The sequence below is a fragment of the Colletes latitarsis genome, chromosome 14 (genome assembly GCF_051014445.1).
Source record: "Colletes latitarsis isolate SP2378_abdomen chromosome 14, iyColLati1, whole genome shotgun sequence".
Classification (NCBI taxonomy): domain Eukaryota; kingdom Metazoa; phylum Arthropoda; class Insecta; order Hymenoptera; family Colletidae; genus Colletes; species Colletes latitarsis.
In genome coordinates this window covers 25,871,579-26,082,813 of record NC_135147.1, presented here as the reverse complement: position 1 = coordinate 26,082,813, position 211,235 = coordinate 25,871,579, and the positions used below count along the sequence as shown (strand labels likewise).

General features: G+C 43.4%; 9 protein-coding genes across 16 annotated transcripts; 5 read left to right on the top strand and 4 right to left on the bottom strand.

Moving 5' to 3' along the window:
- Nucleotides 1–8,315: 8,315 nt before the first annotated feature.
- On the top strand, nt 8,316–13,925 carry LOC143349753 (uncharacterized). 2 transcript variants are annotated; one of them, XM_076781246.1, is made up of 3 exons: nt 8,316–8,633; nt 10,771–10,831; nt 12,296–13,925. In XM_076781246.1, the coding sequence occupies exons 1-3, from the start codon at nt 8,612–8,614 to the stop codon at nt 12,582–12,584; spliced, it is 372 nt and encodes a 123-aa protein (XP_076637361.1). In that variant the 5' UTR covers nt 8,316–8,611; the 3' UTR covers nt 12,585–13,925. The 2 variants fall into 2 exon arrangements, with proteins under 2 accessions (XP_076637361.1, XP_076637362.1); XM_076781247.1 differs by having other exon boundaries at nt 8,319–8,621.
- Nucleotides 13,926–14,177: 252 nt separating this feature from the next.
- Nucleotides 14,178–15,707, bottom strand: LOC143349748 (transmembrane protein 192). The gene is made up of 3 exons (XM_076781237.1): nt 15,579–15,707; nt 15,100–15,496; nt 14,178–15,025 (listed from the first exon to the last, which is right to left on the bottom strand). Exons 1-3 carry the CDS (start codon nt 15,681–15,683, stop codon nt 14,781–14,783), a joined length of 747 nt encoding a protein of 248 aa, XP_076637352.1. The 5' UTR covers nt 15,684–15,707; the 3' UTR covers nt 14,178–14,780.
- LOC143349726 (U3 small nucleolar RNA-associated protein 25 homolog) lies at nt 15,592–27,679 on the bottom strand. 2 transcript variants are annotated; one of them, XM_076781192.1, is made up of 3 exons: nt 27,445–27,679; nt 25,065–27,362; nt 15,592–15,713 (listed from the first exon to the last, which is right to left on the bottom strand). In XM_076781192.1, exon 2 carries the CDS (start codon nt 27,218–27,220, stop codon nt 25,091–25,093), a length of 2,130 nt encoding a protein of 709 aa, XP_076637307.1. In that variant the 5' UTR covers nt 27,221–27,362; nt 27,445–27,679; the 3' UTR covers nt 15,592–15,713; nt 25,065–25,090. The 2 variants fall into 2 exon arrangements, with proteins under 2 accessions (XP_076637307.1, XP_076637306.1); XM_076781191.1 differs by having other exon boundaries at nt 25,065–27,679.
- Nucleotides 17,294–19,369, top strand: LOC143349755 (uncharacterized). The gene is made up of 7 exons (XM_076781249.1): nt 17,294–17,389; nt 17,462–17,695; nt 17,764–17,919; nt 17,981–18,079; nt 18,228–18,742; nt 18,803–19,070; nt 19,140–19,369. Exons 1-7 carry the CDS (start codon nt 17,294–17,296, stop codon nt 19,338–19,340), a joined length of 1,569 nt encoding a protein of 522 aa, XP_076637364.1. The 3' UTR covers nt 19,341–19,369.
- LOC143349733 (uncharacterized) lies at nt 19,562–24,975 on the top strand. Its single transcript, XM_076781211.1, has 2 exons — nt 19,562–21,214; nt 24,317–24,975. The coding sequence occupies exons 1-2, from the start codon at nt 20,014–20,016 to the stop codon at nt 24,559–24,561; spliced, it is 1,446 nt and encodes a 481-aa protein (XP_076637326.1). The 5' UTR covers nt 19,562–20,013; the 3' UTR covers nt 24,562–24,975.
- A 1,417-nt stretch (nt 27,680–29,096) lies between the features above and the next one.
- Nucleotides 29,097–38,004, top strand: LOC143349729 (WD repeat-containing protein 20). Of its 6 annotated transcripts, XR_013080977.1 has the most exons (5): nt 29,108–29,598; nt 30,245–30,427; nt 30,908–32,299; nt 34,190–37,398; nt 37,562–38,004. XR_013080977.1 is itself a non-coding variant. In XM_076781201.1 (4 exons), the coding sequence occupies exons 2-4, from the start codon at nt 29,329–29,331 to the stop codon at nt 32,393–32,395; spliced, it is 1,941 nt and encodes a 646-aa protein (XP_076637316.1). In that variant the 5' UTR covers nt 29,097–29,155; nt 29,218–29,328; the 3' UTR covers nt 32,396–33,739. The 6 variants fall into 6 exon arrangements, 5 of the variants coding, with proteins under 5 accessions (XP_076637316.1, XP_076637317.1, XP_076637318.1 ...); XM_076781201.1 differs by lacking the exons at nt 34,190–37,398; nt 37,562–38,004 and having other exon boundaries at nt 29,097–29,155; nt 29,218–29,598; nt 30,908–33,739; XM_076781202.1 differs by having other exon boundaries at nt 34,190–38,004.
- A 135-nt stretch (nt 38,005–38,139) lies between these two features.
- On the top strand, nt 38,140–40,109 carry LOC143349676 (uncharacterized). The gene is made up of 7 exons (XM_076781085.1): nt 38,140–38,404; nt 38,698–38,763; nt 38,876–39,061; nt 39,123–39,322; nt 39,407–39,534; nt 39,611–39,719; nt 39,779–40,109. The coding sequence occupies exons 1-7, from the start codon at nt 38,306–38,308 to the stop codon at nt 40,107–40,109; spliced, it is 1,119 nt and encodes a 372-aa protein (XP_076637200.1). The 5' UTR covers nt 38,140–38,305.
- A 60-nt stretch (nt 40,110–40,169) lies between these two features.
- Nucleotides 40,170–41,654, bottom strand: Trax (Translin associated factor X). Its single transcript, XM_076781231.1, has 2 exons — nt 41,466–41,654; nt 40,170–41,360 (listed from the first exon to the last, which is right to left on the bottom strand). The coding sequence occupies exons 1-2, from the start codon at nt 41,479–41,481 to the stop codon at nt 40,534–40,536; spliced, it is 843 nt and encodes a 280-aa protein (XP_076637346.1). The 5' UTR covers nt 41,482–41,654; the 3' UTR covers nt 40,170–40,533.
- A 4,054-nt stretch (nt 41,655–45,708) lies between these two features.
- Nucleotides 45,709–181,061, bottom strand: LOC143349785 (nephrin). The gene is made up of 15 exons (XM_076781312.1): nt 180,522–181,061; nt 174,734–174,944; nt 155,470–155,602; nt 133,663–133,868; nt 109,083–109,193; nt 103,148–103,375; nt 93,153–93,304; nt 84,043–84,184; nt 58,932–59,062; nt 52,570–52,729; nt 52,103–52,450; nt 48,111–48,377; nt 46,292–46,531; nt 46,067–46,182; nt 45,709–45,961 (listed from the first exon to the last, which is right to left on the bottom strand). The coding sequence occupies exons 2-15, from the start codon at nt 174,849–174,851 to the stop codon at nt 45,881–45,883; spliced, it is 2,433 nt and encodes an 810-aa protein (XP_076637427.1). The 5' UTR covers nt 174,852–174,944; nt 180,522–181,061; the 3' UTR covers nt 45,709–45,880.
- Between the last annotated feature and the right edge of the window lie 30,174 nt (nt 181,062–211,235).

Genomic DNA, 211,235 nt, shown 5'->3' with positions numbered 1-211,235 from the left:
CCAACCTACACGCAGCGAGATCGCAAGCGTGGGTTGAACGTATTATTTCTCAATTAAGAAACATGAATGGCAAACGCTTCGAATTTCAAACGAACATCCTACGAGCGAAAAGTGTATACAAATATAGATTGTTTGCTTATAATATATAATGACGTTGTTGATTATTATTTATATATTCCTTCCCCATCGTGGCGTCTAATTAAATTGTAACGTACGTGTGCCAATGTTCGTCCAACAATTGGATCGCGTTATTTTCAGATAGGAGGAACTGGTATTTATGGACGCTTTGAGTAACAGTCCGTTTGGATAGTCTCGTATAGTAGTTAATTGCTATGACGTTTCTGGCGCATCGCCAATTTTATGACAATCCATTTATTCGAGTTCGTTGAAATATACGAACGAGTAGACTCGAATAAAGGAAATTAATGTAGCGTGGATGAATCGGTTGTTACGTACCGGTGACAGGTGCGTTACGATCATAAAAAGAACGTTTACGTACGTTGAAATGTTATTAGAATGAACGCGAAACCGAGGGGCAATAGCTCATTGGTCTTCGCGAGACTGTATCTATCTGCACGTGACATTGACAATGAATTGCCCGGATAGCTTGATGCGAACGTAAGCGCAAACGGAAGTGTGTAAAAGTTAATTCACGGCGACGCTGTATCTTCTTCTCGAGACACATGCTAACAATTTGCTTTCTCCTCGTTTTATCGCGCTAAAAATATTGATCCATCCAACCTTGAAACCTATACGTTAGAATATAATTTTCTTCGTTCCTTTCAGACAAGAAAATTAATGAAATCTACCAACGGTTTTACGATTATTGACTTTTTTCGCTCGAGCATCTTTTTAATGAAAATTCCGCAAAATGTATTTGCACGAACCGTCGTAGAAACGGAGTACTCGAGATTATCGAACGGAAGGGATAATTTTCTCGCTTTTCAATCCTTCGTTCTTGTTAACGAGAACGCGTGAAAATACCTGAGAAAGTTTACTACGAGAGCGTGACGTGCGATTTTCGAAAATAGTCGGACCACTTTGTGCACGAGCATGAAAGAGCGATATCGGTATTCCCGGTGTTTCCGGGATTCCAGAATTTCCGAAATTCCCAACGACCGTGCCATTGTCTGGCGCCGATAAAGCTTTACGCTCGTGAATACTTGCACGCGTCGCACGCTCGAGTTGCAACACGCGTCAGTCGTTAAACTTCATTCAGATTCTGTTATCGAGATTGAAATAGAAATTTCCGCCGAACGAAAAAAAAGAAAACAGAGAAGAACCGAAGGAAAGAGCGATCAATTTCGGTACTCTCGAATAGCATTCCATCGAGCAGTTTGAATGAAGCTATTCTTAACAGTGTCGGACGGAGCACGAGAAACCACTATTAAAGTTAACGCCCGTTAATTGCTCGTGACGCAAACTTAGAAGTGGCGTTTAAACTAATTTCTCTGTTTTTAATGCCCTTTTCCTCTTGTCAATTTTTTTATAGCATCGAACGAAATACGTTCCCAAAGTGGAGGTCGAGACCTCCGGTTTAGAAACACTCTGTACACGTGGGAAACGCCGGACGTTTTTACTGCTACTGTGAAATAACGCGAAAAGTTCATTCGGGTAAAGGGTATCGATATGCCGTTATCGTGCACGCTTAAAAATAAACCGGTCTAGCCGGGAACACCAGGTGGGAGTTAATCGCAACTAAAACTCAGGTAACGAATGACGAGCGAAATCGTCATTGCCGTCGTCATGGTGAATCGATGACGAAGGTGCTGCTTTACGCCGGCTCGATAAGGGCGCGATATATGTATGCAGAACGTCTACTATGACCGAGTCTCTGCCTGTGTGGGAAACAGCATTTCAATAAATATCGCGAACGTTGAGCAACAACGATCGAAGGGAGGCGATTTCCGGAAAAATATTTGCCCGACGATTTCTTTTTTTCGCGTGAAACGAAACCGGGAAGTCTGGAATTCATGGCACAAAGGTAACTCGGTTGCCCAATGTTCGGAGCTGACGTCAGTGCGGGGTTGTTGGCGCCACTGTCCTATGACGTCATTAGGGGTGGGTTTGGGGGTGGTACGCGGCGGTGGTCGAGCTTCAGAGGCGTAGGGTTCGGAAAACAGCGATAAGAATTTTCCTAATAGTCTAGGCGTGGAAATAAAATACTCGAATAATAAGCTACGATCGAAAAAACCATTAACTATGTTTAATTATTCGTAGAATCCGAATGGTACGCTCGAATTGGTAACAAAGGAAAATCGTGTATGCGAAATTATATAAAGAAAGAGTCGTATCTCTTGCTATTGCAATTGGCGTAATGAAACAACGTCATGAACTCGACTATATAATACAAAGGTCATAACGGAAGCTTTTATGGTATGATTCGTTGCCTGTTTAATATCGATGGCCATGTTAATCGATAGAATATTCTACGACTACCCTGCGGTTGACGTTCCGACGAAGATTGCATCACTTTTCAGCTTCTTTGTTATTATATTTGGTCAATGGTCATGGATCGACGCTATAAACGATTCGGGGAATGTAAACGGCATAAATTCGTTGTTACGCCACTGTGTTAGGCTGTCAAACACGTGCCATCTCCAACCCTCCGGGCCTCCGCCATTTTGGTGTTGAAGTTGGGTCCCTCATCCTCTATCGTCCATGTAATCTCACTTCGTGCTACTCCAACCGCCCTCTTAGTCTATGTTATTTTACCGATTCTTCTGCGCGAACCCAGTGGCGTAACCTCGTGCACAAAGGACAATCGTAAAAACGAGAGTTAAAAGACGCGGGAGGCCTCCCAGCTGAATAAACAACAAAAGTGTTCTCTAAAACCAGCGCGCCACGACGATATATTTTTTCATTCCATATTTTCGGTGTGTTTTCCGAAAGGATATCTTTATGGGTATCCATTGGCGAACGCGAACGGTACACGTACGAAAATCTCTCGTAAATCCCGCTGAAAGGAAGAAAGGGAAGAAAGAAAAAAAGTCGTAACGCTTCTCTTTGCCTCTTTTCGAGAGTAGTCGAACGAAGTGGATGGTTTACGAGATTTACAATTTCTCCGCGAAGACCACCGAAACGGCGTGTGCCATTGAATTCTCACATCAGCTATTAAAGATCGATGCTTAAAGCAGAAAGCTTTTAAAGCTTCGCGAGACGGAGCGCGTACGAAATTCTAGAAGGGATCGGGGGAGTTTTCATCGACTCGACACAAGTTTATGACTCGCTGCTTTACGACTTCCTACCTTTCCCCGTCCTCCCTACCACGTGGAACAATGGAAAATCTTAAGACGAAAGTACAAATCTCCTCGGTTTACGGATAACAAAAGTTAACGTGCCGATTCTGTATTACGTTATAGAGAATACCTTCGAGTTATGTACTTTGACGCTGACTCGTTATCGCTAAAGTTTAAGTATACGCGCGCTGACTCATAAATTAACTTTGAAATTTGTTTAACAAATTGCGGCGAACCGATGATTCAAATTTGAAGAAAAAAACCGATAATCTTAGAACGGATGCGCTCTGCTGTTTCGCACGCAACGTGCTTGAACTCATTCAAGGTCCAGCGGTCGGCGTCAATTGTAATTTAAAGCGTTCAACGTCGCATTTACACGTGTTATTTATTTATACCGTACAAAAAAAAAAAGAGAATCGATCGATCGATTGCGACGTACCGCGACTCAAAGCCGGCATTTTCAATCGCCGTTACGATTGTTCCAACAATAGAGTCAACAATACTCGACGGACTCATTACCCCGTAAGTGTAATATTCGGAAACGGCTGACGCCTTCAATACTACACGTACGCGGTGGTATGTGGGCGTCACGTGATTATTTAAACTATTTATAGTACATGATGCGGTGAAATACCAGCTGACTAGCGAAATTCCGCCAATCACGATGGAACTTTTCATCGAACAGGCGGTACAGTTTCAGCGACCGCTCGTGATGGATAAGTTTCTTAAAAAATAAATGCCAGGTCGATATGGAACGTAAGCTCTTGTTTACCATACAAGGCGGAATACGAACGAAGATTTACGAGGTATACGGAATCGACGGAGCACCGGAAGAGTAAAAATTTCCCAAAGGCTGTAAGGGGGGTTGGCCAAGCAAGTTTCCTGTTCTAGAATACCCGGCCGTACGTATAATCCATAGAGTGACGCGCGAAGCAAACGATACAATTGGGCAAATGAAAGTAGGTGACTGCGAACAATGAGCCGCGATGGGCCAAGAATAAGATTCTCTATTCACTGTGACGCATTGCAGTGAATCACAATTGAGACACGTCACTCACCGTCGAATTTACGAACTCTCCGAGCTTGCCTCCGAGTTCCATCGCGTCAGACTCTTCGCCTCTAATACAATTTCGCCCGCACGGCGATTCTGTACGCGGGGATCGATCGTTTCTTTACCTGGGAGAAAACGTGACTTAAAACGATCCACCTGGCCGCTAAATGCGCGCAGTCTATTTTTCGCGGATTAATACTCGCTGAAAGATCTCGACGCACGTCCGATTCTATGAAATAAAAGTTTCATTCGGGGATATCGAAGGTATCGCGGTTCGGAAGTTTTCTACGTGGCCCCGGGTTACTAAAAATGGACGGAACTTCCACGGATCGAGTCGGTACACGAAGTTGGAACAGATTTATGCGGATGCGGCTGTGTATTTGTAAACGGGAAACGACGCGTACAGCTCGTCTATCAGTTTTGGATAGGAAGAACCCGTGTATAGGAGGAAAAATAAAGAGAAGAATCTATATGGTCGTAGTATGCTCGCGAGAGGAAGAGAGAACGAATCAGGGGTATATGCAATCGATAATATCCACGGACAAAAATACTCTTCGGCGGCTTATAGACTTTCAGCGTACGTCGTGGCATGGCCGGACGTTTCAATCTACCGAAAAAGATTTCCATACGTTCTTATTCTCCGCCAGAAAGCGTTCGCGTTTTACGTTTAATCGTTGCCCAGACTACGAAGCGTTTGCACAATTTCGCGTAAACCGTCGATAAATATTTGAAATACGAACGGGCACGTTTCTTTGCCGTAACGCGAAATGTCTTGTAGTTGTTCGCGTGGGAATTAAATTAATCAAAAAAATATCCGCGCTGGACAGCCGCCAAAAGGAGTTCGATTCGTGAGGGGGAAAGCGAATCCGAGTGATTAGAATCGACGATCGTGGAACGAGGGACGAAAAAATTCGGATTTATTAACTCGAGATCCCCGGTATGCGTGGAATCTCTCGACGCCCTCGCGATTTTTGCTAAGAGAAACAAACTGTTCTTTTTTCTCCTCTCCTCTCTCGACTCGAGAGGAACATTTAACCTCGATATCAAATGTCTGATGCGTCGAGTCAGGTTCCGAACAAGGTCTCGTAACAAACCGAAGGTCTCAGTCCCTTTTCGTTCAACCAACGGATCGAGCCAACGAAATTTCCTAATAGTTGTTTTTCCAACGAATTTTTACCGACCAGAAAACTACGGTCACAGCGAACGGACCGCTAATAATTTCAGTCCGATAATTCGCGCATACTACGCGGTGACACTTTTATTGCAAATTTCCAGGATGTTTTATTCGTATCATCCATTACGCGAGTCAAGTGATTCATTTCGCGACGAAAATTCAGCCACCCACGTTCGATAGAGGGGGATGCTCGTAGTACCAAACAACTTCAACAATCGGTACTTTGTTAGTTCCGTTTCTTCGATACGCCTTAAGTACCTTCGACCGATAACTCATTGAAAGTATATCGAATAGAACAATCGTCGTAGGGGATGTTTGAACAGAAACGAAATTTCTTCGCCCGTGTAACGATCCGGAAAACTACCGGCAGTATGAACAAAACGGCCTTGATAAAGAACGGCTTTGACGTATTTGAAAGCAGACCTCGCCTCTGGTCTCCGGTCGTCTCGTATTTTAAGGCTTCGTATTTTCTACGATCCGACATGGAACGTCCGTAGGATGAAAACGAACGAGGATATATTCGACGGCGAACCGAAGAAATTAGTTTCCATCGCGGAGAAAACATCCCCAAGGAGAAAGTCGTTGAAGATCTAAAATGGTCGGCTCGCGAAGACCTTCGCGACGATGATTTTTCACGACGATCGAAGATTACGATCTATGCAAAAGCTGAGAGAGAGACAGATAAGATACAGTATCAGCATTGACGCACATAGTTATCTCGGAGACAGTTTTCATCTTCCATCGAGGCAAAACCTCTCCTTTTGGTTCGTCTCCGATTCGACGATCGTTATCATTGACGCACGTCCCGTTCATTAACTTCTCACGATCGCTCGGCGTGTTCTGCGATTCAGATAAGGGTCGCTATTTATTTTCCACCGTGTTACGTGCTCGCAATGAACCCTTTTATTGACCAACGGGCGACTCAAGAGCTATTAAATTTTTCACGACATTTATTCCGGGTCGAGAACCGACTCGTATTATTTTTACTTTTAAAGATTGCCTTTGTTCCGAGGGGACATCGACGAGCATATAAGAACCGATCGAATCCCAGTACGCGATTTTCTCCAAATTTTAAATACGCTTGCTACTCCAAAACCAACGCGTTTCGAAGTAAACGCGTAGAGTGCGGCGTAAAGGGACGATGCGAAGAAAGAATTATTAGACCGGCGAGAAAGAAGAACGGTGTACGTGTAGCAAAGGTGGCTCTCACCTCTCCTTTTTCGACTCCCCATAGGAATGCTTGTCCTTTTCGGGGTAGTTTACGCGCTCGTTGACACTGCAAGCTTTTCTCAGCCTCGAGGGAGATGTTGACCCTGGCTGGGCGATGCGGTACATTGAACACTGACTTTAACGAGCGAAAATAGGGAGCCAATCGACGAGCAAATACTCTCGAAAGAGCCAGGACAAAGAGGCAGAAAAGGAGGATGCGCGCTGAGAAAGTAAAAGAACGGAAAGATAAGCGTGGAAGGACGCACAGAACACCAAAGACACTACGTTATACGCGACGGTGGTTAACCATCGCTCTCTGTGCGGCATGGCATACCGCGACAAAATTAGCGACCAACCGAAATAATTTACCATCGGACTCCCCGAAGAGTTGTATGGTCTTCGTCAGTTTCGTTTAGTGTTTCGCGGTGACCCTGAAATCCAACGTAGCATGGGGACCACCTACCGAAAATTTTTCGTTCTCGTTGCAAGACGAAATTATCCAAGTTTGTATCGAACAATTTCATGGTGGTCGACGATGAAAATTGATCAATTTTCATGATAGTCGAGGATTCGCGAAAGACGCGTTAACATCGAGACCAGAGACTCGCAATAACGCCGGGTCGTGAGTGTTATCGCGAAGAGCTTCGAATTTAAAAATTTACGACTGCGAAAACGTCTACTGATTTCGTAAAAACATCGCGATAAAGCGAACGAATCGAATGGACAGATTTAAACAGCCGTAAAGATTTCGCGTACGTCGGTTATTCACACTGGTCGGTTTATTAAAATTATTCGCGCGCAATGAACGATATCCGGTACAACTATCAGCCAACATAATAAAACTGTCCTTGGGTCTCGCTTGTTACGGGACGTTCTACTATATTTTTTTCAACGAGTTCTTTTTTTTATGCAACTAGTAATCTCGTTGGCATTTGATTGTTCGTTCAAAGTGCAATTGTATTACGCGCAAGATACGTACATCGAAATTCACAGAGCAGTCGAGAGAAGTACGAACGTCATTGGCAATGATTCATCTGCCGGTTGAATAAGCTACCAGTATCCGCTTCTGAGAAACATCAATTCAGACAATCGTCACCTTCCTTTCGGCAAGTTTGTCACCGCGAAAAGGTTTTCCCTGACTGAGCGACTCCCCCGAGCACAATCCAATTTTCTATCGCAAATTGCTTTTTCTTCGGTCGGGTTTCGCTCCGCCGTGACGTCGGCGGATAGAATCGCGGGGAAAAACAATTATAGCATAGACAACCGTTAATCGCGTCCGGACAAACAAAAAAAAAAAAAATCGATGATCCTTCGCGGGATCTTTTAACGGGCAATAGAGCCAGACGCCCCGTTTAAAAATAAACCGACGAATTCGAAAACCAGATGCACAAGAATAGAAAACCGGCTAGATTTCTATGGCTCGCTTATCGATTAATCGTGCTGGAATTTTTTTTTTCGGTAGCAGCCTCGATGACGTCTGCTGTAACTAATCGCCGTGGTCGGTCGATAACGCGTGTATCTTTGATCGAAATCAACGCGATAGAGAGTTGCTCGAGTGCATGAAAACAGCGGGAACGGTGACGAGAACGCTAAGACGGGGCGGGGCGGGGTGGCACGAAATAAAATTTGTCGGTTGCATCCCCCTTCTCCGGTGGAGCGGTAACCTGCAGTTGAGGTTGTAGCGCGCGGCAATAGAGGCCGAGCTGATCAGTCTGCGCGAGTCTTTCGAGTGGTGAACGTCGTTTCCTCCGTCGTCCCTTCGAATACGTTCTTTTCGTTCGACGAAGCTCGATCAAACCTTTCCTAACACGGTTTTCAACCTCCGTTACGCTGTTTCGATACCGAATAAAGACTGTTTGGCCAAACCGCTGCTCTGCTTCGATCCGATCGACGCGGCTCAATTTACACGGACACCGATACAGAAATTACCGAGCACAGATGGTCAGAGGTGGGTACCAGTGTACGTTTCAATGCATTTTTCTATAAGATTTCCCTTCTATCGAGTATTTCTTTCGTTCGCGTGGTTCTACCGTCTAAGCACCGGTACGATCGAATATGTTTCCACTTGGGATTCACGAACGGAACTGCATGTTTGAATTTGGCACACACGGCCACGGTGCGGGTACCGACTTATGTTCGCGCGTGCATTCAAAACGAAGACTCCGGTATGCAATTAGAGCGAAGTACTCCGGGCGAGACGCTATGAAAATGTTCGTCTTAAAGTCGACGCAGGAATCTCGAGTAGAAACGTTACAACTGGTTCTAAACGGCTCTGACGTTTATCCGGTGTAATAATACGCGAGATGATACTTTCATCTCTGTCAGGACTTTCTTACCTTCTTTGTTTCTCCTCGGTTGGCTGGCAGAAGTGGTCACGGTTCGTGGATGTCTCGTGTGCAGGTCGCATTGTCTAAGGTCGCGAGGCACTCGTCTCGTTCGAGTCCCCGGATCCTCTTCCTCGTGCAGCTGCGAAGGTCGATTTCCCGGCTTCTACCAAATAAAGAGCATTCCTTTAGTACTTGGCGCAAAATTGTCTTTTACCTGTCTCGCGAACGGCGTCGCTATTTTCCGAAACAATAAACGGACCGTTCTTTTCATCGTTTTTCTTTTCTTTTTTTCTCTTTTTATCGCAATTATCGAGGCGCGAACAATCGTACGTAACGTCGTTGGTCAAATTTATTCCCAAGGTGATCGCTTATTAAGATCCTCGATGCTCGAACGTGAGACGCTTCTTGGTCCACGTGACGCTTAATTAACCATTTTATTAACGAAACAGACGCAGGCCTCTGCTCTATGGGGCCAAGGTTTCGATCGAGTCGGATTCGCGTTCATGATCCTATTTTAGAAAGAGCAAGATAGGTTACCTATACATCATCGATCGTTCTGGCAATACAGATTCGCAATACGCGTCGATAATCGCGATCTATTGCGAACCAACTACTACTCAGAAATAATTCCTCCGTCGAATCGCGCGTCCTAATCTCGTGTAACTTTTAAAGCGCTGCTATTAATGGCGGGAGTAAAATATATTCAGGAAAACATAAATTGAGGTTCGTGTGGTTAATGATGGAGGAGGATGTGACGTGAGCGTGCACGTGTAAATGCGCTCAACGTAGTGTGCTTCCGTCACGTAAATTTGCACGTGTCGTCTGCGCAAAACAGTCGATCGCCATCTGGTCAGAGTTTTAAATTCTTTGCGTCGTTTGCTAGACGAGTAATCTCAAGGGAGAAGACTCTGCTAAGGTAGTCGTAAATTCTCCATCTATTTGGTAAACAACGTTACCATCGATCGAGAAAAGTTCTATTATAAAACACGTAGAAAAGGGAAATCGGTTTTCGGGCACCGTCTCCTTCCGATCAATACCGTTCGCCGATCGATCCTCGTTAAATAAAACGAAACGATGCAATTTAAATAAGAAAATCGCTCGATGGTCCATCGTTTGACTTATAAATTATAAAAGAAGATAATGGCGCGTCAACGTCAGTCGATATCCTTTCGAATTACCTTGCTACGTCTCGATGCAATCTAAATCTACGCGGTACTGTATCTTTCTGAAACGATCGTTGTCTCGTACGACATCGAGCGCGAACTATGATACTTTTTGGAATATGAGATCGTTGTCTTGAAATAAATGAGGCTTCTTCCACGCATCGTGTCCTCGTCAGAGACGCGTGTAACACGACTACGTTTGCCTGGACAATCTAGTCAATATAATCATCTTTACACATTTGCTGAAAATCCCGTAAATCATCTGTACTTTGGAGAACAGAGATCTTATTCCTTCGGGAAGATGAACGAAGCGTTACACGCGCTCTGGGGTGCGTTAAAATTAAAATAGTACTTAATAATAGTGTTCGTAGCTCGACACAGAGACACTCGTGCAATCGTCGCGGTATGTAATTTCGTTAGAGCCTCTCATTATTCGCAGAGAGAAGCAAAGCTTAAAAATTGTTTAACGTCACTGGGTATTATGTTATCCGAGGAACTGCCGTGTCATAAATCATTTCACATGCACGGTTCCGATTCGTAGAACCAAATGTACAAAAGACTTTCTATCGGAATTAATGAATTTACGTCATAGCATTTTTTGTTCCAGGGTCGTTGCCTGATATCGCAGTGACGATGGCATCGGGAAGAGAAATCTACGGTGCATTCAGGTAAGCGATTGCAAAACAACGATTCAAGATAATTTAACGATATAAATAATTGTCATTGTTTGCGCTCGACGCGAAGCAAAAATGCGTAGAAGCTTGAAAATATAACGAGCACGTTGTTCGTTCTCGACTACGCGTTAGGCAGTAGATTCGTATATTCTGGCCAGACCATATAGCGTTTGCAAATACGTGCATAGAAGCCCCGTTATTTCCAGAATTTTCGTGGGAGTAAATTTCCAATACGACCTTTCTGTAATCGTTTCTCTGGAAAAGTCGACGTGGGTGGTAGTCGATATTGCCAGATTATGTGATCATCTGGATGCACTATCAATCTAGTCTGGTACACAAATAATGCGTCCATTCTGGCTTCGAAGGCCTTATAATAAGTTTGCGAGTTTGGATGCCTCGTATTTTCGCGTCGATGCTAAATCAACAACATCTCCCTATCCAACGCCTTTCCAGAAAGCATCCGTAACGCTACATTACGGGCTTCCGCCTAACACGATTCGCGGATTATAATTCTCACAGTACAAATATTTTCGTAGCTCTATCGAGGCCACTGTATCGTAGGAAGTGGTTCAAACGATTATGGTTATAGACCGTGACGCATATAAGAGTCCCTGAATCTGTACGTCCTCTCGTTCCCTCTTTTGCCCCTCTTTCGTAATAATTTTCTCCAAAGGACAGAGACCAAACGTTTCTCGATAACGACGAATCGTACGCGATCTATTTCTGATTTTATCGTCGATCGATACATTTAACGCCAATCCAACGCGATATTTTCCGTAAAATCAATCCGTTATCCATAGTCTAGGCTACGTGCTTCAGTACCAATGACGTAACATTGACGCAAGCGACAATTGTTGCCACTACAATGCTGTAGGGCAGAACGTCGATAGTTCGGTCCGACTACGAAAATCACATTCTCCTTAGCGACAAAACCCGTTCGGTTCTAAAAACCTGAACTTCAGACGTTCGACGATCGATGTCTGCGCTTCCCCTTGATTTCTGTTACCCTCCCAATAATCGAAACCTTGAATTTCACGTTTTTTCCTTCTCGTATACCGACTCGGAGTAGACTCGATCGTATGAAACGCGTACGAACGTCGTTTGAAAATCCCGAGATACGTATAGAATACAAAGACACGCGTGTGTTCAATCTCGAGTGCATCGTACACGGAAAACGAGATATGGTGGCAAGACTTGGAGTATTAGAATCAATCGATACCACTATTTTTGTACAAAGTTGCAAGAAAGGCTGCGAAGAACACGCAAATATTCGCATTCTAATGGCAATATCGATTAGAAATATTCTAGCCAATTCGTGCATAATCGAGGGGAGACTTATTATCAAATAATTTCCGAGGAAATTGGAGAGCTTTAGAGAATAATCTATAGAGATTAAATTGTTTCGAAAATATACATGTGAAAACATCTGTGTAACGTCGTGTTTCTTTTAATTTACAGTCTGATCGTGGACGATGTCGATTCGCACTCGATATCGAGCGAAAATTCAGATTTAGACGGTCTGTCGAACGAGAGCAGCTCTCAGAACTCGTCGACTCAAACACCACTGGACAGTCCAGGTGGTCCAAGGGAAAGGATCAAGCAGATGCAAGTGGAAGCCGAAACAAGGAGAGGAGAATTCGCGAGACTGCTCGAGGAACACGCTCAAGTCGTGAGGAAGCTGAAGATGATGGAGGCCGAGGAGCAGCTCTCAGCGACCGGAAACGTTATAGGAGTTAGGCACGCGTGATTCCATTCTTAATTGGGCAGAAGTCATAGGGTTGGGACCACTGCCCCCTCGCGAGATGCACCGACTTTTTAGATGTTGGAAATTTGGAAAAATTTCGATAATGGTTGTTGCGCGGGTACAAAAATACTCGTTCGACGTCAGCAACTTCATCGCACGAGATGCACGAAAAAACAGTGTCGACGTAACTCGTATTTTTGAAACGCGCACACGCGCCTATCGCAACAAACTCTCTGATTTTTTGTTGAAGTGAATCCAATAAAATTATAACTCGCGTCGATACATTGAAAAGCGTTGCTCGCTCGAGCAGACACGTCGAAGAAAATATAAAGATCAGAGAACGCGATATTCAGTACCTAAACACGAAATCATCCTTCTTTTTTTTTTTTCTATGCTTTCCTAAGTGTTTCTGCTTTTTCTCGTCATTGATGGAAACCTCGAAGATTTAAAGAACTACGAATTGCCCGAACGATTGCTTTTCTTTTGTAAAGTTCGCTCGATCGTTCATTAATCTAGAAAAATATTGCGAACCGTACGGAGTTTGTTTGCTCGGAGAGATAATCCATTTTGTGTTTATCGCAAAGTCTGAAATACTTCTAGTTACGACAATAATGAAGAACACTCGGCGTACGCTCGTAAAGTTCTGGGACAGGAGGATTAACGAAACCATTATTTCATGTATATACACGGCAAAAATGGTTGGCCTAAGCGTAGTACAAACTTTTGAAATATGAACAGCAAAACTTAGTGCTGACCAGGAAAGAATGAAAAGCTTTGGTTCTAGCACTTGTGTCGTCGACACGCCACCACGTTGATAGACCATCGTCATTTCGCTTTAAAAACGAAGCGTTGCGATTATGTATATCTAGTAAATCTCGACGAAGTACAAGCTTATACATTTTATAGCGTTGTATATTTCAGTGTTCCATACGTGTAAGTTAGTTTTATATACCGTAAGCGTACGTACGATAGCATGGGATCATAAGCCTGTCGGAATACGCGTAGAGCTTTTGTAAATAGATTTCTTTTCTGCGTAATATATCATCTAAAGTGTTCACCGGTGGAAAGACTCGCGATGTAGTTGCACATTAACGAAACCGTTATTGAGAACTCTTTTATTTCATTGCATATCGCGAATAATAGGAGATTCATGTTAAGTATGGTCCAACAAGTTACGAATACAATCTTTCTCGTCTCTGCGTGCATATTGCGTCAGGTTTGTATCCGCATAAAATAGGTATTATTAGGCATTTATAGAACTATACACGTATACATATGTATAAAAATACATGAATAGACTTGTGTTATAATGTTAATATTAAACTATAACAGAAATATTAAGAATGTATTGATCTATCCCATTGTTACTCGAATGTCCTTCGATATACTCTTCCATCGTATTTTTGACTTGGTACTGATAAAAAAACATGGCAATAATATTTTAAATTCATTTCATACGTCTGTGGAGCAAATATGTAATCTTTATTTTTATTTTCGTGTTTTAATCATTATGTTCTAGAGATCACTGTTGTACTAATTATAGTAGCTTCGTATGATACAAACAAGAATGTTATGTAAAATAATAAGCATTACACATTCATATATATTGACTTTATTTGGGTGTTTATTATATATGTGTATTTTTGATCACAGAAATTTTTTTGATTTTTCATAACGCGATATCTTCGTTCTTCAACTGAACCAACATCATTTAGAAATCGATTCATTTTAAATCAGCAACACCTTCACTACTTAAATTAGCACACTTCTAAAATTATTTTCCATTATATTTTTATGTTGTTACACAAATATTTATGCAATAATTTAAATCAACAAAATGTGTAGTATTAACAATCCAAGACTGTTGTAAACCTTGTATATAAAAAGGAATAAAATAGATGTTAGAGTAAATGTAAAAATTAGACATATGTAAGTAAAAACGAAAATATAGATGATAAGGAAGTGTTAAAAAAATAAAAACAGATATGGGAGATAACATAAATTAAAGGTACATTTTTTTTCTTACAATATAAAATTCATATACATGAGTTTCTGTATTTTTTTTTTATCTAAAATCTCCATGCTTGTTAAATATCGAAATATTAATGCAGATAAATATAGTTAGAAAAAATCACTTTACTTTTTTTGTATGCACACGATTAATTTAAAGGTTTACAATTTACATAGATTGTAACGAATTTATGCTTCTGGCAGTCTGCGTTGAGTTGCCAGTGACATCAGTCTATGACTTAATTTAACATTGTGATCTCTTAAATATCTTATTAAATCTGCTTGTTTTTCAAGTAACTCTTCCAAATTAGTTCCTCTATTGTCATGGTGTGATTCTCCACTACCTGCATACGTGTCTTGAGTGAAAGAAGACAACCACTCTTCTCGAGTAACATCAGGAGGTGGACGTGTTCGATTGAACCTTAATACCCTTCCTAAAAGGTAAAAAGAATTTATTTCATCCAAGTCCTATAATTTGTAAATATTTTAATATAATCTATATACTTACTAATATAATTTACATAAACTGGCACAATAATCATAAGTTCTACTGTAGTTAAAAGTATTATATAATTCAATGGAGTAAACCACTCTGATGCACGACAGTACTGTTCATAATTAACTTTATGGGTGTGGTGCAAAATCACAGCCAATAATAAATAACACATAATCCATAATGATGCTGTAAACAGGGGTGCCCGAATGTGTTGATACGTTGACTGATAAAAAACAAGGTATCCATGAACACGCAACATATGATGCTTCATTTTCACAAAATGATCAGTTAACATAATTATCAACCAATAAGCACAATGAAGATATAAGTATATAAAATAAGTGTCACATTTATTTTTCTCTTCTGGCCATACTGACAAAAACACAATTCCTATAATTTCTAAAGATACCTACAATATTAAATAACCATGTAATAATATATGTAAGCTTTAAAATCAACCTGTCAATGACATCAACAAAGTTGAAGCTTACACCAAATATGAGAGGAATAGATACAATTGGTATAGTATCTAGCTTTTGAAAAGGTTCTTCTTCTTGAGAGATCAACATAGGCTGGAGATATTCCTCATCATCCATATTGTTAGACACATCAAAAAACACAGCTCCCTAATAAATGCACTAGTTACAAACAGTCATCATTTCGTTTAATACTTTTGCGATACGATAAAATGTAAGGATACTTATATAAAATGAATTCTATAACAGTGGTCTGAACGTTAAGGCACAAATCACAGTTAAAGAAGGTTATGGTTGCATTATACCAAACTGAGAATGAAAGATACAATAAAACTGCGACTTAATTAACACTTTTTTTTCAATTGTACTCACACTACCCGACGTGTTTGAATTTCTAATAAGGCTGACCATTCCACAAAGAAACGAACGAAAAGCAAAATAAAAATATTACACTCTTCATAACCAATATCAAGCTAATATTTTTTTAATGAATTTCATTCGTAATCGTGAGTGGCTTTTTCGAGCAACCATGCTTGGAATACTATAATCCGCGATATAACACATAACAGAAATAATCTACTCTTGTGACGATAAATTTACGTGTAACTGACCATAGATACAGCTTACGACACAAGATCAAAATGTCTACCAGCAGATGACAAAAAGGTGCATATGAAAATACATCTATAAAACTCGAGTCGTCAAACATAGAATAAATCGATCGACATAAACTGCGTTTCTTCCTGTAACCTAGCATCAAAATCAGTCTGTTCCCAAAATATACATCTATTTTTGAACGACATAGACATGGTACATACGTGTTCGTTTAATAAATATTTAACATATCTTGGAATGCAAGAACAGAAATAAACATCTAAGTATCTCTCATGAAACTAAAGAACATAATGTTGCAAAGAAAAATTTCATAAAATAAAGGGGAATAGAACGGCCGCCAATGGGTCAGGGATACCAAATATCTGTGTGCGTGACGACATTAATCAGATGAAGTTGAATAAATATACACAGGAAGCGTGAAACTTTGTTTTAAAAACACGGAATAAATCTTTATGCAAAATTTCATTCCATTAAATGTCATATATAGTTTTGTTCAAAACTAAAAACCGACATTCAGATGAGACAAAAATCGACATTAAATCGATGTTCAAACTTCTCGAATAAAACTTCACGTTTTCTTTACCTACAGCAGGAAGAAAAAACAAACGATGGATAACAGATAGCCTAGACAAAATTTTGCAGAAAATTATTCTAATCACGACTGAAACTCATCAAAATTCTTAGTAATTTTTTACGATATAAAATTTATAAGTATGTTTGGACGACAGATTTTTTTGGAACCAGTAAACGATCAACGCGAACAAAGAATACGCAACGAGTACCTTCGACAATTTTTAGCAAATCAAGAACATGGATCACCATTCACCGGATTAATAAACATTCCTTCATTAAGGAATAATGGACCGACGCTCGGTTTAAATTTTATCCTTGTCGATGATCCTGATTGCATGCAACCAAATGATTTATCTTTTAGGGCACATCGAACGTTAGTATACAAATTGTGGTTCAACCACATAAAGTGTTTCCTGTTTTTCCTTTCTAAAATTTTTTCGAGAATTCGTTTAATTATAATTTTTTGAACAGTAAATTATCAATTATGTTTTTGTAACTACAGAAATGTATCGAGTCAATATTTATTGGAATATGTAAGACAGATGGAAGAAAGGTATGCTGCTATGGAAAGGGAGTTAATGAGAACCAAAATGTTAGTTCCCGCAATGACGCGCAATACGATCCCCGTCCATCGAATGGTATTTTAACAATGATTTCTTAATGACTTGGCATTTCTATCGTTGGATATGCGGAAATTTACTTTTCTAAAGTCGCAAACGGATGTAAATTGGAAGGAATGCTCTCTCGCGAAGAACCGTGAATATTCGTACGGAACTCCGTCCGGAAATCAGGGCAAAAATCTTGTTAACACGCGTGAAATTCGGAATCAGGAGAGAATGAACGTTTCATCGAGAAAGAAAAATTATAATGCAAGAAAGAATAAAGATTCGACCAACAGGATCTTGGACAATGTAGATTGGACGAAGCGTCAAATCTCTTCCCAGGTAATTGATTACAATCGTTCAAGCTTCGACGTGGAAGAGACGTTGGAAAGCATGTTTTTCTTTATTAGCATTTCCAAGACGATATGTATCCGATAAAGGATCCTAGTGATCACACGTGTGGGCCAAGAACATTGAACAATAATTCAAATATGGTGTGTTCGACGCACAACGTTGCTGTTATCCTTCCACAGGAATCAACACATTCGGCCATTGACCATTTTAAAGTAATACATATAAAAATATACACAGATATATTACAATTGAAAGCATCTAATACACTTGCAGACAAACAACGGTAACCATAAAGGCATAAGCAAGTGCGATTCCATTAAAATGGTTGGCAATTCCAAGAAATCTTTCACCCCTTTCAAGACTCAAAAGCCAGCGACATCGACCGACAAAGTATGTTGCTCCTTTGAATATTTTGATGGAAAATACCTTAAGAGTTAAGGAAATATTTTGAGGCGCGAAATAACGATATTACTTTATTTTTAAACCGCTCACAACCATTACTGCTATCGACGATGAAAAGACGTTGATGGAAGCATGCCAAAGGTTCGACAAGAAACACGAGCCGGAAACGTCGTATTTTATTGACTTCGATGCTAAACACAAGGATCATACGCAGGCCAGTTCCACGGTAAACACGCCGAAGTTTCAACCAATAATGGGACCAGAGTTTAATAAGGATATTTGCGAGCGAAAGTTTGAAGTTGAACGCCAAGGACCAAACACAGATCTGGTGGAGAAATATGCGTCTAAAAGAACGAAAGTTTTCGAAAACACGGACACGCGTCGTAAAGAAAATTCGCGGGTTAATCAAACGTTCCAAAGTAATCGCGGTCACTGGAGCAGTCACTCGAAGAAGTTTCCTTATGAAAAACCGCGTTTTGAGAACGACCAGTCGAGAAATTTTACGAGAAACATCCGTCCACAGAACAGAATCCCAACTCCACGAAGCAACGTTCACACTGCTTCCACTCCAATGATACCTTCTACTTCGAACCCTCTTTTGGATCCCAACGGATTAACCATTCAACTATTAAAGTATGAAACGAAAATGGGATAATGATTGGTCAGTGTTGTATTTCGTTTTCTTTTTTGTAGGCTGGCGGTATTACTTTACGCTCCAGCATTAATGCCGGCATTGAATTTGTTGATTGCTCGACAAAGTAGCCAAACTTCCATTTCGGTGCCCTGTTACGAAGCTTCGAACGATCTCCTAACGCAAGTTTTTCGAATTCTGAACAGCCAACAACGCGTTCCGAATTTACCATACGCGCCGACCTCTCGAGTCGATGAATATTCGTCGCAATCTCGAACGGAAACAAATTTACCGGACACCTCGTCTCTGAAGTCAGAGACACGTTACGAGGTACGATGATCCTTTGTACAATGATTTTTTACTGGCTGCAGTCAACTAAGTTTCACGAAATGGTTTCAGAACTCCTCGAATCAGCTTCGTGTCAGCACAAACACAGAAAATCTAACCAGCGATCGACACGAACAAATTTCAATTGCAATAAATACATCCCTAGAATCGTGCATCTGTCACAAACTGTCATCTGTTCAATGTAGCAAGTGTTCTTTGTGCGAACAGGTAGAAGAAAATCAAGAAGATAATCAAGAAGAAATGTTTGCATGATCGAAAAACGTAGTTTTGAACTGTTGAAAAGTTTATTGGACATCAACGTCTGAGGTTGCAACCAAATTACTGATACCTAAGCATCGTGGACACGTAATTGATACATCGAAAAAAGTATTCGCACGCAATACAGTATCTTAAGGACGCTTGCGCGCGAATCTAACACGTGGCGAAGGAACGGAGCTTTTCTACGAACGTTTGTCGAGAACTTGCAGTCGTGCGTGCTTTCGCTCTCGAGACGCGTCCTCTCGATAACTCTCTTCCAATTAGCATTTTCAATCGAATAGAATACGCGATGATACTTTTAAATCGATGCAAATGACTGGACAATAAAAATCCATCGCGAAGGCCACTTCGATATTTCGAAAATCAAGAACAAATTAATGGAGAGTACAAAGCATCGACGAAAGAAGTTATCTCCTACCTTTATGGGACTGAAATAATTCGTTGACGTACGTTTATGCGGCCCAAGTGTAAATATATTCGGTGAAATTTGTCCCCAAATATGTTTTCAAATGTGATCTATCGTTATTGTACGATGACAACGCGAGAGAAGAGTCTGAACGAAAATGAACGCAAAAACAAGAGCGATTGAGCTGTGAATGACCGACTCGGAGTAGTCTAAACAAGAATTTAATCTATTGGTATTCAGTGTAAAGAGACTTGAATTAGGATGAGCAAGGAGGGGAACGAGGAAGGTCCTCAGGATAAAGGCGCTGGCGGCGAAGCTCTGAAGAAAGATTCGAGCGCGGATATCTATGAAAATCGAGGGAGCAAGAAACTCGTACGTTTAGTTACTGTGCTGGCATACATGTTTTCCGTAAGTTTCGTGGCCATAGTCTTGAGCGCGTACTACTTATTCCTCTGGGAACCACCTAATCCGAAACTTTTACGAAGGCCGGTTCATTTGTCCAGCGAACCGGAAATACAATTCTTATTGAGCGATCCATCGATCGTGTCGAATCAGTCCAACGAACTCGAGCAAACGTTCGTCGGTCGTGTCGTCGACGATCATGGTCATGCAACAAAAAATCGTGGCAACTTGAACGATTCTATGGTCGTATTAAGAAATTCTCTAATAGAGTTTTTGCGAAACAAAAGTAACGGTTCGAAACCGGATCGAGATCCTCGTCGAGAAAGTTTGGGAGATCCCAATTTCACCGAGCACGCTTCGCTCGTGAAAGGAAAAGGATTGAATTTGGCGGAAAAGTCGAGCGAAGGAAGTGCAAGGTTCGAAGCAAGCTTGGAGAACAACGTTGAAAGTGAGATGATAAACAAGGAAATACTTTCATCGAGAATTAAGAATGAAGAAAGTATAATTGATGACAACGGTACGCCTTCGACATTGAACTCTTGGACTATTTCTGGAAACGAAGAATCGAGTAAGAATCGTTTAACGGATGCCATCAACAGCACCATGTACGGATCGCAAGATGTGCATCGGTTGAATCGCAATTTAACAAAACATCTAACCGTATACCGAGAAAAGAGAAAAAAGTACATTCCAACAAGCCCTCGAGCAAAGGTAGGAACAGCTATTACTGAAAACGGTATAAAAATTGAACCGAAGACCGTTGAAAATGCTTCTAAATATACTACGGATGTTGAAGTGCCGGAAAATTCCAAATTAAATACATTTAACGAAGGATTTACAAGTACCGTCGGAACAACGATAATTAACAAATCCGATGTTATTATGACAACTAGGGATAAACAAGATCCCGAAACCCAAAGAAGCAAAGCTAGCACGTACAATATCGGCGTTCTTGTAAATAAACAAACGGCTGTAAATTCTCATATCTTGGAATTTACCGATGGTCCGAAATCAAACCTATCATCTGCAAAGTTCCCTAGCGCTGCGATCAATTTTCGAGGTAAACAAACATTTTAGAATGTTTAGAATATACATCGTATCGCATGAAACGAGTAATATACAAAGAACATAAGTCGTTAACGTCATCCTTTAACAATACGTTCGTTAACTTTCGTTTTCTATGAATGGTATCGATAGCATAATGGGTATTTTGCAATTAGTTCAAACGTAAGATGTTCACAAGATTATCGCGATTTATTTGATCTATAATCGGTGTATATAGTTAAGTTTCACCTAGAGAAAAGGATAGGAATGCCCGGCCACGGTCGCAATGAAAAGTCGTGATTAAAACCTTAGAAATAAAATCGTCGATGGATTGGTGTGCGATGATTATCCGTATTGTCCGCGTAATAACTGAAACAGGGTCGGGTCGATCCGTTATGGCTTCTTTAACGTTGCACGGTTACGAATATTCTACAATTTCTAAGAACGATCGCTGCAACTTCGGAACCGATTTTTCTATAGAAATTTCTACCAAATGACACGACGGTGAAAGATGGTTTAAAAATCGTTTATAATCTTTCGAGATGGGAAGATATTCACGTTCTTTTTATTTTTCGATATGAGAAATTCTCATTGGACAATGTCCGCCGATAGAAAGGCTATGTTTGTACGCGAAGTGATCGAAGAACGACGTCTTAATGCTATTAAAATAAAGGCGCGCCTCCTCCGTAAACCGAGTAAACGTTGTCAGAGTCGCATTACACTTAAAACGAAGACCTGGTCAGCTTTCATTGAACGTTTACGAATTCTTGTTCCAGCAGATATTTTTAACGCTTCGCGATTTCTATGAAAATGACACCGTTTACGTAAATGATATTCTTTTACGAAACAGGAGGATGTTCTGACGCATCCGACGCGTTACAGCGACAGCTTCGAAACAACACGCAAGCTCGACCTTACGTAAAATGCTTGCGCAACATTTTTAAACGGTTCATTATCGCTTCCAAGGAAGCACCTTACCTGCACGTCGGGACGATTTCGATTTAATTATACTTGAAGGAACAAGAGGCGCGTACGACGTTACCAAACTTATTCGAGCTTTTACAAATAAATACGCTATTCGTAATCTTATGTAGTCTTTAAGCGTAACGTAGAACTAGGTCTCAAATCAAAATTTCCAAAAGACCCGCGCGTACGATTTCGATACGATAATGTATGGTAAAGCCTTGAAAATGAAATAAGGCCATTGGTGCATCGGTTTAAGGGTGTGACGAGTTTGTTGATGGAAGTAAGGATGTAAGAGAAATTTCGTCCTAAGTTTGTTGATGGACTCGTCGGAAAGGCAACTCTAGAAAGCCCTTTCTTAGGCGATCGGTCGAGTACTTGCGAGAGAGGTAAAGGTCGATCGTATCCCTCTGTTGGCAAGTGTGGGAGGCGTTGCCACAAGGGCATTTATCACGGTGAATCCCGTAAAGTCAAGCAGCCCTTGAAGCTTGCGAAACGAAGCACGAGTCAAGGTTCTTGGGCTTGCGCAGTGAAAGCTCGTTGGTATCATTGAACGGGTGTATTTTTTAACAGCTGCATTGGTGGGAAATGTTGATCCGCGAGTCAAGGAACAGAAATAATCGTAGGATAGTGGGAACGCGAACGGATAGAAACCATTTGCGCATTACGTCCTCGTAAGCTCGTGGCCTTCTCGCGAAACTAGAGCGTTTCTGCGTTCTCGTTACGGTATTCGCAGCTTTCCTGCGGTAACGCCCTATCGGTAAACGAGTTTTTTGATCAGAAAATACGAGACACTGTAAGGGTGAACGACGAACGAGTATTCGAGAAGCACGCATTATGAGAACGATGGTGCAACACCGGTGAAAATTTCAAATCGAAACAATGTGACCCGTTTCGTGGCAAAATATCCTACGTAAGGGCGTGTGGCACAAACAAGGTATGCTCGTGATGTGCTGCTTGCAGTAGTAAACTTGCAGTGTTTACTGGTCGTTTAAAAATGTAAAGAATCCAGGAAAACTATAGATACAGAAATTCGGGGGAAGATTTCTACGAGGGAACGATGATTTTCTCGGTATTTCCCACAAAATTTTACATACATGGACACATCGTGATTACCAGGGCCGTTGCCTGAAATACTAGCACCCAGATCCAACTTTCAATTTAAACGCGCTCCTTCTAACACAAATTAAATCGAAATTTTTTAACTTTGAAGTAATACGTGTTGGACAAGATGTATATAATATTATTATATAACTATATTGTTACATAAATTACTTGTCAAGCTTCTGTAGTCTTTATAAATTGATTTTTCTTTGCATGAAAAGTAAAACTCAGATATGATAATCATGTTCTCTTTTTCGACGCGTTGTTTACATCCATGTAAAACCGGCCCTAGTGATTACGATTCAAGTTTTAATTGAAAATCAAATTCCAAAGGGTTCGATGATCAGTTAACGAACTAACCAGAATACATTGTATCGAGACTGTTGAAACGATCAATATTTCTATCGTTAATGTCTCGGAATTGTTAAACTTCCTCGATCGAAATCCAGCGTTCTGGGAATAGAGGACCGAGTAAAGGTGATTTTTTCTAGACGTGAATCGAGGATGCAGCTGCCGCGAAAAATGAGCGTTCAAAACGTGAATACAGAAAAATCTAACTCAGACCTGACAAGCGTTATCCATGTGCCAGGAAATCGCGAACATAAGGCGACAGGCAATGAAATTCGATTCGCAGGCGACGAAAGGAAAGACAAGCTGTACGAGCCAAAGCATAAACAAAAATTGGTACGCGTGTTGACAGTGGTGGCCTACGTTATATTTGTTAGCATGGGAGCTATTCTGCTGTCTTTGTACTATACTTTTTTGTGGGACCCTAAAGACGTGTCAGTCAAGCCGAGAATGAAGTTGGATTGTGCCAATACATATATCCCGAATACTCTCACCATTCCCTCCAATGTGAACGGTAAAAATAGGATTTGATCCGTCGAGTCGGCATAATACATTTAAATCGATTTCCTGTCTATATTTTAGATTAACACATCTGTATGAACGTGTGTACCGAACAATTTGTATGATACGACAACGTCGAAATTGTAAATTACTCTAAAGAAACCGAACGAAATAGAGATATAAACTTGTGTTTCTTTTTCAGTAACGCAAATAGAAAAGATGACAAAATCGATGTCCCAGGGAAACGAACGACCACCAGAACCAGAATTCATAACTACTCCGAGAACCACTCAACGACAAAAGGACTTGCTGACAATTTTAACAGAATCTACCGAAATATATTCAAGTATTTCACCGGTAACGACATCGGAAGTTTATCAGACAAATTTTAGTACAACGAATAGCAGAGAGATACTTGCTAAAAATCGTTCAGAAAGTACTTCGTAAATTATTAAAAATTTATTAAAAACAATTCGAAAAGAAACAAACTATGTAGCATTAAAACTTTCCTAGATTTATTATAGTGTTAATACGTCGATTTAATTGACACCAGCAAAATCGAGTCTTCAATTTTATAAATTACTCTTATTAAAGGCCTATGATTCTGTGAATGATTAGGAATTGTACAGATTTAATGGGAACCAAGTGTGATCTTTAACTCGGTATGTAAGTCAAAGACTGCATATTTTTTGGAAGGAGGAATCATTTGCCTAAAACACGATTCTAATTTTGATACGCGTAATCATGCGGCCGAAGTGATACTACGATTTGCGCAAACAGAATTGTTTCAGGAAATTGTAATCAAGATTGTACCAGTTTGAACGAATTTTTTAATCGCATAATAAAGAAATTGAACAGAATCATATGCGTGAAGATACTTTTTGTTATTCGTAATATAGACTGTAACCCACAATTTTAGCAAATAAAATACATACTAAATATTTACATACTTATATGAAATACATTGATGGATTTCTCATTCACCAGTCATGAGCATGTGGACTGATTTTTCTGACCCAAGCATTTTGTTTGCTCTTTCTGTACCCACAATTGCCGAAAGTTGCATAATGTCGTATTTACAATATAGAACAGTTACCGTCATATTACTTTCAGAGCCTGCTTGTGGATTCTGATTAGCTTCTTGCATTAAATTACACATTTCGCTATAAAATTCGGGAAAGGTGGGTGGCGCATAAAATATGATGTGTCTTATGCCTTTCACTCGTATTCTACGGAAGAAATGGAATCGTTCCGAGTATATGAGAAAATGTGCATCGCTGTGGAAGAACATATCTCTTGCTCTCGCTATTTTTGCTTCCTTGGAATATTCACAAATTTGTACATAATTATATTCTTCTTTCTTAAAATAATTACGCAACTTCACAAAGTCAAAATAGGATGGTATAAATATTAATGTGTGATTCATAATTCTGTCCTTGTATTGAGGAAGTATTTTTCCTATAAAAAAGTCCATTCTATGTTCCAATGCTTGAGAATGACTGGATGTCTCAAATCTATGAAAGACTTGAGGGATTTGTACAACCACATGACAAATGGATCCAGGAGAAATAGGATTTATTACCTTAATTTTTCCTGCATAATTGTAACATCTCTTATTAAATATTCCATAAATTTCAGGTACATGAATACTTGAGAATATTAATGTCTGCCTATAGTATTTTGTCCACCCATTTACACACCAACTTCTTACTCTGGAAAAATCTGTTCCATGAGAATCTTTTGGTTGTAAATGAAAGTGATTTAAGACATGTATCATGTGATCCCAATTTTGCATTAAAAATAATTCTGCTTGATCTAGGATTAACAACTCCACTGATGCTAAGAAATCAAAATCCCTCTCAGCCTCACCTTCTGCACCTACTAATATTCTCAAACCCAAAAGTGATGTGATTATTATATCTGAGGAATAAAATTCTGAATACAATTTTAAAGTTTTTTTTGTGATAGAGATTCCTATTTTGAAAGTATCATCCGTGTTTCCTTGAAATGTCAGCTCATAATCTTCTGGTTTTGGGTTCTTCTTTGGCATTATTAATTCATTACCACTAAAATCTTCCATGAATCTCTTCTTATTCATTACAGAGCCACCTTTATCTTCTCCAATTAAAATAGATATCAATAACTCAACAATTTTTAAACAAGAATGTCTAAAGGGAACTATTATCAAAATTTTTGGTCTCACTAGTCCTTGATCTCTGTATTCATCTGGAATTTCTGCCATATTTGTATATTTTGATTTTGTTATTTTTGCATTATGATGTAATACCTTTGTTCTGGTCTTTAATACATGATTAATTACATGTAAACAATATATAAATCTTATTTGATCAGCATTTGAGAATGTCCTTTCAGGATAATATAAATCCTGATAATTATTTATCACTGAAAATAATTCCCTTTGCAAAGAAGTCAGAGGTGGTGAATTTCTGCTAACATCATCCTTTATGTTTGAGTAATTAGCACTTGTGATATTGTCTTGAATTTGAGGTTTTACATATAATTTATTCCAATCTATAGTTTCGATCAAGCAAGGAATATTGCCATGTTTTGCAAATTGTTTATCTTCTAACACAGATACTTTTGACTTTTTTGTTGAATCACTTACATCCTCCAGGGATTTTGGTATTTGACAAATAAGATTTCCTAAGGTAGGCCATGTTATTTTCTGTGTTTCTATGATTTGTGGAACATTAGAAACCGCTTCATAAAGTTTATCACTTAAATCATCTCGAAGATGAATTGAAAATGGATCTTTTAAATAACCAGCGTCTTCCTTAGCTGTTTCAGGATCTTCTTCATCCACTTCTTTCACTTTAATCTCTTCATTATCGCTATGACTTGATAATTCTTCCTCATTATCCAGACTATTAGAATGTGTTGCTAAATCTTCATCAATATCACTATTACTTATAATATCATCTTTGTTGTCAGAAGTATCGTCATCTGAACTAGATTCAACAGCAGCTGCTCGAAGATTATTAATATTAGAAAATGTGGATAATAAATCACGTATAGGATTTGCCTGCTCGTCGTCAGAACTATCAGTTTCTACTTCTTGCTGTTGTAATTTCTTTTTTTCGAGCATTTGCCTGCGTGTTTCAATTTCCCTATTTTTAACATCGCGTTCTTTAACATACGAAGCCTCTTTTAGGTTAAATTTACCTTTCTTTGATTTTGGTCGACTATCACGACGGTCAAATTTTCTTTTTCCACCACGAACCGGTCTTCTACCACGTGCCATTATGATGGTATATTAATTAACAACGCATATTTATACAAATTTCCTTCGAATTACGGAATAAAACTAACTCACGTGTACATATGTATTATCACTGTGTTCAACACGACTCAGTTACACAAAAAACAATTTAAAAGATACAGTCATTAAGAACACACACATCTTATGAACGTACCATTAATAATTAACCAAGTTATACATATATACAATAAATATTTTTAAAAAGTATACGAATAACGTTGGATAACTGTAAATTAGGTTAGCTTTCCTACAAAAACTTTGTGCAATGCAATGTATACTGTACATACAATATTTGTAAAATTCACTATATTCACGCAGTACAGGTTATGAGCGCTAAATTTAAAATATATACCTCATTACTACGGTTTTATGTTCGATAATTGAATGTGTGAAATAAAAAGAAAAATGTTAAACAGTTTAAAGTATTTGGTAATTAAAGCAATATTATTATTAAAGTGTAATAGCTTTGATTCGATCAAATAATTGCCGTTTTTAGATCCGTACTATTAATTAATAGATACCTGTTAAGATGCAATTTAGTATGTAATACCGACGTCCTGTACGTAGTTCCTCTCATTCTTGTAAAACAAAGCCTCATCGATCGGTATCATATTATCAAATATTTAGAAGTACATCGAATAACACGAACATTTGAATCTCCATTTACGGTTGCGTCACGGGAAGTTGAACATCTTTAAGAAAACCGGAAGAAATCTGTTCGAGGTCCCCATATCACGAAGATCACGTGACCGATGATTTCAATGGATAAATTATCGCATTGAATAGAACTTTTTAATTACCGGTCTTTTTATCTCCAATTTAACGGATCAGAATTTCAAGGAAGCTGCATATCACGTGACAGAGCAGTAAGGAACTACAAAGAATTTTAAAAATTATTTAAATGTATATTAATGGAGAGACATGTGCGCATCATGCCGTAACAATAAATAATTTTTTTATTACCGGCTAGTTATGACGTGATTCGTCAGCAGCTTAAAGTAGTTAGTGACAACTACATTAACAAGTGTTCTTGATAACGTGAACGGAAGGGAAAGGCAGGAAGTAAAAAAAAGTGGGCAAAATTAATTAACCCTTTGCTCGGTTGTTTACAAAATATCCGGTTCCTGACAGGCCTTCCGAGTCAACGAGTTCAGGCGAACAGGCGATACTGCGCGCGCAGTAATAACACGCCGCCGACAGTGCCGTATATTTTCTAATCTTATGTCACTTTACTATAATACCTATAAAATAAATTGCAAACGATTAGCACTATAATAAATACATACATTAATTGTTTACATTTTAATAAATCAAGGTTATAAGACATTTAACTAATCATGTTACATATTAAATTACATTACTAACTTGTAAATTGTTTTACGCGCTTCTAAAGCGTTACTATTAATAAAATGAATTCTAAAAAATATAGAATGATGTATATAAATGCATTGTCCATATACCTTTAGTACAATATACCGAAATACCTGCATAATTCTTGTATTAAGTGTTCGTATTGAGAGGTATAATATACTTGCTAGTGTATATGTTAACTAGTTTTATTAAATGAATTCTTCTCAAAATGTAATACTTTATTTTTACGTTATTATGCGAGTCATGTAGAAATAGAGAGAAATGTCACGAGCACGGTGGGGACAAAGTTATTCTATACGAGGTTGAGAGTATGAGCTGCGGATCGTAAATGCACGGGCAGTTTCGATATAGAAGTTGAAGCGCCCTTAGCAGTGGTCGTGTATAGAACCGGTAAGCTGTGATTATTTGGTAGTTTTTCAAAAACGAGAAAGTGCCAAGTTAGTATTTGACAGCTTCTTAAAGCTTTCGGGCAAACGGTTGTCAACGGACGTACAGGAGGACAGAAGTCAACGAAGGTTTTTTTCGTGTCTGATGAGCTCCTCCGTCGCACCGCTGGTGGTAAGATGGCTGTGCAGCTGGATGGAGGAGGGAAGGAGGACTTGAAAACACAGTTTGTCACGCGGGAAGGGACATACAAGCTAATGACTTTGTCGGAGTATTCGAGGCCAAACAGGGTTGGCTATACGAACAGTCAAGGAAGTGCATCCGTTAGGGTGTCTTTCGTAACTTTACCGGACCCAGCAGATCCTACGGGTACGCAAGGTCTCGGCGACCGAATGTGTTTCAATTTTGGAAAGGAGCTCTATGTTTATGTGTATCGAGGTGTTAAAAAGGTAAGGCGAAGTTTACCTGTATTTAACATATCCGTCTAATGTATCTGTGTTTAATCAAGCGTGGATTCATTTAGACCTAACCTCGAAAACGCATACCGAGACTCCATCTTTGCAGACCATCACCACACCTAACAGAATCCTCTTACTTTGTACATTAATACACGTAAAATTTCATTTCCTGAACTTATTTGTAGTCATGTGTTTTCTTCAATACTAAATACGTCGTTTATTCCTATTACACAATGCATTGATGGTTTCTTTGACTTCATTTAAAATATATAATATATATTGTCTCATCAGTGGTTAGAACTTTGATTATTTAATTCATTGAAAATAGTTTACTTCCCATACTTCAGCTAATAATGAATAAAATATTATTATACTTAAGAAATTTTAATGTAATTCTATATACAAATCTTATGCAAATACTTAGTGTAGTTCTGTAGTCACTTTTTAATCATTATCTTTATTAAAGTTTTACTTTCAATGAAGATAATTAAATAATTATTGAGAATTAATTATTTTGGAAGGACTTGTAGAACAATAATGAAAAAATATTACTTTTGTAATTATTTCTTAAATATATTAGTTTTTAAATTTTCTAGCAATGTTTATATTAAATGTATATTACATTAAACTGTTTCAGGCTGTGGACTTAAATAAACCATTGGATAAAAAATTATACAAAGGAACTAATCCAACTTGCCACAATTTTAATCAAACAACAGCAACTGCAGATAGTGCACCATTATTAGTGGGTTTCTCAACAGGACAAATTCAGTTGATAGATCCAATTAAAAAAGAACTCAGCAAATTATATAATGAAGATGTAAGTAACATATCTTGTTGAAGGCACAAATTAAAGTACATTGCACATTATGTACTGGACTTTTTGATTATATGGGAGATTGTAAAATACTGCTGGTACAATCCCAAAATTATGGGAATATGTTTATTAAAAATAAGGAAATAGTTTGTATGATACTTTCTAGATTGTTATTACCACTATGCAGAGATATTTGCCAGTAATGTGTACAAAAGCTGTCAGCACTTATCCAATCTCTGTTGATATGAATGTGTTATCTTGTTGAAACATGATAAACGAGAAAATTAATAATAGTTTAGTGGTTCATAATAATGTCCAATGCATCTTCTATGATATAATATTTAGTACTAATACATGTGATATTCTGTTTTAATTGAAAATTTAAAAAAAATTAATTTTTGATTTCATAGATATAATTATATTTTTTATAATACACAAATTATGAAAAATATGACAATGTGAAAATGTTTTTCAATGTTTCAGAGATTGATAGATAAAAGCAAAGTGACATGTATAAAATGGGTTCCTGGGTCAAACAACCTCTTCTTGGTATCGCATAGCTCTGGTCAACTATATTTATATAATGAAGAACTCTTGTGTGGTACAACAGCTCCCCATTATCAGTCTTTTAAATCAGGAGATGGTTATGCCATATATACTTGCAAGACAAAATCTACAAGAAACCCTTTGTATCGATGGGTAATAGGTGCAGAAGGATGTTGTATAAATGAATTTGCCTTCAGCCCATGTGGCTCAAATTTAGCTGTAGTTTCCCAAGATGGGTTTCTACGAGTATTTCAATATAACACAATGGAGCTAGTGGGTTCAGCTAGAAGTTACTTTGGTGGATTTTTGTGTGTATGTTGGTCACCAGATGGAAGGTATGTTGTTGTGGGAGGTGAAGATGATCTGGTGACAATTTGGAGCTTTCATGAAAAAAGAGTGGTAGCTCGAGGTCAGGGTCATCACAGTTGGGTGAGCGTAGTAGCCTTTGACCCTTACACTACATCGTATGGAGATCATGATCCTGACTTCAGTGGCTCAGACGATGAAACATTACCCCACAGTAATCATAATCACTTTCATGAGAAGTCTAATCGTCTGTCCACAACTTCGCAAGGAGTTCATTCGAATAGAAACTCTTGTGGTTCAGAATTAAGAGTGTCAGGTGGTACTTGCTACAGGCTAGGTAGTGTGTCACAAGATACTCAACTGTGCTTGTGGGATATCACAGAGGATGTGTTGAGGCAACCAATGTGTGCGAAGCAGAGGCCATCTGCAGCAGGTTCTGGTACTCTTTCTACATCAGGAACAGTCAACAGTGGGAATGGCTCAACGACGAATCATCACTTGAACAATTCTAAACACAATAATTTGAATAATGTTAATTACAAGGGAAACGCGAGTGGTAATAATGAAAGTAGTAACAATAGTACGAGTACAAATACAGCAGTGTCAACTGTAAATTCGTTGACTCAAAGGTTAGCAGGCCTTGGTTTTGGTGAGCGTAAAGGTGATAATCATAAAAGGAACTTTAGCCTCACTATGAGAGGTGGTGGTGCATCTAATAGCACAATAATGCAGAACAGTGGTGGTGATAAAGCTACCACTAACTCAAATACAAGTAGTAATATGAACAGTGTCAGTGGAAGTTTAGTAGGTGCAAATAAAAAGGCTAGTTCCGTAATGGACGATCCTATGAGGTTGATAGGAACTGCCTGGTGCCCTAGGTTCGATGAGTGCCCAGTGTTAGAACCGCTGGTGTGCAAGAAGTTGGCGCATGAGAGATTGACTGAATTAGTGTTTAGGGAAGATTGCTTCGTAACAGCGTGTCAAGATGGATATGTCTACACATGGGCAAGGCCTGGTCACATGGTAGGTCCCCTCACCATCAGCAGCACTCTGCACAGGCCACACCATCATAGCAATCCTTATACCAATATTAATTCCTTGCGATCTAACGATCTATGATGTAACCCATCTTCAGCTGTTATTGCAATTTTATGAAGTAGGGTTTTTTTTAGAGATGAATTCCAATTTGTATATAAATAGAGATAGAATTTAAAATCATTATCATTATTGAATGAAAGAAATAGACGATATGATAATGCTTTGGACGATTTTCCTATTATCATTGTTGAATTGTAATAGGTGGCAAATGCTCTTTTAGATATAAAACTTTATGAAAATGCGAAGGACACGAAGGGGTAGTTTTGTTTTTCGACTTTGGTATTGTAATAAATACTGTTCTTGTGGCATCGCATGTGTTATATACACATACTGCTTTTGAAAGATTTTTATTTGAGAATAAATGTATTTTTCTCATATTTACAAATTAAATCCTAGTTTACATTTTATCCAAAGCAGTATATATATGAATGGTGCCATTGGAAAGCATTAAAGATCTTTTGGCATTATTCTTTAGTCTGTATTGTATATCAATTACAGAAATGTACGGATGGATGATACTATGAATGGATAAATTTTTTTAATTAATTTATGTTCTGTTTACAAAATTTTGGACTTTTCTGTTGCATGCTTGCATTTACTAGCAATTATACAAACGAACAAATATTGTTTAGTTACATTGAGCAAAATTTCAATTTTAATGAGATAATATAAACATATACGAATAAATTAAAAAAAATAATAAATAGTTACAAATGAGACAACACATTCATTCATAGTATGAGCCTCCATTTATATCTGTGCCTAATGATCATCTGGTCAAAATATATTCAATATGAATATTGAAGAAGTACATTAGTATAATTATAAATAGAATATATTTATGTTTGGTTTGCATCATTGAAAGTAACATTGTTTGCGCCCCATAAGATTTTGTAACAGGGCAGGCCCCTTAAACCCTTCTTTCTTTCCTGTAAAGTGTTACTAGCTTAGCTTAGCGAATGATAGAAAGTCAATGAATTATTTCGTCAAACTATTGTCCCAGACTATAATAATGTGACATTTAATCCTTTGTTGAAAACAATGAATTGCCTTGTTGTACAATAAAGCAAAAATTTGAATGAAACATTGCTGCTTGCTTCCTGCTTGAGTTTTATACAGAATGCAATGCAGAAACACCAGATGAAACATACATACATGTATATATAACATTGTTGCGATTAGTTGCAATTTTATTGGTTGTAATATTTCACGCGATTAAACAATTATTTTTATGAATTTAAGATAGCAGATTCAGTTTCCTGGTGTATTGCATAAAGCACTTCTATTATCAAAATACCCTATGCTCCCTTATCTGTCATAGCGATTTAACAAATTAAAATTTTTGTGATAATTTTCATTTAGTGTGCATTGCTTCTTTTATAGTGACAGTCTTATAATTTTATCAGAAGATGCTTGTGCTTGTTTTTTATGCCAATGGGGCATTAATTTTTTACTTTCATTGGAAAGATTAATGTTCTGTACCATGCTTTGGCTGATGCAAGAGTATCATGGATGAGACTTCCCAGAGTTATCGCATGGTACGTACAATATAATGTTTTTTTGACTTGTTTACTGCTTCATTGGATTGAATAGTACAGTATGTTTTCGTGTGCTCGATCTGGTAGTATGTGCCGTGCTAAGGCATTTTTAAATTATTTACCAATGATACTTCTATGCTATCATTGCACTGTTTTTTTTTCAATGCACTTTTAGAATAAACTTATTTTTAAAGTGCTTTCAACTATTTGCAGAATTTTTGTACAGACGGATAAAACTACTCATGGTAGTGAATTTTCGTGCATCTTTTAATTGCAGCCAGGAGTAGGACAGGTTGGAAATGCTCTACATGTTGTTAGTCCCGCGGAAGGCGGAGGTACCATAGTATAGCCAGAACCAGATATCGGCACACCTTCAAAGCACGAAGAAGAATACGTCCCGTCGTTGCGTGTACTGCAATCCTCGGAAATGCAGTTTCCATATACGCATTATCGTCACTTGTATTATGTATGGCCAAGTGAAAGTTATTCCAGTACTGTTTAAAGATGGATAATCAAAGAATGATCAGAAAGGCATCTAACACCTTAATGCTTAGAGACTCATTTTTATTTGGTAAGTTAATTCCGGTGCATACATTTGTTCTTGCTTTCCATCCTCTTTTCATTTACTGCATGGGAAGCATTTAAGTTTCATAGTCTTAAGTATAAGACTATTGGATTTCATAAGAAAATCCAACAGAAGTAATGAGTAAATTGTGTATACATGTATATATGTATACATATGTATGTTTTATCGTATATACTGTATACTATATCATTCCAATAAGGTCCTGTTAAGTAACAAATTGAATCGAATGGTGTTAATGTTAAATGCATATATGTGATATATATACAAGGTGTTCAGCCACCCATGGGAAAAGTTTTAATGGAAGATTCTAGAGGCCAAAATAAGACGAAAATCAAGAATATCAATTTCTTGACTGAGGCTTCGTTAACAAGTTATTAACAATTAAATTCAAAAACTTCTAATCGTTCTGGAAAAATTATTTTCGGTTGCGGGAGTCAATTACAATCATTTTTGGTCAATAGACATACCCCCGAATTTCTACCCACTTTCGAGAAAAAAATTCGAGAAGATGTGAAATTTTTCAGCGAAAAAAAAAATTTCGAATCGTTTTAAAAAAATTATTTTCAGTTGCGAGGGTCAATTACAATCATTTTTGGTCATTATACATACCCCCGAAATCTTGCGCATTTTCGTGAAAAAAATTCAGTACGGTCAGAACTTTAAACGTTAATAACTTTTTAACGAAACCTCAATCAACAAATTGGTATTCTTGATTTTCGTCTTATTTTGGCCTCTAGAATCCCCTATTAATATTTTTCCCAAGGGTGGCCGAACACCCTGTATATATATATGTATATATCAAGAACTTTTCTATTATTATTTAATATTTACGATTGTTTAAAGATATGGTTTTAAATAATTTGCTTTTAGCAATATAGATTAATGAGGAATGTGACTATTGTAATCAGTCAGAGTTATATGTAAATATAAAATATTTTAAACAATATTTTAATTTGCATATTCGTTACTACTGACTATTTTGCTTTATCTTCAGTAATAGTATGCACGAAGAAAGCGGAGTAAATAATTTGTAAATCAGAATCCACGTTAATTATTTCGTTTTTAAAGTTTAATTATAGCAAGTATTATTTTTCTACGTTGTTAATTCTAAGTAATATTTGAGATTTTTAGTGAAAGCATATGTTACAATGTTCCTTCTGTATGCTTCATTTCCTATTAATATAATTCAAGAACATAGTCCGATCATCGCTAACTAAATTGCCTTAATAAGATTGTAAGTTAAACATAACAAAGGAAATTTTTATTTGTTCTATAATATAGTTACATGAATGTTTTTCTAAGAAACTTGTTCGCTTTATTGAAAATCTATAATGTGGATGTAATTTATAATGCATCATCGATGTATGATCAATTGAGGACTACATACGAAAGTGACTTTGTATCTGAGAGTTAACAAATGTTACATATTTTAGTTGTGAACAATTAAATTAAATTTTATGGAAAAAATATAAGTTGTAATATAATACAGTCATTAATTTGTAATTTCTCTTGATTGAAATGGATTGAACTTTTAGCGGGCTACATACGATAATACACATTTCGTTGTATGACTCGATATAACAGGTCTTATGTGAAAGAAAGAAAAGATTCCATGTAAAGAAGGAAATGATTAAATAATTAAGATTTTTGTTAGAAATCTTTGTTTTACTACATGAGGCGAAGTACGTATCATCGCGTGTAGCCTGCTTTACTTTATTTAAACATATCTTCTTCAAATTTTTATATAGTTCTCAGATACAAATGTCTACTACATTAAATAAATAACTATAAATCTATAAATAAATAGTTATTGAATATTCTAATAATAGGCAGTGTTTAAAATGGAATATTCTACACAATACTATTTATTAATTTATACAAATAAATAAAAATATATATGTATACATACGTTAAAACAACAGTGTCAAAATGTAAAAACAATTTGCATTGTTGTAATTTTTGAAAAGTTTGAAAATAATGACACTTTTCCACTCTTTGTCATGGGCATTTCTTAGAAAATATTAGTGCTTTTATAACAAAATGCAAACAAAGTGTGGAAACCTAATGAAGTGAGTTTATTTGTTGTTAATGTACATCAGTAATTAATTAACTATATGATTTATATAATTGTAAATCAGTGTTTCCTGGACAATAATATCTCTTATGATTTTAATTACCAACAATATTCAAGAATATTTTAATGGTGTTGATTTAATTTATATTCTCATCATTGGGAACCACTGATCACATCAAGAATATACCATTTTTTAATCTTTTTTTTTACAGGTAAATTCAAAGGTTACATACATATCTAGTTATTTTCGCATATGATCATACCTTATGTTGCAATTATATCAATTATAGGATGTATTCTTCAATACTGTGCACATGTTAAAGATTCTATTGTTTCATATTAGAAAAACGGAAAATAAACGAAATTGGGTTTTAATATGGTACATGCAAGGAATAATAGGAGCTTCGTTTTTATATTAAAAAAAATAAAATTTAGAACTTAGAACAATACTAACACTATCACATGTGTGATAAACACTGATCTGACTGTCCAAGAACATATGAAGTAAGGATTTACTACAACTTTTAGTTGTGTAGTTTTTATTGAAGAAGTTATTTTACATACAATACATTCTAGATTTTGACAAAAGGTAGATGCATAATATTGCTCTTTTCCTTGGCAAGCTCTCTGATGTATGCTGTGATATGTGTGTATGCTGACACTGACTAATTAGCTAATTATAAGTGATGAAAGTGAGAATTACACTATGTTATAAAGTGAATTCTTGTATGCTAAGATGAATGGTTAATCTTCAAGCTGTATTTGTTGATTAAATTAAATACATTGGTACGTGCTATTAAACCATTGGTAACCTGAAGTTGGCCTGGTAAATATCGAACTATATTTCATTTATTGAATCCGAGATTTATAATGTTCCTACATTGTAAGCTAAATAACGGATCACTAATAAATGTTATAAATTATTTCATGGTTAGCACTGATGGAAGTATACAGTATTGAACGACAAAATTATTATTTTATTATTCCAGTTTGTGATATACAGCTTCCAATTTTTATAAACATTCATCATTGTGTGAATGTATTTTCTGTTCTGTAAAGCGAACAAGATTTCTTTGTAACGAAATGTGAATATGTTTAAAATTGGAATGATGATTTCAATCGTAACCTAGAATTATTCGCTTGACGATTGTTTACAGTCACGTTCCGTCTAATACTAAGGATAAATACAACGATTCAAGAAGATATTTTGATAATTAAGTTGTGAATTGGCAGACTAGTCTGGCTGATTACACCTATGCAAATAAGCATAAAACTAATCAATCATTTCCTACTTGGCGACTTTTTTATGAGACATTTTCACACAGAGCTTTACGACATCGCATCAAATTTCTATTTCTCTTTGCATTTCACTTCATTTGTTTATAAAGGTGTACATTCTTTGTAATTGTAAATGAAAAAATTTTCATTGTTAGTGCCCCCGTGTACTTTTCTTTATCACATAATTACCCACAGTTATAAAACTATTCTTGGAAAAATTTTACATGAATGAAACAAGAACTTGATATGTATCTTTTGCACGGGATACGTTAGCGTGCAAATTTTTAATCGTATTGTATAATTAGCCGACTATGATTAAATTCGGCTCGTGTTTCTTTTTTTTTCCTACATGTGTATAACATTTTTTTTATTGCTAGAAAAAAAATTGTGTTCAATGATAAATTTACAATATGAAAAATTTTTTATATTATATGAAAATTTGATAAATAATCAGAATGAAAAAGTTACAAATACTTCGTGTAGATAATGATTCGGTAGAAAAAGCAGACCTACAAATAGGTAATAATTTCATCGGTCGAAGTGTCGTAACTGGTGTAAGTACACATTATTATTACTACTAATTAAATAAAAAAATAACGTACAAATATAACTTAAATGGTCACGGTAAGTAATTACTTTGAAATTGCTATTGGTTGGAAACTAATTTGAAATTACTGTTGAGCGTTAAACTTTCTTCGAGCATGCGTTTACGAACGCTTACTGTGATGTGATATTTTGTTACCTTTTGAGTATTGCGTTTGTAGTTTAATTGCAAAACTTTCTCGTAGTCGGAATTCAGGAATATATATTCTAAATTGCAAACTTATTCTTCGTACGTTAATTTCAGTGCGATGATATTAAGAATGCTGTAACGATAAATTTATCATCTAACAATGAAATGACCATAACACCGGTAAGATAAACTTTGTAGGTTTTGTACTAATTACGCAGTGGCAAAAGTAGTAAAATTCTACTGTAGATTCAATACAACGCACATTAGTCTTTTATAGAAATTATTTCATTAGAATCAGGTTTCACCGTGTTATATGAAATCTACTGAATCTTCGCAATGGCAACTTCTTAAGATCGGTGCTACTGTTCCAATAAAGGCGGGAGACATTTGTTCTCTGGTATCAAACAAATGTTGGTTTAAAATTGTATTAGTACCCGAAATCATGGAAAACAATCAAGAAAACGTCTTAAAACGACAAGTATAATGTTTAATTATATAAATATTTGACTCTTCAGTATCCTATATTAATTATATTATAGGCTAAAGCAGATGTTGTGTGTGATATACCTAATAAAAAGCCTTGCCCAGAATCTGGAGAAGGGGATAATTTACGATCTCCTAGTAATGTTTTGAATAAAATGAAAGATGAGAGTATTAATGTCAACAAAAAGAATTTGTTAGATGATAAAACTGCTACTAGTGCAGCAGATCAAAATTTTAAAGAAATTCATAATGCAAGGTTTTATTTTACTTTCAATTTCGTATATATTGATAAAAGCATTGTGTTCAATTCGATTAATTCTTTTGTATTCTAACGAAATAGTTTCATAAATGAGGATACATCAAATTGTAAACTAATATCCAAATCTCAAGATACAGATCAATCATCTTCATTGGAACAAAATGTTGAACTTCAAGGTACAAATGGAACAACTACAAAAATTGTTACAAGTGAGAAAACTAACAATTTCTAAGAAGAATTTGAACTTGTATTCTATAAACTAAAATAAAGAACCTACTATTGCAGGTCCTCAATCACCTATTTCAATGCAAGCAGATAATTCAAACGCATCTACTAATGTAGCAACAAATGCCACTAGAAGGGAAAAATGCAAATATGGAAAAAAATGTTATAGGTAATTTAGATTTGTTCATTTGTTTTAAGATCCTTTGCAAAGTAATTTTTTCATTATAGGAGAAATGCACAGCATAAAGCAGAATTTAGTCATCCTGAAGATTCTGACTATAACATTGTAGATAACAGAAAAGAATGCAGTTATGGTATGCAGTGCTACCGTAAGAATCCTGAACACAAAATGCAATATAAACATACTGTGTCAAATGAACATTGTAAACGTCGTAAACAAGTTCCTAGACAAATACCTTCAGAAACCTTATCCGATATAGAGGACTTATCTACAGACGAATCTGTAGATGAATCTGAATATGAACCTTCTAGCACTACAGAAAATTCGGATGATGATGAAAAATACTTTGATCTTATTGAAAGTGAATGGGAAAGTTAGAATCAACAAAATAAATATTTTGTCATATTAAAGTTTTGCAACATTTAAAAATTATTCGTGTAGTTTTTATCATACATTCAGAAGTTTCTATTAATGTAGAATAGTTTATTTCATATTCAAATTAATATTTTATATATTATTGTAATAAAAATTAGAATATAAAAATATATATTTTATGAAGTTTTTTTCTGATATTGAAATTACATGTTTAATAAGACTACCACAAATACACCAGTATATACTAGGAAGTATAAATAATATTTATGTCTACTTATAAAAGGAAAGAAGTACAAAGGTACAATTTATTTTGTTGTACGATATTTATAAAAAAAAATGCAAGTATTGAAAAATAATTATCAGATATTCGAAATTAGTTTAAATTCATAATAACATAATTGTATTACTTATTAATATTTGCAACTGATTAATACTTTAGATATTCTTCGTTGTTTTGTGTATAGTCTTTGGTAGCTACGTCTACAAGTATATGCTTTGGTATTTCAGAACCCCTTACTTTAATGGTATAACAAACATTTTCCATTTTTTGGACACTTTGCTTGAGCGTATAAAGTTTTCCATTTATTTCTCTGTTTGAAATACTTGTAAAACCAAGGAAACCTTTATACATATTTCTAACAAAGTTGCATGTTTGGTAACAGCTACCTATATCTCCTGTTGCTAAATTATTGATACAGTTACGCATAAGTTCTCCAGTTAAGTCTGCAATTCCTAAGATGAATTCATATGGTGTAATTAAAGTAGATAATGTTTTATTTTCAGATTTTTCAGAAATTGTGTAAGTAAGTATCTTTTCAAGTTCTGTCCAATGTTCCACATCACCTTTATGCAAGTATTGATAAAATGTAATTGCTTCTATGTATTCTTCCAAACCAGCACGATATGCGTTAAGATACTGATATGCATGCTGATTTTCTAGTTCCAAAGCAATACATTTAAAAAGATTTTGAGCCACAGTTTGCAGTCTCACTTTGCTTTCGTGTAATATACTTTCTTGTTTGCTTTCTTTATCTATCGTGTGCAAAAGGAAAATAATTCTTTTACTTTCTATTATGATATCTCTGCTGATTTTGACAATCCTTTCATAACGATCGTGTTTATCATCCAATTCAGCTGCGTAAGTTCGAAATTGTTTCACGACCAAACTATTATCGTTTATACTCTCCACGACTTCTTTTCCCTTGTCACCAATGTTGATCTTATTGTAGTGGTATTGACGATTTTTTTTGCCTCCTTCATCCAACCAGAAAATAAGAAAGTGAAACTTTTTAATGTTTTTTTAACCGACGATGGTCAACATGATTATTTATTATCGTTGTTACACTCAACACAATCTACCTTTGGATCGAGACATCGCAATAACTTTTCTATCGTTACAATACTACGATTTGCCACACTTCGACGCTTAAAAAATCTTATCCGTTTACAAACTATCGACAAATTATCAAGAAGCACAATCTTTAATGTTATAGTTATGATAATATCACCACTGACGAGGTATAGGATAGACTTGATATCTTACGGGGTTTCGTGTCCGTAGCACAACTGTGTTACCGACTCATAATTTGAATCCTCTGTACACGAACAGCGTCCGATTTAAGAACTGATCTAAAATGTGTTTAAACGCTGGACGACGCGTGCAAACGAATATTTGTGAATTATTTGGACTGAGATTTGATAGAGACAACCTTTTACTACGGCTAGTTTTCTATATTTCGTCTGTGATACGTGTATAATGAAATACACGTCATAACGTTGATAATGTACATGATGTACTAGTCAATTCAATGGAAGTTTGTCTTTGACGAATTAAAATTGCAAGTATAGTTTCATAACGCATTCTGCGTTTAAGGATTAATTTGAAAATATTTCGAGAAACATAAACGTACGCTTGCATCGATGAAAATCTTTGATATGCATTTTTTGTTGAAAGAGTTTAGAAATTTACTATAGAAATTTACAAATATTCACAGTCGTTGAGAATGTTTCTGTTTTGTATCACTGACCTCGTATTCTCGGTAATAGGAGACGAACACTGGGGACGGTTCCGAGGGGGACGGTCGTTCCGGGAAAGCACTTCAACGAAAAACAAACTTGTCGAAACCCGTCGAAACTCGCGAAGCCGGTCACACTACGCCACAAGACGAAAGGTCGAATCAACATCGGTTGTGTTTCGCCTTATTTTCATCAGAAGAATCTCGTCAATCTATTGGTAATATTCTCATAATAATACTTCCATAAAAATTTACATTATAAAGTATTTCGACCGATAGAATTACTTACGAATTGCGTGATAGATCGAGATATATCGAAAGACGGATGCTCCGCATAGTAACAGGCGGGAAACTGTAACGATAATACATCATTTGGTAATTAAATTTTGGTCTTGAATGGTTTGCAATTGTAATTTCTACCTGAGGCAACTTCGAGCGATCAATAATATTATTTAAAACTCGAGGTTTAAGATTTACTTTGGAAAAATATCGAGTAACGGAAACAGTGAGTGTTCCCCCACCTACCGCCTAGTTCGTGATGTCGCTGCTAATGGGACGCTGACGTCATTCCTAACGTACAAATTGGCGCGATCGGACGTGTTAGCAGTTTGCTAGATAATAAGGTACGACGTTTTATCTATCGACATTTAATCGCTTCTCATTTAATTATTACTTCTCTCTGCTACTCTCTAACGATGCCTTCGTTTAATAGTAACTCATTTTTATTACGAATTGAGTCGGAATCGCGAACAAAGTTGAATCGGTCTCGCGCATATTTTCCGATATTTAACCTGCGTAGTTCGTTATTATATTTCTGAAAGTATAATCGTATACAATCTCGTACGATATATTTCAACTTCAATCATTGTTTAATTGTGATATAAGTACATTTATATTAACGCTTCTAATCAAATTTTGTATTTTATTCCTGTTACAGTTTCTGATTTTGAGGACGCCACCGGCTATAGCCGCCATGATGCTGTTCAATCAAATCGAAGGAATCATTTGAAACGGTGAGATTTAATATACTATAATAAGTGAGATATTTATACTTGTTCACATATTTTTGATTTTTATTAAATTTTGATACGTAATTGTACGACAGTTCGATGTTCAAATTAAACAAGACAAAATTTAACGCATATTTGTAATGGTCACTTTCGTAACGGTTACCTTTATAACGGTCACGTGATTTTAATGGCGTCGGTAGACATGATGTATTTTACTACATTTCTAGAATAAAATGCTGTTTGCAAATGTTGCTATCAGCGTAAAATTTTCCAAATTATAAGAAATCTGTGATTAGTTTTCAACGTAAAGTCTTTTGTATTAAATTAAAAATGTCTACAATTTTAACGAAAGTTTCTAATTGTTTCTACTTTTTTACATCGTCTTTATAGATATAAATGAGATAGATCATCATTGGATATCCAAATTCAACAGGACTATGCAGACTTCAGAATTCAGCAGGACTATAACGACTCTCTGATGACATCTATTGGGCAGGATCGTCATCATGGATTGGTCAAATGGGTGCTATTTCAACATTGGTGAGTCGCATGTATTTTGTTAATTTCTGGTCTGTTCTTCGGGCAGTTCTTTTCAGAACTCTTTCTTTATTGCTAGTTTCTATTCCAAGGAATCACCCTCATCAAAGGAGGTTGGTTGGGGTGATTTCTATCTCATTTTCTCTTGTGTTCATATCTGTAACCTGTCGGTAATGTTGCGAATAACACGAAAATGGTAGTGGGGCTCTAGAGCACCATAAAAATGGGCTGAAAAACTACCACAGACGAGTACCTGGTCTGTGAAAGTACATTGGATGTAAGGTCTATTGGTATATCTCGTCTGTGTCGAAATGATAAAGGTGGTGCCACTGATGGTATACAGAATTCGAATTTAATTTTAATTCTCATTGCTGGTCGCGCTGCAGTCTAACTCCACTCTGAATCGATAACGGCGGGCGTGATACAGCAAAGGATAATAAGAGCACAGACTAGATTTCCTTGGCCCAATCTGACTGCCATACCGACCTGAAAATTCGGAGGTGATTTTAGCGTCCTCTTTTCATGGATGGCGGTCAGTTGAGAAACTATTCACTGAATTAGCATTGATGGGCAGAATACATGCGAGTTGACTATGGGGAAGGGATTGAAATTCATTTCTAAATCTGTTGGTAATGTTGCGAGTGAACGAAAATGGTAATGGGGCTCTAGAGTACATTTGGAATACACCACAGAGTACATTTGGTTAGTATTTCGTTTTGAGATTTTAATTAAATGTTTTGGAGACCAAAACGGTTTGACTGTTATTCTTGACCGGTCGAAGCATATCATTTGTCGCGATGGCGTCCACACTCGGCGAAAAATTGCGTGCTCCATCGGAACGATTTCGACTATAAGTAATCCGACTAGGTCAGTACGATGCATTTAGTGCTGCTCGAAAGATACCGAGATTGCGCTGTAAAGTAGAAGAGACGGATAGAAGGAAACTCTCATTAGGTAGTATCCGAGGCTCTCTCGGGTCTTGAAACAAAGACTTATCGTGAAACGCGGCCACGATAAATCGCGTCGCGTCCTTTCCTTGGCCTGGATTTCAACGATAACCGGACAGAGTTTATGCGATTACCTTTTGCTCTGTCTCGAAAGATATACGCTTCCAAGCATTGTTCTCGACTGCCGTACGAGATACTCTGCTATTTCCTTTTTACAGAGCGCATTTAACGTTCGCGAATGCATTAAATCTTTCGCAAAAATAGCACGCTGCTCGATCCAATTCCGAAACGAACTCGTCTCGATAACCCATGATCCTTCTCTTCTTTCTTTCGGTCTGAAAATACATTACGCGTCTGCTTTCAATTATCGGGAAAAGTTGTACCGACGTTGTATTAAAATTCCAAAAATTTCGAGTTAGCGCGAGTTTGCGTTTCGCGGTCGTTGCTCCCGTAATTATTATAATTTCATTTCAAGTTGCTCCGCGTCCTTTACGTTTGAAATTTCAAGCTCGTCTCGTCGAGTCGTATCGAGTTAAATAATGAACGCTCATACGAAAGTTTAGTTGCACCAGAGAATGCTAATGGCTACGATAAATCCCCTCGATTGTTTCGTTGTCGTCGGAAATTCATAAAGGCAGATTCGTACTATGGTTTAACGTCAACGTTCGTGTCAACTGGCACTTCAAAGTAGCGGCAAATGTTCTGCTACAAATTCTATAAAAAATACGCCAAAAATTGGCCTTTAAACATCACATGGTTGCATTTTATTCGAACGAATATTCGACGCGTGATTATTTAAAATTGTACAAGTATTATTTTTGATAATAATTTCTGAACCATTCCTAGACTGAAAATTCAGTGTATTTCGTATTTATTCATGAGATATTATTACAAAATTAAAGAGATAGTTAGTAAAGAGGCTCCGATATGGCAAACACCAGAATCTGTTATTTTAATGCGAATGGAAGCGAGTTTACCGATGGCAAACGTTGTCTTGTTGACAGAAATTACGTGGGATCGTGGAAAGTTGAATGTAACGCAGGTGTAACACGAAATCGATGTTTTATTTATATACAATATTTACAAGGGCATACTGTCGTCGAATGGTTAATAATGTGTTTGTACGCTTAAACGTGTACAAAATGGCATAAGGATGGTGGCGTTAGTCTTTTTGATTTTTGTCTGTCGCGATCCACGATGAATTTTGTTTTCCTTTACCAGCGCGACACCAGGACCGTTCTCTTTCTTTGTCGTTGTTTTTATTATTAAATGCAGCTTTCCTGGATCGCCGCGCTCCTGATCACCGTCTCCGAATATCGTTGCGGCCTCTGGAGGCTGTAAAACGTCTGCAAAAAGAGATGTCGCTCGTTATTGTAAGAAACAGGGCGATAAAATAAATGTTCGTCGCGAATCTTTGGTACCAAAACGATACTAGAAATTCGGTTACTCACGTTTGGCGATGCTCGTGGATAATCCGACGAATCTTCTACGACGTCGTGAGACATCTCTCGTCCTTCCAAATGACGCGGCCTTCGTGGCAGTGATCCATAATGTAGAAGCTTTCTATCTGAAAGAAGTTTCGTGGGAGATAAATTATCGTTGTGGCATCTTCGTGTCAAACGACGTTTAACTCGCTGTTAGTCGGAATAATCGACGTTCCAGCGTGCGAATGTTACCTGTGAAATGGTTGGTCAAGGCCGTCGTCGGTATGAGATCGGGATTTCCGTCCTCTTCTTCGCCTTTGCCAGCGAAAGTCGCGATACTGGGCTGTTGGGGTGGTTTTGGTTTCGCCGGGGTGGCGGCGTGTTTTCTCCAAAGCGCCATCAGCACTCCGGTCACGATTAGCCCCAAACCGGTCGCTGTACCGCCTAGGCCAATCAGAATCGGCGACATGTCCACCGAAGATACCGATTCGCCTATAAACGAAATCTCTACCAGTTCTACTTATACATAATTCATTCAACCGACGTACGTGGTCGAAATTTAATTCAACTTGGCTCTCTTTCTCCCTTTCGCCGCGAACGACCGTCCATCCCTCTCCGTTCGTCTCTTTTACGATTGTTTCGCCTTCGAGCCGATTCTTTTACGCGTTCTTCGCGCGAATCTCCGAAAGCCTGTTATACGGTTTATTCCGCGCGTACGAATCGCTTCGAGGCACACGACGGGTTTCTAATTTACTTGTTTGTCGTTCACGCTTCTCCAGAGAACGTCGTCGGTTGAATTGCTGAGAGAAATTTCTGGGGAACCTAATCTACTTCCAATTAGGGTCTTACTACTTCGGTCTATTGCGAAACTTCGTCGAGGCGGTACTCGCTTAGCGTCGTTCGATTAACGTGTTTATTAATTCACGCGTTGCTATCTTCGCGAGTCGGTGTAACGAGTGTCGAAGGCTTGTCGTTCACGCGAAACACGCGATCGACGGGTTTTCTAAAGAACCCGGTGGATGGATATGCTCGGTTCGATTCCCGCGCGTTTTAATTTCGTCGTTTTCTCGTTGGAGTTTTAACGTTCAGCTCCTTCGACGAGACGTCTTCGTTGCCATGGAATGATTAATGAACGCGGCGAGCGACTCCGAGGCGGTAGTACTGTTCGGGGGCCCGGTGCTTCTATCGGGGAACGGACGACACGGGTTCAAGTAAAAGGAAGAAACGGACGAGGGAAAACAGAATGCATAATAATAGCTCATAAATTTCGAGGCTCGTTTCCGGATTCTGCGGAGGTCGACCGTGCCAACGTGCCGACAAGCAACGTTGTATTTCCTGCCTCGCTTAAGACGTGTCTCAAGATTTCTCGTATCCCGACGGCGATTAATAATTGTTTACCATCTTGGCAAAATCCGCGTATTTTACGGTGATTATAGTTTCTTGCACCGAACGCGATGTTCCCTCGTTGATAATTAACCTCGTTCCGTTAACGTTGGATTCGCATCGATTCGACGTTCGAATGACAATTTCGTCCAGTGTTTTTTTTATTTAACGATACCGTTCGATTAAATTGTCGAAACGCATTCTTTTCTCCTCGATTGTGTTATGTATTTCCGAACAACGGCCCCGGGGGTTGCGTAACACCGACTGCAGATGCACCGAGAACGATCCGCGAAAGAGGCGAAATGGGACCGTGTCCAATTCTCATTTGGCTACTACCCTGCATTCTTTTTTTATTTTAAACGTCAGAAAGAAGGCTGCGATCGCGTATCTATCGCGACGATCGGAATTAACGCGATTAGAAGTAGCTACGATAACAGTAACGATATCATTGACGAAAAGTCGAACGAAATAATTCCGTACGGTTCGCTGCGAGCGTAGTGTCGGGGGATTTTCATTCTCGAAACTTTTTCCGTCGACTGGACCGTTTCGTTGTCTCGATCGCGGGCTCGCGCGTACGCAAACACGCGAAACTTTGTCTCTAAACGAGAGGAGCTTCGACGCGTCCGCGGATCTTTCGAAAAGCGGATCCCGTCTTTCCGTTCAACTCGTGTCAGAGGTACTTACGCACCGGTGAACTTGGCCACTCCTTTCAGCGCCACCCGTTCCATGATCACCGGATCGCTGGAGCCCTTCATATTGACCGCGTAAAGGGCGACCGTCGTCGGTTTGTGAAGCTCCAGCTCCCAGTGAGGGCTCGTCGACTCCAGCCGTTGTTTGTCCACGATCGCGACGAATTTCTGCGGCAGTCCGCCGTCGTAGCCCTCCATGCACGATATCCTTATCCAGGAACCGGTCTGGTTGTAAGCCGTACAGTTTTGCAGCGGGTACGGCCTGCCTGCCGAAGGAAACGCGATTTTCTTTATCAATCTTTGTCATTTCCAGCTCGAAACGCATTTTAAAAACGTAATATTATCGAAAAATAACTTGTAACCGACTGTTCTGCTTCGTGGCAGAATTAACTATCGAATTCTGGTCCACGAGTACCCGACCTAACAAAAAAAACACAAGTTTGGGAACAAATATCTTTATTTTTCAACGTAATTTTCTTTTAGCTGGGTACACGTTTTATACTTAACAATGTAGCGTCTTCAAGCTTGAAACTTAAGCTTTGTAAGGTTGGTACTTCCGACCATAGTCATTTTTTAAAAAGAATAACCGCCATTTATATCTCAGACCACCCTCGTACGCTCTGGTTATAGAAAATAGTTCGCGTATTCCAGCGACGGTGATCAACGACAAGGGTTAACGCGTTACGGTATCGTCGCGTGTGTGTGTGTGTTTCATCGCGTTTATGGATAATATAACTACAGCGTGTAGGTTTAGTTATTTTTTCTTTTTTAAGAGAACGTACACGCGTATTAACGGAAGCTCGTATACCGTACAATTTCGTTCGTCGGCCGGGTAAGGGAAAAAGTAGCGTAGCCCACGCCGTGGCTCATATAACTTCATTTTATTGCGTAACGAAAATTGCAACGCGATGCTGCACCGTTTCGCAACCAATGAAATTATGTTCCACGGTCGTCATTATCGACGATGGTGTTGCATTAACGAGATCGCTTGTATGCAAATAGGGAACTGAAAAAGCTTGTGGAAAAGGTGGACAATGCGGTCGGTATAGTTATTTCACTTCCTCTTTTTTTCTTTTTTTTCTCTCTCTCCGTCCACTCTGTATAACGCGCGATGAGAATAATCCTTTGCAGCAACGCAAATTAGTAGATCCACGATAAAACAGATTTCCTTCGTTTTTAAAGCCCTTTCTCTTTGAATCCGCTCCTTTCGACGCGTTTTCCATTCTCTTTCCGTGCCCAGAAAATTATTTAAAGCGCGCGACGCTTTGTTTCTATTTTTTTTTATCGCGAGTACGCGCGCGCGAATTATTTTCAAAATTTCTCGGAAAATCTCACGGACACGAGAGCACGTTTTCGACTAATTGATTTTCCTCGCTTTTGTCAGCGCGTGCTTTCAATTCTCTACAAACTGAATATACGGGGTGTTCGGCCACCCCTGGGAAAAATTTTAATGGGGGATTCTAGAGGCCAAAATAAGACGAACATCAAGAATACTAATTTGTTGATGAAGGCTTCGTTAAACAGTTATTAACGTTTAAAGTTCCGACCGTACTGAATTTTTTTCTCGAAAGTGCGTAGGATTTCGGGGGTATGTATAATGACCAAAAATGATTGTAATTGACCCCCGCAACTGAAAATAATTTTTTTAGAAAGAATCGAAATTTTTTTTTCACCAAAAAATTTAGGCACCTACCCCCTGTCGATTTTTCTTAAAAATTCCTTTTTCATTTTTAGTCATTTTGTTTGACGCCCTACGGAAAAGTTGTCTAATACTTTTTTGTAGGTACCCATGAGCTCTACTTCAGAAAAAAGTTTCATTGAAATATATTCACTATTGTAGGAATTATGGCTGTTTGAAAATTGGACCATTGTTATGGGGTTTTTCTCATTTTGCGGGGTCAAGGACCAACTTTTCGAATATTTTTGCGATTTGTACATATTCTCCAGCAAAATAGGCGTAGTTTGCTTTTTTAAACATCAAAATCGTCCAATCCGTTCAAAAGTTATGACGTTTTAAAGATTCGCATGAAATTTCAGTGAAACATATCAACGGTATGGTCAGACATTATATTTTCGGTAATGAATTTTTTTCTCGAAACTGAGTAGGAATTCGGGGGTATGTCTATTCACCAAAAATGATTATAATTGACCCCCGCAACCGAAAATAATTTTTCCAGAACGATTTGAAAAATTTTTTTTTCGTCGAAAAATTTCAGCACCTAACCGATTTTTTTTCTCGAAAGTGGGTAGGATTTCGGAAGTATGTGTGTTCACCAAAAATGATTGTAATTGGCCCCCGCAATCGAAAATAATTTTTCCAGAACGATTCGAAATTTTTTAATTTAATTGTTAATAACTTTTTAACGAAGCCTCCGTCAACAAATTGGTATTCTTGATTTTCGTCTTATTTTGGCCTCTAGAATCCTCTATTAAAACACCCTGTATAGTATTATCCAAATTGAGTGTCACATCTTTAAATTGAAATAAAACACAAACTATTTCAGATATTTCGGGTTTCTTCATTTTAATATAAAGTCCACTTCGTAACATTAATCGTGGGACGCAATGTCATTCAAATTATGGCGACTATAATATTGTTTTTTAGCTCGTCAATCGTTCGTGATTCATCGACAGAAACTTTACTGTTTAAAAAACCTCCATAGGAAAAAGTCTAACGGAGTTAGATCGCCTGATCTTGGGGGCCAGTTGACGCCAACAAGCTCGAATAGAACTTGTAATAATTTTCAACAATTTGTCCACGTTGTTGCACAGTGTAGCGTTCCATGACGATATGTTTCTGTTTACCGTTGACACGTGTGAGATATAACAAAGAACAATCAAAGCAGTCCCATCTGTTGAGAGACGCGGCACTCGATGAGACAATCATTTTGGTAAACTTTTTGTTGCTCGGGATAGCTCGTGTTGCAAATTAGCGACTCGATCCGCGTTATTCGCGCTCGTTCCTCGAACATCTCCATCAACCGAGGTTCTTCTCGCGGACAGGGTCAAAGGAACGCCCACGTCATCCGTCGGCGTTTCCGTTTATCACCTTGCATCCTTGTTTTAATTAACGAGTTAATTACTCAAGACCGTCGGGTCGAGTAACGGGCGCGTTGCAACGTTTCGCGTTGGATCCACGCGCCAAGTACCGGCTATTGGTCGGCAAAAAACTGCTGCCCGGTAATTACATAAGAAATACGTTGCTTCTCCACCGAAACTAAATTATGTGTCCAATTACCGCAAGCGGTGCGCGTACGTGGGTTAAGGCCGAATCACGGGGGAACTATAGACCACGTTACACCGACGATCGCGCGGTCCCGACGCGGACAAAATCAACCCCGTCGATTTTTGCCCGGTCTCGATCAAGTTTTGTCCGTCGAACGTTCCCGGCCCTTTGCGCCGAATTCGGCCAGTAGATTCGCCGTGGCCGCGGACCCGAACACCGGCGAGAGTCGCGTGTATACCATAATGAACATATTCAATTACGGTTTTTATTAAATTCCCGCAAAAACGCGCATACGACACAACCGACGCGAACTCTCGACGCTGCTAGCAGCTGGAGACAACGCGGTGCTTTTCGTTCCGCGAACCATTACCAGAGGATTTCGCGTCGCGGGCGACTTGGTTCGCGTTCTCGCGACAACTTTTCCCAACCAAAGAATAATTAAAAAAACATCCGCCGCGCTCGAATTTTTCATCCCCCGCGTCGATGCTCGAGAAGTTTCCACGGTGCGTAAACGCTCAGGACGGCCGGTTTATACCCGCCATGGAATTTTCCGCAGCTGAAAAACGACGCGGTTACTTTTTAAGCGTCGCGCGATATTCTCTCGACTCGTTATAAGAATGGGCGAACGTTCCCCTTCGTTTTACTACCCGGCATAAACACGTTTACCGTTTTTCGTTTACACGCACAGCGCACGGAAACTGTAATGTTCCCAGCGCGGTCCGTTTTGCCACTCGAATAACAACGATTTAAAAGGTTTTTACGAACCTGCCGCGATCACTTGGTAGAGGCAGGGCTGTTTCGAGGGACCGACGACGTTGCTGGCCCAACAGCCCAACGTCCCGTAATCCATGTCGGACGAAGGCGTGTAATTCAGTCTACTCGAAGTGCCCTCGTTAGTATACTTTGTGGACGGAATATCGTTGAGATCTCCGCTGCTGTTGAAGGTCCAATGGAAGGTGACGGACGTTGGGTTGGCCTCCACTTCGCAGACTAAGCTGATGGTCTCGTGTTTTAAGGCTCCGTGGATCTCCTCGGGGAGATTCAAGGGCGGCGGTGTCGCGTTTTGGTACCTCCAACCGGCGGAGTTTACAACGTGCTTACAAATAGGAGCGACTAGAACAGAAAGCATTCGCGTACTCGTAATCGATATAAAAGATCGCACGGATCTGTTCGCGGAAGCTTTATCGTCGAGCTTCCGAGATACTTTTTACATTCGGGGACAATGTACTTACACATAACCTGGAGATTCATTGTGTTAGAACTAGCGCGACCCTCGACATTGACGGCCATGCAGGTGTACTTTCCGCCAGATTCTCGAGTTATACTCTGGAGCACCAGAGAGTGGTCCGAGAGCACTATGCCGGCGGTGACGTTGTAATGGAGCTCTTCTTCCTGAATAAACAAAGGGGAAAAGATCCTGCATGAAAGAAGTCTCGCTCGAGATTCCGAACCCGGGGACCAGCGTGCAGAAGGAAACGACACGAAGACCAGATACGACTGGTTCGTCTTCGCGGTCCGCTTGACCGATTCAATTGTAAATTTATCGAACCGCGATCGATACAGCTTAACGTCCTCTGCGGTTCGTCCGTGGCGCGTTTCCTTCCGAACCCTTCGAGTGCTATGCATTTGTCAATTTTTTCCATCTCTCGTCTGCTACATATTAGGACAACTGACCCTTTTATTTAAGATATTTTGGATTACTCAGCACTCGAAGGGTCAATTTTTTGAGACCGTAGAAGAATCGAGGGGACAAAGGACGTGAAAGGGGAAAAGATAGACGGTCGACGGTTTATAGCGTGCACCGTATACATAGTTAAGTCGTCCCCGGGTAAATGGTTACAGGGAAGAGTTAACGACGGGGCGGGCGATGCGTCGAAAAGTTAGGCGCCTGTGTTTGGTGCATTCTTCGTCCCTCGTCCGGACATAAAGCCCCCGTGACGCGCGCGAAAGATTCAAAATTTACCTGACGGGTAAAAGCACGATCTCTCGACTGCGAAGTTTACACACCCGAAGCTTTCAGGTGGTTTCCGTCGTGCCCGGGTCTTCAGCAACGACCGCGCGAAACTCTTTGACGCGCTACGACATTTTTCTACCGAGTGTCTCCTTTTTTCTCCTCTCGTCGCGACGAACGTACGCGTTAGAAATAAGGGCAAACAATTTGATTTTCGCGCGGTGGCTCGAAGACACGACGTTTCCAACGAGAAACCTTTTGGCCGTGGTCTCGCTCGCAGATTGCCGCTTGTTCCGACGGCTCGGACAAAGAGAATTTACGATGTATACTACCCGTTGCACGATCCTCTGTCTCCCTCTTTTCTCGTCAGCTCGTTATTCCGCGTACACGCTCGACGCGCGACCGACCTCGCGTTTCTCTACACTCTCGGCGTTACACTCGTCTCTGACCACTGGTTTACAAATATACGTATCGCGTACAAATATACGTATGCGCCGACGTACACCCGCGAATTCTCGTCCTCCCCCGGTGTCTGCCTTTCCCGCACACACGGCCGATATTATAATTTGCCCCTTAACTTTTCGACAAAGGTTTTGCACACAGATTGCGAGCCCAAGGCGCGTCACGCGAAACGGAGACCGTGGACGGATGTAAATTTCCGAAACTCGATTATTTCTGTCTGCTCGAGAAACCCCATGTTCCCGCGGATGTCTCGCGACTGGTAGACTACTTGAATATTTCATCGGACTCGCGCTAAAATCACAAGTTGTTAAACCTTTCGTTTCCTCGCCCTCGGCCCGAAACCGCGCGAACTCTCGGATCGCCGAATCCGATCGCGAATTCCCGAGGACCTCGCGTACAGTCTTGGCAAATTTTCAGACACGAAGATCATTTGGAAGATCAACGTCGAACTCGGTTCCTCGAGCTTGCCCTTGCCATCGATTTCGACCGACTTTGAATTTTTGAAAGTGGATAAACCCTCTCGAAACAAGGTGGAACGAAGAAACAGGGAAAAGCGTGTTCGTTTGCTTGTTTTATGCGAGCGGGTGTCTGTTCGATTTTCAGGAGTTTGCGGATAAGTTGTACGCGTTATCCCGTATAGTGGAGGAATATGCCTCGAGCGACTCGAAACTATCTCGGATTGGGAAGCAACGTGTCTAGGTTCGCGGCGCTAGACATTACTATTATGACTACTATGCATCCGAAACGTGCATTCTTCGAATACACGATTTTCTGTTCTCTCGGCGTGGCAACGGGCACGCTCTAGTTACGAGCAGAAGAAATATTTCACCTTTGGAATACCGAGTTCTTTCATCCTACCGATTGTATCTTGGATCGAAAACTGTTACGGTAACGGGGACGAATGGAAAAATCGTAGAATATTGGCTCTCGATGTTGTTGTATCGCCCGGTTGATTAATACAAGTTCGAAAATATGTAAATGGGAAAAACTTCTGCCTATTGTCGCGTCGAGAGCACAGGGAAACCCGTACAAAAGCATCGTATTTGCTTTTGCGAACGAGGAAAGTAGAAACGGTGTCGCGTTCGTACGGTAGAAATATTGAAAAAGATATGTTTTTTTTTTCTTTCTCTCTTTCTCTTTCGCGGTTCGCGTGAATTTTACCGCGAATTTCTTTACTCGAACACGACTGTATTAGACGTTAAATATTCGCATTCGTGTCAGAACGATAATACGTGTTCGCGGTGAGCAAGGAATATATATCTGCTGCTCTGCATTGCAAACGGGTGCCAGGGAAGGGGGTAGACAAGAGCGATAACTTCCATTCTCGCAAAATATCTCGGAACGTGCGTCTTGCCGGCGTGCTAGTCGTATTCTTATCTGTCGGATTATGCATAAAGCATAAGCAGGCTTTCTTCGTTTCCCGATTCCCACCAGAACGATTCCTCTTATACGAATCAGAAGAAATTTCGCAACAGACGGGAAGCAACGGCACAGCCGACGCTGTTAAAATCAAGCTGACGTTATCGAAATCCCATTAATCCGAACGAAACGATCGGATTTGAAAATAACGTGTTTTAATATGCCGACTCGAACAGGATCCTTTGTACGACGATCGATGGTTCGCGATTCCGAATACGTAAAAGTATCCGGAATGCGCGTGTACGGTTCGAGCATTCATCGGAACGAATTAAAGGATTTTGATTAACGTTTTGTCCGTAAACTCCGTTCCGCGTGCTTTAAACTTGTAACAAATGAACACGTTTATACGTTGTGTTTGATATTTTTCGATGGCTCGTTTGCAATTTGAATCGCGCGCGTTTGTGAAAGCCATCTGTTTCAGCGATCGTTGAAACGCGAATACGTAAAAAGCTCGGGCGTAATTGTGTTTATAGAATTTTTTGTTCGCGGTTTCCGTGATTCGTGCGCGAAAAGCCAACGGAACGGGGACCGTAACGCGTGGGCGATACAGCCCGCATAATGACATTCGACGCGTACGTAGCATCGCGATAACGGAAGCGTCATATTCCGGGACGCGTAGGCGAATCGGCGGAAGGGTATGACTTGATGTAACGCGTCTAACGGATTTAGTTTCAACCGCATGTCACAGCGCGGTGTTATCTGCTGTTGAATATGTCACTGGGAAGCACGCGTGCCGAGCGTAATGATGGCCGACCGTGATCATCTTTCTCCCTTTTTAACGTACCCTGGGAAACGATAGCTGTAACTCGAATCCACGATCGAACCGTTCGCCGTGACTCCCGTCTCCGTGTACAGAATTTCTGCCATCGGTTTCGATTGATCGGTCGTGTCGATGGTAACGGACGTCGCTTTACACCCTCCGGGATAGTCCTTTAAACTCGTCTCGACCGCCGACGCGATTAATCCATTCGTTATCCGGTTGCAACATCCTCCATTCGTTGAACAACAATCTTTCCACGGTATATCCAAGCCGGAGAGAGCGCAACTTAATTGCGTAGAGTGTCACTCGATAAAATCGAACAATGGCCCTCGTGATTATTAAAAGAAAACGGAACCGTAATAGAGTTGACTTTTCGTAGATCGTACTTGAAAAGTTGCGAGATGGCGACGCTAACAAAGGCCATTCGATATTAACGCATTCTCAAGTTTCGCGAACAGATTGCACAATTATTCCAGACGACGATTCGATTTCCTCCGAATTTTCAATCAGCCATCTCCTCGGTATAGGTTCGATATTGGCGCCAAAGAAATCTTCGATAAAATCCGCGCGCTGAATACTAACGAGGATCCAGGAATGGATGGTATTCGTCCCATCTAATTAAATCCCGTCAGTATATTATCTCCCGAAGCTCTCTGGATAATCTTCGTCCAGATCTTCCTGAACGATCGAAAACTGGTACGATGTTAAGTAATTAACGCTATCATTTAAACACGTTCGCCTATGGTACCGTTGTTCTTGATTGAATCTTTGATCGCTCGTTCGCAGACGGTGGGCGAGTTTTACGAACGTTTCGGCGAACGTAGTGAATTTTGCACGATAATGGCGGCAATGGCGGATACGTGTCATTCGTTCGTCGAGAAATTTTCATCGCGCGGACGTTTTTACGCGAGCATTTTTACGGATTGGTACACCGGCTTTGCCCGACGATTCGCGGGCAATTTATTGGTTTGGTTTTCGGAACGCGCGGGGGCGGGGGAGGGGGACAGCGAATGGACGGGAAGTGACAACGGGGAGACCGTAAATTTACAATAATTTCGACAGAGTGCACACGAGCGCGCTCTCTCTAGCGGGTTCGAGCTCTCACCGAGAACGAACGCTCCGAGACATTTGAAATTATCCCTCGCTCTGTCTGAGAGTTAGTTCCCTTTCCGACGAAAACTCTTTCCCAAGACTTTTAAACTCTGTTACTTATTCACTGAATCTCTCTCTTACCTTTTTTCTTCGACGACCCAGCACTGGATCATATTCCTCCGGATAGAAGGCGTCCTATTATTAAAAACTTTTTCTCTCTCTTATTCGATTTTACGAACTTTCGATTATTCGAGTTCATTCGATCGTAATTCTTGCCGTCAGTTCGCGCGCGTTAATTAAGAATCGCGCGCAACGTTCAATTAAGAATTTGTCGACTACGAATCTAAATGAGGAGAGGAATAGAACGAGTATCCCCGAGCGAGTGTACTGCATCGTTAATTTCGATGTTTTGCTCGCGGTGAATACTTGAATTATTCGAAATTGCGTGAGATAATTTATCCGCGTTGTATTATCCGGACATCGTCAATTTTTAGAGCTCCCATCGCTCGACACAAACGGATATAAGAATTATTTCTCCTACAAATATCAGTTTTATACACAGCAAGTCTGCGTATAATAACGAAACGTTTTTCAGTTTAGTCATTGTATCTATTAATTATGACACTTACAGAATTTCGCTTTAGGCATCGTATGGACAATTAAACATTACGTTTTACGACCAGCCCTCTGACAATGACCGTACTAATATTCCAATATATTTGTGTTGCTCTGTAATTAGTGACCATTGTTTGTTTCCGAAATTATTACCGAATCTATGCGTTTCTAATCGAAATATCGCGAATCGTGAAACTAGATATCCTCTACGATATACGTCAAAACCAAATTTCCCACCAGCCGAAATCATTCAAGTTTTATTCGAAACACCTTTCGATACGATCTGAAGTTTCAAAGTTATTCGACGGGGATGCATTCTGTCTTGAAATCGGGCATTGTCCCCGTTAAATCCGCACGTGCTTTCTCGCGGCGAGAAAAGGGGGTGGAAACGGTGGGTCAGAAAAGTTGGAAAATATCGTGAACTTTGCTTTGACAGGGATTCGCGCGACTAGTTGATCCGATTGAATTTTTCTATTTAACTTTGTTTCTTCGGGTCAGTGTCGATGTTGCACGGCGGCCGAGGTACGATCAGAATTGGCGTCGCGTTTGCTCAAAGGACGTCTCTGGGGGAAACTACGGGCAGAAGAAGGGGGTTTCCAGGACGCTCGTAGGATTTCGTCGATCCCTTGGGAGAGTTTCGTCCCGACGGAGAAAATGATGGAAAGCATAATCCCCCTTAAGAGGCTTAACTCGACGATCCTCGAGTGACCGAAGATAACGCTCGAGCTTTTCAGGTGCGAGCCAGGAGTTTTTCGCGAGTCAAGACGAAAAAAGGAAGACCGTTCCAGCGACGCGACGACGTTTCCGTGTTCGCCATGGTTTCTCGCGTCGTATCGCTCACGGTTTAGCCTACGGATCGCGTATGTCCTGAATTTCCATTCAAGAAGCAAAACGACACTCCGACGCGTCTACTCGAAACGTCTAGGATCGCGCGCTCCGTTCTTTCGCTCTTCATTACAGCGTAATTTTCTAGATTCTCGAGTTTATTGCGCGACAAGGTTATATCGCGTCGACTTTTACGCTCTTGTACCTTCTTTTTACGGGCAGGCAATAAAGCAAGCTCGAGGGAGGAATTCGTCCCGGTATGTCGTTTAATTTTGCGCCCGTGTCGATTCATCGGGAAGCTTTTTTACCACATTTCCTTGGCATTCCGTATGCGCGCGGAACACACGCGAGGGGACGGAAACCGGATTCGTCGCGACGAGCTTCCACGGGCTCCGCAGTTTTCGGGCTTCGTTCGTCGCGGGAGGCGAGCGGAAACGAGAGAACCGGATGCAGCAGTCGGATTGACGTACCTCGTGAAACCACGCCAATTTGTAAGCCCTAGGATTCGCCCTAACGTTGCATTCGAAGTAAACGTCTTCGCCTTCCTTGATGTTCTTCGGATTCAACGACGAGCCCATCTTCAGAGTGACGATAGGGGAAACTAAAAAAAAACAAAAAACATCAGAACGCAAACGTTAGAGGTGGACGGAATGACACGCATCGTTCGACGTCGAGGGACATGCACGAGGGATCGAGATCGAAACGGATAAACGACAGATCGGAATCGCGACAGTCATGGCGGCCCGGAAATTCAGCCTCGTCGCTATCCGTCGGTGCGTTGTTTATGATCCGAAAGCTCGCAATAATATTCGAACATTAGCGGAACGCGTTAATGAAATTTGCATTTTCGCTAGCGCGAAACGCGACCGAACGACCGGCTAGTCTCGACAGGGGGGAATCGAAACGCGAAACTATCGTAGTTAATAATGTCACGGTCGAATTAACGGGAAATGTTTTATCGCGCGTAGTTCCACGCGTCGCGAGAATCGCTATTGAATTTCGCGTGACACACGATTCCGCGCGCGTGTGTCGATACACCCTCTGCCCATGGCTACAATCGCGTTTCGATAGACTGGTTCGCGATAAGACAATGTCCAATCCTTGACGCTTTATCCGTATTCGTTGGGTCGATCTACGCGCTTCTCTATTTCGATATTGTCGATCATTAATAATTACTCGTTTGTTGTCCTACGCGCGTAACGACGAATACATCGCGCCATTCAAATGGTCGAACCAATTAGATTTTTACGACATAATAATTGTAGCTACGGAGTTTGAGTAGTCTTCTGAAAGAACGAGATAGAAATTTTATTTGTGTCAACGGGCGAAATAGTTTTAATTCGTCGGCGATCGGTTCGCTCTTCAAATATTTTCCTTTTATTTGCGCTCGTTTCCTACATCCTTCGTCTCGTAGCGCGGAAAATTATTTTTCTTCCGGGACAAACATCGGAATCGAAAGGGAAACTTTTAATTACCGCGGTGATGCTCGGGTGGGCAAATATTTCTTCGTCGACCGGCGGTGTTGTTCGACGAAACAGACCGGAGCAATCCGGAGAACCGGAAAGGGCAGGAGCACGGTCGAGTAAGTGAACGTTGCGATGCAAATTATCGCAAGGAAGCCACCGATTACGGAAATTATTACCGGTGGGGCCCGTAAATCTGCTCGAGAACGTTTGGCTCTCCCCGGATCTAGTCGAGCGATAGTTATTTTCCCAAGGAATCGTTGGGAAACGATTACTCGACATTCGGGAGCGCGAAACAATATGTTTGAAAAAATTTAGAAAACTTCCCCTTCCCGCTGGACTTGGTTCAACCGATCAATACCCGCACGCTTTAAACCCCCATTCATTTTGCAACATTGCCACTTCCACTATTACAGCCCCGCCAATAGGAATTTTAGGGAAACGACGATTCACGGAACACGCGTTTACACGCGACAATCGAGATCCCATCGAACGTTCGAATACACCTGCAGCGGACAGCCCTTTTTATTATAAATTTCAGTACGATGGTGCTAGGCTTCGAAGTTCATTTTTATTCGTGGCTTTCGTTAATTTAGCTAAACGCCCAGAAGTTAAGCAACGTCTTACACAACGTCTCTAGTTTTCGTACCGCGAAAGTAAAGTATAAAGGTCGCGAAAGGATCCAAAGAAATTTTGTCGGGGTAGTTTACCACAGAGGAGCGTTTAAGGGACGGAGGCTGGTATCGATTCGAAGGAGCAGCAGGATCATAAATAACCAGTTGTCGATGCGTCTTATATTTTCCATGGCGATTTGATCGCGAAATAAATCGTAGATCGCGACGCGGCAGCAGAAAGCCGCGTTGCATGCATTCATCGTGCGGTATAAACGCATGCATGCGGCACGGCACAATATGTACTCGAGTGCCGCGGCTCTAGTGGCACGTTCAGATTCACGGAATACGTGCAGCTGCATATAACTGTGCCACCCTCTATAGACCACTTCTTTAGCGTGTGTACAACCACGCGTTTAAACTTAGAGCTAATCTTGAGCGCGTTCGTCGTGCTCCGTGCCCCGGTACATTCCTTGGAAAATCGTTCGCGCACGTACCACCCTCGTTTTCGACGGGTCGTTACTTTCCCGTGCGCCGATATAATGCTATCAGAGTTAACGCACGACTGTCGCACGATTCGCTGCTCCTAAACTTAATATATCTACGCGGAACGAAATTACTTTCACGGTGGTGTTTCGACGGCTAAAAATATTACATTTCGAAAATTAGGAATCCTCTTATTTCTACCTGATTTGCACGTTAATATCATGCTCCTCGTTCTCCCGTTTAAAGAGTCGGCAGACTAGGCAGGTAAATTCCGTAGGAACGTGGTTTGGGGTTCGGGCATATATTCGCCGCGAACAAAATTATTGCTTTATGACGTTCGGTCAATCTCTCCGCTTCGATGATCCGCGCAGGACGAGCGTATAATTTGCAGAAAGTACCGGTCCGCGCACCCCCGTGTCGTTATTATATTTATCGAGCGAGCAACACGCGCGTTTATAATCGGATTAAAGTTTTCCATTAATTTTGTTTGCATCGCGCATTCCGCGGTCGCGTATCGGCGAAATGGCCGCGTTGTACGCGCACACAAAGAGCGCGTCTTTCCGGTTCGGAACGAAAGCGCAAAATGATATTCGCTGGTAGGCAGCCCCAGGTGTCGGCCAGGGAACGCTGTAGCCAACGCGTGTACGTGCAATGTAATAAATGGAGTACGTCGAATCTACGTATCCAGTGGGCGTCCAGCACTTACGTTACACGCTACCGACGTCCTAGAGTGCACGTGGCACGTTCAATTATACGCCGACGGGGCCAGCGTCGAGTTAATTTTCATTACGCGCCGCGCCACTTTTACGAAAATTTCACCCTGTATTCCGCGCGAACAGACGAACGCCCTCGTTTACCGGACTTGGCAATTTAGGCGAGCGCAAAAAATGAATACCACGATTTCGGGGCCGACGTTTAATAACACGGCCAATTAAGGGACAAACGAGGCGAATCCGGAGATTTCCGGTTCCGTGGCTATCTAGAGAGTCACACGGTGTATCCTCCGCATTTGCGTCCCGTATCTCGAATGCGAGAGGAATTTTACTGTTCTAACGAGATGATAACGAACGTTCGTGCCGCGTCGGGCGTACCGCATCGAGATCGAATATCGGAACGAAGGGACCGCGCAATTCCGTTTTCGAATTCGCAGCCGGATCGTACTTGGGTATGCTGAATTAATATCGAATACATTCATTGTTTTTGTAGAATAATCGCGAAGAAGTAATTAATTCGACACGCTTGTTAGTCTCGGGGCGTGTCTTTTCAAAATTTTCGTATTCGCGCCATATTTTAATTAACCTCGCGGTAAGTTCCGGTTTTACTCTCATGGTAATTTAATCGTCCACAAATTCAGTGGGATTCGTGTCTGGGCTGTTTCTAAGTCGCGGGACTATCTGCATTTACATCCTCATTTGAAAACTTCCTTGCGCGGAAACGATCGCGTTGCAACCACTTTTTGGTTGCTGCGAACTAGAATAGCAACGAACATAGTAACGTTTAGCTACTAAAATTTCTCGTTAATAACGTAGAAACGTCTTTTATTTTCGAAATTAGAATTCATCATCGATGAAGCGTTTCGCGTTGCCCGTAATACGATTTTCATTGTCCGGATCATCGTCGTTTTGCGTCGCGTTAAACGAACAGGGAATTTAGCGTGTAACTCACACGATGTAAAATTGAAGGAAAGTTATCGAATCAACGGTGCCTCGTATGTTAATAATTTCAACAACTTTGGATTACAGGGAACCGCAGCCAGAACTCTCCATCCCGCGTGGATTGTCCGGTTAAATGCGAGGAACTTGGTATTCGCTAGCGTGACCTGTAAGCCATTTCAACGTCGTATTCGGTAATACTTTGGCCCGGCGTAATTTAGCGTGAAACAGCATAATTTTTGGTACCTTGTCTCGAGTACAGGTTGGTCGAACAACTTTGACCGAACAAAGTTATCGGGTCGTCCTCTGTATCGAAGACACATATTCTAGAAATGATTTTTCAACCAAGTGCTGTTACACGATTACGGCGTAATTTAAAAGCACGCGATACCGTAATATACTAATTTATAACTCGAGGGAAGTGGACAAATATCGAACGAGAAGACTGGTACCGGATGTTCGTCAATATTGACGCCGGATTTTAACGTACTTGCTACGATGTTTATATCGTTACTCTTTTACGTACACCGTGGAAGGAAAACGTCGAAGAATTTACTTTTCCGTCAAATACTTTCCCAGGTTCGCGTAAAAGTTACCTTTACTTTTTATTAAATTATAAAATTCCAGGTGCACGAAGCTTCGTAAAAGTTGACGAAGGATCGTTCGCGCAGATATCGATATTCGATCGCGAGCAAATGCTTTGTGTAAAAATGAATGGTTCGCGTATACTGGAAATTTTCTGAATAAGAAGCCCGGGTTATACCGCGAGATACAGCGTGAAAGACTGTAACCTATTTTTCGTGACGGTTTCTTCTCGTTCCCAGCCATTATGTGTCGGCGCGGTGGCGTCAGCATGGATGGTCGATGACGAAACCAGATACCGGAAGTGCCGGTTAGAATCGAGCGTTCACTCGAGGCTGTGGTTCAAGAAGGCAGATAAAATAAAACTGAAGGATCTGTCTTTACGATCCTTTGTTCATCGAATGGTTAATAACGTTGCTTCTCCACGACGAGAGTTTCGTTCTTACGACGCAATTTCGAAAATCCACCCTCGATATCGTTTCTTTCATTCGTGTTTAGATTTATCACAGAGTTTGTTACTGTAAAATGAATAAACAGTAGTATTTCAATGTCGTTGGATTTTATCCGGACGTAGGGGATCGGCGACAGAGAGCAAAGACGATGCTTTGTCGCAAACGACCGTCACAGGGAGAAGCTTGCCAGCCAAAGTGTAACCATTATTCGTGGTAACGCCTTGCAGAGACCGCGGAGGCTCCCTTCGGATGAATTCAATTCATCAAACTCGATGCCAAACGGATGCTCTCGACAAAGAGGGCGCGCTAGAAAAACTCTTGGAAGGAGAAACAATTTGAAGGAAACATCGGCGGAGAGGATGGAAACGATCGTAGGAAAAAGACGCGTTTCGAGGAAATAAAGCGCTGGATCGATTGTACCGCAGACGGATCGATACGTTCAATGAGAGCAGGCAAAATTGCTACACGTATACGTGTAATCCAAAGTTTTGAGCGTCGTATGCGGCGGCTTCCAATATTCGCGTCTGGCACAGCTTTGCCCTCCTAGCTCTTGAAACATAAACAACGAGTCGAGTGTCATCAAGAGGACTCGAAGAGGTATTCTGGCTGTATACGGTAGAAGTTTGGAAACACTTCATGCGATACGTTATTTTGTAAAGTTTCGTCGATATTATAATTGTAGCGTGTAGACGTTAACCGTACGCGTACGTACACACGCCTCTATTTCTGTTGTTTTCCTCTCCGCGGATGGCATTGTTTGGAAAAAGTTCGAAACTCGAGATAATCCGGTATGCTTTGCGGGGGCGTACGAGCCGCGATGGAGATCCCCAAAAATGTTTCCAAATGATAGGGACGACGAGGGGCTCGATTTCAAAGGTTCGTTTCGAAACTAAGTTCGTGGAAAGGATTTATTGATAACAAGCTTCGTTTCGAACGTCTTCGATCGTCTGTGTCCGGCTCCTCGAAGCGTTGCAACCAACGGGACATTGTCGTTGAATGCAGTGCACATATTGGTTGCAACGGTCCTCGCTGAGCGGATTGCAGGTACTCGTCCGGTCGATCGAAGCCATGACTGCTCAACTTGCAGAAGCTAGTGGCCTGCCATAGTTCCCGGAAGTTTCGAGAACGTTTAAAACGGATTGAAAATATTGCAAACCGCGGTAACGATCTGTTTCCAACTTCGCGCGTTCTCCTGTCGATAATAACGTTATAAAAAGTGGGGAAGCTAACCGATCGACCGGAAGGAGGGGAAAAAAGGCGGGAATCGAAAAGGGAATGGACGAACGAACGAAGGCCTCGAACAATCGGTCCGTACGAGAGGGGCCACTTCGCGATATGAATTCTGCAACGTGTGCCGATGAATCGGCTCGATATGGACGAGCGGGAATCTTCCTGGTCGGTCGGTTGTCTCATCGCGCGATGAACCCGATTGATATCGGCGCCCCACAGTGCGCTTCATGAAATTTTCGAAAAGGCTCGTCGATGGGACACGCGCTATCCGATCGGGAACGGATACGTGTCCCTGCACAGTGGACGGATTACGTGTCCTGCAGATCCGACAGAATCCCCTGATCTTTTGGAAACATCGGGAGATCCTTTGAACCGATAACGATGCAATCTTGAACGTTGCGGCCCGTTTTCGTCCATTAAAAGAGATTTAATATCGGAAGAATCGTTCGATTGTATTGCTCCGAGACCGAGTCACAGATAAATTAGAGCGTTTCGAGACGCCCATAGAAAACTGGAATACGCAGGGCGGAGAATGATTTCACCGATCGGATAAAATCCTGTTCGTCGATGAAGCAGGGAACCCCGTCTGGTCCGTAAGACTTCGGCCTTTCGAAGATTACGCGTCTGTCGAGACGAAAGATCGCGTATCGCGGTCGACGAGACATCGAGAATGGAGAGAATAAGGAGTTGTACGGTTCCAAATATCCTAGAACAATTTTTAAAAGGGGTAGAGAGGAATTTCTCTACGCTACGATAACGCCTATCGAGCTCAAAGTTTCAAACAGCGCTCGTTACGGTCTCGTTGATTTTCTCCAAGGAATATCAAACCTTGCAAAATGGCTGACAGTTCGTCAGCGGTTGGCTGATCCGAGAGGCACCGGAAACTCTTGGAACGCTCCGGAACGCACGGAATTAGCCTCTTCGGTAGCAATGCGAATAAGTTCTCGGATTCCTGAGCTCCGCATTCTCGACGAAGTCGTAACGACTCGAACACGGTTTGTTCGTTCGCGATTCCATTCGAGAAAATCCCAATCGAAAATATAAACCGTAAGAATGAATTAGTCGCATTGAACGTAAATTAAATGTATTAATCCCGGGGTCGCGTAATTTAAATTAAACGTGGATTTAATCGGGAAACGAGTGTCGCGCTAATATCAGCCGTTGTAACGAAATTGACAGAGTCGGAATTTAGAGTTTGGTCGATCGTGGACGAACGAGCGAAGCTTAACGATTCAAGGAACGCGGGTTTCCTCGGCGGTATTTCGCAGGTATCGAATCATCAGAAAGCGGTCAGAGGGTATGGGGGTAGAGGGGAGGGTCCGAAACGAAGCCATTTAGCTGCGCGAATAATGGGGAGCCGATAATGGCTTTTCGACGTACGAAGACAATACCACGATTTATCGTTTGTAGGCGTCCCCGACGACGTCAACGCGCGATTCTGGCTTTACTTCTTTCCGAACGGTCTCCGTGGGTTACATATTTCAATCGAATTCGAATTCAAGACACGGGTTTTTTCCCCGGACGCGAAATTCGCGAGACCATCTTATTTATTTATTGTTGAAACCGTTTGAAAAATAAATAGAATCCAGTCAACCGTTGGTCGGGTTTCAAACGCGTGAAATTGGATCCGCATGAACATATATCAAAGTGAATAATTGAGGTCTACGGAACGGAATGCGTCTGACCGAGAAGAGCCGAGCATAAAAGTTGATTAAAATACAGGGTGTTCCGTAATTCATAGCAGAAATTGGGTCGGGTGGATTTTATTTAACTTTGCACGCGAGAAAACGAGCCACGTTTCCAAACAACATCTTCGCTAAAAATAGTAAACTAAATTTAACGATAGATACAGCGATTATTTTACTATCCCACGTTCGCTGGATTTAAATTAATCGTGGTTTTTTCGAACTTGTTCAGGAATATTTAATTCTCGGAGTATATGGTCGAAGAATTTTTCCACAAAATTTTTATTCAAAAATACAGAGAAATCAGATGTAAGCGTTTTTATAGGATCATGCACCCCAAGTCGAGCCGGATGCGAGTAGATACGCTCGGTGGTGAGGGAATTTGCGAAGGGTAAATCTCTCTTTACTATGTATAATAACATAAGTCAGCACTTTCGGAGGATATTGTTAAAGGTATTGAACCAATGTACAGGGTGATTCTAGAAACTGGGACGAGGTCATCTTTCGATGATTGTTTTTAAAATTGAACTATATTCCGGCGGAAGCAATCGGTGGAATTAAGATGATAAGGGAGTGCGTATCGCTGGCCTGGTCGGCGAAGGTGCAACGTATAGTTGGCATTCGAGGATTACGAGTTCCGAGTTAATTTTAGCGATGATAACGAACCTTCCTCGACGACGCTAATAGTCATTCCGTGAGTAACGAGCGAGCCCCGTAGCAGCTAGCCCAAATAATAGGCGAAAGCGGCAAGCTGCTCGGCAGTAGTTATCTCAGGCGATGGTCGGACGTCTCGTCGTAAGAATGGAAACACGAACACCCCTGTAGCTGCTTAAGAACGTTAAGGTTTCTTTTAAAGTCCAACCACCCGATAGATCGGGGACGACACAATATTCTATCGTATTCCGTCGACGATCGATCCTCGTCGATTCTACTTTGCGAATTTCAACGACCTCGTTAAAGCTATTTTTTCTTTTTTTGTTTGTTCCGTCCAGGGTTTTCTACATTCTCTCGTAGCCGAGTTCTTGCGGACGGGTTATTCGGTCGAACTACTTTGGTTGTGTTTTCGGTGTTGTCGCTCGTAAATCATCGGAATGGTAGATATTCGCAAATTGGCCACTCGACCGCAATATCGATACTACCAAGTCGTGGTACAAGGTAGCTCGGACCGCGAAATTGGCAAGTCCCGGCTACCAGATTCCCGATAAACACGTCGTCGGCGTAGATAACGATTCCGTGGGCGTTGTTGACGGCCCGTGCCTTAATTAATCATTATCGACGGACACGGACTAACCTCGAGCCACGTACGAACGATCCGTCGTCGACAACGTTATTCATATTTCGACTTTCTCGTCGATCGAACGTAAAAATAGGATACGGCGAAACGCGCGATTATTTGGTTGCCAGATTTCGGGTCCGCGCCACGGGCAGATTGCAGGTTTATCGGTTATTACTAATCCGACCGCAACGCCGATACAATCGTTCCCGGTTCGCGATACGGGAATATAATTTGTTCCAGTTTCAGCTCTTTCTTTTATCGCGTAAATTTCACGGAAAATTCGGGGGAGAGACCCCGGAGACGAATGCCTTGACGCGTCGGTCTTAAACGAGCCCGCGATAGTGTCGGGAGTTTGGTAAGCTCGGATTTACGCACGCGGCGAACGTTTTAACCCGCGGGAGCATGTGTTCGCGATGGTGCCTCGCGGTAACTTCACCGACGTTTCTTATTAGAATGGATTTCTGCGATTTTCTCGAGGACGTAAACGTTAAACGCGAGGTAAGACTCTGTCGGATCGTACTACACGCGCCCAAAAGCCGCCTCGAGGTTCTTATTACTTGTAAAATGGTATATCGGGTGCCTCGTGAAAGCGTCCCAAAGTTACTTCCCGGCGAGAGCACTTCCGGGATTGCACCACCTGTCAAGCCCTCTCCGAGGAGAGGCGCGTCTCGCCAGACGTGGCTGCATTTTATGGTTTTTACGAAGTTCGTTAACGCTTAACGTTTATTAAAGCTTCCCCTTTCTATTACGCTCAACCTTGAAATTGTATTCCATAATTTCGGTAACAAGATTTCAATCTCTACGGCTCCTTTCAGATCGTTTTCCTTGGACTTTTTTTTTCGCGCTGACGAGCAATTAAGCAGGCTGCCTGCGCGTCGCCCGTGTTTCCCTCTCTCGGTTTGTCGCAGAAAATCAGTGAACGGAACAGAACGCGAGAGGAGACCCTCGCAAAAAGTTCTGGCGTGCCTCGAAAACACGATGAGTAAATAATTCGATCAACGTCAAAGCGACGACGGCCGTTTCGCTTTGCGACCAGCAACACCGTCGTCGCCCGACGGTGGAGGCGAATGGTTAAATATGGAAAAGGGTGGAAACGAAGGCTGTACGGCGATGGAAAGGCAAAGATATGGCCAGTCCGTATGGTCGTTTCGTAAAAACGTTCGTTGCAGCGAGAGGAAAGACGAGACGCGAACGATCGCGGAAAGATTAACGGCAACGTTCGCCAGAAATCAATTTTCCCCGACGTTTTATTTCGTTGCGACGAATATAAGTGACAAAGCGTCGAGATATTTGAGGCCAACGAACAGCGACGGCTGTATGATCAACCGTCGAAAGATTTATTAGACAGGCGGAATAGACGGATGATAAAAAGTTAGCTATCCCGTTGTTGATTTATTTCTGTTCGAACCATCGAAAGTCGAACTTGGACGAAATCGTAAACCAGAAGCCTGGATTCGCGATTCGGATTCAGAAGGTTAACTTTCGTATCGCGGGACGAGGAAATTTGTGGTACGCAGTTTCCTGAATAGCCTGGCTCCAGTAACGTCTTTTTTACGACACTTTCCATCCTCGTCGCCGTACGTAAAATAGACCTTCGCTCTTCCGGATATTCGCTAGAGTGGCTGTATCGAGTAAGCCGTCGTTCGTTGAATTTATCGGTCGATTCCGTTTGTCAGAACTGTCAGAGTTTCCACCGACGTTTCAAGGACCGGATATTTTTTTTTCTGCCGCCTATCGTTCCAAGTTCGCCGCGAAGAAGATAAAGTCGCGACTGTAACGATCCACAGGGTCGACGATCGTTATATTTACTCGTTGAGGGTGTAAGAGATTCTTCGAAGAATGTTTCTACGCGTTGATAAACTTGTTCGAAGACTGTATGCGCTCTGAAAAACCATTAGCACGCGATAGTTCGATTTGGACATCGGAGCAAGTAGAAATACCGAGTAATGGTCAGACGCTCCGGGCAGATCGCGTTCAATCTCAATTTTCCAATTTAATTATCTCTCGGTAACGAACCATTATACGAAAATATTTCATTTTATATTTCTGACTTACTTTTCAAATATAAAATTGGCCTCATTTGTATAATGACTACACGCTGCGCAATTTTTACGTGTACGTCAATTTTTACAAATTACAGCAACGTTGAAATTATCCAATGGCTTGTTCAATACGTTCTGGTATAATAAAGCAAAAACAGAATACAAATTAAAATAATGTATTCGTACGTTTTAATATAAAGTTATCGATCATGAATAAACAAAACATTTGTTGGGCTTATTACGTGTTTTAATTTATAAAACACGTTTTTTTAGCATTCTGTTTAATAATTAAGGGTGTTCTCTATAAAGGAATTCATTTCTTACTCGAACACGCGATAAAATCAACGAGTCGAGTCTATAGAGAATTCAGATACTTGTAATTCGCGCTGGTCGTTAATATGCGATCCACGTCGCGCGAATATCTCTCAAGCTAATGCGATGATAACTGAATTTTTGAATACGTAAATCAGCTACACCGTGAGTAATGAATAGAAACTGTACGTTGCTCAAAGTGGTCGCGGAGAAAGAAGATGGGAGGTAGAAAATCGAAACTTCGTCTCCAAATAAACTGTTCGTAAATATTCATAAGACTTTTCCTGGGATTCGCCGTGCTTTCCCGGCAGCGAACTCAGTCCCCTCGCAGTAATTAAGGCAATTAACATGCGAGCTAGCAAGAAAACCACCGTCGAGAACGCGACATATCTACGGGGTATACCTTTTCGTCGGGCACCGACTGTGCAATTAAACATACCTCCGAGCTTTTTCGAAATTTATCGGCAGCGTTAGACCATTAGGCAGATCACGGTCCCCGGAGCGCGGCGAATAAATTTTCGATAAATTTTTATTCCCCGGAAGTTATCAACGGAACACGGAAAGCCACGGGAACTGTTTGGAACAACGGCATTAACTTTCTTAATTCTCGTCTCTTGTTATTGCCAATTGGCTGCTCGTACAGCAATTTCGCGGCAGTAAAGTCGTCGACCGGCAATTTCGATTCATGCCGGGCGTATAAAAATCTCTACAATGTACAGACATTGTGTTGGAAACTTTCAGGGAACAGAAGCGTGTCGGAAGAAACTGCATAAAATTTAAGCGACCTCTCGTAAAGCAAAGAATACGTTGTTCTTATTACCGCACCACGGTGAAAGGCCCGTTGCTCGCTTTTATTTTTCACTCAACATTCTAGTTTTCGTTTCCTATTTCTTTTTTTTTTATTACATTTCTATCTCGAACGGTGGCGGCGTATTCTGTGTTATTTTCGTTATTTCTCGTTCTTACGTATTTCTGATATCGATGGTATCGCGTTGGAATACTGATTTCCGTCGACCTCGCGTGTAACTTTGCGCGTTGCATGTTAATTGTCTCGACAATGCTTTCAACGACCCGTACTTGTTACTCGAATATCCCGGTTCTCTACGATTGCATTTCCCAAAGGGAAGTCGAGTGTTCGTAATCAGGCACGCGTAAAGTCATGCTTCCATACGCGCGACAAACACTTAGATATGTCAAATTGTTACGCGTCCCTTTGACATGCACTCTGGATGTTTCAAGGAATCGGTGTCTTTCTTTGCATTTTCTCCCTATTTTTCTCGAAAAATAAAGCGAAGTTATAAGAACTGAAAGACAACCTTTTCTCGAGCGACGGGCGGTTCGTTGGCGGGTAAAATATTACCCAAAATCGTTTTTGCGACATTAGTGTGCTTCTTTGGTCGTCGCGTTTCGTTCCAACGACCGGTCGGACAGCTGTACGTTTCAAAATGGAATTTAAAAAAAGTTCTTTTACCGCTCGATGTTCTCGCTTTTTGTTCAAAGGTAGTGTGCAGATTGAAAGCACGATTCCTTTGGATCGGGACAATTATTTTGCACGATTGAATCGATCGATTCGTATTTATTTGCAAAGCAGTGAAAGCAAACGGCCAGCCGCGCCTAACAACGCGTATTAAAAATATTAAAACTTTAGAGGCGTGCAGTTTCGAAATTATTAGTGTTTTATTGATATTTGAATCACCGTTGGAAGCGACAAACCTTCCCCTTTAAAATGGTTTTTGGTTTTAGGCGATCCGACATTCCGTTTTCGAGATATCGTAAATTATGTAAAAGGATAATTTTTAAAATTCCACTCTCCGTCTTACGAGAGCCTATTGTTGCGTATTAAAAATACTAAAACTTTAGAGGCGTGCAGTTCCGAAAGTACTAGTGTTTTATCCATTATTAAGACATTGTTAGCGGCGGCAAAGCTTCCTCTTTAAAATGGCTTTTGGTTTTTGACGATCCGACTTTCCGTTTTCGAGATATCGTAATTTATGTAAAAGGTAATTTCTTTAATTTGACTATCTCTGTCTCCGTCCGACGCATTGGACCTCCTTCTCGCTCTCGCGATACGCGTCTCAGAACAGTCTCGCAACGCGTATTAAAAATACTTAAACTTTAGAGGCGTGCAGTTCCGAAACTACTAGTGTTTTAGTAATTATTAAGACATTGTTAGCGGCGGCAAAGCTTCCTCTTTAAAATGGTTTTTGGTTTTTGACGATCCGACTTTCCGTTTTCGAGATATCGCAATTTATGTAAATGGTAATTTTTCTTAATTCGACTATCGCTGTCTTCGTCTGACGCGTCGCGTCGGAGCTCCTTGTCGCACGTGCGTGTGCTGACCTACCTCGCGTACGTGACTGTCGTGACCTAGTTTCGCCGTAGTATTTCCAAGAATTTACTACGCACTGTTTACTATCTACGCGCGCGAGATGAATGAACTCGCGCGAGCGCAACGACGAACGCTATCTCCGAAACTAGTCACCGCATCGACTTGAAATTAAAATCGCTATATCTCCGGAACTAATAAAGCTATCGACTCGTACAAACGCTCATTTTAAAGGTAATTTCATCCTCTATCCAATGAACATAACTACTTTTATAATTTATTTTGTCTTCTATGTTTATTTTGACATTTACTTTGACGCTACATACCCAAAGAAGTTTCAGCAACTCCAACTGATCGTACGACTGGTATACGATAAAACTGGATCATAAATTCTTCATTTTATTTGAAAATGAATTTAAATTTGCATACAGGATTGTGTACCGTTGTGCAAAAGTTAAAGCAGAATATTTGGAATTTCTTCGTGCAGTTAATCCGATTGTTGTCGAATTTCAAACGGGAAGGGTTGAATTAGTCCCTCGCGGGGAATCGAACGAGCCTCGTAAAGGAGCTCGATCGCGAGGAAAAGGGGTAAATACCATTGGAGGAGGGAAGGAACGTCGAAGGAATTTGGCTCGTCACCGCAGACAGTCGCCGTTCTCGTAATGTGTTTCGAGAGACGCCCACCCGGAAACCCTTGCCAACCCTCTCGATTCGGATGCGGGGTTGTACGGTTTCCATGCGAGTAGAAGCTCTGTTTCCTCATTCATCACCCGTACCGGTGACTGTATACGCGATGTTCACGCGCACAAACGCAATAGACGCATTTGTACGCACATACGTGGGAACACAGAGGCACACACGCACCGAGGGTGTACACGCCACACGGGATGTGTTTGCCTCGCGACATTTAGCGACGCGCTGACCGTGTCCCGTTGCGTGTCAGACCATTCGAAGATTGCTTCGTGATTAAGAGTTGTCGCGCAAAGTGGGACGCGTAATCGTGCCGTGGCTAACTAACGTCTGCAGCGACGTTCAGTCGTCGTGTCGACGGTGAATTTTGCACGCGGAGAGAACGGGCAGCGCGAGGGAAAGAAGCAAATTGTACGTTTTAGGTCGAGAGGGCGCGAGAAAAGTTTCGCAGTCCACGGATTAAAGCCCCGAGCGCCATTTTAACTCTAGTTTTTAGCGATAATTATACTCGGAACGGACGCGCTGGCTTGCCAGCGTGTCGAGTTAAATATTTACCGGGTAGGCTTTAAGTTGCCTTTGGAATTTAGCACAGCAGCGTGACGCTAAAGAGCGAAACCTTTGTTCATCTTGAATGTTTCTCATGGCTTTTCAAGGCGCGAACAAATGCTTGAAGAAACTCTCGCTTCTTTCCAAGATGTGCTATTATTAAATCTTTTAAACTCGTCGATGCCTCTCTTTGTTACTTATCCGCGGTTCAATTTCTTCCTCTGGATTTCGTTGAATTTCCACGTACAGACTAACGCGAGGTTCGTAGGGATTAACTGCAATTAGTCAGTGCTTTTACATGACAGTAGACCACCAGAGAAATTTATATGGTTTCAGACTATTTTAACAGCGAAGTTAATTATTTAAAAAAAAATGGCCTGTGACTGCCAGTGCAGGCAACTACCGATGGTAGCTGTGGCAGTGCAGGCTTAAGAATCGGTCGAAAGGCCATCCTGCTGGGACCGAGCGTAAGCTGGTAGCTCCGCCGGAAATGACGTTTCGGGTTGCACTGCAGCCTGCAACGTTCGCCAAGAGAGCTGCCTCCCGTAAGGGTAGGTCCAACTTGTCCTACGACCCGGAAGGCGAGGGCAGGGAATTTCTAAATTGCGTGCAACATCCCCTAATGACTCGTCAGAGTATTAAAGATTTATAAACGGGCACGAGCCAAGTCATCGTTGACGATACATTTGTATTTTAACGACTCTGTTAACAACGCGTTAGTATTTCATTTGAGAACGCATCAGTTTTCCATACTTCGATGAATGCAGTTTTCTGAAACGCCAGGATATCGTCGATACGATCGTCGCGTCGTTTAATTCATCGAATCGACAAATTTCTAGTTGCGGGTAATAACGACAACATCGAATTATGGGTCTTTCGTTTCTCTTTTCTTTTTCCTTTCGATAAAAAATTTACTCCGCAGTTTCTGGTTGGTGGCTTTCCCGTCGAATATATTATTGCTCGTTCCCCAGCCATTCGTCCGCTTATTGATTTCTTGTCGAGCTGTATTTGTTCGACGCGTCGTTGTCAACAAGAAATGAAAAACCGGCCAGGGAAAAGAAAAATCCGAAAGCACGGCTGTGATAAACGTGATTGATGAGCGACGGTAGCGATCGGTTCGAATTTCGGTGCAATATTTTCGCGAGAACGCGGCCGTCACCGTCACCGTCGCCGCCATCGTCGCCATCGTCGCATCGAATTAATCGAATTTGCATTTACGATCCCGCAATTAGTAATTTTTAGACGGGCCGTCGCGGGATCTTCCCCGTCGCGAAATCGATTTCGTCGAACCGCCGCGTAAACGAACAGCAAATGTATTTTCCGTACGCGTTGATTGCAGATGGCGACGAATTCTTCGCGATCGAACACACGCTGAACCATCTCCGATCAGGAAAATTTATTTATACATTTGTCGAACCAAATAACTGGTTACTCCAATTGTATACATTACAGTAATTGCATAGAAAAACGAGGGGAATTCGTTAATGAGATCGAGTTTCGATTTGAAAGAGCGATTCCGCAAAGAAATCGACAGGGAAGCAAACCGTGTTCTAGGAACGAGTTCGTTGCAAGTATAATTGGTGGTATATGCTGGAAGTGTAAATGTTTGTCCCGTGGAACTCTAGATTCAACCACAACCGGCTCAGAGTATGAATTATTGAAACGAATAATTTGATATCTGCCGTTGAGAAACGAGGAGATTCAAGATAAAAAAACGTACACGAAACGTAGCCACGTAATTTTGCAATAGGGATGTTATATAGTTCACGGTATCGAAGTCTTTCTTGAATTCACAAGGGAACGTACCGAACCGTTATTCGCTGATTTTAATTAATCAGATATATTTAACCTCTATTTTTGTATCTGCCATCGTCCATGTAACGTATTTGTTCGAATATCTTGCAAACTATTAGAAATATAGGAAAGCTGTAAACGGATGAATTTTGTATTTTTTTACGACGAATTTAACTTCGCAAACGGATTGGTAAAAAGATGCAATTTTTCGATGTATCGTTTAACGATTTGCCTTCTGATTTTAATGGAAGGGCTTGTAAGCTTGTTATCCATCGCATTCAGTTAACGTAAACGCGGCCCGAGGTTAATACTTGGAAATTTTTTTTTAACACCGCCACACGTAAATTACTTTTCAAGGAGTACAGTGCTTCTGGATAGCTTTTGGACCGTTGAAACTCGGCAAGGATTTCGTGCACGCTGACGGAATTGCTTTGCTGCAAAGAAAAGAGGTCTGACTTGTTGACTGTTAAAACGACCGAGCGCGACCCACTGGTTGTCGGGGAATTAAAAATTCACTGGTTCGAGCGGTTTTCATTTCAAGCGTAACACGCGCTTACGTTGGCCACCGTGTTCCCGATTAAACGACGAAATTTACCAACCACGCTCGACTTGCGACCGTCGCGTAACTTAAAACACAAAATCCGAATCGAGTTCCGTGTAATTTGAGCATATCCTGTGCGCTCTGTTTTATCGAAACTCTGTGAAAAGCACTCTTCAAACGGTTACTCGGTTGTAAAAATACATCGATGTCGATGCTGTTCGATCGTTCAAACGAACTTTTCAACGACAGAAACGTTACTGGGGAATTTTAGAACCGTACAAACATTCGATTTCGAGACTGATACATAATAGATAACTTCGAAGTTACGTTTAAGAAAAGATATATGCGTAATTATAATTTCGAGACGCGGAATACGTGTGTACGGGCTTGAAAAAGAGGAAGTCGCGATGGCGGAACAGGGTGATGGATGATGGAGAGCAGGGGGGGGGCAAGAAGATTGAGAGATACCGAAACGAGGATTAGAAACAAGAAGAAAACAGTAGAAATGAGAAAGAGTCGCGAATCGCGGTCGCGATATTGCGCGGGAGACGTCCAAGGTTCTCGATTAAATTGTTGGTTCGTACGTGTGTGATTGATTAGCAAAGGAAAGGGAAAAACCTGAAACAATTTGTGTCGGGTTTTAATTATTCTTTCGCTCGCTTCGTTTAATATTCTTCGTAAATTGGAATCCGTGTTCACGCGTGCGTCGTTTTAAACATTAATTATCTTGGAAACGCGATGGATTTCGTTCGATCGGTCTGTGGCTGACGGTCACGCGAAAAAAAGACCAAGAAAAACAACGCGAAGCGATCGAAACGCGACGGATACGTTAAAACTGTTCACCATTTCCGGCCATATGGCGTCATCAATAATGAGCGACGCGTATGAAAGATTAAAATTTAGAATAGAATTAAGCGTACGTCGGTTACCGAGCGGTAAATCGTCTCCGCATGATGGACGGTGCATTTAAGCCGAGCTTAAATTCAAAACGATGATGTATTGGCTGCCGCGTTGAATAATTATTACCGATGACGATGATAACAACGGGGACGTCGCGCCTCGTAAATTTCATTCCGATGGCGCGAACGGGAGGGGGGAACCGGGTTTTCTGTTTCTCCGTTTCGAAACGTTAAAAGCACAGAAACCTACCGTTAATCCTGGGCGAATATATATATTTTTTTTTTAATTTCCCGTACTTTTTGCTCTTTAGCGTCACGCTTCGAATTTCAAGATCCATGTCGGAACATAAACCACCGGTTATTCGAGCCGCGGTTTTTTCCACTTGCGCAAATTATTGCGAATAAAGGTGGCACGGCGAAAAGCAGGCGACGGGGGGGATGAGCGGATGAGTGGGCTCTCGACTAGTAGGAAATAAACGCGCCGCTGGGAGTTCGAGGGGACGAGGAAAACTCGGTACGCGGTAAAATCCGTTCTGCATCTCGCTAGGTGTACGCGGAAATCGCGGAAGATCGTAAACTTTGGCAAGAAACTTGTCGCGAAAGTCGCGTACGGCGGCTGGGATGTTCCGTTCTCACGAACGTCGCGAGATATCGGACAGAGGGTCCTACGAGCGAGCATGCTTCGTTCGTTTTTCGATTATAAGGCGGCTCATCGGACGTATCGCCTCTTAGTCGCGCTCGAAACTTTCCCAAATACGCTTATTCGACGGACAAGCGCGCGGGAACGGCGAGAAAATCCAAACTTTTTACGTCTCGGCGACAAATAAGAAGACAGCTTGTTAGCTTCGACAGAGTACGTGCAGTCGAGCATATGTCTCCTCTCGAGTGTTATATGTCTCCTCACGAACTCTATTTTGCAACAAATCCTGTAAATTGGATACGGAGTTGCATACTCGCGATCATTAACTACGATTGTGGCGTAGTAGGTTTACGATACCGTCAATTGCCATCAAGAACGCGATAATAAAACGCGATAGAATCATAGAATTTTACGCCAACGAAACAACTTCTAGCACAGAGTTGCCTTTTTGCAAATTTCGTCTAGCATCTTCTCCGTTTATAGCTTAAAAGGTCATTATTTTTAGAGCAGGATGTTAAGAATGATCGTTTGTTCATGGATAAATGATGCACTCTAAGATATTCCCAGACGACCGTATCGTAAACCCAAGTTTCGAAACATTCTATCGCGTTGTTTGGCCGAAATTCTCGTGGATGTAAATCGTGATCGATGCATCGTGATATCCACTTAGTGAATTCGTTCGCAGGTCGGTTCGTAATCACGTCTGTAACAAAGGGGCGAAACTTGAACAAACACAGAGACGTATTTCATTCTGGGCTTCGGCAGTTCATCTAGACGCGAACGTGAATTATGGGCGGTGGGTGGTCGACGGGGGAGAACCCCTTTGTTTGGACAATACGCAAGGGCGGTGGTAAACCGGAAGTTGCGGCCCGTCGAAGTCTGCGTAGCCAATCAAAGTTGTACGGCGTCGTTAAGCACGCTTCAACAAACCCGTCGAGTTATAACTATAACGCTATAACGAACTACGAGCATTCTCAGCCCGAGTCTCGGCGTCGTTCACCGACGGAACTATTCTGTGTTTCATCGAGAAACGTTTCATATACCGGCCGGCTGTTACGCTTATCATTCAGCGCCACGACGTGTTCGATAAAGTCAACGATGGTTGAAACCGCCCTTGGATTTCACCGAGATTATCGCCGCCAGGTGTTACCGCGAAAGTAGTACGCTCGATACGAAGGGTTAAAAATTAATTAAGCGATAAAAATTTTGAATCGCGCGATTTGCCAGCTCCTTTCTTTTTTGTTTTCTTTCGCTCGGAGCTAATGAACTTCAACGGCAACGAAATAGTAGACGTAGCGTAATTAACGATTTTCTATTACGATAATAGATTCAACGTGTCGCGCAAAGCAACGAGGCCATCGACTCGCCATCGCCATCCGCGACACAGCACTTTATAGAATGCTAATTTTAGATTGGCACGCGTTTGCGTAATAGCGTTTCGCGTGTGTGTCGCAAAGATTTCTTCGCGGGTATCTGCGGTTGACAGGTTTCGAAATTTCGTGTAAATATTTTATTTTGCGTTGCGCGTTATACGTCTGAGTCGATCTCGCGCGATTAATAGTTCCGGTTGCTAGCTGTGAAAAGTACGCTTTCGAAGGGTGGAGAAATCAGTTAGAGAGGAAGCAGTTGTCCGCAGTTTGACGGGCGTATTCAATGTCTTGTTCCTTATCTCGGCTAGTCGCGCAGTTATGGCGTTTGATATTAATTAGACGCAAGGTGTCTTGTTTCTCTTTGGCGCGTTAAGACGTTCCGCCCCTCGAGTCGGGGTATTTCCGCGATGCTAAATTCATAATTTCCGGGAGACACGTTTCGAAACTTTGTCCGTTTCGCGCGAGCAGGAACCCGGGATAATTGGCGAACGCCAGTGTATCTGCAACGTATTTCCTAAGAACAGCGTAAATTATTATTAGTTGGCCAAGGTGTCGCGCGATCGATTCGACTCGTTTACCGTTCACGAAACAAAACAGTTTGCGCGGATCCGGGTTAAAGACGAACGCGTTAGTTGATTCGGTACGCGGGGAATGGCTCGAACAATGAAAGAACGAAAGCGGAGATAAACGCGTTGGACAAAACGATACGCGCGAACTCGCGAGTATCTAGGCAAGCATACAACCCGTGGGGTTGTAACAGCTCTCGGCCTTTAGCCGCACGCCGCGATAAATAACCGCGTAAAACCGACGTGGAACGTTTATCGCGTGCAGTGATTTGTGGAGGCGGTAACCTGCCACGGATCTAGGTACCGCTTCGTAACCGAGCCCCCAGAAATCATTTCCTTTCTCGTCCTATTACTTCTTTCTATCGTGTCGAAATTGTGTCGACCATAGATTTCTCGACGAATCAAAGAACGCTACATCATGGGCATCTCGAAGGGGTCGAAATTGCCACGCGTTACCCGGAGTACACCGTCGAATCGCCAAGATATTCTCGTATCGTAAAATTCGGTTCTTTATGTACCAGGTCGTAAACTGGAGTTTCGTACCTCCGCGCATAATAATCGCGAATCTCGATTCGGAACTTTTCGATACGAAGGTCTCGGTGAAATTCAACTTGGGAGTAAACGTATTTGTTCAACGATGCCTAAACGACTAGAGGATAACCTAAAATCATCAGTTTTAACGGTGAAAGCGTTTCATTTTGAGTCTGAGCCAGGGAGATAATAGCGATCAAATTTCATCTAGCTTATTCTCATTATGTTACGGCTTGGTCCCGAGTTTCTGATATAATGCGAGAAGCTGTGCGGTAGGCAGACCGAGACTAATTCCAGGGGCGTCAGAGGCAGGGGGGAACTAGTCTACATCGTCCGTACATCGACGGATACCAACCTCTGCGTGTATCCGGCATTAATAGACGAGCTTCGAGAACGAGTTAACTCTCGAAAGGCAGAGTTCCAGGGAAAAGATTGGGCTCAAAAATGAAGACTTTCGTGGTCTGAGTTCGTGGAATACTCGAAGACTTTTATAAATTTCTCAACGGTGTTTTCTACCTTTCTCGAGTAGACTTTCATGCTACGTGTCCGTAAAAATGACTCCGTTATGCCAGGGTTAGTAGAAGCGTGTCGTTTGCCGACGATGTTTACGGTTGACGCTTAACGGGGACGCGTGAAATATTTAGACGAACGGTCACGAAAGTTGGACCGGAATTATTCTCGATCTCGCTGCATTACTTCCGGCGAAGTGAACTCCGTGACGTGTCGGATAACGCGTCCGTCGACGGGAGGATGCGTATCAATCCACGATAGTCGGTGGAACGATGACGCGCGGACCCGTTTTACTTGCTACGATACACGGTAGTGCACGTGTCGTCGTATTCTGGGCATAGCCTCCCCGAGCATAGTGGAGATTCGATCGTACGTGCAGATGAGAGATCACGTGTACGCGTGCTTCCATACGAACTCAATACTATGTGGTATGGCACCGTCCAGTAATGGAAGGTAGGAAATAGCTTTCCGGCAAATGAACACGCGCTATGCCTTGCATTCCACCCGGGACGACGGTTCTCGTGCGACTGAACAGATCGTTAACCACGTGACACGACCGACGCCATTGACCCATTCTCCTTTTACCTCCCTCTCCTCCTCCCCCACAGTGCTTGTAGCCAATCGGAGTTTTCTCTTATCGTCGTTCGAATTCGCGCGCTTCGAGGGTAACCGTTCCACGATCCCACGATCGCGGGTTTTCTATCTAATACAGTGGGAGATCGATGCCGGCGATCGTCCCGAAATTGGATTCTTGCGCTTCGAATTTAGACGCGACGCGTAGAACACGGCAGGCGAGAGGCCAGTTCGGTTTGTACGGGAATTCGCCACGGTCGTTGGCTGGATCAGAATTTGGTCGTCGGATCCATTTAAATTGCTCGGTCAGCCGAACCGCGTGATCGTATGCGATTAATTTTCAACGTTTCACGAACAACAGGGTCGGGTTACGTGCACGGTTTTTCTTCCGCTTTTTTTTTTTCTACCCGACCCGGGTGTCGCTCATCCTTCGTCGGTATAATCCTCGAGCAGATTTCTCGATCATCGGGATACGTTGGACGCGGCACCGGCATTACGAACGAAATAAACCATGTGCGGAGTGCCGGTGCGAGCCATGTCTGATGAAGCACGTATCGTTACCACTGACGGCTCGAGGTTGACGTTGATAGATACGCCCCTGTATCGTTAGGTACGGTAAACTGTACAGTTATAGGCCACTTTATAACAATAATGACCGGCCATTTTCTCCCGGGGGATACTCTATTGCGCGAGGAACATCCACCGTTCCGTCGGTGGATTATGTTAAAATATGGAAACGATTTACGCGACGATTCCTTTTTTTTTTCCGTTTCGGAGAAGGCTGTGCTGGTCGCGTTAACGATATTTACATATGCATGCGAAGTTCTGCTCGTATTTACGACCGACGGGCTCCGTTTATCCTCCGCGAAACGCGATATTTTATTGGGGTGTTTACGCGGTTCAGAAGAACAGGGAACCCACCGGCACACGCGTGAACTATGGCGCGTTTAAATAACTTCGAAGCTATTTACAGCCCCTGCCCCGGTTATGACCGGTGCATAACGCCACGGGTGAAACGTAACGGATACAGTGACCAGGTGTTTGGAATTTCCTCGGAATTATTATCAGCGTTTCAGACGTTTTCTGCCGTTAGCCTTTCCGGTATAACGCGCACACGCCTGTACTTAATGGAAGGCGTTCGAATTTTAGTCTGCCCGTTAGCCTACAGCGTTATTACAGGATTATACCGATCGCGGCCACCGTTCCGTATCTCCGAATTGATTCTTCGCCGTAGGCGAATTCACCGGGGGAATTGCTATTGAAATCGAGGAACCGATTCTAGCGAGAATACGCCAAAGGTTTATTATCGAGACGAAATTTAACGTTATTTCGAGGCCCTTTGACCCGTCGAATAATTTCATTTCGTGCGCTCGGCGCCATAGAGCGTGGAAAAAAATTTCTGCAGTGCATTAATATTATTTCGTACAACCTCGTGCATCGATCCGAAATATCACGAGCTCGTTTCACGGAATAAATCTTCTTTTATTTGCTAAATGATGGTTGCTTCTTCGTCGGTTGTTAAAAAGTTAAAAAATTCTTGCGATTGTTTAAATTTAAAACACCAACGAAAGTTCGAGTGCGTGTTGCTCTATCGAGTCAAGGATACTCGTTGAAATCGTTTAATTTCCGTGGTTCTAGGTAGATTTCTAGGATTCGGACGACACGGGATTATGTGACGGACTAATGCCAAATTCCCACATAGGCGCGCACACACCGCAAACGAGGATAATGGCGGACGCATCGAGTGGCCGATCAGACACGCAGTCGTAAATAAACGGATAACGATAGCTCGTATCTGTATCCAGCGTGCAGACGTTTCTGGCTTACGTTATGCAGGTAAACGCTGCCAGGACAGATTGGCTGGCATGTAATTTCGTAGTAAGGTTCTCTATATGCCGTTCGCGCAGCTGCGTGGCACGGTTGTACGTTAGGGAAATCCATCGAATCAAATTAACTTGGAATGAAACGATTCCCGGTGCAAGTTCGCGATTATATCGCACGTTAGACGCGGCAACCGTATCGTGTCTTTGATACAATCGCGTGTTCGAGAATGCGACTCGAAGTTGCTCGACAATGGATAGAATTCTATCGAACGGGTCGCGGTGACACGCAGCTACGCAAACGCGTCGGCAAATTGCATACCATATTCATGGATTAATCGAGGAAACAAGAACGGTTACGTTACCGTGATACGACTTTCCGTATTCGCGTTTCGGAAGACAGCGACGATGATTAATAGTCCCGGGCGTAATTAACAGCCCCCGCGTGCAGCGATAAGATTTCACTGGCGGTAACCAGTTTTATTTTTCCCCACTTCGGCGTTTCCAGGGAACTGGGTCAAGTATTTTGCCGCGATTTATACCGCGTTCTTGCTTCCAAGATACAGTTTAATACCAACGACTCGATCGTAAAACAGAATCCCGCAATTTGTAACAACGATCTATCGCGAGGAATATACCAGGCCCTTCTGGTGCAATTAACATCGCGGGAATGCATTTCGCGTGGAATAATAACGCGATACGTGTCCGCGTTTCTGCGAGAAATCGATGCTTTTTGGCAGCTATCCGAAAAGGAGTGCTTCGTTCGAATAGAATTTTTCTGCTGTTTCGTCCTAATCGAAATCTCGTAACGGTGTTCTCGAATTCGTCGGAGCATTTAAATCGATTGAACGCGAAATTTTTGTCGACCTTGCCGATATCGCGAAGCACACGTAAAAGCGCTTTCCGGGATTCTTGCAAATGCCTCGCAAGTACGAACTCCCGATACGTTTCGATCGTTGAAAATAGCATTGTCAACATACTCACAGTGCACTTTCAGCTTCCATCGTTCTTCGATACCGGCCTCTTGCAGCTTTGGATTCGTCGCCCGACACACGAGAAACATTCCCTCGTCTTCGGTCGACGGTGTCCATTGCAGTATGCTCACGCTCGTCCCGTCCTCCTGAAACTGATCGAATCCAGAGAGAACATCAAACACACTCGAATAGAACACAGCTAGACATCGATACCTATACATTGAAGCCGTACTTGAGCGTACACGGGTGCAAATACTTTCCATATACACTGCCGCTCGAAAGTTTCGAGCACCCTTCGATCTTTATAGAAGTCAAGTTTTTTTCACATGCTCGTATTTATTTTAGCAAAAAATTTTCCCGTCGATATCAAAGAACCATTACGAGATAGAAATAATATACAGGCTGTTCGGCCACCTCTGGGAAAAATTTTAATGAGGGATTCTAAAGGCCAAAATAAGACGAAAATCAAGAATACCAATTTGTTGATGGAGGCTTTGTTAAAGAATTAAATTCGAAAATTTCAAATCGTTCTGGAAAAATTATTTTCGGTTGCGGGGATCAATTACAATCATTTTTGGTGAATAGATATACCCTCGAAATCCTATCCACTTTCGAGAAAAAAAATCGGGTAGGTGCTGAAACTTTTCGATGAAAAAAAAATTTTTCAAATCGTTCTAAAAAAATTATTTTTAGATGCAGGTGTCAATTACAATAATTTTTGGTGAATAGACATACCCCCGAATTCCTACTCAGTTTCGAGAAAAAAATTCATTACCGAAAATATAATGTCTGACCATACCATTGATATGTTTCACTGAAATTTCATATGAATCTTTAAAACGTCGTAACTTCTGAACGGATTGGACGATTTTGATATTTAAAAAAGCAAACTACGCGTATTTTGATGGAGAATATGTAGAAATTCCAAAAATATTCGAAAAGTTGTCCCTTGACACCTCAAAATGAGGAAAAACAACGCAGCTGTTCGCAGATTTGCCGTTCTACAAACGGAACTTTAAACGTTAATAACCTCTTAACGAAGTCACCATCAACAAATTGATATTCTTGATTTTCGTCTTATTTTGGCCTTTAGAATCTCCCATTAAAATTATTCAACACCGTTGCTCCGAATTCGTAATAATAACTTATTAAAATGTTGTTTGGTGCATTAAATCCCAAAGTGTAAATCGCAAGACTGTTAGCCGCGTATCGCGTGCAGACATAAAGTATCGACGCAAGCAATATTGGGGGCGAATTCTCGTACAACTATATCGGAGTTAAATCGCTGCGAAATTAGTAGAACATTGGAATGTCCAATAACGATATCGCCAATTCTATTGGAAATTCTAAAATTGTACTAAATTTCAGAATTAAATCTCCATGAGAATCGACGTCACTCGAGGAAAGTCGCGTCATGCTAATTCCTCCACCTTTTGTATTTTTTGTTGTAGAAGCCCTCTCCCCGCTCGACTTCGCATTTCCCTTTCCATTGTTAATCGTTGCATCGTTTCCCGCGGTTCCCCGAACGTCATCCGTTTATTACATATTCATTGTTCCGTCGAACGAGGAACGAACGGAGGTATCGACTCGAATATTCCAACCAAAGTGAAGAACGAAACTATCGCGACGCGTTGTGGTTTTTATTTTAAAAGCCGCTGCCGACCACCGTTAGATTTTAACATTCGATACAAATTAGTCGAAAGGTTCGACGTGTTATGTCGAACAGCGTAAAACTCCGGAATTTCGAACGCAAATATCGCATCGACGGGAAAGTAGAGGTTGCTTCGACAAAAACGACCATCGGGTACATCGAACGAAAACGAACGCCACGTGTACGATGCGAGGAATTCCGAATCTCCTCGAAAACGAGCCGAAACGTTTCTGTGGCGAATTTATGGCGGTTCCGGCGAAATTTCGCGATCGTTATTCACGTAGATTCGTGTATGAAAAATACGCGCGAGTGTACCGTATACTTCGCCCCGTTTCTCGCCCGAACAAAAATCGGATCGCCTCTCTCGGGTGACTAGGACTCTTCGAAATGAAAATCAAATCCTCGATAGACTCCGAACTGTGAAAAACAAAAAACTACTTTACGCGAGTTTCATCCATGGAAAACGTACTTTCCCTCCGATTAATAGTCTGCAAAAGTTATTAACCACGCGTAGATAAACTAAAATTAAATAATGGTCTACCCGGGTCGTTGGTTTACCTCGCTGGGCGCATTAAAGGTTGAAAGCACCTCTTATGCGAAACGCGAGCGTAAACCTGTAATAATATAATAGTTAATCGAAGTTGCGTTAACGTTGGCTCTCTGTTTGTTGTAAGTGGCGAAGGATCTACAAAGAGATAGTTAAAAATTCAGAATCCCGTAATAATGAACGAGCTCGCGCACCGGCGGAGTTCATTAACGTGAAAAGCTTATAATCTCGTCAAAACTTGGTTAAATGCAATTGAAACGGATTAGCGGTGGATGCTTCTTGAAACGCATAGCTCGTGCTCTGCTCCCGGGGTTCTTGCAATCGGTTTTTTCGTACCGGTGGCGATCGATTATTCCGTCTTTTTCGATCCCGGGTCATCGTAAACGCGCAACAGCGTCTTTCTTTTCGTCGCGTTAACGACTTCCTGCCATTGGGGGAATCTCGATGGATTTTACCGAAACGACCGGCGCAGTAGAAACGAATCCTGGCGAGGTAGGATCAAGGATTACTTTAGATAGGTGGTTTGCTTGGCGAAGCAAAGGACCAGCGCCGGTTTTAAAGCGAGGAATTTATGTAGCGCTCGGTCCCTTTGTGCCACGATATCGCTGCGGTTTAGAAAGACTGGGATTAACTTCTCTTTTACTTGGGTCGATGGCAAAGGACGTAGACCGGTCAAGGCATTCTTTCAACGATATATCGGGCACACTGTCGCCTACGTACACACCCGTCGACGCATAAATTTCGCGTCGTTTGTGTTTCTCGTGCCACCTGGTGGTTTCACCCGTATCGGAAACAAGCTACCGCGTTTTTCCAGACTCCCGGATGTCCCGGTAAATTGTTCTCCACCGACGCTGTTTCCATACGGGCTGTCGGGTTTTCCTTTATCCTCTAATTCCAGACGCTTCCCTCGCCTACACCCGTTTTCGACGATAAACGGTGGAAATCGAGGCGCAGAGTATTTTTCAAAAATTATTTAGCGCCGCGTCTTCGTTGAAACGTCGGCGAAAATATGCGGGGGAGGCCGCAGATTCCTCGGCAGATAAATTAAAAAATTACGTAACGAGATCGCGACGTTCGCATAGCTGGGGTAGGAAAAATGAATTCGCAAGAGTGAGGGGGGGGGGATTGGGGGTGGTCGTAATTCTTGGCGGGAACGTTCGGGAACAGCCCAGCACGCGAGGAATCTGAAATCGGGCTGACCGAAGCTCGACGCTATAAAACTCCGTCGGCTAATAACTAGTCGCGATAAAATCCCCGGGTACTAATAATACGCGTAACTGCGACAAATTCGAGCTTGAAACGCAGATTCGCGGGGAAATGCCAGCTGCGCCCTCCGGGTATTACTCCGAAAATCGTAGTCTCCGGAGATAAATCTGCTCTCGGTGCGTTCTTGCCTTCCGGGAATTTCCGAATAACGACTCGCGTCGCGAAACCCGAAACCCCACGGATAGATTCGTCGAGTCCTTCGTTTTTTTGCTACCGCGCTCCATGAAAATTAGCCGGCTCGGATCCAGCGACGGGGCGGAAATTTTCCAAAAGGAAGCTCGCGAAATATTCTCGGCGAGAAATTAAAGGGTCGGCACGAGCGAGATTACGCGCGACCCACTCGCTCGTCTCTCACGCTGTCATGCTTCCGTTCCGCCATAAAAACGATACGAGCTCGCAGAGACCGTCGTTCTCCAGCATCCGTGTTTCTTCTTACCAGGGAAACGCGAGAGAACACTGGGCGGTGCAAAACCATCGATTCTTTCGTTGTCTCCGTTCCTTTTACACGTTGACGATCTCTGTAGGCTCGAGGTACTCGTTATTCTGATAAATCTCGATCTTAATTTCTCTCGTAGGCTGTGGAGGAATCCTAGACTTTGCTGTTGGTACAATTGCTTGTTCTCAATCAATTTTCTTGTTTGTTTTCAGAAGTGTTTCACCGTCTTGTTGATGGTTGGTGTTAAGTGACAAGACCCGGACCAGGCGTTCCATTGACAAACGATAACGGCAGTTTGCAGCCAGACTGTTCGCGAATTGCATCGCGTACCGACGAAGCGTGGTTTCTCCGGCTATTACAGTCGCTGCTTCGCTATTACTCTCGTTGTCACCGTTTCCAACGGTAAGTACGATGCAAAACGATCTTTCCCGTCTCGACTAATGGATTCTCCGAATTAGCCGGCGCCACCTCGGCTACCGTGGTCGTCGTTCGTATGGTCCCCAACGACGTCGCCGTAGACTAGCTCAAAACGATCCCGTGATTAAATACGATATCCAATTTCGTCGAAGATCCGGTGAAATTTATTACTTTTCTTTTTCTAAATTTTGGGCTTCACCCTGTTCGAAGAACGCCTGGTGCTTTTTAGGCGTCTCTGATCGATCGTACTTGAAAACACGACACATACGTTCCTAAATTATTCGCGTATAGATTCAACCCTTGAAATACGACCCTAGATTTCCGAGTCAGTCTGCATATTTCAAGCAACGTCGTTCGTTACGGATAATTTATGGTTCGCGTTCGAAGGTTTCTCGCGGGCCGTTTGTCAGCGTCGCGAATCGCTTCCGAATCGCGGATTCTTTTGATTTGGTCGATGGCGGAGAGAAACGCGAGAGCTTTTTAATCCCGTAGCGAGACGGAAACCGTTCTCGCGTATAGTTGTTCGAAATGCCTGCTCGTTAATTCCATGTTATTTAACTCTTTGATCCGCGGGCTGTGTTTTCAAAGCACTCTTTTCGTTCGCGCCGCGACCGTTCGACCGAAATGCGGCATCAGCCTACAGAAGGGGTATCGTTGTGTTTCCGTCGACGCAGCATCCACGGTTTCGCTCCAGTCTGCCAAAAACGCGCGCGTAAGTCGTCGACATTTATCCCCGTCGTCCCGAAAAGCATTAAAGCGTTGCGTCGACGTCCCCTTGTCCTCTTTTAACGATCCTGCCCTCGTTTCTCGAGGCGTTGCAACGACCATCCGCTTTGTCGCGAATTCGGCAACCTAATTGCAGATTGCGTTAACGGCGCGTTAAACGATCGTTGTCCGCGAAATCGAAACATTCGTTTCTGGATCGCGATTACCCGAACATCATTACACGCCGTGGATCCGTCGACGGTTACCCGATGGTCCCGTGTTATCAATCTAGTTGTTCCCAGGTGGTTTCGTACCAATTACATGGACGCACACGATAAATTATTATCAAGCTGTCTGTCATATCCATGAAACTATTAATCCAATCGCAACGGCAACATCGACGCGACGATAAATCATTGGGGAACTCTTGCGTTTTCTGTGTATCGGATATCGTTACCAGCTTTCCGACTCGATATTAATTTTTTTCGTTCGTTTAAATAAATCACGAAACGCGCCACGGGTTTCTTCGTTTCGCGTTCCCTTTTTTCGGTATCCTTAATTGTCAGGCTATTCTTCTCCTCCCATTTCGTTTCGAAAGTCTTTGCACGAACGAGTCTCGACATTAATATCTCTCTGCAAGATATCTTTTTCACGATAAGATTCACGGTTTCCACGATCGATTTAATTTTATACGCTCTGTTTATGCAGGACTGCAAATCGAGTGTCTTTTCGAAAAGGTTATCCGAGAAAAGAAACTAGGTATGCGCGATCGAGAAAGGAAAGGAAGTTTCGGGCGTTGACGCAAGATCGATCGATCGGAAAATCAGAATTTTTATCGACCCATGAGCTTTTATGGTATGATAGCTCCATTTGTCATTGATTTGTCGACGGTCCAGTGGGACTGCTTCGTAACCGTCTACGAACTATAAACCTCTTTCCGAGAGGTAGCCGATCAAGATCGGTGCTTCTATACCGAGGAACATATTCGCCAATATCAGGCTTCATTTTTAAAGGATCTTCGCGTCGTACGACGAATTTTTTCCCTCGACGATCCCTCTGCTCTTTCTCTTTTCCCCGAAGATTTTATAGATTCTATCTTTAATATTCCGACAGTCTCGTGCACGGCTTTTGAGACCGTCTTCGTTAAAAGGTTACTCAAAGAATGGATCGCGAAAATAGCCGTCTCTGTGTCTTTATAGTCCCCCTTTTTTCTCTGTTAAATTATTTTCGATTTCCGAGCGTCGACGGTGATCTGAAAAACGATCGGGCGTATTTCGTAAAATTTGAAATCTCGTTTTCATCAATCATCGATCTGGGAATACCCGCGACTGATTAAAAATATAATGTATTCCACTCGGTATCTGATTGGAACCTGGATAAATCAGCAACGCACGATCAACCGTGAGCGAAACATAGTTTAGCACGTGAAATTGCAAACGATACCGGGGCTACATAATTATAGAATCGTCCCCTTTCGAACGGGAAATTTTGATTACGATAATTGTACGCGTTCAAATAAGAAATAAAACCATTGGAAACATTTCGATCGAGCATCGTCGAGCGGCGATATTTATTTTTACCATCGCGGCGAGGCGAACGTTTATTTTTCGCACGATAAACAACAAACTATTTTTTGTCGTTTTTTTGGCCGCCTTCTCCGCTTTCGAACGCGTACTCGTCAATCGTCGCGCGACGGAAATGATTACACGTCGGAGGTTTTCAGCTAGCCGAAAGATTTACTCCGCGACTAGCACGACTAGGATAATTGGAACAATACAAATTCGATTTTTTTTCGAGATTCTAGAGGCCAAAATAAGGCTAAAATCAAAAATACTAATTTGTTGAAAACACGACACAGAGTATATTTTCGGTGAAGAATTTTTTTCTCCAAAGTACGTAGAATTTCAGGGATACGTCTATTCATAAAAAATGATTGTAATTAACACCCTTAGCTAAAAATAATTTTTTTAGAACGACTTGAAATTTTTTAATAACGTTTTAACGAAGCCTCAATCAAGAAATTGATATTCTTAATTTTCGTCCTATTTTGGCCTCTAGAATCTCCCATTAAAATTTTTCCCAGTGGTGGTCGAACACACTGTATAATTTCCGCGAACTTTCCACTTTTGCAGCAGTATAGAATTTTCAAACGATTTACCTTTTAAAAATCGTTATTATCATACGCATATTTATACTATTAAATTTCATAAACGGATCGAGACGCGTTAGTAAACAGGTCCCGAGCGCGGAATATCTTTGGCGAGAATTTGAAAACGAATTTCCAAGAGTAATTCGTAAGAAACGGGACGCGTCGAGAGTTACGAGTGGCCGTGTCGTTGGCATACCACCGTTGCCGCATTGTGGTACGCATATTTTTTCACCCCTTCCTCTACACCCCTTTGTGCCGCCCTTCTCGTATTTAGCCAACGCGTACGCGCGACCCGTGATTTCTAGAGCGCGCCAACGAGCCACCTACACGTTCCACCTCCGAGACCCACCGGAAACGCGCGATTCTTCAGGATTTCGTCTCTCTTTTTAAAAAAAAAAAACGTTCCCGCGACGAGGATTACGTCGAGCATCCGGAGTTTACAGTTTACATCGGACTGTATGGCGTTCAGAACTTCTCGACCGGATTGCAATCGGAAAAGTTGCGACACGTCGCGCAACTCGCTTCGACATTTAATTTATTTTCAACAAAAATCGATCGCGTCTCTGTTCGTCCAAGAGCCCCTCGAAAATAATTATTATCTCCTGGTGCGTTTCGCGTTTTGAATACTCGAAAACAAGGCTACAGTTTCTGATTACCAAACGTTCTGAAACTTCCTTCGTTCCGTAGGCGATTATATTTTAATTTTAACGTTGAATAATCTTAGAAGCTCCGAATATAAATTGTGGATTTTGGAATGGATAATTCCCACAGACTATTTTGCTCGGGACATGGTTGCTTTCTATTCCATTTTGTTTGTTCTTCGCGTCTCCCTTGCCTCGACAGGAATTTTTGTTCGTATCAAAGGGTTCGGTACCGTATAAACGAATCGAATTAAATTGTCGAGCGAATTTGTGGGTGGGAGGGGGAGGGGAGTGCGGCGCTGCTTAACAGTTTCAATCTCATCGGCAATCTATCTCGGATACGCGGCGCAACGACGTCGTTACAGTTTTCGCCCGAAATCCACTTAGTCGCCCCAATATCGTGGCCGCTCATCCGTGGGGGAGTCGGGGCTAATTTTATCGGAACAACGGCTCGCGAGTCGCTTAATCTTGCCGGAAGTGGCTGGCGCGGATCGACCGAGCTTTCCCTCGCCGTACTCGTTACGCGTTTGATCCATCGGGCTCAAGTTCCAGGACGACCCCGTCCTTGCGCTCCTGTTTCCTTGTTTGGGGGGGACGAGAAGGATCCGTAAGGTTTACTGGATCAGGATTTGAGCCCGGAGGAAAGAAATTTCAGATTCGAGCAACAAGACGGTAGCCGCGGTGTAGGTGGGGAGTACGAAGAAAATGCAAAGGAAGGGAGTAAACGCGTAGAAGAAGCGACCGGGATGCTCGAGGAGACAAATTTATTTCTAGGAACGTTCTCGCGCGACCTGTCATTGAAACTTTATTCCCCTTATCGAGAATCGTTATCGACAAGTCGTTATTCTTATTCCACTGAAGTCTGAGACGGTTTCTCGAACGGGCCGATGGGGTGAGCATCAATCGTCGGTAAAAAACGCTCCGTCTCGTTTGGAGGGCATCAAATATCGCGACGTTGTCACGCCTTTTGTCGTTTTTCGATTTCTCTTCCTGTTCTGTCGCGCGTGACGTTTCCTTCCTTCCGAAGGTATCGCGTCTCTTCGACGAGGTTTATTAAAAGCTGATAAAACTCGTTTGCGGTATCGAGCAACCCTCGAACCGTAGAATTCTAATTTTCCCCGCAACCGTTAAATCTGTCGAAGAAAAATTGATAAGGAAGTAATCGGACTCGTCAGTCGAGTTTTCATTTTTACACGAGTCGCGTTCGTAGCTCTGTAATCGACGAGTAATGGATGTAATTTAATTAAAGGGAAGCTCGAATCGATTCGATCGTGATTCGTACGAAGATTGCAATCTGCTCTTACTCACGTTTCTGATCGTCCTCTTGAGCTGCTTCGAAGCTTTCCACCAGGTTAAAACGGCCGACGGCTTTGATCCCGTGCTCTGACACCTAGTCTCGTACTTCTTCCCTGCCGATAGGATCTTGTCCTTCCCCATAATTTCGACTTTCAGCGGCTTCACTGGAAGCAGATATCGACAGACGCATCGATCAAAGGATTGCTTTACGACGATGGACTAAAGCGACCGAGGAAAAAGCCGTTTCTAGTCGGCCAAATCGCGAGATTCGTTTCACGTCGCCCTTTTCCTCGGCGCTCGCCCTGTAAAAATCCTCGAGAGAAACGCAAAGACGGACATTAGCTTGGAAATATACGAGTCTGTATCGTGCTCGTAAAAAATTTATTAAACCCTGGAGATCGGTCGTTCGCGATAGGGATTATCGGGCATGATAATTGGAGAGCCTCCAGATTCCCAACCGTCCGAAGGAAATCGTTTTCTATCGTCGAGCAATAAGGAATTGAAACAATTACGATCAACTTATACCAATAGCGGGACACGCAAAGGTCCGCCGCGAGAAAAGAACGATAAGTCGTTCGCGAGACTCTTTCGTTTCATCGAGAAATAAACGCCGCCTCGAACGGCAGACCTCCGTCGAGACTTTGCGATACTTTGAACGCGATAAATCGTCGTTTAACTTGTCGTTTCTCGAGCGTTTCGATTAATTGTTCCGCGGGCTAAAAATAATTAAGAACCACCGGTGTGGGTGATCGTTCCTTATTGTTCGATCGACGATTTCCAATTCCTCGAGAGGCTTGTTTCGAAGCGTTCGCTCTGGCAAGAATCCGCGGGTTGGCGCCAAAGGGGAACAGGTCCGGAAGTAAATCAAACGCGCGAAAGCCCGCTGGTGTTGGATGCGTATATTTGAGCCTCGAATATAGTTTACAATTAGTATATTTAACGAATTCACGCTCGCGGTGGGACGGGAGGGGATTCCACCCAACGGTATTCGTTGGAGTCGCGAAAAACTAGGTGTTTGAAAAATGTCATTATGGGAACTGTTAATGTCGCAATTAGCGGCTTCGCGCGAACACAAAGGAAGACCGACGCTATCCGCATCGGAGAATTCCATCAAGTCACGTTGACGGTAGCCTTTCACTGGGACTGACTCGTTATTAATTGGATGACGAGATTGCGGGCACGCGTCTGACCAACGGGAAAATAACCGAGTATTAATTAAACGTTCCGACCGGTTCGTACGCTCGGAAACCGTCCGCTGACGCAAAGCGGCGACGGCGTAACCATTCCTCGTTACCGGTCTGTAATCATCTGCCATTGTTCGCGGCTGTTAAAGCGTCCGTTACTTCGTGTCTACGCGTTTCCGGTTCCCGCAACTCTGCGGCAAGAGAGAGAGAGATATCAAGAGAGAAAGAGAGAGGGACGAGGACGGAGTTGAATCTTTTAAGCGGGTCGATTAACGATCGCGAGACCTCGCATCCGAGGATATTCTTCGTTCGCCGCCGCCGCCGCCGCCGCCGCTCGGCAGAAAAGTTTCTCGTCGGGCTCGTTACGAGGCCACGGTTCGTTCCGCCTTTAGAAAGATTCTGATCGCTCCGCGACTTCTTCGACTTTAGCCCGGCGGAGATAAATACAGCGCAGGGGCCGTCGACGGAGCCTCGTAGCCGCGCGGCGAAAGATTCCCAACTTTCCACTGATCCGTGCAAGACCCGGGGGAAACTTTGCTCAGACGTAAATTTGCCGTGCCAGGTGACTTTACGGGGTTGGACCACTTGAATAACCGTAGTTATTTCTTTCAGCGTGACGAGCGTCGCTACATTCTGAAAGGCTCGCGAGATGCGCCGTTTTCTATTTAGTTTTTCTATTTCTCTTTCGGTACTCGCGGTTCTTGGTTCTCACCGTGGGAGTCTTCCGTTCGGGTTCGTCCGGTTTAAAACTTCAAACTGACCCTGAAATTCGGTGAACTTTTTTTCATTTTGTTGAACTTTACGACAATCGTGGCGACACGTTGAGACAGAGGGATGTATCGCAGTAAACCATTAGCGAATACGCAGTCACGCGTGGCACGTCATATCTTGAAAACGCGATGATCGAAATCCCATAAAGTCGAGGCAAAGTTCTTAACGAGACCTGTAACTTATGGGGTAATCAAAGTCTGCCTGAAATCTCAGGAGCATAAATTTTCGTATTTACAAATCGCGTTCGAGTAATATTTGGGTATCCTCGGTGGTGTTCGTAAACGATAAGATGAAAGGCGAGAATAGGCTGTTATTAAATTCAACTGGAATCGATTCTGTAAATTATTTAAATTCGATACGCGTCGTTTGTCGATGCGAAATCCATCGGTGTAATTAAACTTATGACTTCGTGCAGCGAGTAGATCGAGTTTGCGCAAACACGGTTATCTCGTTACTCCGCGAAACGCGAAATTTGTTTATGCGATTTGCCGCGCGCCGGGCAATTCCGGGCACGAAATTTTCCTTCAGCGATGCGGTAAACAAAATACGGGGCAAAGAGAAAAAAAAAAAAAATAGGAAGGGCAAACTATGCGTTATGCAGCGGGCCGTTGCGTCGTCCTAGCTGGGTGAAAAGTGTGTCAGAGCCAGACTACGGCCGCGGAGAACTTTTTTGTTCCCCCTCTGTCCACAATTCTGATGCACTTACTGATCCTGACAGTTTCGCGTGTTTCGGAACAGCGGTCCCGTTCGTTGTCCAAACAAAAAGTTTCCTCGTTTCGCGCATCTCGCCGGAAATGAAACAAAGACTCTCGCCGATTACTCGCACCTTTTTCCTCGTTTTTTCCGGCCCCCGCGGAACGAATCCTGAAGAGGCTGCAAAAACGTTGCGCTTCTCCCGTCCGAGAGACGAATTTTGTTTAAGGGGTTACGCCACCTTTGCGAGCAGAAAGGTACACGATTTTTTTTACAGAGATAGTTTAAACGCTTCCTAATTATATAGAAAAAAATTAATCGAGAAAATTGTTACAGGGATACGAATATAATGGGTTTAAACAGCGTGTTTACGTTTAATGTTCGCGTGGAAAGTTTTTATTTTAAATTTCTATAGTATGCTTTGTTTCGTCGTCGACACGATGGCTTAATTACTGCACCGAATGTGCCGGGAACCGTGTGTTTTTAGACATTTTTTTTTAATCAAGAGAATGCACATTCAAGAATATTTTTCAATACTTGAAAGTGTCATTGGTGATGTATGGTGGGTTGCGCGTGACAGGAGCGACAGCGTGTTTCGGTGAACAACCTTGGACGGTGTACACGATTTCCCGATAACGGCTTATCCGAATGAAAAAAATTAAATAGTCCCGCAAAACTGCATTAATGCCGCTATCGCGCGATGGATGGTCTTTCAAAAAATATTGAGGAACGTTCACTTTATACCCGTTCGAACAAAAGAATTGATTCGTGCGTGAAACTCACTCGGTCAAATTCAACTTTGATAAAAAACTATTTAACCTCTTTTTTTTCGAAAAACGTCAGAGACACGATAGACGTTGGTTATTTCAATGTCTATTTTAAATTTGAAATGCATTCGTTCCGTAGTTTTTTTCATATCATGTACACCGTTTTGAAAAATATGGTTTCGAGAATAGTCGAGTTAAAATTTCAATTGTACCTTTTATTGCGTATAAACTTCAAACGTTTCCGTTCCGGAAAGTCGGCTACGAAGTTTCATCGATAATAATTTAGTTAAACTACAAATTGCTGAAAGAGTTTTCCGGTTTGTTTCGAACAAAGTGTTGCTCGAGGGATTAAAGAAGCATTAGCTAATGATAATGTGCTCCGAGCAGCGATCCTAACTGTTATAACCAAGATAAAAATGGTGTGGGGTAACAATTATTATCTCGATTAAAATGTTTTTTGTGCATAGAGATACTTTGGGAATTAATTGTTCGGAAATTTGTTGGAATAGCTGCTTTCGTATCGTTGCAATATTTCGATATTTTCGAAGCGAGTGATTTGGAAAACGTCCGCCGTAAGCGTCAGCGATTAGAAAAGTTTCTTTCACCGCGTATCGCTACATCTTTCCGTTAGCGTCGACCGGGAAAAAAGTTTTCGAAAAGCAACGAGAGAAAAATTGAGATCGATAAGGGTCGGCTGGAACGGAATGGAAAAAGTGGAACGACGCAGCGCGGCAGCACGCCGCAAGAAAAAAACGTCCGCGTAATTAGAAGTCGTGGGGAACGCGAGGGAAAACAAAAACAGCCGGAAAATTATAGCCGGCGGAACTTGAGGGCAAAGATGAGATTTAATTTGTAAATCAAAATTCATGTCGTTGGCTAACGGAGCCGCGAGGTTGACTCTGGTTTTTAACGGTCTCGTTTCAGCCTCCAGATAATCTTTACAGTTTTCTTGCCACCTCTTCCCTCGACATTACGCCGCTGTGTTTCTTGTAATTCGCGTTTTAAATTCATCGCAGGGCTTTTGTGCCGGCGAGCGACGCCAGCGACAAAAAGAAACGTCTGAAATCGGGTCGAGAACCAAAAGTGGAGGATTCCGTTCGCGCGTCGGTTTCCTCGAACGTCTTGCGACGTATTCACGCGTTTAATAAGTATCGTGGTTCGTGCGTTCAGCGCCGGGGGAACAATGCGTCCGGAAAAAAGACAAGAAAAGTCGGATAAAAAACGAGGAAAGAAGTAGCGAAATGGGGACGGAATAGAGGGAAAAAGTAATCGGGGAGAAGTTTAAATGGCTCGTTTGTAGATTAAGTCGGTTAGTCCTTGGAACGAGCGAACATTACGGAACCGTCCGAATGCGCCGATCCTGCGAATTGTCGACTTAAGTGAAATTTCGCCGAGACCAGGCACGATTCTAAGTGATATTATTGCCATAATTTGGCAAAGCCCGCAGCTCGTATCGTTATGTTCTCATCAAGGATGACGCTGCTAACAGTTTCTCGCTTGCTGTTTAAAGGAATCGACGATTTCGACTCTCTACAAGCCAAATTATATTTGCCCTTGTAAAACAAATCGTATCGATCGCGAAATAGATTTTTCTCCAAACTATACTATTGGTATATTCACCGATAACGAGACTAATTCTCGCGTCGATACCTGTTTCTTTTATATTACAAAAGGGAGAAAGATAATTTGATCCCCGCGGGTTTCGTTATCAGGTTACGACGAGCAAGTTCACTCGTCACGAGAGTGGTTTAAATCCTTCCGTACTTACTTGTCTCAGGAAGGGTACTTTCAAGAGTCGTTACGCCATTTGCGTCTCCGCTGTCCCACGAATGTCTGTAGTTTCGTTTCAGTTTGGAAAATCGGACGTTTCGTGTTCCTTGAAAATCCTGTCGCGGTGCAAACTTTGTCGTTCGAGGGAATCTTTATTTTTCGCAAACACGATTACGAATATAAATCGCTCTTTGTTCCTTTCGTTTTACATAAAGAAATTCGAGTCGAAAGGCACGGAAGAAGTTACGTTTCTATTGGAGAAAATTTGGTCCGACGTCTGATCAATGGTTGGTACTTACTACTGGCCGTTCGACCAATGTTCGACTCTTACTACTTACTCCTGAGTTTTTCCAAGTTTGCTCTAACATTAATGGTACGACCTTCGAGTCCCAGACATAGGACTGTAATTAAAGAATACTAGAAACACCAAATCAGTGTATCAGATGTATTCTGTGCAATTCGAAATGTTAAGATTTTTAGCCATGAAAGACTAACGAGCTTCGGGGGGCAAACTCTTTTCGGAAGCAGGCTCGTTAATTTTCTTACTAATTAGCGTAAAATCGATTACGTCGTCGGGTTGGCCGGTGCATTTTTGTCAAATGAGATTTCTTTGTGGGCGGAATGTAAAGATTCCCCACCCCCCCGGGTTTGTTTTATCGAGCCACGTTCTCTAGTTCTGTGCGCTAATGAAAATGAACCACGCCGCTAGTATGCTTCAGCAAAATGTTCTCGTAATTTACGGTCGTTCCTTCCTATTCGCGGTAACCTTTTCATGTCGTGAAACAGTCTTGTTAAATCGGCAAATTATCAGTCGCGGCGGATGTCGGGGTTGAAAAGATGTTCCGCGGAACCGAATCTACGGAAAAGTATCCGTTCCTCGGATCCAGCTGCGACTCTCGAATCCTGCGCCGCGGTTTCCGATACGCAAATATGCAAATATATTCGATGCAAATCGTAAAAAGTCACTTCAGCCGGGGCTACACTTTCGGTCGGAGTTGCGTGTGCATCGGCATTCGTTAGAATTTCAAGCGTATCGACCAAGAATTCTCCAATTATTCGACGTGCACTTCATCTGTCGTGCTTCCAATTAGTCCCAGATATTAATAGAAACAAAGAGGCTTTATCTTTCTTTTGGTCGTAACAAAATTGAATCGAAATCAACTAATTTACGTTAGCTTTCCTTTCGTATTCGTTTCGCTCATTTCCACACGACGAAAAGAGTTCTACGCATGTTTCCCTCTTTCGTGAATTTATTGTTAAGATCTCAAAACGAGTTATTCCAGTTTCGAACGAGAAAAGCGTTCACCCATTTCCTGTAAATTAACTTTCAGATGGTAAAGCTTTTCGTTTTGAATATCGTTTAACAATACTCCTTAAAATTCTTCCAGCTCGAGGAATTCATTTTTCCCAGTTGAGTATCGAGTTTCTCAAGTGTTTATAACACGAAGAAAACGCTCGAATCTTTTAACGGGGACGCAGAGTAACCAGTATTCGTTCGGAGTGCTTTTATATCGAGATAAAAGCTTCTTAAACAATCTGTACGCTCTGGGGCCACGCGTTGCGCTTCCTGTCGCTCCTCGCCGCGGAGAAACGATCATGAAATATTTATACAAATATTTAAGGTAAATTTATACACGGGTTCTCCTCGTCCGTGCAAATAAACGACTCCTCGATCGAGGATGCGATCGACTCGCGCGTCTGCCGTCCACTCTCTTCTTGAGCTCGTTAGACTTTCAAGTAGTTGAACGGGAGTGCTCCTCGATTATTTGCGGCGCGCCTCATCTAACCCGATTCCAATTAACGAAGGATAGAGGGACGAAGTTACCGATGAGTTTCGATGTTTCATCCAGACGGTAAGCAACGAGTGGCTGTTAGACATCGTCGAAGAAAATTACGAGGGAATTCTCGAGCGGTTGACCACTTAACGCTAAGTCGCGCCGTGCTCGTCGATCGTTCCGTGAAACCGAAGTTAAGAAAGACAAATCGGTCGTATACTATGGCCGAGTCGATGTTTCTCTCCGGTACGCGTCTTAATTGCGATCGTTGCGACGATTTCACCGATTCACCGGGGAACCACCGATCGAGATTTTTAGTCCAAGTGTCTGGGCATCCGGTTTATCCTCTGTCGAGTACAAAGATCTAGGAGACGTGGAATCATTTCGACGATGCACCGTTTCTTATTTACTCGGGAACAAAGTCGAACAGTGTTGTACGATCACAGTGACACTGTGGTTCCAGTCTCGTACTTGTATTTTTCTCGATTGACAAAGTGGAGTTGCGCGAAAGTAAGTTGATAAAAGTCTTCCGTCGGGGAAGAGTTCGCGAAGCTTTAGGCGAACCGTGTGAGTCCGCGCGTGCGAGGACAGGGTGTCAGAGTTGAGCAGAAGGTCGCTGGGAGAAGAACCTTTAGAACGTAACGGACAAGTTTGGCGACGAAGTGGGGTCCCGAGAGTGCTGGATAATGGAAAGTCGAGCGAGGACGTGCATTATTGCGCGTGCCGTCGTTCGCCGATGTTAAATAAATCGAAATATCTAATAACGTTCTTTTCCAACGCGGCTACTTATAAAGGATAGCATGGCGGAGAGAAGGTCCTCGAGTGGTTAGAGTAAATGGGAAGGGGAGAAGAGAGGGAGAGGAACGAAAGCGAAAGGTGATAAAAAAGTTTCTCTTTTACATCGAATCTCTCTTTTTGGAGAATATTTTCTGCATGCTTTAAAGGCGGTTTTCAGTTAGCGCGTATTTCCCAAGCGGCTCTTTTGCATTAGCGCCGACACCTTCGTCCAGAATTACTCGCTTCGGTTTCTTCCTGTATCCGTCGCTAACCAAGACTTGCCGTGGTGGGCAATTTAATTTAAACTTGTTTGTTCGCCTAGAAAGTTTCTCGCTAGCTGCGATGAATCTCGAGCGCACCGATGAGCCAGCGGACCGACTTTTATAAAATTATTAATATTAATTTTCCGCATCGACCGACGACTGCGATCGTTGCAGAGAGAGTTTTTAATCGAATCACGGATTATGGAAATTTAATATTCGTCTGGTAACCGGATGAATCCCGCGACATGAGTTTTATCTCGGAGGACAGTGTGTCTCTCGCGCGGGAAGATTTCCTGAAAGTTTCGCGTAGCCTCCAATTTTGGGGAAAGTACGTAGAATTATTTATTTAGTCATTACTGTTACGCTTTTTCATGTATAACAAACTAGAAGTAGGGAAGAGAAAAATTTGAACTTGAACGCAAGTAGAAATATCGATCAATGGTCAGACGTTCCCATTTATTCGTAACAAAACAAGTTGGAAAATTATAGATGCAACGAACGCATAATAGATTGCAATTTTCGCATAGATACAGATGAGACAATGTCTTAGGGATATGACTTCGAGGTTGTAACAGTGATTCGTGTATGCAGATGAGATCCAAGCAGGTGGATGATAAGTAGCATCAGATACGAAGGATGTCGGTTCAAGTTTGAGTTCCACAAGGAGTTGCTCGATGTTAGAATTTAGTTTTAGATAGAATCAACAACTCACGATAACACTCAGCATTCGAACATTCACGCTCCTCCATTTACATGTCAAACTTATCCAAACGCAATACAAATGTATCTTGGCGCACGAAACTATGCACGCGGAAGAGATCGTTGCAGACGACGATAATTCCCGGATTCGTTGTCCGCAACCCACCAAATATTTCATCCCTTTTTCCGTGATTGAACTAGTGTTCTGGTTGATATTAATTCTCTCTGATTAATATTCTCCATTGACGCTCGGTGACGTTTCCACCGAGTAAACGGGAAACGTTCTGCTCCTCGATCGAACGTTTACAGGTCACCGGCGTCGAAAAGAGATTAACCGTTGGTTCCGATTCTCTGCAATTATTCCAATGAAATATTTATTCGTAATATTTTTTTTCCTTTTTTTTTTTTTTATTCACGACTATTTGTTTTTCTCTCGATTTGTTCAATTGTTCCGAACCATCGATCGCGGCGTACGTACGCGTACGAATTCCATAAAATTTAATTGAACATCGTTGCTGGTGTACCGCGCCATATTGGCGGTCGCGGCACGCCACAATTTGGACAATTTCAGACAATTGTAGAAATAACGTTTATTAATGACATCGGTGTACTGATTGCCTTTCGATCGCGATTCACAACGGTCCGCGACGCGTTCACCGTCTCGTGTATTTTTGTTTTCGTTGCAGTCGCTCGAAAAACATTTCAATTTCGTCTCTACGGATCTATCCATCGTCAGTTTTATTGCCATTGTCGATGTTCATTCATATCGCGACCGTTTCGGCGGAAAAAGTTGGTTCGGGAAAGTTGCACGCGAAACGGTTAAATATTCGGTCCGTTCTCGGTTAAAATCGGGGAAAACGCCCGCGCGTCCGCGCTCGATACGCGTTCCCTCTTGTCTGAAGTGCTTTGGTCGCTTCCATTCGACGCGCGATCGCGTGTACGGAACGTACAAAAAAAAAAAAAAGAGAAAAGGAAGAACAAAATTCGTTCTGTTCGAACGCATACGTACCGGGTGATCGTAAAACGAAATCTCTGTGGGCGGGACAAATAAAGTTGTTCCCTGCTTCACGGGTAATTAGCGTCGTTAATTATTGATAGTTCATTAGCATAACCGGGTCGACTTTTACAGTCGAACGGGGGGAAAAATTACCTACTGTGATTTTAAATAGATCGAACAACTCTATTAAAATCTTTTTGTCGGCGAAGCGGGACAGTCCTTCGATTCTAAGCTAAAGTCAAGTAGCAGGATTATTTATTTTTTTACTACATACATTTTGGTTTGTTGTAAAAAACGGTAGATTCACTTACTGTAAAGTTCGATGATGACAGCGGTGGTGAGCGGCGGCGCTAAATGAGTATTGCTCGCCTTGCAGAACAATTTGGCGTGGTAGTGGTTTCTCGTGAGACCCTTCAACGTCACGTTGCTTATGGTTACAGAGTTGGTTTCACCCCCTGGCCCTTGGGTCTCCCGAACCTCCGACTGCGCATCAATTATCTGCGACTCCAGATACCACGTTACTCGAGGTCTGGGTTTACCTGAATCGAAACAGATAGGCTACCTTAGAACACCTGAGTAATGCAATTTATCTATCCGCAAGCTTACTTGTTCGTTTTTCACGTAAATTTTACTTTCAATCTCCTCGACAGCTACGATCGAAACGATACCAATGAAAAGTTTCATTCTCTCTATAAGTTTAACTATTTAAAAAATATTCTTAAATAGTACAACTCTTGGCGATTAAAATAAGAATAAAATAAATCGCTATATTTTGGCAAGTTTCGTTTTATGTTTGTAATAAAATAGAGTCGAGTCGACGTTGCATCGCGAGATACTTCGATCGCAGGTTCGTATAGAAGTCGAGAAAATTGTATAATCGAAGTTTTCTCGCTAATCGGGGGTCATCGAGATTCATAGTGGACTAAGAATCGTTTACGGTGCGGGTGGAATTATAGGGCATCCTGCAATCTATTTGACGGAGTGCTCTCTGTCGCTTATCCGTAGCAAACAGGTCGATTGTCGGTCAGGCAATCCGAGCAGTTGAATCAATCTGAGTAGCCGGCGCATCGAGACGGCTGCCGTGTCTACGGATGTGTATCAGTGGCTGCAAGCTAGTCGTCAATCAAGTCGCTCGACGGGTCTTACTCGGCCGCAACAATAGCGATCGCAATGGAAACCGCTCGACGTCTGTTCGTCAATTTATTGTTCCCGATGTACCGTCTGCACGGACACCTAATTCCCTAGGTTAATTATTCGCGCAAACTTGTCGCTTAGGAACCGAGGAATGTCGCCGGGCGTAATTAGACGAAGATTCGTGGGACAATAATGAGATTCGCCGTCGGTATCTTTTAACAGGTACACGATAACGTCTCTCCGAAGACTGTACGGCGAATTGCTTGTAATTGACAGGGGGATCGACGTTGCTATCGACAACAATGGAAATTCAAGCGCGACGAATTTTAGCTAACAGAGACTCGCATTCGTCTCTACGGTGCGGTACACCGAACGTGATAATTACGCGCAGATAAGGCGATTGTTCCGGATCTCTTGCGAAACGTACCTTAACGCGCAATTAATCGCCACGTAGCGCCTCAGACGCCCGAGAACGCAACGCGTTTACACACCGCTGGTAAACGTTTCAGGATAGCAATTTCGCGAAAGAAAAGAATGTTTTGGTCCGGAAATTACCCCCTTTTCGATTTCGTAAACGAATGTCGGTACGCGACGTTGATGAAACGTTAAGTTTAGATATGAAAGTTCATAAGACGCGTTATTATGGCGTCTTTTTTTTGTCCCGGTGTGTAGACGTACGGGCAAATAAGTGCATTTCGGTGTGGATCGGGTTTCCCCGGAACGAGCCTAGAACTCGTTCATTCCGAAAGCGAATTATGCGCCGCGAGTGCTGGGAAACGACGAGTAGAGAGCGGTAAAGTGACAGAGGCGAGGGATTGTGGAGTCTGGGGTAGGCAAGAGCCCGGTGGAAAGGGGAATCGAGGGTGAATGTCACATGCTCTCGACTTTCCGGTTTGCGTCGCGGGGAATTATTTCATTGCCTCTGTGAGAGGCGGAAGTAGAAAAGGTGGAAGTAAGGGACCGAGGGATTACCAGGGAAAGAGAAAGAGGATCTTTATTGCTCTCCGAGCCTCCAGCTGGTATCATGGATGGCACAGGTATATATTACGAGGGTCGCGGACTGGATACGACTCGGTCGTAATAATGTTACGCGACAGTGAAGGAGGTACAATAAGAAACGAATTTTAGTAGCTCTCTCGACGGTGTCCGTTATATTTATACGAGTCTCGATGATTCCATTTTTCCAACAGACCGTCGTACGTCGTGCAATCCGTTCCCGCGATTTTAATTCGCCGTGAAACAGCATTTGATCAGATCCGATCAGGAACGAAGTTATAATTTCCGGAATTCCATGATCCCGCGAACAATGCTTTTACCCGCCATTGTGTTCGGAGCTTCTTAACGATGTCTGGCAAAGGTATTATCTTCAACTTTGGAATGTTATCAGAGAGGGTGCTCGTTCACCTTAGTGAGCATTACCGCGAGTAATATTCTTTCCCTTTAAAATACATTTATTTATTTTTTATCGACGCTACCTGCAAATCGCGCGAACAATGAAAGAGAAACGTACCGCGGTGCACGCGTTTCTCGTTGACTGTTTGGCGCGTAAAAACAAAGGATTTGCCATGCCTCGATGCAAAATTACTTAGAAAGTGACGCTCGAACGAGAGGAGCGTCGTCGGTGAAGACACGGTGCATTGTGAGATAACAAAGAGCGATTACAATGGAATGAACGCCTTGAGCTCAAACATTTACCCTTTGACCTTAGAAGACACCGATTTATTTAAACGTAAAACAAGCGTCTACGATGGTTTAGGAAGTTTGCTCGAAGCGTGGCGACGGGACAGGTGGAAGGAAACGAATGCCCAAGGGTCAATCGGATATACGTAGACGCGTAAGAAAGTTACTACGTACGTTAGGCGATCTTTCATATCAAATATCTCCGTCTTGGGGATTTATGTAGCACGTTTTCGAGAGAAGAGTGGTCCCGTAAACAGGCGACAGATCGGATTCTCCGGTGAATACGAAATGCACTGCGCAGCGCGGAACGCAAAGAGAGAGGAAAATATAAATTTGTCGAGAGTTCCGTCTCGCCGGATCTCCGGCAGTCTTTCTTGTTCGTTCGTTGTTCGGCTACTCCGGAGTTTCGCCAACACATCGACTACCTGTGCCACGCAAAAGAGAAAAACTTGGTAGGAAGTTCGTTTCGCCGTCAAGTGACAAATCGTTCGTCCGATGAACCTACCCTTCTGCCTGGCCGCCGTTTGAAAGCCTCGTGTAATCTTCCTCGAGGACCGGCGGGAAAGGTTCGCGAAGAGAAAACGAAAAAAATTTCTCGCCGAATCGACGGAACTTCGGGCCGAAGTTTAGTTGCCCCGTTAATTTCCGAAATTTCATTATTCAAAGTAATATTGGACGTTTAATGGAAGTCAAACATTACGAAAGTTTGCTTCGCGAACGCCGGGAATTATTTTTTTTTTTTGCAGAATTTCCACGGAACGAAACTAGTTGCATCGCAGTTCATTATGGTCGTTTAATGTTGTTTTAATAGGTAGAATTTAAGCGATGGATAATACATTTATTCAACGACTTATCGAAGCGGTGGTCCATCGATAGCGAGAAATACTCGTGTTTTCGATCGATCGGTCGAGCGACTGCAATTGTCCCGATTACGTTCGACATCGCGCACTGTATTATCCGTCGAAAGTTTCGCGACATTTGCCAAAGTGCGCATTCGGGAATTTGTGGTGTTTCGTAGGATAATGGACTTTTACGAACGACTCGGAATCCCTCGTTTCTCCTTTTTATGGTTCTAACGCGAGGAGATTTCTGTCGATCGACGAACATCGACGTTAAGAGTCGAACTCTCCGACGTCGTGACTTCGCGAGACCGTAACGTTTCGTAAAATTACGCGAATCGACTCGAATTTCCCGGTGTTTTTGCGAAAACAGTCGTTCGACATATCAATAACGTGAGCTAAAGCAATCAGCAAATATATTCGTAACGATTCATTATTGACAGTACGATAATTACCAAACATAGCTGAGCGTTAATCACGTTTCATCCGAGCAAATAAAATCGTACGGAAAGTTCTATATTTGTAGAATTTTCGTCCGTTGTTTGGGCGCATTAGGATCGTAAACGAGGCGGAAGAGTATGGTTGACGTCGATAACTCGGATAAAGAGTGTAAGTTTAGCAAGATGGCTCGTCTGGGGTAATGATTGTCCGACGAAGGGGATAATTCCTCGCGTACTCGTGGCTTGCGACGCGCGAATGCCAGTTTGGAAGATTAAAATTGGCGCCGAGCCAGGGTATTCATCGCGCGACGCGACGCGAGGCGAGGCAAGGCGACACCAGCACCGCGTGGTGTCTCGGAAAAACCGACCTGTACTCTTCTAGCCTCTTCTCCATTGAGCCGTCTTCTTCCTCCTTCTACTTCGCCTACTTCGTACTTCCTTCCTTCGAGTACGCGAACGCCGTCTCTAAATGGAATTGGCCTCGCGCCAGTGAATACTCGCGGTTCAAGGAAATAGGATTTCTCGTTCGGTACGTAAGATTTGAAAGACGTTTACGCCTCTGAAACCTCTTCTGCCGCGATTTACGCGCGATCGCTTATGCGTGGAAATCTCTCTCGCTAGACGTCGAGGCAGATATTACTGCGCGAAACGCGACCCGTTCATCCTAACCCAACGTACGATCTCCCGCGTATCTGCTCGAAATCGCGGTAGTTTTCCTCCCAATTTTATTTTTACGCTACCAATCTTCGCGATCATGATATACCCTCGCGAATGATTCGTTTTTTATTTTAATTTAAAAGATTTCCTGACGTCAGTACCGAAATAGCGATCGATATTAGCGTCAGAGTTGGGTGGAAAGTACGGTTCTTCAACGATAAAACTGGATCCTCCACCATTGGTGTTGCGAATAAGTTGTTCATTATTGCCAGGCGTAGTTTCCAACAGAATGTACGGAAGTATGCTCTTAATAGCTATTTAGTTGGATAGTTTAGCGTTTCTATCGAAGTAACCAGCGAATTTCGTTTCCTCGAATTATAATACGCCAACTTAACGTTCTACGATTAATTTAAATTACTGATAGCGTAGTTCCCCGCTGTTTGGAATCGTTTAGCGTTAGAACGAAGGAAACTGTTACTTTCCAGTTTTCGATTCCTTTAAGGGCGATGTTCTTTCCAGGACAAAGTATCCGTAAAAGGTTTTCGTTAATTATAGTTTCTAGATTCGACCGTGTCGATCGATGAAGCTGACTAGCCAGGGTGACGTTTTACGGTCCCATTGTTTCGCGAATCAAGAGGCACAATGGTTCCCATCGAAAATACCGTTCGCGTTCGAGTGGTATCGTCAACGAAACAAATATAACGTTAAATGGTTTTCCACGGCGGCATATCAGTCCGTTATATTCGATTCGGTTCAAATTCATTGTTTATTATTTTTTCATAGAACTTTCATTGTAACATGTTTTCAAAAATTAACTTTTATTTAAAGGATCATATAATTTTTCGAGGTACGAGGTTGACGAGTTCTTTCAGACGCGAGATTCTAGGGCTCGAAAAAGATCCCCGAAAGCCGGTTCCGGCATTGTTGGCAGAGCTACCGTGTCTTGGCACCCTGCAGTTCCTCCGAAATCGCCATATTTGTTTCGCCAACCATACCGTGCGAACGTCTCGACAATACGCGGCTCTTTTCCAGCACGAGCGAGCCGGTCTGCCTTTCCGTTCATTTTCCGAGGCACCAGGCACATCGAATTTATGTTGGCGAACGAGTTTCCTCGAACAGAAACGCCACGGTTGAACGTGGTTGTCGTGCAGCTTGATCAATTATGATAGATGCTCGGTTCCTGACATTTCATAAACGACGGGTAGCTACTTATGATAATTTCGCTTATCGCTCTAGAGCTATTTCTAGCCGACGATCCATTATTTCCCACGGTAGAAACGGTCCTATCAATTAAATCGGCGGAAGCATCGCGATATAACATTTTCTCGCTAATCAAAGTCGTTAGTAATCGTTAGATCGCTAGATCTTATTTCCTTCGCTTATTTCGCTTGCCAGTTCTTCCAACGATGGCAACGAAAGTGCCAGGGCACGTAGTCGATAATTTTAAGTAGTCGTGGCGTTAATGGGTCGGACGAAAACGTACGGTCGACACTCACCTCCGTGCACCTCGCAAACAAGGAAGAGGTCGGCTCCTTCGGGATAGGCCTCGAGTAGTTTGCTCATGTCTCTCCTCTTCGCGTCGTAGATTATCGGCTTGGCTGGCGGCACTGCGAACAGAAAACGGTGGGGGAGGGGGTTGAAGACGTGAGTCACAATACGTTCGAGACATCAAGTGGAAGCGATAGAAGCGGGGGCGGACCCGCGACGACGACGAGGAAACGGAATAAAAGCAACGGGGGGATCGCGCGAGACGGAAACGATGGAAGGAAAATAGCTTTCGCTCGGCTCGACGCTTCCTCTTTCTACGCCCGGTTCCCGTCTTCTTCTTCGACTCTTTCATCAGCCGGCTCGGTCGCGATACTGTCGCGGGTAAATGCAAACAGGCCGAGTTTCATCCACGACGCGCGTCCTCCATCGGATGCTGGATGGAAATTGCCTCCGGCTATCGTCGCGGCAACGGCTGCTGGAACCGTACACCCCCGCGCTCTTATACTGCTTTCCCGCTAAGAACGAAACTGCGTTCCATCCGTTTCCGAGGCGAGGAAGAAGCGGGTGGTTCGACCGAAACGAGGAAAAGATCGCGAAGTTCCTAGCTGCTAAAACGCTAGAAAGGAACTCTCGTTTGGATAAACTCGATAACCGAGGATGCGCGTCGCTTTCGGGGAGCGTAAGATATTCCGCATACGATTCGCCTCGATTTGGGACCACGTGCAACCATCGTGGCCGCTTCGCACTCTTCGCCATCTGCTTGGAAAATATCTATTGCTATTACGTTTTGACCTTTGACCGCGTGGCGATCCCAATCGCTGAATTCTTTAATAAGTCTACGCGTCTAAACGTATTTTAATCGTTGCACCGAGCGAAATATAACAGGCTGCTCGGCCACCTCTGGGGAAAATTTTAATGGGAGACTGTAGAAGTCAAACTAAGACGAAAATCAAGAATACCAATTTGTTGATTGAGGTTTTGTTACAACGTTATTCACGTTTAAAGTTCTATAAACTATAATATAATTTCGGCAAAATTAAAAAATTTCGAATCGTTCTAAAAAAATTATTTTCGATTGCAGGGGTCAATTACAATCATTTTTGGTGAATAGACATACCCCCGAATTCCTACTCAGTTTCGAGAAAAAAATTCATTACCGAAAATATAATGTCTGACCATACCGTTGATATGTTTCACTGAAATTTCATGAGAATATTTAAAATGTCATAACTTCTGAACGGATTGGACGATTTTGATGTTTAAAAAAGCAAACTACGCGTATTTTAGTGAAGAATAAGTAGAAATTCCAAAAATATTTGAAAAGTTGTCCCTTGACACCTTAAAATGAGGGAAACCCCATAAAAGTGGTCCAATTTTCGAACGACCACAACTCTTACAATAGTGAATATATTTCAATGAAATTTTTGGAGGAAGTAGACTTCATGGATACCTACAAAAAAGCGTTAAACAACATTTCAGTACAGCGCGAAACAAAATTATTAAAAATCGAAAACGAATTTTTAAGAAAAATCGACAGGGGGTAGGTGCTTAAATTTTTCGACGAAAAAGAAAAATTTCAAATCGTTCTGGAAAAATTATTTTCAGTTGCTGGGGTCAATTACAATAATTTTTGGTGAATAGACATACCCCCGAAATCCTACGCACTTTCGAGAAAAAAAAATCTGTATCATGCGGAACCTTAATAACTTTTTAACGAAGCGTCAACCAACAAATCGGTATTCTTGATTTTCGTCTTATTTTGGTCTCTAGAATCTCGCATTAAAATTTTTCTCAGAGGTGGCCGAATACCCTGTATAAATTATTAAAAGACGGTTGAAGATCGTGGCGAAAGGCAGAGCAGCGGAAGGCAATCAACGGCTGTCCGTCCGTGAAAAACGAGCTATTTTGCATACAGCTTTCGTTCCTCGGTTAATTATCCAGAAGACTATAGTCGCATAATACCGAGGGGAATGAAATTAAAAAAGAAACCCGCGTTAACAGCGAGATACAAGCAAGAACGTTTCGCGTTTACCAAGCAGCGAGCGCATTGGAAAGGAAAGTGGCAAAAAGTTGTGCTCACGGACGGAAAGAAATTCAACCTGGACGATTCTGACCGGTTTAATTAAATAAAATCTTTGGCAAAATGTTCCGCGAAGATGCTCGTTGAAAGGTTAGACGGTAAACAAATTTCTTCGAAGCATCCGTACAGTTGAAAGTTGTAATACTTTGGAAGACGATTGCACGTAAGGTTTCATCCAATTTATTGCTTGCTATTGCATTCGGTGTTTCGCTACGTCATCGTTTCGGGGATTCCCTCGGACTGCTCGGCTGTTCTTTCCCTCGAGGAATCGAGGTTCTTAATCGTATTCGTTCGAGCGCCGGCTATAAAATCGTAATGCGAGCGCTCGCTGGCCGTGGATCGATTCGCGAAACGAGGGACGATACGGTTTGCAAGGGATTCTCGTTCCTGCATCCTTTCTCTCGAGAACGATTACCGTTTCAGCGTCGACGCGCGAGAGGCGTCGTGCAAAGGAGAACGAAGAACTCTAGGCGGACGCGAACGACTCGACGATCTCTGGAGTTTGTACAACAGACGGACGTCGTAATCTTGGCCGAGATTACAGCCAAGGCCGCCCAAGACGGCGGTTTAGTAGCGCTAATGCCGGCATTCACGACCTTTTATAGCGCGTTTATCCGCTGCCTCGAGCCACCCCCGCACCTCAGACGCAATGTCTCTCGGTTCAGCCATTGTTCTTTCGACAATCGAGCGTTTTCCTTCGCTCGTCGTCGTTTCGAAAGCATCTTGTTTCGATATTCGCGCGTTACTCTCGATTCCGCGTAAACGGTTCTCCGTCGGGGTCCGCCCCCGGTATTCCCGGGTTCGGTATCGACGGTGTTTCTTCCCAGAGACCGTTTTCCAGCGGTCGTAAACCCAACGGGGCAGAAGAGAAATCTCCGGAGAGCGACGATCCAAGCAATCGCGTGTTTTCGAAAGCCCGAGGAACGCGCAGGCCGGACGAATTCTTTCGAGCGGTTAACGCGGCTCGCGTTCAGCGATCGCGCGTCGGAAGGAATAACGTATGCGAAGCTCGGTCATAGCTTCCGTTCGCTTCCGCGAACCGGTCTGGAAAACTTTTACGGAAATTCTACGGCGAAGGGGATGCCGCGAGACGCCGGCGTAAAGCGCGGAACGGAGGAACGGGATTACCGGAGTGACTTCTCGAGGAAGGGCTCTCGCGTTTATGGCGTTGTGTACCGTGTTGCGCGAGACCCTCCGGCGAGTTTCGCTCGTAAAGCTTTACACCCCGACGCAGTCGCGTTACGTTTAACGGGAATCGCGGCTACGAACGATAACAGGGACGTATCACGTCGCTAATTTGTCGATTAAACGCCGTAACGAGAGCACGAAATCGGAGCACGTCGGAATATTTTCAAAGCCAACGATCCGCGCGGACTTCGCCGTCGAGGGAAGCTTTATCCGGCGACGGGTCGCGGGTTAACTCGAGATTTTGAAAGGACTCACGCACGGCTCGTCGTCCCTCTCGGTACAAATCTCTAGATCCCCGGGTATAATCTGGAAACTTTGCGGTGAAAACGGGGGAGGACGATCGCGAGCCGAGGAGCTTTCTGTCCGCGTGGACCCCGATAGAGGCGAAGTTTTTTGAACGACAACGTGCAAACCGGACTCGGCCGCTGGCTACGATAGCCGACGGCCTCTCCAGATCTGTTGGACCGGGAAAATATATTGCTAATAGGGTTTGCAACACGGCCCGTTAGTCGAGAGTAATGCGTTACCGCGGCGGGCGCGCGTTAAGCTCGTTTAACGGACTTCACTTTCCTACCTCCACCTTCGTTCGACCCCCTCGACACACACGGGGACTTTCCACGACACCGATCGGATTTATAGACTTCTAGACTGTATCACGCACTCGTTATCGAACACTCGCCCTCGACCCGTTTGACGTTTCATTCTTTTTCCGAGAGCATTTTTTAATTCTTCCTTTAATCCTCTCCTTCGAACCCCTATTTTATTCGCTCTAAAGAGATTCGTTCGCAGTTAACGGAGTCTGGTAGGCGACCCGTGTCCCTCGTTTTATTATTATTTGAGTCGAGGGGAAAAATTCACCTCTTTTGTTTGAATTTAGGATTCTCGTAAATACGAATTCCGATTCACCACTTTGTTTCGCACTCTGACAGTTCGTTCCGCGCTCGTATTTCATCGTTCGGTTCCGCGGCTCCAAGTTTCCTCGGTTTGACTTTTAAAGGTATTCTCAGGGCACGGGATAGGCTATTTATCATCGCACCTCCGCCCTACGGGGATAAGTAGTAAAGAATTATAGATAAAACTTAGTCGCGTCTGCCCGACACGGTAAACGGAGGTATTAAAATATCAGCAAAAGTCCAACCGGAACCGGAGGGGGGCGTTGTCGTAGACGGTAACTGGAAAACGTATGAAATCTCGCTTAAACTTGCTCCTACGCGGAAAGCATTTATGACATAATTTGTTGGAAAGTAAATTTAAGCCCTTTTTTGTTCTATACAAATTCCTAACGCGGGGGTGGCCGCGGGTCACAGTCACTCCGTAATATAATCCGACGTGACTTTATTTTATAACGTCATCCTCCATTTTCATCGTAGACGAATAAACGGTTAACGTATGAAAATAATAGCGCACACAGAAACGCGACGAACCTTAATTACACGCGTATGCCTCGCAATCCTTTCATAGCAATCCTTCGTACCTCTTTTAGATTTTATCCGTGTATTTTCAAAACTATTTACGTCACACGGGGACAAATGCTGTGCATATTTAAAACACCTGACGCGTATTTTCGACGCTTCAGACTTTGGGAGGATGCAAAAATGTAGATTTTTAAAATCGAAGAAGGTAGAAATCTTCGAATTAGCAGTACAGGAAGTGGATTTCAGTGGTTCCTTACTTCTGTCGAGCGTCCATGTCTCGAAGGCGTCGCGTCTGTTTCGCGGTTTCGAGCGCTAAACTCGCGTCGCCAGTCCGTTATGCGCGATATCAAACGTGTATTTGTTTACCCGTGCGTGTTTCTCTGACTCCGTGCGAACGAATATCCGGTTGTATGCATCTCGTAGACGTTTTCCACGTAACCTCTATTCACGCGCGGATAGAACCTGGCGAGTAGCTATCTCTTCTTCGCCACGAACCGGATGCACCATTTGCAGGATATACTCCGACGCTATCGAGTCGCGACGTGCTCGAGCGTACACTTTCATCCTTTCCCCTTCGTGGACTCGCGACGCCGATAGATTTAATCTTTCCCGAACGGATGTAAAGATCCACCGGATAAACATATTTTTATCGTACCACGGTTTTTTCATAAACTCGTCGCGACGAACCACCACGAATCAATGTTTTACTTTTTCTTTGTACTTAAAAGTACACGGTGAATTTTTAAAAACTAGTAAAATCGATTTTGATAAAATAAATTTATTGCACTTTTACGTCCGGTAATCGCATAATAAGCAAAAATCGTGTATTTCTTTGAGGGCTGTTTCGTTAATTAAAGTTAATTAACTCTACTGCGAGTAAATACACATAAATATAAATAAATGCATAGTTAGCCAGGTACGTGCGAGACCCGTTTGATCTTTGAAGGACTTAAATATTTTATGTTCCTAAAAGGCAATCTGTATGCATGCTATGTTCTGAATACAGAAATTACTGCGTTGTAGAGGTTGCAGCGTTATAGCTCAGTCAATTCTTTTTAGAAATTATTGCAAGCTTTTGGATTAATTTTCTTGAATGCTCGTACCTTTGAAATATTTTTTAAAATTAAGGCCGTGGTTCGCTGAATTTTTCATCGAGATCTAGATAAGAGACGCGATAGTATTCACCGGCTAAAGATGCGATTATGGCGATCTAACGACGTAATCGCGACGTTAATGCCGGAAGCTATCGGTTTATGTTTTATCGGTGTTCTCTGCAGAAGCGCGGAAAATGTTTCGATCCGCGGAATGGAAATAGACGTCGTTAAAAAATGATTCATTCGCGTTCGTATTAGTGCATTAGTAATGGTATTATCCGGGAGAAATGATCGGTAACGCCGCGTAACGCCCGCGATATTTCAGGAATTACGAATATTACCGTATTTCAGGAACGATATTTGTATCGTACGCGTTACGATCGCTCGATCGCCATCTTTCTTCTTTTTATATTTGTTTTTTTTTTGTTGGTCCAGCGAGTATCGATTAAATATTGCGAGAGTTCGCGATACACTGGCTCGAGGGAAGAGATCGCGTTACACATATAACTTTTCGGTTCGATATCTGTTATGGTAATCCAGACAAATTCTTTTTTCCCTCCCCCGCAAATATTTGTACGAGGTTTCGAATCGAACGATCAAAAAATTTTTATTTAATTTTGGGTCGAGTGTGTTTCCCGGTGCGGTTCGATCGCTCTAAACAAATATGTTCGCGAGGTTGTTGGACGGTCCGCAACGTTTTTTTAGAAAACATTCTACGGGCACTTAATTTTCGAGCGGTTGCTGACATTTTCCTGAATTCTCTTTCGAAATATATTTATTCAAAAATAATAGATCGCCTGAGGTGTACGACGAATCGATCAAACGTGACAAGAATATTAAATATGCCTTTCTGTCTATGTTCAATGACGTTCGACGCTTTTACACGGAAGTTTTTGTTCAAGTTTTTGTGAAAAAGCCCCGAGGTGAGAGTAAATTCTTTCGTAGGCGAGATAACGCGGAAACTGCCGTACCGCCATTTGTCACTCGGTCTTCCACGAGGATGATTTCCGTCGAATCGGAGGAAATCATCGACTGGAAACGCGTGGAAGCGGCTTTCGAGTGGAGAGAAGTACGACGAACCAAACGGGTAGGATCAAACTAGCTAGCTGCGATCCAGGAATATGTCCGTTGATCTTCGTACGCGACTGTATTCGTATCGCGTGCAACTGTTCTCGATCGTCGAAACGGTTCGTTCTTTATCCCCGTAATTTGTCATCGTCGCAACAAACTGCCGGCGTGACTCGTTCGGTAATTCTCGCTCGTCGCACGTTGCGGTTTTCCTTTTGCTTTTCATTCGCTTAACGACTTTGTTCGTCTAATAAAAATAGAGCATACCATACTCGAAACGACGCGAACTTTCTCAACGACGTAATACAAGGGGAAGATGAAAGTGTAATGTTATGGAAATTGGGAAGAACTTGTTTAAAGGAAGGAACCTGGGAGAGTGTCGCAATGGCGAAGGGACAAATTTTAACAGAATCTGGCGATTAGGAGACGAGGAATATTTCAGTCGCCCGGAATATTGAAACAGCGGAATAATGTGGCGGAATTTACGAGGACTTTGGATACACGCTGGAGAAACGAGGGCAGCCGAGAAGAAAGACATGGTCCATAAACCACATAGCGATGATCAAATAAGGTGGCCGCCAGGGATTAGAAAAGTATAAGTTTCAAGAGGAATGACGAAACGCGACGGGAAGGATACGGAATAGTAAACGAGAAAAAATAGGACCGTACAGAGTCGGGACATGTTTGCAAAAGTACCAAGATGGGCCAAAGATCAGAGGTTTATTTTAGAGTTTGTCAGTTGCGAACAAACCGGTGTCGTAACTCAATAACACTATACATGTAATTATCGTTGGTTTCGTGGGTACATAGTAAAATTTCTATGGTTGAAAGAAATTAGAATTGGACCTTTATAACAGCTTAATGGGTTTCTCGATGCACGATCCCCAGAGGCGTGTACTTTCATGCTCGAAACTCCTATCTGGACACGTGAATTTCCAGGGCAAGCGAGGGGCTGAAAGTATCCATAAGGGAAAAATCTCGGAAACGTAGGGATATTTCCAAGTACGGTCGCGTGCCACAGGAGGCAAATGCCGGTCCAGGGAAAACATTTCGGTTTTGTTAAGTAAACCGTCGTGGGAGTCTCGTCTGCGCGAGGGTGTGCACTCGCGGAAAATATTGGAACAATGGGAATTTATCGAATTCCCAGGACACGGCGCGGTTGCATTCTGGCGTTTTCGGTCGGTGGCAAGCCTGTCTGGCGGACGTACGTGCGAGAGGCCGTTCAGGTGTGCGGGTGCACGGTGACTTATCGCGTTGCATCAACCTTCCTGCCGCGTGTTGGTGACTTTCTGCGTGACTTGGATATCGGGCCGAGCCCACGTAACGATTACCGTTAAAAATTTAGGAAAATTCCGACGCCGTGGGGTGGAGGCGATGTTATTTTCATGCCGGCGCGCCGCGCCAACGACGCCCTCCGTTTCTCGCGTATGCGCCGCACGTATTTCTTTGTGTATTCTCCTGAATCGCCTCCCCCGTGTACAGTGCAATTGTACTCCCACGCTGGATTTTTCGACAATAACGCGGGGGACTAGTCGCCTCCACGGTTTGCCGATATACTAACTCACTTACGCGTTCTCGCGCAATCATTTCGAACGCGTCGGATTAATCGATCGAACGCTTTGTATTGCTCGCGCGCACTTCTTCCCCGACGCGTGACAGCTCGCTGGTTGTACAGGTGCGTCTCCTGCGGCACAAAAGGGGTGAATTTCCATAGTAGAAAATAATTTTTACTCGTAACTTTTCGACGGGTTTGCCGTTTCGCTTACGGAAGTGTCGTCCAAGGTGGAAACGGAGAGAAGTATCGTCGTCGCGACAGGTTATTCGGGGGTACTTTGATATCTCGTTGCAGTCACTTTAACTCGCCGGTTAGCGAACGGGGGGAGGGGGGATCTGTATATTCCCGGAAGTGGCCAGTCACCGACGCGCTCGATCTTCCGGGCCAGGGACGGCGGTGGCTCTATAAATTCTTGGCAATCTACGGGGGTCCACTCGTCCGTAAATCTTCGGTTTTTGTTCGCCCGGCCAGACTATATGAAGCGACAATTAAAGTCCAGCGTTTTAATTAAAGAACTCTGTCGGGCTTATTTACAACTCCGTCGGGATTTCAGCGGGCGTAAATGATTCAGCGCACGAACACGAGGGGGGGCCCCGGAACGGAAGAAGAGGCGAGAAGAGATCGTCGCGACCCGTAGCAATTTCCATGGATCGGCGACAAATTGCGCCCGTCAGGAGTTTTCTCTTCGAATCGCGTATTCCTTCAAAATCGCGCGAAGCGGACGCGCCAGGGAAGTCTGTTTCATCGCCTGCGTCGGCGTCGATGGAATAATTTATATCGATCGAGAGAGAAACGATGTTCCATCGTACGTACGAGAGTTAATAATTTTACAGCCGATGCACACGCGTCCAGAAACCCGTACCAATTCCACGCGGTAAATTATTTAGCACGATCGTGTGTGCCGTGTTCTGTTTGTATCGTTGAATTTCCGTTTCCGTTAGTTGCGACGCGCGACTCTCCCCTTCATTTGAATGCCGTTTTCGTCGCATTCTCGCAGTCGTTCGAACTCTTAACGGCCACGGGAAAGTTCCTTTTTAACTACTTCGATTCGAACGGGACCCCTCGTTACAGATGGTAGCTTCCGATAATGGCCGAATCGGAGTACCTGCGAATCTGTTCCTAACGGGGGACATTTTGATAAAATTAGGCACGTTTAACTTGGAAATGCGCAGAGAAAAGAGATTCACAGCGTGGCTCAGTGTCTGGAATCGAACCATCGGAAACAATTCTACGAAGACGAACGCATCGTCGGCGTGTTTGCTCGATTCTCGTGGGAAACGTTTACAGGGTAAACAGTTTCGTCTCGCGGACACCTTCATTTTTGAACATCTTGTCACGAAACCGTCCGCGTCGACTCCTCGCGAACGATAAAAGCCCTCGAACGAGGATTCCCGCACGCTCGCCGTTTCGACAAACCGGAATAGAAACACCGTAGTGTTTTATGGTTTGCACCTTGGACGGAAATTGGATGTTTTACGAACGCTGCCGTCTCGAAGCGAACGTGACCGAAGAAGACTGACTCGGTTCACCGATTCTTCTTGCTGTCCCCTTTCCTTTATTTTTTCCCTTTTCCCGGCGACCAATACCACCCTTCTTCCTCTCGTACACCTTTTGTTTCGCTCGGTTGGTCGACGTTCATTTTTCTTATCGCTACGTCGAACGTGCACGTTTGACAAGCAATCCTCATGTACCGCGGTTGAAGAGGTTCGACATTTTGTTACTTTAAACCTCTTTTCCCCCAGCTCGTGTCCTTCTGACCGGATACAGACCTCGTCAAGGTAATTTCCGGTCTCCACGCGCGATACGAAGCACGTCGAGCACGAACGATGTTTAGCTTTTTAGATTCGTGTTCTCTTCGTTGGACAAAGTATCGAAATCGATAAAATTAGTAAATGCAGAGAAGTCTTTCTTCCCTTATACGACGTGCAGGGTTGCTATTATTAATTTTAGATATCTGCGAGTGGAAGAAAGACTTTTCTAAGATTATTAATTTGACCGGTTTCAGTAGTTACCCATCGACCATTGGCTTTTTCCCTGCAAAACCTATCGAGAGCGTAGAATAGACATCGAGTTCTTGCGCGGGAGATAGCGCAATGGCCTTCCGGAGATGTTTCTTTCCATTTCCGGGCCTGAGATCTACTGGAAGCTAGCTAGTGTTTTCATTTTCCGCGCAACCTCCAACCTTCTTCCTGTTTCTTCTTTCCGGAACGTCGAGAGAGAATTTCCACGATCCAGTTCCACTCGTAAGCTGCGACATTTCGCGTAACTTCCTGACGCGCCATCAGCGAAACGAGACAAAGTCATCGAATTATCCGATCACTTAAGATCCTTGCTCTCGCAAGAAATACTTTCGTGCGTTTCCTGAAAGCATCGAGCTTTGAGTAACGTCAATTAAAATTCCCATTGGAGAAGAAATATCTTACAGTTTATACGGTGGGAAAGAAGTCGTTGGACGATTAAGGATTTAATTTGCAAGCGAAACGAGGACGGTAGAATCTTTGAAAAGACATTCGACTGGTACCGAAAGGAATGAAAAATTCCTACTTTTGCAAACGGCTAAAAACTCTCTCAGATATTCTGATTTTAACGTAGAAATTATATCTGGATGTAATCCGTATTCGGGATAAAATAATTCTAGCGAATTGGATGAAAATGTTTTCGATGTTTTAAATATCGCGGTAGATATCCATCTAATGGCTTCGAAGGGTGCCTGTTACGACATTGTTGTCTAACACTTGCACGGATAGTACCGGTGGAACGTCTGTAGATAATAGCCGCATATTGCGCACCGATGTAGCAACGAGATTTATGTACGAAATATATCGCGACTGACGCGATAGCGACTGAAATATCTACCAAAAGGTCGAAGTCGCGCAGCTTTTTTTCAGCTTCCGATGATAACGCAACGTCGCAGCGTGGCGGGGGCGGGAGCAGACGTACAGCTTCCCGTTAAATTGTCCGTTTATTTAGCGGATTACTCGCAGATTTATACCATCGTTTTTACGGTTATCCTCTCCATCGACAGTCAACCAGTTCTACTTTTCGCGAAAACATAAGCGGCAAAAGTTTACCGCGTAGTAAAAGCCGTGGCGGAACGCCGGACGACGTAACGCGACGTCGAGCGCGATATCGAGATTTATCGAATGGACGGTGATTCGTGGTCCCGTCGTTCGCTGCGCCAATTGAATTTCTCATTTTCCCGAACGACCTTTCGCTATTGTTCTCAAACGTCATTGCCTACGTGCAACGCCTCTAACTTCCCGATTTCTATTTTCGAAATCTCGTCCTATTTATTCCGCGATCGCGAGCTTATTTCGCGGCCAACGATACGTTTCGACGAACGACGGGTATTAAAGTTCCCGAGTAATCCGATTGAAACCCGTCTCGATCGTAATTTCAGAAATCCCTTGGCAATTTTCTGCGAAAATATTAAGACCGTTCTTACCAAAAGTTACGTTCGATCGGGATCATATTTTTTTTCATCGAACTCACTTTGCTTCGAACATAGCAAAATTACCTGTAAAATAAAGAAAAGGAACGGGGGGGGGGGGGACTGAATAAAGTATACGACCATGTAGAAGGCCGATGCAGCTGGGACCGGTGATCGAAAGAGACGTCGATGTCTCGATCGCGTTCGTAAACGAGGACGAAAATGAGACACTTGGAAGCGTCTCGAATTTACGATAGACATTTTCGAATACTATTATAGATCGAACGTTCCCCGTAGTCGGAGAAAACAGCGCCGTCGCTATCTATAATACGAACACTCGATGGTATCGAGCGTATCGAGCGAAGCTTTCGATTGAATCTTCGCGTCTCGTGGTCCACGGACCGCCAAGATGGAACCGATCCTGGCGGGAGGATCGCTGCGATAAATCTCGATATCGTTTCCGATACCGTTCACCCTCGACCGGCATCGGGTGATAAATTTTATCGTTCTCGGAATCGTCTGCTCCCCTTTATATCTATATACACGACGTGTTTCTCGTTATACCATCTGCATTTTGAGAACGCCTCGCGCCTATCTCACACTAATTCGAAAACCCCCACGAAGCATTAGAAAGTTATTCGTTTATAACAATAATACAAATGCGTGTCGTGGAATTCGTCGATAACGCGAGGTACTCGATATGCAAGGTAAAGAAGCGTAGCACGATGTATTCGTTTGTCTCGTTAACCGTCGGCGTTCTCTAACGTGCGCGCATAAAAAGAACGAGCGGGCCGGATCTACGAAAACAAATGGGGAACGTCGAGCCCTGGAAGATCGTGGAAAGAGGAGAAGAACCAATGAGGCGGAGGGAAAATATTTGCGTAATCCCGGGGGAACGATTCCGAGGGACAACGAATGGTCGACGGGAGTCTCGGCGTTTCATTCGAATCGATCGTTCGGATGTCACGAAGATGGTCCGTGGATCGAGGTGTACGAATTCGGTGGATGGATCATCGCGACGACTGTGTACCGGTTCCGGTAATTTGTCGCGTGCTGAACGGAAACTTGGCGAGGGATCGTTCTTTCTTCCCCTCGATGGCCGGATCCGTGCTCGTTCGCGGATCGTTGGGACTCGGAACGGGAAGCGACATCGCGCGAGGCACGCGAAATTAATGGCGGTGCTGCGGGAGGGACGCTTGTCCTCGGGAACAGGGGACGGAAATAATGTCGAGGGATAGTTTCTCGGTTACTAGCGAAAGAGGCCGCGCGTTGAGTTACGAGGACGTCGGAATCGTTTACGAGCCCGTAAAATTCGCCGTTCTTCATCGGACGCGTGTCTCGCGGAGACGCGGCTCTTTCGAGGAAGATATTTTAATAATAATCATATAGCAGAGACGTTGGACGGGAAAAGGGAATATAGAGAATCGAAATGAGACCAAATTAAAGTACAATACCGATCAAGTTCCATTGCTTTTGAGACTCTGTAAATTCCGGAGTCGATTAAGCATCGCAACAGTTTGGTATCCGTTGTCTCAAACGGGGAATCCGGCCACGAAATGCGCGGGTATTCGTTCCAAGTATCGAAAAATCTGGCTGGTATAGTATACAGAAGGGTCTCGCGAGACGACAATACGTCGTCGAAATTGACTCGGCGTCACGTACGAGGATGCTCTTTCAGAGGTGCCGATACGCCGACTTTCCGGGAAACTTGCTAACCAAAAAGATTGACAAAGCGGCAAATCTGGTAAAACTCGCGCGACAGAGTGTCGGATAGTGCTTCGGAACTGTTCGGGATCGTATACAGATCGTAGGAAAATATCCCGGATAACCCCGGGGGAGAAGCGACCCGACGACACGTTTCTCAAATCGAGTTGATGCTGCAATACCGACGCAACTTCAAAGATGTTTGTCTCGTAACATATTTTTGCTACGTGCGGCTCGCGCTCGTTCTTACGCGAGAGGCTCTAGGATTTTTGTTGCCGCGAGAGAGAGAGAAAAAGAAAGAAAAAAAAATAAAAGAAGAAAGGGAACGAAAGAAATTCAGGCTGGTTGGTTTTTCGTTGCTAAAAGTCGTTTGAAGAAGTTCAAACGACGGGCGACGTGAAAAATCGTGGTCGGTGAATCAGGCTTTCCAGAACGAGGAAGAACACAAATTGAAAAGGAGGCTGCGGGAACCTCGCAGGAGATAACTGCTTCATCTTCCGGGAAATAAGAGGAATAAGGCCCGGTCGGTGAAACGCGCGACATCGTAAAAAGTACCGAGGTCCGTATTCCGTATGACGGATGTTTGAATCTCCGTGGACGCGGCGGCTAAGTATGTAATATCGCTTTTGGGCGTTGGTAAAAATTCTCCGGAGAATATCCGTATAGACGTTGCGTCTCTATCCTTTGAGATGCCAAAGCTCCTTGCGTTTTAATTCCGTCTAAAGGTACCTAGGATCCTCGATGCCGAGACGTATGTGTTTCTCATTCGTTTCGTGCTTATCGAGGACATTGCAATTTTAACAAACAACCCTCTTCTCCGAAAGGCGCTTTAAACTTTCCTTTAAAGATTATTACGAGCGTAGACCGCATTTTTATTTCCAAATTTAGTAAATTGGGATACAAAACTTGGTACTAGACGGTTTTGCTTAAACGGCCAATCGCTGTACCGAGTCAGAAAGCACGCGTACAAAGCGACCCTTGCGTTTCCATCCCTCGTCCGCTTCGCTTCGTTCTACGGGAAGCATTTTCATTCTCCGATCGTCAACGACCGACGAAGTGTCTACCTTTTCGACGAGAAAGAACAGCCATAACGAGACCGCCGAGCAATTACCATCCGCGCGTAAACCGGGGGAACACATAAGCCCGTATTTTTCCCTTTCTATTCGCGTTTAGTTTTTCCTCCCCTTTCGCGGAACCCTTTGTGACGCAGCCTCCGTTTCTAAGCCGCGGGTAGCTTTCAATTGCGAACTCTTTCAGCCTAGTGTCGTACTTTTCTCTTCGTTGTCGTCTGTATTCGTTCCCTTAATCGCGGGCGTATCGATCGCGGGGTGGGATGCTTTTCTCGCTGAGAGAAACTGACGTTCGTTGTTGAATTCTTTCTCGAGAATGGTCCTTCCGTCGTCATGTCGGCTCTTGGATGCCTCTTAAACACGGACGGGTGGCGGACGTGGAAAAGAAAAGACCTCGGACGAAGACGACGAGTTCTCTGTTCTTACGACTTACCGCGCTGGTGGGACTTACTTAACTGTTTCCCCGTCCACGATCCCCGCTGCTTTCATCTTTTCCATTCGGAGTTCCCTGAAAGCTTTACTTTCTTCGCGACTCTTGCTTGTACGCGCGGGAGGGCGGTCGTATGGGAATGACGACCCCACGCGTGCTGGCTTACTTTCACCGTGCGAAACGAAAAGAAAACAACTCCAATTCACGGAGTACGTGGAATTAATTTTAATAAAATTTATTTGCTCGTCGACCACCCCTCGAAGAGCCGTTCCGTCGTTCCGTAAATCCAACGTTAACTCTAGTGCGTAGTTTAGCTCGGTGGAGGGTTGTAAGATGGCTGTAACAACGGTTACCTAGCCTCGTCGGGTTGGAAACGAGTCGCCGGTACCGGAAAGAACAATTGGGATTCAATTTCGAGGCAAGCGAGCGCGTTGATTACGCAATCTCGCCGGGAGCAAGGGTCGAAAAGGATCGGAACGTCTTGAAGGGAGGCGGAGTGCGAAACGTGGGGACGTTAAAGCTGAGAATGCCGGGGACCCGTGATCAGGACACGTTCAAGAGCCACCGGCAGACAGGATATGTTGGACCAGGAATATCGGGAACGACGGTGAATCCTACGCGTGACTGGAATAACCCCGCGACCTCCTCCCTCGATGTCGCCGAACAGAGTCACAAAAGCGAAGATCTTTTTCGCCGAGTGTAATCAACGACTCCCGTGGATTCGAGAGTCGAGACTTCCGGATCTCAAATACAACACGCTCGACCACCGAAAACAGGCTATATTCCATTTCCAATTTCCCGGGATCGACATCGGCCGCGATATCGGGTACCGTTTGAGCGTCGAAGCACGCCGAGTTGGACCCCCCCCCGTAAGCTCTCAGAAATTGAAAATTATAAATCGCCACGGTGAATTTACAGTACACGGATTCCGAAGAGCGTAATTTCTATTCGTTTCGAGTTGTCGAAGGGAAACAAGCGCGTTGAAATTCCCTTATGAGTCACGATCGATCCATTTTTTCTTTTCGAAGGATGTTTTCACGCGTGGTACACGAAAGGTCTCCTCGATCGATCCATCGGCCAATATTTGACGCGATATATATCTCTTTCTTTTTCTGTACCTCAGCGCTCGTATTCGCGATCCGGGAATCCAATATGTAACGAAAATATATATAAAAGTGTACGTTCGTTTGCTTTGGTTGTCGTCGAACGAGCCTGCGGGCTCGACGGGACGATCAATCCCCGAGTTTTCTTGGAAAACAGGATGCTTTAAAATTCTCGTAGACGTTTCTTCCGGCTAATGAGCACCGTCGTGTTTTCGTGGCTACCTTCCGGCGGCCGCTGAACTTCTGTCGAAAAACGAACGTCGCGAAAGAGGGCTAAAACTACACGGATAGAAAAAGGAAGACGAGAAACTGCAAAGGAAACAGTTGGATTTCACGTCGCGGTTTCGAAGCAACGAGACACACGCCGGACACATTTCTCCGCGGTTACATCTCCCACGATATATTTCGTACGTGCCTTTCAGGGCCGTGCAACGTGCTCGTGCACGTATTCGTATTCGTGCGGTGTATAATTTCAATAAAAAGTTTTTACAACTCCGTTTATTATTCTAGTTTCGACGACTTACTTAAAAAGTCTCGCGAACCATTCTTATCGGAACGTATCGGGGATGTCTTGGCTCGAAACGACTTTAGCGAGAGCAAAGTAGACAGGACACTAAACAGGATGAAACCGCGGAATCGGAAGGACGGAAATACGAACGAAGACGTAGAAGCTCTTGCTTTTCTTCCGTATATAAAAGATATCGTCGACCGCATCAGCAGAATGCTCAGGAAACGGAACATCAAAACAGTCTTCGCCACGCAAATCAAGATTGGACAACTCCTTACGTCTCCCGAAGATTCGCTATCTTTATCGGGTATCTAGAAAATACCTTGCTCGTGAGTACACTTCTAAAAAGAACATGAGGGATACGCCAGATCGGACCACACGTGCAATCGGCTGTAACTTTCGAGTGACCACGGACCACGGAATAAAACTCTTCGACGGAGGAAAAGTAGTAGCTGGAACTAAAGGATTTTCAGTTTCTTTCGTCGTTCGCTCTAACAATTAAAACGGTAAATAAACTTAAGCTGCTCGAAATACCCCGGTGCATTGGTTGATCCCCGAAGAATCCAGCTGGAATATCGGTGGAACGTCGGGATACTTTTCCCAAAGGACACGGCTCACACTCGGAAGCTTCGGAGCTGTCAGTATTCGAGCCGGGAAAGCCTCAAATATCTCGATAAGCCTCTGATACGCTAGTGGAATATCCATGATTTAGAATCCAAGTTGTGAAATTCTTTTTAAAATTACTTGTAGATTTTTGTTGAGAGTTTGGTATAGATTTCAGCGAATTATTGTCGGTTCTGTTTACATTCTGTCTAGCTGTACACACACGCAATCTGTCGGGATCGATGTTTGACGAAATATTCTCTCTATTCCCTCGCGATAGCTTAATTATTATAGGCGACTATAATACACCTAATACCACGCGGGTTTATGATGTATTTCACGATGTATTTCATTATATTGCTCCTCCCTTGGTTCTAATTCCGCATCCGTTCTCTCGGATACCTTTTATGAGTATTTTAATCTTTTTTTTATCGTTTCTCAGTTCAACATGACGTATAATTCAACCTTTTCTTCCTACAGTTTCATAAACATCGTTCCCGTTCTTGACATCTTATTACATTGCGATCCGTATCATCCCTTGCTTTTGTTATTCCTTTTGCGGCTAAAACCTCCGCTGTTACAAAGCACGCCAACCAGAGAAACTTCAATTCTGCCGACTGTTCTGGGATAATCAATTATTTGAACTGTATTATGCCATCGATATTCCGTATTTCCATCCGAATCGTATTATAAATGCACGTGTCCCAATCGTACGGTCTATCTCCTCTCATCCAATTCGGCTCCAACCAAAACTAATTTCCACGATTAGATACGAAGTAGCTATTCACCGTCGTTTTAAAAGTACCAACACATATTTCGATTTCCACTCTATATTCAACCTTAGAATTGATCGTAAATATTTGCCCAATAAACTCTAGGCTACCTCTATTGGAAAACCTCCGATATCGATTCAAAACAATCACAATATTCCTTTCAGCTTCATATTTAAAGTAATTATTTCAGGTCAATTTGTATTTCCGTTCATTCTGGCAACATTTCTGAAAGTTTTAATCGTTTCGAGTCTCTAGCATGCTTTTTAGTCGTTCGAATAACAATTTCTTACGAATCTTCCAATTCTTTTATCGAAACTCGAAGCACCTGGTATACATGATACCTTCTTCCCCTGGCTATCTACTTTTATAACTGACATTAAGTGTCGTTCTACGCCGTAGCTCTTAGGAGTACTCGGGTCAGAGGCCTATAACCTCCTTGACCCGAAGGTCATGTACGTATTCGACCCTATGGCGCACCACTGCCAAGGGGTTATTGGACTCGGAATAACTAACCCTCTTTTCGTTATTCGAGTCATAAAGGAACGAATACGGGAGGATCGCTTGGCTCCTCTGGCACAAGGAATTTTTTCTTGAATTCTTCTTCCTGCTGACAGAGTCTAGGACAACTCCCCCAGGGACGTGACCCTCACTTTCATTACCGACAAATCTTAGATCGTAAGATTGAGTCTTTGTTATTCCCAAGGAACTACCTAGAATCCCATTTTGGATGCGTCGGTCTCTGAGTAATTAATTTATTTAATTATTTCTGAACTCTAATTGAAAAACAAATTTCTAATTAAAACATAAATGTCGTTCTGTCGTATAACCAATTTTTAATTCAATATCGAGTCGACCAAATAACATGTCCTTTACGCTATGTGAAATTAATTTCGCCCAAGTCTGGTCTACGCAAAGCAGCGTTCTAATTTGGGAAAAAATAATATAAAGTCCTGTTTACACCACGGAACAATCGATGTTTGTTTTCGACTTCATTTTCTCGAGCAATGTAAAGAATTTACAGATTGCCGTAATAAGAAACGGCTACAGTGGGTGGAGCGTTGTAGCCCAGGAAGAACTAAGGATGCTCGTGTACGAACCATAAAATGGAAAAAAACGACCTAACAGGACCTTTTCGAGGAAGAAAAAGGTCTACTTTATGGCTCCGGAATAGTAGACTAAATGTTCAGATCTTTTTTACCGCCTTAGGCGTCGCGAAACGCCAACACAATTTACAGACATATTTGCCAAATATACTCCAGTCACTTAAACGTTCGTGCGATCGCTACCATGCTTATGACACTTAAACGAATAGGGTTGCTCCGTATAGTGCATCGATGGGCTCAGAATATTTCCATCGATGCCATCTCGCAGAAATTCGATCGTCACGGTAAACAATATATCGACGAGCAATGGCTGTTCGATGCTCGGAGTTCCTCGGTTCTCTTTCCGCGACTTGCAAAAAACTTTCCACCGGAGAGCTTTCGATTGGTTCCGAGCGCTCGTTCAACTTTCCACGGAGTTCGATTGGTCGATACATTATTGAGGTTCGTTTCGTCCGATTCATGATTTCTTGAGAAGGTTGGCTAACCGCATGTCCGCGAAAGTAATCTCCCCCGGTGTTCCTCCTCTCTCGTCCATTCGTATTCTTCGTTCTGCTTTATTTTACAGCGGATCGGCCGCTTTTAGGGCAATTCCCAACGAGACGAGAAACAGAGGGGTAGAGGACGAGTTGATATTACGTTTTCGGAATGTGCGTTTTCATTACCTATTCCGGAAACTATTCCCCGGGGTAAGGGTAAGTTACGCCGACGATACATTATTCGTAGCGCGATAAATTATTCGCGAGACTGTCAGGGAAAAAGCGGGCACGACGGTCTGCGCTCGGGGTATGGTGTTGCTAAGCCGCGGTAAATTTCGTCCGAGAACGAATCCCGATCGCCTTCCCTCCTCCCAGTTTCTCCCTGCTTCCGGAACCACCTTCCGGGATATAAAATAGAGTCTTACTGGCCGGGAACCGATTCAATTTTGACGCCAAAGCTCTAGCGCGACGGGGGGGGGGCGAGAATCCTTTCCCCAATTTTACAAAATAGTGCCCTTCGAGGCCCTTGAACGCAGTTTTTGCCCGAATTTTCCCATTGGATTCGTCAACGACGTAGCTCGAGCGGCATCCTCTTCGAAATGGCTGCGTCGCTTTGTGCAGATGCTCGCGTTTCACGCACAATTTCCTCCGCATCATCCCGGCGAGTCACCGAAGAAACGACCCCGTCGCATCGTTGACCACGTTGAATATTTCATTTTCACGAAACATTCGCGTCGATCGTTTCACCTGGAGGTAAATAATTCCCTCTCGCCGAAAGACTAGTTTATCGCGACACAAATCACGATGTTCGAGGTCTGTTTCGTTCCTTGCTTTTCGTTATCGGTCAGGTTTCAAAGTAATTGAGCGTGAGATGCTCGTACGGAGATATTCGCGTCGAGATATCGACTCTGGGGGTGCAGGACGTCGTAGAACCACGCGAGAAGGTAAATGCACACGCGGCGTCTGGTAACAGATAACGACGATTCTAGTAACGGAGACAATCGCATTTCCTTCGAACGATGCAGAGACGAGCGTTACTCCTCTCAAAGGTCTCAACGTATCTAGTCTCCGTTCGATGGGGCTAATGCGTAATCGTCGATAAGAGGCTTAAGTGCGGATATTCAGCATGAAGCATCTACTTCTGGGAATAATACGTTCTCCGATGGCTTGTGATTTCAGCGGGTTTAATGCAACGCGTTTAGAAACAGATTACAACACCTGATAGGCAGACCGTATCGAATTTAAAGCGCAGACAAATGGACTGATAGACGGTTTCAAAAATTCTATGAACTGGATGAATTCTCCGGTATAAAATGTCAGTTTAAATCAGCTTGATAATTTTCAGTATCTAGAGAATTGTTAGCCAGCAGGAAAATAGCGCGAGATACGTTCTTGTAATTGCAAAATTGTCGTGCATTAAAATTTCGGTATCTTTCCATTTCCTGCGCTGTATTTTCTACGCGAGCGACCAGGAACAAACGGGACCCGTTTATCGGTTCGTAACAGTAACATCGGACAGACAGGAGTTTAATTTAACTAAATTTAATTCGTCCGTATGAAAGGTGCCCTTTGGTTAAAAATGTATCACAGTCGAGAGGATAGGGAAAGAGGGTAAAGTAATGGAAAAGCACGATTCGATATGAACAGAATCGGCAGAGAAAATGTTACGTAAGTCGCGTGCGTTTAACGTTTAAATAGCGGAAGGGAATCAGAAAAAAGTAAATGTTATAAACGTTGAGTTCGGATTCATAGAGACACGATTTCAAGGTATAAATTTATCGTGAATCTACGAGGTTTCGCGTGGAAAAGAGCGCGGTTCGGGAATTCATTTCGGGAACATCAGGCAATAATTCTAGCTGCAACTGCGCGAGATATCATAATTATAACGGCACGGGAAGCTTTTCATAGAGAATTAAAAAAATAGCGCGAGGCAAAGTAATTAAAGTGCACAGTATTTTCTGGAACACTCTGGTAACGAGGTGGAATTCTTGTCAACGGGGAAAGGGCCCCGAGGTGCAAGCACGGCGATCGTTCGATAAGCGCGTAATCGCGCGGGTATTCTGGTTCGCGACGATGCGAAAAGTTTGGAGCGTAAACGAATAGATAGGGGATCGTTAGCCGGGAACTAATAACGTTAGATAATAAAGGGCGTGGCGTTTGGTCGGGCAAACGAATAGATAAATTGCCAGGCAGATATTTAAGACGTTAGGCGGCGCGATAGATAGACCGATATACGACGAATGGGGCCGAGTGGAAAGCTGGATAAGACGGAATTAATTTCTCCGTAATCGGCGATTAGACGTCCCAGAAGCGTTCCAGAGGATGGGCAGTACCCTGTCAAAATCTAAACTAAATCCTAATCGGATTAACGTTCACCGACTCGACGCCTCGCCAGCTTTCGCTCCAAGTTTCCGACGTGGCACGACCTCCTCCAAGTAGCGACGCTTCTCCGGCTCTGCCCAAGAACCCGAGAGACTCGGCGTCTCATGGTTCTGCTATATGCGAGAGGAAAATCAGAGGAAGAACAAACACACTCGGGATTAACTCCTAAGAGCGACACAACGGACGGCAACAAAAAGGGAAGAGCTTTATTATTTGTCCGACAGCGTCTCCGTCGAGGCTTTCGATCCGTAGACGGTTCTTTTCGATTTAGAATCTTTTTTCCATCCCTACATTTGCTACAAAATATATTTCGTTTGCTGCACGCTTAAAATGTTCATCCCGGACGGAACAATCGTGTCTTTGAGATTTAATAATAATGAGGTACCGGTACCCACGCTCGTTCGTATAACTAATTTTTAGCATCGTACTTGGATAAAGTTAGTCGTGCACGGTGCAATTATCATTTATTTTTGTCCAACTATACACGCAGATTTAATTAGCTGCGCGAGGCGCTCGCAGTCGCTCCGAAACTCTGACACAATGCTACGCGTGCGTGCATCGACCAACTCCTGGGATATTAATGCAAGTTTATTACAACCTTTTGGCCAACGGGTTGTCCGAGTCTTTTTACGTACAAAAATCCCTTTAAAATTAATAATATTCAGGAACTATGCGCAGTCAATTTCGAATAAACGCAACGTGAAACGTAATTATCCGTGATATTTGCCGTACAAGAACAAGAACGAGAAGAGTTTTAATATTATTTCATCGGCGTATCGCTGCGTAGAAAATATTTTATTAAGAGCACGAATAAAGGGTATTTCGTTTCAATACCCATCACGGACGCAATTTAGATCGTCGAATAGATCTTTTTCGAAACGTATCTCATAATTTGACTTTGTCGCGAAACGATTAATGGAAAAAGTATCGTCGTCTGCTCGACGGGGTGGTAAATACGAAAGACAAGAGGATAGATCCCGCGAACGAGAACTCTAACGTCGTTTTAGCTCTATCGAGACCGTTTCGAATCGTCTGAGAAGCGAATGTATAACGGAGACTTCTTTAGTCGTTTCTCCGATACGTTTCCCCCATTGTTCCACCCACGGCCTTTCTATCGGTACTCGATGCAATTCGGGATTAGCTTAGTGTACCGATCTCGAGCGGCGTTCGCGCGCGTCGAGGCGTAAAACGAGCCACCGCGACGTCCCGACGTCGATGCCCTTACGACTAGGAGCTGCGCCGCCTATTCGATTAGTTCCCTTCTAGAGAACGCTCTCCTTCGATCCTGTATCGGATTTAGTTTTAAACTCAATAGTCTCCCTCGGTGTCTCCATTTTGCGCAAAGTCTAAGAATTGAAAATTGAGAGGATTCGTTTCGGGGTAAATTGTGGCGAGCAACCGGCGCAGACTGTGCGGCAAAGTTTGCAAAGAATCCGCACGCGGTCGAGCTGACAGTGCGAGCACAGGGCACACGGGCTTCCTTTGTTCTCGTTCCACGTCTCGGCAGATTTTCGAAACGTCTTGAAGTTTCCACCCCGTACTCCGTCGAGCGGAATCGGTAGTCGGCTCTTTAACTCAGTTTAATAGCCGATCGATGAGCAAATTGGGTTAGGGGTTTCCTGAAAGGACTTTGGGCTTCTGGCCGGTTTCAAAGCACGAAGCGCGTACTCCTTAAACAGCGCCCACGATACCGGTTCGATTCTATTAGGAGACAAGGGCAACGTCCTCGGGGCCCGTCTTAGACTTTCGAGCACCGAGCTGTCCGACGAAGAGTTTCGCCCTTCGGGGCGAAAGCTGATACGCGCGGCCAGGCTTTGTCCCCGTTTTTCCTGTAATCGGCCAATGATTCCGCCAAAGGCCCTTGTGCCGTCGGAAGTTTCGAGAGCCGCTTTTGAAATCGATGAACAATCGATCCTTGTCTCCACAAACACCGTTCTTTTAATACAAATCCTTGGATCAATTAACGAACGATCCGGATATCGATCCTTCGTCGAGGCGAACCGAGGTCGAGTTGCCACGAAGCTGATTAACCTTGATCGACGGACGAAGTTCGAGCGTAATTATTCGAGTGGCACGCAAAGGGGACACCGGGCCGGGCATTTCGAAGGAACGAGGAGTCAGTGTGGGGACTAATCGACCGCAAATCGTGCTGCTCTCGAGACAGAATCGTTTGTGAATACTCCGTTTTGTTGGACGGCCGGTTGTCCGAGCGGTCGGCTGTTTCTCAATTAACGGTCCCGCTTCGAACTGACCATCGATCGTCGTGGCGATTTCCGCCATGCTCGCGATTCCCCGCGATCCATCCAAGTACCGCAATTTCCAGAGACTCTGATCAGTTTCCAAGTAGTTTCGCGGCGGAACTGTCGAACTTCGCCGAGAAGGAGGAAGTTGACGCAGCAGGGAGGGGGTCGGGGGTGGGGTCGAGGGCAGCGTTTTAAAATTTCCATAGTTACGTGGCACAGTTTCAGGATTGTCTCCTCTACTTCGTCTTAGTTTTCGAGCGGTATCTCGATCCGGAGTTGCTCCGATACGATATCGGGTGATCTTCTCGTCGTGAGCGCGGGGGCGTAAGTCGAACGATGGAAGTTTTCGGGGTCTAGACTTACCGATAACGGTGAAGTTGACCTTGAAATTCCTGGTCGGGGAGTTGCGAAAATCGACTCTGCACCGGAACACGCCCTCGTCGCTCTCCTGCAGGTCTCGAATCGTCAGCTGGGCGGGTGGACTCGCTTTGAAAGACGCTCTGTCACCCCAGAAGGTCTTGGCGCTCCATACTTTCGCTTTGGCGAACTGTCGATTCCTCGCGTCGTAGCTGAAAAACAACGGGAACGGATCGGTCATCGGTTTCGGAACTCGCGTTGCTCCGCGTCGACGAAGATTAATTTACGGACGAAATAAAAATCGACGACGGTCGAACGATGAGAGAATGATGCGCCGTTCGAGCGTACACACACACACGCGCGCGTAGATCGAGCCGGACTTACGTAACCCCATTCAATTTTTCACTCAACTTTCGCAATTCGTCATAGTCCGGAGATCCGGACGGAGGAGTTTGCTCAGCCCCCGAGTCCCGAGCTTGAAACTCAATACAGACCGACAGAAGTGCACTCGACCGAGAGAGTCAGATAACCTTTTACTTCGGAGATCTAGCTATTCGAGATAGCATTAGAAGATGTATCAGAGAGTCGGGGCAAGGGGACACTCGAATGCCCGAAGGGGAGGATTTGGTCTCGTTGTCCACGACCCAAGACACGAACTTCGTAACAACCTTTCAAACGGACAAACGTTTCGTCGACGATGTTTGCAACGCACTTCGACCGTTAGCGTCACTCAATTCTCTTTAAACGGAAAATCCCTCGCAGAAAATAATTTATCAAGCCCGCCATTGTCAAAATTACTACGTACAAAGAGTATTCTCGGGTCTAAATATCATAATAAAGCGAAAGCCTACGTTTCTATTAACGAAAGAACGAGCCTCGACGGTACGAGAAAATAGGGCGGTTGTAGCCGACGGGCGAACGCGTCCAGCCAGTCGATATTCTTGTAAAGTAACTTTGCATCCTGCAACGCGAAGTTTGTAACGCCGTACGCGTCACCGAAAAAGTACCAAGTCTGTGATTACGCGCAATCATCGCCGTGTGTACACAGTCGCTAAATTAGCCGGCGAGAGAGTGAATAATATTCAAATTATGAACATACACCGGGCCGTGTTTGGGTTAGGTTTGAGTTAGGTCTGAGCTAATTTGGCCATTGTGTACGCTCGCCGGCGATTGTGTACAGTCTCTTGATTTCATACATTTAGCGGATTATAAGCGTTTTCGTTTTTCCGGCGACGAAAGAGATTCTCGACGTTATTGCGACGGATGGTCGTCGCAAGTTTTCGCGTCTGGTCGTCGATTATCAGGTCGAGCAGCAATAGAATGAGTTCGTAAGTCTAATCGAGCGACAAACTTGGGTCGTGCTTTAGAGATAAGACGTCGCACGGTCGATCAACGAAAGGATCGTCCGACGTTCGCTCGTCCCGCGAAAGTTTCGACAGTTGTGCAGTCTCATTTGCTGCAGTTCGTCCACGGCCGTAAGACAAATTGGATTGGTTTTTAACGAGCACGATGACTGGAGCTTCCCGTGGGGCACGGATCTGATCTCGACAGACTTGTCGGCGTTCGCTGTCGACTCGTCTCTTTCGCCTCTGCCGGATAACATCGGTCGTTTACTTTCCGTGTCGGTTGATTTACGAGAAATTAAAGAGGCATCGAGATCGCGTAACTCGTGGAAAAACTCTTAATTACCGTGCCGCGGTTAGAACGACGTCGAACGTACGCTGATCCATCCGCGTAGAATCGAACGATCAACGTTTTAGAAAAATTACTACGCGTTCAGATTTTAATAAATTAGTCGAAACTCCGGCAACGCTATCAACGATCGCGAGACAAATTCGCAGCAGCGAATATTCAGAGTCGAGACTATACTTTTCAATGAATTACAAGAGTTTCATCCGCATCTTTGTTTCGTCCGACGTAGCAGGAACTGCGATAAAACTTTCGACTCTTTTTCTCTCGACGGGGAACTTTTCTTTATCGATCATGCTTACCATCATGGAACAGAGGATAGATTATAAATTTCGAGAGATAGTTTTTGCATCAAGAAAGGGGATCGTGAAACGCCTAAAATTGAAAAGTTTCGCCGAACCGGAAGAAACAGACGCGCGTTGGCGCGATACGAAAGATCGATACGGTCGAGATTTGCAAGGTACGAAGGATAACGGGCGTTAAGAATCTTGTAGATAAGGCAACAAAGGTGGAAGATCTATTGTTGCATCGCGTTGAGCCAGAGTTTACAAAGTGGTGAGAGATGCGATCAAATTTACGACCATTGTATATGAACCGGAGACAGGAATTTTGAACAGGTTGTACGTAGAAGTTAAGACAAGGGGAGAGATAAGGGCCATATACAGGGTGTTCGGTCACCCCTGGGAAAAATTTTAATGGGAGATTCTAGAGGCCAAAATAAAAAGTTATTAAAAAATTAAATTAAAAAATTTCAAATCGTTCTGAAAAAATTATTTTCGGTTGCGGGGGTCAATTACGATCATTTTTGGTCATTACACATACCCCCGAATTCCTACTCAGTTTCGAGAAAAAAATTCATTACCGAAAATATAATGTCTGACCATATCGTTGATATGTTTCACTGAAATTTCATGCGAATCTTTAAAACGTCATAACTCCTGAACGGATTGGACGATTTTGATGTTTAAAAAAGCAAACTACGCGTATTTTACTGGGGAATATGTACAAATCGCAAAAATATTCGAAAAGTTGGTCCTTGACCCCGCAAAATGAGAAAAACCCCATAAAAATTCTCCAATTTTCAAACAGCCATAACTCCTACAATTGTGCATATATTTCAATGAAACTTTTTCCTGAAGTAGAGCTTATGGGTACAGAAAAGTATTAGACAACTATTCTGTAGGGTGTCAAATAAAATTACTAAAAATGAAAAACGAATTTTGAAGGAAAATCGACAGGGGGTAGGTGCCTAAATTTTTCGGCGAAAAAAAAAATTTTTAATTAATTCTGAAAAAATTATTTTCAGTTGCGGGGGTCAATTACAATCATTTTTGGTCAACAGACATATCCCCGAATTCCTACTCAGTTTCGAGAAAAAAAATTCAGAACTTGCGAAACTTTAAGCGTTAATAACTTTTTAACGAAGCCTCCATCGATAAATTGATATTCTTCATTTTCGTCCTATTTTGGTCTCTAGAATCTCCCATTACAAGTTTTCCCAATAGTGGCCGAACATCCTGTAGAATATCACAATAGTCGAACGGGAAGATTACAGCAGATGTTTCCGAGGATGGAAGACGAAGAGACGAATACAGAGTGCGTGTCATAAATATAATGTTACGAGTTCTCTATAAAAGATGACAATACAATGTTTTTTTTTTATCGATACCAAGAATATTTGCGTTGAAAGAAACGCGGAGACCATCTTTGATCTTCGAGACGACGGTTCGTAACTTGGTCTTTCCTGGGTTATGCTTCCTCTCTGAGAACCAGCATCGTATCTTGTCAAGATTCAATTTCACATCCCGCATCTGAATAGCCATTTCGGACAGTTACGACATGTGCAGAACTTGCATGTCATCGGTATTCAAATGCACAGAGGAGTGATTACAAAGGCAGAGAAGATCGGCAATATTGATATGAACCGATAAGGGCTCCGTTAAGACGCGTAGTTGACGTGAACTTTGATTCGTTGGATGCGTTGTGCACATATCCGTGATAAAGCACGCGATGAAAAGCCGAGATTACATCATTTTTTGGACCGACAGGTCATGATCTAGCGTTCGAGAAGCTTTCGAGAAATTTATCGGGGTAATAACCGTGCCACATTGTGAATCTGTGGCGCGTAAATCCAAATCGGAGATGTGTGCGTGCGGTGGTTGTACCGCATACGCGAGTAAAACCGACTCGAAAATCCGACGAAGCTTTGGTCGCGTTGGTATACCTTTGAAGTTGAGTCAAAGTCTTTCGAGTTGTTTGGATGAAAAGGGAGTTCGTGGAACGGACGATGGAAATCCATGGAAGTAGAATTAGACAAAGGATCATTTTCATTTTCATTATTAGACTTTACTCAACCTACAAAGACCGACTTATTACTCAACACCGTTAGTATAGCAGGAAAAATAATAGAAAAGAGTATAGGAGATTCGAATGAATATTCGTAGCCATTATTAGGAGATGAGCGAATGTTCGCCGAGGAACAGAAAAACGAAGTATCTTCGACACGGTAGTTTCAGCTGGAAATCACCGTCGAGGACACACCCTCCGAGAAAATACGATAGGGTAGAGACAAGGAAAGTGGAAAAACGTTGGGAAGACTTCTACAGAGAGTGGGCGGTAAGCGTAAGGGAAAACGGGTGATCGAAGCGGAGACGAAGAAAGGCGAAAATGCGATTAGAACGAGATGACAGATAATTGGTTCTGTCGTAGACGTTCCACTCTGGACTCTGTCCGATTGCAACGCGCGTCGAGATACAAGAAAAATTATGGAATGTACGAGACAAGTGCAATTTACGGGTCCTAGGGGAGAAACGACGGCAATTCTGGTTGCTTCGGGGAAGAAAATGTCACGAACGCCTAATACCCCGGCCGAATAGGCGGTAAACGAAGATTAAAGTTGCCCGAGTGCAATTTATAAAACGTAATTTAAGTGGCTTTAGTTTTGCAATATTTAATAGAGTTCGATTTGATCAGCAAGTAGAAATAACGAGCTATGGTCAGACATACCTTCGAACGCAATTACCTCGGTAACGAATCGCGTATCGAACAAATTTTATTCTACGATTTTTATTTATATTCGTACGTGGAATCATCCCTTGTAAAATGACAATACAAAGTGATAAAATTTTAAAGTTTTTGCAAAGAGTACATTCAGAGACGGTGGAATAAATGCGGACAGGCGAAGAAAAGGGGACGAAGGGGTTAATATCGTCCGAGAGAAAGAATGTGGAATCGAGAGTGAACGAATGGGAGAGGGGTAAAATGGCCACGAGGAAAGTATCCGGGCGAAGGAAGCGGGAAAAGTTGGAGATAGGAGAGAATGGTCCCTAAACAAATTAAAATAATTGCAGCGACTCGTCGGGAGATCCTGCCCGTGTCCCAGGGCAAAAGAACGTTTCCCATGAATACGCTAGTGTCGGTGAAACGAGCGTTCCAACGAGAAGGTGAAAACCCGAAGCAGTAGGGGAGGGGGCGCGGAGACAGGGCCGCGAAGGGGACTCAACCACTCTCGGGACTCTTAAAAGGAGCTTAACTTCGCGCATAAAATTAAGGCATTGTAATTGCAGACGGCGTCGCCACTGCGGCACCACATTTCTCTCTTTTGCCTCTTCCGTTTTGTCCCCCGCCCTCCCATGCGTTTCGTTCTGTCCCTAGGCCGTCGACCATCCTCCCTTTTCTTCCGTTCCGCTCGACCGGAAAATATAATTTGCCCAAGTTAACTTTCGTTCGCCGGAAACCGAGCAGCCCGCGGGAGGAGCCGGTGATAAAATGATTTTTAATTGGGATTAGACGTAAGCCGGAAGCGTTGCCTCGCGACAGCCGTAAAGTTCGAATTTCAACGAAATTTTTTAATAACGAATCGCACGAACCATGGGGGGGAAAAAATCTCTCCGACTTCTCTTTCGTTCGTAGAACACCAGGAGTACGTGGTTTGTCGTCGTTGTCGAGCCACTAATTTTTAACGGATTTTTCCTTGAGGGATCCTCGATTTTTTCCTTATCGTTTTTATTAAAAATTCATGTAATGCAAAGAAATTTCTCAGTCCGCGTTACGCGTGCCTCTGCTGTAACATTAAGCGAGACATTTCATGGCTGGTGAATTTTAATACCACGCGTCTCGGGCGAGAATTTTGCATTGTCGTGCAATTCAAATTTCCTCCTATAGATCAGGGGTTGGCACGAACCACAGCTCGCGAGCCAGTTCTGACCCGTCGCTTTTTAAACGAATTTCTCCACGGGATCGCGAAATTGCTGTTTCGGTATCTATAGGGCCGTTAATGCCTGCCAGCCACGTTCTTTCCTTCGTCGTTTGCTGTACCTCGATTTATTTAAAAAAAAAAACTTGCGTTAAAACTTTGAAGAAGATTCAGGACGAAACACGGTAACTTTGTATCCTCTTTACAACCAAACGTACATATTTACTTGGCGATACTTTTCCTCGTAAAAGAGTCAAGCCCAGTTTCCAGATCCGTTCCGTTTAAATATGTTCGTAATACGCATGGATCCACGAGTTTCATCGCATTCCTTCCATCCGTCTTCCGGCGTCGCGACGACGAACCGACAGACGCGATGCGCATTTTATTCGTACCGATGCGTTCCAGAATGGCGGCGGGAAATTCGCGGAAGCTTCGTTGACCGAAAGGGGGTTGGTTTAATTTCGTAATGGGGCCGAGGCTCGATAAGAAACTCGCGGTACTCGGACAACGTTCTTTGAAAAATTGAATTAATCTCTTAATTAAAGCGATTTCGAAACGGTTCTTAATTAACGACGGTCGCTTTAGGAACTATAGAGCGGAACATTTCTATGCGAACGTAAAACCCCAAGGCGCATGGAAATCGGAACCGCGGCACTCTCATTGATTCGCACTCTCGATTCGCGGGGGCTGCTGATTACGGTTCGACGTCGGTTTCCGTATCCGTCGCTTTCGATCGGTCGAAATCGTTGGTTCTGGATGCCGCGAGGGAGCCTGTGGCAGCAGCCCCTATCGTTTCTAGCTGCCACTTTCCTCCGATCCTCTGGTATCGCCCATCTACATTCCCCTATCCACCCTCTATTCAAATATCACTGTGAAACTGCACCACGGCATTCTTCAAAATGGGATTCATGCCGCGGCATAATAGGACAGAGATATCAATCCGATCGTTGAATATAATATCCGATTACACCACCGACGACGGCATCCGCCACGCGAAAGCTCTTGTCGTTTCCGTTACGAACATTAAACGTCTCTTCGAACCCGCACCGATCCTCCGTCGACCGACGATATATCCGCTCCGCGAAACGTCTACGTTTCGTTTTTTTTTCCTTTCGCGCGAAACAATTTTCTCGCCGGCGAATTACGACGGACGTTCGAAAATGAAAAAGACCGAATGTAGGTTATACTATCCGCGAACGAAACGATGAAAGGTCCGTCGGCGCAGTTTGCCAACGGCTCGAGGCGAATTATAGCGAGTAGATTACTTAAATTCAAAGGCAAACAGGCGAAGTAACTTTGTAACGAAATTGTAATTTATACAATGGCTGCTATAAGAGCGATTCCCCATCCGTTACCGATCATCGATCGATTTTATCCACGGCTCGTTGACGAGGGGCGCTTTGCGGAATGGAAGAACGCGGACAAAAGAGTGGAATCAGAGAAGCGGCAGAGAACGAAGAGAGACAGGGGGGGGGGGGGAGAGAAGGGGAGATCAGGGGGCGTGGAAGAAAGGAAGGGCGACAAAAGAGCGTACCGGCTCGGAAAGGGTGGTGATTGGTGAAGTCCACAATGCACTCGTTCCGCGGCAATCCCGGAAGACGGATGATCGTTCTGTATCGAGTGTTCCTCCGTTCGCGGTTTCCATTTCTGAGCTCTTTTCGTTTCAATAGGATCATTTTCATACCCTGGTAATAGTTCATTTCTCGTTCGATGGGTATTCCATTTTCCGCGAGCTTTCGTAGAACAATGGCACACCGAGCGGATTCCGAAATTTAGTTTCGTCCATTTGTAACGAATAAAAATCGAGAAGTCATTACACGCTTTCCCGACGGTGTTTCGTCATTGGCTTCACAGGCAATTACGCGTCGCGATTCGGGAAACGATTTTCGGAATATCGATTCCCGTATTGTTTGGATTCGATAATCGATCGGTTCCGCTTCTTCGCGTAGAAAGTTCCGGGTATAACGGCGACGCGATCCAGTCGAAAATCGCTTAGTCGATAATGATAGTAGAACTATGTCGGCAAGACGCGGGAACCATCGAACCAAGCCCCGAATCGAGTTCCTCCCAAGATTGCAGCAGCAGTGCCAGACAATCGGTGGGTGTATTTACGATCCCGAGGAATGCAAGTACGAAGGACAGAATTATTGTATTAAACCGGAGCATAGAATGGAAGATTTATGAACGGTATTCTTCCCTTTCCGCGGACCCATTGAAAATCCCATCTACTCGTCGATCGCGAGCCATCCTCGTCTGTTTCAATTTTAGTTATTGATGCTTCCTCGCGGGGACAAAGACCGAACCAAAATTTATACCAGTTAAATGACCAGTCTTTCTTTTTCTCTTTTATATTTTCAATTAAATAAGCAATTTATAGTCCAGTTTCATCGCTCACCGGTTGTATAATCGATAGGAATTGCTGAAACTTTTTTGGGTATATAGCGTCAAAGTAAATTTCAAATTAAACATAGAAGAGAGCATAAATTATGGTAGATAGTGTATTCATCGGATAGAGGATGAAATTACCTTTAAAATGAGCGTTTGTACGAGTCGATAGCTTCATTAGTTCCGGAGATATGGCGATTTTAATTTCAAGTCGCTGCGGTGGCTAGTTCCGGAGATAGGGTTTGTTTACGTTTTCGTTGCGCTCGCGCGAGTTCATTCATCTCGCGCGCGTAGATACTAGACAGTGCGTAGTAAATTCTTGGAAATACTACGCCGGAGCTGAGTCACGAGAGTCACGTACGCGAGGTAGGTCAGCACTACGCATGAGCGACAAGGAGGTCCGACGCGTCAGACGAAGACAGAGATAAAAAAATTACCATTTACATAAATTACGATATCTCCGAAACGGAAAGTCGGATCGACAAAAACCAAAAGCCATTTTAAAGAGGAAGGGTTGCCGCCGCTAACGATTGCTCAATTATGGCAAAAACACTAATAGTTTCGGAACTGCACGCCTCTAAAGTTTAAGTATTTTTAATACGCGTTAATAGGCCTTCGTAAGGCGGAGAGCGCGATCGTAGTAGAAATTAAGAAATTACCCCTTCACTTAAATTACGATATCTCGAAAACGGAAAGTCGGATCGACAAAAACCAAAAGCCATTTTAAAGGGGAGGCTTTACCGCTTCTAACGGTGGCTTCATAATTAACTAAACATTAGTAGTTTCGGAATTGTGAATCACCGAAGATTCTCTCCTTTCTTGTTTTTCCATACTAGTACGGACGAAACGATCGAATATATATTATTTTCAGTCGTAAAATCGAGTTTGATGGAAATAAATAAATTTTTAGAGAAAGTTGGAGGTTCGTTTGCCGTGCGTTGCGAGGGGGTGAAAATCGACGCGTCGGGCACGGATGATTTCGTCGCAAGACGATGAATGCGAACCGAATTGGAAAAAGAAGTCGACGCGTCGTTCCGCTGACGAGTTTGAACGTTCCCCGGAGAGTGGGACGGATTAAGCAGAGGCTGGCTTCATGCATAAATGGATGACAAGGACAAAAGGAACATCCTGTGACGAGCGCGACATTTTCACATTCATCGTTCAGGCTCTACCGATATACGACACGTGGATACGTGTCCACCGTAGTCACTCGAGAGTTCACGTCCGGCAGCGTTCCTCCGTGTTTGCGCGGATGCAAATAAAGCGTGAGCAGATAAAAGGCTTCGCTGTCCACAGTGTCGACTCGCGTTTCGTTGTTCGTTTTTCCTCGTCCCTTCTTTCCTTTCGAACGAACACGACGAACAGCAATTGCCAACCCTCCCACTCTCCGTTCTTCCTTGTATTCCCCTCTGATCGACGTTCTGCTCCATGCACGATCATTCAGCATCGCCCAGCAGAAATAAAAATTTCCTTGGGTGCTCGCGACATTACGCTTCGTACTTTAACGATGATCTTGAACAGTTCAGGATTCTTTGTTATTTCATCGACACGATCCTGCGCATCGCGAAACGTACCACTTTATCGAATAATTTTAAATAGGCAGCCGCGTGGCTGCAGCGGGAACGAGAGGGTCAAGATGGAGGCGGTAGTCGACCAGGTTATTTTGAAGTCGTCAAAAAGGTCGTCTGATTTTTGGGACGCGCAATATATCGCGTCTGTCGCTTAAGTCTCGGAGAGGCGCGAGACCTCGAATGAATCTCTCGCTGGAAAGTAGCGTCAAATTAATGAGTTACCAAGAGACGAGTTTCTACTCGGCAAAACATGAGTGGGCAGAGCGCGAACGAGGGAGGAAGAGAGCCGGGATCGCCGCGGCACGGGTTCCGCGAAGGATGGGAAAGGAGGCACCGTCATACGCTAATTAATTAACTGCGCGAAAGAAACGAGCTACGAGGGTAAAAATCTATCTCGACGGAGTGAAACTTTTCTCGGCGATTGCACGCGCAAACACGCGACCGTCTCGTCACTTATCGACCGTGGAGACAGGAAATTAATTTACGCGAAATATCTGTCTCTCGATTTTCTCTTTGATGGGGGGGAGGGGAATTAGGCCATAACTGCGCGCGTTTTCCAGTCCCCCGACGGGGGTTTCCAGCGCCTCAAACGGAAAACCGTATCGCGGGGGAAAGCGAAGTAAAATAAAAATCGTAAAGCTCTTTTCGTCGTCGAGGAAAAATAGATGTTCGCTCGTTCAAAGCGTCGGGTCCGAGTTACCGTGGCGAGCTCCGATCGCTGTCGAAGACAAACGACGACAACCCGGGGGAAATCAAAATAGAAAAGGGCATTATGGTACGACCCGGCTTTCGAAAATAAGACGCACGAAAACGAGGCCAGCCACTTTACGCTCGACTGCATGTTTTAAAAATATCAAATTGCGTTACCTGTTCGCGTTCGTGTTTGCGATAACGATAATTTCGTTTTCCGATTCCGTGGCCACCTTTGGCGGCGGTTCGCGTAAATTGTCGGATCAAGGGGGTAAACGCGTTTGAATTCGTGCCAGCCATTTATATCGACTCCGAACGTGTGTTAAAGTACCTGGCGAATGAGAATCATTTTCTGAGATTGCACACGTCGTACCTCGGATAAGGATATGCTCGCGCGATCGACGATTTTGACAACTCGATGTCAGCGTTTCGACAGATTTTGTTATTAATCACGCGGAGGAAATTTGTATCGATCGACGGTGAACGTATCGCGTCGAATCGACGGACCGTTATCGGTCATATTTATCGCGTAAAATCGAATACGCGTTTAACGGTTTATTAACGTGCCGTGAATTAGCAGCTGTCACCGCACGCGTTAAGAGAGATGATTTATCGATATGGACATCAAACATACATCGACATCGTTTATCTGGCGTGTTGGAATCAAGGGTGCACGCGAACCGGAGATAAAAGCTGCGCCAATATCGGTGCTTGCAAATGTAAATGAGGTCAATGATCTGTGATTGGTCACCATTTATCTATCAATAGCTACGGGATGATCGTCGACGCAACGTCCGTTGGAGCTATCATTAAATCTCCACCGTTTCCATGGAACTCGCTGACCAATTGTGGCGCGCGGATAACTACGTAGTCCGACTTAACGCGGTGCGGTTACAATTCCGTTACATTTAGTCGAATGTCTTTGGTCTATCGTTACGTGGATCGTACGTTCGCCAGGTACGTATCAAAAGGCGAACCGTAGCTGGAATTATGGTTAGGAATTGGTAACGATCTTCGAGCAAATGGCGCGAATATTAGATCGTTCCTGGGACCGAATCTATGTCCACCTTCTTTTACCATTTGAATTAGTTGGAACGCAGTAGTCGAGTAACGTATATGGTCAGACCATGGCTGGTTACTGGAGTTTTCGGTCTGACTGTGGTCCAAATTTATTGGATAAATTCATAATCGTGTAGTAAATTAAACCGATATTCTAAAAGAAATCAAACTAGGCAAAGTCTGCGGGAACAACTAGAATTCATTATTTATTACTTATTTTAACGTTTCAAACACGATAATGTTAAGAGAGTAGGAAGTAGGAGGGTAACTAGCTGTTCGAAATTAAAAACCTTGGAATTACTCAGGAGGAAGCTAGATCGTTTTACAAAGAAACTGAATAATGAACTTATTGCGTGGCTAGCTCGGTCATTTCTGCAGGATTAATAGTCCAAGACTGCGTGGAAATTTGGTCATGTACCAACTATACTAACCGAGACAATTGCATGCCTGCAATTTTGAAAATGTAGGTTCGGACATATGCGGTGGCCAGAGCTCACTAATATCGGTGGGCCGTGGCCACCAAACAAGCGACCGCACCGATCCATATTGTCCAGCACTTGTAGTGTAACAATTAAAAACAATTTGTTACCTGTTCTGAAAACTCGAGGAACGTTAAACTAGTCTGATATAATATAAGAAAGCTAAACAATCGATTGTTATGATGCGTGGTATGAATATCGTTAACTATTCGGTGTTACGATCGTATGGTTTTGCAGGGTCGTAGACTTAACGAACTTTAAAAAACGCACTGTCACGAAAAAAAACTCGGTCGTTTGTTTCGTCGAATATCATGGAGATAGACCATCCATGTATACGTTTCGTCGCCTCATAAATAATTCATAGTTAATCTGAAAATTCGTGGAAAAAAATACATATTGCTAAGCAGAACCAAAGTAGGTTTACGTGTTTTATCATTTTTTTTAAATACCACTTCCAGGGAGGTAAGCACTCCTCCGTCTTCTCTGCACGCTGAGCCAACATTCTCCGGTACAGATTTTCATTTACTTTTACCAAAATATGTTCAAGGAGACCCAGACTGATGAAATATTAGTTTTTCACTGTTTCATACATACCTAAACTGCCATAAAAATATTAAATCGATACGAAATTCACGTACAGTTTCATTAAACAATTATTTAGATTTAATTTTTGTGTTTTAGAAAAGTGACAGTTTTTAATGCCTGCTAAAAATTTAGTTTGCAAATTTTTAAATCTTGAGACTGCAGTTCCGGTTGTGTCTTTTACATATTAAATTTAAAAAATGGTGACACTGTATAATTAGTTTGTAAATTAACATGAAAATTAATTGCAGTTAGCGCTGCGTCGAAACGATACGAGATCAGTCATGCGCTTTTACGGGTCAAGCGAAAATACCTGCCAGTATTATATGTCAAGATAAAATTACAACACCGCAGAAATTGTTCGACCAGACGGCTGCCAGCACTGACAAAATTCATTTTAAATGTAACGCAGCGATAAAATGTTATTAGCAATGATTCGTATACATTTTTAAATAATAATTAGTTTCGTAATTAAAGTAGTAGAAATTTCTCATCGGTTCAAGGTGCAACATGTAATTCCCGAGAATCATAAAAGTAGTCCACTCTAATACGAACATCTCTATGATGGCTTAAATATTTATGGAGTTGCTTTGCCTCCATAATGCGTCACGAAACGATGCATAACTAATTTTTCACTACTGTTGGCTCTTTTAACGTACATATTTGGATGAAAATGTACGAAGAGCCGCGGCAGAGAATGGTAACGAAGCGTGCGTAAGTGGAGAGGGTGTTTATTTTATAACAGCAGTATTTTACGAAAATGTCATAACATGCAGACTTACTTTTTGGCGTGTTCAACAACGCATATTTTCCCTGGGAATTTTCCAGTCAATTATAAATTATTTATGGGGCGACGCAACGTTTGTCTGGATGGTTTACCCCCATAAAATTCGACGAGCGGTACACGCATTTTATAATATGCTTTATAGTTTCGTTTTTCACGAAACGCAGAAACGTCATTGGCATTCACTAAGTGAATTTATAACCGATAAATAAGTAACTTGTTTTAGCGTTTAGGGGGATTGAAAAAGGCTCGGTGAATAGGTCGTTAAGCTCTGATATTTTCGTTGAATCTTAGATCCGAGTCTACGTGTTCGTTTCCTCGGGAACGAAGTTTGAGGGTAATTCGCAGGAAATGGGAGTACGCGTGGTTCTTGGAGGTAAACTTGCGTCAAAGAGGTGGTGACATGGTTGACGAATCAGTGCCTGATTTGATCATCGTAGGGTAGTCTTTCGGAATTGCGAACTCCCGCCCACCCTGTTATGCGCGTGTGGCAGGCAACTGGTGCGGAGTGGCGCAGGAACCCTGAATCCCGAGGGAGTTAGCGCATCCGTTGAGATCGCTGCTTCTGCTCGAGTTCTGGGTTTATGTCGCAGCAATTTGTTAATAACGAACGCGTCCAGATACTCTGTTTTACGATATCAAGCGGTCGTGCCATTAAAATCAAACGACAATGGACGTTGTCGACCACTTTTCTGGGTCTCTTACACGCTCGTTAAGAGATTACGCCAGCTTAGGTCCAAATTACAACGTCTAACGTATCGCAGTTTGCATTTTTAACGAGCACGATAGATCAGTTTTACGAATAATGGATGCTGTTGGCTTTGTCATTAGACCTCGAGAGCCGAGTCGTTGGCCAAAGAATTAGCGCTCGGATTGCGACTGCCGAGCTCAAAGCTCAAGAGTCTACAAAGGAGCCTAGAATTGCTAAAAGGCAAGCAAAATTATAAAAGAACAACGCTTCAACGTCTAAGGAGGGATCGTATTATGCGCCAAGGTTCGCTGATTGAAGGTGAAATACCCAATGATAAAGTTATCTTAAAATACTGTACAGAATAAGTCTTTGGATGCGTTTTCCACGCGTTGATTACTCAAATATCGTTGGTCCGATTTTGATGTAATTTTACATTAATATTCCATTTTGGTAAATTGTCCTTTTTCGGATTCGTCGAGCGTTGTTCCTCTTCCTATATTGGTTTATTTAATATTGTCAAGTTTCAACCGACAATAAGCTCCGGTAACGAACAAATGAACCAATAGTTACCCCAATGCTGCCAGCACAATAGGGTCAGCCTGAACATTGTTGCCAACACAATAGAGTTACCTAAACGTTGTTACCAATATCGCGGCGTTAACTGGCTCTATCGTTTCAAGCCATGTCATGTTTCGTTTTTATATTTCGCACTAGGAGAAGCGTGTAGTTTTATTTCATAAACATCGCAAGTTGATACACATTTTAAATTGAGAAAATTCTCTTCGACCAAGTATATAAAACGTTACGGAATAGTTTTCTCAACTATTTCCTCGAAGTTTGTCGAAATCACGGAGCTCCAAGATCGACTGTATTTGCTTTGGTGGGTAATACGTGTTCAGTTTACATTATCTTAGTTGGGATCTCGGTCTGTTTATAAACTCCAACAGATACCGCAAAGGAAACTTGCGCTAACCTAAATGCACCGCACCGAAATTCAATCACTAAACTCATTCAAATAATATCGAATTATACCGAATTAATAAAAGCGAATCAATTTTTGTTTGCACCGTCTAAATACTCGGATTGATCGAAACGTCGATTGTGTCGACGCTAATTTAATCGTTGCAAGTTTCGAACGACCGCAGCGACCACGGTAATCCGGATGACGGCTAAGAATAATCGATTCTCCGCTATTGGCGCACGACTCGATGATGCATTCGAGCTTTTCAGACAAAGAAATTTACAGATTCGTCCGTGGGAGAAAAAATGATTCCGGATCGTTGGGGGACGTTTGATGAAATTCCGTCGAACCTGGCACGATAAGAGTTAATCGCGGAACAAGCGACACGTAACAATAGGCTGCAATAACGGATGGTAGCACGGTTTGTCGGTTCGTCCGTACTGTTCCGCGTACGAGAAGTCCGTTACGGTGTTGTGTAACAGAGCGAGGACAATGGCGCGATAATTCGAGCCGTTGAAACGCGCGTCCGAGCTGCCGTGGACCGCGTAACGTCGCACACGTAAGTCTCGACCACAATGCCAGCGCGAAAACGGGTCAATTAACTTCTCGATCGAGAACGTTTCCACGGACGTGTGGCGTCGTTTAATCGAGCGTCACGCGGGCCAAGGGGACACTTTCAAAATTTTGTTCAGTTTGTTAGATCTTGAGCTCTAATGCGTCCTGTCCTGCACGCCAGACTCTGCGGAAGTTGCACAAGAGACTCTAACTTTCGAGGAAATTGGCCCATAAATTAAATCCCTTTTACTCGGTGTATATGAGGCTCATGATGTTGTGTCAGTTGCCATTGAGTGCGCTACTCTGGACTGTTCCCAGAGAAAGTTGGCTGATACTTTCCAGCCCTAGCCAAGTCTCTAGCCGCTTAACGCTCACTTTTTTTAGGTCGATGGTTGAAAACACAGCGGCAATATAGCGCGGCGGAGCACTCTGTATCCGAACCAGCAGGGGAATATAAGTGCTCGGATATTAGGTTAATCCGAAAATGGAGGATTTCGTTCCGGTCGATTCTCCGAACGCGTTACTTTGATCCTTTAAGTTTGCCACGATTAAAGTCAGCGTGCGATTGATCGACCACTCGTTCGGACAGCGGCGTGTCAGGGTTAGGAGAGCTCCAGTTCAGCTTTCACTCCGTGAAGTCTTATCCTAGGAGTTCTGGAAGCCAGTCTGTAAAACGATACGCGAACTGCAGCTGTCCAAGACTTCTGCGTTCCAACGGTTTGCAGGCAACAAATCAGACATTTTTCATAAACTCACGTACGGTGGACGCTGCAACTTCTTTGCAGGGACATTTAAGTTGGCCGTTTAGGGACGTCGAGGGGGTTAATTCGCGATAAAATGAATAACTGTTGTAAGAACGCGTGTCAGTAATCGGTTTAGAAACAATGGTCCCTGGAAGTTTGGAAGTCGGGTTAAGGGACGTGCGGTTGAACGGAGTAAGGCGATAGTGGGTGGGTGTCTGACGTCAGCGCGATCGGTGGTTCCTTCGGACGGAAGGAGCCGGAAACAGTTCGCAGGTGCACGTCGGTGCTAGCCAAGTTTACCGCACAATCCAGCGATTCATCGCGAGAAGCAATTAAAGTTTGTATGTGAGTTTGATGATCTTTGCTCCGTTTCGTGGTGTCTCGCTCGTACACGTGCACGGTCGATTACACGATCGTAACGATGTACTCGCTATGGTCCCTAATTATTAAGTTCCAAGCTTTCGTCGGGACAAGGGGGACGGTTAAAAAATCGAAACGACCGTCTCGTATAAACGGAACAGTCGAGTTTCGAGCAGACCTCCTCGTCGGGACGAAGATTCAATCGGATTAGAACGGCGAGGGTACGACGTTCTGCAAAAATGGTCCGGTCAGCAGAAAGTTCCGCGCAGACGAACGGAAAAGAGGAGAAAAGGAAACACGAAAGTGGAGGAAATGCCGCGGCGCGGGTTTGCAGAAAAGAGAAGAGGCGCAACGTGAAACCACAGACATGTAAACCTTACACCTTACGAACTTTCGTGGCCCAAATTTACTGTCATACCGACCTAAAAATTGAGAGGTGATTTTAGCGTCCTCTTCTCATGAATGACGGTCAGTTGAGAAACTCGCTGAATCAGTGTGATAGGTAAACAGACTACTTGTGTGTAAATGCATATGAGTTGAGGAGTACGAATTATTCGCGATTCTTTGACTAGTTAAAGTTGTCTTTGTTCATTTGTTTTGAATCCGTGGTTTCTACCTGAGGCATCCTTCGGGTTCGTAATACAAGCTTCGCGAGACATCGGGTCTTCCCTCACCCCGCCACCTAATTCACGAACATTGCCGACGGGCCGCCATTTGTATTCTGACGATTAACGTAGCAAGACGTGTCAAGACGTATCGGCGTTTCCCGACCAAGGTGCGTAATTCTAACCTATTTCTGTAATTTCATCTTCTGTCTCCCTTCCTCTTGTGTTCATTTCTAAATCTGTTGGTAACGTAGTGGTAATGGGGCTGTAGAGCCTCATAAAAATGTGTCGAAAAAATACATTGGTCTACTCGTATACCTCGTCTGTGGTGAAACGTTGCTGAAAAGGAGGAAGACGTCAGCGAAGTTGCTCGAGCGATCGTCGAGGCGGTCTAGAAAGGGAAACCGTGGGAGGGATTAATAGCGATATTGCACCGTAATATCACGGCGTGCGCATTTAAGGGGTTTAAGGGTTGCACCCGGGAGATGCGTTTGTGTTCGCGTCAATGATCCTGGACGGTTAAGCGGAAATGCCAAGTGGCGCACTCTCGTTAGTCGATGCGTCTGACAGCGAGTGTACGATTACACTGGCTATGACGTTTGATCTTCGACGAGGATTCCTCGTGCTCGTCGTCTATATCCGACCAAACTACGGTCCACGGGCCAGATTCGGTTCTCTGTTATTACTTGTCCGGCTAATAATGCTTCTCGAGTCCATTTCATCCCAGAATCACACTTATTTAGCATTGGACGTTACGACTATGTTTACAGATACGGGGCACGAGGCTGGAGTAGGACTTCCTGGGGTCGAAAACTCCGATCTAGTTGATGATCCCCTGTATTTAGGCTGCTTCTTTGGTCGTAGCCTGGTGACGAAGAATTTCGACTAAATCCACTCGCCTCACCTCCTCGTGGGACCCTCAGGACCTTCGATTCAGGGCGTGAAGGAGCAAGTGGTAAGTGATTTATATTAAATTCTTTCCCTCGTAGATATTTTTAAATTGTTATCGATTCTCCAGATATGAAATACAGCGTGTTCGTGTTCGTGTTCGTGTTCCACGAGCTCCATGGCACGAACGCCGAAACAATACCTTTATGATCGCGAGGGGGCCACGAAATTTAACCAGAACATTTCTCATTGCGCGGACAAAAGTCCTTTATTTACTTACGCGTAGCACGCGTACTGCGTAAAAGCTCTTTGTTCGCGGCGGCCATTGCATCATACCGCGATACATATTCGCCGTGCACCAAAAACGTTATACGTTGCTGGTTAGCATCTCCACTCGTCCCGCTGCACGCAATTCATTGCCGGTGGACTACATTCACGCACGGTCCGCATCAATCATAAAAATGCTGTTCAGTATTCATGGAGTTTATGGTAACAGCGTTGTCTATGCATCCTGTCGCGGCGGTAACAAAACATTGCCAAGTTAACGCCGCGACAGCCACGAGAGTGTCCCGTCGAAAAAGACCGGGAGCGTATTATACGTCCGCGCAATCTCTTCGCCTTTCATACGCACATGACGGTTCTTGAATGCCGCGTGCAGCGATTCACAAATTCGTTCGCATGTTCTCGACATATTTCTTCTTCGAAAAGCGCAGCCAAATTGTTTGCTTAGCAAATGTAGTATCGAGGACACTCCGAACGAGTGGATGGGAACGATTGTGCCTCGACGAGTGTTCGGAACGGAATCTTTGTACGTGGAACGAAAGCATCGAGGACGTTTGTCCATCTTGCGCGTCGAATAGTTTCCCTACGGCGACGAATTCGTCCAGAACATTTTCTAAAAATATTCAACAAATTCCATTTAAGCTCCGCGGGAAATGTTCTGGTTCGAAGAATCGAAGATAATCCTCAATATTCTTGCCGTTGCGAATTTATATCATTCAACGAATATTCCTGGGAATAAATCGATACTCGGAAGTTATTATTCGTGCTATTAAGCTTATCAAAGGCTTCCGCGACATTTATCGATATAAAATAACATTGGAATTATAGATTAGATTCTACGTAGGTAGCCAAAGAGGAGCCACGAGATAATTAAAAATAAAAAAATGTCTATCAACGTTTTCTTTTTTACTTTGGTCTTTGTTGTTCGACCGCGCGGCTTCTTCCGGGGGCTCGCAACTCCTGAGAAGCAATTAACACTTGCCAGATTGCCGCGGTATATTTTACGAGGATAGAGGCAGACTGTGGGGCCAGAAAGGAGGACCCGGCCGCATTCCTGAATACGCAAGCAGTTTCTTTTTAATCCTGGCACGCGTTTAATAAGCGCGGCGTTGTCCGTTTTGTCAGGAGGCAAGCGAGGACGTTGCCTGGAAAATAACTCATTCCTCCATGTTCGCGAAAATCTCGAAAATCCTCGCGGCTACGGCCACGAGCACGCCTCCTTGTTATTATTACTTTCGGTACGGGAGACAAAAACACGGGTTCGGGAGTCTTTCGAAGAACTGAAACTGGAAAACAGCCATAATATTTACGTTTTTCTTCTGGGAATCTCCGAACGATCCGGACTACGGTCTCGCTAGCCACGTTCGTCCGTGTTAATTAAAGATCGTATGTATTTGTCGCACGGATCGTAATCGTGTACGTAATGCATAACTTCGTTTATGCATGTATACGCAGCTGTACCAATGCATGACTAATAAGGGGATTGATCGTCAGCCATGTTGGAGCTCGTGCGCTACCCATTCGAGAAGGCGAGCCACGTTATTGACTCGTCGAGTCTCGAAAGGAAGAAACGACCGGAAGCTCGATAGTCCGCGGTATGTCCTGCGAATACACCGACCGTAAGATATTCGCGACGCCGCCGCGTAGCTTGCGAATTCGTATGAATTTTAGCCCGACTCCGGGGGAAGCGTCGCGAGATCAAATTTATTCCCCCCTCTGTATTTTTCCTGCTCAAATTCTCTGCCCCCCGTTGGCATCCGCGGCAGAGATTAAATATTAATATTGAATTCTACTGCCGCGACTCTGAATATCACTGGCGCCTCCGCGAGCAAGACGTTTCGAAAGTTTTTATCGTTGGTGCGCGAGAGGTACGAAGCCCAGTTTCTGCCTGCTTTATGCATTTCCATCCGCGTGAAATAAGGCTTTTTACGAGACACGATAATGCCGGAAACCGGATAGGTCTGCACCGCGGTCGCTCCTAATGGCCGCCGTTCGAGATTTCCTGCTACTCGGAATTGTTTACCATTGGCTTAGGATTTGTTCCGTCTCGAGGTCGTCGTATCCGCCCACCTCGCGCGTAATCCTGGTTAGATAGTGGCGTTTGTCGCGTTGAAAAGACGGAAACTTTGGTTTTAGACATTCGTAAACTGCGTGCATTAAAATTTCCCTTGTTTCGATTCTACGGTGAAAAGTTCTGTCACTTTTACGCGGGTGACGTGGCGATTAAAGTGTTAATGAGTACAGTTGGCGTTGAAGCACTGTCGACAACTTCTCGAAGACGCACAATAGCTACTTTGGACGACAGAATTTTTCACCAAGGAACTACCAGCGATTAATTATAAAAGTCACCCTTCTTCATCGTGTAGGAAGATTATAAAACCGTTTTAGAAGATGTTCGTGGTAAAACCGTCCCGTTAAAGGGTCGCAGAAACAATGATTTGGATCGAGTGCGTGGATGTAAGAAGTACGACTAGCGTTAGTACGCGTTCCCGAAGAGATACGGCGGTTCTTTTGGATCCTGATCCTGGTTTTATGGGATCCATAAAAGCGATATGTACGAGGATCGAATCGGTCGTCGACAGAACCAGCCAATGTATAAAGAACAGAGAACGCAGAGGCGATTTGCGGTTCAACGAAATCCCAGTTTTGCCCGCGGGATCGTTTCGGACTCGCGTTTGTCGGATAGCTTGCAAATCCGCGATCGAGAGTCCGCGTAGTCGCGGAAAATGTGGGAAACCCTAAAAGCTTTCACGCTTAAAGCACCGTCCTCCGTTCGCCGGTAGAACAGCCTTTTAAATATCATTTTCCCCGAGCGAAATGAGATGTCCGCGATATTGCGAATTACGTAATCTGAATTCAACGTGGAAAGTTTGTCGTTCTAGGTCACCGCGTCCCCGTTGTTTGATAGCCAAACTTTCTGAAGGGCGGAAAGTATTCGACCCTGCACTCGTCACTCCTGGAGTACACTAATATTTGAACTGGCTAAGTATTGCGATGAGAAAGGGCGCCTCGAGCTAGGAAGGAGACGGAACCGTGATTAAACAGAACCAGAACCCTAAATACTTTTCTTTACGAGGAATGTTCCGGCGCTAATCGAGAAGGAATTTAGATCGTAGCCACCGCGCTTTGGATAATAAACGAAAGGATTCAGGTTTCCACAGCCTCTTAAAGCCGATCAAAATGTCTGATACGACTCGTTTCTTCCGAGATCGAATCTTCTTTCTCGAACGCTTAGCCGGTACTATTTTCCGCGAACGAAAGAATTATTGCGTAAATAACAATGTTCTGGCTTACCTGTAGAGCGGTTCGCCGCTGTCCTCTTTGAACCACAACACCATAGAGACGGCGTCGTTCGGCTCATGGGGTTGTATATTACAGGGAAAATTCGCCCTCTGTCCTGCCACCCCTTGTATCGACTCCATAGGTACTGCAACAGATCGACAGTTCGTTGAAAATTGTCCGCGGCTCGAGAAATGTTCGTCGGGAAAGGGCCGGAAAAATAGTATGAAAAGTTACGTTTGAAAAATGCACCGTCGAATGAGAGAAAAGTTCCCGACCGCGCGAAATATGTAATTAATTCTCGGTGGTTTCCTGAGAGGGGTAAACGTATCGACGTCTCGTTCAAAAGCTTTTCATCGGGCACCGTTTCGAGCACCTTCGGAATTAAGAATTATGACGCAGTTATGGATACGTTCTCCCCGAAAAAAAGAGAAACCACACCCCCATCCGCCATCCATTACCGCCGCGAACTGTAGACGATTACGTTAATAGGGTGGAAATAATTTATCGTTGTTGCGTATTCATCCTTTTAGCGTATTCGAGACGGTTAACGTTACGCTCCGCGCGGCCTCTATGAAACACATTTTAACGCTCGGCTGGAAATAGCGCGCACTCAAGCGGCTCGTTTAATCTCCGTTGGCGTTAAACTGACAGCGAAAAATCGTGCGCGAAATAAATTATTTTTTAAACCGTGATATACGCGCGGCAAGAAAACACGGTGCTCGTTCCGTGACCAAAGATTTAATCGGCTCTGCGCGCCACTGAAAATATTCGCGGCAGTGTAAATGAACAGGGGGACGCGCCGGGTGGACGTTACGCGCGCGTATTTATGCCCGCGACGCGGACGGCTTATAGAAATTTCGGAACAAAGGTTGCTCTAGGAGCGAACCATGGCCGGGGATAAAGCGAATCGGTCGTCGGTCGAGGCAAAGTGGCCACTCGAGCGCGGTTCAGGCGACTTCGTTATTCCGTCGTTCGAACACTTCCGGCAATAATGCAGATTTTTATCGGGGGGTGGGCAGCTTCTTCCCCCGTTTCCTGCGATGGGCTCATGAATAATCCTTCCGCGTTCGATTTTTTCGCTTCCCTTGCAACGCCCCGCCGCGTAATTAGTCCCGGTATTAATCGCGCGAGCACGCCGCGCAAAATTAACAGCGCGGCCGACTCGTAAATCGTTCGCCGCGGCGAGCATTTGTCGTTCGGTTGTTTATCGGCGTTTTTCGTTGTACTTGGCGCGTCGCGGTTCGAAGGGTCGTAGTATTTTCACGCGCCGACGACCCCGGGGATATTCTCCCGAGCAAAACGAGTTTGCGCGAGAAAATGATGACGCCGCCGCGGAGTTTGTCGATGAAATTCATTTAAGTCGATGTCGCTTCGGCGCTCGTCGCCCGCGGAACGTGTCGAGGCACCGTGCATTTTACCACGGAAACACGTATTGCATTTACGTTCGCGTTACAACGACTTTATGCAAGTACGTGCTTTCGCAAACTGTTACGTGGAAATGCAGAAATTCGTTCCGGTCGCCGGAACCACGGAGGAACCGTCTACCACGGGGCGTAAGTTCTCGTCCACAGCCAGCCACGTGGCCGACATTTCGTGCACGGAACATTGAAAAATCGGACGAGAAATGTTTAGACGTCAGGACGCGTCGCGACGCCGACTTCACGCTCGGTTAAAGACGGGTTCGACGCCCTCAAAAAACGAAACGCCATTGAAACCTCCGGCAAACGGACCGTAACTTCACCGTCGCTATTGCAGTCTTGCTCGTATTCATTCGTCTCGATAAAAAATAGAAACTATCGTTGGATTTATTTCGTACGGTTTAAGAAGACCAGCCAAACAAGACAAGCCAATTTCCTATCTAGTCGCGAAAATTATTTTTCGCGACTTAAGAAACCTGTAGTCCACTCTGTTATTAATAACAGAAACGGACGCATGTAATTAAAAGCCAGGCTGGGATAAAGGGATTTTGTAGGAAGTGTTTTAGGCGCGTGATCAAAGGAAAGAAAGTAGAGAAAGGTGAGGGAACACGATCGAGATAAGAGATTGTAAGACCCGAGTAACGCGAGTCTGGACCAGAGAATTTGGCGTAGCAAGAAAGTCAAGATGTAAAGGGTGGGGGATTTGGCTCGCGCACTGAAAGAGCCCGACGGCACGAAATTTTGGGTTGAAGCGTATTATGTTGCGTAGATAAGGGTGTCTGTCGGAGTGGAGCACTTCATGCACGACATAACGGATGTGTAAGATCCACCTTTGTGCCGCGTGGAGCCAGCCAGATTCAATGAAAAGTGTGTGGGTGACGGTGTCCTATTTTGCCAGAGAAAACCGAGTTGCATGAATTTTGTGCGCGTTGCACTCGAGACGAGACACTGTTGGTTAGGCACTGGGGTCCAAACAACGCGCACGAAATCCGATTCGCCCGTTGCTGGGTGAATTAACTCCACGCAGAGACGATATTTGAAACTAGGAACCCACTGCTTTGGAGTTTGATAGTACCGCGAGATACAAAGTGTTTTTAAAATGGATCGAGCTCGAACCGGGGGTTTGGGGTTCCTTTTAGAGAGAGGGGAAGTCACAGATCGCGCGAGTATAGGGAAACACGCGATGGGGTGGGAAGATTTGAGAGGATTCGAGTGCAGACCGTGAGAAACCAACCATTCGTGAATCTTGGAGAGATTCATCTTCAAATATTGGAAAGACAGTGTGCGTGGGATCGAATACGAGGGTTCGCAAACTTGGAAAATGTTCTCTGCGGTATTTAATACTTCTTAAATACTCGTTGAAAGATCAGTCGCGAAAAGAAAAAGATGGGGAAAGCACAGGCACCGGCTATTCGATGAAATTCGTATCTTCGATCTTTGTAGAGGCAGAGCGTAATGGTGGACCGCTGGAAGACAAAGTTTGAGAGACGCTGCTTTAAGCGACGTCAATATAGATATAGATAGCTGGATATCCACGTATATACGTTGAATAACAGTGGACCCAGCAAGTACGGAACCCTGTGAAATAGCACAGTAGACAGAGCACTTCACAGAAAGCGTTTGGAATGGATTAGTATAGTAACTTGTTGCGCGCGAGATGTAAAATATGTGCGAAACCAATTTAGAGCAGTATCATTTACACCTCGGCTACTCGTGCTTCGCCCGGTAGCAAGTTATGATTGAGAACGTCGAGTGCCTTTGTAAAATCCAGCGACACAATACGCGAAAGTTTACGTGAGTCGCGTACACGCGGTACGCTATCGAACGTTTGAATAAAAGATACGCGGTATCGATGCTCCGCCAAAAGCCCTTGGAACAGCAACGGACCTTTTGAGAAATTTTTAAAGCCGGTTGCATCGAATTTCGAAAGGAAAGGGTGAATAAAAGCGCGATTTTTGAAATCGTCCTTCCCATTTCGGTCGTTCGAAATTCAACGATCTTCGGGATTCATTTTTAGATACGTTATATATATATTTTTTTAACCGTGAATGCAAAGCAGAGGGTCGAGATAAGATTGAACAATTCAGGGGGAAAAAAGTTGGAACGAAGTCGACTTGGTTGTTTTAAAAGCTTGAAGGATATCAGTCGCGAAGCACGACGGGTTCAGAATTATAACGGGTAGGTTCAGAATGGTAGAATGCTTTTTAATTACTTCTGCGTCTATGAAGTCAGGTAGAATGGAGTTGACATAATGATTATTGATGGTAGAAGGATCTGTAAATTAAGGGATGTGGACCAATGCGCGACGAAGAAGTAAAATCTAAAGTTGGAGAGGCAAGCCGAGAAAGTTTTCGATGAAGAATGAGGGGAGAGACATCCGGGAAAAGTTTGTTTTTCAACTATTAACGCGGCGGTCGTATATTCTTCCATTTGTTTATATTTCATTCTATCGCGACACTGAATAAATTTGGATTTCGATTTTTATTTCAAAGAGTAAATGCAATTAAGTTGTTTTTAATTGAGACAGGACGCGAGTCGAACGTTTCACCGTCTTTAATGTCGTTGAAGACAACGAATAGAGTATTTGTTTCGAGTCTTTGTTCCCGGCTTGCAGTTAATAAAATGTATCGTTTGAGCGGTCCGCGTGTATCGGTTCAGGATAGCGCCTTAAAACGAGGGTCTTCCATTTAAAGCAGCGACGCGAAAGCAAATTAATTATAAAGTTCTTCTCGTTGCGCGTCAGTACAACGGAAACTAATTAAGCTAGATCAAGAAGAACTATTAGATAAAACAATTTTATATCGCGCACGGGTGACTTTTCACGGCGCGGAATTTAAATTAAATTCTTCAGAAAACAATAATGGCGGGCGGAGCCGTCAAGCGGTCATATAATAAACCGAGTGCTGCTTGTGACACTTTTGTTGATGAGTATAATTACCGCATCGCTGAACTCGGACCAGAATTTTGAAGCGACCTCCCTCCGACGATTTGTTCCGTAAATTTTGGTTACTCGACTACCTTTCCGCTTCGCTTTTACCTCTATGCAAATATCATGAATCGAAAGTAATTTACCACCGACTTGATTCCGTTTTAACTCGATTAAATATTAATGCCATTGAACGTTCGTGCGCTCTTTAAGACTGTGATCGAGATACAGAATATTTAGAGATATTTATTTATTTCGACCTTCGCGAATTTTCCATACAGGGTCTTTGGCCATCCCTGGGTTAGGTTTTCCACTGAGACTTCGTTACAAAGTTATTAAAAAATTAAATTAAAAAATTTCTAATCGTTCTGAAAAAATTATTTTTGGTTGCAAGGGTCAATTATAATCATTTTTTGCCAATACACATATCCTTGAAATCCTACGCATTTACGAGAAAAAAATTCCTTACGGAAAATACAATGTCCGATCAATGTCTGATTCATTCCCCTGAAATTTCGTCGAAAAAAAAAAATTTCAAATCGTTCTGAAAAAATTATTTTCGGTTGTGGGGGTCAATTACAATCATTTTTGGTCGATAGACATACCCCCGAAATCCTACGCACTTTCGAGAAAAAAATTCCTTACCAAAAATCTGATGTGAGGCCAAAAACGTTGCCCAAAAATTTTATGCGAATCTTTAAAACGTCATAACTTTTGACCGGATTGGACGATTTTGATGTTCAAAAAAGCAAACTACGCGTATTTTGCTGGAGAATATATAGAAATTCTGAAAATATTCGAAAAGTTGGTCCTTGACCCCGCAAAATGAGAAAAACCCCATAAAAATGGTCCAATTTTCAAACAGCCATAACTCCTACAATTGTGAATATATTTCAATGAAACTTTTTTCTGAAGTAGAGTTCATGGGTACCTACAAAATAGTATTAGACAACTTTTCTGTAGGGCGTCAAATAAAATTACTAAAAATGAAAAAGAAATTTTTAAGAAAAATCGACAGGGGGTAGGTGCCTAAATTTTTTAGTGAAAAAAAAAATTTCGATTCTTTCTAAAAAAATTATTTTCGATTGTGGGGGTCAATTACAATCATTTTTGGTCGATAGACATACCCCCGAAATCCTACGCATTTTCGAGAAAAAAATTCTTTACCGAAAATATACTGTGTAGCCGGAAATGTTTCTATAACTTTTTAACAAAGCCTCAATCAACAAATTAGTATCCTTGATTTTCGTCTTATTTTGGCCTCTAGAATCTCCCATTAAAATTTTTCCTCGAAATAGCCCCGAATATCGCGTTCACTGGCGTTAATTGGAACGCTAATATTTCGTCGATTTTTGAACGGTGAGACTCGGTGGTATCGTAATGCTTTTCGCGGAAAATGACGAGAGCAAGAGAGGCTTTCAGGCGGAAGAAATTTGAGTGGCAAAGGAAAGGAAGAGCGGGAGGCATGTATCCACGAAGAATCATTTCGAAGGTTCGCGAAATTCCGTATTTAACGGATGCCTTCCACTCGGAAACGCGGCTGGCCAAAAAGAATAGACCAAGCAGAATATCTTTCTGGTTCTTTATGTCCGGTCGCCGAGACGGAATGCCGGCTCGGAGAAAAACGGGTCGCAAAGGTTTCGGTGCAGCTGGCTTGCATACATTACGAGCTTTTATTCCGTGGGATAGGAAAATGGAGCGGACGGGGGGGGGGGGGGGAAACGAAAGTTTTGAAAGATGGCTGGACCGGGGAAAATGTAGCTCCGGGGAACGCTGAATCGGATCTCGGTATTTCGACAAAGAGCCAAACCGCGAACGAAGAGCCTTGCTGACCAAGATCGTTACTCTCTCGATCGCCTAGATCCACCCAGTGAAACGGAGAACCCTTTGTTCGAAGAAATCGAAAGCAAATTAGGTTCTTAACCGTCGTAGAGTTAAAGAAACTCTGACTTAGATGGAGTAAATAAATAAGCAAAAATATAAGAAATACTCGAAGATAGGAATTATTATATTTAGGGGTTGAGACGACCCTCTGCAGTGCTTCCATTTCATTAATTCTGTTATTAAAGATATGAATTGGCACAAAGAGCGATTGTAGACGAGTTTTGTGGTACGGATGTGAAAAATCGAGCTTTCGAAGGGTGGACTTTTGACCGTTCGCAAAGCCAAGGGTTCCTGCTTCGTGTTACGTCTGTCTCCGAATGGAACGATGCTTTATTCATTCGAAAACAGTGTCGCGAGTTCGGCGATGCCCCTGTCCAACTTTTACAGAGTCGCGCGATACATTTTCGGCCTCCGAAACATCGTTCGAAAGCGGATAAAGGCGAGTCCAGAATTTAATAAGCCGCCCCTCCGACAAGGGGAGAGAAGAATGGATCACGGAGAATCTCGAATTAAATTTTATATTTATTTTTGCTTATTTATTCGTTCGACGTATCGGAACGGAAAGATAGAAACGTGTACGAAATGTTTTACCTTTCGTCGAGAAGCACACAGAATGCTAGAACGTAATCGGATGAGATATTTTCGTAGTCAAAGCGTGCCTCGACAAAACGTTGTTCGACAGTATTAGCGTATTAAGCGGTTAAAATTAGGATTCCGAGCGGCGATTAAAACACCTTCGCCTCTAAGGAATTTGCTGGTTTCGCTGTTTCTATCGCGTCGATAGACGGCTAAATCACGGAGCTCCGGTACCGCATCGGAAATACCATCGCATAACCACGATTTAGTTAGAACCACCACATCATAGCCAAGAGACACAGACAGAGGGTAGCAAGAACGCAACCGTAAATTGGATGGGTTAGAACGTGATCCGCGATAATTCTGATAATGTATCAAAGTTAGTCGAAGATCGCCAATATCGATGTTTTATTAAGCTTTCTCTTCGTTCGCTTGAAATTATTTTGAAAGTTTTAATACAAGAGCGATCCATTTTTCATTTCGAATAGAGGATCCCCTTAAACTCGAAACTCTGGCCATGAATGTCGGAGATACCCGACGTCAGATTTTGGGTATCGTCCAAGCGATCTCGAGCGTCTCCCAGCTGGGATCGATAAAAACCGTCGAATCGATATTGATCGACGCGAATGGAAAGTGTCCCTCTTGGGGGATTATAAGCCCGTGGGAAACGATAGCTTTGGGCACCTTTAAAGTGCATTAAAGGGTAACGAAATAATAGAGACAATGGAGGCGCGTGATCATTGTCCAGGCCGGCGTGCGGTGCAACGTTGGTGTGCTTTGGATCGGTATTTCTCGTGAAACGGAGAACGAGACTGACGACCGAGTAATTGGCAAACAATCGCATACGACCATTGTTGCCGTGTGCTCACCTTTTAACCGTGTTACGCGACTTCGATTCGAGCACACGCGACGCGAGCGTTGATTTTACAACGGATCCGAAATCCGCGCCGGGCGCTCCGCTAAAGCGCGTCGCGTACACGGGTTCACTGTTTGCGTTCGGGTTTACGATACGGATCGAAACTATACGCGGCACGTATTGGCGTAGCTTAATTTTAGAACGTTTTTTATAGACAATGGCGCGTGCTTTTTCAAACATCAACGAAGCCCGATTGTCGCTTTAATCGTTCGTGATTTACGAATCCGCCCCGTTTGACAAAGGTCGAAATAATTGCGCCCGACCCGTCGATAAATCTCCCCCGTTCCACTGGTCGCCAATTTTTATTTTTCCGTGTATTAAAAAAATAACAGAAAAAAAAAATGGAAACATGCGAAATTGTACGTTCGCGCGACGACGGAGAAACGTCGAATCCGTCGACGGATCCGTTGGCCGTACGCCAAAGAGACGGCTGCTGTTCGAACGTTCCTGGCTCGTTCGTTGTTTACCAACTGACCAGTTCACGGAACAACGAAGATCGAAGGCCACTTTCGGTCTCGCAGTTTCCTGTGTCTCGAAACACGATCGCTTTCCTATCGAAATTTTCATGGTGTCGCTTTCCCATTAACCGCTCGCGCAGGAAATTGATCCCGCACGAACGCGGCCCCATATAATCTGGCCATTAAAATTTTATGAAACTTTCACGTATAAAATACGATATTAACGAAAAGTTGTCAAACTTTGCGACCGAGTTGAAACGCGATCAAAATTGTTATTGCAGACACTGGAGCACGAATCCTCCTTTAAAGAAGGATTCTTATTCGAAGGCAGAGTATTTTTTATGCTCACGAGTATAAAAAGAAACAATTTAGCGAACATTATCGTCGTAATATATTTTTACGACGTCCAACGTGGCGTCAGAATTTCTTCAGAATTTCTGAAACCCTCTATCGCATCGAGAACCTTAAAAAACCTCAACAGGGCTTAAAAGACTCCGGAGAGTACCCGCAGGGTTTACACTCTACCTACCGGAAGTCTATTCATAGCCCTTTTAATTCGAGCGTTTACTAAAGCTCAATATTCCCCATGAATATTAATCGTGTTTTCGATCGTCGAGTTAAAAAGCTCAATTCGAGGAAACGCTCTTAACTGAGCATGAACACAAATACGGATCCTATCGACTTAGCCTTTCCTGTTCTAATATTTTTTTCAAGTATCTGCAAGATTCGCTTCGATTTAGTCCGCCTCTTTGCGAAGGTCTCGTGGTAATTTTCAATTCGCGGCGCTAGAAACGCTGAGCATTTAAATGAAAATCGTCGGTCGCGATATTGGATCTGGCTCTCCGATTCCTCATTTGCAAGAAAATCGACGAGTTTGTCTTTGCTTTGTTACCGACTCGTCTGTTTTTCCCTCCCCCGTTTCCTTTCCAGCTGCTCGGGCTGCCTCGATCCACTCTATCCTTTTTAGTAACCGTCGCCTCGAGCCAAAGAGAAGGAAAGAAATAAAAAAAAATAAAAGAAGCTTACATTCCGGAGATTGGTTATAGAGAACAAACAGAATGGAATCGATATAATTGACGTAGGATCGAAGGAGCCAGCCGTTCCCAACAGAGAAGTTGTGTTCGACAAAATGTCAAAGATCGCGGGGCGTCCCGGTTGTATTATTCAGTTTGAAATCGAAAGCGCCGCACGCTACCTTCCCTTTATCTTTCTTTTATTGATTTCCTTTCCTTTCCATCGCCGACCCCGTCGCTATTTCGTATTCCGACCGCTTCGTTTTTATTCCGCCTTAAGAGTCGTGGTTCGTTTTAGGGATCAAGTTGGAAAGAAACTCCGGCGGTCGCTTTTTTTTTTTTCCTCTCTTTCGGAAACCTGTTATCGGAATTCATTGCGTCTGGCATGATCCGATACTACCGCAACTTACGCTCCCTTTATCGAGTACGAACTGCAGTTCCTCGTGACAAAGTTACGATAGATACTCTCCTCTGTTTAAAACTTTTCTTTCAAAGCTGTATTAAGTTCTAATGGACAGGTAGATATATTTATTCGCTCGATAGTATCCGTCGACTCCCTCTCCGTTAGGCGTGCACGGATCTAACAGACTCGTCGCCTCGATTTTGGCTGGATATCTTGCTGATGGCTGGGAACTACGGTCCCTTACATTAAGGACAACTTTAACCGGTATCATCGTTAACGTTATCCTAGGCAGTTATCAAACTTCGCGATACGAAAACTGTTTGCGTGGCTAGTACGGCGATCTGTGCTTTTCATTCGGGGCTGGAAACGTGAATATATAGGGGCTGTTTTCGAGAAAATCGACTTTGAAAATTCCACGGGCGCGCGAGCAACGCAGAACGACTTGGACATTCGCGTAAGTAGAAACATCGATGTATGGTCAGACGCGCCAGTCCAGTCGAGTTTGGTCGCGCAGACATCGTACGATAAACTCTATTCTACATTCTCGATGCACCTTTTCACGTAGAATCACCATGATTAAGGAACCAATGACGAGAGCCTCGGTTTCGTTAACGTTTAAGATTTCGCAAAGCCCGTTTCCGGATCCGCATAATTTCTAATTCCTCGACTAGCTTCGTTCAAATTATTATAATAAAGGTGCTCGGTAGGTTTGTGGACCATAAGCGCGCGCATTCGGTATAATAGAGTGGAAGACAGGTCATTTATATAAATGGAGAATAACGGAGGAGCGAGAACGCTGCTCTAAGGCGCGCCTAATTTGATAGGAGTATTTGATGTCACAAACACTTTGTCACACGGTTTCGAAATGGGTAAAGAAGCTCAACGATTCGTAAAATAACAAATCTCTAGCTTGTTTCCTATTCTACAGCAGATGTAATCCTCGTTGTAACTACTGGATGGAAAAGAGAGCTGGTTAAATAGCCGGAACAGCCACGGGACCTCTAATCCAAATGTTCGCGACGAGCATAAGGTTAACGATGTTGGTTCCGGGTCTAATCGTGGCAAGATATTCGCGGGGGATGGGGGATGGATCGGTTGATGGTCGTAACGGTGGTAGAGAGGGTACGTCGGGCCCTTATCGCGGGTAGCATCCATCCAATACAGTTACCGGTCGGTCGTATACGTTGGACGAATTAGCCTGGGGTGTAAACAGCGATGTTGTATTCAGCAGGATTCAGGAGGTCGTCGTAGGGGCGGTGTAGGCGTCGGGTATAGGATGGCGAGGATTTCGCGTTCGTAGGACTGAAAATCGAGCAACGTGGATGCGCCAAGAGGAGCAGTGGCTCGAGGGAAGCACGGGAATCGGTTATCGTGCTAATTGACTGCGGATTATCGAACCCAACGTCGACGTCGTTAACGAGTATACCTTCGAGTCAGCGACGCTGCTTCAACACTCGACGGCCGATTCGATTCTACGAGCGTCAAACTCGTCGGACCAGCGATCGATTATCGATAGACGACTACGTTTTTAGAGGGGAATGGAAATCCGGTCAAAGTGACGGAGAACCTCTGTTCGCGTGGATATTAAGGAATCTGTTCGTTTGTGAAAGTTCGTCACTCGATAATAGCCACCGTTTACCATTCCTTTTGCGCCGCTTTAATCCGATTCTCACGGAAAGATTGCCGTCCCATCGATTTTACGCGCCAACGCTTATCGCGGAGGAGGAAATTTTCTAAACGCGATACCGTTTTTTTTCTTTCTTTCTCTCGAATAAACGAAAGCAACGCGTTGCGTTAGAAGTTCGCGAGCAATTATCGTTTGGGTAACGCGACGTTATTAGGGTCAAGCTGATTCTGCAAAGCTGTCGGGGCAAGAGCTCGATGGATAAAGGAGGAAGGAAAGTAAAATTAATAAAAAAAAAAATATCTTGTTGCTCGTGCTCCCGATTAATTAAAACTTTAATCGCCTCGAGGAGATCCATCGGTCTACCAGCCACCAACCACTTTCCTCTTCTGTGATTTTCAGATACAACGCTTTGTACGCGTCAAGTTTCAGACCATCTTTCCTCGGGGAAAACTCCGTCGTTAGCGTAAGAAAACGCTACTCTCGCGTGGCCGTTTACCAAACGATGCTTCGCGAAAATTTTACAGTTTAAAAAAAAGCAAAAGTAATAAAAAAATGGCAACGTTCCCGACGCTTCCCGGGAGAAACTTTTCCCGCGATTAAATTCGTTCCGATGCGATCGTACGGATTCAGACGGACGGCCGTTTCCTTCGAAGCGTATTTTTCTCTCCCCCGCGGAGGGGAATACGAGATATAATTGATAATCGGAAACTTTGGACGATTCGCGTGGGTCGTTCATCATCCGTAAGTAATTAAAACTTGGGACAAGAAAGTCGATTTCTCTCTTGTCCGGACGTTCAAAAATTTTCAGGGCGAAGACGCGTCCGCTTAATCGGCGACTGTATAAATCAAGTTGATCGATCGACTTTGTTCCCCGCGATGGAACTCGATTTAACGAGGCCCCGGCTAGAATTTTGAATAAAATCGAGCGCGTAACCGGAACGTATTTGCGTGTGTGTGTTTTTTTTCTCTGTTTTTTAAATCCTCTACGCGAGCCTCTGTTATTGTAACGCATTTATGGAAATTGCCGGCGGCTCGTGTTCAAAGATAATCTATGCTAACGAGGGAACTTGCGAGATACTTCGTTTCCGCTAGAAATATTCGTTAAAAATCTCCAGGCTCTCGTCCGTTGCGTCAAGTTTTGAATGCTTTGACGGAATCGTTAACGAACGCCGTCGACGCCGCGCCTCGCGTATAAGAGGCGCAAGGTTAACGCAATTTGGAAAATTCGGGACACACACTAGGAAAACCGTGGGCAGGGAATCAACTTTTGAGAATATTTGGTTCGCGAGCACGACTGGATTAATTACTAGTTGGTTTGCTTCCTTTGAGCAGCCGCATCGTCGTTACTCTCGAAGCCACATTTCGGTTTCGAGTAAATTGCGCTCGGTATTTTGCGAGTCTCGTTCCGAGCTGTTTGTAAATAAAAGTTTGTCGATAACGCGGAGAATAAAAAGGAATAAAAAGAAAAAAAAAAGCGAAACGAACCGTTTCCCGTGCACTGTTCGCGACAAAACGCTAACAATTCCAGATACGAAAGCCTCGATGCCCGTTGTTCTAATAATACGAATCGATGCCCCGCATTAAACAAACATCCCTCGGTCGCGCGTACGCGTATACCATACATCGCTAATTTATTTGCACAAACGCTGGAGCAACGTTAGCACGCGATAGCGACGACCATTATTTAATAACGGCCTTTCATTGGACGACGAATTTTGCGACATTAGCAGCAGATGCGCGGTTTCCATTCATAACGCGTCCGACACCTGCACGACCGCTCTTCTTTTCTCTTTGCTTTCCAACCCATAAGCAAAGTGCTTCGACGCAGAAATTTCCGCCTTTCGATGGATTATTTTTCCTTTCAATATCGGTACTCGAATGATTCGAGAGAGTCTCGTCTTTACGTTTTCAATTATACACAGCGGACTAAGCTCGTTGTTAACTTCAAAGTGCTTTGCAACTGTTTCCTCGAGGACCTAAAACCAGGTCGCGAGGCTAAGAGTAATTTTATTTTCGGTCATTTCATCGATCTGGTTTCAATAACGGAAACGTTGGGACCGATCGGGTGTACGCGGGCTGTTTAAATAAAAATCAAGTTACGGCGAAACGCGGGTAACTTAGGTTGAATTTTTCATTCGTCGAGCGATGAACATGCACGACGGTTTAAATTTTGCACGGAGGGACGTGCACATATCCGAAACAACGGCGCGACAAAATCGATACAACGAAAACGGCAACGCACACGTTTTCCGTCTCTTTTGTTTCGCGCACCGGCGCGTTCTGCGAATTCTGAGTATCCGTTTGATCGTTCGGTTAAATTGTCGTTCCGTTCCTGTGCATCGTTACGCTCGTATTAACGCAAAACAATTTTGAAAGGCTTTTGCCGGGCCCCATCGATGCAACGGACGGAGTCGTAGAAACGGAACCCGGTCTCCGGCGGCGTGCTTCAATTTTGTCGAATCGTTTGAATCCGTGACAATTCCCGCGCACAACAGACTTGTCCCAGAAATCGGGACAAGCATGCCGTTTATCGTTTCGAATTTAAACGCTTCGCTTTCCTTTCGAGTAGAAGCCATTTTCGTTGGATCCTTCCTCCGTTTCTCCTCTCCCCTTTTTAGCTTTCGCTTGCTACGGATTGATAGCAATTAATTCGACGTTTATCAAATCACCGTACGGTAATATCGTTTCATAGCTTCTTCGAGCCCCGTTCACCTAGAAAAGTCAACATTCAGACGAATTTCCTTTGTTTACGTCTTCCCCGGGCATTGGCGCGCGTACCGTGGATCCACTTTCGTCCTTTCAGCTTATAGTGGGGGTCGCATTCCTTTCGCTAGTCAACAATTCGCGAACGCACAGGAGCCAGTCGACTGTGTACTTTGGACGTATTCGGTAGAGAAATTAATTTCGCGTCTACCGCGTCGTGAAAGTGTGGTTTGTGGTTGGTGAATTTGTTCTGCAACCATTATTCAAAATCTAAAGGATCTAGAATCAAGCCAACGATCAGTTCCGTGGTTTCTCCTGGAATTAATACGCCTTCGTGCAAAGGTAATACTCCAGACATTAATACTTTCCTCCTGCTTTGGAAATCTTAAACGGGCTCCACCGAAAGAGGGTGCAAAGGGTAACCAAAGGAGGCGTGGCTTATTTTCGGAAGATACGAGGCACCGTCGTCGACTGCGCGACCCCAAGCACGGACACACGCAGACACACATATTCACTCCGTCGTTTCGCATCGACGCTTCTTGCTCGTCCATGATGGTTAACAAGCTTAGTTTAAACACTCGTTAGAGCGGCTTGATCGTTGTTTCGAGCAACCAGCTGGATCTCGGGCTGCTGGCGCAGCAAGAAGAGACGCCCGTGGCTGAAAGCAGCTTATATCCGAAACGAGTACGTGGTTTGCGATGTAACGAATTTCATTAGATAGTTTAAGGCCGTGCTAGATAATATTCCGTGAAAACGGCCGGGCGCGTCGAGCGACGCAGCGCTTAAGTCCTCCCGTTAAAACCCCGGTTAAACGACGTTTTCAGATCGCTAGCAGTTATTAAGAAGATCTAGTGTCCGCCACTGATACAAACTTTTTAACTCGATTCGCGGAATAGTAATTTAAGCTATCGCGGCTGCGAATCGTTTTACCAACTTCTCGGGCGTTTTCGTTTAATTAATGCCCCTTTTACCGAACGTTTCGCAGACGGCGAGCAACCTCACGGACGAGATAAAAAGTTTAATTTCTTGCGTGAAAATGTGTGTACAAACTCCCCGCGAGAACGGGGAACATAATAAATTTGCCGACCGTCGACGCCCGGCTCTCGCGGCTCAAAGATCCGCCGTTCGCTTTGAATCGAATATTCGTGGGACGATCTCGCTGAAAATCGACGCTCGGCTAGTCGAAAAGGATTCGATACGTCCGAGTGAAAACGTATCGACTGCCCGAGGCGCCGGAAAATTACTGGCATTAATCTCGGAACCTTTAATTAGGAACGACCGTGACAAACGCAGGGAATTTTTATCTAAATTGTCTCACCATTTAGGCATCCCCTCTGGCAGGAAATTTTTCCGCTATATTTCATTTCTCTCTTTTTTTCTCCCTCCCATTCGTAACTGATCCTTTTCGACGATGGAGCACCATCCACCCCCTTAAACGGACACTTAAGGACCCGTACATTTACCCCAGATTCCTCTCCCGGCCACCTTTAAACGTATTTTCGCGGTAAAATAGTTTCCATTGGAATCATACTTCTCAAGAGTGTCTTCGTTTATTAGACGTTTCGAAAGGTGGCTCATAAAAATCATAGAAATTATGGACGCCAGTAATATCGCGTAATAAATTGCGCGAGAGTGAAGTTGTACAGATATTTAGGTGTATTCAATGAGCTCGAGAAAAAATGAGGTACTATAAGCGTGATTCGTTTAGCACGAAGCTGCGGAATTTACGTTGCACTCCTTCCAGCAATAAACGGTATTTGGCCTGGTCCGGAGACCGCAGCAGTTAGTATACCGTGCTGCACTAAGCACGAGCCGGATCAGAGAACGGTATAGTGTTTGTGGATTTTAACGTTCGTTAGAAAAAATTTATTTATCGTTTGTTACGTCGCTTTTGAGGAGTTCGCGAATTTACGAGAATCACTCGACCGTCTACGTATTTAGTAAAATGTTTTGCAAAACCTGGAGGATTTTAAACGTTACACCGTACAAGTATATTCTCGCAGTTCGCGTGCCATTGCAACCGTAACGGGAAACGCATTTTGCGTCATTCGTTTCGGTTTTTGAGCAGACATTTTTCCGCGAATTGAAACAGTTATTCTCCCGGGTGGTTTTAATTATTCGTCGGAATATGCGACGCGATGGGTGACGTTTATCGAGATATCAGGCAGTGTTTAACTGCTGAACCAGCACTGAATTACGCCCGCACTTTCCGTAAATCAAGATCATCGCGATCTTTTCGTCGGTGTTGTAAATCATCGCGGTGTGTAACGTTTTGATATCGTTAAACGCGGTTCTGTGCATCGAAATAGACATTTATAAACGTTCGTAGCGTGGTCTGGCAAAAATTGATTCGCGGAGAGGCAGACAAAAATTTTACGAACGCGTAATTTCGCCTAAAATTTGCACCATCGGTGTTCGTTGATCCACTACAGTTTCTACGTTTCAAAATTTCACGTACGAGCATAACGGAATAAAACACGACTCTTTGGTTTTATTTTACCGTTATTGATCTCCTGTGAATAACGCTGCTCTCATTGTCGTCAGGCATCATTGAATATAAAATACTCGCGATAATAGAGCGTTTGTTATTGTTCGTTGTTATCGAGTTAACCCGAATGCCATTGTTTACTTCCATGGGCAGTAACGATTTGTTACTGCTACGTTCATTTAAATCGAATATAATTATATTACACGCCATTCTCCTCTTTCCTTCGTTTTCCAATATCGATTCCTGCATTAAAACCGTGTTTACCAGCTGACGGCCAGTTTTAAGAATTAATCATACCCAATTCGTACCTGTCTCGAATCTTATTCGACTCTCAATAAACTATTATATATATTAAACTCGATATATATTGATTTGTTATCCATTATTCGTAAATTTGTAGCCGCAAAAGTCTCTGGACGTACACGGATCTACGACATTTGATCCTATCTCGAGAGAAAAATCGAAACGAATCGGTAATTGGTTATACGAGACTGTGATTTTCCCCCGAAAGAAAATTCTCCTTTCGTCGACGGAGTACACAGAACGTTTCTGTTGCAGACGTACACCGATCCGGAGGATCGAGTTTTCCGCCGGCCCTCGTGCACTCGTGCCTCGAATTTACGCGTTGGCCCCGTTTGTTTGCGAAGACTGGAATCCAATAACCGTGAAAGCAGTCTGTGCCGGTGGTGGGTAGAGCCCAGTCTATTAAAGAGTCCGGCGGACTTCACGATTCTTTGCTAAGTCCACTAAAGAAAATACTTTACTCGCGAACTCGTTAATAGCGGAAAGCTATCTCGGTTGCCTGAAACAGCGACGTGAATTTCAGAAATCGAAGGATGTTAGTCGGCCAGGGCCAGGTTAAACGCTCGGGGGTTGGTATTACTGCCTCGATAGGTTGAATTACAGTGTTCCGGATCGTTTCTCGCGCTGGAAGCTCCTTGTTAAGCAAAATCGAATCTCCCGGTTTTCGCTGCGTTGCTCGAGAAACCGAGCCAGGAACTTTGATCGATAAAAGTTCTAATTGTTTACTATTAATTTAAAATCCGAAGAATGTTCGAACCCCGATAGAAGACTGTTATCTTTCCTACGGTTTCCGTTCGTCACGCTCCGACCATCAATTTCCCGGAAAAGCTCGCTAACCGCGATGTCTTATTTTTTAAAGCGTCTCTGTTCGACGGAGCGTTTCAAAAACCGATCCCAAGGAGTTGTAGATGTCAGTGGTCTCCGGTGTTCGACGAGGTTAACGTTAACCAAGAAGTTCACGGTAGTTACCTCGGAGGAACACGTAGAGTAAACTGGATAGTTTCGTTGGCCTCGGTTCAACAACAGGGTTACTCCGATACTTAACCATCGAGCTAAACCGATTTTGCTCGAATTTACTTTACGACCGCTAATACGGAGAGTCGAGGGCAAGTTACAAGGAACGTCGAATTTCCACGGGTAACTTCTTGAAAATGTCTAAAGCACACGCGCAACGGAAGAAAGGAAACCGCTTCCGGCGTCGAAATTCCCACCGTCTACGCGGATTCAAGCATATTAACACATTGTCGATCGGCAATTTTACACAGAAACTTAACTAAATTGAAATAGATAACTGATCGACAATGTGTTAAGCCTCTAATGGAAACTCATCTTCAAAAGTATCAATTCTTATCTGCTAGAGTTTATTTCTATTTTTCAAATCGCGATGAGTGTACCCTAGGGTAGAGAATTTCGATTTAAAAGCGGAAAAAAGTAGGTTTTCCAGCTGTCTTTCGATAGTGTGTTTCAGGTTCTCCATGGGAAGGGAAGCTCTTCTGGTTTGGTGGCCACATGTGCACCGTGCTCGTAACACGTGCCACGGTGCAGAGCTCACGTTCTGCACGTGCGTCTGCGTCGAAGAAACCCATATCCGGCGGGACTCGAGCCCCCCTTCGACCCCTCTTCAGGTAACGCTAGCGAACCAGGCCCAGGGATGCTTCTGATTTCCATATCGTAATTAATTTCTCATTTACCCGGTGCACCGCATTAATTATATGTCCCACGGCGACGCTCCGACCATACATACCTAATTAGTTTAGTTTCGTCTGGGATTTATAAAGTGCACGCTCTATACAGGCTAATCCGGCAAATCTCGATTGTGAATTCTAGCAATTCATCTGTGGTCTCGCCACGTACTTCCTCCTTTGTTCATTGGCTCGTGCACGGCCACGCGATGCTCCCGAGACCGGATTCCGTCTTCGATCGAGTTCGAACGAGAAACTAGTAACGGCAGTCCAAATGTATTCCTTGGAGTTGTTTCCCCATGACGGTGCAATATTTGTCGCGTACGTTTCCGCGGGTTCGGTGCAATTTCAACTTTCGTATAATTTCTTTTCCCGCGCGGCGCGGGACCGTCGGTCTTTAATTCGCCGCGGCGGTGTACGCGTATCGGAAAAAGTTCCCGAACGAGTTTCGCCGAATCTAATCCCGTTGTACGTATCCATTAAACATTAATTTTGATATTCCAGCGACCCACGCGGGGGCAAAATGAATTAAGGAAAGAGTTTTCCAGCGGTAATTCGTGCGAATGGTTGCTCCGTTTTCCAACCACCGGGCGCCTCGTTCGCGCAACACGACCGGGAAAAGGGAACATCCTGCCGTTTAAACATTAAACAAAAAAAATTGCTTTCTTCTCGTGTACCGGAACGTGACGTACGTAACGGGGAAAGCATGCATTATTGCGACGTTTCGCTCGCTGGGTACAAATTGGAACGCGACTTCCAATCAATCGATAGAATTTTCATCGATAGGGAATAATACGAGTAGTTTATCAATGTTCATCGACTAAGAATGTTAGCTCGAGCAGAATTCTCGTTGTTTATTGCAAAAAGTACGATACTCACTCGGATGCTCGGACTCGGCGTTGTTCCCATCTTCCTGTGTAAAAGTAGTTTTTCTCGACTGTGCGTTGGCAAAGGTCGATACCTCGATGCACGTCACTGCGATCAATATCCACAGCATACTGACGAGCGTCTCTTGATAATTTCAAACCATCCTAACGACGTTTACGTCTTGTTCTCCGTGCAAGGGTCGCAGGGTCCCAGTCACCTTGTTCTGTTAACAGAATGGGGACAATTAATCAAAGATTACTTAATACGCTTACCCCGAACGCGACTTGAATAGACAACACGATACTGGTTCGTAAAACGTAGCTATTCTTTCTGACGTAAGTTGACAATCGTGTTCTCGATCTTTCCGAGGGATTCGACGGAGATGAAATCGAAAGGATCCTTGAAATTAATAATCATACGGTTAGAACCGCTTCCGTAAAAATCATATTATTACGAATCGCCGCAAGAAGAGGGCAGTGGGAGGGGAAAATCGAATTGAATTTCATACGGTCGGTTTGGTCGACGACTACTGCTCATCCTCGGCGCTAGAAGATTTAATCGAAGATTCTCCTTCGCCCACCGTATTCCATCCGACCCTTATCTAATCTAATCCTACCAGCTTTTGCTTTTCCTCGGTGGAAGCGAGACGGCTGAAAACCAGAATACCGACAGCAATACTGTCGCGGTGACAAAAAGTATGAGCAAACGTAATACGTTTTTCTAATGTCCATCGTTTCGCACAGGTGGACGGAACTCCTCCTCGCGGAGCGTCGTTCCAGTTTTTGGAACCTGCGTCGAGTTTTGCTTAACTTTTTGCCCGGTCACGATTGGACCGTTGTAATAAAAATTTGTTAAAAGACATTTACGTTCCATATCCGTATCTCGAGATCTGATCTAGAGTTTCAGTAAAACTGGTCTGTAAATAACGACCATAGAATGATAAAAAAATCACTGTTTCGTTCTGTGCACGGATCGACGAGGCGAGATAGTGATTAACGAACGCGCGAGAGTGTATTTATGGTGGTGTTTTCACTTGCAGTTAATATTACAGTCCACGGTTCGTCACAATTTTCAAACGCGCGGGTGTAAACTTTCTGCTTTATCGCTCCCCGAAGATAGTAATCCAGTGGTGACATATCTGGCAATCTACGTGGCCATTTTGTCGAAGCGTCATTCCCATCGTCGTTCTACTATTTTCGAAACATTCTCCAAACATAAAATTCATACCCGTGGAAATTTACAGACGCGTATTTCATCTCTCCAACAGCCTCCAGTCGTCTACAGGATACTTTATATTTTTTATTCGTTGTAATTCTTAAAAACTCTTCGAACTAGTCTTAGAATTTATTTGTACACGAACTTGTTCAGTATATCCATCTTCTCTAGTATACAGAAAATTAAATAAAATCTTATTGCAACAGCAGGATGCAATTGGAAGCTTCGAAAACTCACGTGATATGTTCGTAAAATTACGAAGCATTCTATGCTGACAAAAATGTACAATTTTAAAAGAACCGCGAGGTTTTCCGTATAGGAGAGTCCGTAAGTAAGTCTCGAAGCGAATTATTTCTTCATCCCTGAAAGAAGGAAACTTACGTTACACGCGAAAGAGATTTCTCCATCGTGCACGCACAGAGATCGTTTTTACCGCGATAATTCTGCTCGCGTTGATCGCGTAAGGCGTTCCACACGCAACGTGTAATATCGGTGGTCGCTTTAAACGACGCACGGCCACGCGATCGAGATACAAAGCTACGTAAATGTAGGGTGTTCGGCCATCTCAGAGAAAAATTTTAATCGGAGATTCTAGAGGCCAAAATAAGACGAAAATCAAGAATACCAATTCGTTGATGGAGGCTTCGTTAAAAAGTCATTAATAATTAAATTAACAAATTTCAAATCGTTCTGGAAAAATTATTTTCGGTTGCGGGGGTCAATTACAATCATTTTTTATGAATACACATATCCCCGAAATCCTACCCTCCTTCGAGAAAACAATTCGAGTAAGTGCTGAAAGTTTTGGGTGAAAAAAAAGACTTTCGAATCGTCTTGGAAAAATTATTTTTAGTTGCAGGGGTCAATTCCAAGCATTTTTGGTCAACAGACATACCCCCGAAATCCTACTCAGTTTCGAGAAAAAAATTCATTACCGAAAATTTCATGTCTGACCATAGCGTCGATATGTTTCACTGAAATTTCATGCGTATCTTTAAAACGCCATAACTTCAGAACGGATTGGACGATTTTAATGTTTAAAAAAGCAAACTACGCGTATTTTCGTGGAGAATATGTACAAATCGCAAAAATATTCGAAAAGTTGGTCCTTGACCCCGCAAAATGAGAAAAACCCCATAAAAATGGTCCAATTTTCAAACAGCCATAACTCCTATAATAGTGAATATATTTCAATGAAACTTTTTTCTGAAGTAGAGCCCATAGGTACCTACAAAGAAGTATTAAACAACTTTTCTGTAGGACATCAAACGAAATTATTATAATCGAAAACGAATTTTTAAGAAAAATCGACAGGGAGTAGGTGCCTAAATTTTTCGGCGAAATTGAAAAATTTCAAATCGTTCTGGAAAAATTATTTTTGATTGCAGGGACCAATTATAATCATTTTTGGTTAATAGACATATCCCCGAAATCCTAACCATTTTCGAGAAAAAAATTCATTATTGGCGGAACTTTAAACGTTAATAACTTCTTAACGAAGCCACCATCAACAAATTGATACTCTTGATTTTCGTCTTATTTTCGCCTCCAGAATCCCCCATTAAAATTTTAACACCCTGTATATTCCAGTGGCAAAAGTATGCGGATGGTAAACCGTCGGTGGATTCGCGATTTATAAAACCGTACTCGAATCGTGTAGATCGTTCGCGAAAGAACGTAGAGTGGATACTGTCGGGCCATATTTCATTCACGGAGTTGGGGAATTATCGGTCGGGAAGGTTGGTAGTACGGCATTACGAAACACGTTCACGGTCTACGACACTTTGTAAGTACTTTTTCGTCGTGTGCTCGCCCGCTTTTCACGGGTTGCTTCGAGGAAACATAGAAGAAAGTTACGGGTGTTGGTAGCATTGAACGGGAAAGAGAGTTGTCTTTTTGATGTGTTCCACATCGGACGCACGGAGTTACTTCACTCCACTTCCGAGACGAACCGAACTATCCTATTCCAGATACGTGACTCGAGAACCGTCCACGGGAAATGCATGTTCGACGAAACGAAGGACTTTATTGTCCACTTTATTCGCGTCATGGCTTAAACCGAAAGTTCCTAGAGAGAAACACGTACGTGACGCGCGCGTTTTGCACACTTTTATTTTCCCGCGAATCTTTTTTGCCTCGACGAGTTCGTAATTTTCTCTCGATTCGTTGTCGATTTGCACGGAACACGCGACAAACGATTAACCGTCGAATAGGAAGAGTGAGAGAAATTCCAACGAGCCGAGACAATGGCTCCCGATGCTCTCGTAGGAGGTTCGATAGACGAGATATCGAGGAGTTCGGAGTCACTTTGTCTTTTCACGAAGCTGTTAAACGGCCATTAGGGAGATAGAACACCGGAGAGTCCCGACGTTTCCGAGCCATCAGATTTCCAAAGGTTCGTCGACATTCAAAGAGCATCTAACGCCATCGGGACCGACGCTAATTTTCGTGGCTCGATAAAAAGAGAGGCACCTTAGAGGAGCACGTTAATAAGTCTATCTTTAATCTCGTTTAGGAAATCCCTGGGGAAAACAGCCTTTTACTCTTGCGCCCTCGTCGATCGATTCCGGCGCACCGACAAAAATACTCGAAGCAATAAGAGAGTTTGTTAAAGAAAAAAAAACCGAAAGGACGAGACCAGACGAAATACGTTCATTCTTTCCGCCTTAACGAGTGAGTTCGCGGGTTAATATCGAGTACCCTTAAATCGTTCATTATACCGGGGTCTGTGTTGCACGAGTATTCGTAAGAATCGCGAAAGCTATCGGTACGTGGCATTAAACTATCGATTTTCTCTGACGAGTCGAAAGTTAATGGGCATTTTACTTTTCAGGTCAATTGTACGCGAGTTCCCCGGTACACGACTCGACTAGTTGTTTTTAACGGAAAAAGGTGCACGGTTTCCGGGGGTTGAAACTATGCTGTAGCGCGGTTAAATTACTTAATTTGTCGTAAGTATGTAGTTCACGGAGCGTGCATCCGTTTCTCTGGCGTGGCAGAATTCGGAACTTTCGGAAGGGCCGGTTGTTTTCTACTTTTGGTCATCAAGTACGCTCCGGGGTTTTCTTAAAATTCGCCATCGTAAATCGTTCGAGAACCTTTCCCTCTTCCGTCGTACAATTTCCTAAACGAGTGTTTGGAATATGTGTGTCTCGCGGTCCGCAATTCGATATAAATCGATACGAGGACTGCTCGGAGCAAAGAGAATCAGAGTCGAGGCAAACCGTTTTCTATACGTAAAGATGTCATTAGGAGATCGTATTATTGTTTTCTCGGTAGATTGCTGCCGTAAACGGAAGTTATATTTATACAGGAACGATCCTGTGCGCGTAAAATGCACAGGACGTTCGGTTAACTGGGCGATGCAAGCGACAATATGGTCGTTCTACGCGAGAAAGTGAATCGAAAATATGGAATAAAATTTTATTGGACGCCGTTTCGTACTCCAGAAAATTCACTTTGAAAATTCGTCGGTGAGCGCGCGGTTGAGTACGGGACTTGGCCAACGCGTCTGACCATTACACGTCGTTTCTACTTGCTTTGGTATTACTAACTCCAGTCGTTCTTTATTGTATTACATTCTCTTCTACGTACCTCTAAAAGCAACAGGAATATTTCTATATCAAATTTCATTCTATACGGGACAGCTACGAGCGACTGGAAGTAGAAAAGGCAGGCGATGGTCAGCCAATTTTCGAAAATGTATAGTTTCGTGAACAAAGGTTTGCACGAAAGAATTTCGCTGCAGGTTTTCCATAACCACGCTTGTTGCTAGTACCAACAGTTATCAGGCACAAAAACGTAGGTGCCTGCGCGGTTGAACGGACGATGAACAAGTGCTGCGATGATTGTCGTTTCGCGCATCGTCGATTGGAACGTATTATTTTTTTATCGACCGGCTACAACCGAACCACCGAGCACGCTCTCGTCATAGCCGCCCCTCTCGACGCGAGCGAAAATAGAAATAAAATCAGGACAGCGTAATTCCCGATATCCCTTCTGTCATTCTAGCTGACAAAGATCCCGCCTGGGGGATTGATAAATGGCGACATTCGTCAGAATTCAGAACTCGAGCGCGTACCTATCGGCGAAACATTAGACCGACGGTGGTCCCTTCGTCAGGATCGGGGATAAGTGAATCGCAAATGCCACGCAGGAACGCGCAATTTATAACGCGTGTCATACTTTTTACGAAAAAAAAACCGTATCTCGATTCCCCCGTCCGAGCAAAAACTTTTCATTCCCCTTCGCCCGTGCGCGAGACTGGTATTTGCACACTCGGTTCTCTTGCGATAACTTCACGGAAGAACGAAGCTCTCTGCGAGCGCGGATAACGTAAACTCGAGCCAGCTATAACCGGTGAAACGTAGCGAGGGGTTGCAAACGAGGAAAAGAAAAAAGTTACGCGTCGGAGAAAGTGTTTGCGCGCTCGCGATTCAACGATCAAACTTACCGCTAACCCACCGCGAGTCGAGTTTTCTTACGAGAACCGTTTCGTCGCTCGTTTATCGGTTCGTCCATTTTGCTAAACGTCTTTGGGGACTAGCGAGACTACGTTAATTTCTGCAAAGAAGTCCGCCGTTACCTGTTTCGCGTCGGTTCCGTGGTCGATCGCCGCGTTATCCACTCAGAACTGTTCACACTTTCCCCACCATCGTTCTCCGTGAACACGTACGAGGTTAACTTCAGGTCCAGGCCGAATTATGCCGTGAACACGTGGCGGTGTGTCTTGTCATCGGTGGTCGGAGGACGCCTACCTCCTCCGCTCACTCGACTCGAGCCCCGACAAACATCTCTATTCCGCACTGTTCTCGAGTTCCGTACGCGTTCTCACGCACCACTACTTCCATCGATCGCCGCTCGGATAATCTTGCACCAGGATTTTCCGTCGCCCTCCCCCCCCCTTGGGAGGACCGTGAACAAGAATCACTGCGTATCCGGGGGCGCGAACACAAGATTCGATCACTGATACCGCGCAACGATCGCCACTGAATAAAAATCAAGGCTCGATCGGTGGATCCCGTCGGTCGACACGTTTGCACTTGTAAAGGGAGCGTTCACGGCGTCGCTCGATCGCGTAACCGATCGTGGTGAAGCGTCGAAAACCACCCTCGCCAACAAACGAAGCGCGCGCGCCGAGCTCCGCGATGTCACTGGATGCTGCCGATGAACTTTCGCGCACGGATACTCCAACCTGCGCCTCAACCCTCGACCCACCGCCCCCTACCTCCCTCCCTCCGTTCGTTTCAACCCCCCTCGCGCAACCGAATCTCTCTGGCGTACCTAGACCAAACCTCCACCCTCGTGCACCCCGCTTCCCGACACCCCTGCTTCGTGCGAGCTCGATAATCTTCGTGCAAGCTCGCAACCTTCGCCTACCGGGGACAAAGATAAAAGGCGAGAACCGGTACACGGGAGCAGGACAGGTCGTCCAGGAGGCTAACTTACGAAAACGTGCTCCTCCGTTCGCGCTTCCGCCCCCCAAAAAGCGCGCGATATACGCGTCCCTCAAGATTAGCCACCTTTTTCGCGTGGTAATTAACCGATATTGATCGCTGCGAATTAGACACGGTAGGGTCTTCCTTGACCTCTCCACGGATATTATCGATCTACGCGGTCGTTATCGAAACGTCGCTCCGGAAGTCCGTCGTTAATTAATGGTCCACTCGGTATCGTTGTCAATAAATTGTTACGTTCGCCGCGAAGTTTGCTTCTGACGCTAAATAGACGACTTCGCCGACACCGTGATCGAAGTTTGCGAATATAGACAGCGGTCGAAGCGCAATATTCCGAATCGATGCGCATCGAGGGTCGCGATCAATTTTCGAATACGAGTAATCCGTTTATCTCGCAGCTTCCCTCTGCAGTGTGTCAGAGAAGATCGAGAGAACTTCACCTCGAAGGGGCAGAGAACCACGCATATCGCCTTTTAACCGGTACAACGTGTTACGCTTCATTCTAAAGTAATTAGAATTATCGGTTTTGCCATTTGAAGCAACGTGTCCGTGTCGGATCTGGGTTAATTCGTATGTAATTGCAGCCTCCCGACTTTAATGTATTCTTTAATCCGTGTCTTACGTCTCGCTCGACGTACCGAACTGCACACACCGAGTACAGTGAAAATTAATAGAGATGGACTGAAAATATCAACGAGAATATTGATCGTACGCGGCCGTAAAAAGCATCCAAGTGGATTGATAACGTTACGATATAATATCGAATTGATCGAAATTGACAATAATGCGTTGCCCCGAAAAACCCAACGAACGGCGACCGCCCTTCGATTAACCCAAATTTCCCTCCATAATGTCGTAACTGAATTACGCCCGGTCGCGTTGAATTCAACGCAACAAATTGAGTCGAAGATACGTAGACAAATTGCACCGTATAATGAGTCGACGTACAACATAATGGCCCGGAAGTATGTACGGCAATATGGCAGGAGCATTTAAATCGTCGGTAAAGCGAGCCAGCCTTTTATTGCAAGCATTTTTCGTGACCCGTATTAAACAGTAGCGTAATTACGCGGTCCGTGACGCGTAGCAATGTTAATCCGTAATCCGCGAAACGAGGAAGCCCCGCCGATGAGCTTTAAAAATGTTCTCGGTTTTGGAACGAATGAAGCGAGATTAACTCGTTACGCTGAAACGGACATATTTGCGGCGTCATTCGTCCGCGAATATACCGACGTTGTTCTACGGAAGAATGGCCGCGTGCTCAGATTTCCCTTTTCAAAGCGCAAAAAAACGGACAGCGAGAAAATAAAAATCATTCTCGTAATTCGCTTCTTGCTCGACGGTTTTACGCTGGAAAAACGATAATCGTTAAATACGTCTATTACCGCTGCATGATAATGTTCGTCCGTCGAAAATGGATATAATTTACAGGAAAACAGCTGTATAATTTTAACAGCGTCGAAGAAATACGCGACAACAAATGTGTCCCGGTATACTAGATTCGGGGACCAACGAACTAAGCTGGAAGGAAGATATATCGAAAGAGCATTCCCAAGAGCGTAGTAGAACCTCGGTTATTGCGTGAAAGTTTCGCTCGTTGTCGCTAAGCAACAAGTGAGGCAGCGGGAATATTTAAACGCGATATAAATAAATTTTCTTCCTTCTTTTAAGTTAAAAAAAAACATATACAAAGATATATTTCCCGGTTCGAATTACGAGGAATCCCCTAAAAATATGATTTCCTCCAATAACGGTTTGCGTTATCACAGCGTTCCCGTCTGGGAACGTTCATTAATCACGCGTGCTCGAGCAATCGGAAACGCATCTTGCTTCCTGTGCACGGCAATAATTAGGTGGCTTCCTGATATCGTTGGTCGAAATACAAACGCAACGAGATCTCTGTTCCCTTGTTTTCTAGCGTCCAGCGGAGGTTAATATTTCTATCGAAAGGGTTTCGAGGGTAGAACCCTCCACAATTCTTTTTTTTTTTAAATTCATCCCCGTCGCGAATCGTACGGAAATGTTTTGAAAAGAATTCCGCGCTGACCGAGTCTCACGGAACGTGCAGGATTTTCCTTCGGAGCCGGAATACACGGTCGAGTGGATTTTCTACGGTTTTATGTCTTAAAGTCACGTGCCTTTTTCCGTCGTACATTGAATGGTCGAATCCGAGTTTACGTAAATCTCACCGATTACCGGCGAGGAGAACCCGATGGGAAATTTAGTTTAGCGTTCCGCCGGAACCCAAGAAAGGATCCACCGAAACCGCCCGAAGATCCCGCGTTACGACGAGCCATTAATCCAACGGTATTCCGTGGCGAAAGAATTTCGAGCAAATTTATGCGGAAACGAACGCGTTGCGCGGTTATTTGAAATTCGAAAAGGTATTCTGGAAATCAGAAATTTTTACTGGCAAGACCTCCGGGGGTCTGCGCGATCGCATCCGCGGAATAACCTACATTCGCAACTTTCCACGGGGCGGGGGAGGGGAAAAAAACTCGAGTCATAGAGTTATATCGAGGGACTATGGGGGCGTTCTTAAATCTAGGCGCGTGCCAGGATACGCGCATTTGCATCGTAATGCGGACACACGGGGGGGAATTTCCCTTTTGTTTATGCGCGCTTTTATCGTCGCTGCTCTCGAAAATCGTCTCGTTCGGATCGAATCGTTTCGCGCAACGACCGATGCAATATTGACGAGTGCTCGAACCCACGTATTAGTCGAGTTTAATAATTGTTCGATGTCGGAGCGATCAGCGGCGCGCGTCGTTACGCTTTACCGATCAAGAAGACAAGATTACGCTACCGGCTCTCACTGTTCTATAGATACGAGCATGTAATTATGCGTGCAGCATACGTGCATGTAAACTTACCCCGGGAATATTGTGCTAGCTCGGGGAACGCCCACGAGACAGATTCATATGCGAGTACACGACTGTTGCACCGCGTGGCTCGACGGTAAAGCAGCTTTATAGGCTCGTAACTTGGAAAGAATTTTTCGTTCGCGCGTCGATACGCTCAGACGGGCCGCGAATCCTCCGAAGGAGACCGTAATTGACAATAACGAGGTTACGAGCGTTTTTATATCGTTGATCGGCAAATCGGAACTTGGAAAAATTAGAGACGTTCGCGATATGTGTTTCATTAAATAAACTAACGTACTTTGGCGGAGGAATTATCTGGATAATTCTGAAGACCTAAACGTGTAATACATAGGGGAATAAATTGCCCGATAAGTTTGATATTAGAGCGATAGTAACGGGCGTCTATGAAATACTTCCGAGGCGGAATATGTACCTGTACCAGAGACGAGGTCCTCCGAGTTTACCCCGGAGCTACCGACTTCGTAAACGTTTCCAAAGTCCTACTCGTAAGACGGGAAGCGATTGGAATCCGGAAGCGAGTAAAGCCAGCGAGTCGGAAACGCTCGATACGGCAGTCCACTTTTCGGTTCGGAAGGAAATGGAAGAAAAAGAGAGGCGACGCAAGGTTGCGAAAAAAGGAGAGGATTTACGAGGAAGGTACAGAAGTAGAAAAGGAGAGGAAACCCGATGCCGAAAGCTCTCCAAAATGCATCGAATACTTTCTCAACGGCGTCACTAGCTTCGGTTCCCGTTGACAGTTCGTTGATAGCTATTACTTTTCATTGTCGATCGGTCGCATTATTTTAGAAGAACCTAATCCGGGTGAATCCCGACCGATAAGATAGTTGTTTCGGACCGTCCAATCGATTCCCTCTCCTCTCTGCGAGACCAAAATACCTTTAACCAAATAAATTTGTCGAATCGTCAGAGATCGTTTCGATAAGAAAAGTTTTTAGGCGCATAGCATTTTAATTGTAAAAATTTTTTATATTTTAGAAGACTTACCGCGACGGCGGTGGTACGCCTCCTTGTGTTTTAAGAAAATATTTGAAAAGCTTGTTACGGGAGAAAGCCCTGCTTCATCTGCGCTCGCAAATAAGAGCTTTGAGAGACAGCAAGTTAGTAAGAGTTTCGAAGTCGGAAGCGAAGTATCCGCCATTATAACGGTCCCCGGAGTTTCTTGAAACCCGGAGAACACGAAGAAACTGTTCGTTTCGATGGGAGTTGACGATGGGTGCTTACCACTTCCGTCACGTTCGTCGAAAGGACTTTATTCAAAATCGACGAGTTCCCCGCTTCTCCCCTTCGATCCTACGGATTTGTCTCGATTCTTGCGCATTCGTAGATCTATATCGTCGACATCGATTCCCGTTATCAGTCTCGGCTCCAAATTTATGTGGAACGAGGGCGAACAGTGCCTCCCGAAGAACTTTAATGTTTATTTAGAGGGCGAAAAATAAGTAAATCCATAATTTGACAGAAATTTCTGAGAGGAACGGGAGTCTTGGTGATTTTCTCGTATATCATTTACGGTTGGCAACCGTAACGAGAAATCGAATGGTCGATCGATTATCATAATGCCGCTATTCGGATGATTTTCTCGTGCGGACGGGGCAGTGGCGTTCGCGCGTTCGATCGTACGTATCGATAAAGTTCGTAACTCGGTCGAAAATGCCCCGTTAGGCGGTCGAGTGCAATTTTAAGACAGAACTTCGTACGAGTTTCGGGATCGTGCGCCCGGTGTTTGTGCAATTTTTATTGCGGCATCGGCGAGAAAGGAGGAGAAGCCAGTCGTACGAGGGGGGTTGGCGGGTAGAAATCAAGGAAACAGGGGATTCTTCTCGGTATTATTGGGAGCAATTATTGTCAGAACGGCGATAACCTGCGGCGATGGACAACGGATGGATCGGAAAGCGCGCACGCGGCTACCGAATGGCCGATACATTATCATAATGGTGCCGATTTTGTCGCATTCCGGCGGCGCGGTCGCAGCGTAAAACGCGAATTCATGTGCAATCGAGTGCGATTTAATCCTCCGTGGTCATTACGTCCGGTAACTTGTGCATTGACCGTCGCGATCCGAACGTATGACACGGAGGATTAGATCCTCCGCGCGATAATCGCGCCGGAAACCTTCAATTACGCATCGGACCGAGCTATCACGACCGCCCGATGACGTTCCCCCCCACACCCCGTGGACTTTTGTTCCTTCCGCGGATAATAGGCAGAAAAATTCCCGGAGGTTGAAAAAGAGCTGTAATCGCTTAAGCCTCTTAGAAACATCTGTTCCTCGGGGCCTTCGTTTTATAATTTTCATGGATTTTCCGGCACCGGAGATAAAAGGGACGCGCAAAGGGGAGCACTCGTGGAGCGAAAAAAATGCAAAAATAGTATCTGTTTAATTGACGGAGCATCGTTGAATCCTTCTTCCGGCTGGAAGCGTGTTTTGCGCAAAGAAAACATTAACAAACATTAACAAACAAATAATCGTCATTGTAGCGCACGATTACTCATAAATCGCAGGATGGATACGCATCCTGGTAAAGGAGAATATAAAAGTAATTTCCTCGTTTAGGACGTTGAAATGTAGAAAATAAAGTGCACGCGGGACGTCAGAAACATCAACACCGCGAGAGAACGAACGGAAAATAACTGACACGTAAAATTCGCAAATAGAAAAGCGAACGGAAAATTATCTGCATTTGTCCATTGAGTGCGAACTGTCATTATTTTTAATACGATTTTCCCGCTTCTTTGTTCGCGCCATCGAATGGAACGCCGCGGCATTTTCAACGACTTCCTTCTGTCTGGCTCGAAAATATTGTTTTCGTTTTGTGTATTCGCGTGAATACGAAACATCGTTCTTTTATCGAGGCGAATATTTATTTCGTATTCACAGGTTGGGCACGGGGGCGAAAAATATCGGGTCAATTTGCTAATGAACTAGCACGCTCCACGGAATAAAACGTTGCAATTGAAAAGTTTTTTCGTTCGCTTTTTTTTTTCGGTCTTCGCGTTTCCGTCGAAATCGAAATGCCCCGCCATAAATTAGTACGATTTCTAAAAAATTTGGCAGGACGCAGCGAGTTCTTTAAATTGTACAAAGCGAGAGAATAATTTTAAATTTAGAGAAAACAATTTTATCGTTATGCGATATTAATTACGAGTAATACTGAATATTTGGACGCGTCCCATCGTTTTATCGCGGGGTGTGACATCGGAACTGAAAATTATAATGTCGTTTATGAATTATTTGTCATTTAATTGCCATACGTACTTGTTAATTGCTAATGAATAATGCATTGAAACGAAATAATGCGTTAAAATGAATAATAAAAGCGCGTGCTCGAGGCGTACAAATCCAAAAATTTTCGAATTTCGTCGCGCGAACGTGTCCCCATCCATCAAAAAATACACGATCCAAACTAAATCTACCTCTTGGCAGACGATAGAGAAAACTAGCGAATCGACAGGGATTTTTTTCGTTGCCTAGCTCTCCATTAGAGCCTCCAATTACGTTGTTTCGAACGAATAGTTTTTCGCGAAACGGTTTCCCGACTTTCCTAATAAATCTTCCCGCGCCACGGACCGTCGATTCATTAATTCATCGGAAGTTCTCCAACGCGACAGGCTCGTTCTTTTTCTTCGCTCGATTTCATCTATGGCGACGTTTCGTTACGGGGAATTTTCGTTCTCTGCGTATCTTCCTTTCGTTTCGAAGCTGCCTCGCGTTCCAAGTTTTACCGCTACGGGCGTGAGAACATATACTCTTTGAAAATTTTCCTCGACACACGGTGGCTCGCGAAAATATTGGAACGCTCTATCGCGAAACGTTTACCGTTTCGAAAGCCTGCAGTTACATTACTGTTTTCCAAATACGAAAAGAATCACTCGCCAAATCGAAAGACACGCCTAATCAGCCAACGCGCGAAACGTTCCTTCGAGATTGTATTCGATTCCCTTTAAATCTACTCGAGCGTAAATCCTCGAATTATATTCACGTCTTTCCCGCGGAATGTTCGATACCTTTTTAGCCTCCTTTGATACGAACCGATCGTTATAAACGGGTAAAACCTTTGAAAGTTGGTTTAAACTTTGAAATTATATTTCTTGCCGTTCTGGCAGAAACAGAAGGATTTCTCCGGCATTGCGTTTACATTGTTTTCATTCGTGCTTCTCAGCCAGGCAAATTGCTCGGAAAATAAGTAATTTCAGGGATGAAGCGGTGGTAAGAGAGAAAGGTTCACGGAATGTAGCGGGTAATATCATTGTGCGATATTTGTTAGAAGCTTCCCTCTTCGGAAGCGACACGTATGGGGCGACAAACGAATTTCTCGATCGATGCTTTCGATACGACGCGGAATAGAAAGCGTTCGTTAGCGTGGGAAAACAGAATCTGCTCGAGAGCAAGAAATCTTGCAAATAATGCAAAAATGGGAACAGATGGGAGCAAAAAACTCGCGTACATATGTTGGATTTAATCAGGCGCGTTCGATGGGATGATTTTTATCACTGATCGAACGATGAAATATGGTATTTCGCGAATGAGAGAACGCGGTGATTGATATCAATTCATTCAACGCGCGATTCGACGAGTCGAAGGAGGGGAACTGCGAGAAACGAGAGAAACTTTGGTTCCCGAATCGCAATACTCCCATTTACCCGTCGGCATTAATAGTTACTTAACGAAAATAAATGAGAAACGGAAATTTTTCGAAAGTTTTCACATCCATCAAGATAATTATAAATAAATACAGAGCGTAACTGTTGCACGAAATTCAACGAAACTCGACACCCAAAATCGGATGAGTTCGTTCTGTCTATTTTAATTTGTACGAGATACACGTTTCAATTAATAATTGTTATCTTCGATCGAAATACCGTTGATACGTTTGGAAAGTATCGGTGACGTATTCATTATTTTAGTAGTGAATTTTTGGCGGTATTGATTTTAAACGATGAGCGATGTACAACTAACTTGTAATAATCACTGGTAAATAATTATCTCCGTTTCTCGTAATTTCGTATGTACTGGAGTTTGATAATGCGAGAACTCAATCTGCTTGTTTAATTAATTATGGCCGGTAGAACGGATCGTTTCGATCGGCGGTTTGTAAATTAAGGGTTTTTGAAAAACGATATTAAATTATGGAAAATGTTTTATCGCGTTACACGGATAAGCACGAAACATCGGGGCATTAACGAGCGTACGTTTAATCGCTGTAAATGACATACTTCACTACGTTACGAATATACGCGAATATGTTTTACTACTGAAAAGGTATAATTTGATATCAGGATATACAGAGAGTTAAAAAGTATATGGATATCCGTTTCTCTCGAAATTAAATTATACGCGACGTAGAAATATTGTTACTAATCGCTTTATGCGATAATTCGTTAAAAACAAAATGTAATTCATGCCCGTTGGTGGCCCTCGAACGTTAAACGTTAACTTTATTTCAGCTAACTCATTTTAAAATTACACGATCGTTGCCAGGAGTTTGCATTGAAAAGTTGAGGGGTTCGCGAAACGTTTGGCAAGCGTAAACTTCAATTAAGGTTAACGTTCGATGGTTGCAATTTGAAAATTAACATCCAAATAGAAATAAATCTCGCGATTTCATAGAACGAGCGTTCAGTTTTTCAAGACTGCTGCTTTCTTAGTCACTCTGTTTGTTACGCCACTGGACGATAACGCTGCGAAATCCTTTTCGCGGGAAGGTTGGCAGAAACTTTTACCCTTAATCGTGCCGTATCTCGCAAAAGTTGCTCCAAGTGTACAACAAATCGGCTTTAGGGTGTATCCTATTATAAAAGAGATCTGATGGTGCATTCTTGTTGCATTTTTTTTCATACACTTGCAATAATATCCCAGACTGCATTAAGGGCTTTCACTTTTGAAGCTTGAGAAAAAGTTTCCCCAAGACTCTAATGGATTAATTGGAAACTTTACACGAGTACACGTGCTTTCAGAATACTCGAGTTATTCTGTCGCAAAATCGAAATATTATTAATCGGAAGCATACGAAGGATTCTTCTAATTGCAATTATATTCTAGATAGCTTCTTTCATGGATTTTGCTTATTCACCGTCCGTTCCTGTTTCCTTTAAGCATTTTAACGACGCTGCTCCGCTTTCCAACCTTATACTCTGCGACATGAATTATCGTTTCCACCAAATGGTCGTGAATCCCGTATAAATGGTAATTTTACAAACATCGAATTACCTTCGCGATCGTGTATTAAATTTCGATCGAATCGGCGACGAGAAAACGAAAGAACGAACAAAAGAACGAGCAAATGGCCGGTCGTCAATATTTTCGGAATCAGTTTCATTGGGAGTCGCGGCGCTATCGAAACGCGAATTAACGGGGCGCGTCTCGTTTGTTATATTAGCAGGTAGCGGGCGTGCGATTTATCGTTTAATGGTCGATCGATTAAACGCATTACGTACCACGGGGTCGTTATTCAAACGAAATTTGCGTTAGCTCTTTTGTACGATTGCCGTGAATGTTACGTAACCGAAACAATTCGTGGAAAGGCCGTTCTAGAAAATTATTCCCGTATAAAATTGCTGAGCCGTAACCGAGTCCGCGGAATTTTATCGGTGAACACGGCTGAAAATCTATGCACGATGCATCGGGAACGCGTCGATATTGCGTTTTAACGAACGGAAAATTGCTCGACGCCTCGACCCGGGAACGTTTTTAAAGAGAAATCGCGTGACTCGGCTACGGGGCGAGCCTTATAACGCTTGTCTCGAGCGCGCGGGTGGGTGGGGGGGGGTGGCGAAAAAAAGTCGAAAGGAAGAGTGTAAGTGGCCCGAAGGAGATTGCGCGAGTTTCGAGGGAACAGAGGGGAAAAAAGATATGAAAGTGGAAGAAGTCGGTTCAGTCATAAATCGTACACCTTGCTGTACGGACGCAGAGATAGGGACGTCGTTTCCGGGAACGCGGACCCTCATCCGGCAACATTTTAGCAACTTCTTTCCGCGGAGGAACGACTCGTTAAACGCCCACGGATACTACGTCTATTTTTATCAATTTACAAGCAGAATCGAGGCGTCGACGCGTCGACTTTTGCTCGGGGATCGAGAAGTCCGGAACTTCCATTTCGATCAAAAGTTTCCTTTGGGGGAAAGTTTTGGACGCCGCTGCGTCGAACCTATTCTAATCACCGACGATTTCCGTTGTGCGTAACTCGGGGAAGCATTTTGCAAGTCAGTAACCGGAAAGTTCGAAAGTCGAATTGTTCCGGCACATATTCGACCCCCCCCCCGGGACCACGGAATTGGATTTACATATCTCTTGCAGGTTTTCCTGGCCTTCCCCCTTTGGATACCGTGAATTCCCTCCGATTACTTTCGAAATCCGATCGCGCGCGGAAAACATCGTCAAGAACCGGACGACGCTACGGTCGAAAATGGCGAGGTTTTCTACACCGTCGACGGTGACCGGGTTTACGAGGCGACTTCTTCGTTATTTTTTCCTAGTTAGAATTTCCATGCATATTTCCCGCGATGATAACCTCTCGAAATTCGATATTCATTGGTTTCCGCGGCCCCTGGAACTTATAAATTATAGTAATGTCGTACCTGTCGTACAAAAAATAAAAAAATTCACTCGCAACGTTTCGACGTTCAAAGAAAAAACTTGTACACGCAGCACGAGTGCAATGCGTGGGAGGAGACGGCGGTGGATACGGAGAAACATTAATTTCGCAAGAAGGGAAGTTACGGGAAAGTAAAGTAAAGAGACATTTGTGAACGAGTTCTACGAGTTGCAGATGTTGCGTATTATTCGTTGAGATAATCTTGGGGTACATGAAAGATACGAGGACTCTACAGAGGAATAAACTTTTCTTTGTACTATCTCGGAACACTCCCATTAGTCTCGTTCTATAATATTTAAAATACATTCGTAGTTTGAGAACGTCGAATTTTCGAGGGCGAGACGGCAATGAATTTCCGTCGAATAATTTTCCGGGGGAATAGCTTCTGTTTACAAGTTCGTAACTATGACGATTCCGAAGAGGATCGAGGGAGGAAGGGGGTGGAACTTGGCCGAGTCAGTTTCAGCGCGGTGGTTGTAGGTTGCGTTGGACGTCCGTTTCGAATTCGCTCATTGAGCCACGTTATTGCATAAACATCGCGTTAACGTCGCTACTCGAACTTCAATTATTATCGACGCAGCCTCGGTTGCGGCGTTCTATCGCGATTACCCTCTTCGTCCACGCACGCCCCCCCCCCCCCCCTATCTCGTCCATTCGCGGCGCAATAAATCGATAACCGTTTCAATAACGATTGACAACGGGATCGCGGTCGCGCGACACGCACCGGTCACGATTTAAATGACAAAGGGGGATTAATCGTCTCGTTCCCCGGAATTTTTACCACTCGAACCCCTACTCGACGTCAGTCGAACCGTGCTCGTCCAGTTTACCCGGTCCCGCTGTATTAGCTCCTCTATTTTCATTCGATTCCTTTCTTTCGCGTTTTCTGTCGCTTTCGCTGAACCGCGATGCCATTTTCCGCGTTCCTTTATTATTTATCGACGCTCGTCGATACTTGCTCCTTTTTCATCGAATAACTGCTTTGTTACTCTTGCCAGTTCGTTTGCGCAAACCCGCCGCTCGAACATAAAGCGATCCGGCGATCGAAGAAATCGAGACGCTCGTTTGTTTTGCAGCGTTGTTGTTCGTTAAAACGAGGAAAAGTAAATGGCACTCGTGGATTTTCTCTGTTTCCGCGAACGACCGTGCATCGAACGACGATTCCGCCGCGTTTATATTATTCCCGTCACGCCTCGATAGTTCACTTTAATTTCTTTTCGCCGAGACGATGAATTTTATCGCGAGCAAATCGCTACGCGGAACGCGCTCGCCGTTCGAATCGGCTCGAATTACTCAAATATCGCGACTTTAGCCAATTTCCTTCCAAGGTTGGGCCCCTCCTTCGTGTTTCCAACGTTACTCGGGGAACTCGTACCGGCTGCGGGGTGAAATCCTTCCGCACGAAAAGTTCATTTGACTCGAGTCGAACGTTATTCGCCGGATAGAGTTTCCCCCCCGAGTTCTCGATATTCGCTTTGATAAGATACACTTAGGTTTCCCCGACTTTCTCGGGCCGAAAAGAAAATTGGCACGAATTTAGTCCGTGTTCCGTCTCCTTGGTCTCGTTTCGGTTCCTAGCTCTTCTTCTTTTCTACTTCAGAGTTATCGTTAAAAACTGGCCATCAATCGTCGTTCTATGTTTCGAGTGAAAATATCATATTCGTTATTTTTCCTCCGTAAAATTTTCTCCCTGCGATATTATTTTTTTACTGCCAATAAGGATGAACTATCGTACCTTTGGCGTGATTAATATCGTTGGAAATGTTTCGGAGGGGCGTGGAATCGCGAATCACCGCGTATCGAAAAGCTATAGGTCGTAGACGATACCTGTAATACGCATTGGCTTTTCGACCAGTTCTCGTTGGTCACTCTAAGGCGTCTTGAGGTGCCCTGCGGAATGGCTCGTAGGAACCAGAAATTCCTGAGGGAACCGCCAACCTCCGACAGGAAGTGCTGCGGCGAACCGCGAGTCCGATCCTGGAATACAGTTCAAACCGAACGAGCTACTCTCGTTGTACCGAGAACAGTTTGGCGGTGAGTACGGGCGATACGCGCAAACTGAGCCAGTACCATCTAGGGGAACAACTTATTGGTACTAATATTGCCTTCGACTGTTAAACATTCTCCTAACCCAGTCGTGTCGAACACCCTTTGAACTATCCGAGCGAAGCGCTGCGTCTCCGCGAAATTCAACATTTTCAGTTTCGTATCCACAGTGTCACTGTTTAATATCTCGCTGTATTACAAATTGAAAAATATCAAGAAAAGGAATGTATTATCCACGTTTTGAACGCTGGGATAAAACGTACACGAATTTCGGTACAACTTATATATTCTATCTTACCAATATTGTCGTACGGTGTACTACACAGAGCGTTCAGCCACCCCTGGGAAAAATTTTAATGGGAAATTCTAGAGGTCAAAATAAAACGAAAATCAAGAATATAAATTTCTTACATGCAGTATATTGTCATTGTTGCGTTAGAAGACAAATTTCGTATCAATTAGGCGTTGCCTGGACGGACTCGCAAGCTGCTGCAAACCCTCCAGGTATCTCATGGCTGTTAATTTTCCATTAATACCCTCCGCTATGTTTTGTTTCCGTATTCAAACACGCTTCCTGGTATGCTTTTTCTTCTTTGTTTCTTTTGATTCATCTGTGCGTAAGTCCTTCCAATTTTCCGCTTTCCAATCACGTTTTATATTACCGCGTTAAAAACGATATTCCTACCGTTCGAAATAACGTTCGTTCTATATTACAATATACGATGCTTTGTTCTCACACTTCGCGCTGTAGTTTCAATATATCCGACGATACCTATTGGGATACGCAGTAATCGAGTAAACACGTGATTAATTAATTACTATGTCCATTGAAACATTTTTGACTCTCTCACAATTCCAGTGAAATTCGCCCTCGACGTGTTCAATACCTTAATTAATAATCATAAGGCTTAATTACTGATTAGGATTATAACACGACTCAGCTGTCATATTATAACACGCTTCAACGTTAATTTTATCATAATGTATTATCGGAATATACAGGATGCCCTGATTTTAAAAGTTTTTAATATATTCGTTACCGTGTCTGACCAAATCTTGATATTTCTACTTAAATTTAATATCTCAAGCCTCGAATGGGTATTACCTAAGTTCGTCTTATTGCCTTTTAATTATTTAGAAGGCAATGTTCTGAATAAATTGGTTCACTGACACGTTCAGTACGTTACTTAATGTTAATAATAATATGGTTTAATTAACGATTAATATTATAATACGACAGCTCAGTCGCTCCAACATTACTTTCGCCATAATATATTATCAGAATATACAGAATGTCCTGATTTAAAAAAATTCTTATGTCCGACCATATACTGATATTTCTACTTAAATTTGATATCTCGAGCCTCGAGTGAATACTACCTGCTTTTCCTTCATCTTATCGTCTTTTAATTAATTAGCAGACAACGTCCTCGATGAACGCCAGAGATAATCGACGTTTCTCGATAGTTTCAGTCGCCAATTTCAAGGCGAAAGAGCCAGGCAGCAATGGTTGCGTGCGTTGCAAATATCTCTGTCGTTAGTCGGGGATAGTTTATGGGAAATGGCCGCCGGACAAGTCAGCGACCTGTTTCTCGACCCCCGTGTCAAAGAGGGCGTCCTCTAAACGAGGAGAAGTTACATGGCCTGTGAACAAATCGATTTTCTGGTTCCGTTCCCTATCGGCGGTGGCCAGACCGTGCCCCCGGGATACTTTCTTACGATATTAACTCGGAGCGTGTTAAAGAAATTGAATTTCACGCCGAGCATTGTTAGTAACTCGTTATCCGACGTTTTCGCGACGAAGGAGATCTCTTCTCCAAGAGCGGTGGATTCGCGTTCGCGTGTGCCTTCGTTTCCATTCGAACCGGAATGTATCGATGCCGGTTCGATCGATACCGACCAACCAGATCCGACAAACATTCCAGGCTTTAATTGCTGTCCGTTTATCGAAGGGACCGAAGGGACAGAGGCGAAGTAAATTTAATAAGAGCGCGAACGAATGGATCCGACAATGCCGTTTGACAATTCATCCCGCCGCGTTCTGCTTACTTTAGCTTCACCAAACAATACGGTTGTCTTTCACCCCTTACGCCGATATTACATCTTGTCTACGCCATTTGCTCCTTTCCTCGCCTTCTGGGATTGCATTCTAGATATTCCAACTACGGTTTCCTTCCCTCCCCCTTCTCAACGGTCGCTCTTGTACGTCTTCCGCGCGTCTACGTTCGATATCGTTATTTTATCCCGACGGATGTGTTCTTTGACGGTTCGTAAACGACTCTCCGTCAAATATATAACGGATTCGAACGTCGACGTATTATAGACGATCAGATTTGCCGTATAAGGCGAGACCCGGTCGCGGCGAGGCGAGACGAAGCCGCAATGGCGTCGGTTCCGTTTCCCGTTTCGCTCCCTTCTACTCGGGGCCAGATGCTAATTCCGTGCACTCGAATAAAGCTGGCATTGTGCGCCACGAAACCGGAAATGATTCTTGGTATCTTCCTCCCTCCGCGTTTCTACCGGGCGTTCAGCTACGAATTTATTTCTGGAAATTAGCGGCCGGGGGTGCCGCGTTTTCGCGAAACGGAAACCGCGCGCGGCTTTCGCGTTTACACGGGGCCGCGTATACAAACAATCGCGCTCACCCTATATTTCAGAGGCTTTCCACCGCTGAAACGTAGACGCGTCTGCGAGACCAGCCAGGCCAACGTTTGAAAGTGTGTACCGGGCGTATCGAGCTACCTGCAGTTTCCCCATTCCGTATTGTAAAGACGAAGTCACTTGCCATAGTGGTTGAAAACCCAGAAGGGAAATCATACAAGCGGCAAGTGGCTGGGAAATGCAAACCTAAAGTTTGTATAAACCCTCCGGGGTTTGTATCAACGGTGGCAGACGCACGTGTTTCGAACTTGGCGCGAACGATTCTGTGCGAGTCCCGTTTTCTGGGGCCAAAAATCCCATCGATCCGTTTCTTTGCATTGAATATTCGCGTACAATCGACAGAAACTGCAAACATTTTAACTAACGCGCTAACTATTCCAAATCGTAATTTTAATGGCAGGATTGCAGCCGCAAATATTCCATATTTGTTTTATCGGTTTCCACGCTAAACGGGTGAAAATCTCCACCAGCCAATATCGGAGGTGTAAACCATATTTGACGGAATATTTCCGGAACTATCGAGCGTAAACTGTTTTTGGGAGTTTGTTTAAAAAGTTTATCGAAAAATTACACGTTTCTGTTGACCGTTCTGATAAATTGTTAATTGTCTTTTTTTTTCAATTCACGTATAAATGCTCGACGTCAAAACGGAAAATGGAACTTTGGACGTTTCCGCTGTAAAAACAAACTGCATTTATATTTAATCAAGCTGGCATTTTTTAAAACCTATTAGCATGGTTGGCCAATTCTTTACAAAAGTCGAATCTACGAAGCATTATCAAAATCGATAGTTACAGTTCGAGCAGGAAGCGATCTTCCAAGGGTGACTAACTTTATCGACGAAGATTTGTTTTACGTAACGCAAATTTTATTTACGGAATATCGAATGAAATATTAACGATTCGTACACTAACTTCCGTCCGTTAAAAAAACCCCCGTTAAGGGATCGTAACGAATCGCGAGGTGGGAAGAATCGCGTGAAATGGATATGGGAAACGCGTGCGCGTACAAGGGCGTCGGAAAGAATACGAAGGGTGTATTCGATGTGCTTTGAAAGCGCTCGCGATGCCACGCGAGCCCCGGTTACTCTGCGCTTTCGTGCACCTTAAAAGTAGCAAAGCTCCCCCGTTCTTTCTCGTTTCCTGTACAATCACTGAATATGGATGAACCGTTCGTGTATTCGTTCCCGGAGCAAGAGCTTAAGGTGCTCTCGGTCGCGGAACTCTGTCTGAGCTCCCGCGACAAGACAATTCTACGTCCTGCCGATCTTCTGTCTTCCTCCTCGATCGTGCGTTCATTTTTACCCCGCTTTCAAATACTTTCCCTCGAAGCTCTTAATCCGCTCTTAATGTATAAACGAGTTATCAACGAGCCCGCCATATTTAGTCTCGAGAGGGCAACTATTTTAATTGAACAAAGAGACAAAAGGAATGCGAATCGCTTTACATTTAAAATGCCTCTCTATACGAACTTGTTCGCCTTTTTTTTGACGGGAAATTTAAAAGGTAATCTCGTACGTAAACATATTTAAGGCGAACTGCAAACGTCGCGTTGATAAAATAAAAGCAAACCTCTGTTCTTGCCCGAGTTTCCCCGAGAACTTTCCGCCGAACGCAGGGAAAATGATTATTTAATCACGGAGTCTCGCGACTGAATCGCGAATGATAGGAACGTAGGAGGCCGGGGTAAGAACTTTTGTACGTTGTCGTTGAGAGCATTAGGCGGAGCCTGGACGGTTTGGCGTAAAAGTGCTGTTCCCTGTTTTCCCGGAATTAACGGGTGAATTCCGGGGCGCCTGCGCCCGGTAATTCCGGCGTATTCGGTCTAATTAGAGGCCGTGGGTGGCGTATTAGGTCGGTTCGGTTTCCGTGTCGACCGCACGCTTAATATAGACGCGGTAGTTGCACGGGAACGAGACTCTAACTGCGCGTTAACGTGCCGTCACGCGTCGCTTCGAGTCTTCTGTTTTTTTTACTCGAGACGCTGCAAATGAGACGGAGTCGTCCACTTATCAACGTACACGGTGCATGCAGGCGGCGTTAACGACGCGGGAAACACTTTCGTTTTGTTTAGGGGGCACAATGAATCCGCGAGGGCGTTTGAAACGCTTGGTCACGCGATGGGGGTGGCGGGTATCTCTTCATCGAAGAAGCTTCCGGCGTTTTCTTTTTCCGATCGAAACGCGGCGTTCGCGTGCTGGGCGAAAGGAAGGGTCCAGGGGAAAGCGAGGGGGGAGGGGGAGCAGGGTAATGATATTTGTAGTCCGGTGGTCGCAGATTTGAATAATGGGGCCCGCATAATGGATGGCGCGTCGAGTACATATTGCCTCTAGCCGCGCAAACCGCGCTGCACCAAGCCGGGATAAAACGGATAAGGGGTGTAAGTACCATTTCAAAGAGACAATTCGATTCGATGGCTAATTTCGATCATCCACGGTTCACCGAACACCCTACGCCTTACATTTCACCGATTTATTTGCACGGTTCGCGGCGACGGGGATAATCGAATCGTTCGACTTCCCGGCCGCGAGAACGGTATCGACGATCATTTTACTAGATTTTCTTTCCAATGGAGACCTTTCCACGAATATAACTGAACCAATAACTGTCCTGATTTAAGAAATTCTTAATATATGAGTTAACGTGTCTGACCATATCTTGATATTTCTACTTAAATTTGATATCTCGAGCTTATCATCTGTTAATTAATTAGAAGGCAACGTTCTCAATAAATACCGAAGATCATCGACTTTCTCGACAGTTTCAGTCATCAATTTTAAGGTGAAAAAGATTGTTTTTACAAACTGAAAAACTGTTACAAAGATAACTATAATGCTTCTTTTTTAATATCCTCCTACATTCTCAGGACTAAATAACGACGTATACAAAACTTGTGATTATTGGTTCAGTCGTGCTCCTTACTGCATAGTACCATAGAGTCGGTGCTTTTATCCCGTACGCTTTGAGAGGCTCGCGAGTTAATTATACGCGTAGATTTTCGGCCCCAAAGGCCTCGAGGGAATCCTTGCATTCGCTCTCGCTCGAAAATTACACAAAGGAGACGCGTACGCGGCGCGTCTCTGGACAGGTTTTCGAATTAAAGTTTTGCGCCGCCATTTTTACGGGGTCGTAGTCTATGCGTCGTAAAATTTATCCTCTGTCGCGAGTATCTCCTCCTCCGTCCTGTTCCATCCGTTTCACGGAACTGTCCGTAGTCTTTTAGAAGTTCGCCCGGAATCTTACGCGCCGTTTCCGGTTACCGGCTGACACTTTTATCGGTTCCATCAGCAATTCTGCCCCCTCGTGCCTCCTCCCATCCGTCTTACCGGCGTCTCGTTCTCAAAACCGCTCTTCCTTATTTTCCTCTTTGTCCCCCCTTTGCGTCGTCGTTCGCGTTCGATAACTCCCCCTCCTCCCATCGATATCCTTGATTACGAAAAGCGCCGGAGGAATCTCTGCAAATTGCTCGTTCGAACGCCCAGAAGGACTCTCCTTCCGTACGTACTGGTTCTGTCGTATTTAACCGGCGCCTCTTATTTCTCCGGCCCTGCCTTCGATGCCCAACGCGAATCCAATAAGTCTTTCAAACTTTTATTCCCTCGAAATTTTGCTTCCATTTTTCTCCCCTCGTCGCGTTCCACGTGCCTCGCGTCGTCTTACGCCTCCATATACTGTCCCTCGCGCCTCGTTAAACTCAACAACCTGAAAGCCTTCCTGTCCTGTTCGATACGAGCTCTTCAACCTCGCGAAAATCCCTTTCGAGGGGTGGTCAGGCAAATTCGAAGCATGTTTTGTATTCGTTCGGTCCAACCATTGACTTTTGACTTCGTCGTTCTACAGTCGGGGGAGCTCGCGATGAGGGATTAGGGAATTCCTGTCGCGAGGGTGGAACGCGTACAAGGCCAACGCAGACATTGATAGAGATTGGTAACAGCGTGAGCTATGCACAGCCTCATTTCCTTGTGGGCTTTAGTCTGAGGTGCAACTCGATGCGAGCAACAAGCGATTACGAATGATTTATCGCGCGTTAGGGAGACAATAAGGGCTGCAAGCGGATTCCACTCGATATACGATCTACTTATTCGCGGTTCTCAAACGAATTTAGGAACATCCCTCTCGTCTTCGACAATTAGGAAACCTTCTAAACTGTAGCGATTCGTCCTGACTTGAGTTTCCTGAATTAAATTTTTGCGAGACTCTTCGGAGATTAAATTCTGAGATAATGGTGCGAAGTGCACCGTAGATCTTCCGCGATTCCCAACCAATTTTGCACACGTTTTGTCACGCGTTTAGAGCGCCTGTCCCGTTAAAAAATAATATTCCGCGGTGTGATCCCTGGTTTCTAGCGCGCGATGCAATAATCCGTCATAATGGATTCGCTGCCAAATTTAACAGTTTCACTTGCGCGTGGATTTGCCTTCACGCCCATCGAATGAAAATCTGTTAATTTTTATTTCGTTTGAGCGCGTAACGCGTTTCCAATTATCGAGCGACCAACAAACTTTTATGTTTTTCCATCTTCGCTAAACGAGCTTTAACGTTTGCCTTCGACAACGCGCGGGCTTTTTATATTTTTCAATTTTGTTTCGATAACATTTCCGCCACCTAGCTTCTTCCATAATAAAAACGGTGGTATGTTTTTCGCGAAAACAATCTGTTCTTTCGCTTCTCAAAGACCGTTGCCAGAACTCTCGGGGGTTGAAAATGAAGCAACGATATAATAAAGCCGGTAGCATCCCGAAGCTGGAAAGTTAAATACGCGCTAAATGCGAGTTAAATTCAGTAGGAACGGAACACGGAATAAAAAAGATACACCGTTTGTTGGATGTACGAATTTACCGGCGCTTTGTGTTCTCAACAGGGATTCCGAAAAGTTTTGATCTTTCGTTAAAATGGTCGGGGCGTAACGAGAAATATTCTTCGCGAGAATGGAGTTTGTACGCGCGGTATTTCGTAATAACAGCGCGGAACGTGTAAAATTTCGTTTCCAGGGTGAGGGCCGCCGATGGTCGAAATCCAGATCGTAATATTCGTCGTCCACTCATGAATCTACGGACAGATATATTTATACGCGCGATCAATTCAATCTGCAGCCCATTCGGTCCGGATCGAGTTTAAAATGGATCACGGATAGCCTTGCTATCAAATATTGAAAAAATTGATATCCGAATTTTCGTTTGGACTACGCCATCTGTTTCGAGGGATTCGTGCGTTATTTCTATTCGGCCCGTCAGGTTTATCGATGGCCGCGAGCGCGTACGACGCTTTTTTTTCTGCTTTCCACCCCTCCTCCTCCTCTCCCCGCGAAATTAAACACCGTCCAAAGGATTTGTCATGAATTATTGAATTTTGAAGGTGGTCGCCGGAGGCCGGGCCCCGGAGGAACGTAATTGAATTCAAGACAGGCTCCCGAGGATTGCTTCGCAGCGGAACACAATGATGCGAACGGAAAATTGCTCGACAATGGAAACACGGCGAACGCCGTGGAAAGTCTGAAATGTAATAACACCGGGAAACGTTTCATCGCGAGAACGGGATTTACCTAGCGTCATTGTGCTCGCTCGTTGATCTCGCGGGGAAATTGCCCGTAACATTTTCTTGGATAACGCGCGTAATTGGGTGAGAATACAATTGCACACAGGACCGTGGCGCGCGGGTACTCGATCGGGGCAAACAGGCGACTCGAGTTCGCAGTTGAATTTCACAGCTGTCCAGATCGCGCGAGAAACGTTCTATTTAATTTTGGAAATATTCCTGGGAACTGTCCTCGAAATAAAACCGGTCGATCTCGATGTCCCCCTGTGCACCCTCGCGCCAACGACCGGTTCGCGTATTCCACCCCCGTAGCGCGGCACTTCTCTTTCCGTCTTATTCTCTTTAATTTTTCGCAATCCACTCAGGAAAAAAGAGTTCAACGACGCGACATTGCATTGGAAATGTCCCTTGTAGTTTTTAATTAATGCAGACACGGAGTATCGTTTTTTACCCCCTCTTCCGAAATTAAATAAAGTGCACTTTACCAGAACCGCCGACGAATGCATCGAGAAGCGCTTAAAATATTATCGATCCCCCTCTAAATTTGTTTACATTTAGCATGATCGTTTCTGTACTGCTTCCTTGGATTTATCTAATCTACGAACAATTCAGAAATCCTGCTGTCCCTTGCAAACTATTTACTTATACTTTATTCCACTTATAAAATATTCTGAAGCGGTTCCAAGTTGAAACAATGAAAGTTGGACGTCCATTATTCTCATATATTTATGCACGGGGACTACAGGTGGCTAGTATTTACTATTTATTTATACGCAGACCGAAACCGTGGCAATTTTATTCGCTGCACCGTTGCAATGTTGGGTTACGGTTTTTTACGATTTTTCCGGCAGTAAAGAAAATGGAACGGTACCGTATCGTTTTTGCGAATTGTTGGCGTCGACGAGGTACCGCGCGCCTGTGCGTCCAAGATACGAAATGTACGCGAGGCATGCATGTGGGTGCGTGTCGTATACAAGTGACTTTATTGGTATTTACGAAGTGGATGCCGCGAGAGAATCGGTTTAGCTGGGTCAACTTCGTGCACGATAAACGTTTCTTTGACGTTGCGACAAAGTCTCTCCCCTCGAACTTCTTGCCAATTTTAACTTTTCTAACGTTGTTCCGCGACATAGGAAATCGATCGTGCCCATACTTCGAGGCCAGAATCGTTTCTCTATTTCTGCGAAATGGACTCTCGAAGTTTGCAGTTTGCACCGACATCAAACGACGATAAACACACGTACGTATGAATTTATCGGACGCGATGGGCAGGGCTGAGGTTCGGTTAAATGAAACGAATCAATCGGACTTTGGTCGGCTCTTGCGATCGGTTCGCGAGCGAGTCGAAGTTTTCAGAGAGGAGTATCGTCTCGAAAGTTCGTCGAGGGATTTCCACGGCCGTGTCAGACCCGTCGCGAAAGCGGAAAAAGGAAAGAAAGCGGATCTTCGCGGACGCGAGACGTCGAAAGGAGAACTATAGAAACGCGAGGCAGCCGTCGACCGATGAGGGAGCTTCGTCTTGGCGCTCGAATAATAAATATGTATGCCAACGCGAAGCATTAACGGGAAGTAACTCTTCTCTGGAAAGAAATGTAAAAAGTTTCAAATTCGTAACCATAAAAGTATCGCTCCGCTGATGAACTTTTGCCATCGTCGATGCTCCTTCTCGAAATTAGAAAACGTTCCATTTTTTTTTTTATCTCTCCGTAGAAGAACCGTTTCGAAGATATTCCAAGGCGAGACTCGGTGGTAATCGGTGACAGTGATTTATCACGATCGACGTTCCTTCTGGGATTGTTCGTCATTCGTACGTTTATTCGACTATCTCGTGTAATAACACGCAATAAAGCGTTAATGAATACGGGCGAGTGTTGAGTTTGATACTTTGCGTAAACGATGATTAACGATATACGGTGATTAATTAACCGGTCACTGGCGAACAGGGCGACGTAGTTTTGCGGGAATCGGGCCAAAGAACGATTTAAACCGCATTAAAATTTTACATTGTCGAGGATGAAAAGCAGGGAACTAGGCTTAAAAAAATTGCATAATGCTGTGGAAGCTGTGCCTTCCCGTTAATGCTGTCAAACAATAGGTTGGTCAATTTGTCGCGACGTGCATTACGAAGGAAATGGATCGGGAAACGAACCGATGTCGACGGAAAGAGAAAGAGATGGAAATTTGAAATTCACTTAAGACACGTTTAAAGAAAAGTGTGTCGAGTGACAGAACCTCTTAAATAACAACTGCTTTTCAAATTCCGAATGCAGTATCAATTTGATTAAATTTCAAAAGCATCGAGGTAGACAGGAGAAAAGCAATTTCAAATTACAATACATTTTGCAAAATCATTTGTAAAACTGCATACGCAATTGCAACCCTTGAAAAATGGTTTTTCATTGGATTGGAAGGGGCTGCAAAATTGAAAATAATACGCGTGCTTATTTGATTTGTGTTTGAAACGAGCAAGTTTTCAGTCAGCACGTTAAACAATAAATGTTTGTATAAGAGCGTTTTGATTGGTTGCAGTGGCACCGCGTATGGCCCGGTAATATTGTTATTTGAACCGTGTTATTGTGCTCGCCAAAAATCAAACTCTTCTCATGTTCAACATTTTTTTCCACCTCTGACAGTTTTCGAAAAATTTAATTGAATTGACTTTCGCCCTTTAAACAGAAATATAAACCCATCAAAAATTTACAGAAACGAATGGGTCACGATACTGTATTAATTGTAGAGTGTAATTACTTATTCAAAGCAACATTTACAAAACATTTCTGGCGCACGAGACTTCGTTTAATTCTTTCCTCTTCAAAAATTTAAGGTTTATTAAAAATATCATTCGGTATTTTTACAAATAACAAGTACCATTATCCATGGACTCGTTTTTTCTCGATTACGAATTATCGTTGTGTTGCGAAGCTTCCTCAACAGCGTTCGATGGTGTAAGTTTCATAAAAATCACGATTTAGGGATGGTCTTTGTTGGCCCGTTGTAAACGTTATTCGTGGTCGCGTTTAATACCTGTAGCTTTATCTGATAATGTCCGTATTCGTTGGTTGGACGACCGAAACAGAGAAGAGTTATCCATCTGTCTGGGTACGTAGTACGCCACGTACCGTGAAAACACACATTCTCGTCGGAAGAACAGAATGCACGATCAGCATTCTACATTGTAGAATGGGGCGTAATGATTTTATTGTTTGCCTGTCCGTTGTCGGAAAATCGACAACGACGCATAAACGCTCTATTGTCGCATTTTGCCTTTGCTTTTCCTTTTCTTTGGCTCGTTGTTTTTCCACGCTTTATTTCCCCCTTTAAACTGGTGGAATGAAAAACGTACAAACGAAAGGAGAAACATGTTGAACAAACGTGTTGTTATCGTTGAAGCTACCCTGTCTAAAGAGTCCTTTCATAATTTTTTCCGGGGATTAAAAATCTGTTACGCGTGTTTTCTGTTTGTTTAGCTTATTAAAGGTGCGTGTCAAAAACACTTTAATACGGTGGTAAAAATAATATTTGCTCGTTGTCAATAAACGACGAATTCGTTTTGTAAAAAATATACGAATTTCCTGGGTTTCGTAATTTATAAATTTTTTTCAAAAACTGGGAAAATTGTGCCGGAAAATCCCGGGGGCTAGGCATTATACATATATTGGTTCACGGAGCACGCAGTTTTACGAGTTGTCGCGTCGATTATTTTGTTTGTGGAACCTTCGAGCGGAATGCTTTTTTGGGTCTGGACTAGTCTTTTGTGAAAAAATTGTTTGCTAAAAACAAACGATCGACGCTCTCAAATGCGACAAACGAAATATTTTTTTCCAGCGGTCGAATAAAATTATTAAACTACGGAGACAATATGATGCGCGATTTTCGTGCTTTCGATCCTTCTTTTTTGTTTTTAATCGTATTTCCAAGTACGTGAAAACGCTTCATTCGCGTTAAAGACGATAACTCTGATAAGTGGAGCTCTTTCAACTAATTCTATTAACTTCCCTTTTGGAAAATTCTATTCATCCTTATTCTTGTATACCCGTAGTGCTTTCAAACTCCAAAAACCCTAGAAACAAGGACGGTTCTAATGTTTGCAAAATGTAACTAGACTACTCATGGTGCAATATCGTTTCTATCAGATTCGATTCGTGGTTGAGATTTTAAATCACACCGTTGCTCTTACAAACGTTGCACGCTTGTTACCTGGACTGAATTTTTATTGATAGGAACGTTTAACGAGAACCGACGAAAGTGTCGTTTGTTCGAAGCGTTCGAAACTCATTCGTCTGATTGCCTCGGTTTCGATCAAAGCGAAAGCGTAAATCTGATCTGGAATTCATTTTTCGAGATTGATACGATACAAATCTACCGGAGAGACTACGGATTCGCGATCGTGTTACACGAGATAAATTCAATAGTATTAAACTCCCGCTACGATAATTCTTCGTTCCTCCGTAAATTATTGCAGCCGTGAAATATCAAATTCATACGCGTGTAGTTACGAATTCTGTTTAAAAATCTCCGCAGTCGAGTCAATTGATTCTAATGTAAGTTTAATTCTTACCTAGACTGGTCAAACGACCATAATTGGATTACAAATAAACAATTTATAATTTAGTTTTATCGTGCACCGGTCGTATAATCGATAAGAATTGCTGAAACTTTTCTAAGTATATAGGGTCAAAGTAAATCTCAAATTAAACATAGAAGGGAGCATAATTTTAATAGGTGGTATAGTCATTGGGTAGAGAATGAAATGCCCTTTAAAACGAGCGCTCGAACAAGCCGATAGCTTTATTAGTTCCGGAGATATAAGAGTTCGAAGCGTTTGTTTACGTTTCATTGACGACGTCGGCGCGCGTCAATGAACTTTCTTACTACGGCCTTGTCAAGGTCGTTGACCGCACGTGCTCGTAGTAACTAGGTCACGACGCAACGCGTCAGACGGAGACAGAAATAGTAGAAATTAAAAAAATTACCTTTTACATAAATTACGATATCTCGAAAACGGAAAGTCCGATCGACAAAAACCAAAAACCATTTCAAAGAGGAAGCTTCACCACTTCTAATGATGGTTCAATTATCCATAAAACGCGAGTAGTTTCGGAACTGCGTACGTGTAAAGTTTAACTATTTTTAATGCGCCTTTTTCTCACGATTTTCAAATCGAATTTGCGATTTAGGTACGCGTTACTTAGCCGCGTGTGTCATGAATTTTCAAACCGACTGTGAAGAACGGGTTTCACACGGGAAGCTGTTACGAGGTTAGACGTGACTCTCGTCGACGACGGCGTAGTAAAATTTCATATTTCTCGCACTCGTGACCGCGTGTACTCGTTCCCCGGCTCTCTTACCTTCTTCAGCTACTTATCCTTCCATCGCAGTTGTCACGTTTCACACGTCGTTCCCTTCGTCCTTGGATTCTTACCAACAGTCATTCGGAGCAACGTCGTACAGCCAGAGTCATTTACGCCGAGCCCCTCGAACGACCTTTTAAGTGTATAAAAAATGCTCGAAATAAAAGTAACGCGGTTCGCGTGGAGTTGGTTTCTTCTTGCACGGGAACAGAAATCCATTATATTCGAGCGCATCGACGCGCAGATGTAATAAATACGGAGCAGTGAAATTAATTACGTTTAATAGTCCGTGCAATAATTTAAGAGCTTCACTAGAAGAAAAGTTCCGCGCTCATTATTGGTTCATACTCCCGCGAACGTTGAAAGTCCATTAGAGAGCTCAGAAAATTCCGTGTAATCTTCCCCCGGGCGTTCTAAGATTGCTCGAGCGTAGCACAGATGAAATCGTGATTTATGTATACGTCGTTATGTTGCGACTGTCGTCCTGTGCGCGTGCACACGCAACTTCGAGGAACGACCGAACCGAGAAAATATTTTAAAAAAGATGCAACTCGTAAACATACGATACAAGCACGAGGGGTATCTCGACCGTACGTTAAAATATTTCGACGACTACGCTGACTTTGAAACGAACGATGGACTCCATCGTCGAAATTTGCGTCCTAAATAGTTCGCGGACCGCAAAATATCGGCAGCAGATAATTATCATTAAGCATGGCCGGTGGTTTTGTCAGATCGGGCGAGGGCCTCGCGCAAACTATGATCTTCGATAATTTGCGAACGGTGTAGGTGGAAAATTCCGAGATAGGAAGCTCGGTTGAAGCTAAATAATTAACCCCGGCGGTTCGTTCGCGCCAGGAAGATAATATCACGAAACCAGGGACAGGGACTAATAGACAATCAATTTACGCAATTTATCTACCGACCATGAGTTATGCAACTAGGAAACAGATTCACAATTCAGCTTGGTCAGTTACCATTAAACTTGACGTCGAAGCTGTCTTAAACATGGATGGGACTAATTGGGTCATGTCGGTCGGCTCTTCTCAGTTCTAACCAATTTATGAATGCGGTAACGTAACACGAGATTGCACTATGTGCCAGAAAGTTCACTGTGTTCCGGCTGCTGCCATACACCTCCAACTTTCCCTCGGTATCGACGTATTCGTTCTTATCCTTGTTTGTCTCCCACTCGCCCTTCATTTTTCAATCTCAGACCCGGAAATAATTAATCCGATATCTGTCTTACCTCCGTACTGGAATATTATAACTTTGTTACGAATATCTTTGTTTATGTCTTGGAATTCAATATTGCCTTTGCATAAATCTATCACAATATTTTCATAGAAATATTCCGACGTCTTAAATGTATTATATTTTGTTAGATAATTAGGTAGGTAGGATATAGACGAATTTAGATCTACAGATAGGCAGGCAAATTCTTTCGAAAGGTCCTTCGTTGGTTGCTTCCTTCGTTGACTGCACTTTCGTTTATTGCTTCTTCGACCAACGATCGTTGGTCAGAAGATCTGTATTAATTGAGGGTGGTTGGGAATCGGTTAGGGTGGGTCTTCATTCGCAGCAACCTCCTCGTAGTGAGACCTGGGTAATGACTAATAACTATGAGTAACTTATGGTCACTGGTGGTCAACAGGGAGGTCAGTGGTCCAGTGAAGATCCAGAAATGGTCAAGAGGTGGGCCCAATCGAAATAATTTCTTTGTAGACAAGACAGTCTTAACTGTTAACTTTGGCTCTGACTAGTCTCCCCACCCTTTCATCATCTTAGATATATAAGCAGGGTCACTGCGAAGCATTCTTCAGTCTCGTCGCGAATTCGGGAGTGTACAAAGAGCCAGAAGTGAATCGGGGACCGCTGCTGACCGCTGCTGACCTCTGCTGACCTCTGCTGACCTCTGCTGACCACTGCTGACCACTGCTGACCACTGCTGACCACTGCTGACCACTGCTGACCACTACTGACCAGTGCCGGACAGTGATGACCAAAGGTAAGAACTGTTCAAAATTCTCTCCCCACTTTTATTTTACCCTTTGATTCCAATTTCGCTTAAATGAACTACCTAACTGCTTTTGTAAAAACACAAATATTTTCTTACATTACAGGTGACCCATTGGTAACTACCTAACATATATACTGACAACAAGTAGTAAGTCCACTCCATTCATTTATATTATTTATGCATAATTTTCCTATTTATTTTATTTGGTTATTTGATATGAATTCATCTTTGTCTGTCTATCTGGCAACAAATGGCTGCGAATTTAGAATTGTTTTTTGATATAACAAACGAATTTAGATTTATAGTTAGGCAGGTCTTAACCATTATGTTAGGCAGGTTATTTTTATTTGAAGAGAAATTCTTTTGAAAATTCTTTCAACTCTCTTCGTTGGTTGTACTTTCATTCGTTTCTCCTTCGAAAAGACCTCTTTCAAGATCGAATCGAAGATCTTTATTAATGGAGGGTGGTTGGGAATCGGTTAGGGCGGGTCTCCATTCGCAGCAACCTCCTCGTGGTGAGACCTGGGTAATATTATTTAGAGTTCAATTAATAATCGTATCACTCTTGATTGGGTAATGCAATTATTATTTGAAAACTAAATAACATTAGCAAATTGGCTGCGATCCGCCTTGCATAGGTCATCGTAAATATAGAGTTTCTTCGCTAGGTTAGTTTTGATTCTCATTGATACATCGAAGATTCTAGAGTATTGCCACAGACGAGGTATACGAGTAGACCTTTCACACGAAAGTCCATAAGGTCCACTAGTCTGTGTTAGGATCGTCCTAGCGAGAGCTACGAAGCGACCAAGAACAAATCTCGTCCTGGCTATCAGATAGGAAGTTTCGTCTCGCGATTGTATCGCGGAAAGCTCCCTAGAGCCATCAGCACTAAATCACTCGGTTCTCCACGCGAGTTGGTACTCAGTGTTTGGCAGCATTATTGTAATTGTAATCTTTTGGACGGGTCTCGCTGCAGAGAATTAATCGTCGAATCATTGTGTAGAAATCGTTCTTGGACCATTCACGTTCGTCCGCGACAAAGACGAACGGTCTGCGTCCATTAACCTTAAAGTACGATCCAACTAATATCGTTTCGCATTAGACATATTAAAACTTTCATTTTATTCTTTGGAAGATATTTCCATAAAGCGACTCCACCTTATATTAACATTCCTTTATCAAATTCAACTCTTTTGATTTTATCAGAAATATCGAATATATTTAACGTTGAAAGAATATTTAAAGAATAAAACGCTAGCAGGGGAGGAAGGTTGAATTCCCCGTAATAAGGTAATAGAGACGTAGAACTATCGAGACAGTAATTGAGCCGAGGCAATGAATTAAAATAATTTCCTCCCATTCATTCTCTAACAAGGCGATTCGATGACAATTCTTTTCTTTGAATATTAAATTAGCAATGTTCAGCCACCCCCCCAGACCGATAATTACGTCGTCTTTTATTTTGCCTCGGTTTCCATCGACGTAGTTTTTTCCCCCCAAAGGTTCCCGCCGACGCTGATCGAAAGATGATCCACGCGTAAAATAATAAAATCCCCACGAAAAGTTTGGCGACTCGGGGCGGTCTTTGATCGTCGACGATCAAATTGAATTCGGATATTGAACTGGAAAGTACTTGCGCGATGAAAATAAGAAAAGCTCGCGGGCACGGGAGAATCCATCGGGAAATCTAGGATTTCTCGAGCCCACAGGTGTGTCCCTACCGATGGTTGTCCTGCGGGAAGTATCAAGGC

Coding starts and splice junctions, on each gene's coding strand:
- LOC143349753 (XM_076781246.1), top strand. CDS start 8,612: ATGGTCAGAGGTGGGTACCAGT. Junction 8,634..10,770: donor GGTCAGAGGTGGGTACCAGT/GTACGTTTCAAT, acceptor TTTTTGTTCCAG/GGTCGTTGCCTGATATCGCA. Junction 10,832..12,295: donor GAAATCTACGGTGCATTCAG/GTAAGCGATTGC, acceptor TTTAATTTACAG/TCTGATCGTGGACGATGTCG.
- LOC143349748 (XM_076781237.1), bottom strand. CDS start 15,683: ATGGATGATGAGGAATATCTCCAGCCTATGTTGATCTCTCAAGAAGAA. Junction 15,497..15,578: donor CTATTCCTCTCATATTTGGT/GTAAGCTTCAAC, acceptor TTAATATTGTAG/GTATCTTTAGAAATTATAGG. Junction 15,026..15,099: donor AGTTTATGTAAATTATATTA/GTAAGTATATAG, acceptor TTTACCTTTTAG/GAAGGGTATTAAGGTTCAAT.
- LOC143349755 (XM_076781249.1), top strand. CDS start 17,294: ATGGAAGAAAGGTATGCTGCTATGGAAAGGGAGTTAATGAGAACCAAA. Junction 17,696..17,763: donor AGCGTCAAATCTCTTCCCAG/GTAATTGATTAC, acceptor TTTCTTTATTAG/CATTTCCAAGACGATATGTA. Junction 19,071..19,139: donor AGTCAGAGACACGTTACGAG/GTACGATGATCC, acceptor AAATGGTTTCAG/AACTCCTCGAATCAGCTTCG.
- LOC143349733 (XM_076781211.1), top strand. CDS start 20,014: ATGAGCAAGGAGGGGAACGAGGAAGGTCCTCAGGATAAAGGCGCTGGC. Junction 21,215..24,316: donor CGCTGCGATCAATTTTCGAG/GTAAACAAACAT, acceptor TTTCTTTTTCAG/TAACGCAAATAGAAAAGATG.
- LOC143349726 (XM_076781191.1), bottom strand. CDS start 27,376: ATGGCACGTGGTAGAAGACCGGTTCGTGGTGGAAAAAGAAAATTTGAC.
- LOC143349729 (XM_076781201.1), top strand. CDS start 29,329: ATGGCTGTGCAGCTGGATGGAGGAGGGAAGGAGGACTTGAAAACACAG. Junction 29,599..30,244: donor TGTATCGAGGTGTTAAAAAG/GTAAGGCGAAGT, acceptor AAACTGTTTCAG/GCTGTGGACTTAAATAAACC. Junction 30,428..30,907: donor GCAAATTATATAATGAAGAT/GTAAGTAACATA, acceptor TCAATGTTTCAG/AGATTGATAGATAAAAGCAA.
- LOC143349676 (XM_076781085.1), top strand. CDS start 38,306: ATGAAAAAGTTACAAATACTTCGTGTAGATAATGATTCGGTAGAAAAA. Junction 39,535..39,610: donor AACTACAAAAATTGTTACAA/GTGAGAAAACTA, acceptor CTACTATTGCAG/GTCCTCAATCACCTATTTCA. Junction 39,720..39,778: donor TATGGAAAAAAATGTTATAG/GTAATTTAGATT, acceptor TTTTCATTATAG/GAGAAATGCACAGCATAAAG.
- LOC143349785 (XM_076781312.1), bottom strand. CDS start 174,851: ATGCTGTGGATATTGATCGCAGTGACGTGCATCGAGGTATCGACCTTT. Junction 133,869..155,469: donor AGCGGCGAACCGCTCTACAG/GTAAGCCAGAAC, acceptor GTTGTTTTTCAG/CTACGACGCGAGGAATCGAC. Junction 52,451..52,569: donor AATGAATCTCCAGGTTATGT/GTAAGTACATTG, acceptor TTTCTGTTCTAG/TCGCTCCTATTTGTAAGCAC.